Source organism: Tursiops truncatus, chromosome X (genome assembly GCF_011762595.2).
Source record: "Tursiops truncatus isolate mTurTru1 chromosome X, mTurTru1.mat.Y, whole genome shotgun sequence".
NCBI lineage: Eukaryota > Metazoa > Chordata > Mammalia > Artiodactyla > Delphinidae > Tursiops > Tursiops truncatus.
The window spans coordinates 78,784,146-79,007,829 of NC_047055.1; the positions used below are offsets into that span (position 1 = coordinate 78,784,146).

Genomic DNA, 223,684 nt, shown 5'->3' on the forward strand with positions numbered 1-223,684 from the left:
CATGCCATTCGAAGGTTGAAACCATAGAGGCCTATAGGAATGGTTAATGAGAAAGCTCAAAGGTCAGTTCAAAGAGCCAGAAATGTGAGAGATGAAGCTTTGTGGACCTTATTCCTGCAGGGGACCAGGACAGAATTTGTGTGGGTGTGAAGTGTAAGCTCAGGGCAGTCTAAAGCCAAAAGGGCAATCTGGAGTCTTGTACCCATATCAAACATCACAGAAAATAGGATTTTAGACCTAGGAGAGACTTTAGAGATCACCTAATACAGTATTCCCATTTTACAACGGAAAAAAACAAAGCCAAAGAGGTGAATTGATTTGTATAGGCTCTGGAGTCAGATGGCCTGGATTTGCACGTCTGCCCTACCACTTAGTAACTCTGGATCTTAAGTAGGTTCCTGTACCCTCTCTAAGTCTCATTTTCCTCTGTGAAATGAAAATAGCAATAGCATTTAATTTGCATGCTTATCGTGTGGATTAAACCAGATAATCTGTGTAAAGCACTTAACACGGTGCCTAATACATAATAAAAACTCAATAGATGTTACTTATTAACAGTAGTGTAATTATTATCATTATTCAACTGTTAGTGACAGAACAACGACAAGGACTCAGATCTCCTGACTCAACCTAGTGCTCTTTTTACTACATCAGACTGACTTCCAGGGTTTGGAAAGGACTGAAAGCTGCCTCGATCTTAGTAGTGGTGCCAACTCAAATCTACTTGGGGCTAAATCTTAGGACTTTAGTCTGGGGTGTACTTTATGCAAAAGCACGTAGCCTGGTGTCTGGAAATGTAGGCTCTTACGAAATGTTTATTAACTAAAAAGATTTTTAAAAACAACGACAGGGTTGGGAGGGTGTTGTTGGCTTCTACGAGAAGAACAAGAAATCTTTCACGGAAACACATAAAAGAAGGATTTAGGGAAGAGGGCTACAAAAACATGGATGTTCCATACACGTCTGTGAAGACCAGGGACAAGCTGAGGTTCCTTGAGCTTTCTCATTGTTATTTTTGTTAACCCCTTCATCTTTCTCTGTAGTTACTAGCAAAAACCCTATGCAAACCCTAGATGGGGGGAGGGGTGTTTTCAAAGCTGGGCAGGGTAAGAAAGAAGTGGGGAAATGTCTATCTCAATTCAAATGAATAAAGCCGGTTTGGCAGCAGGCTTGGGGGGTGGCACCCAGGTAGAAGAGTGGGTGGTGGTGGTGAAAGAGGCAAGAGAGCCAAACATCTTTGACCTTCAAGAGGAAAAAAACACGTGGGAATGGGGAGCCAGTTGAGATCATAAACTCCTGGCTTGCAACTGGGAAAAAGGCCTGTGCCCCCCATATCCTACCATATTTCTGTTTGTAACTTATAACTATAGCAGTTTTCTGGGGGCCTGCTGTTGGTCCTCTTTTTTTTTTAGTTTTATCGGAGGATGGGTGACTTACAATGTTGTGTTTAATTTCTGCAGTACAGCAAAGTGACTCAGTTATACATATATAAATTCTTTTTCATATTCTTCTCCATTACAGTTTATCACAGGATATTGAACATAGTTCCCTGTGCTATACAGTAGTAGGTCCTTGTTGTTTATCCATCCTATGTATAATAGTTTGCATCTGTGTTGGTCCTCTTTCATGACCAATGTCTCTTCTATTTTCCAAGGCCACCATGCTGACTCTCTCTCTTGACTAATGTATATTCCAACACTGCCACAGTAATAAAGTGCATAATTCTGACCTCTCTGGATGCATGCTTTAAAGTCTTGGTGTTCTTACCATTCCATCGATCCTTCAGCTCACCCTCCTAAAGCATCTGGAGGTCCTATGGTTTATGGTCATTTTCATCTGTCTGGAGTTACAAGGTATACCCTCATCTTAACAGTAAAGGCTCAATAAGCATTTGTGGATTGACTGAAGAATTTATACTCTAGTTGGGGAGACAATATGCCCTCATGAAATGAAAAGCCATGTAACCCCAAGCACAAAATGAAAGAATACAAACTGAGTTCATAGAGGCTCAGGAGATGCAAAGTTGTTAAGTGATCTGTCAGGTTGGGCTAGTTGGGGAAAGTTTCCAAGAGCATGTAAGTTTTGAGCTTTGAATTGGAAATTTAAGGTGATGGACATGAGTTGGTAGAGAGGTGGACCTTTCCAAACAAATGCACAAAGGGAGACAACACAAGATATAACTCAAGCCATGACAGGTGCCTGCCCCACCCTGCCATTTCCCTGTCTCAGCAGCTCTTCATGATCTGCCACCACACCTGTTTCAGTTAGAAGAGAGCTCCTTGTGACCTAGTGCCCACCAGGCTCCTTCTTCTACCAAATTCACTGCTCGTGCAGCACTTTCCGCGTACTCCAGGCTGTTCTGGAAGAGGCGTAGGCAGGAAATGTTCGCAGACATTGTGAGCAACTATCTCCTGTCCCTCTAGTCTGGACCTCAGGTGGGAATACACAGTCTTCTCTTTACCCTCTATATGACAACTGCGTGTTGGAATAGAAGAAGGCAGGGATATGTAGAACCAAGATGGTTATGTTACCATGAGCAGACTAATATCACTTTGAAGGTCTAATGTGCTGCGGCCTCTGAAAAACTTCAGGTGGTATGGCTTTACAACCGTGATGGGAGGAAAGCCTGGTCATCACAGAGCACGTATCAAGCAACACTGCCAATGGTATAATGCTAGGCACTATACAGATAAGTTAAATTACAGTCTCTACCCCTAGGAGCTTGTCATCTAACAGGAAAAATGGGACATGGCCAGGCAGTAAATAAATATGATACATTTATTAAAACGTTGTCAAATGCACAAGTGCAATGGTCACTCGATTCCTGACCTCATTCATTTGACAAACATTTATTGAATGTCTGTTATGTGGGCTCACAGAGATACATAAAACTTGTCTCTGCCTTCAAGGAGTTCACAGTTTAGTGAAAGAGACATGCATACACATAAGCAAATAATTACAGTATAATATGGTTTATGCTATATAACATAAGCCTGCACAAAATGCTTGGGAATGCATAAGACAGAGAACTAACTGTACGTGAGGGAGACCAGGAAGGCTGAGTAAGAGTTTTCCAGAATAAGAGACTTGGGGAAGGGATGATGAGAGGGAGGACATCCCAGGATGTGGAGGGAAAGGTATAAAAGGGTATGTATGGCATTTCCAGGAAATAGTGTGAAACTCGAACTGGTCAGAACTTAATGTGCCCAGTGAAAGAGGAAGCAGGAAAGGTGGCCTGAATCTGAAGAGACCTGTATGCCTTGCTAAGGAGTTTGAACTTTATCACATAGGCAATGGGGAAAATCAAAGGAAGTTTTAAGCAGGGAAATGCTATGATCACATATAGGTGATATTCCAGTTCTCCTGCCTCCTAGCTGTGTGACTTTGGGCAAGTCACTAAATCTCTGAGCATTAGTGTCTTCGTCTGGAAAATGGGGATGACAGGGGTACCTACCTCACAGGGTTGATTTGAGGAGTAAAGGAGCTAGTTTATATAAAGCAGTCAGCACAGCGCCCAGCACATAATAAGTGCTCCATAAATTTTAGTTATTACCAGGAGTGTTTCTTAGAAAGGTTACTTTGTTGACAGCACAGAACGTAAACTGCAGTTGGGAAAAGATTCGTGGTGGGAGGTCTGATTAAGACGATGCTGCAATTTAGTCCGGTGATAAATAAGATCCTGAACTGGGATTTGGATGTGGGAGGTTAGGGAGATGAAAAGATGAAGGGTAAATCTAGCTTAGGAGACTGGGTAGATTAGGACAACCATTAACCAAATTCAGAGATAAGAGTATCCAGAGGATAGGGGTGTGGGTGCAGGAACAGATAATGAGTTCTGTTTGGAACCTGTTGAATGAGAAGTGAAGCCGCCGAAGATGGGAACCTGGAGAATATCAATATTTGAGGAGAGGCCAGAAGAGCCAGTGGAGAAAACTGGTTAGCAACCGCACTATCAATGGGAACTGCGTATGGGGAGTCGAGAGCGGTGGGGGAGACACCATCATCAGCTAACCATTTGTTTATGTTCCCCAAGCCCTCCGCCCATCTCCTCAACACGAAAACAAGCCTATTCTTTAGTCAGTTCTTTGCTTCGTGCTTCTCGGTTTTCTGCTTCTTGCAGAGACCGCATTTTTTCCTTTTGCCCTCTTCCGATGGAAAGACGGAACGGTCTAACATCTCTCGACACGCTCATCTAGGCGATCCCGAATCACAAGGGAGGAGGGGGGAAGGGGAGAAAAGGAAGAAAATGATTTTTAAAGAAAAGAAAAAGTCCGCGACGACCTCTAATAATTAATGTTCCCCCTCTCTATATCCTGCCACGCCGCTCTCCTGCCACCCAGATCGGGCTCCTGGCCGCGAAGTAGGACGGGAGATGTAGTCCCCAAGCCCGACCAGGCTGGCACGACTAGAGAACTCTGTTTCCCAACCCGCTCTCCAGGCGCGTGCGCAGATGGCTGCCCCGGCGAGTGGTAAACAGAGACGTCAGGCGGGGGCCGCAGCTTGGAGCAAAACAAAAGGGAAACCCGGGGGGCGGGGGGTGGGGGGGTTTGATAGGGGGATTGGTGCGGGAATTCGAGAGGCTGGGGCCGCGGGGACGTGGACCCGAGTAAGAGTTGGGGGGAGGGAAGAGGCGGGGGGAGGGGGAGTCAGGGGAGGGGCGAGTGACGCGGGGGAGCGGGGCGTGGGGGAGGGCAGTGATCCGGGTGGAGGAAATTCGGGAGGAGTGTCCGGGGGGCAGCAACTTAAAAGGGGGAGGGAACTGCGGCTAAAGAGACGTTCGGTGATGGGAGCGCGATTTGTGAGGGGATACGGTGCCTCAGGTTTAAAAGAGCAGGAAGCTGAGTGAGAGGTTGGGGAAAAAGTGCCTTCGCTAGGCGAAGGTTACAGGTGGTGTCTCGGAAAGAGCTCCGAGGCTGCAGGCTGTAGTGGAGGAGAGGATCAGAGAACTAACTGTGTGCAAGGGACAGCTTAGGGGCTAGCGTCCAGGGGCGAGGGGGAAGTTCGAGACTTTCTGAGGACTGGCAGGAATGTGCCTCCTGGCCCTCGGTGCTTCCCCCCTGGGGGGAGGCATCGCGAGGGACTGTGGCAGGCTCCTCTGAACGCTGAGCGGCGGAGGTCCAACTCCACGTATGGATCCAGTGAATGAGAATTCAGCCAGAGAGGCTGCCGCGCTCGTAGACCTCGATCCCGACTTCGAACCCCAGAGCCGTCCCCGCTCCTGCACCTGGCCCCTTCCCCGACCAGAGCTCGCTCCCGAGCCTTCCGAGCCGGCCGAGGTGGAGTCAGGTCTGGGAGAGAAGGTACACACGGAGGGGCGCTCGGAGGGGCGCTCCCAGCCGACCCTGTTGCCCTCCCGGCTCCCTGACCCGGCAGGGGGCCCCCAGCCTGGGATCCTGGGGGCCGTAACAGGTCCTCGGAAGGGAGGCTCCCGCCGGAATGCCTGGGGAAATCAGTCATATGCAGAACTCATCAGCCAGGCCATTGAAAGCGCCCCCGAGAAGCGACTGACACTCGCCCAGATCTATGAGTGGATGGTCCGCACAGTGCCCTACTTCAAGGACAAGGGTGACAGCAACAGCTCAGCAGGATGGAAGGTAACTATGACCCCCTTACCTCCGTCCCAATACCCGTCTGCTCCTGGTCCCCCCAGTCTCCTTACCTCTACTCTGGGGCCCCTTTTACACCCCTAGCCCAGAGGTCCACCTTCCGTCGTCATTTAGACAAACATTTACTTAAGACATAGTATATGCCGCTGGGTGCTTGATGCTGGAGGATCACAGATGAATAAGACACTGTCCTTGCCCTGGAGAAAATTGAATTCTCTGCTCACTGCTCAACACTCCCAGCACTTTGGCTTGGCCTGCCCCAAACACTTATCCCCACAGAGAAGTCTTTATCCTATGTACAGCAGGAACTGTGTGGATTCCCCACAGGAACCTAGCCTTCCCTCCTCCCCCACCTCCCACCCCAACACCTTTTCTCCCATTCCTGTGGGATCACTTGGATTCCCTGCTTGCCTCCCAATACCTCAGGGTAGAAGTACTGTTCTAGGACTCTGCTACCCAAGAAGATGGAGTGAAGTGGCGAAAGGTAAAAAGAGTGATATCCATGTGGTAAGGTAGCAGATCTTATGCACTAAGAAAAAAGGGTGGGCTGTCTCGGTTTACCCTATATAATGCCAAGAAACTCTCCTTAGTAAGGGGCTATCCAAGTTGTGGGGGGAAGTTTTCATTTACTGTTGAGGAATATTTACGGAAAAAATAGATAGGGCTCTGACTTCAGAGCACAAGGTTGGGAGCTCCCTTGGCCTTCCACGAGGAAACTGCGAGGAAAGATCTCGCTAGATGCTCTGAAAGCTTGTCCTGAGAAATATGGGACTCTAATCACAAGATTTGGTAGCTTTAACTCCTATTGACGCCTTGTGCCCCCATAGGTGGTGAGATCAGCATGCAAGGAAATGCAGAGGGTTGAGTGAGCAGAGGAGGGTCTTGTCCTAGGTATAAGAGATCAAGGGATCGGATCCGCAGTATCCCTAGGGGTTGGGCAGAACAGAAAGCAGGACAGCTGACTGAGACCCTTGGCACTATTTCTGGGTAGACTGCCACACCACAGTCTCAGCTCATACAGAGCTCCCCTCCTTGGACCCAGCCTACACAGCTGTTTTTCTTTTCTCTTAGGTTCATTTTCCAGGGTAGAAGAAATAACCATGAGTCGTTAGTTATGCTGTGATAGTGTAGTCCCTCCTTAGAATTTACACTTGTACGGGGTTTTTTAGTTTACAAAGTAATTAAAAATTTTAATTTCATTTATCTTCACAGCAATTCTGAGATTCCACATTTTACATATTAGGAAACTAAGGTACAGAAAGGTTAGGAAACTCGCCAAAATCGATAGAATGAGGACTTGAACTCAGGTCTAACTATAAATCATATGCTCTTTCTGCTAATCCATGCTGCCATGGAATGATGGCAAAGTCAAATCAGGCCAAATCTGGGGCCTCCAAGGCCCTCACCTCCCACTCCCCACCCCCACCCCACTCCAAGGGGGAGACCTCAAGACTGAGCTGGCTTCCCTGGTGATGTGCCAAGGTTACTACCACTCCACCAGGGGGCGGCACTCACCTAGAACAAGAAGGCTTAATTTAGGTGGCTGGGGGAGCAATTAGCAGTCACCCCCCTTCCAACAGGTTAGAACGGTAGGCTTCTAGGGAGCCGACCTCTCCAGGTAGGAGGCTGTACAATGTACTAGTTCCAAGGCCTAAAGAAGAGAGGATGAACAAATGGCACTCGTGGGTACTGAGTAGTAGGGAAAGGAATGAGCCTTCTCAGTAGACCCAGAGTTAGAGGATGGGAAGGCAGGGGGTGCGGGGGGCGGGGAATCACAGTGCCAAAAGTCACCGTGGTTCTCAGTTACTAAGAGCCCAGGCTGGATGGACAAGTGTGATTCCTTGAAGGAACCAAAAACATTAACGCAGCCAGAGGAGTTGGAATGCCATTACTACAGACAATGACTTCTAAAGAGCCCTGGAGCAAGAGGCTGCTTAAACATCTTTCCCCAGGCAGAGGGTCTCCTTATCTAGAGCATCAGTCTGAAACACATGAAGTGATTTCTGACTGTCCATAGCCTCAACCTGCTAGTTGCTCTAAGCCCTTCTGGGCTCCTCCCAAGTTTCTAAACACTAAAGACCTTCATGTGGGAGGTCAAATGCCTCTAAGGTTGGAGATCCTATGCACAAATTCCTGAGGAGAAGTGGGGAAAAGGAGGTAGGAAAGAGAAGGGAGGTTCCTGGAGGGTGGGGTGGGGCGGACACAAAAGGATGGTGTAACTAGCCTGGAGCAGCCAGTAGAAATAAGCTGCTCTGGGGGCTCAAGAAGCTGCCAATCTCAGCTCCCTGGGCCCCTGGAGAAAAAAACTTATCTCTAGCAGAAAATCAGCAGCGAGGGAGGAAGGAAGAACACAGCTTCTAATACTCAAGGCACTCAAGAGCTGACGGAGCCTCAAGGGGAGATTCACCATCCGTCACCAGAGGGCCACCCACCAATCAGGCAACAAATATTGATTATGTACTGGGAGATTGGCACTCTGAGGGGGGCACTGCTGGGGGCTGCCCACCTGGACAACGTGTCCTGGCGTTTACACTTGATAAGACGAATTACTTGAAACCATAAACAGCATAATATAGATTGGGGAAATTTGTGTGGAACAGATGAAAAATGCTGTACAAGAAATTTGGCTGCAGAAGTCAAGCAACCACTTTAGAAAAGAGAGAGGACTTCAGCTTTATCTTGACGAGCTAGTAGAATTTAGAGAGGGGGAGATCCTTCCCCGGACAAGGAGGGAGGGAGGGGAGGGATGGGCCTGGTGTATTTGAGGCACAGAGAGAAGCCTGGCCTGAATGTACTTGAGGGTGTGTGTCCAGGAATTGGGAGAAATCAGAAAAAAGGAATCTGCCGATCCTATAGAGAGTCGGGGCCCAAATGCCCTGTACAGAGTGGAGCACCAGCCTTGCTGAGGTTCCAGCCCCTCAGCCAGTTCCGAGGACCGGCTCAGGACAGGGTGGGTCTGTCCTGGGCTGCTGTTGCGCCACTGTCCTGTAAATTCCACCCAAGCCTGCACTCAAGGAAAGGGGTGGAGCTGTGGAACGCTCTTTCCCACTTGAGCCTAGTTCTTGCTGAACCAGGAGTGCGTCTTCTCAACGCCCACAAGCCCCAGACAGCCACCAGAGACTTGGGAGGGGTAGAGTGCTGTGAGCTCTTGGGGGGGGGGGGGTGCGGGGAGGGGGGCACGGTGCCCTCTGACTAGCTCATTGCTCGGGTGGGAACTGTGTGTGGTCTCATCCCCTGCCACCACCCCCCACCCCTACCTTTGCCTCTTTTCCCCCTGGATTTGAATAGCTTTGCGTCTCCAGGAATGCCCCCGCTGCATCCCAGCGTCCTTTTAGACTGCACTGCCGGCCGCTGACCTTCCTTTCCTGTTGCCTCTGCCCCCTCCAGAACTCGATCCGCCACAACCTGTCCCTGCACAGCAAGTTCATCAAGGTTCACAACGAGGCTACCGGCAAGAGCTCTTGGTGGATGCTGAATCCAGAGGGAGGCAAGAGTGGCAAGGCGCCCCGCCGCCGGGCAGCCTCCATGGATAGCAGCAGCAAGCTGCTCCGGGGCCGCAGCAAGGCCCCCAAGAAGAAACCAGCTGTGCTGCCAGCTCCGCCCGAAGGTGCCACTCCGAGGAGCCCTGTTGGCCACTTTGCCAAGTGGTCAGGCAGCCCTTGCTCTCGAAACCGCGAGGAAGCTGATGTGTGGAGCACCTTCCGTCCACGAAGCAGTTCCAATGCTAGCACTGTCAGCACCCGGCCCTCCCCCAGGAGGCCAGAGCCTGAGGTGCTGGCGGAAGAGGAAATGCCAGCCTCGGCCAGCAGCTATGCTGGGGGTGTCCCTCCCACCCTAAAAGAAGATCTGGAGCTGTTAGATGGGCTCAATCTCACATCTCCCCATTCCCTGCTGTCTCGGAGCAGCCTCTCTGGCTTCTCTTTGCAGCATCCTGGGGTTTCAGGCCCTTTACACACCTACAGCACCTCCCTCTTCAGCCCAGCAGAGGGGCCCCTGTCAGCAGGAGAAGGGTGCTTCTCAAGCTCCCAGTCCCTGGAGGCCCTGCTCACCTCTGATACGCCACCACCTCCTGCTGATGTCCTCATGACCCAGGTAGATCCCATTCTGTCCCAGGCTCCGACACTTCTGTTGCTGGGGGGGATACCTTCCTCCAGTAAGCTAGGCACAGGGGGTGGCCTGTGTCCTAAGCCCCTAGAGGCTCCAGGCCCCAGTGGTCTGGTTCCCACCCTTCCGATGATAGCACCAGCACCGCCTCCAGTCATGGCGGGTGCTCCCGTCCCCAAGCCCCTGGGGGCTCCTGTGCTCACACCTCCTACTGAAGCTCCAAGCCAAGACCGAATGCCTCAGGATCTCGATCTTGATATGTACATGGAGAATCTGGAGTGTGACATGGATAACATCATCAGTGACCTCATGGATGGGGGCGAAGGACTGGACTTCAACTTTGAGCCAGGTACGGCACCGCCGAATCACGGTAGCATCTCACAACCTATACCTCCTCCTAGGTGTCCAGCTAGTCCTGTGATTGAGCAAAGGAGAGCTAGAACAAGGGGTAGCTGGAGGTCCCGGGGAACTGGAAGGGCGATGTCATGTTAGAGTGGCATAGTTTCCAGATGGGACCTCCAGGCCCCTCAGCAGTGCTCACCCCTACAAGGTAGCATGGGAGAGGTGGGGAAGGGGCCGTCTCTGTTTTCCTTGGTGTGGATCTTGATGGTGGAAAGTTGTCATGCCCCAGATGAGCCTCTTACGTTGTCCTCGGTTTTCTCTTCCCACAGATCCCTGAGCCATTGGCTGGCAGCTTTATTCCCTGCTTCAGAGACGGAGCCAGGCGTGCCCATATCCACTCTTTACCCTTGACCCCTCCCTGGGAATTTGGGACCCTGCTTTAGAGCTAGGGTAGGGTCTGCTCACCTGGGTGTTGAGGAAATTATAAAGCTGGGGGTGGGGAGGGAAAGGGGAGGGGGAAAGGGAGAGGGTTTATTCTCACTGTGCCAATTAGGGGGTAAGGCCCCCCTCTCAGGAGCCATCCTTGGGCCCCTCCCATTCCCACCCCATAGGTTTTGTAGCAGGGGCGGGCAGTACTGTTGGAAATGTGAAGTCACCAGTGGCCTTACCCCTGCCTTTGGGAGCAGGATTTTTTGTAGAGTCTTATCTGAGCTGGTCCAGGCTGGGTTGAGCCTGGGATTTTTATGCAGTGGCCCCTTGGGCCAGTGGTGTGGGACTGGGGGGGTGGTAATGGGGAGCTGGAAGGGCCGGGGTCTGAAGCCTGGAGTGGCTCACCAGGCCAAATCACCCTTGGACGGCTACAGATAACAGAAAGGCTTTTTATAAACTTTTAAAGAAATATAAACACAAATATAGAGATTTTTAACAGTGGCAAGGTGCTAGTGATGGGGAGAATGCTTTCTTCTTTCTGAAGGCTTTGTCATAGTGACCTGATGCAAACACTACAGACATTACTCCGGGAAACATGGGGGAAATAGGGGAGAGAACCCCAGGTCAGCAGAGAGCAGGGGGCAAGGGGAAGAGCTCCCGTGAGGACCAGGTGTAAAACATGGCCTACACGGAACTAGCTTGGAGTTTCCCTAAGCCAGGTCCCCTCACTCTGTCACCTTGTGCCTGGGAGTGTGGTGTTGGGGTACAGTCACACTCTCGTGTGACCCCCTGTGGGTTCGTGCTATGGTGGGAGAGTGTGTTGAGGGCCAGGAATGAGTTTGTGGCCTGGGAAGGGGGTGGGAGGGGGGAGAAGAGAAGGAGGGAAGGATTTAGGGTGGTAAAGTTAGGCACAGAGACCTCCCTGTTCAAGGCCCCAGACAGCTGTCCCTGCCCTTCTTCCCCTTGCCTGACTGCAGGGGTTATGTGGAAGTGTGTGCAGTAGCAGGCAGGGGGAGGGGCGGAACAGGGAAAGGGGAGCTGGGGAGCTTGGCTGAGGGTCTGGGAAATGAGCAGGGATGGAGGGGAATGTGGATCAGGTTTACTAGCACCTGCTAGGAAAGGCCATCTGGGGCTCCTTCTCCACCCTAGCCCCCAAAGCAGCCCCTCCCCCAGTCCCCTTTGCATTGTCCCCTCCCCCGCCCCTGCTGTGGGTTCCCATCATTTCCTGTGTCAGCGCCTGGCCTACCCAGATTGTATCATGTGCTAGATTGGAGTGGGGAAGTGTGTCAAATCAATAAATGAATAAATTCAATAAATGCCTATAACCAGCTCTGGTTTCTGCTGCCTCGCTGTTCCCCGCGGATAGCGGAGGGGGAGGTAGGGACTGCCCAGAGGCAGACTGATGGGAGGTGGGGGAATTTCAGACGGGGACTTGGTGGAGTGTGGCGGGGGGGGGGGGGGGGGGGGGGGGGGGGATGCCCATCCGTCACCTAACCCCAGCAGGAGTAGGCGGGCTGTGATAGGTCTCCCAGGGGGAGGTAGTCTGGTTGGAGAAGACCCCACCCCCCACTCTGTCCCTCAAAGGCTCATTGTGCTAGACTTCGCTGTCTTTCCTCACCCCCACCCATGTGCTTGCCCTCGCTGCTCCTACCCACCCTGAGAGCCTCCACAATGCCTGGCGCAGACTTAAGCCTTGGTGCAGATATTGGGAGAAGAAGTCTTTCTTGAAAAAAGGAACCTCACATTAAATGCCAGTAATTTCATACCTAGTATTGCTGCTCTCAGTTGGTCACTTTATTTTGCTGGCGACCTTTATCCCTACTACGAGTTAAGTTCGCTTTGGTCTTAACGGGTGGACCACTGCGAGTGGTCCCTCCTCCATCTGAGCGTCCTGATGATTTGGACTGGAAAAGGATAGGGTCAGTAAGTAGAGAAAGAGGCCCCTGCAGGGAAGCTTTCTACAAACTAGGACCGAAGGCAGGACAAAAGAGGTGAGAGGCAGGTCTTGGGCATGGATGTTGGATTTGGAAAGGAAATTCATCCCAGAGGGCCAGGGTGGAGAAGCCTTCGGTAGACTGGCGGGGGAAAGGAGGTTGCTGAGACAGACCATGTTTGGGAAGGCTTACTGGGAGTTTCACTGATTTCCCTGACGATTTCCCTGACGATTTCCCTGACGATTTCATTGACGATTTCATTGACGATTTCTTTGACGATTTCATTGACGATTCAGCTCGAGCACGTTTCTTGGCTTCTTGTCTTCTAAGCATTTTTATTTGACCCCTCCGCAGGAGGTCACATTGTGTATGCAAGGCATCTAGGAACCAGGAAAAGGCACCCCCACCTCCGAGGACTGGAGAACTTCCCTTCCCATCCTGTCCCTCCCATCATTCAAATGATCACTTGGAGTAACCGGGCCTAAAGCTAGGCTGAGGAGTGACCTGAAGGTGCCCAAGCTTTGCTCTTTTCAGTGGCAATCGGGACACCAAGACTCCAAGAGCGAAAGGTGAAGGGAAGGATGGGAATGATGTGGTGGGGATAGGGAGATGTACTGAGGAGATGGCTGAGAAACAGCGAGGAGGGATGAGTGACACAGGCACACTGCACCTGGTTTGAGCTAAACATCCCTTCTGAAGTGGCCCTAGACCCTATTCCCCTTTTCCTAGGATCTTGTGATCCTGCCTGATGGACTACACCAGCCCCACCCTATATTCTCCATCACCCACCATTATACAGTACCCTCCATGTGCCTTCTTCCTCCACCATGCTCCTTACCAATTAGCTTGGGATCTGGGTTCTTCAGGAGGGGCACAAAAGCTCTGTAGACATTCTGAAGTACAGTTCCTGTGAACACGGCAGTGCATGATCCCCAGCCCCCGTCACCCAGCCTCCACCCTTCCAAAGCCCAAGATTTCAGGACCCTAACACTCAACACTACCTTGAGCTGGTGTAACTTATTTTCTCCCCTCTGGTCCATCCCTAGGTCAGGTCAGGGGAGGGGGGGAGCGGTGCATAGAATGTGCTAACCTAACCAATGTCATAGAGGCAGTGCCTTTCCTTAGGCTGACTAGAGACGGTCAATTTGGATCTGGTTTAGGGGCCCTATTTGAAGGGCCAGGTCCACAGTCCATCTTTGGGGCCTTGCTCTATCTCTGGGGAATGCTCCCAAGCCGCTACCTGCTAACCCATACTCCACCCTGCAAACGTAGTAGGTGTCTCGAGCTGTAAGGAATTTGTTGGCATAGTCTCCAAGGGTCTTCTTCAGGAAAAACATCTGCATTGTCCCCATTGCATCACACAAATCGATGATGTCTGGAGGGAGACCACAGGGTAATTGGGGCAGCTAAGGAGGGAGAGAGGGAGCAAAAGAGGCCAGTGATCCTATTCAGAACGTGTTGGAGGAAGCTGTCTGGATTCAAGAAGCTCTCTTCTTGGCAGGAGGAGGACTTGACGGCTAGAGATGACTCTGCTACTTCTGATCCTTGGCCATGAGTCTCCTCCCCACACTCCTCACCTGTTTTAGGCACCCCCACTTCATGACGGACATATTGCAGCAACAGGAGGACAGAACAATTAGTATTGGCCAGAAACTGCTGATTATCTGAGAAGAGATGGCACGGGGTATGTGGTCCTTCCGCAGTTATACCACCTCTGTGATCTCCACTGCCCTCCAACATCCCCAACCCTACACATAGACATCAGCTATGTGATACCCCTCACCTCCATGTTCGACATAGATGAACATGCTCTGAAGATCTTCTCATTCTTCAGAGAGTCTTAATAAGTCATGGCAGAAGGAGGGTGTTCTAGAGGCCTTGGGGGGCCAAGTGGGCCCATAAGGTCGGGGGACTGGAGAGGAAGATGGATTAAATTGGCTGAGGAGGTCCAGACTGTGCAAACAGGAGAGAGCTATGGGCAGTTGTGGATAAGCAGCATCCCTAGGGGTAGGGCCTGAGGCTGCAGCTGAGGGATTATGAGGTCAAAAGTGGTATGTGTGACAGAAGGTGAGGTAAGGCTAAGGAAAGAAGAACCTGGGTGGGGTCTATAAAAGATTTGTTAAAATGGGGGCAACAAAAACAACAACAGAAAATGGGGGCAGCATGGTAAATCTAACTCTAAACTGGCCCTTAGAAGGAGTGTAGGACACCTAGAGAAAAGTCCGTTTCTGGAACAGCACTCTTTTCGAGTGAGTCTGTAGTGCCGCTGCCTCCGCGGCATGAGTCCACCGCGCCTCTTTCCTCCCCTCGGCACCATGCCTCCCACCCGCATTGCACCCCACGTTTCCATTGCTTCCCCCCCCCCCAACAGCAGACTTCCTTGATGATTATCAACAGAACTTTTATTTCTCATTCGTTTCTGGAACAGTTGAAGGGTAGATGGAAAGGGGGAGGGAGGGAGGGACAGCAGAAGCAATGCTGTGAGGAGGAAGGGCTGGGCTGGGGGAGATGAGAAACATGGACAGGGCAAAGGGGCAATTCTCAAGTAGGAGATATTAAATGAGAAGGCAGTTATAGGGGGCACAAAATTCAAAATCTGCCACAGGGGGGCGAGGTGAGCCCTGGACCCAGGTTGGTTGGACAAGGGCAAGTTAGTAAAATTTAGGGCTACAGGGCCCTGGGGTTCTGTCAGGGTGTCAGGGCTCAGGTTTCAGGGTGTAACATGGAGGAGCCCAGTAGGGGCTATGCTGGCTGCAGGGGGAGCCCCCAGGCCCTTCCCCTCCTTTTGGGGGGATCTCACTGACGTGGCAAAGCCGTTCACTGTAGTCTGGCTGCAGACTTTCTGCCAGTCCCTTAGACACACCACTCCAGGCCTAAAGACAGATATCTCCAGGTCAGGGCTCAATTAGGAGCAGGAAGTAGAAGACCCAGGCTCTGTGCCAGGGGAACTCTCCCAAGATCTGCAACCACTGTGATTACAGAAGGGACACACACACTCCTGGGCCCTCAATACCACTGTTTCCATCTGCCTCAACCAATCTAGGATCAGTTCTTCTGGGTGTCTCTCTGCGTCTAGCCTATCCCCCAACTGGTCGGCCACATCCTGTTAGTGCAGGCCTCCCTCCCCTCCCCTCTGCCCCCCATGCTCTGTCTGTCTAGCTGGCAGGCAGTTGGCCATTGACAGACTGCAGTCTGCCTATGACAATGTTCTCACCGAAAAGTTCCCGTGGTATTCAGTAACCAGATCCTCTAGGTTCTTGAGGGTAGGAATTCGGGGCATCGTCCTGAGTGGGGAGAAAGAGGGAGCAGGAACACATCAGTTACGCTCTTTTATTACCCTTCTCGCAGTTCTCCCACATGGAATGAAGCGATTCTGTGTTGTCTGCGCCTGCATCTTCCTTCCATCACCATGCCCACTTGGGTGATCCCTCATTCCTTACTGTCCCGCCCTCTACTCCTGGAGACCCAGTAACAACCCTCTTCCCCTATTCCCAGCCCCCACCTCATTTTTCTGGGATTCCGAATTCTCACCGTTCCAGCCAGCAGTACAAACAGATGAGGATCACGATAGATGCCATGGAGACAAGGGGGATCAGCACAGCTTTCCATGCAAACAACGAAAGAGTCTCAGGATTCTCAGGATTCTCTATGGAAAAGAGGAAAGGAAAAGAGACTGAACATTTGTAGCGCCCCTACTACGTGCCAACATTTAGAGCCCCAACTTGGTGCCAGACACTGTGCCAGACGCTATCTGTATACTTAATCCTCATAACTCCTGAGCGGGGCGGGGAGCAATTATTATCTCCATTTTACAGATGAGGAAACAGAATCAAAGAGGTGAGTGATGTGCCCAAGGTCAAAGAGGTAGGAAGTGGCAGAGGCAGGTTTAAACCCTAGATTTGCCTGATTCCAAAGCCATCTTTACCATGCAGGCTTTCTGGGAATGCTGCGGGGAAATTTTATACATTCTGTATCCCCTTTGAGGACCCCCTCAGCCTCCTTCCCAATCCACCCCCCTACTGTAACAACACACTGATCCAACCCTACACAGAAAAATCCTGCTTCCTGGGGGTTGGAGTTGAACAGTGAGGGGAGATGAGCCACCAAGTTTGGGGGCTTAGGGGTAGGGAGGTAGGGCAAAAGACAGTGGTGCTAGAAAGGTTCCTGGGCTCATGGGTTGGGGTGATGCATTAGGCCCATTTTACCCTTTGAAGTATTGCTGCCCCAGTGAACGGGGCAGCTCCAGTCACTCCATTGCTGAGCGCTTCCACAGAGTGGGTTATAGCGGCTTCGAACACGGAACGTGTAGAATTTCTGTGCATCCACGCTAGGCAGAGAGAAGCTATGTCTGTGATCCACGGCTTGTTCCTTGAGGTGAAAGAGGGTGAGGGAAAGATGGGTGTCTATAAAAGAAGGGAGAATGGAAACTGCTGCCCCCCACCCCCACCCCAGGTCATCTTCTGGTTCTTCCCAGTTTCTCCCTCCTCTCTTGACTACTCAAGCCACACTGCTCCCTTCACTGCCTAGAATTTAATGCCTCCTTAAAGGCTTGCCTTTGTTTACTTGCCTTTCTGGCTTTGGGAAGAGCATGGGTAGGGAAACCTTGAGGAAAACTCACTGGTGATGAGAGGGAAAGGAGTCAGAGGAGGGTGGAAGGTGGGCAGGGGAACTGGGAGGCACAGAACAGGAGCTGGGGATCAGACCTTCCTATTGGCTAATTGAATCCTTCATCCCCACTTGCTCAGCCTGAGCTGCTATCCCCACTCACTCACAGTCCAGCTGTGGTCCCGGTCACTCCGGTACTGCACCAGGTGCTCCAAACAATGGTCCAAGTGTCTGTTGCTCCAGCTCAGTTCTAGCTGGAATTCACTCAGGTTGCGAAGTGTCAGATTCTCCGGAGCCCAGGGGATCACTGGAGATATGTGTGCGTGTGTGGTCATTCCCCTGGCCTAGACAAGTCAGGATCCTGAAGGTAGTGCGCCTGAGCCCTCCTCCCTTCCCCATTCTATTCCTCGCCTCTTTTCTGCCCAAGTACCCTTATGGTGAAAGAACACTAGTTTATATACCCCTTTCCTCAATACCCCACAATATCCTTTGACCCTCCTATCCAAATTACCCAGATCCTGCAGTTTTAGCAACTGTTCGGGCTGCCTCCTGTGTTCCCATGGGTCCTGGAGCTGGACAACAAATGTTTGGTAGAGATGGATCTCCTTTTTTCCAAACCAACAGCCAGAAGTGATCCCTTCAGAGAATAGATAGTGGCCACACTCTTGGAGTTTATCATCATCATTAAAGTTCTTGTACCTAGAGAAGGATTTCAAGGAAGAAGAACAGTGAGGTAAACTTGGGTACTCCGGATTTCCACAGCCCAGCCTCAGCTCCTCTGAACTGACTTATGACTCACCCCACGAGAAAACAGTGGGGAGCCTGGGATACTCTTGGTCCCCACGCAGTCTCTCACATCTAGCCCACCTCCTCTTCCTCCCCCGTGCGATTCCCTCTCCCCTTCTCATACCCATAATGCAGAGTCAGGTTGGTGCGCTGGGGCTCAGAGCTGCTGTTCCAGGTGCAATTCATGTACTCGACATTGAACACAAAACACTGAACCTTTGGGAGGGGCAGAGTGGAAACACTGAGGGTCCCAGCGGGTGTAGAGGTCAGGAAGAAATCTAGGTTGGGGAGAAAATGAAGTGGGGGAGGGTAAGAGAAGACACGATGGTCAGAAGAAGCAGCGTGAGGCAGGGAACCCTTCCCCTTGCCCTCCCCATGGTACTCTTAAAACTCTGCCCGCATCCTAATGTCCAGTGGCAGGTTCCAGAATTCAGTAGGACCCCTTCCCACAGCTTCCCTTCTCACCAACCTCCTCCAGTCCCAGGTTTCCCACCAGCTGTGATGTCTTCATTCCCATTGGGCGTGAGGACCTTTGGGTTCAGCCCCACCCCCAGCAGAGGCAGTTGCAGGAATAAGAGGGATCTGAGTGGCAATGGTGGCTTCAACATGGCGCTTACTCTTCGTTCTCTGGGTGTAGACTGTGTCAGGAACCTGGGCCCCTTACCCACTACCCCTCCCCACCCACACATTTCCTTCTGTCATAACTTCCGGTGGAAAGAACCTTAGAAGCCAGGGCTTTACGGAGGGTGTGGTGAATGTGTGCTATGACACAGGCTAAATCCTCTGGGAGATTAGGTGTTAATCTAATCTGTAGAAGTAACACCACCACTGTAATGTGGTGTTAAGTAGAGACTAAAGCTGGGTATCCAAAATTGTCACAGACCCAAGAAGCCTCAGACTACCTAGATCCCGGGAAGGATCTGCTCATCACCACCACCATTCCCGGCCACCTTCTCATCTAAATTATTTTATCCCATATAGTGGAGTGTCTGAACCTCCCTCCATCCTATGCTATGCTCCTTCCTTGGCTCAGTCACCCTGAAACCGCTATCAAAGCTCTACTGTCTTGGCTGGATGGAAATTGCAGTCTTGGCTCCCGTGGGCACATCTATAGCTATCTCTCCCCTGACCTTATCCAAACCAGAATAGCCACCCTTAGCTGTTGCGAGAGCTGGGTCCCCATTGTGACTGGTGAGGAGGTCTGACTTAGAAGTAGATTCTGGAAATGAAGGAACAACAATACTGGCTTCAAACTCCTCATCTTCCCCTGAATCTGCTTCTCTTCCTGTGTTCCGTATCTCAGTTAATGGTATCATCACTCTCTCAGTCACCCAGACTTCAAACCTCAAAGTCATCTTCGATTCCTCCGTCTCTCTCACCCTGAGAATCCTATCAGCTCTACTTCTGTTGTGTTTCTCCCAGTCGTGTCCTCCTTTCCATGACCACGGCCATGGTGCTAAATCAGCCTTTCATTCCCTCTAGTCACGATTAGTACTAGAACCCACTAACTGGCCTCCCTTTCTAAAGGCCCCCTGCTCTCTAAACCACTCTTCATTCTGTTGCCAGATGTATCTTCCCCCAAATGCAGAGCTGATTGGAGACACTATTTACATAAATAGTTTATTTAGTAAACATTTACTGAGCCTTTAATATGTGCCAGGCACTATGCTTATGTTCTAACCCACCCTAATTTTCCGTGGGTTTAAATTCCTCAGGGTTAGCGCAAATGTTACCTCCTCCAATATGTCTTCCTCTCCCCAATCAGAATTAATTTGTCTTTCCATTGTGATTCAATAGCATTGTGTTATTGTTACTTTTATTTGTTATGTGCTAGTTTTATTATTTTTTATTTATTGTTATTTGTTACTTTTATTACAGCACTCTATCTTTTTTCTAAAAGGCAATACCATCATAGAAAGAATATCAAGAGTCAAGAAAAGTATGATATCACTTATATGTGAAATCTAAAAAAATACAACAGGGAATTCCCTGGTGGTCCAGTGGTTAGAGCTCCGCCCTTCCACTGCAGGAGGCACGGGTTCCATCCCTGGTGGGGGAACTGGGGAACTAAGATCGTGCGAGCCGCGCGGCCAAAAAAAAAAAAAAAAAGATAAAAAATACAACAAAGTAGTGAATATAACAAAAACGAAATAGATTCACAGATACAGAGAACAAACTAGGGGTTACCAGTGGGGAGAGGGAAGGGGGGAGGGGCAATATAGGGGTAGGGGACTAAGGTACAAACTATTATGTATAAAATGAGCTACAAGGATATATTGTACAACACGGGGAATATAGTCAATATTTTATAATAATTATAAATGGAGTGTAAACTTTAAGAATTGTCAATCACTATGTTGTACACCTGTAACTGATATAATATTGTACATCGAATATACTGCAATTGAAAAAGGCAGGAAAAAAAAAGAACAGCAATGAGATGATACACTTCTTTAAAGAGAGAGAGTGAGAGACAGAGACAAGAAAAAATCCTAGTCTCAGCTCTGTTACACAGTAGCCATATAATATAGGGCAAGCAAACTTCCACTCTTTGAAAATCAGCTTCCTCATCCACAAAATGGAGACAATAATAATCCCTAACTCATAGGAGTTTTTTGCGGATTAGAGGAGACAATGTCTGAAAAGCATCTGACACTCAGTAGGTGCCTCTTTCGATACAGCAAGCGTTCTTAACCTGGAGTTCATGGACCTTTAGGAGATATGTGAGTGAACTTCAAGAGGGGGTCTAAGAATCTCCCGGCAAAGTATCTAACATTTTGTATATCTTTACGTGCAGTTTTCTGGGAAGAAGGGCCATAGCTTCCATCAGCATTTTAAAGGGACTGTGAAGCAGAAGAGGTTAAGAACCTCAGTGCTAGACCATAAAGACCTTGAGCCGACCTTTCAGGGTTTAATTGGTGCTTTCTTATGCATACATAGTTTCTAATAAAGATTAGAGCCGACCTTTCAGGGTTTAATAGGTGCTTTCTTATGCATACGTAGTTTCTAATCTTCGCAACAGTCCCTTGAAGGTGTTAGTACACCCATTTTTCAGATGCAGGAACTAAGAAACAAAGAAGCGGTTTGCAAAAGGCAGAGTTTCTAAGCAACGCACAGACGATAGAGCACTTATTCTAGGCCGAGAACTGAGCGAGGCGCTGGGAATCCAGTTCCAGTCGGAGCTCAGCGCCGCGTCCGCCTCCCGCCTCGCAGGTTCGTATCCCCAGCGCCTGGCTGGCGGACGTTGCAGGGATCTTGACTGAGTGAAATCGATTCTCCGGCGGCCGGGGTGGAAAAGCTCCCCGAGCGCGGAGCTCCGCCCCACGCCGGGCTGGGCCCCGCCCCCACCCCCGCTGCTGTCGGTATTGTCCGATGGTTCCCGGCGCCCCTCGGTTTCCCTCGGTAGTTTCCGGCAATGATCGAGAGTTTCTAATGTGCCCCCTTGTCTCTCGGCTGCCGTCCTCGCCACCGCCGCCCCCCTTTTCGGCTCCCTCTCCCCCTCCCCCGCGGCCGGGCCCGGCTGGCGCCTCTGGCGCTACGGGCTGGGCAAGATGGCGGCCTTCGGGATCTTGAGCTACGAACACCGGCCCCTGAAGCGGCCGCGGCTGGGGCCTCCCGATGTATACCCTCAAGATCCCAAACAGAAGGAGGTGCGTTCAGAAATCCGGGCTCCCACGGGGCCAGGGGCCAGCGATCGCCATAGGAGGAAGAACTGATGGCTCGGGGAAGGGGGGGGCGGGGCGGTTCGGTGGGAGCGCAAGTCCCGAAAGGGGGAAGAGTAAAGTGGGCTGGTGTAGGAGAGTAGGACCTAGTGGGGGTGGGGGTTGGTTCCTGGGCGCGAACCGGGAGTGATGTCGGGGCCCCGCTGGAGGCGCCCCCCTCTCCACACACACACACCTCAGAAAGTTGTCTGAGGCGGTTGGGTGAGCTACGGCTGCTTGCAAGCTCGCAGGGGCACAGTGCTGTTGAGCGAGCTCTGGGGAATTGGGAATCTTAGTGAGGGTGGGGTCCAAATGAATATAAGGGCCTAGCTTTAAATCACAATCTGTTCTCCGAATCCTTCTCCTACCTTTTCCCCGGCTTGTTCCCCTCTCTTCTACCCTCCTCTCCCATCACCCCCACCCCCAAGGGAAAAAAAAAAGCTAAAATGTTGTTTTCCTGCCTCAGGATGAACTAACGGCCTTGAATGTAAAACAAGGTTTCAATAACCAGCCAGCTGTCTCTGGGGATGAACATGGCAGTGCCAAGAACGTCAACTTCAATCCTGCCAAGGTGAGACAACCCTGCCAGGCTGAAGGAAAAGGCTGGAAGAATCTGAGAAGGAGCAAAGGCCCTGGGTTGGGAAGACTTAAAGGGATGACCTAAATGGCCGAGTTTTCCTTCATAACCTAATGCTACCACATTGGCATTTGCCCATCAAAGGCACGACCACTTCTTTGCCCCTTCTTCCCACCCTGAGGTGTAGTTTTCTTCCCTCAGATCAGTTCCAACTTCAGCAGCATTATTGCAGAGAAGTTACGTTGTAACACCCTCCCTGACACCGGTAGAAGGAAGCCCCAAGTGAACCAGAAGGACAACTTCTGGCTGGTGACTGCACGATCCCAGAGTGCCATTAACACCTGGTTCACCGATCTGGCTGGCACCAAGCCACTCACACAACTAGCCAAAAAGGTGAGGTACTGTTTCCTGTTCTTCAGGCCAAGGAGGGGAGCGCGGGTACCAAGTACCCTCCGATTTCCAGATGAAGCTACACGGGTGCCAGCTCATGGGGGTGAGAGAGGTCTCACTATTTGCGATGTCCATCCAGGTCCCCATTTTCAGTAAGAAGGAAGAAGTGTTTGGGTACTTGGCCAAGTACACAGTGCCTGTGATGCGGGCTGCCTGGCTCATTAAGATGACCTGTGCCTACTATGCAGCGATCACAGAGACCAAGGTTAAGAAGAGACACGTCATTGACCCTTTCATGGGTGAGTAACTCCTAATACCAGAGGTCCCACCACTGATCGCTTCAAGGAGCGGTAGAGAGACCCTTGCAATTATTCTCCTTCCTCATCTGTATTCCTTGCTTCTGCTTGTATCTTGCATTCACTCAATTAGTAAGCATCAAGTATCTTGAGTATCTGCTGTGTGCATGTACTGGGCTATAAAGATGACCACTACCTAATCCCTGCCCTTAGGATGCTTATAGTCTAGTAGGGATGCTAAGGCATACGTACGAATCCCATAATTGAATATAGAAGCGTAGTGTCAAAAGTGGAGGCAGAAGCTTCTTTGAGAATTCAGTGAACAAAAAGATTACTTTCTTTTGGGAACACCTGGGAAGGCTTTAGGAAGGTGGCATTTGTTTCTTTGTTTTGTTTTAATTAATTTTTTTGAAGTATAGTTGATTTACAATGTCATGTTAGTTTCTGGTGTACAACGAAGTGATTCAGTTTTACATATATATACATATATATATATATACACTCTCTTGCATATTCTTTTCCGTTATTGTTTATTATGGGATATTGAATATAGCTCCCTGTGCTCTACAGTAGGACCTTGTTGTTGAAGGTGGCACTTGACTTGAGCCTAAGGGGATGAATAGGATTTAGAAGTATGGTGACTGGGGGTGGGGGACAGAAGGTGTTCTAAGCAAAGGGACAGTATAAAATAGCCCTTTTCCCATCTTTCCCCTAGAATGGACTCAGATCATCACCAAGTACTTATGGGAGCAGCTGCAAAAGATGGCTGAATACTACCGGCCAGGGCCTTCCGGAAGTGGGGGCTGTGGTTCTACTATAGGGCCCTTGCCCCATGATGTAGAGGTGGCAATCCGGCAGTGGGACTACAATGAGAAGCTAGCCATGTTCATGTTTCAGGTAGGAAGAAGGCATGTCGTGTGGGATGTGGGATTGAGCCTGACCTCACACTCTGCCAGCATAGAACAGAATCCGCCTGCCACCTTGCCCCACTCGTGGTTCTCTTTATTATTTCATTTACTTTCTCTGCCTCATCTCTAATAGTCCCTTGGCAAAACTAATCCTCTTCCCATCCCTTGTACCCATAGGACGGAATGCTGGACAGACATGAGTTCCTGACCTGGGTACTTGAGTGTTTTGAGAAAATCCGCCCTGGAGAGGATGAATTGCTTAAACTGCTGCTGCCCCTGCTGCTTCGAGTAAGGCCTAGGATTTGGGGGGGGGTCTAGGGAGGATGTGAGGAGATATAAGACGTGAAAGCAATGTCCCTTGGAGAGAACTGTTTTTTGTTTGTTTGTTTGTTTTCCTAATATTTATTTATTTATTTGGTCGCGCCGGGTCTTAGTTGCGGCTCCAGGGTTCCTCAGTTGTGGCAGGCGAGCTCCTTAGTTGTGGCATGCAAACTCTTAGTTGCGGCATGCATGTGGGATCTAGTTCCCTGACCAGGGATCAAACTCAGGCCCCCTGCATTGGGAGTGCAGAGTCTTATCCACTGCGCCACCAGGGAAGTCCCCAACTGGGGGGTTTTGATCGTCGTGTCTTCACAGTACTCTGGGGAATTCGTTCAGTCTGCATACCTCTCCCGCCGCCTTGCCTACTTCTGTACGCGGAGACTGGCCCTGCAGCTGGATGGCATGAGCAGTCACTCATCTCATGTGATGTCTGCTCAGTCAACAAGCACACTGCCCACGACCCCTGCTCCTCAGCCCCCAACTAGCAGCACACCCTCTACACCCTTTAGTGACCTGCTTATGTGCCCTCAGCACCGGCCCCTAGTTTTTGGCCTCAGCTGTATCCTTCAGGTAGGTACTAGGTGGGCCCATGGAAGTATTAAAAGGCATCTTGAGAAGACTCAGGTGCCTGTCCTGGAAAATGGGACTGGTTCTAAATTGGAGGCGAGAGTAGGCACTGAGTACTTGCTTGGAAATTGTTGGCTTCTCATTTCTGGGGTGTTAGTTCCTTTTCAGTTAGTTCCCTTCCAGGTCTAAATAGGAGGCCCAAAGCCTTTTAGGAGAGTGGATGAGGGGAGGGGCTCAGAGATGGAGTGATGCCACCTCAGGGGCTCAGAATAACTTTGGATCAGAAACTGAAGGGTTGGGTCTTATAATGGGCTTCTAGACAGGTAGCCGTGATAACTGAGTTTGACTTAGCTGTTCCTGTCTGGCAGACCATCCTCCTGTGTTGTCCTAGTGCCCTGGTTTGGCACTACTCACTGACTGATAGCCGAATCAAGACTGGCTCACCACTTGACCACCTGCCTATTGCCCCCTCCAACCTGCCCATGCCAGAGGGCAACAGTGCCTTCACTCAGCAGGTAAGTCTGACCAATAGCCTGGTACTCCCAGGCAACTGGGATGTGAGAGGCTTAAGTTACTCTTTCAGAAATAGTGACTCGGAGTCTGCTACTATTCTTTTAGCTTGGAGCCCCGGCCTTTTTTGTATGCCTTGCTACATCCTTAAAGCCTTCCTCTTTGCAGGTCCGTGCAAAGTTGCGGGAGATTGAGCAGCAGATCAAGGAGCGAGGACAGGCCGTCGAGGTTCGCTGGTCTTTTGATAAGTGCCAAGAAGCTACTGCAGGTGGGTGCCAGAGGACAGACAGTAAGAAGGATGTTGAGGAAAGGATGGGGACGGTAAGGACATATAGATCTGAAAGTTGGAGTACATCGGGCCTCTAGTTAAAGTCCCCTTTACCACTTTCCTCCTCAGGCTTCACCATTGGACGGGTGCTCCATACTTTGGAAGTGCTGGACAGCCATAGTTTTGAGCGCTCTGACTTCAGCAACTCTCTTGATTCCCTCTGTAATCGAATCTTTGGATTGGGGCCTAGCAAGGATGGGCACGAGGTAATAAGCAAGAAGGGGAAGAGAAGAAGTGAAAAACAGCAAGAGCAACATTATATATGAGGGGAAGGCTTGGCAAGGCATTGAAACCAGAGGATGTCTGAAGAGACAGCCGGTCTTACTGGGCCTAGGATGTTTTAAGATGGGGCCTAGTCGCTGGGAGACTGGAACTCGGTTCTTTGTCCCCAGCTCTACCTTACTCACCCTTTTGGTCTTCCTTTGGTCTCCAGATCTCCTCAGATGATGATGCTGTGGTATCATTACTGTGTGAATGGGCTGTCAGCTGCAAGCGCTCTGGTCGTCATCGTGCGATGGTGGTAGCCAAGCTGCTGGAGAAGAGACAGGCAGAGATTGAGGCTGAGGTTAGGGGGCCCATGGGGCAGTGGCAGCTGGGGTTGGAGCCACATTGAGCTGGTAGTGGGACCAAAGTTGAAGTTGTGAGAGTGAAGAAGGGGTAGAGAATGTACAGGGAAAATTGAGGACATAAGGCAAAAGTAGAAAGGAGTGGATCGATGTCAGAGTTAGAGAAGTGACCAAGGCTGCAGCTGGGAGACGGTAAAGAAAATGGGAGTCAAGGGGGGGAGGGTAGAAGTGAAAAGCTTGGGATGGATCCAAAATAGGCAGTAGTTCAAGGATTGCACATGGACGAGTGAAGAAACAGGTAAAACCCAATCCTACAGTTTGTTCTCTCATCTTACAGCGTTGTGGAGAATCGGAAGCCGCAGATGAGAAGGGTTCCATAGCCTCTGGCTCCCTTTCTGCTCCTAGTGCTCCCATTTTCCAGGATGTCCTCCTGCAGTTTCTGGATACACAGGCTCCCATGCTGAGTATGGACCCCTGCCACCCTCTGGTTACCTCTGCCTAGACTCACCCATCCCTGTCATCAGAAAGCATATGAAGGGCCTTCTGGATATATTTCTGTCTTGAGCTCTATGCAGAATGACTTTGGGACATAATTCTAGCCTTTGCTCATCTTACAGTTTAACAGAGTAGAGAAGTAAGGAGAAGAATAAAAGGAGCATACGATCGAAGCATTTTCACGTATAAATAGCAGAGATGCTGTATTCCTTTATGAGATGGTGTGTGGGGCAGGAGTTTGGGTAACCAACCACACTTTATCCTTCAACAGTTTTGGTTTTATTGTTGTTGTTGTTTTTGGTTTGGCTTTTGGTTTTTCGGGTTGTTTTTTTTTTTGAGTCATTGCTATTCTTGCCTACTTCAGGAACCCTAGGAGCACCATGCCTTAGGTGTGTCTCTCTCTCTTTCTGCCCATCTCTTTTGTGCTCCCCTAACTCATCTTTTCTCATCCCCTCTCTCCAGCGGACCCCCGAAGTGAGAGTGAGCGAGTGGAGTTCTTTAACTTGGTACTGCTTTTCTGTGAACTGATTCGACATGATGTTTTCTCCCACAACATGTACACTTGCACCCTCATCTCCCGAGGGGACCTTGCCTTCGGAGCCCCTGGTCCCCGGCCTCCCTCTCCCTTTGATGACCCTGCCGATGACCCTGAGCGCAAAGAGGCTGAGGGCAGCAGCAGCAGCAAGCTGGAGGTGAGGGGGCTTTTCCTCGCCCTAGATCATTTCTTCTGACAGTCCCATCTTCCTGGCTCCTGGAATCCTCTGAGAATCCTTTACCTAGTGACAAGGGTAAGATTTGCTTAGTGCTTTGCAGTTTAGCAAGCACTCTCATATCAGTTTTTTTCATTGGATCCTCACAGCAGCCCTGTGAGGTATTCTTTTTTTTTTTTTTTTTTTTGGCTGTGTCGGGCGGCTTGCAGGATCTTAGTTCCCCCACCAGGTATCCAACCAGGGTCCATGGCAGTGAAAGTGCTGAGTCCTAACCACTGGACTGCCGGGAATTCCCCCTTGTGAGGTATTCTTATCCTCATTTTAAAGCTGAAGGAAACCAAGGCCTGTGGTGGTTAATGGACCAGTCAAGGCTTGCATCTGGAACTGGTGCTTTTCCCAATATGGTCTCCTCTCTTCGACTCCCTGGTCAACTTTTCTAGATGGTGGGGAGCAGCTCCTCGGGGCTAAAGCAGCTTCGCTTCTGTTCTCTGCCGTCAGGATCCAGGCCTCTCGGAGTCTATGGACATCGACCCTAGCTCCAGTGTGCTCTTTGAGGACATGGAGAAGCCTGATTTCTCAGTAAGTTAGATCCTGGTGTGGGAGAATCCAGCTCCTGAGGTCCTCCCGTTATGCCACTTTGGGGAGTTTCTTTGTGCCCCCTCATCCCTTTGTCTTCCTCTAAATGTTCTGCCCTTTCGCCTTTCTCTTAGTTGTTCTCCCCCACTATGCCCTGTGAGGGGAAGGGCAGTCCATCCCCTGAGAAACCAGATGTTGAGAAGGAGGTGAAGCCCCCACCCAAGGAGAAGCTAGAAGGGACCCTTGGGGTTCTTTATGACCAGCCGCGGCATGTGCAGTATGCCACGCACTTTCCCATCCCCCAGGTACCGTTCCCCAACACCTTGCGACCATCTGTTCTGAGCCCAGGTTTCTGTCCAAGGACTGTGCTGAGGGGTTGGAGCTGTTCTTAAGGGTGTGGTATGCTGGGAAGGGCTTGAGCACTGGGATGCTGAGGGGCATGGAGCATGCTTTTAAGAGGAGGGAGAACCATCCGTGCTGGAGTCTGATGGTGCCGCTGGGATGCAGGAGGAGTCATGCAGCCATGAGTGCAACCAGCGGTTGGTCGTACTGTTTGGGGTGGGAAAGCAGCGAGATGATGCCCGCCATGCCATCAAGAAAATTACCAAGGATATCCTGAAGGTTCTGAACCGCAAAGGGACAGCAGAAACTGGTGGGTTTGAGGCACCTTAAATGGATCTCCCCCAAAAAGCGCCCTAGTCAGTCTTCCCTTCCCCAGTGTAGGGAACTCCCAGTCATGTCCCGATGTCCTGTCTCTTGGAGTCTCCTGAGAGCTCTAGTCCTTTTGAAACTTCCCCCCTCATTCCCCCCCTCTGCAGACCAGCTTGCTCCTATTGTGCCTCTGAATCCTGGAGACCTGACATTCTTAGGTACCTCACAGTAAGCCCCATACTGCCCGCCCTCCCTCTCCCTTCCCTCCCTCAACCTAGCACCTCCCTGTACGTATTCCTCTAAGGTCCACATAGTCTGTGGTCCTCCAAACCTTTGCTTCACTGTCCCCTTCCCTTCATCCCTCCCCGCCCCTTCCTTGACCCTCCCTTCCCATCTTCCCTCTTCCTTCCTTCCCTCTCTCCCTCCCTCCCTTCCTTCCCCTTGCCCCCCCAATTGCCTTCTCTCCATACCCCCCCTCCCCACCCCCAGTCACCTAGTTATCTTCCCTGTCCTGACTGGTCCCTTTCAACTGTCCCCTCAGGTGGGGAGGATGGGCAGAAGCGGCGGCGCAACCGGCCTGAAGCCTTCCCCACTGCCGAGGATATCTTTGCTAAGTTCCAGCACCTTTCACATTATGACCAACACCAGGTCACAGCTCAGGTGAGGGCCTAAGTCCAGCCCCCTTCCCACATTCCGGCCTCCTTGTCCCGTTTTCCTTTCCTCCTTGTCTTTTTTCCCCCCTCAGGCAGGCTAAGCCTCCTGGTCTCATCCCCTTCCACCATCCTTTCCTGCTTCCTTGGTTTTTCCCACCTCTCTCCATTCCTGTCTCACTCCCACTGCCCTTATTAGGTCTCCCGGAATGTTCTGGAGCAGATCACGAGCTTTGCCCTTGGCATGTCGTACCACTTGCCTCTGGTGCAGCATGTGCAGTTCATCTTCGACCTCATGGAATATTCACTCAGCATCAGTGGCCTCATCGACTTTGCCATTCAGGTGGGGAAGCTGGGGAGATGAGGGTGGAGGAAGGAGTTTGTGCTGTACAGGGTCATAAGGACAGGAGGAGAGGCTCAAGCCAGTGTCCCAGGCTATTTGGAGGGACCGAAAGACTAGTGTGGGGGGAGTGGCCCATGAGCTAAGCCAGCAGGAATAGAGACTCAAGTGCTCCCTGAGGAGACCCGAGAGATGGATTAGAGCACTGGGCACAGACTGTCCTCCCATCGTGAGGTTCATAGGATTGTATCCCGGAGACTGGTTACATCATTGACGTGACTTGTCGTTACTAGAATAAAGGACAGTGGGATATGGCACCAGGGCCCTTCCAGGCTGAGGCAGCTCCAGCAGGAAGGGGCTCCAGTTTTCTCACAGGAAGGCGGGTTATGTGTAATACTCAAGGCCTCTTCTCATTTGTCAACCCCCGCTCACTCTGCTCTAGCTACTGAATGAACTGAGTGTAGTTGAGGCCGAGTTGCTTCTCAAATCCTCGGATCTGGTGGGCAGCTACACCACCAGCCTGTGCCTGTGCATCGTGGCTGTCCTGCGGCACTATCACGCCTGCCTCATCCTCAACCAGGACCAGATGGCACAGGTCTTTGAGGGGTAAGCAGGGCTTCAAAATGCAGGGCCCTGGTGCAGGGCCCTGGTGAATGCTGGTGGAAGTGGCCTGCGAAGAACATGTGGGGCTCTCACTGTGCGGAAGTGCGTGCCATTCAGGTGGGGAGGGGAGAGAGTATTGCCAAGGGATGGGAATCTTTGCGCCCCGGCCTGCCATTGCTTCAGGCACACCTCCCGACCTTGCCCCTTCGTGACAGGCTGTGTGGCGTAGTCAAGCATGGGATGAACCGGTCCGATGGCTCCTCCGCAGAACGCTGTATCCTTGCTTATCTCTATGATCTGTACACCTCCTGTAGCCATTTAAAGAGCAAATTTGGGGAGCTCTTCAGGTAAGAGAGGTGGGAGGTAAGGGGTAGAGACTGGGACCTCGTCCCGTCTCCTTCCCATTACTGCCCCACTCAGGAGCAGAGCACAGCCCAGGACCCTGCTGTCTCTGAAGGGTCATTTGGGGATGGTGTCCTCTGCGTGTTCTTGGTTCCTGAGAGTGGGCCTCCTTCCTCATCAGCCTTGCCTCCAGCCCATGTCTGCGGGGCCCACATTCCTCCTCCCTGCCTCCAGAGGCCCCTGTGCCTTCTTCTCACTGGGTTCCTTTCCTGCCCGGTTGGTCTGCTTTGTCCCATTTCCCCTTTTCTTGCCCTAAGGCCCCTTGTCCCTCACATTCTCCTTTTTTTTCTTTCTTTTCTCGCCTTTCCTGACCATCCCTCTAGTTCACTAGCCCTTCCTCAACGCTGCTCTCTCCTTTCCCCCACCCCTGCAGCGACTTCTGCTCCAAGGTGAAGAACACCATCTACTGCAACGTGGAGCCGTCAGAATCCAACATGCGCTGGGCACCTGAGTTCATGATTGACACTCTGGAGAACCCTGCCGCTCACACCTTCACCTACACAGGGCTAGGCAAGAGTCTTAGTGAGAACCCTGCTAACCGCTACAGCTTTGTCTGCAATGCCCTTATGCACGTCTGTGTGGGGCACCATGATCCCGATAGGTATGGGGCGTACTGAGTGAGGAATGGGCACCACGCTCCCGCCTGATATTGGGAGGGATGAGATGCCTGGGAGGTACTGCAACCTTGGTTATGGCCGGGGTGGAGATGAAAAGTTAATGAGTCTGAGGTTTTGCCGGGAACAAGGTTTTTCCTGAGGGCATTTGTACTTTTCCCCAGGGTGAATGACATCGCAATCCTGTGTGCAGAGCTGACCGGCTATTGCAAGTCACTGAGTGCAGAGTGGCTGGGAGTGCTTAAGGCCTTGTGCTGCTCCTCTAACAATGGCACTTGTGGTTTCAACGACCTCCTCTGCAATGTAGATGTGAGACTGGGGGTGGGGGAGTGCTGGACACCGGGCATGTCCCGGGGCAGGGGTCTGCTCCCAGTAATCACAGGAGCGGAGGGACAGAGTTTTGCAGAGTGGAGGCCAAGCGCTCTGAGTAGCCGCCCTCTCTCCACACTGAGTCCTGGTGTCTGTCTGCTTTTTTCCTCCAGGTCAGTGACCTGTCTTTTCACGACTCCCTGGCCACTTTTGTTGCCATCCTCATCGCTCGGCAGTGTTTGCTCCTGGAGGATCTGATTCGCTGTGCAGCCATCCCTTCGCTTCTTAATGCTGGTGAACTACCAATCCATAACCCCTAGAATGTCTAGACCCCCCCAGTCTCAATACACACTGGATGGTCGCACTCTGGTTGTTCAGTGTGGGGCTCCTGGTGGCACCAGAGGCCAGTCCTGTGGTGTGCCTCAGGCTGGGAGGGGCGTCTTTCTAACCCTGCATTTGCAGCCCCGATCTTTCCGGTTCCTGACCCTTCCAGGTACTCCCCTTATACTGCAGAACAGTTTGCTACCCAACCTCTCCTCCAATGTTTTATCTCTTTTCGCCTGGCCTCAGCTTCCCTTTTAGCCCCTCACCACCTACAGATCCACATACAGTCCGCCTTCATCCTTTCCCCTCTGCTTTGTCTTCCTCTCTGTAGCTTGCAGTGAACAGGACTCTGAGCCGGGGGCCCGGCTTACCTGCCGCATCCTCCTCCACCTTTTCAAGACACCTCAACTCAATCCTTGCCAGTCGGACGGAAGTAAGTGACCTTGATCTGAGCCGGCCAGCCGTGGAAAGTGTGGCCACCCCACCCACACCGTTTCTACTTTTGCTTCCCCTGACTTCAGCTGTCTCCCCAGACAAGCCTACGGTAGGAATCCGCTCCTCCTGTGACCGCCACCTGCTGGCTGCCTCCCAGAACCGCATTGTGGATGGAGCTGTGTTTGCTGTTCTCAAGGCTGTGTTTGTACTTGGTATGGGGGTAGGAAGGGAGTGGTGCCAGAAGTGTGTATAGGGTGGAGCGCCAGCTAAACTACAAAGGACAGTCTTTCTCTCTCCTGAAGGTGGTCTCTCTGACCTTTGGGGAGGAGACGAGGGAGGGAAGTATATTTCTGTCCCATAGGGCAGGATCTGGGGAGTTGCTGCTTCTGTGGGTCCGGGGTGGGTCTCCACACAGCATTCGGATCTCACTCTGCCCTCCCTATCTCCTGCCTGTGAACCACAGGGGATGCGGAACTGAAGGGTTCAGGCTTCACTGTGACAGGAGGAACAGAAGAACTTCCAGAGGAGGAGGGAGGAGGTGGCAGTGGCGGTCGGAGGCAGGGTGGCCGCAACATCTCTGTGGAGACAGCCAGTCTGGATGTCTATGCCAAGTACGTGCTACGCAGCATCTGCCAGCAGGTCAGTCTCACCTTCCCCCCACACCTCCTAAACGCCGCTATATAATATAGTCCTGTTTCCTACCGTGATCGCACCACCTCCCTGCCATACATCATGTCCCTCACCAACCCCCCAGTCCATCCCCCTTATTCCTAACCTGCTTACTGGTTGCCCCAGTCCCCCGATTCTCGGCTTCCTCAGGAATGGGTAGGAGAACGTTGCCTTAAATCGCTGTGTGAGGACAGCAATGACTTGCAAGACCCAGTGTTGAGTAGCGCCCAGGCCCAGCGCCTCATGCAGCTCATCTGCTACCCACATCGGCTGCTGGACAATGAGGATGGGGAAAACCCCCAGCGGCAACGCATTAAGCGTATTCTCCAGGTAGGCCAAAGCGATGGGGGTCTTGGAGGAAGCAGTGGGGCCTGAGCCTGGGGTGAGACGATGGGGACCTTGAGAGGAAAAGAGAGAGGGAGTGAAGTAGGAAGGCTTCACTCGAGGATGTGGGTGAAAGGTGGTGAGAGAAACAGCTCCAGCATGGGTTTCGAAGTTAAGCCAATATGGTCTAGACTGGAGAGTGAACTGTTGGGTGAGTGCACAGCTATCTGGAGTAGGACTCCAGCTTATCAGTGGGAGGCATAGCATCTGGGAGGCCTAGTTTTTGGCCTTGTATGTTTGGCATGTTGGTCGTGGCTCTGTCATGAGTAGTAATACTACCGAAGAGCTATTACTTATCGAGTGGCTGCTTCACGTGGGGTACCATGCTCAGCACTCTACGTACATTTTCTCATTTACTCTTTACAGCCCTGTGAAGTAGGTAAGAATATCCCTATTTGACCAGTGAGGAAACTGAGGCTTGAAGAGGTTAAGTAACTTGCCCAAGGTTCAGGAACTCACACAGCTAGGAAGTTTATGAGCCCAGTCAGTATATGAGCCCAGGTCTGCCTGTGCCCTTCCTGCCTCACCACGCTGCTGCAGACATTCATGTGACTGGAGGGTGGAAAAATAAAGCCGTTGAGGAAAAGCTAAAGGAATGAGGCCTCTTCAGCCTGGAGGAGATAATGCCAAAGAGAGATTAGCTGAGACTAGCCTTCGGGTCTGTAAAGGACTTTGAGCAGCTGGTTGGAAACAGGAGCGGCGAGCTTCAACTTCAACATCAAAGATTTAGGTTAAGCATTAAGCAGAACTTCCTGATGCTAAGGAATGTGAGGCTCTGGAACAGGAAACTGGGGAAAGATGTGAAATCTTTCCAGAACCACTTTTAAAATAGGATAGACTTTTCAGTCATTTTGGACTATTTAGGTATGATCTTCCCTGAAGAGGGGACATAGAGGTCCCTTTCAGACCTCCAGGCATATGTGATTCAAGTTTGTGAGAGATCAGGAGCTGGCATCGGGGTGCTGAGTGGCTGGGATGACACAATGATGACTAGCTTGTGGGTGGGGTCTCTGTCACAGAACTTGGACCAGTGGACCATGCGCCAGTCTTCCTTGGAGCTGCAGCTCATGATCAAGCAGACCCCTAACAATGTGAGTGGTGCCCGGGCCCTCTCTTTCCCATGCTTACTTCCAGCGACACATGTCAGGGAGGCGGGCCGCCATAGAAGAACCTAGGTCCTACCTTTGGGTTCTGGAGATCAGAGAGGATGGGAAGATGGCGGACGTTTGGAGCCGATGATAAGGCACATGGATTGGGATTGTTGGGGCTCTGAGCTGTGGGGAAGGTTGGTGGCGGTGGCCATAGAGGCTGTTTCTCTGGCCACAGCTGTAAGGAGGTATGTAAAGGAGAAGACAGTGGGGCATTGGAGAGATACTGCGAGGTGCTGGAGGACACGACACCCAGCAGAGTTGTGTCCGTTACCCTCCTATCAACCTCCATGGATGCCTTCCTATGTCCTCATCTCCCAGCTCTCCTACCATCTCTTTGCCTTTGCCGCCAGCTACCTATTTAGCACCCCTGTGCCCTTCATCCTCCTCAGGAGATGAACTCCCTCTTAGAGAACATCGCCAAGGCCACAATCGAGGTTTTCCAACAGTCTGCAGAGACAGGGTCGTCTTCTGGAAACACTGCAAGCAACATGCCCAGCAGCAGCAAGACCAAGCCCGTGCTCAGGTTGGGTAGAAACGTGTTAGGACCCATCCCCTTCTGAGTTTTCTCCTCTGGTAGTGTAAATGATTTCAGCCACCTGGAGATGCCAGGCATGTCCATCAGGAAAGGAGAGGATGGGTTGTTCCAACCTTGCCCGGCTCCTCTGTAACCCTGTGCGCGCCATCTCTCCAGCTCCCTAGAGCGCTCTGGTGTATGGCTGGTGGCTCCTCTCATTGCCAAACTGCCCACCTCAGTCCAGGGGCATGTGTTAAAGGCTGCTGGGGAAGAATTGGAGAAGGGCCAGCACCTGGGTTCCTCTTCGCGCAAAGAACGCGATCGACAAAAGCAAAAGAGGTAAAGCGGCTACGAGGGGGCCGGGATTGAGGGGTAGAAAGGAGAGGAGGCATACCCAGGGAAGAAGAAAAGTTGGGGCAAAGAGGTGAGGATCAAAATCAGAAAAGTGGACAGAGGATAAGAGTGATAGTTGAGCAAGAGGCTAGATCTTTTTTTTTTTTTGAAGAAGGCTAGATCTTAAAAGAGTAGAGTCTGGGGCTCAGAGGAATGAGGTTGCAAGTCGCCTGACCTACAACCCACAGTCCTGTACTTTTCTTTTTCTTTTCCTCCCATCTCTAGCATGTCCCTGTTGAGCCAGCAGCCCTTCTTATCCCTGGTGCTGACGTGTCTGAAGGGTCAGGACGAGCAGCGCGAGGGACTCCTTACCTCCCTCTACAGCCAGGTCCACCAGGTACAGGTCTCTGGGCCCTGGAGCCGGGCAGGAGGGCAGAGAAGGATGCAGCCAAGAGGCCACTGAATCTTCAGTGTTTTCTGACAAGAACACCCTGGGTGCTTTGGCATGGAAACGAGAAGATCCCTGAGCTGTGTGTTGTACTTGTTTTTATCTTAGATTGTGAATAATTGGAGAGATGACCAGTACTTAGACGATTGCAAGCCAAAGCAGCTAATGCATGAGGCGCTCAAACTGCGGCTCAACCTGGTGAGAGAGGGAGCTGGGGAGACGAAGGAAAGGGGTGGGGCTAGGACTGCAGACAAAGAAGCCCCAGCCCAGGGAGGCGAGGGTGAGGATGGAGGGCCCAGGCTCTTCTGGGTCTTCACGTATTAGCCCAGCTCTCCTAAAGGACGCAGGACCTGAAAGTGGTTAAGGAGACTGGATCCTTGCAGGGAACCTGCCTCAGTATCCTAGATTCTGGCTGGGCCCGAGAAGCCCTAGACGTCTATTGTGGAATGTTGAATGAGATCCTGGACATCCTTTGGTCCAACTCCATCATTTTATAAGTAAGGAAACCAAGGCCGAGAGATGTCAAGAATTAAGTCGTTGGCCTGAGATCATGTAGCAAATCATAGGTACAGCTGGAACATTGACCTCAGGTGTCCCGAGTCACATCCAGCCCAGGTTCTAATCTAAGCCTTCCTTAAATGCTGCACTCCGCCCCTGAGCCATCTGACTGACTTGTTGTGGCCCTGGCAGGTGGGGGGCATGTTTGACACGGTGCAGCGCAGCACCCAGCAGACCACGGAGTGGGCTGTGCTCCTCCTGGAGATCATCATCAGCGGCACTGTCGACATGCAGTCCAACAAGTAAAGCATCCCCATCCCCTCCCTCCAGTTTTGTACCCGAGAGGATCCCCTTCCCTGACACCAGGTGCACGACCCGCCGCAATCGGTGTGGCTCATACTGCGGACTCTGCGGTCCGGGGTTCCCCACACGGTTTTGGTGCCCGCTCCCTGCTCGTGTCCAACCCGGCTGTCTCTGTCTGTCTGAACTCTTTCTCCTCTGGTTTCCCCCCCGCCCCCGGCTTCCTGCCACAGTGAGCTCTTCACCACCGTCTTGGACATGCTGAGCGTGCTCATCAATGGGACCCTAGCTGCGGACATGTCCAGCATCTCCCAGGGCAGCATGGAGGAAAACAAACGTGCCTACATGAACCTGGTGAAGAAGCTGCGGGTGAGAGGAGGGGACGAGGGCGAGGCCTAGAGGCCTGGGGTCTCAGCCCCCTATTCCCTGACCTTGCGTTTGCTGTCCAGCCTCAGTGGCATCGTCCTGCCCAGAGCCCCTTACCCTTCCCTTTCACGTCCGTGTTTTCTTTGTTATTCATATGGTAAGGATTTACCGAGTGTCTTCTTCCTGCTAGCTTCTGTACTGTCCCCTGAGACTTCCCGTCCCTCTTTTCCTGTGTCCTTGAACTCTTGTCCTGTCTTTCTGTGCCTGCAGAAGGAGTTGGGGGAGCGCCAGTCAGACAGTCTGGAAAAAGTTCGCCAGCTGCTGCCGCTGCCCAAGCAGACCCGAGATGTCATCACATGTGAGCCGCAGGGCTCCCTTATCGACACCAAAGGCAACAAGATCGCCGGCTTCGACTCCATCTTCAAGAAGGAGGCATGTTCCATTATCTTCCCATCCCCTGCTCCCCGCTCCCCACCTTTGTTCCCCTTTGGGTCAGAGCCTCCCCTGCATTAACCTCTGTAGCTGCAACAGGTTTATCAGGCTCTGTGGGCGAGAGCCATCCCTGGGGTGTTGAGCTAATCACTTAATTTTCCTCACATTTCTTCTTCCCATCTTGGGAGTCTCCCTCTCTTTCCTTGGTCTCTCCCTTCACCCCTCTGCACCTCCCATCACCCCCACCCACCTTTATACGTACCACCCATTTCTCAGCACCCTACCCTCCTCTTTCCTCTGCCCCACCTGCCTCCCATACTGCTCCACCCCGGCCTGCACCCCTTTTATCCCTGCATCTCTCTCCCCCCGACCCTGTCAACCCATCTCTGCACAGTTTTCTCTGTCCCCTCTCTTTGTCAGTTACAGTATTTGTTGAGTAACCATAATCATTGTGTGAGTAGAGGGAGAGGAGAAAGAGAACGCGGAGTTCAAAAGCCAAAGTCCGACCCGTTCATATAGCCATACTCTTCGTTCTTTTCCTGGCTCAGTGTGTCTCTGTCTGTCTTTCTGCCTGTCTTTGTCTCTCTCTCTCTCTCTCTGCCTGTCTCTCTCTTCCTGTTTTTCTCTCTCTCTCCCTGTCTCTGTCTCTCTCTCTGCCTGTTTTCAGTCTCTCACTGGCTTTTCTTTCTCGACCTTCCTGTTTCTGTATCTGTCTTCCTCTGTCAGTGTCTGTCTCTGTCTCTGTCTCCCTCTGCTCCCCGCCATCTCCTCTTAACTCTCTCTCCCCTGTGTGTGTGTGTGTGTGTGTGTGTGTGTGTGTGTGTGTTTCCGTGTGTCCGTGTGTCTTCCTTTCACCATCTTCCCTGAATCTACCCATGACTTTCTTTTTCTTTTATTGCCAACAGATACTTTTCCCTCTCCTCCAAGTCCTCAAGTTTTCCAAGTCTTCTGTCTTCTGTTTTCCAAGTCTCAACAGCTCACTGTTTCTCATTTTCCGGAGCAGGGTCTACAGGTTTCCACCAAACAAAAGATCTCCCCCTGGGATCTTTTTGAAGGCTTGAAGCCATCAGCACCACTGTCTTGGGGCTGGTTTGGAACAGTCCGGGTGGACCGGCGCGTGGCCCGCGGAGAGGAGCAGCAGCGGCTGCTGCTGTACCACACGCACCTGAGGCCCCGGCCCCGCGCCTATTACCTGGAGCCACTGCCGCTGCCGCCGGAAGATGAGGAGCCCCCAGCCCCCGCCCTGCTGGAGCCTGAGAAAAAGGCTCCAGAGCCCCCCAAAACTGACAAACCTGGGGCCGCTCCCCCCAGCACTGAGGAACGCAAGAAGAAGTCCACCAAGGGCAAGAAACGCAGCCAGCCGGCCGCCAAGACAGAGGTGAGCGCCGCTGCCACCTCGCCACAGCCCCGTCATGCCCCTTCCCCAGCCCCTCTCTCTTCCGGATGCTGTCGAGCGACTGGTTTGTGGGAGGGCTGGGGGCATCTGGGGAAGGGGTACCTTTAGAATTAGAACAGGGAACCACGTACATCCAGCTCCTGTTCCCCCCTCCTACCCCACCTGACCCCAGCCCTCTCCCCTTCCTCCTGTGCCGTTCACACAGGACTATGGAATGGGCCCAGGCCGGAGTGGCCCCTATGGAGTGACAGTGCCTCCGGACCTCCTGCACCACACCAACCCTGGCTCCATATCCCACCTTAGCTACAGGCAGGGCTCCATAGGCCTCTACACCCAGAACCAGCCACTGCCGGCAGGTGAGTGCCAGCTACCAGGCACGAGGGACTGACCCGAACATGCCTTCCGCCTGAGGGGCGATGCCACTCCTCCCAGGAGCTGTGGATGCCCGGGGCGCTGAGCAGGGCGCAGAGGGACGAAGAGCCTAAAGAGGTCAGCCTGCTCCCCTTTCCAGGTGGCCCCCGTGTGGACCCGTACCGCCCTGTGCGGTTACCGATGCAGAAGCTGCCGACCCGACCACCTTACCCTGGAGTGCTGCCCACCACCATGACTGGCGTCATGGGACTGGAACCCTCCTCCTACAAGACGTCTGTGTACCGACAGCAGCAGCCTGCGGTGCCCCAGGGACAGCGCCTTCGCCAACAGCTCCAGGCAAAGATAGTGAGAGGGGCCGTAGGGAGGGCCGTCAGGGAGAGGGGCTTTTGGGGTCACAGGGATTGGGATCTTCACAAGGACACACAGAGAAGGAGATACAAGAAACGAGGTGGCAGAAAGCCCTTCCTGAGTTTGAGTTTGTCTCCTTTTTCCCTCTAGCAGAGTCAGGGGATGTTGGGACAGTCATCTGTCCATCAGATGACTCCCAGCTCTTCCTACGGTTTGCAGACCTCCCAGGTAAGGGCACGAGATGGTGAGAATCAGGGAGCTTGAGGCAGGCTGCGCTGCACAGTCTTGGCCCTGACTCCGTCTCTCTTCCTTCCCTCCAGGGCTATACTCCTTACGTTTCTCATGTGGGATTGCAGCAACACACAGGCCCTGCAGGTACCATGGTGCCCCCCAGCTACTCCAGCCAGCCTTATCAGAGCACCCACTCTTCTACCAATCCTACTCTTGTAGATCCTACCCGCCATCTGCAGCAGCGGCCCAGTGGCTATGTGCACCAGCAGGCCCCAACCTACGGACACGGGCTGACCTCTACTCAAAGGTACCCAAGGGAGCCGGGGGTCGTGAAGACACACTGAGGCTTTCAATTAGGGAGAACCTGGGCCTGGAGGTGATGGGACTAGTCAGAACTTTTGGAGGCATCAAGAACACTTATCTGGCCACCTGGCCTGTCGCCACAAAATGCCGGAGCTGGAAGGGACCCTGGCGGCCAGTGTTCTCACACCTGCTTCCCAACATTTCTTCGAGGACCAAAGAGGGGAAATCATTTATATATGACTATGAAAAGGAAAGATCGGGGGTTCATAGATGCAGTGTGTGGTAAGGAGTCATCCAGCCACTATTAGAGCAGTTTAGTGCTGGAATGGACCAGCGAACACATTCTCCCACCATGCCGAACGTCTGTCAGGCCTTAGTTAAGACTTTGGAGTCATGGCTTGAGGCTCTGCAGCTTAGGGTGGAGAACATTGCAGGGTGGACCAGAAGCAAAGTCCCTTACTTAGACGTGCCTTAGGCCCCCTGTGTGGCCAGCACTATGCTAGGACCAGGTGGGGTGAGGAAAGCTATTTGAAAAAAATACAAAGTCCCTCACCACAGAGAATTTCTACTATACCTGGGGAGAGGAGACTTACTCAGAAGAACACTTAGGGAACACAGTGATGAAAGATATAATCAGCTGTGCAGTTGGGTGCCGCGAAGTAAATGGGAATTCAGGAAGAGTGCGGGATGATATCACTGTGGGCCTGAGTCATCAGAGAAAGTTCTGTGAAGGAGGTCAGACTTGAGTTGGCCTTTGAAGCATAGCTGTGATTTGGATTTGCGGGGAGGAGGAGAAGGAGGGGGATCCCAGGTAGAGGACGTAGCATGAACAAAGACATGGGGACCCGAGTGAGTAGGGTGGCTGGGAGGACAGGAAGGAGAAGAGCTTGGCTGAAATGTAAGACTTGTGCCAGGGAAGGAGTAGGGATAAGCTGGGAGTGTGCAGGTTGAGAGAGAGCCTTGAACGTTCGGTGAGGGATTGAGACACAATCCCAGAAAGCATTCTTTTTTTTTTAACAAATTTATTTATATTTTATTTATTTTTGGCTGCGTTGGGTCTTTGTTGCTGTGCGCGGGCTTTCTCTAGTTGCGGCGAGGGGGGGCTACTCTTCGTTGCGGTGCGGGGGCTTCTCATTGCAGTGGCTTCTCTTGTTGCAGAGCACGGACTCTAGGCATGCGGGCTTCAGGAGTTGTGGCACATAGGCTCAGCAGTTGTGGCTCGTGGGCTCTAGAGCGCAGGCTCGGTAGTTGTGGCGCACGGGCTTAGTTGCTTCGCGGCATGTGGGATCTTCCCGGACCAGGAATCGAACCCGTGATCCCTGCATTGGCAGGCGGATTCTTAACCACTGCACCACCAGGGAAGTCCCCAGAAAGTACTCTTTTGATCAGGAAAGTGATGTGATGATTTGGGCGTGTTGAGAGATTAATGTGGAATTCATGGAGAGGATGCGTACGGAAGGTGACAGAAGACTTGAGACGGGCCCAGCCAGTAGCCTGTTGCAGTGAAGTACAGATTGGGGTCAGAAAGGTGTAAGGAGCAATAGAACACAACAGTCTTCAAGACCCTGACGGTTACTGGGGACCAACAACAGTGATAAGCAGAACCACCTCAGTGGTGTCTATGGAATGCCTAGCTTGTGCTGAGACTGTGTTTCATTTTCATAAGAGAAAACCAGCTACAACAGAATTGAAAAATTCCTAACCACGAAGGTTAGGAGACACTAAAATGGAGTGTTGTCTTTGCTCCTCATTCCCCAACCTAGAAATCTGTCAGAAGCCAAAAAGTCTCTTCTGGTTGGTGACAGGAGGAGTGAATGAAATGGCCTGTTGATGTTTCTTTGGGGTCAGGGACCTGGGGCTCATCTGCACCCCCATCTCCCACAGCCCGTGCCTTGATCTCTGCGCCTCCTTGTCTTTGTAGGTTTTCCCACCAGACACTGCAGCAGACACCCATGATAGGCACTATGACCCCACTGGGTGCCCAGGGTGTCCAGGCTGGCGTCCGGTCGGCTTCCATCCTGCCTGAGCAGCAGCAGCAGCAGCAGCAGCAACAGCAGCAGCAGCAGCAGCAGCAACAGCAGCAGCAGCAGCAGCAGCAGCAACAGTACCACATCCGGCAGCAGCAGCAGCAGCAGATCCTGCGGGTAAGGCCCTAGGATTTTCGCCTGGGACCTGGGAGCCCGAGGAGGAGGGGGAGGAGGAGGAAGGGGACTGGGAGCGGAGAGGAGGAGGGGGAGGAGAGGCACAGGCTCTTCCAGGTGGTTTTCAGCGCTGAATGAGGCAGTGTAAGGGCGTACCCCGGCAGGGCAGCTGGCACATAGTGGGGGCTTAAGAAGCCAGTTCCTTCCCTCCCCCTTTTTCCGGGGGTCCTGGTGGGAGAGTGTTGGGGGTCATCTGCTTGGTGCTCCACATTTGATTTTCTCTGCAGCTCTCCGAGCGGGGAGGGCAGCGGAGCCGGAGTTCCCACCCTGTGCTTCTCCCCCCATCCCCATCCCTCCACCACTGAGGTTCAGCCCCTCGCTCTCCTTAGACAGATCTCTTCTGTCTTCACAGCAGCAGCAGCAGCAGCAGCAGCAACAGCAGCAGCAGCAGCAGCAGCAGCAGCAGCAGCAACAGCAGCAGCAGCAGCAGCAGCAGCAGCAGCAGGCACACCAGCAGCAGCAGCAGCAGGCAGCTCCTCCCCAGCCCCAGCCCCAGTCCCAGCCCCAGGTAGCTGCTGGACTCCAGCCCCGGGCTCTGGGACAGCGGCCCAGGCTGGGGACAGTGTGCAGCCATGGCGAGGCGGGGGGGCAAGGCAGGGCCCTCCTCTGAGAGCTGGGGACATGAGGACGGGGAAGGAAGGGGGAAGGTTCGAGTTCAGTCTTCCCCTTCCCATTTTCACCTCAGTTCCAGCGCCAGGGGCTTCAGCAGACCCAGCAACAACAGCAGACAGCAGCTTTGGTCCGGCAGCTCCAACAACAGCTCTCCAGTAAGCCCGCCTTTCTTCCCAAGGAGAGCCCCACAGAATAACTGGGGGGCCGGCGGGGCGGGGAAGGCCAAGTAGCTGAGGTGATTGCTTCAGGCCCCGGTTGTGAGGGGAAGCGTTGCCTTCCATCCCTTCCCTCGGTGCCTGAATGGCTCTCCTCAATGCAGACCGCCGCCACCCCTGCTCGGCCTCCCACCCCTGATAATCTCTGGTTTTTCACAGATACCCAGCCACAGCCCAGTACCAACATATTTGGACGCTACTGAGCCACCTGGAGGAACTGCTTGTGCACTGGATGGGGCCCCACCCTTTCCTCTTAATTCCCAGTCCCCTTCCTGGGCTAGCACCAGTAGTGGTTGGGGCTCTTCCCTCAGGCTCCATTTTTAATGAGTTTTTAGTATTTTTGTTAATGTGAGGCATTGAGCTGTTGGGTTTTGTATATTATTTATATAGAGACCCCAGAGCTGTTGCACCCAATACACAGAGCTTCTTTGCAAAGGGAGTGTGTGAGTCTGCATGTCCGGGAAGGGCGGGCTCTCGGAAGGGTGCGGGCCGGACCAGCAAGTCAGCACCTTCATTCTGTTCAGATCATCTCCCCTGTTTACCTTCCACCTCCTAAATTTCTGAATTCTAATTGGCTTACTACCCTCTCTTTTCTCCAACCTGGCAACGTGTTAAGGGTTGGGGCCTTAGTCTCTCAGTAAGGGTGGTTCACCTTCTCAGCTAGATGGTGCGGCTTCTGTATAGTTTGTCTCCATGGGAGGATACACCACTGGGATTGGTGGGGGGCCGCTGGGCCAGAGGAAAAGTCACTGGAACCTGATTCTCCTTCCACCCATCCCACATGCTGGGTCTCGAACAAGCTTCGGGGTGGGGGGGTGACAGACACTGCTTACCCATTTTGCCACCTTCTGTGGTCTCCCTAACGTTCCAAGTGATATCCTAGATAGAAAACTTCCCTGAGTCACATTTCTGGGATGAAACATTGCCCTCCATTGGCAAGTGTCGCCACCACATAGGTGGTGGAAGGACAGTATGGTTCTAGGAGGAAGAGAAACCAGCAAAAGGAAGCACCCTTTTCTCTCTCTGCTCTGTTGCCGGAACTGCTTGTTTTCACACGACCCACCTTGGCAGTTACCCAGTGTGACCTGCTCACTCCCATTTTACAGTAGAGAAAACTCAAAACTGTTGCTCCGGGGTCACGTTTGGAACTGCAGCGGGGCCATTCTCAGCCCCCTTGCCTTCAGGTTTGGGGCCCTAGATCTAAGGCTATCCAGTAGAGCCAACTGGTTTACTACCATGGAGTCTTCTGGTATGCCCAGGCTGGAGCTGGAAGAGGGCTAGCCCCAGCCTCATGGGTGGGTGGTACCAGATGATCTGACAACTTCAGGATACCGTCCAGGTCGTAGTTGCACTCTATTACTGGGAAGTGTCAAGTGTGCTGGTAAAAGCAGGAGCACCAGTCAATACCCAAGTTACAAAAAATTCCCTCTTTGAGGTCCATGAAGCCCTTGCTCAGATGGGACTTACCAAGTTTAAGAGTTGCGTACACAAGGAGTGGAACTCCCCGACAGGGTAAAGTTGAACATGATTAAAGCTTTCTTCTGCCCTGTCCTATCCTGACAGAAACATTCTGAGGAGCTATAGGGGTAGAGGCTTTGCTGGGATAAGGGACACTCAGAGGGGCTTGGGGTGGGGGGTTACTGAAACTGGACAGGTGCACTACACACAGAAACACAAGACACAAAGACAGCCAGATCTGGAGGAGAGAGACTGAAGTGGTCCGACAACTGGCACGCTGACAGCCGGAGTGTGACATGCCCCAGCAGAAAGGAACAGCATTGACCTTTGGGAAAGTGACAGGATGAGGGCAAAGTGCCCCTCCCACACGCACACCTCCTGGTTGCTGCTTGAGTGGTGCTGGTGCTGAGGAGAGGTGAGGGATGCCAAGTGAGGTGGAGGTGGGTCTTCGTGGAGTGTGACTGGGGACTCCTGCAGGCAGTGCCTCAGTTTCTCCCTTTGTTTCAAGGTCTCAAGCTTTGCAGGTAAAGTTTGGACTAGCTGCCCCAGAAGATCACCTGACTGTGACTTGAGGGGCGTGAGAGAGAGAGGGTGGGGAGAGAGCTTGAGGAGAGCGTGCTTGAGCCTGGGAGGAATTGGGCCATGCCCCAGGACTTGAGCCATCTCTGGCACAAAAGGAGTTAATGGCAGGGACCGCGCCCCCCCGTGTCCGGGCACGCGCAGCGCGCCCCCTCGGTGCGCGGGCACAGCAGCCAGGCTGCCGGAGAGCAGATCTCGGGGATTCGGGTGCGGAGCCCTTGGCCTGGAGGCGATATGGGTGGTCCGTGGCCCGGTTCAGTCGCTCGCAACAGCCCGGGGAACAGGTGAGGCCGCCTGCCCCGGTCTCTCATCCTCTAGCTGCCCATACCTTGCCCTGATCCTATCCCCCCCCCCAATCCTGGGGTGCTCCACTTCCCAGCCAGTGCTCCCCATCCATCTCAACCCCACGTTCTCCATCAGCACCCCTGACCCCCCAATCCTCCCCTGCTTTTCTCCTCCACCTCCTCCCTGAATCCCGCACCCTTATCATCCTCCCACCCATGGTCCCTCTATTTCCACAGCCCGGCCCGCATGCTCATCAAAATATCCCTCCTGAAGGCCCCCAGCCCCATTCCTGTATAGTACATTGCCAGTCCCCCCTCCCCCGCAGTGCAGCCCCATCTCTCTTCCATCATAGCATCTCACAGCCAGGCTCCCTCCCCCACTCTCTGCAGCCCCCCCCAATGGAGGCCTTTATCCTATCCTCCCCCATTCCAATGCAGCTCCGTCCCCCAATACCATTCCGAACCCGCATAGCCCCCAATACTGCAGTTCTTGACACCAGTCCATTCCTGCACAATGCCCCTAGCCCAATACTGCTCCAGCCCAGAAAGTACCCCCAGATGCCATTCTAATCCCCGGCATTGCCGCCTCCCCTTGTCTTCTCCCAAATTGCAAGTTGGACCAGGATGGAGATCTTGGCCTTGAAGACTCACAGTGGGTCCTAGGGTACAAAGGGCGTTTGGGGGTCGGTCGATTTGTCTAGGTGTTCACGGGGGGAGGGGCTGCAGGAAATTGACTCAAAGGAGAATGGCATTTGGTGCGGAAGGGTTACTGGAGTGGGAGGCATCCCGAAAGGGTTAATGGAATTTGCGGGGAGGGGCGGCACCGAGGGGGTTAATGATGTGTGTGTGGGGGGGTTGCTGGCGGGGAAGCCGTGTGAATGAGCGGTCTGTGCCCCGGAGTTGCCATGGAGACAGTGAATGGGGGGATTGTGTGAACTCAGCTGCGGACTATCCCCCCCCCATACACACACACACACACACACACACACACACACACACACACACACACACTCCCTCCTGCCCCACCTCCCTACCCTTACCCCTTCCTTCCCCGTCCCCTCCTCCCCTCCACCCGGGTGCATTCTGGGCAGCGTCTGGGATCTAACCACCCATACTTTGCTCCCCTTTTCCTCCGAGCCCCCACCCCTTTAGTCGCTTTGCCCGCCCTCCCTCCTCCTCCTCCTTCTTTTTCTCTTTCTCTCTCTCTCTCTCTCTCTCTCTCTCTCTCTCTCTCTCACACACACACACACACACACACACACACACACACACACACACACACACACACACACACACACACACACACATTCTCATTCCCCTCTCTCGGTGGCCGATTGCCGGGCGTTCCCAATCTCCCTCCCCCCACCCCTTCAGCCAGTTCTTAAAGGAGCAGGCCCACAATCTTGGAAGGCGGGAGAAATAGGGGGAAGCTAAATTGTGTGTGTGTGTGTGTGTCCATGCGGAAGTGTCTGTGTGTGCCTGTGTATATATGTTGACTGTACAACTGTTTTGTCAGAAGGCCTGTGTGCCTCGAGTGTGTTGCTGTTTCTGTTCCTGTCTCCACCTATGTGTCACCATTATGCTGCATGTGTCTCTGGATATTTACCTATGCGATGTGTGTGTGATTATGTTTCAGTAAGTCTCTGCGTGTGTCTCTGAATGTATCTCTCTGTGAGTCTCTGGCTCTGTGAAGCTCTCTGTCTCAGAATGTGAGACTATATGAGGCGATCTCTGTGGGTTTGGATTGTATGTCTCTGTGAGTGAACATCATGGTGTCTGTGGTCCCGGCTTGCTCTCTCACTCCCTCTTTGAGTGTTTGTGAGTTTATTTCTATGAGTCTCTGAGTGTGTGTCCCCCGCACTCTGCTGTTTATTTTACACTGGCTGAGCATCAACAATGCCTAGGGTGCTAGGCAGAACGCTTTCTGCCTCAGACTCTGGCACCCCACGTGAATTAGAGATAGCTGACAGAAAGGACCAAGGCTTAAGGATGTGGGAGTAGTGAGGGCTTTGAGAAATGTACAGGAGGGTCTGGGGACTCTGGTGAATGGCTGTCCTGCCCCCTGCCCTGCCAGAGGGAGACGGGGTCTCTCTGGGGGCCCCTTTGCCTATCTGCTGTGTTCCCTTCTTCTGCCTTAGACCCGGAGTGAGGTTCACAATCCTACCGTCTCCTGAGGTTGAGGTCCCTGTGTGGGGTCATGGGTCTTGGGGGGCTAGGAGCTCAGTGTCCACGCAGCGTGCCCAGCTCCATTTCCTGTTCTCCCATCGCCTGCTACCATATGCTACTCTGGTTCCAGCTGACCCCGATGAGCTCCATTGGCTGAGGAGTTGAAGTCGGGGACTGGCAACTTGCAGTGGCAACAATTGTCAATCTGTCGACCCCCTTGGCTTTTCCAACCATGGCCCGGACACAGCAAGTGGCTCTGACTGGCAGTGGAGATCGTCTGAGGGTCCCTGGAACCCCGGGCATGGGAAACCTCTCCTAACTGTAGGAGAGTAGCCCAAGAGCAGCAGGGCCCCAAAGACCCACTCCATAGCCCTCCGCGACCATCTTGGATGACGCATACTTCCCTCTTTCCACAGGCCTGTCTGGCCCTGAGGGAGTCCCCTTTCTGAAGCGGTGGTGCTCGGAAGACCTGCTCTCTACGTTGCCGGGCACCTGTAGGTGTCCCTCGAGAGCTCAGTTTTGAGGTTCAAGTCAGTGTGGCCATGAAGGGGCTGCCTATTGGGCTGATGCTGTGACCCCGGAGTCTGCATTTCCTGCCAGTCCCCCGGCCCGGAACATGTGGCTGCGGCTTGGCCTGCCCTCGCTGTCCCTGAGCCCCAAGCCCACAGTTGGCCGGAGCCTGTGCCTCACCCTGTGGTTCCTGAGCTTGGTGCTGAGGGCCAGTACCCAGGCCCCAGCACCCACAGTCAATACTCACTTTGGGAAGCTAAGGGGTGCCCGGGTACCATTGCCCAGTGAGATCCTGGGGCCTGTGGACCAATACCTTGGGGTGCCCTACGCAGCCCCCCCCATCGGCGAGAAACGTTTCCTGCCCCCTGAACCACCCCCATCCTGGTCGGGCATCCGGAACGCCACACACTTTCCCCCAGTGTGCCCCCAGAACATCCACACAGCTGTGCCCGAAGTCATGCTCCCTGTCTGGTTCACGGCCAACTTGGATATCGTCGCTACTTACATTCAGGAGCCCAACGAAGACTGCCTCTACCTGAACGTCTATGTGCCCACGGAGGATGGTGAGTGCGGCCAGGCACTGTGCCCTCCTTGCCTCCCACCCGCCCCGCTGTGTTTGTGGCTGGCATGTGGTGGTGTGCCCTGCTGCATGCATCTGTCTGTCTGTGAAAATGCTTCTAACCATCACTCTGCTTGGCCTCCCCCTTCCTCCTCCCTGTTCTTTCCTCTCCCAGCATTGTCTGAGCTCCCATGTGTGAGTGACACTGTTACCAGGAGGGGCCTGGCCAGGCCTGAGAGCTTTGACAGGTCTAGGGCCAGGTGCTGGATGGGGGTTCCCTGGGGGAGTATGGGTCACTGCTGGCAGCTGCCCGCGGGAGGATGCTGGCGCCACCAGGCCCCCCTGTTGCCATTCCACCTGCTCGGAGAGGTGGTAGGTGTGTGTGGCCAAGGGAGCTGGGTGTGTGAGGGGGGCAGGGGGCAAGCCTGGTGGGCAGTGCTCAGGTGCCTCCTCTTTCGCTAGCTGATGCCTCCTCCCGCGGGGGTCACACTAAGGTAAGTGACAGAAGCAAGGAGATGGTGGGACAGGCTCTCTGCCACGTGCCGCCTGCAGAGCAGCTCTTGGGGCCTGGGGGGGTGCGGGTGCATGCCCCTGGGCAGAGGCCTCCTGTTATTTTTTAGTTTTTTATTCATTTTACAGTAAAGCGGATTTCCAAGGAATGCGCCCGAAAGCCCAACAAGAAAATTTGTAGGAAAGGAGGTAGGTAGCGAGCCGGCGGGGAGGGAGAGAGAGAGAGAGGGAGGGCTGCCTGCCCACCTGCCCTTGCCCCCGAGGACCCAGCCTTCCTTCAAGTAGCCCAGGCTCAGGGGGCGGTCGGTGAGCAAGCATAAGCTCCATCTCATCCGAGGGCCCCGGCTGCTCTTCAGGGAGGCTCTGGTGGCCTAAGGCAGGTCCAGAGCAGAAGCAGCAACCCCATTTCTTCCAACCTTCCCAGCCCCAAAGTCCACCCTAAAGTGTGTGCCAAAGACAGAGCCAGTGGTTCCCTCTGGGACACCTCAGGAGAAACTCTAAGCCGCCAAGATGGAGCCAGAGGCTCTGACCTTTGCCTGGTGAGGGAGCCACCAGCTCATCCTTCCGTGCTCTTTCCCGGATTGAAAGTCGAGAGTCAACTCTCCAGCCGTGGAGCTTAGACCAAACTGTAGCCAAGTGTAGCAACCCTGCCCACCCACCCCACCCCCGCCCACCACCTCTGGCCAGGGCCTAGCTGAGTGACCCGGGCTAGCCTGGTGGCAGACCTTGGGGGTCTCCAGGAACTGTGCACTCTGAAGGAGGCACGGGATCCCGAATTGCAAACTGACCCTCTTTCCGGGAGGAATCTGTCACCCTCCACCCGTGTAATAATTCTTCCTGTTCAAATACCACTTTATGTTTTCTGCAAAGCGCTTGCATACTTACCTCAGAAAATCCCCCCCTCCCACTTCTGTGGAAGCTTATGAGGCAGGAATTGGTATCCCAATTTTACAGATGAGGAAACAGGCCCAGGGGAGTGACTTGCTGCTGCTCAGGGCCCCGTCGCTGGTCTGTGGCAGGGCCTGGACCATAACCTGGGTCTCTTGACCCTCAGGGCCGTGTTCTTTCCACTGTAGCATGCGAGGCAACTCCCATCTGGTCCTTCCCACCTCCCCTACTCTGAAACAAATGGTGAAATGTGGATGGGTTGAACCGAATTGGAAACAGTAAGACTAAGGAACAAGTGGAAAAGCACAGCCTAGTCCCTACAACCCTTTGGCAAGCTTGGAGTTTGTTTTCCTTTGAAATCATAGGGCGGGGTTCCCCCAAGTGGGGTCGTCAGGATTCCTGAGTAGGGGACTGAGCGCCCCCTACTAAGTAAGAATCTCTGCGGGCAGAGCCCGGCGATCTGCCTGTTGCACTTTTGATGCTCACTGAAGCTTTGAGTGAGGTCTGCTGCCCTGGGGATAAGCGTTACACCACCTCCCCACACCCAGGCCAGGACCTCACACTCAGAAGGCAATCAGTAAACATGTTTTTGCACGAATGAAGACGCATTGCGGTGCCGCAGAAAGAGTATGGGTCTGGGAGCCACAAGCCTGACCGAGTCCCAGCTCTGCTGCTCACTCACAGTGAAACCTTAGACAAGTCTTTTCCTTTGAGAACCTCTGTTTCTGCATCTGAAGGTGGTAGGGGACTATTCTGGTCTTAACATTCCATTAACGTATAAAAGATTTCAGGAAGAGGGTCTCTTAAACCTACTGCTACTAGTTACTTGCTTACTTGGGTGCAGGGTGGCAGAGGGGGAGGCGATGACATTAACCATTTCCTAGGAGCAATGATCCCCCAGGGCACCAGTAAGAGCCTAGGGCAGTCCAGTCCAGTCCAGTCCTGAGAGTTTGGCTAGAGAGCCAACTGGACGCTCCAGTCAAGTTCAAACACTTACCAATCGTGATTGTTGACTATGGGCAAGGTCACGTGCTAGGTGCTGTTGGGATGTGGAGGGATACGAGGTGGAGGAAAGATTTAGAAATAACTGAAGACCTGATCGCTACTCTGAGGAAACTCCTAGCCTAGCATTGAAACTCAGCTGGTTTAGCTAAGCCCCACAGGCCGAGCTGGGAAGTGGGTTCCAGACAGCGTGGGAGAGGGCATCTGGTCATTTAGCTGCTCAAATGAGTTCCCTATCCAGGGCCTGTTGGCCATTTGGAACAGACTTAAAAAGTCTGCCTCTCGGGGGAGACCCGTCCCCAGAGGTGGTTAGGGTTGTGATGTGTGCAGGGCAGGCAGGGCTGGCCTGGCTGGGCTCCTGCCGCAGCACAGTTGTTGGGCTGGGGGACGGTGGTCGAGCTGGCCCGGGGGTGGGGGACAGGCGTGGCAGCAAGGAGTTGCTCAGCGAGTGCTAAGCTGAGGGAGCAAAGGCATCTGTAAGGAGGAAGCTGGGACAAGGCAGCAACCCAGGGACATTCCCAGAGGGGGGCAAACGGGATGCATCTTCTAAGTCGGGGTCCAGGGGAAGCGAAGGATTTCTTGGGGAAGATAAGCCCTGTCCCCCAACCTCCACCCCCAACAAGTTGGAGGGAATTCATGTTTAGGGATGGGTGATTCCTTGCCGTTCGGGGGGCTGTCTGCTGTGTGGGTGATGACGCCCCATGTCCCACAGGGTTTCTGAGGGCAGCACCGTCGTCGTCGTCAGGTGTTAAGAGGGTAGGCGCCACGGGAGGTTCGGGAAGCCGGAGGCAGTTTCTGCCCCTCAGGCTGGGCTCTTGCCCTGGTTGAAAAGCCATTTTGTAATTGGAGGGCGGCTCCTGTTGTGATTAATAGCTGTAAGGGAACCCAGACCAGCTGAGAAAGAGGGCTATTTGCTGCCTCCAGGCCGAGAGTATCTGACGTCTTAGACAAGAGGATAAGCCCTGGGGTGCCAACAGAATGACCTCCGTTTCTACACACTGACAAGCACCCAGGCGGTGGGTCCTCTTTCTCAAAGCCGTTCTCATGATGAACTTCTCACCTCCTTAGAATGAGAAGGAGAATTGGGGATAGCTCACCCAGGCCCTAAACGTCTCTCTTCTCTCCTCGGGTCTCTTCTTTTCTCTCCTTCCCTCCCCTCCCCTCCACCCCACCCCATGCTCCACCTCTTTCCTGACTTATTTTTTCCCTTCCCTTTCCCCCGTCCCAGAAAGGTGGCATGGTGCAGTGGAAAGACCATGGGCTTTGGAATCAAGCAGACCTGGGTTTGGATCTCACCTCTAGCACTTCCTAGCTGTGCAATCTTAAGCAAGTCACTTTGCCTCTCTGAACCTCAGTTTCCCCATCAGTGAAACAGGAATAAAGATAGTCCCTCCCTCAGTGGGGTGTAAGGATCAGACAGTAAGGCAGAAGTAGAGTGTCTGGCACATGGTAACCATTCGGTACATGGTAGGAGCTGCTACCATTATTCCTATCTCTGTTTTTTTCTCTCTCTCTCCCCCTCTCTCTCTTTCTCTCTCTCTCATGTCCCTTTTCTCCTTTTCCCCTTCCTTCTCTCCCTCCCTCCCTCTCTGGCTCTCTTTCGATCTCAGAGCAATGCTTGCTGCTCTCAGGCCTGGTTCCTGTGGGCAGGAACCCCATTTGCCATTACCCAGAGCAGGCCCCAGTGAGGAAGACCGGAGGGAAAGCTTCATCTCCCATTTTCTCCTGTGGGAATCAGGGTCAGCTGAGGCCCAGCTGGAGCCTGCCCACTGGGCCCGAATAGCTCAGGGCTGGGGTCCCTGGCTCTGCCTTAACAGCTCATATCCGTATCTACACGTGCTGGCGATGCCGCCTCTCACCTTTGGTGCCTGCCTCTGCTCTCCAGCTCAGCCTGCCTGTGTACACACGTGCAGCCCCTTCCACCCAGGAGAAGTCCTTTCCCTGAGTGGGCCTCTGGCTCTGTGCCCTGGCCCACCTGCTGCTACCTCCTTCCTAACTGGGAAGGTGGTTGGTTGAGACAGGCTGTTGGGGACAGAGAGGTGCAGGGAGGCCAGCACAGCAGGGGCCTTGCAACACTGTCATCCTGATGAAGGTCTGGGCCTCAGCCCACCCATTCCCTCAGTTCTTGCCATCCCTCCTGCCTGTCCTGGGCCCAGGCCCAGAGCTGGCTTGCTGGGCCACACTGCAGTCATGCTGTTTTTGAATTCTCTCTCTGTTTTGTTCTCTGTTCTGTGCTGTTGTGTCTCCCCGTGTCTGGTCCCCAGGATCCGGCGCTAAGAAACAGGGCGAGGACTTAGCGGATAATGACGGGGATGAAGATGAAGGTATTTGGGGGCTGCAGGGCGTGGCGGCTGGTGCATGGCACAGAGCCCCTCCCCCTCTCGATGGGGAGAAGCCCCGTCTGTCTGTCTGTCCGTCCGTTGGTGTGTTTCTGTTCCTGTATGAGGCCGTTGGGCTGTTCATCCATCTTTGGCCTGGTCGGCCACTGGGAGTTCCAGGGTGATGGACACGGCTGGCGGGAACAGGGCACCACGAGCAGAGCCATGGGGAGGGCATCCTCCTCGCCCCGGTCCCCACTGCCCAGAGACAGCTTCCTCCCCCATCTTCTGTGGTTCACGGGCACCTGCCCCTACTGAGCAGCAGCGAGAGTGGAGAGAAAGCAGGACTGAGGGGGGCGGGGGCGAGGAGAGGCACAGAGGAAACGGAATGGCGAGGAGCCCCTGTGTTTCTGCGGGGAGGCTGGCTCCTGGAAGAGGGGCCCAGCAGGATGCTGAACTGAGGAGTGAGGCAGTGACAACCACAGGGCCTGGGGAACAGCGCCACCTAGAACCTCCTTGGCCTTCACCCAGAAAGAGAGAGATGGCCTCAGGGCCAGGGGCTGCATTAGGTTCAGGACAGGGCCACAAGGACTGGGCCAAAGCACCGGGCTGAGGCCAGGACGCCACAGCCCGGTCAGTGGATGGCATAAGATCCTTGGGTGACGGTTGAACCAGTCTTCCTTCCTCCTCAGGAAAACAGGTTGTGTTTGCTCGGCAGCAGAGAGCATTCTCTTCTACCTCCACGCCCCAGACCTGGCCTGGGGGCCACACAGCTCAGGGGGGCCCACTGGTGGCTGGTAGGGCTGTGCCGGTGCGGCAGAGTGTGGTCCAGCTCACAGGCCGAGAGGCTTCAGGTCGAGGTGATCAGGCTGGGAGCCTTCTCGTGGCCGCCCAGCCCAGTCGCCGCACTGCTCGGGTCTTGGGAGCAGCCGCTTAAAGGTCTCTCGTTGAGTGGCCTCTGCGGAGGCTCCATCTTCATCTTAAAGCTGCCTGGGGGCAGGCTCTCTCATCCTTAGTTCTGCCCCCACCTCTTCCCCATCCCCAGTGTTTCCAGTTAAGTCTGCCTGATGCCCGGGGAGAATGGGGTAAACGAGCACGTGGCTGAGAAACCATGCCAGTGAGGTTCTCCCCGCCACAACACACACACCCCATCTCTGCCATTCACTCCCCTGTCCCCACATTGTCCCTTGTTCTCTTCCTGTGCCACCCCCTATTCCCGCCCCTCTTGTCTCTGTCTGCACTGGGGGGCCAGCTGCTGCCAATGGCCGTATTTCCATGTAACTGGTCTAGTCCTGGGGGTTTCAGGGCTCCCCAGCCCCTGCTCTCTAAAGCCATGTCAGGTCCCAGGACTCCTGGGTGCCCGGGGCAGGGACTCACTGATCCAGCTAAGGGACCTGCCCTTTCTCTTCCTCCCTCCCCCTGTCCCCCAGGCCCAGCCACGGCCTCTGTAGACCTAGCTGTATCAGGAACGCCTGGCTGCCTTCTACTGGGAGGCACTTGAAACCAGAGTCTTTAAAAGCATCACCGACGTCCAACTTTCTCTGGCTGATGCTCAAGCTCCGGGCTGAACAGCCCCATGAGTCCTGCCCTCAGAGATGGCGGTGGTGTCCTGGCACCTGGGATAGCTTTGCTGCCCACACCCCCCCACCCAGGGCTGGCGGGGGTGGGGGAGGAAGGGCAGCCTACCCAGCCTGTGTCTCACCCCTTCTCCTTGCAGACATCCGGGACAGTGGCGCTAAGCCTGTCATGGTCTACATCCATGGAGGCTCTTACATGGAAGGGACAGGCAACATGATTGACGGCAGCGTCCTGGCCAGTTATGGCAACGTCATCGTCATCACCCTCAACTATCGGGTTGGAGTGCTAGGTATGGTTCCCTGCTGGGTGCCTAGAAGGAAGCCTGGGTTCTCAAGGAGGGAGGAAAGAAAGCTGAGGAGCTGAGAACAGGCCGCCTTGGTTCTCTAGCTGGTGCTAATGACCATGGCCACAATGTTGTTATCCCATAGCCCCTACCCAACTGCCCGGGGCTTCCCCACAGTGTCCCTGGGCCCGTTCCTGGAATGTTGAGATGCCACTGGAAACTCAATTCAAGCTTCACACCTTCTCTTAGGTCTCCAGCCAGGTCTCTGGTTCCAGACTTTTGCCTGGCTGAGTTTTATAGAGTCGATTCATTTTCTGGTGTCCTAGCCTCATCCCGACCCACCCACCCCACATCCCTAAACACCCCACACATGCACAGATACTCCTTCTAGCCAATCACATATCCACACACCCACGTACCCTCACATGTCCACCGTCCACGCTGCCCACATCCACCAGCATGCATCTATTTCTCGCTCACCCCCCCAAACACACATACATACCCATACACATACAGACCCCGACATCTACATCTACAGACCCCCTCACATATATGCACATTCCCCCACCACTCCATACACACTGCACACATATAGTCTCCCTGATGCACATATCTACATACCCAGATGCCTCTCTACACTCCACATCCACACCGCACATCTACACAGATTTCTCTCACCTTCCATGGACGCATACACACACACACGTTCCCATGTATCTCTCCCTCCACATCTCTGTATCCACATCTGTGCCCACATACACCACAAGTGCCCCCACGCTCACGCTTTCCTCTACCCCCATAATACACTCTACACAAAGACCCACACCCTGCACGTCCACATCCGCGCACAAGCCCCACATATATACACCTTAAGTGTACACAAATGTTCCTTCCACACATACACGGGCAGATCCACGTCCCCCTACACACCCCACTTCCACCTCTCCTCCAACAGCCACACACACACGTATGTCCCTCACCTTCCCTACACAAACACGAACCAGCGTTCCCCTCCCTACACATGTGGGAGCCATACCTGCACGTCCACACCTCCCCAGCCCATAGTACACAGATACTACGCACGGACCCCTCATATCCCTGCTTCCACATCTACGTACGCATCCCATGCACTACGCTTACACATCCCCCCTTAAACACACACCCACAGGCCCCGATACACGTACCCGTATCACATACACACACACACTCTTCCTATACACATCTGGCATATATATGTCCAATACATACATATTACATATTCCTACCCCACGAATATACACGCATCCATATCCCCACACCTGGTCTTCCATATCCATACACGCATACACACTCATGCACACCCCACACTTACATATCCCACATACACACATTGCACATTTATTCTACTCTCTCCACACATACATCCCCATACACTCCCACCCATTACACCATCTTCCTCCCACACACACACACTTACTTCCCAAATACCTCCTGATACACACCCATATCGCCTTCCCCACACATACTCTGTCACCCACATGCTTATTTTGGTGATTTACGCTGCCCCTCTACCCTGTGCCTTCCTTGGTAACTGTTAATGCCTAACTGGCCAAGGTCTTGAGGTAAACAAGTGCCTCAGAGAGGGCGACCAAGCACACACGGCCTTGCTCCCTTTCGGATGCTCACCCAGGCCTCTGAGGGCACACGCGGCCCCATAGCCCTGGAGTGGCACAAAGAAGCCAACTTCCTGCCCGGAAGGCTGGGGTCCTGAGTCCCAGTGGGTGTCTGGGCTGTTTCTCAGGTCTGCAGGCCTGGGTGCTGAACGAGCAATTAGGCACGGCTTACTCCAGGGCTTGTCGGCTGACAGGACCCTATTTTAATTTGCTTTTGAGTATGTTGTGGCTTTGGCAGTTGGCATCCCAGAGGCCCCAGAGCTGCGTTTCACTTCTGGGTGCATCCACGTACACGGAAAGGCAATCTTCTCTTGACTTCCCCTTAATACTATGTGGGATAGCAAGACACCTTCTGGGGGTTCAGATGAGAGAAATGATATTCCCAGAAAAAAGTGGAGCCTGCGTTCCCTTCAGCGGCATCTGGATGCTGGGTGTGACATATGCAGGGCATCTCCCTGGCCTCTCCACAGTCTAGTGGGCTTTGGGTTTCATGGTTCTGCCACTGCTCCTCTGTCTCTCTGAGTTGCCACAGACATCATGGCAAGGCTCTGTTCTGTAAGCTGTTCTGTCCTGTTGAGAAAGGGGATCTGAGTCTCTGATAGTAAAAATGGTACCATGAAGGTGGCTGCAAACCCACACGCTTGGGCTGCATAGTTCCTGAAGAGTAATGCGTATACAAACGTAATCACACACAGATACACAGGCACAAGTGCATGGTTGTTGAAGGCCAGAAGTAACTGTGTTACTTTATTTTCTAAATGAGGGTGACAGGAAATATTCAACTCGGTTGCTTTTAAAAATTATCAACAGAAAGCTCCAGTCTCTAAGGATCAATGGAAAGCACGGAGAATACTAAGAATATGCTTCAGTTCCAAATGATCGGACCAGGTAGGAATGAAAGAAAAGAGAGAGTGGAGCATCGGGGGAGAAGAGAGGAGAAAATAAGGAAGAGAAGGAAAGGACGGGAAAGAGAAAAGAGGATACGAGTGACACACAGAAAGGAGGCGGAAAGGAGACAGAGGAGAGACTCAAGATTTGAAGTGTCAGTTGGGAGCTGTGGGCTTCACGGAAGGCTATTATTGCTGGCGAGCGCTCCCTATGATATCCTGATTTGCTGATTACTTCACAACCCTTCAATTGCTCTAATCTTTAAGCTTGTATATCAGAAGTTCTTAACCTTTTGGGGAGTCTTGGACCCCTTTGAAATTCTCATGAAATCTATGGACTCTTCCCCCAAAAATGCATGTGTGTGCACACACACACACACACACACACAGAAGTTATTTCATGGATCCCGCTGAAACTCATCCACGAAATTCAGGTTAAAAGACCCCACCACCACCACCTTATAACCTCCTCTTGTTTGGATAACCAGAACAGCACATCTCGGGGTAGGATTTTTATTCTTTGAGCTTAAATAGTTAATGATCAAACTAATATTACCCAAACCTCAGAAGGAGCCATAAACTGAGATTTGGCCAGAAGTTCCCCACCACTTCCTGTGTACCCTTTAGTGCCTGCTCTGGAACACAAATGTAATCAATAAGCCGCTGATTGGATTCTGGGTACATTCAAAATGTTTTTGTCTCTTGGCGCCAGATTTAGAACACGGGTCTGTCTCTGAATCTTGGGGATTTTGCTGTAGAGCTGAGGCTCTGTTGTTTTGTTTCCCAAAACATCCCAGAACAGGTGGCCAGTTTTGGACCTCAATTATATGCATTCATTCACCCTCCCTCCCATCAGCTTCTCTGAGCCCTGAGCCCAAGCAGACGGTTTCCTCCAAGGTGCTTCTTTAGACATCTTGGTGATTCATGTATTTGGAGAATGTCACAGGCTATTCCATGGATCCCATCCAAGGCAGAGGGGTAGCTATAATCGGAGAAGCCCCCACTGGGCTTGAGACCAACAAAAGAAAGGGACCCCAGCAGGATACAGGACGTGGATATCCCTGGGGCTGAGGAAGTAGGGGCTTGCCGAGTTTTATTCTGGGTTTCAGAATTTAATCCTACATTCTTGCTCAGGTACCCTTCAGGCAAACTGAAAACCTGATAAATGTCAAGCCTTGGGTGACACAGATACCTGGTTTTGATACAATGTGCCAGATTCCCCTGTCTTCTGTTGACAAGCAGCTTACCATGCACCGCAGTATAAACTTGGGCCCAGGGAGACTGGCTCAGATTTGCTCTAACAGTTTATGGAGTTTGGTGTTTCAGCCCTCATTCTCACATGGTTTCTGTGGGTGACTGAGTTACTGGGGAGCTAGTAGCGAGTGATCGCTCTCCCAGACTGACAGGTTTTTGTGTGCTTGTGGTCGGCGACGTTTTCTGTATCATCCGCCTGAGCCTGTTGGATAGAGCACTTCAAGCAGGACGCTTGTAGTAGGATGGTTGGCATGACGTCATCCACAGGCTTCAGTGCCTCTTATCCTGAGGTTTGTGGGATCTGAGGGAGCAGAGAGTGATGGTCAAATCCTCCACCCAGCCCTTTCAGACCTTTGTTTCTAACCCAGGGAATTGGTACATGTTGGAGAAATCTACTGCACCCAAATGCAGGCTCTTCATGCTGGTTAGGACAGACGTATTTGACACATTTCACGGAACGATACCTTGGCAAAGACCGAAGCCAAGTCTGCTATTGCGAAAATAAGAGAAAAGGGAGAGAGAAAACGGGGGAAGGAGAGAGGAGGGAGAGAGGACAGGCAGGCTAAGAGAAACACATAGTGATTTTTGCTGGAGGGTCGCAAGGCTTGGACAGCCGGGATGGATCTTGGTCAGCATACTTTAAGACTTGCAGGAGCAACTTCAGCTTGTGAACGAGCCAGGCAAAGGAGAAGCTTGTTCTCTTGTCTAGAGGAACAAGAGCTCCTCCGTTCATCCTCATTCAGGCTTTCTCTAATTCCTTCTCATTTCCTCATCGGGAACCTGGGGCTAAAGAGGGCTTGTGACTAGGTCCTGGGAGGAATAACTAAGTACTTTACATACTTAATTGCACCAAAGGTAAATTAATAACACACTTGAAGAGGATGAAATGAGCTCTTTTACAGAAACCAGAAACAAAAGGACTCAAGAAAGACAGTGATGGGGTCTTGTGCCTGCCTGAGTCTGTTTAAGGTCAGCTTCTGCCCGTGGACTACCAGGACCGTCAGAGAACTCTCTGTGAGCTGAGGGAGCCTCCTCAAACATGGCCTCCCACAAAGTTGATCCCAGGGGCTACAAATGAGCTTTTAACTGTGGGGTCAAAAAATACTCACCCAGGTATAGGTTTCCAATGTGTAGGAGCACCACAGCTACCCACTTGGAAAGAACCTTTCTAAAAGCCTAGGGCAGGAGAAGATAGAGCCTTCCAAGTAGACTAAGGATCAGGGAAGAGAGAAAAAATGAAGCAGCAAGATCAGACTAAAATGGAAGCAGGGTGGGGGGGAATATAGGACATCTCTGTGGGATAGCCAGCAGGTGGGCGGGAAGGTAGTTGCCATGGCAACAAGTCTCCACAGCAGCAAATCCCAGCAGGTGGGTGGGAAGGTAGTCTCCATGGTGACATGTCTCCTCAGCAGCAAATCCCAGTGGGTGGGCAGGAAGACCTGTTTCTGTGGTAACCGCACTGCACTGACTTCCCCATTTCTCCACTAGAGGAAAAAGATGGTCTAACCCAGTGGTTTTCCAACTTTAGCAGGCATCAGAATTACCTGGAGAGCTTGTTAAACACACGGATTGCTGGGCCCCATCCCCAGAGTTTCCGATTCATTAGGTCTTGGAGGAGGGGGAAGTGAGGACCTGCCGTGAGAATGAAGAGAAGGGGGCATCCGAGACCCTGGAAGGAAGTGGAAATGGATGAACTTGGACAGGAGGGGCAAGGAAGGCTTAGGAATTGTAGCCTCTTGGGATCTTCACTTCCTCCAGAGAGAGAAGGATGGGGAACGAGAAGTAACTATAGATGTGTAATGTGCTGAGCATATTCGAGACGCTTATGTTCATTTTATCCTTGTTACAACCCTTTGAGGTATAAAAGGGTTATAGGATAAAAGGATAAAAATCCCCATTTTACAGAAGAGGAAACTAGAGCCCAGAGATTCTCAATAACTTGCCTAAAGCTACATGGCCAGTAAGTGGTAGAGCCAGGACTCAAACCAAACTGACTCCAGGGTCCCTGCTCTTTCCACTCTATCTTGCCAGGTGCTAGGGTAAAGTCCCGGCTGGTACATCAGGGCAGAGGATGCTGGGTCCTGGTCATTTGCAGTTCCTGCAGTTTAAGTCTCCCAGCTGGAGGCATCCCTTTTGAACGGTTTGGAGACCTCACCTTCCAAACTGGAGAATGGGTGGGAGGTAGGAAGCCAATCCTTCCTATAGTGATGGCGCTGGTCCTTGCAGAAAGGAGCAATGGTTAATGCTAGCTGGGTGGAAAGAGCTGCACTGCATGCTCATCCTCCGTCCTCATGCCCCCAACTGTCACCGTCATCCAAATCCTCCATCCCTCCACCTTCACTGTCCTCGTGCCCTTTGTTGAATCCAGGTTTCCTGAGCACTGGCGATCAGGCTGCCAAGGGCAACTATGGGCTCCTTGACCAAATCCAGGCCCTCCGCTGGGTGAGCGAGAATATTGCCTTCTTCGGTGGTGATCCCCGCCGTATCACCGTCTTTGGCTCGGGCATTGGCGCGTCCTGTGTCAGCCTCCTCACGCTGTCGCATCACTCTGAGGGTGAGTAGCTCTTGGAACGAAACAGGAACTAGACAAGTGCTGGCCGCCGACCCTGAGCCCCAGTCCCTCCAGGCTCCAGGGTACCCAATTCCATGTCCCAGGAGCATCCAGGGGAGTCAGCAGCCCTCACCTGCCAGCTCGGTGTCCCTTTGGGGAGAAGTGGAAGGGAAATGTTTCTCGAGGGGAAGATGTAATTCTCCCACTGTGAGAGAGGGAAGGAGAGAATCCCATTTACATCTTGAGAAAGGAATGTTCTCCTGATGTGGGAGTCTTATTGAGGAGCGTGGGAGTAGAATGTCTCTCTCTGAAGGACAACGGCTCTTTTTGGGCGGGGGCGGGGGGGAAATCTTTCCGTGTGGGAAGGACACATGACTTCGGGTAGAGCTCTAGAGTGGAAATTAGTTTTTAGGTGTAAGAGACATTCTCTGCCTTTCTCGCTGAAGAACAAGTCTGTGCAAGACGGGAACTGCCCTTGATGGGGGTGGGGGTGGGGATGGGGGGGCAGAGATGGGACCGAAGTGAGGATTACAAACCTGCGGGTGGGCTTTGCCTGAGGGATGTCGAGCTCTTATCAGACTCCAGACCAGACCTCTCCCGCCCCCGGGCTGTACAGCCCCCTCTAAGGGAGACTTTCATTTTTAGCCCGAAGGGAAACCTCTCTCCTTGCTGTGGGTCCCCCTGCCAGTGACCCTTCCAAGGGGGCCAAATAGGGCCTTTTTTTTGCTCAGCAGGAAGTGTTCTCTTCATTCTCTTCACCTCTGGACTATAAGAGCCCTTTCTACCTCTGAGAGGCAAAGATGAGCTTCTCACAAAGAGATCTTCCCAAAATAAGTGTCCTTCTCCAAGATAAGGAAGGCCGTAAGAGAGGACAGGGTTTATTACTGAAATCAACCTTATGAGTTAGTGATATTCTAACAGAAAGACTTGCAGTCTCTCTTTGAAGAAGGCCTGTCTTTCTGAAGAAGAAAAATCACCTTCTCTGACCTAGAAATTCTGTCTCTATCCCTCCAGGGACTCCATGAGGGGAGACTAAGGTGGGATGTAGGGAATGTTGGATGTACATCCCTCCTTTAGAATATGTTTCTAGGTGACAGTACAGGACCGGGAATTCCTTTTTTCCACCAAGGAGGGTGAAGTGACTAGTTGTGAGGGTGCCTCTGTTTGGAAAGAGGAACGGTGCCTCCTCTGATTAGGGACTATTTCCCTGGGAGGAGAAGGCCTTTCTTGGTGTGCTGCTATTCTCTGTCTCATAGGGGGCCTGTGTCCCTGGAGACCTGGCTGCTTTTAAGATTTATTCTCTTGGGACTTCCCCGGTGATCCAGAGGTTAAGACTTTGCCGTCCAGTGTATGGGGTGCAGGTTCGATCCCTGGTCCAGGAGCTAAGATCCCACATGCCTCCTGGCCAAAAAACCAAAACAGAAAACAGAAGCAATATTGTAACAAATTCAATAAAGACTTTTTAAAACAAAATCTAAAAAAAAAGATTTATTCTCTCTGTTTTTCTGTAACTGATTAATGGAGAATAATCTTTCAAAAAGTGAGGCTCACTTAAGTACTCATCTATATTTCTCTCCCTCTCTTTTTCACCCATGCAAACTCCCTTTCTCTCTCTCTCTCTCTCTCTCTCTCTTTTTTTTTTTTGGCCGCACCATGCGGCATGCAGGATCTTAGTTCCCTGACCAGGGATCGAACCCGTGGCCCCTGCATTGGGAGCATGGAGTCTTAACCACTGGACCACCAGGGAAGTCCCGTAAACTCCCTTTCTCTTAGAGGAACAGAACTGTGCACCTGAGGGCCAGGTTCTCCCTTACTTGGGAATGTTGGGGCCAGAGAGAGAATGATACCTTTTTCGCCTGGGGGGAAGAATCATCTACTTTTTGAGTTTGGCGGACTGGTTCCCTCTCACCTAGGGGGAAATTTGGATCTGAGGCATCAGTAGCTTCGGGAAAAGGAAAGTGTCTGTGGAGGTTACAGCCTGGGAGGGCACGTTCCCTGGAGACTTTCAGACCATAGGGCCTTTGCCCTTGGGAATCTTTCCCTAAACTCCCAGAATGTGAGGCTCTCTCCTGTCTGCATTTCTCATCTCTCATGAAAAAGACCCCTTTGTGGTGGAAGCGCCAGCTCCCTGGTGGTGTGCTGGCACAGAGCTGGGCCCAGCTGGGCAGGAAGCAAGAGGGGAAGACAAGGAGAGATAAAGAGAGGGAGCATAAGGAAGCTGATGTCTGGGACCCAAGGGGTTAATTCTTCCTGGTGTTTCCTTAACCCCCAAGTTACCAACCATCACCCAGAACAAGGAAGCAAGAAGCAGGCAGGGGATCAGTCAGGAAAGGAGCCCAACAACCCATCCTCTGGTCCTAACCCATCATTCCAGCCGAAAGGGTTACTTGTCCTTTGCAGTCCATTCAACCCAGAGGGCAGCCTCAGTAACAAAGGAATGAGGAGGTGTTCGATCTGTCCCTCAGGGACAAGCAAGGGAGGCTTAGGCTGTGAGAGACACGACAGATCTGACCTGGTGCTGCTTATTTTCTATAGGGCTTTTCCAGAGGGCCATCATCCAAAGTGGTTCTGCTCTGTCCAGCTGGGCTGTGAACTACCAACCAGTGAAGTACACCAGCCTGCTGGCAGACAAGGTAGGCTGTAACGTGCTAGACACCGTCGACATGGTGGACTGTCTTCGGCAAAAGAGTGCCAAGGAGCTGGTAGAGCAGGACATCCAGCCTGCCCGCTACCATGTGGCCTTTGGCCCCGTGATTGACGGTGATGTCATTCCTGATGACCCGGAGATTCTCATGGAACAGGGCGAGTTCCTCAACTATGACATCATGCTAGGCGTCAACCAGGGTGAGGGGCTCAAGTTTGTGGAAGGGGTGGTGGACCCTGAAGATGGTGTCTCTGGCACTGACTTTGATTACTCAGTCTCCAACTTTGTGGACAATCTGTATGGCTATCCTGAGGGTAAGGACACCCTGCGGGAGACCATCAAGTTCATGTACACAGACTGGGCAGACCGTGACAATCCTGAGACCCGCCGTAAAACACTGGTGGCACTCTTCACTGACCACCAGTGGGTGGAGCCCTCAGTGGTGACAGCTGATCTGCACGCCCGCTATGGCTCGCCTACCTACTTCTACGCCTTCTACCATCACTGCCAGAGCCTCATGAAGCCTGCTTGGTCAGACGCAGCTCATGGGGATGAAGTACCCTACGTTTTCGGTGTCCCTATGGTAGGCCCCACTGACCTTTTCCCCTGCAACTTCTCCAAGAATGACGTTATGCTCAGTGCTGTCGTCATGACCTACTGGACCAACTTTGCCAAGACCGGGTAAGGAGAAACTGGGGGTTCTTCTTTGGGACCCCAGCATGCCCTCCCCTCTGCTCCTCTATCCAAACCTCTTCCATCATCTCCCTTCCTAAGACAGTCCCCAAATCTTGATTGGTAACCCCTTCATCCCTCTTCCTACGTCCCCCTTTCTAGTCTTTCATGCCATTTCCTTCCCTTAAAAATTTTGCTGGGCTTCCCTGGTGGCGCAGTGGTTGACAGTCCGCCTGCCGATGCAGGGGACGCGGGTTCGTGCCCCGGTCCGGGAAGATCCCACATGCTGTGGAGCGGCTGGGCCCATGAGCCATGGCCGCTGAGCCTGCGCGTCCGGAGCCTGTGCTCCGCAACGGGAGAGGCCACAACAATGAGAGGCCCACATACTGCAAAAAAAAAAAAAAAAAAAAAAAGTAAAAAAATTTTGTTGAGGCTCAGAACTCAGCATTAGGATTGAGCAGGAGTGAGAGTTACTGGCAGAACTATGGGATTCAAGGTTAGATGGTCGGAGGCCATGTGAAGTGGGAATAAAGTACATTCAGAAAGAACTTTTAAAGGGCGCTCAGAAAAATTGGGCAGCTGAAAAGATTGATGGGTGCTCTGTAGCTTGTGAGAAGAAGAAGAAGCGTCCTATAGGTTGATCTCACAGGATGGGCGTAGGGAAGGATGAAATGGTTTCCATGATGTCACGGGCAATAGGAGTTCAAGGCCTGGGGACAAACAGGGGTATGGACAGAGGGAAGGACCCTGAAAAAGATGGAAACGGTGGGACATTTTGGACTGGGAAAGGGGTTTAGGGCTGGGTGTGAGAGGAAGAATCCTGGACCCTTTCCTTGTCTAGGTAGAGTGGTGACCCCAGATTTCCATGTGGTATTTCAGGGATCCCAACAAGCCGGTCCCCCAGGACACCAAGTTCATTCACACCAAGGCCAACCGCTTTGAGGAAGTGGCCTGGTCCAAATACAATCCCCGAGACCAGCTCTACCTTCACATCGGCCTGAAGCCAAGGGTCCGCGATCATTACCGTGCCACTAAGGTGGCCTTTTGGAAACACCTGGTGCCCCACCTATACAACCTGCATGACATGTTCCACTACACGTCCACAACCACCAAAGTGCCACCCCCGGATACCACCCACAGCTCCCACATCACCCGCAGGCCCAATGGCAAGACCTGGAGCACCAAACGACCAGCCATCTCACCTGCCTACAGCAATGAGAATGCCCAAGGGTCCTGGAACGGGGACCAGGATGCAGGGCCGCTCCTGGTGGAGAACCCTCGTGACTACTCCACTGAATTAAGCGTCACCATCGCCGTGGGGGCCTCCCTCCTCTTCCTTAATGTCCTGGCCTTCGCTGCCCTCTACTATCGGAAGGACAAGCGGCGTCAGGAGCCCCTGCGGCAGCCCAGCCCTCAGAGGGGAGCCGGGGCTCCTGAATTGGGAGCTGCTCCCGAGGAGGAGCTGGCAGCACTGCAGCTGGGCCCCACCCACCACGAGTGTGAGGCGGGTCCCCCCCATGACACCCTGCGCCTCACTGCACTGCCCGACTACACGCTGACCCTGCGGCGCTCCCCTGATGACATCCCACTCATGACCCCCAACACTATCACTATGATCCCCAACTCCCTGGTGGGGCTGCAGACATTGCACCCCTATAACACCTTTGCCGCAGGGTTCAACAGTACCGGGCTGCCCCACTCACACTCCACCACCCGGGTATAGCTGCAGCCCAGAGCACAGCATATATCCCGGCTCTGTCCCTCCCGGATCCACGAACACACACACACACACACACACACACACACACACACACATACACACACACACACACACACACACACACACACAGACATATATGTATACGCACGCACCCACACCCGACAGCAGACCCACCTGCACAAACATAGACAGATGTGGGCATGCACCCGCATGTGCAACAACACAAATAAGGAAGTAAACCTGAACAAACCCTTCAAGTGGGGACGCAAACAAGTCCTTGGGGAACTGAGGACCCGTGGAACAGCAGCTGAAGCCGGCTCCCCAAGCCTGACCACAGACACTACTGGGGAGCCTGAAGCACCAGCTGGACACCCCCTTGGTGCTCGCCTTCCACCTCTCTTGGAACTGCACCACCGACCAACTCCAGACTTGGGAGCTTTAAAGAGCAGAGTAGCTCTTTCTCCCCCAGACTTGGTCTTTTTTCTGGGTCTTGTTTTTGTTGATTTTTAAAAAAAATTTTGGAACAAATGCTTCTCCAACCGATGGGTGCAAAGAAGCTCCGGAAGGGAGGGCTCCAGGCCCAGGTCTCTCTGGCTCTGGAACTCCCAGTGCTCACACAATCCGACCAAGGAACATGGCCCCCAAGAAACAGGTTCCAGCAAAACCATGGGGAGAAGGAGGAAGGGGCTCTCACTGGATGGGGTTGGAGGGCCTTAGGGGGCAACTTGCCAGCCACCTCTGTATCTCTGCGGAGGGCTGCAGAGACCACAGGGTGACCTGCGTCCCCCAGAGGCCAGGAGCATCGGCCTAGCTAGACCAGGCAGGGGACTGCAAATTTGGTGAAGGAGGTTTTGTGGAGGCCATGTGATTATCGGTGCCCTGGGTACAATCTGGGTTCTGCCTCTGCCCTTGGGGTAATGCTATCAGAAGTTCGCCCCATTTTCTTTACAGAGTCTCTTTTGTGTCTGTCATTTCTCTTTCAAAAAGGTGGTGTTTTTTGTTGTTGTTGGCTTTTTTTTTTTTTTAAAGAAAAGTTCTTAAAACACTAACGGAAACCCACGGAGTTTGTCCTTTGTAAAAATTTTAAACACAGTGTCTTGATATAAAAATAAAAAATCCAGTTAGCACTCCCAACCTGCCTCCCTTGCACAGGCCTTGCCCAACAGACCTCCTGGCAGGGCGCCTCCCTCTGCATCCTGTGCCTTTAAGCTGATACAAGTCTGGGCAGCACACTACCGGCCCCCTTCACGAAGGCCTCTCCAATCTTAATCAGGTTGCAGTCCCCACCCCCCTACCCCCCCCCACGCTCTGGGTTCCTGCAGCTGAAGCCTTCTCTCAGCACCTCGGGCCTCCTAATGAAACATCAAAAAAAAAACACTTCCTTCTTCACTGCACCACTCTGCTGCCGCCGCCACCACCCGCCGCTGCCTCTGCCACTGCCACCATTGCCACCACCCTGCCCTCGTCCTGGACTGGGGGCTGGGAGGAGGTCTGCCCTCTAACGTGCTGAAATTCTTTTTCGTGTCTGAATCCAGTGCAGCATCAGATATGTGGACTCCCTGGCCTTGGGTGACTGACAGAGCAGGGGCCCTCTCCTCCCCAGAGATACTGGTTTCCTGGTCTATGAATTAAAATTGGAGAGGTCACTGGGGCTCTTGGAGCATTCCTCTCCAGGATGGTGATCAGTGGCTCCCTGTCAACCCTGGGGGACAGATTCAATGGGCTCCACAGAGTTAGCATTATGGTATCGTATTATTCTCAGTGACTTGAAGGACTGAACCAGGAGTCTGCTCATCAAGTGTGACAGTTGGGTGGGGTTGCTGACACCTCAGAAACCAGGAATAGAATTCTTCAAAGTGACCCTGACAAAATGAGGGAGATGAACCAACACAACAGGATGATGTTCAGAGGGGACAAACACAAGGCAGTACAAAGACCAAAATCGAGGACTAGTATACTAATATGGTACGTGGGGACAAGAGAGATGGGCAATGATTGACTTGACCCAGGTTAGTTAAAAAAGAAAAAAAGAACTGGGGGGAGGCTGGCAGGGTGGGTCACGAGTTGAATGAGTCTGAGTCCGTAGTGTAGAACTGGTTTTCTCTTCCCTCCCTGCTCCCTCCCACCCTCTTCTTTCTCTTCCTCCCTCCCTCCCTCCCTTCCTTCCTTCTTTCCAAAACTAACTCAAATATAGCATATCATTGGGGCTTCCCGGGTGGCGCAGTGGTTGAGAGTCCACCTGCTCATGCAGGGGACACGGGTTCGTGCCCCGGTCCGGGAAGATCCCACATGCTGCGGAGTGGCTGGGCCTGTGAGCCATGGCTGCTGAGCCTGCGCTCTGCAACGGGAGAGGCCACAACAGTGAGAGGCCCGCGTACTGCAAAATAAATAAATACTAGCATATCATAACAAAAATTTAGGATGGAATCCCTGGGAAGTAATCAGAATCCGAATTTTTAGAATTAGAAGTAACCTCAGAGTCATGTAGTCCAACCCACTTATTTTATAATTGGGTAAATGGGCTCAGAAAAGCACAATGTCACAGTGTTAGAAACAGATCTAGAATGCAGTCCAGTAACATATGACCTTTCTCATGCTCCTCAACTTTCTCCACTCTACCTAGTATTGGTTAGGCCTTTGAAAACAGTCGTGGGTCTGCCCTTGGTCAACACATTTTCAGCATATGTAGAAAAGCTGCAGAGGGTCTGGAGAAGAGCAAAAACAATGTGCCAAAGGACTAGGGTTTTTTTTTTTTTTTTAATTTAGAAAGGAAGAAGCTGATGAAGTAACATTCAATAATTGTAGAGCACCTACTATATGACAAGTGTGCTATACCATCTTCAAAAATGTAACTCTTGAATAAGGACAGAGCTGGTGATCTGTTCTCCATTTCTTCTGAGACAGATAGAGGGGAAAAGATTGTTAAACACACGGCAAAACTTTGCTGTAGATAGGAGCTGATCATGGCACGTAGTAAGTCCTCAATAATAATTGCCAAATTGAGTGAATGACTAAGGGAAGCCATGGTGCTCACCTTCCTGAAGGCGGAGAGGGCTGGGTTACGTGACCATTTTAGATCAATTCAGAGTCTTTGTTGTCATGATCCTTTCATTGCTCCATGTCAGATATTACCAAATTGGGCCTCCTCTTATGGGGGGTGTGTGTGTACCTCCAAATTAGGAGGCTTTCTAGTTGGGAAGATTTAGACATTGCTTCTCCTCTAAGAACTCAAGGTGCCATAGCAAACCCAGCTCCAATCCTATTTGGGACCCATCAGTGAGAGATTACAGTTGGTCTTCACACCTTCAGAAGGTCTGAGTGACCTCCAAGGCAGGCAGGGTTTCAGTCTAATTGACAGTCAGTGCTGTCCCGGGGTGCCTTGAGTGTTCTTGGCCCCCTTGTTGACCGCCAGCCCTGAGCCCAGCTAAGAAAGCCCAGGTTCTTGTTTAAAGGGCTGAGGGTATAGTTAGATTTGATTTCACACTGCAAAAATCATTAGTGCCTAGACCAGGTCCAGCCTGCATCCCTAGATTTATCTAGTTTCTATATTAGTCCTTTGAGGAGCTGGACACAGCTATCTTGGGATCTGAACTTGTGGTATGTGTGAAGGGCCAGAGGTTGGTCACTGTGGAAAATCTCTGTAGGAAGTGAAGATGGTTATCAGGACTATAGGCCAGGCCCTGTGCTGGTTTATATACCATGAGGGATAAAACATACCCCTTTTGGTGTGCATACTGTCAGGAAGACAAAACTGAACTATGATCAAATGAGTGACATGCATAATCTCTGTGACTTCAATTGTATGCTAAACGTTAAAGGAGTTACAGAAATTGCAAGAAAGGCTATGATGAGATCTGGGTAGATGGGTGGAATAGTGGGCATTCCAAATTGGGAGAAAGTCCTCAGCCAGAGCATGGAGATAAGGTCTAGATGTGCTTGAGGAGCAGTGAGGGAACTGACTTGACCGAAGTAGAGGGTTCAAGTTAAACGGTGGGAAATCAGATTGGAAAGGTAGGTTGTGGAGGCCTTCATAACAGCTGAGGAGTTTGGGTGTTACCAGATGAGTGATGGGGCGCCCTTTTTCATTTGCTAATGGTTTTACAGAGAGGAATCAAAACCTCCTAGGCAACCTTTGTGTTCCTTCTCTTCTGCAAAGAGAAGGATTTTCAGAGTCAAAGGGACAAAGTTGAGCCCCAGAGAGAGGCTCCTCAAGGCAGTCTAGTCCCAGAGAGCCTTTAGCTGCTCTGAGCAACTCCATCTCATAGTTTAGGTCAATAACAGCCCAGGGCATTATGATGACCTGCAGCTCAAGTTGCAGGACAACTGGTGATGATGTCTTTGAAAACCCCATGGAGGGTGAAAGGGATGCACACTGCTGTGGTGTCACTGAGATCAACGAGTTAAATATTGATTGAAGGCAAGATTCGAGAACAAATGATTAAAAGGAGGATTGGTGAGCACTTACAAAAGGAAGAGAAGATCACTCAGCCTCTGCATGGATTCAGGAAAAACAAGTCATTCCCCACTCAAGCTCATTTCCTTTGATAGGGTGACTCGATGGGCAGATGAAGAGAATGCTACCCCTACAATGTATTTGGAGTTCAATAAAACGTTCTCTCACCATACTCTTGGGACAATATAAAGAAATGTGGGGATTCTAAGCGATTCTTAAGCAGTTGAACGACCACACACAAAAGGGTTCTTTCTGTTTTAATGTCACTAGATCAAATTTGAAAATTACGCATAGCTGGGAGAGAGAGCCAAAATGTGAGATGACAGAAACAGAATTCGTAGAGCTGTCAAGAGGCTGGTATGATATATACCAGTCATGAGGCTGGACTCACTATAACAAAATCAAAGTTTACAGGGACAAATATGAAGTCACCTATTTGAATTCCAAAATGTAACAGTACAACCGTAGGAAGTGAGAGACGTTGCTTAGAGGGTTTTAGAATAAATGAAAACTCTTCATGATCCATGAGTCAAAAGCACGGTTTGGTTGTTACAAAAAGTATTGTGGGGACTTCCCTGGTGATCCAGCGGTTAAGACTTCGCCTTCCAATACAGGGAGTGCAGGTTCGATCCCTGGTCGGGAAGCTAAGATCCCACATGCCTCGCGGCCAAAAAACCAAAAAACAGAAGCAATATTGTAACAAATTCAATAAAGACTTTAAAAAAAATGGTTCACATCAAAAAAACAAATCTTTAAAAAAAAAAAAGTATTGTGACCTTGGGCTGTATTAATAAGAGTATAACGTCCAGAATAAAGGAGGTGATCATCTTGTGCTACTCTGCACTGGTCAGACCACACCTGAGGTCCTCCGTTCAATGGAGGCATCACACTTCAAAGGACATGTCAACAAAAGTACAGCCAGAGAAAGAGTGGTGAGAATAGTGAGGGGACTAGCAAATCCCCAGAGAAATTTGTCTACTGTCAGCAAATCATTACTGGGCTCATGGTGAAGAGGAAGCTGTAGATTTATTCTGCGTATGACTCCAAGGGCTCTGAGATCTAATGGGTGGAAGTTACAGGAAAGCAGATTTTGGTTCAACAGAGGAAGAGGCTTTTTTTCTTTCTTTTTTATAATGAAAAAAATGATAATAAAAATTTTGGCTCATGATTCCAGCCTCTTGAAGTCCTTTTAAAATTTACTACCGACTTTTTCAAAAACAGAGAAGAAAAAATTTCCTAATCTCAACAGCCTGATATAAGCATTTCGCTGTGTTTAGGAAGAACTTTCTAATGATTAGTAATAGTCTCTGAAATTAGAAATAGACTACCCCAAACGGTAGGCAGCTCACCATCACCAGAGATATTCAAACAGTGACTGGACAATCACTCCATGTGGGTGATTCAAAGGCAAAGAAAGCATCTGATAAAGGACTGTGCCGGATGACCTCTAGAGTTACTGGGATTCTATGATACGTGAGCTGGAAAGTCTCATGATAAAGTATTCAGAAAAATATTACTGGAGTCTCTGTGCAGGGCAGGCTGGAAGCAGAGATAGTAACTGGTTGGGAGGTACCTACTTTGAGGGCCACAACGATTTTCACCTCTGGCCCCCACCCCTACCCCTGACTTGAATCCCCAAATTACAGTGTCAGAAGCTGACTTAATGGTTGCCTAATTCCTCACCCTTATGATCTGATGCTTGATCCCCTCTGCAACCTCTTTGCCAATAGTTATCTTGCCTCTCTCTGTTTAAATACCTCCAGTGATGGGAATATCTTGTCCTTTCAAAGCCGACCATTGCATAATATTTGGTCATCTTGAACCATCATAAAGTTCTTCCTTAGGCTGAGTCAAAATATGTTTTCCCAGAGCACATGCCCTTTGTCCCTCTTATCGAGCAAAACAAGATGACTCCTTCTTCTATATGATGAAGCTTCCAATATTTGAAAACTTGATCTGGATCCACCACCATCCCCTTTTTGATCCCTTCTCCAGGTTCACAGACGATGATTCTAAAATCCCCTCACACTCCTGGTCTCCGTCGTTTGTGCATGCTCCAGGTTGCTAATGCCCCTGTTCTTGTGTGGTGTCCAAGGCTAAAGACAGTCCTCCACTGTGGTCTAGTGAGCAGAGAAGAAAGCACAACTGTAATCTCCCACATCCTAGCCCTGAATTCATTAGCATTGCAGGCAGCTAATGTCAAAAATAATGAGCCTACAGGCACCTCAAACACCTGAAACCCTTTCACACAGAGTCACGTCTCTCCTCCCTTGCACTGAAGCATTTGGTTTTGATGAACTAGATTATGAAACTTCACATTTCATTTTCCTGGTTCATTATGGCCTCTTGGGATCTTCCTGAAACCAGCATCATTTACAAATTTGACCAGCATGCCATCAATGTCCTGATCCAAGTTGTTAATTAAATTATTGGACAGGCCAGGGACCTCCCTTCAGGCCTCCGAAGATCCACTAGTCACCGGCTGTGAATACACCTTTACTGTCCTATCTTCACCCCACATTTTTTCTTCTTATCCACAAGGACATCTCACACCAGGACATTCTTAAACAAAGTGAGATTGCATTCTGAAATCCTCTTTGGAAACAAGGGAGGGAGAAGCGAATGGAGCAGAGATGAAAGGAGTTTGACCTTTAGATCTTCCCCTCCCTTTTCCCCAGTCCCATGATGAGTTCCATGACCTCAGTCTCCAGGAAGGAATTTCCAGCCACCAGCTCAGGTAGAGAAAGTTGAAAGAACTGAATTTAGGGTCAGAAAAACTGCATTCAGACCCATCTCTGCCTCTTCCCAGCTGTATGACCATGGGCAAGTTCTTTAACTTCTCTGAGTCTGTTTGCTCATCTGTAAAACAGGGATGATAACACCTACCTCACAGGGTTGTTGTGAGGATTAAATGGGAAAATGGATGTGAATGTGCTTTGTAAACTGTAAGCACCATACAAATGTAAGATATTATTATCATTATTTATTGAGTGCCTACTGTGTTCATCAGTACAGGGTATAAAAAAGATACATAAAATATGGTCCTTGCCCTTGGGGAGCTCATAATTTTGTAGGGGAGACATGTTCAAAAACAACTATAACATAAAGTAGAAGAATAGGGCAAATGGCACAAGTTGTTATGGTAATTTAGAAAAGTGGAGGTCCCTTCAGACTGGGGGAAGTGAAGGAAGGCTTCATGGAGCTCTATCTGCACCTCAACAAGTGCCTTGAATCTGACAGATAAAAACAGCTGAGAGTGGACAGAATTCCAGGTGGAGGAGCCTGGGAATGGGGATTTATGGAGCGTGTCTGAGGGGCTGGAAGCAGTCCTGTTTGACTGTAAGAGGCCATGAGGCTGGTTGGCCACATCACAACTTGTTTAGACATGGTCATTCCTAGCATGCCCATGACAGAGCACTCAGCCCTTCAGAAGGGGGCCCAGGATTTGAGCAGAGCCGCCGAGGTTTGATGTCTGCTACTCCTCAGCTGACCACCTTGAAGAAAAACAACTCTTCTGGAGGGTGGAGGCATCTGAAATGATTCCAGGAAAGTCCCATTTTCCTTATCTGCCGCTGAGAAATAGGTCTCCGAGAAGGGTGAGGACTGAGGCTGCATTTAAATCCTTGGAATCTTCAGCTGGAAGATTAAAGATTCAAGCGTTTTTATTGAATGAGAGTTATCCACCATATCTGAAAGGCTTCTTATTTTTCAATTCCACGTGGGGAGTGGGGAGGGAGAGGAAAATAGTTCAAGGACTCTCTCAAGGTCCATTTCCTGCCGGTTTCTTTGGAGTTATGGTTATACTTTGGTGCCACCTGGTGTCCGAGATGGAATATAGCAGCCTCCTTCCTAAGTTGAGAGCACTGGACCGCCGCCCAGCATCTAGGATGAGGCAAGCTTCCTTCCAGTAGGGTAGAGTCACTCTGGGGTCTGGGTAACAGAAAAGAAGAGGGAGAAAGGGAAAATGCTGCTCCAGGCAGGCCTCATGGCCATCCTTTCCTCTGTCATTAAAGCTCCAGTTTCCCCCAGAGTACCCCTGGAGATGTGTGCTTACCCAAGTACTACAGGATTATGTTTGCTGTGTCCCCCTTCCTCCACCCAACCCCACTCACACACACTTTCTTACGATGGCTTGAATATCCGTAACAGATGCTACAAGATCTCTCTTTCAGATCTGACCAAGAGACATTGTTGTCAGCCTCTAGGGTGGCCAAGGGAGGAACAGTAAAAAGGTCTGGTTCCCCCATGAGCTCACCTCTGTTTCCTCCCGTTTGAGTTATACTGTTCTAGAAGGACTGAGCCCAAACTCTTCCAAGAGAAATCTGTTCCCGGAGGCTATACTTAGGCTTCCTACAGCCCTTCTAAAAGGTTAGGGGAGGGAGAATGGGGGGGCCTCAGAGAGTAGAACAGACGGTAGCCCCTTTTGCCCTCAAACCCCATTCCTGAATAGATTCAAAACGATCGATAAAACTAAAACCGAATTGGTCTGATGATGCCTCACAATGGGGTAATCGTAGAGGGTAGATTGAGGGGGTCGCTTGAATTGGGATGGCCGGAGCTGAGTAAGGACAAGACTGAGCTAGTGAAGAGGTGAATCCCTCTGCCACTGCCTGCATTCTCAGGTACCCTTGAAGTCTGCTTTTCTGTTGTGCCCCCATCTTCTCAGGCACAGCTTTTGCAGGCTCCTCTGAGTGCTGGGAATCCTGGGTAGCTCTGTTTGGATTATGGATTGTGGGTGGGAGACTGAAAATGGCTGAAGTGCAAATGGAAGGAATCAGCTAGATTAGAATGCTTTCATTCTCAGATCACTACTTTTACATGTCCCAGCTCTTCCCTGGTCCCTACAATACAGGGTGGCATGAGTGGAGGCCCCCAAACGGGACTGGCCAAGAAGTTAACAAATCCCTTTTTATCCTGTAGTTTAGCTACAACTGGGTTGCCAATTTTTTTAAAGTAACATCTGCTAGGAAACAGATAAGAAGACTAACAAAAGAACATACAAACAAATGGGTTTAGGGGTTAACTAACAATCCTTATCCTATCCTGGATCAGCTGAAGTCTAACTGTAGGTGAACTTACCTGGTGCAATGTACAGGGAACCCAACCAAGTCCTTTTGTGTCAGGGCAACCTTGCAAAACAGGTGAGAGGCCAGAAGTTAGACCAAGCTGCCTAGACTTTAGCCTGACATAGATCTGGTGAGATTAGCAGTCCCAGGCAGAATCGGCCTCCCACCTTGCCTCCTGGCAGGCACCCAGCTGCCTTCTGGTTGTGCAGTCACCCTGAGCCCTGGGATCTCCCACACTTTCCTGCTCCCTGAGAGAAGAGCCCCGGTGAAACTCCACCCCTTCCCGTATCGTTTTTATGTTTTTTAGGACCTACGTTCTGACAAACCTAAGTGTGCTTATGAGTTTAACTGGCAAAAAAATATTTGGATTCGAGACTGCTTCTGAAAATCTGAATCCTTAGTTGGCTGTTCCTATCATTCTCACTAGTATTTCTCTTAGTCCCCTAAAGTAGCCATGCGACCTTGATGGCAAACGCCATCTTTCCAAGCAGCCTACCGGCGCTACATCAGACTCCTCCGACTGCTGCTCGCGCTCTGTCTTTTCCGATTTCAAAGCCTTACGACCGCCCACTGAGACCCTCTTTCCGGTCTGAGAAGCCTGGGAGGCTCTCAGGTCATTTGTGGAGCAGACGTGATTGACACGGTCTGTGCCTAATGAATGCTCGCCTCCTTCCCAGCTCAGATTACTTGTTCCGCCCTCTTTCCCAGCTTCTTTTTGATGACTCATCCCTTAAATTCTTCGCTGACGCTCCTTACTTATACCCGCCCCGCCCGTCCTATCTCTCTCGGCTCCAAGCTGTCCCCCACCCTTGGGAGAATGGTTTTTGTGAATCCTATCAAGTGTAGTTTTTACAGTGTATTCGAAAGATACAGAAGCAGAAAACAATTTCCGCGCAGGAACGGGAAGGTTCGTTTCCTTATAAGGAGCTTAACCCGTCACTGTTCTTTGAGCTTTCTCTTTCGCGTGAGAAATGATGATGGGGTGATGGGGGCTGCCTTCTGCCTCTGTTTCCAGTTCAGTTCCAAACCCCAGGCAGCTCTGAGTTCCTAGCAAAGGTCAAGTAGTCCTGCTTCAGCGGCTGGCCTCGCAGAGGGAGGACTCAAGGGGAGGCGCGATTAGGGTTGGAAGTTTTCAAACACTTCTGTGGGTCTCTTGGGCATCTGCATCAGGCACATACGACAGCTGTGCTGGGGACTACGGCCCTAAAGGGGAAACAGACTTGGAGTCGTTAATGGTGTGGAGAGGGAAGTGGGCGGTTGGGGGTGGGGGGCGGTGAGCAAAACAAGTAGGGGGCTGGGACTGAACTTAGAAGCTGTCCTTGACCCCGTCCATTTAAATAAGTGAATGAATGGAGTTTCACCTGGGCAAGTGTCCTCACAGCATGCTTTCCCCGGATAGGGTGAAGTGACGCCAGCAGAAAATCGATAGTAGGAAATTGGCAAGGAACTGGCTGAATTTGTCCCCTTTGGGCACTTGTAGGCTCAGTTGCTCTTTCATGCTCACATGCTCATCACCACTTCTCTCTGTCTCTTATGCCACAGCTAAAGCCTGTTATTGAAAGCTTCAGTTTGCCTAGGTTTAACACTGCCTGTATAGGGCTTTGTGCATAGTGGGTGCACAACAAATTCCCTGGAGTCTGAGTATCATACCAAAGCCTAGAGACTCAGGGACCACCCAGTTTGCGAAGTGCTCTCAGGCTCGGGCATCTATTCAGGGGGAGCTTATGCACTTTGGTATTGTGTCTCTGGGAGAAGAGAGTAGTTTGTTGCTTGGGGAAAAGAAGGTGCTGAGAAATATGTAAGGCACCTTCCTTTTCTGTTCCCTCCTCGGCAGCCCCGCTGCTCTCCCTTTGGAGGCCCCTTGGCTAAGTCCCATCCACACAGCTCATTTGCATTGTCCAGGCTTGCCCCTCTGGCCTCTGAGAGGAATGTAGCCAATGAACAAGAAAGAGGCAGCATGCTTTCTGCCCCTGCTGGGGTGAAGAGTAAGTGGAGACACAAATCCTGTCCCTTTCTCAGCTTCTGCATGCACCTTCTCTCCTTCATCTTCATCAAAAAACAATTCGGAAGTGTTCCTCTGTCCAAAGCTCTGTCTATCCTCATTAGTTTGCACACAGTCCTTGCCCTGACCATCGAAGGCAACAAGGAGTGAATGACACGGAAAATGCATAAAACACTAACACATGGAGATGGGAGGGGAGAAGTGGGCTAATGTGGTAAAATGTGGATTCCAGAGATGTTCATGCCAGTGACACATCTGGGGATCAATGCCGTTTGTGGCTAAGGAATCAGGATAAATGCATGTAATGGTGCTGAAAGTGGGGGTGGGCAGTTGTGAGAGTTTTAGATCTAGGTAGATTGGGACAAGCAAAGCTATTGGCTCTTAATTGTAAGGGATTCCTAGAGGAGTTGCGATTTCAGAAATAGCTGAGTGACAGAACCAAATGGCCACAAGGGATTTACATCCTGAGGTGGGAGTGGAATTTGCAGATGGAGTAGACTTTGATCAGGAAAGCTTTAATAACCACTGATTGTTATTCCTTTCCCTCCTCCCTTCTCAACACACACTTGTTGAATGCCAACTCTGTCTTAGATACTGGGAACATAAAAATAAGAATGATGGCAAATAGTTATTGAGTACGTACTATGTGCCAGGTACTGTGTTAAGTACATTATCTTATTTACATCTCACATTGGCCTTATGATGTAGGTATCATTATTATGTCCATGTTGTAGATGAGAAAACTGTGGTTCAAAGAGGTGAAGTGACTTGCCCCAAGATCACACAGCTGGCTGTAAGTGGAAGAGGTGAGATTTGAATCTAGGCAGTTAGAGTCTAGAGCCCATGAATTTAATCAGTATGCTTTACCTAATCTTCTAGTTGGACAATGATAGAAATGGAACTCCTTTGATGGCAGGGGAAGCAAAACAGGAGGGCCAGGACTCTGAAAGTAGACCAGGTAAAGCAGAAGATCCCAGAAGCAGCAGCAGAGTCCCCAGTCAGCTATTTAGACAGGCAGGTAGAGCAAGCATCAGGGTAACCAGGATACAGCAGACACTAGGAGGAAGCCCAGATAGGCAGGTGGTTGGCAGCCAGAGTTTCTGGCAGCCAGTGACAGAGGCTCTGCCATGGGGCCTGGGCTTCCAGAGCAGGATGCCAGATGTCAAAAGGTCTGGCAAGAGCCAGATGAAGCACTATTCTAGCAAAGACTAAGGTGCCAGACAGGGCACCAAGGTAGGACTAAGGAGCTGGGAGCACCTGAATGGGGCTTAAAGTATGGCCTTCTATACAACAAACCAGGAAACAGCCCAGTTATTAGAGCTAGGAATCAACTCCATTCATTCATCCTCCCATCTCTTCTTTCAACAACATTTTTTGAGCTCTCACTAGGTTGTAAGCGCTGTGCTAGGCTCTGGGGTAAGACACAGTCTAGTTGGGGGAGACAGACTTATAAAACGGATAGCTACAAAACGGTGATTAGTTCTATATTAGAGGAACAAACAGACTCTGTGTGTGGAGGAGGGAGGAGACTAACTTTCCTTGGGGAGTTCACAGAGAATATTAACTCTGAGCTAGGTCTTCAAAGAAGAGGGGAAATTTCCCAGGCTCTGAGTGGTAGAGAGGATTTCAGGCAGAGGGAATACCATGGGCCAAGGCTTAAAGTTTTGAGAGAATAGGCCACATTTGGGGAACAATAAGCAATTCATACCAGATCATGGGGTATACAGTAGGGAGGGGTGGGGAATATGAAGCTGAATAAGACCTGAGGCGAGATTATGAAGGCTTTTGTGGGTGCTGCTGACAATCTTGGACATTCTCCCACAGGTAAAGGAGACCCAGCTGCGGTCTTTATGTTGACAAGTGATGGGATTGCACTGAGGTATTTCGGGAAGACTGCATGGGAAATAGTGCCCAGATGTACTGCAGGCAGGCAGATCACTCAGGAGGTTATTGCAATTGTGCAGGTAAAAAATGATAGGAGCTTGAATTAAAATAGTGACAGAGAAGATTAGTTCAGGAAAATATTTCTGAGGGAGAGCTGACAAGTCTCAGTGACTAATGTGGTGAGTGATGGGGAAAAAGGAGTCATGGACAGTGCCAAAGTTTTCTTGCTTGACAACTGGATCTGTGGTGACATCATTCACATAAAGATTGGGAATATAGGGTGAGGAGTGGGTTTTATGGGAGGAGATAAGGAGTTCAGTTTGGGATATGCTGAGTTGGAGGTGCCTGGTATTGTGCTGGTAAATGCTTAACTACCAGCTCTGGAGTGGCGGTTGGGGGGGGATCCTTAACTTACTGATTTCTGTGGTGTAAATACACCCACCGTAGCCAATTTCAAGCTACCAATGTGATGTCAACCCACTCACAAAATTCCTGAAAATTTAACAATCAGTCTCAGAGCCCCAGAAAGGACTGTGCCAGGTAATCTGGGGCACAGGCTTCTGATGGCATTACTGAAATAATTTTGAGACCATACCAGTGGACTTAGGATTTTCAGAACTCCAGTGGAGAACTAATGGGTTCATTAAGCTGCTAACCCAAGATCAAGAAGGACAAGAATGAATTATATGGCACTGAATGAACTGATGAAGGATGATTATAGCTTTTGTTTGGAATATCGCTGCTGGGTTCAAGGAACCCCTTTCTCTTTTCTCTTTAGTTAACTATACTCATGACAACTAGTATATTGTACTTTTGTAAACAGAAATGAAACTTTTATATTTTCTCCCTAACTGATCTCTCCAGAATTTTTTAAAATTTGTATTATTTATTTTTTGCTGCATTGGGTCTTCGTTGCTGTGTGTGGGCTTTCTCTGGTTGCGGCAAGCAGGGGCTACTCTTCATTGTGGTGCATGGGCTTCTCATTGCGGTGGCTTCTCTTGTTGCGGAGCATGGGCTCTAGGTGCATGGGCTTCAGTAGTTGAGGCTTGCAGGCTCTAAAGCGCAGGCTCAGTAGTTGTGGTGCATGGGCTTGGTTGCTCCATGGCATGTGGGATCTTCCCAGACCAGGGCTCGAACCCTGTCCTCTGCATTGGCGGGCAGATTCTTAACCACTCTGCCATCAGGGAAGTCCTCTCTCCAGAATTTGAAAACTCTTATTGAGTATTCTTATTTCCATGGCAATATAATTATTTGCATAAGTTCAGTAGGGATCTGTCCTCCTTGTAACAGGACATGATTAGAAACATTGCATATATAACCAAGACGTTGATTGGAATGTCATATTTGAAAATGATATGCACAGAATCAGATATGACCAGACAGCTTTAAGGAACTAAGGTTGACTTTATGGAGCCAATACTTACAAAGTCCTCTTGAGAAAACTGGCCTGGTACCTGGCTTACAGGGTTCCCAGACTTACAGGTGAGTAAAGAAGGTCACTTCTTGCAAGGAAGGCCCAAGAATCTTGAGATATTTTGGAGACCTCAAGAAAAGAGGAATTCACCCACATCTATAGGTACTGCAAGTGAAATCTGATGGCAAGTTCTCAGCTTGGCTTCCAGAAGGCTTTTGAAAGTCTAACATGAGACTCTTCATGAACAGTTCCAGCAAAGCAAACTTTAAAAGGCCTATGTGGTCAATTACCATTTTTTTGCTGCATTTAGGTAAATAATCAGGCCAAATCTAATGAGATGAGATGTATTTTGTAAACAAGAATCAAAAAGGTGGGGTGGCTGTAGAGAGAAATGTCTGTTCTCAGGCCACAGTGGAATTAAAATAGAAATCAATAATAGAAAGTTAACTGGAAAAATCCCAAAATATGTGGAGATTAAACAACACACTTCTAAATAACACAAAAGTCAAAGAAGAAATCTCAAGACAAATTTTAAAATATTTGGAACTAAACGAAAATGAATACACAACTTATCAAAAATGTGTGGAATGCAGCAAAAGCAGTGCTTAGAGGGAAATTTATAGCATTGAATCCTTGTATTCAAAAAGAATAAAGAAAAAAAAAGAATAAACATCTAAAATCAATCATCTAAGTTGCCACCATAAGAAACAGGAAAAAAGAAAAGAGCAAATTAAATGTAAAATAAACAGAAGAAGAAAAAAAGAAGAAGTAGAGCAGAAATCAGTGAAATTGAAAACAGGAAATCAATAGAGAAAAATCAACAAAAACAAGCTGAGTCTTTGAAAAAAAATCAATAAAATTGATAAGCCTCAAAAAAAATTGATAAGCCTCTGGCCAGGCTAACTAAGAAAAAAGAGGGAGAACACAAATTACTAACATCAGAAATGAAAGAGGGGTCATTATTACAGATCCATGAACAGTAAAAGGATAATAAAGGAATACCACAAACAACTCTATGCCCACAAATTTGGCTACCTGGATGAAATGGACCAATTCCTTGAAAGACACGAGCAGCCAAAACTCACACAAGGAGAAATAGACAATCCGAATAGGCCTAATTATTAATGAAATTGAATCAATAACCCTCCAAAAACAGAAAACACCAGATCCAGATGAGTTCACTGGTGAATTCACCCAAACATTTAAGGAAGAAATTATACCAATTCTTTACAATCTCTTTTAGAGGATAGAATGAAAAGGAACACTTCCTAACTCATTCTACGAAGCCAGCATTACCCTAACATTAAAACCAGAAAAAGATATTACAAGAAAAGAAAACTACAGACAAATAGCTCTCATGAACACAGATGCAAAAATCCTCAATGAAATATTAGCAAACCAACTTCAACAATGTATTAAAAGAATTATACACCATGATCAATTAGGATTTATCCCAGGTATGCAAGACTGGTACAACATTCTAAAATCAATTAAGGTAGTCTATCACATGAATAAGTTAAAGAAGAAAAATCACATGACCATATCAGTAGATGCAGAAAAAGCATTTGATAAAATCCAACACTGATTCATGATAAAAAAAAAATCTCAGTAAACTAGGAATAGAGGCAAACTTTCTCCACTTGATAAATAATATCTACCAAAAACCCTACAGCTAACATCATACTTAATGGTAAGAAACTTGAAGTTTCCCACCAAGATTAGGAACAAGGCAAGGATGTCCCCTCTCACCACTCCTTTTCAACACTGTACTGGCAGTTCTAGCTAATGCAATAAGACAAGAAAAGAGAAGAAAATTTATACAGATTGGGAAGAAAGAAATAAAATATCTTTGTCTGCAAATGGCATGATATGTAGAAAATACAAAAGAATCAACAATGACAAAAAACTCCTGGAACTAATAAGCAATTATAGCAAGGTTAATATACAAAAGTCAGTCACTTTCCTAAATACCAGTAATGAACATGTGAAATTTGAAACTGAAGACACAATACCATTTACATTAGCACCCTCCAAAATCAAATACTTAGATATAAATCTAACAAAATATGTACATACAATATATGAGGGAAACTACAAAACTCTTATGAACAAAAGTGAAAAAGAACTATATAAATGGAGAGATCCTCCATGTTCATGGACCGGAAGACTCAATAATGTCAAGATGTCTTCCCAGTTCTTCCCAACTTGATATATATATTCAAAGAAACCACAATCAAAATCCCAGCAAGTTATTTTGTGGATATCAGCAAATTTATTCTGGGCAATAGACCCAGAATAGCCAACACAATACTGAAGGAGAAGAACAAAATTGGAGGACTGACACTACCCAACGTCAAGACTTACTATAAAGCTACAGTAATCAAGACATTGTGGTATTGGTGCAAGAATAGATAAAAAGATCAACGGAAAAGGATACAAACCCAGAAATAGATCCACATAAATATAGCCAACTGATCTTTGACAAAGGAGCAAAGGCAATACAATGGAGCAAAGACAGCCTTTTCAACAAGGGCTGGAACAACGGGACATCTACATCCAAAAAATGGATCTAGGGACTTTCCTCGTGGTCCAGTGGTTAAGACTCCACACTTCCATTGCAGAGGGCACAGGTTTGATCCCTGGCCAGAGAACTAAGATCCCGCATGCCACGTGGTGTGGCCAAAAAATAAAAAAATAAAAGTAAATAAAAATAAAACTCCTAGGAGATAGCATAGGCAAAATCCTAGATGACTTTGGGTATGGCAATGACTTTTTAGATACAACACCAAAGGCACATGAAAGAAAGAATTAATAAGCTTAAAATTAAAATGAAAAACTTCTGCTCTGTGAAGAATGTCAAGAGAATGAGAATACAAGCTACAGACTAAGAGAAAATATTTGACAATGACACATCTGATAAAAGACTGTTATTCAAAATATACAAAGAACTCTTAAAACTCCATGATGAGAAAACAACCCAATTTAAAAATGGGCCAAAGACCTTAACAGACACCTCATCAAAGAAGATAACCAACTGGCAAATAAGCATACAAAAATATTCTCTACATTGTATGCCATCAGGGAAATGCAAATTAAAACAACAGTGAGATACCACTACACACTTATTAGAATCCTCCAAATCCAGAACACTGACAATACCAAATGCTGGTGAGGATATGGAGCAGCAGGAACTCTCATTCATTGCTGGTGGGTGTGCAAAATGGAAGACAGTTTGGTGGTTTCTTAAAAAACTAAACATACTCTTACCATACAACCCAGCAATCACACTCCTTGGTATTTACCCAAAGGAGTTGAAAAGTTATGTCCACTCAAAAACCTGCACTGAGATGTTTATTACAGCTTTATTCATAATTGCCACAACTTGGAAGCAACCAAGATGTCCTTCATTAGGTGAATGGATAAATAAAATGTGGTACACCCAAACAATGGAGTATTTTTCATAAAAAGGGATGAGTGATCAAGCCATAAAAAGACAAGGAAGAACCTCAAATGCACCTTACTAAGTGAAAGAAGCCAATTGGAAAGGGCTACATAACTATGATTTCAATATATAACATCCTGGGAAAGACAAAACTTTGGAGACAGTGAAAAAATTAGTGCTTGCCAGGGGCTGGAGTTGGGGGAGGAATGAATAGGCAGAGCACAGAGGATTTTTACAGCAGTGAAACTACTCTGTATGATACTATAATGGTGGATATATGTCATTATGCATTTGCCCAAACGCATACAATATACAACAACAAGAGTGAATCCTAAGGTAAACTATGGACTTTGAACGTACCACTCTAGTGAGAGATGTTGATAGTGAAGTAGGCTATCATGTGTCAGGGCAGGGAGTATATGGGAAATCGCTGTACCTTCTTCTCAGTTTTGCTATGAAACTAAAACTGCTCTAAAAAAAATTGTCTTTTTAAAAAATTAACAACTGACTGCCAGTACAGGCTGACTCCAGCATACCAATAGAGGTGCCTGAGGAACATCTAGGAGATATTTAGAAGGCCGTTGGAAACACAGGTCTAGAGCTAGGAAGGTCAGGGCTTCTCTACCCTTGCCTCGGTCCTTGCCCTGGCCCAGCTCTTCCTGAAGGGCCTGCCCATACACTTGCATTCTTGCATAGCCTCCCTTAGCCCTCTCCTAGATACCAGCAAGTCAGGATCAGGAATCCGTCCTCCACAAACCCTTTGGATTGTAATTTAATCTTTTTTGCAACTCAATGCAAGAGTGTCTTGCAAGACTCCCCCAGGACAGTTTAGCCCAGTTCTCACCTGAGTACCCTGGCAATATTTCCCAAGCTTTAGTCATTCAAGAATAACCTTCACAATTTTTTTTTTTTTTCGGTACGTGGGCCTCTCACTGCTGTGGCCTCTCCCGTTGCAGAGCACAGGCTCCGGACGTGCAGGCCCAGCGGCCATGGCTCACGGGCCCAGCCGCTCCGCGGCATGTGGGATTCTCCCGTACCGGGGCAAGAACCCACGTCCCCTACATCGGCAGGCGGACTCTCAACCACTGCGCCACCAGGGAAGCCTAACCTTCACAATTTTTGACAGATCCATGTGACCACTTGTACTATTATTTACTTAACATGTTTCTTTCAGTTGCCTTTATATCAACTCCTCCTCCCTTTTTCTTCTTCCCAAGCAACAGTAGTTAAACCCACCCTTTAAAAACCCATGAGGAAGATATCACGCTGGAGACCAACATACTTTATCTCAAGAAATTCAACAGAGCTTGCGACAGATTGCTGTTTCTTGAGCTGAGCCATTGATGAAGTTGTACACATGCAGTTAGGAACCATGTTGCTGGGAAATCTGTAAATTCAAGCCCCACTTGGTGTCATGAAATTCCTATGGGGCTGGAGAGCAATTTGGAGAAAACGTTAGATCCACATTTCCTATAGTACCTCACTACAGGGTTGATTTGGAATAGTGGCGGAGGGGTGGCAAAGGTGGGTTCTGGACTATTTAAATATTTTTCTCTCTCTCTCTAAATCGTTAGGTGAATTCATTCATTTCAGTTTAATGTGCTTATGATGGACACCACTATATCCACAAATAATCACTGTCTGATACACTCACAGGAGTGCCCAGCAACTTTGCCCTTCACCATAGCATATAAATGGATTAAAAACCTTCCCAGGGACTTCCCTGGTGGCACAGTGGTTAAGAATCCACCTGCCAATGCAGGGGACACAGGTTCAATCCCTGGTCCGGGAAGATCCCACATGCCGCTGAGCAACTTAGCCCGCGAGCCACAACTACTGAGCCCACGTGCCACAACTGCTGAAGCCCACTCGCCTGGATCCCATGCTCCGCAACAAGAGAAGCCACTACAGTGAGAAGCCCGCACACCGCAACAAAGAGTAGCCCCCGCTCTCCGCAACTAGAGAAAGCCCCTGTGCAGCAAGAAAGACCCAGCTTAGCCAAAAGAAAGAAAGGAAAAAAAAAAAACCTTCCCAGATGTGAGGTGAAGACTATATATGAAGATATATTCATCTATTGACCTTGCATAGATTCCAGAAGAGGAGTATGCGAGTTTGCAGAGAAATGGATGTTCACACTGGGAATAGCTGGAATGAGCTGGAGGGGTGGAGGTGGAAAGGAACCATCAAAACCTGAAATAGAGCTCTAGGAGTCATCAACAAACAGATGGTACTTGAAAGCAAGAGAGTCAAGTAAATCACTCAGCAAGAGTCTTGGAGTAAGAAGACACTGAGGCTAGAATTCTGGGCAACATCTACAGAGACGGAGAAGCCAGAGGAGGAAAATGAAGAGTAAAATCATGAGCATGATATTACGGAAGTCAAAGGAGGAGTAACTTTCTAGAAACGAGATTTGTTCTTAGTATCAAATACTACTGAGAAGTTCCCTCTGAAGTATGTCTGTGGCTTTTCCAATATGGAAGCCACTTACGAGCATAATGAAAGCTGATGGTTGGGGCAGAGACCAGAATGCAGGGATTGAATTATGGTGGGAAGTAAGGAAGTGAAGATAGTGAGTGTGAACTATTTTTCCTGAAAACTGGAATCTGGGCATTTCTTTTCGCAGTAGCAATACCAGTTACCATATGTTAAATAACAAATATACAGAAGGTGAGTATTACAATTCCTTTCAACTCCAGCAGACATTTATTGGGTGCCTTCCTTGGTCGTTAGGGATATGAAGAAGATCAAGGTGAGGTCACTGTCCCCAAGGTGCTCATAGTGTAGTAGAAGACAGACATAGAGGTCTGGGAGCACAGAGGAGGGAATATAATTTCTGTTGGAAGAAGGGGTTGGGAATCTGAGAAGTCTTGACGGAGGAAATGACATTAGAGCTGGGATTTGAAAGATGAGTGGAAGTTCTGGTGACGGGTAGGGAGGGTATTCTAGGTAGAGGGACACATAGGCAAAGGCTTATAGACAGCAATGTCTCTGCTATGTTTGGGGATGACTAGCGGCTCAGTACAGATAAAGGGCATGTTAGTGAGTTTGGACTTTAATGGAGGTAATGGGAAGCTTCCAGAGTTTTTTAAAGCTAGATTAGTCACATGTCCAGAATTGGAAGGGTCAAACTGCAAGTGGACCTGAGAGACTTTCATAACTGTCTGATCACGAGGGGCTGATAACCTGTTCTAAGAGAGTGGCAAGATGTTGAAGGAGAATGAAACAAATAGCAAAGTAACGCAGTTGAACTGATTTAGAAAATAAAGATTATGACTTTGTGATTGATTGATCATAGTGAATTATTAAGCTCTCGAGCTGTGGAATCAGGAAGAATCCTGGTTCTGCAACATTCCATTTGTGTGATCTTAGACACGTTATTTAACATCTCTGAGTCTGTTTCCTCATTGCATAGTGGGGATAATAAAATGCCTACCATATGGGACAAAATAGAGTAAGTACTCAATAAATGTTAGCTATTATGTTTAATATTATTATTTTTACTGCCAGCTAAATTTCAGTGACTGATGGAAATGCCTAATAGGCAGTTAGAAATGTGAACTGAAGTGCAAAAGGAAGGTATGGACCAGAGATTTTTTTGTGTGTGTGGTACGCGGGCCTCTCACTGTTGTGGCCTCTCCCTTTGCGGAGCACAGGCTCTGGACGCACAGGCTCTGGACGCGCAGGCTCAACGGCCATGGCTCACGGGCCCAGCCACTCCGCGGCATGTGGGATCTTCCCAGACCGGGGCACGAGCCCGTGTCCCCTGCATCGGCAAGCGGACTCTCAACCACTGCGCCACCAGGGAAACCCCAGAGATTTTTTTAAAATAAATTTATTTATGTATTTATTTTTGGCTGTGTTGGGTCTTTGTTGCTGCGCACGGGCTTTCTCTAGTTGCGGCGAGTGGGGGCTGCTCTTCATTGCAGTGCGCGGGCTTCTCATTGTGGTGGCTTCCCTTGTTGTGGAGCACGGACTCTAGGCACGCAGGCTTCAGTAGTTGCGGCACATGGGCTCAGTAGTTGTGGTTTGCGGGCTCTAGAGCACAGGCTCAGTAGTTGTGGCGCACAGGCTTATTTGCTCCGCGGCATGTGGGATCTTCCCGGACCAGGACTCAAACCGCGTCCCCTGCATTGGCAGGAGAATTCTTAACCACTGCACCACCAGGGAAGTCCCTGGACCAAAGATTTTTGATTCACACCAGAGATTTTTTTAAAATTTATGTATTTATTTTTGGCCATGTTGGGTCTTAGTTCCGGCATGTGGGATTTTTCTTTGTGGTGCATGGGCTCTTCGTTGCGTCGTGCGGGGGCTTCTCTCTAGTTGTGGCACGTGGACTCCAGAGAGCGTGGGCTCTGTAGTTGTGGCATGTGGGATCTTAGTTCCCCGATCAGCAATCGAACCAGCATCCCCTGCATTGGAAGGCGGACTCTTAACCACTGGACCACCAGGGAAGTCCCACACACCAGAGATTTTTGAGTCACCTTATAATCTCGGAGACTGGCTGAGCCACTGTGAAGAGCAGAGAATGGAATTTTGCAGAATATTGTACACAAAATTAGTGGTGTGAGAGAGAGGGAGAAGTCCTTACCTTGGAGAGGATCTTTTTATTTATTTATTTATTTTTAAACCTTTTGGCCACACCGCGTGGCATGTGGGATCTTAGTTCCCCAACCAGGGATCGAACCTGCACCCCCTGTGTTAGGAGCATGGAGTCTTAACCACTGGACCGCCAGGGAAGTCCATGGAGAGGATCTCCTTAAACTGCTAAACGCAGTGCCTTCATCTAAGTCGTCAATTCCTGACACCTCTGCACCACTGGATGCAAGTGACCTCTTCAAACCTTCTTTTAGAAACTCTCTTCTTCAGTTTCCATGGCATTCTCTTCTCTTCTATCTTCTCTGATTATGCATAGGATGTCTCAGTCTTATCGCTTACTTGTGCCAACCCCCTCATTTTACAAATGAGGAGACAGAAGAGCCAGAAAATGGAAGTAGCTGGTTCAAGGTTCACAGTCAGTTGTTCCTTCCTTGCCTTTTTTTCCCCTTTTCTCACTTCCCATAGTTCTTTGCTCTTTGCTCTCCTATGCTCACTTCCTCTTTCTATAAACTCATTGGTTTGCACAGCTTCTAGGATTGCCTTTAGGTTTTTTGATCACCAACTTGAAATCTCCCACCCTTGCCTCTCTCCAGAGCTGCTCTCCCACCCTTTCAACAGTTAGTCAGATGTTCCACCAACACCTCATACTCAGCATGCCTGAAACATCATCTTTCCCCACAAGGCTAGCTTCCTTCTTTGACTCCATCGTCATATCAATGGCACCTTCATTCTCCGAGACAGCTAATCCCTTACCAAATCTGGTCAATTAGTCGTATAGGAGTTAAGCACACTGCCCCTAGACAACAAGACTGCCTGGGAGCAAATCCTGGCTCTGTGTTATTGGACAAGTGACTTAGTCTGAACCACAGGCCATTAGAACTGGAAGAGAACTTGAAGATAATTATTTCTCTAAGCTTCATCTTTTCCAGAAAAGAAACCTGAATCTGTGAAAGGTAAATCCCCATTGACTGTAAATAGGAGTCAGAACTGGAACCCAGGGCTATTGGAGTCCCCAGTTCATGGGCTTTGTCCTGCACCATATTGCCTCTCGCAATCTTATTGGTTCTGTCACCACTGCCACCTCCCAAGACTGAATATTTGTAACTTTGTGCCTGGATTATTGACACAACCTTCTACCTACTCTTGCAACTTCTTTTTTACCCATCCCCATTTCATTCTGCCACATTAATCTCCCTAAAGCTTCATTTCCATCTTGTCATTCCCCTCATCGAAAAGCTTTTAGTGGTTCCTCATTGCCTCCTAAGTAAAATTCAAATGGTTAAGCTAGGCATCAAAACTCCTCCAAAGTCTGCTGCCAGCCCACCTTTCCATGCTTCATTACCCACACTACCCTTTTATACTTCATGACCCAGCCATGCCCAAAACTCTGTGTTCTTTGAACAGCTCATGCACTTTCATGCCCTGTTGCCTTTTTACATAATGTTCTTTCAACTTTGAGTCTTACTTTGATTTCCTCTTGTCAAATTCTTATTCATTTTTCAAGGCCCAACTAAATGTCCTAGTGCATGAATACTTTTCAGATTTCCCCAGTCAGAATTAATCTCTATGATAACATATGTGATAGTAGTTGACAACATAGATAAGTGTTTAGAGAGTTCCTGTCCCCCTTTTTTTCACCTGTGTTCCCACAACATATTGCTTATACTTCTGTTTAACACTTTTCACTTATTCACACCGGTTATTTTTTATTTATTTATTTTTTTGCGGTACGCGGACCTCTCACTGTTGTGGCCTCTCCTGTTGGGGAGCACAGGCTCGGATGCGCAGGCTCAGTGGCCATGGCTCATGGGCCCAGCCGCTCCGCGGCATGTGGGATCTTCCCGGACTGGGGCACGAACCTGTATCCCCTGCATCGGCAGGCAGACTCTCAACCACTGCGCCACCAGGGAAGCCTCACACTGGTTATTTAAACAACTAATGAGACTTGTCTTATTCATCTTTGCATCCCCTACGGCCCCTAACAGAGTTCCTGGCATACAATAGGTACTTAACGAATATTTATTGAAAGGAATGAAAAGGAGAGGAAAACTTTGGAGCCAAGTCTTGAGACATCACCTCATTAGTAATTCAGCAAAGCCAACTCCTGCTGCTGAACATGGAGTGACATGTTGAGAGAAGAAAAATCTGGGAAACCTCATTGGAAAATCTTCAACAGTGTGCTTCGGAGAAGCCTTGGTTCAACCTGACAGTTTGCTTGAGGGTGATAAGGTAGGAGACGTGACACAACTCAGATAAAGTTCTTATCCACACCTTATTTAAAATAAGCTGAGGTCAATGCAGGTCCATTGTCCCCGGCCAGCGGGTTTACAAATAGCTGGAGAGAGCAGAGACTGGTGCTGAAGAGGGGAGGAGGTGGAAGCAGAACCTCTTTGGAGCCTTTAGCAAAGGGAGGCTATCATGATCCAGAAATTAATCTTTCCCTGAAAAGGATTCTTTTTTTTTTAAATTGAAGTGTAGTTGATTTACAGTGTTGTGTTAATTACTGCCATACAGCAAAGTGATTCTGTTATACATACTTATATATATATGTGTGTATATATATATATATATATATATATATATATATATATATACATTTTCTTTTTTTATATTCTTTTCCATTATGGTTTATCATAGGATATTGAATATAGTTCCCTGTGCCATACAGTAGGACCTTGTGGGGTATCCATTCTAAATATAAAAGCTCACATCTGCTAACCCCAGCCTCCCACTCCATGCCTCCCCTAACCTCCACCCCCTTGGCAACTATCAGTCTGTTCTCTACGTCCGTGATTCTGTTTCTGTTTCATAGATAGGTTCATTTGTGTCATATTTTAGATTCCACATATAAGTAATATCATATGGTATTTATCTTTCTGTTTCTGACTAACTTCACTTAGTATGATAATCTCTACTTGCAGCTTGTTGCTGCAAATGGCATTATTTTGTACTTTTTTATGGCTGAGTAGTATGGAAAAGGATTCTTGACTGAGCTCCCTGGATCACTTCCCTTGGAAGAGTGGGTAACTGTGATGGGTGATGCAGGCCGAGTAGGTTGGCATGTGTGACACTCCTTTATGGTCTCTCAGTAGCAGGATCTGTTCCAGGACATACTGGATGGAGCTTTTAGCTAAGGCCACTCTGCAGATCATCCCAATTCTGGAAGTGATGCCTGGAGTAATGCCTAGATAAAAGACGATTTGCATTCTCATGTTTTTGGCCGCACCACGCGGCTTGTGGGATCTTAGTTCCCAGACCAGGGACTGAACCCGGGCCCTAGGCAGTGAGAGAGCAGAGTCCTAACAACTGAACTGCCAGGGAATTCCCTGCATTCTCATGTTGACAGTTTAATAACAGGTTGAAAAACTCAATTTCATTTCTTTGTTGGCCACATCCATCATTAATTCAATTGTCGTTCATTAAAATTTTTCTAAACACCTACTACGTGCCAGGTACCTAGTACCGATACAGAGATGAATGGTCTCTGCCTTTAAAAAGTATTATTCTAGGGACTTCCCTGGTAGTGCAGTGGTTGAGAGTCTGCCTGCCAATGCAGGGGACATGGGTTCGAGCCCTGGTCTGGGGAGATCCCACATGCCACGGAGCAACGAAGCCCGTGCACCACAACTACTGAGCCCGCGCTCCTGGAGCCTGTGCTCTACAGCAAGAGAACCACTGCAATGAGGGGCACATGCACTATAATGGAGGGTGGCCCCCATTCTCTGCAACTAGAGAAAAACCCACACACAGCAACAAAGACCCCACGCAGCCAAAAATAAATAAATTAATTAATTAATTTTTTTTTAAAAGTATTATTTTAGGGGCTTCCCTGGTGGCGCAGTGGTTAAGAATCCGCCTGCCAATGCAGGGGACACGGGTTCGAGCTCTGGTCCGGGAGGATCCCACATGCCATGGAGCAGCTAAACCGGTGTGCCACAACTACTGAGCCTGTGCTCTAGAGCCTGCGAGCCACAACTACTGAGCCCACGTGCTGCAACTACTGAAGCCCACGCACCTAGAGCCCATGCTCCACAACAAGAGAAGCCACCGCAATGAGAAGCCCGTGCACCACAACCAAGAGTAGCCCCCTCTCACCGCAACTAGGGAGAAGCCCGCACGCAGCAACGAAGACCCAACGCATCCAAAAATAAATAAATAAAATAAATAAATTTATATATAAAAAAGTGTTATTCTAGGGACTTCCCTGGTGGTGCAGTGGTTACGAATCTGCCTGCCAATGCAGGGGACACGGGTTCAAGCCCTGGTCCGGGAAGATCCCACATGCCACGGAGCAACTAAGCCCGTGCGCCACAGCTACTGAACCCGCGTCCCTAGAGCCCGTGCTCCGCAACAAGAGAAGCCACTGCAATGAGAAGCCCACACACCGCAACGGAGAGTAGCCCCTGCTTGCCACAACTAGAGAAAGCCCACGTGCAGCATCAAAGACCCAACGCAGCCAAAAATAAATAATAAAATTAATTAATTAATTAAAAGAAAAGTATTATTCTAATAGAGGAGACACACAAGTAAACAGACAATATGGTGGACTACGATATACAGCACAGAGGAGGAAATGAGGGATAGAGAAAGGGGACGGAACCATACCTAAACTCCTGAATTTAGCATAAATGGCTACTGGCTACCTCTCACCTCTCCTCAACCTTTGTATGTGAAGGGCAGACTATCTGAGCTGAGTTTCAAAGAATGAAGAGTTGGCAAAGAAATGGGGAAGAGGTGTTATAGGCAGATTTTATCCTAAAGGCAGTGAGGAGCCAATGGGGCATTTGAAGCAGGGGAAGGATATGATCAGATATATATTTTAGAAAGATCACTCTGAATAAAGTTTGGAGAATGGATTGGAAGAGGCTGTTAAAAAATATGTTTTAGAAAAATATTTAATGACATTTTTTAAATGGTCATGATATAATGGCAAGTGAAAGAGGATATAAAATAATACATATTGCAGAGAACAGATTGGTGATTGCCAGAGGTGGGGGGTGGAAGGTGGGCAAAAGCATGAAGGGAGTCAAAAGGTACACACTTGCACTTACAAAATAAGTCATGGGGATGTAATGAACAGCATGGTAACTGTAGTAAATAATACTGTATTGCATATTTGAAAGTTGTTAAGAGAGTAGATGTTAAAAGTTCTCATCACACACAAAAAATTCTGTACCTATGTGTGGTAACTAGAGTTACTGTGGTGATCATTTCACAGTGCATACAAATATTGAATCATTATGTTGTACACCTAAAATTAATATAATGTTACATGTCAATTATACCTCATAAAAATAATATGCATTCTATAATGACAATTTTATTTTAAAAGTATATGTATATATTTTCATTGAAAAATGACTAAGGTTTCACACCTTGCAGCAATGGTTATCTATGGGTGGTGATGTTACAGACTATTTTTTTTCTTTTTTATTTATTTATTGGTAGCGTTGGGTCTTCATTGCTGCATGCGGGCTTTCTCTAGTTGTGGCGAACAGGGGCTACTCTTCGTTGCGGTGCACGGGCTTCTCATTGCAGTGGCTTCTCTTGATGCAGAGCATGGGCTCTAGGGACGTGGGTTCAGTAGCTGTGGCGCACGGGCTTAGTTGTTCCGTGGCACTTGGGATCTTCCCGGACCAGGGCTCGAATCCATGTCCCCTGCATTGGCAGGCAGATTCTTAACCACTGTGCCACCAGGGAAGTCCCTAGAATAACACTTTTTTAAAATATAAATTTATTTATTTTAATTATTTATTTTTGGATGCGTTGGGTCTTCGTTACTGCGCGCGGGCTTCTCCCTAGTTGCGGTGAGCGGGGGCTACTCTTTGTTGTGGTGCACGGGCTTCTCATTGCGGTGGCTTCTCTTGTTGTGGAGCACGGGCTCTAGGTGCGTGGGCTTCAGTAGTTGCAGCACGTGGGCTCAGTATTTGTGGCTCGCAGGCTCCTGTTACAGACTATTTTTATGATTTGTTTTGGTATTTTCCAGTTTTCCATAAGGAACGTGCATTACTTGTGTAACAGCAAACATAAAAAAATTAATATAGGGCTTCCCTGGTGGCGCAGTGGTTGAGAGTCCGCCTGCCGATGCAGCGGACGCGGGTTCGTGGCCCGGTCCGGGAAGATCCCACATGCCACGGAGCGGCTAGGCCCGTGAGCCATGGCCGCTGAGCCTGCGCGTCCGGAGCCTGTGCTCCACAACGGGAGAGGCCACAACAGTGAGAGGCCCGTGTACCGCAAAAAAAAAAAAAAAAAAAATTAATATAAAAGGGAAAAAATCAAAGAAGGAACTTTAGAGAAGGTGGGAGTGGTCAGCTGAATCCAACACCTCAGAGTCAGTAAGACTAGTTCTGAGGGATGTCCATTGGATTTAGCAACAAAGTGACCCTGGTGAAAACTATTTCAATGGAGTAGGGAGCAGGGGCAGAAGTCAGACTGGAGAGGAATGGAAGAGTGAACGGGAGATGAAGAAGTGTAGACGGCAAGTATAGACATGTCATTCAAAAACTGTGGTTAAGGGCTTCCCTGGTGGCACAGTGGTTAAGAATCTGTCTGCCAATGCAGGAGACATGGGTTCGAGCCCTGGTCTGGGAAGATCGCACATGCCACGGAGCAACTAAGCTTGTGCACCACAACAACTGAGCCTGCGCTTTAGAGCCTGTGAGCCACTACTACTGTGCCCATGTGCTACAGCTACTGAAGCCTGCGTGCCTAGAGCCTGTGCTCTGCAACAAGAGAAGTCACCGCAGTGAGAAGCCTGCGGCACCGCAACAAAGAGTAGCCCCCGCTCGCCGCAACGAGAGAAAGCCTGTGTGCAGCAAAGAAGACCCAACACAGCCAAAAATAAAAATAAATTAATAAATTAATTTTTAAAAAGGTGGTTAAGAAGGAAAAGACATAGGACAGAAGCCCACTTTCAGATATCATCCAGTTTAAGACTCTCACACTATGTGTGGTGGCTTTAAGCACTCTGAAGAGGGGTAGGTTATGAAGGTCTTCTGACACTCAAATTTTCAGTGTAAGGGGTACAGCATAGTGTGGAATTGGAAACAACAGCCAGCTCTAGGAATCAACGTCAGAAATTGCTCTTCCGGGCTCAGAGACAAACTTACGATCATTAGAACTGAGTGAAACACTCCAATGCTACGTATGTGGCTACCTAGTTTAAAGTGTGGGTTAATACTTGGGAAAGAGCCCTCCCCAAAATCTTGTGATAAGTATGAAATCATTGTGGAAGTTCTTGTGACTCATGTGATAACAGTCAGGGCTTCTTTATCAAGGTGTGTAACTCAGTTTTGTAGACAATGTTGTTCTCTAGGAGTAATGCCAAACCTCAGTGCATGCTACAGCTCAACCCATCCCCAACACTGTGAAGTGAAATGTCAACAGTGAGAAAGAGCAGTTTATGTTTATTAAAGCACCAACACAGATTCAGCAATCAATAACCACTTGACATTCTGAAAAGCGCCCTCATGCTGGCAAATCCAATGCCACTGAACACCCATTGCCTAGGAGACAATGAAGTAGCTCAATCACCCTTGTCTTTTGTAGGAGGAAAAATCAACCAAAATGGAGGCCTCTTCAGAGAATCTGAAGCTCTTATTTTTTTATCTGAGGCAGAGGCCCCATAGATTATGGAATCCTGATTCAGGATGTGTCTGCTTCTGGGGCGAGCAGAGGGAGAAGGATCCTAGGGGCATCCAAATAGAAGAGGTTTTCACATGTGGAGGCCCAGAGCAGCAAAGCCATAGAGGAGAACCATAATCTTTAAACAAAAGGCAAGATGAGGATGGAAACAGAAGGGAGACAAAATCTTTGTCTGAGAGGCTTGGGAGCAGGATTGTCCAATTCAGGTGCAAGGAACAAATTAAGGAAAGTAGGCAGGTTAGAATGAAGGCTGTAAAGGATGAAGAGGTATGAGAGCTCCCTCTTTTATACAGTGCTCAGAGCCTGTTGCAGGGACTGATTTGGCAGTTTAAAGAAGATATATAGGAGTAGATCCTATTTTCTCCTTGTGACACACGCACGCGCACGCACACACGCGTGCACACACACACACACACACACACCACTGTATTGGCTGGGGCTGGAGGTGAGTTGGCTCAAAGCATTATGGATGAAAGTTAAGGTTGGACTCAAGCTCTTAGGGGTACCCCTCTGACCCACAGTTCTCTCCCTGGAATCCAGGTTGGTGAGGCTATCCAGGAATCCCTGTAACACACTTGCTGACTCCCTATCCCTGGTAGGGTGGATGGATGTACGTGAACAGGAACAGGGGCAGCTTTAGGCAGAAGGCAATGGGGTTCATGATTTCAGGGATATGAATGGGCCTAGGAATCAGTCCTTTAATTGGCAGCAGAGTTGACTGGGGCAGGTGGAATTGGGGGAAAAGTGCCTGGGTTTCCTACCTAGGCAGCCTACCATCCCTCCTATGAGCAATGCTTGTCAACAAAAGCCTTGGCCTTCAGGGTGTCATCAGCAGCCTGGCACTCCCTTAGGTATTGACATAAGAGCACTGGGTGGTTCAGAGAAATAAGAGGGGCAGTGGCTCTGATTGCTGAGGCAGAGGGATTCTGGATGAGGCATTCATGGTGTTATTGCTGACAAACTTGGGTGACAGAGGGAAGAGCAGAGAAGTCCAAAGATTAGACAGAAATGATGAGCCTCGGGACTTCTATTTAGGGCCTGATTTACATGTTTTATTGGATTATCAGTTTGAGGGGGTGGGTGATGAACCAATACATTTCTACTTGGAAGTCCTGGAAAAGGATCCTATGAAAAAGAAATCCCCTTTATATACAGTATGATTTCAGTGATCAGTGTATATGTAAAGAAAGGAAACTGGTGGGAATTCCCTGGTGGTCCAGTGCTTAGGACTCTGCAGTTTTCACTGCTGAGAGCCCAAGTTCGATCCCTGGTCGGGGAACTAGGATCCCACAAGCTGTGGGGCGCGACCAAAAAAAAAAAAGAAAGAAAAGAAAAAGAAAGGAAACTGGAAAGAAAGTACTAAACTATTAGCAGCTTAATGGGCAGGGAGTCAGCTCATCAGGTTGGACAATTAGCAAACTTGGACAATTAGCAGAACAAGCTAAATTCTTCTGTGTCCTTTTTGCTTCACCCTTCAAACTTGACTCTTGGCCCCATTTTTCTGGCTATAACCTGGACTCCTCTCTGATTCCTCACTGCTATCATGCTACGTCTAGACCCCTTGGGATTGGATGCAACCTAGGAATTTTCTTCCCCTGCACCGCTCCCTGGGTCCTACAGCACACTGTACCCCAAAGCAGAAAGATCAGGAAATGGACATCAAGCTGTAGCATTAAGATGGGAGCCCAAAAGTTCCAATTTCCCATTACCCTTGTTTCACTTGGCTACCTGAAATGATGTGGAATTTTCTGGAATCTTTTGCAAGCATACCCTCTTTTGGTGCAGTGATCAGACGCCAGTGAAATACAGTACCATTCCTCAAACCCCAGGAATTCGGGTCTTGATAAAATACAAAAATGGAGGCAAAGTGAATTTCAAACTGCAGGGAGCGGATATGGTGCTGCTTAATGCTCTTACTCCCAAGAAATCAATAAGCTTTACTGTTGGTAGAATGAGTGCACTATCCTGACCATGTGGGGCTGGTTTCAGGATATTTTACACTCAGGTTTTTTGAGGGGACGGCTGAAGCAACTTTGCTTTGTTCCCTGCTCCAAACTGTCCTGAGAGCAAAAGGTATATGCTTAATGTCAAGTGAATTGGTACACTGTGTCCAGTTGTTCAGAAACTCTCTTGAAAAAATATTGATAACTCCCCCCCCCCTTTTTTTTTTTTTCGGTACGCGGGCCTCTCACTGTTGTGGCCTCTCCCATTGCAGAGCACAGGCTCCGTTCGCGCAGGCTCAGCGGCCATGGCTCACGGGCCCAGCCGCTCCGCGGCATGTGGGATCTTCCCAGGCCGGGGCACGAACCCGTGTCCCCTGCATCAGCAGGCGGACTCTAACCACTGCACCACCAGGGAAGCCCAATAACTCCCCCTTCTTGACCTCTTCTAAGAATATGAATTCCTGAGACACAAACTCATTCATATAATATGTGTCCTTTAAAAAGGATTTGTGACAACGAAAACCAATTATGAATACAGGAAAACTTCCATTTTTCCCTAGCAGCCCTTATGGAAACAGTTTGCATAACCTTCCACAGCCTGAGCTGAGGTGGGGACTTTTGAAATGTTCTGCAGATTTTCAGGGTTAGCCATTTCCTTAATCTTATGGACCCATTTGGGAAGATCTTTTTGGCCTGTGTGTCTTAAGCAACATTTATATGGGAAGCTGTCCCCTTTGATTGCTGAGCCATACAGCAATGCTGTCTCATTGATCAAAGCCATACAAAATGCCACATTTTGTTCAGTAATGAGGCCCAGGGACGGACTGGATGATGGACTCCACATGCAATTCAGTACTGCTGCAGGCCATCCCGGGAAGCCTCAAGATCGCTGTGCTGAGGCAGCCGGCACTGCTCTGGGGTGTGATGAGCAGAGCTCCCACCGGCCTGCTGATTCTGTTGATGAGTTCAGAACCTCTGAACTATGACCATGTTGCTGGTGAAATGTGCTCTGAAATAAAGTGATCAGTTTTTTCCAGCAACTGTCCTGGTCCTGGGTGGAACAGAATGGGGAAAGCCCTTGTTTGGGCTAATGTCTGAGCCACGCCGGAGACAGCAGGCTTATGTTTAGGGCCTCTTATCTTGTATGTTTCCAGATCTAATGAAGATCTCCCTGAGTGAATCTGAGGAAATAAGCAGTCTGATGTAAAAAAAATTTTAATATTCCCCCAAAACGTCCACTGCAAGAAGAAGGTCTACTTAGGATTCAAGGCAGACGCTGATTTTAGCTGCTTACCAGAAGCAAATGGATTTGCGCTGCTCCCTGCAGTACAGTTTTCCTCCTCTCCTCTCCGTTTTCCTCCCCTCTTTCCCTCTCCCTTGCTCTCCATTCTCTCCCCTCGCCTTTCCTCTCTCTTGCAGCAGCACCCCATCCAGAAGATGTATTCAAGCAGCAATAAACAGGCAGAGGATAAGTGGCTTCTAACAATAGTATTTTTTATACAGCTACAAACTACTCTAAAAGACTTCCTGTAGCCTAGAACTGCAAGCACCCTAGAGAAACCATGTCCGAACTCTAAGAAACAATGAGTACACACTGATGTTGACCTGTATTTTCCCTTCCTAGGAGCTCTGTTATAGGAGCTTTCTCTTCTGGTCAAACAGGTCTGCCCACCATTCCCTAAACATCTCACAGCTTCCTGTCACCTGGAATGCCTGGCGTCTCTATCTCTTTTATGACCCATGTCCCACTCTGCCTCTTCCAATAAAACCTACCTTAATACTCCTATATCTGAATGCCTTCTGGCCCCTCATATCTACGTATGTCATTTAGGACATACTCCCTTGTTGTAGGTACTCGGGTATACCTCTCATCTCTCCTGCTAGCTTAGACCCTTCTAGAGTCAAGGACCAGTTCTCACTCAGATACTCCATGGGACCTATAGAGCTCATCAGCTGTGATGTCATGGTTAAACTAACAAGCTCTGGTGCCAGACTCCCTGGGTTCAAATCTTGCTTTGTCACTTGCTAGCTGGGTGACCTCAGTTATGTCACTTATCCTCTGTGTGCCTTAATTCCCCTGTAACATGGGAATATTAATAACATATACCGCAGAGGGCAATTTTTTTAATAAATTTATTTTTTATTTTATTTACTTTCAGCTGCGTTGGGTCTTTGCTACTGTGCGCGGGCTTTCTCTAGTTGCAGCAAGGGGGTGCTCTTCGTTGCGGTCCGCGGGCTTCTCATTGTAGTGGCTTCTCTTGATGCGGAGCACGGGCTCTAGGCCCGCGTGCTTCAGTAGTTGTGGCACACGGGCTTAGTTGCTCCGCGGCATGTGGGATCTTCCCAGACCAGGGCTTGGATCCGTGTCTCCTGCATTGGCAGGCGGATTCTTAACCACTGCGCCACCAGGGAAGTCCACAGAGGGCTATTTTGAGAATCAAAGTGATACTTGCAAAGCACTTTGAACGTTGCCTTTCACCCATTAAGTACTCAAGAAAAGCTAGTCCTCTTTATCTACTCCAACCTGTACTCTCAGCAGGAACTGCCAAGTGCCAAAGAATGGCATTCAGCCTGTCCCCCATGGTGTCTAGTTCAGTTTTGCCTTATACCAAGTTTACCAGACACTCACTGAAGGAATTCCCTACCTGACTTTAAATATCCTTCCTGCTCTGAGCCCCTTAGCTGACTGATGGTATTGTCCACAGCCACCCAACACAGTCTTGTCTCCTTTCTGTCTCCCAGACATGCCCCACTCATTCCTACCTTTGTGCCTTTACTCACAGTGTTCTTCCTCCCCGGAATGCTAACCCTACCCTTTACCTTTCCAACTCTCACCCATACTTTACTCTTATTATGTATGTATACACACACACACACACACACACACACACACACACAGACACAATTTATTTATTTATTTATTTTTGGCTGCTTTGGGTCTTTGTTGCTGCCCATGGGCTTTCTTTAGTTGCGGCGAGTGGGGGCTACTCTTCGTTGGGGTGCGAGGGCTTCTCATTGCGGTGGCTTCTCTTGTTGCAGAGCACAGGCTCTAGGCACGTGGGCTTCAGTAGTTGTGGCACGTAGGCTCAGTAGTTGTGGCACACGGGTTTAGTTGCTCTGCGGCATGTGGGATCTTTCCGGACCAGGGTTCGAACCCATGTCCCCTTCATTGGCAGGCAGATTCCCAACCACTGCGCCACCAGGGAAATCCCTCATGGCAACTTTTGAGTCTTGGTCTTGTCTCCTCCGGAAGTTGATAAATTCCTTAAGAACAGTTAGGATGTTTTCCCCTCTCCTGCCATCTGCCCCTGGCATGTAACCAGTACTGGGTACCCAACAGGTGTCCAGTGAAGACTTATCAATTGATGTACCCATATGCCCGGGTATGGCCAAGGGAAGCCAGAGCTCTGGCTCTCTTTCTGGCAGTGAGCTTGGGCTGGGGTGAAGAGAAGGCAGGTGACCAGTTTCTGCTGACTTCACTTATTTCTTCACTGCCCCTCAGGTCACAGAATTAGCAGGATCTTCAGGTAAACCTTCCTTCAAACTGGACTGATCCCTCAGTTAATGGTTGACATTCTCTGTTTACCTTAATGATTGCCAAGATCTGTTGCTGCACACGATACATTTTGTGGTTCAACTGCCTTGGCCCCGAGGGTAGAAGGCAATTCTGAAGAGGTTTTGGGGTTCTGGGATGGGATTGGAAATACTTTGGTCCATCCCTAGCCACTCAGGGCATGGGCAATAAACAGAGGGCCACAGAGCACCCTGGTACTGCCATGTGGGGGAAGCACTGCTGTCTCTCACCTCAGCCTCAAGGGGCCAGTAAGCATTGCCCATGGCTTTTTTTTTTCCTCCCCATAGTCATATCATTTTAAAGACTGGGAGCTGGAAGGGATGGAAGGGATGGCACACATTGGATCTACCTATGGCCAGGGGTGGGGGAAGGCTGAGGGCTGTTAATGAGCCCAGGTCCAGTTCAGCCCCCCAGACTGGGCTAAATATGCATACATGGGCGACGATGATGCCTCTCTTCGTCTGGGACAGGGCAGTAACTTCAGGCTATGTGATTTGTGTCTCCAAAGCCACTGGGAGCTCAGGGGATCAATCTTATTTAATGATTGTGTGTGGGAGGAAGTAGGGCTGGTTAATGTTTGTCTGGTTCCTCTTGGGCTGTGGGCCATATCTGGCTCCAGCCCTGGACTCTTTGTCCCTCCCCTGGACTGGGCTGACAGTACCTAGTGACATAGTGCAGACACGCCTGCAGACATTCCCTGGGAAAGGGCAGCAGCAGCCAGGTGAGGAAGCTGGGGGCTGAGGGAGGTGGGCCCCGGGGGCTGGTGTGGCCCAGGAGGGCAGAAGCGGGGGCTGGGGAGAGGCCCGGGTTTTGCCTTCTCTTGGGCTCAGCATTCAGCCACTTAGATCCCTCCTCTGCTTCCCTCTGAGCTGGGCTGAGGCCCCTCCCGCCAGGCTTGCTTAGTTTCTCTCTGTAACCCCCAACTCATCCTCTTTCCAGGCTCCGTGTTGCTTCTGCTCTCACTCTTTTTTTCCCAGACAAGAATCCCCCTCATCTCCACAGGGTCAAATCCCCAGAAAGACTTGAGGGGCCCCCACCAAGCTCAGGGTGGCCAAGTTTATCTCTTTAAGACATTTCCTGCCACACAGGGTTAGGGTTCGGTGGGGCCTCTGGGCACTGCCAGGTGCTGTCTTCCTTCCCTGATTAGAAGGTAAACCAGGCATGCAACCAACATGGGGGCTGTCAGCGGATGAATACAGTGCACTCAGCAGGCCCAGAGGACCAGCCAACGGGGCCAAGATTTGGGAGCATGCGTTTCCATCTTCTTGAGGGAGACAGGGAGACTCAAGCTGAGCTTGGAGTAACTGATGACTGGGAGATCTAAAAGACGGGTGGCTCCCCCCCCCAGCTGTTTAAAAGTTGTTCCAGCTGTTGGGAATAGTACTTCAGAATGCATGGACTTTTAGAAAATGAGATGGGGAGAGGAGAATAGAGACAAGAGGGGTTTGAATGGAGAGAAGTATATATGAGGATGCAGCAGAGCAATGGGGAAGGGACCCAGGCTTTGGTGAGGGGCCAACATGAATCCTAATCTGAGCTCCAGGACTGGCTTACCAGCTGTGTGATAAGTTACTCAGCTTCTTTGAGCCTCCATCTCCTCCTCTGTGAATTGCAGACAATAACCCACAGCTCACAGGGTTGTAGTGAGGATAAGAGTTAAGGAACAGACCACTTCTAGCACACAGTAGGTATTTCATAAATGGTGGCTGCTATAATAAGCCCAAGTAGAGAGCAACAGGAAGTCAGATAGCTGATGGAGCCGTAAGAGGGCATAGTCTGATTGAGCCGTAAGAGGGCATAGTCCAAACAGTGACGAAGGGAGCTGATATTAGCAGGAGTTCTGTGGAAAGACCATGGCAGAGTGAGAGAAGAAGAAAACTGGAATGAGCTAGATTGGCCCTGACCCAAGCCCGGCCACAGAATACGTATGGCAGCGTAGAGGGAACAGTGCAGCAACTGAGGTGCTGTGGAACCACAGGGGGTAGGCAGGGAAGAGAAGCAGGTGAAGAGGCAGAGGGCTGGAGGAGTTTGGTCTTAGCCACGCCAAACTGATGAAGGCAGCCCAGAATTCAGAAGAAAATCTCAAAGAAAGGTCCCTGTCCTTTCCTGGCCAGAGGCTGCCTGTGAAACAGGGGAGGGAGTGTGGAGTCTGAAGCTGAGTGTAACCTCAGCCAGCCCAGCCGGGCCTCTCTTCCCCAAACCAGAAAGACACAAGGAGTTGGAAGGAGGTACAGGGAAGAGGTGGGAGCAGAAAGAGAGAGACAGACTTGATGAAAGTGTGCGTGTGTGCACGCATACCCACGCATGCTGGCACATGTGGAAAGGAGTATACGTTTTTGAGTTATGGGCCTGGTCTCAGAATGCATCGTCCTTTAAGGAAGAGAGGCTGCCAGTGTACAAAGGCTTTAGGGTCAGAGGAGAACAAATTTGAAATTTGACTCTACCATTTAGCAGCAGTGCAGTTGTCATTGAGGTAAGTTATTTAACCTCCCTGAGCCTCGACTGCCTTGTCTGAGAAGTGGGTATAATATTAGTTGGAGGCACTAAGGACGATCTCCTGATTTGGAACTGTGCTCGAGTGCTTGGGCAAACCTGAATATGAGGACAAGGCCAGAGCCTGACATGGTCAGAGAAGTCTTGCCCAATTAAACATGAGAGCAAAACACTCCTGGAGCAACACAGAGCATATCAATACCTGGACTTTAACCCAAAGTCACAAAAACAGTTTGGATTTCAAAATCAGGTAAGTCCCCTGGATGTTTTTGAAATGAAACCCTTGAGGTATTGATGTTGACATAGGGATCAGCTCTCCTTCCAAAGGGAGAGCAAAAATTGAGATCCCAGTGCCTGCACAAGGGTCCTTAGGGGCCCCAAAGGGAGCTCCTGGATATGTCCCAGAGGGCTCAAGAAGATGGGAGGCGGAGAGCTACAAGAACCTAGAAACTCAGGGGTGGCCAGGCTGTCTGTGGGGCACCGCTGAGGGACAGAGAGAAGAGAACACATGAATTTTGCTTTGGGGCTTGAGGAAGCAGCTGGAGAAAGGTAAGGAAGGGGAAACAGAGCAAATCAGGAGGCCCCCGAAAGCCCTGGGAAGGGAGGAGAGGAAAACAGCTGTCAGTTATAGGAAAGGGGAGAAGGGCTAGAGGAGAATAAAAGCCAGACCAGTCTTCGATCTCTCTGTTTCTGAAACACACTCATAGAAAGAAAAATGATTTACTGAGGCAGTAAAACCTTATGGGAAAGGGTATGGGCTCTGGAGTCATACCCATACTGCATGACCCTTGTGACACTGGGGTAAGTTTCTTCGCCTTCCTTTGCCTCAGTTTCCTCGTCTGTGACATGAGGATTACAAATAACACCTCCGTCACGGGGTTGTTCTGAGATTCACATGAGATCGTGTGCGTGCAAGGGCCTGGCACATAACAGGGGCTCAGGAAATGGTTATTCTTAATAATGCTCCTCGACCACCTGTTTTTGACTCTAACATGTCTCACTGGATGAAGCGTTTCTTCCCGGGGTACCTCCTGTAGCAGCTCTGCCTTCAGAATCCCAGGCTTGGGAGAAAGGGCACCTGCGTCCCTGCTTTTCCCATACTGGTTTAGGCCCACAGCATAAACTGGCTGAGGTTTTTTTGTTAAGCTAAATGAAGGAAACTTGTTCAGGGACGTAATCTATCTCCCATGGGCCGTCCCTTCGTCCCCTAGTTCCTGTCATTCCGTTCCGTTCCCCACAGCTTTTCCAGTTGCTAATACCCTACCCTTTCCCCTACAACAACCACTGCCCCTGCATCCAGGTCTGTGTGTTCTCACAGCCAGTTCCCGGCTTCCAGCATGATCTCCTTGCAACTTAATGGCAGAAGTGGTGGGAGGTAGAAGGAGGCCTTCTTTGCCTGCCTAAGGGACAGAGGGGAATTTCTTCCCTAGAGCAACCGGCAAGCTCAGGAAACCAGGAGTTACCATGTATGCTTGACTTGGGGGCAGGGCAGCAATGGAACAGTCTGTTCTGTCTCAGAGAGACACTATAGGTCAACAACAGCATTGGGAAGGAAAAAAGAGGGATATTGGGTTTGGCAGATCACTTAGTTCCTCCGAAGCCACATTGTATTCTCTTCCTGATAAGGTTTTTACTTCCCTTGATCACCAACTATGATATTGGAGCTGGGCTAAGAACTTTTGCAGGTTGCTTCTTTGAACCTCACCATAACACTGGGTATTAGCCCCATTTATAGATGAACACGGCAGACTCAGAGGTTCGGTAACTCAGCCCAAAGTCGTAGCCAGTGAAGAACCAGGCTTCACACCCAAAGCTAGGTGACTCTTACCTATTCCGTCTTCTAACTTTCTGTTTGCTTGCTTAACGTTTGCTTTCTCCTCCTGGCTTGTCCTCACCTGGCCACCCTTGATATGGGCTCAAGGAGGGATGGTCAGGGTTTGCTCCATGACACTGGAGTTGGACTGTACGCACTGGTCAGCAGCTTCCTTGTTTCTTGTGCTTTTATGGCTAGCATTAGCCTTTGCTTTTGTTGCTGCTGCTGCTGTTGTTGTTGTCATTAACGGCTAGGCTTCGCTTTTGTGGACACCATCAGCAAAAGCACAAGGATTATACCGTGGAAAGAGCCTAGACTTCTGTTGCGGATACCTTTGTGTTTCATCTTACTCAAACACTTCAGCTGTGTGATCTTGAGTGAGTTACTTAACTTATCTGAGCTTCAGCTTCCTCAGCTGGAAAGACTGGGGTAACAGTCCTTAGACGCTTGCTAAATGGGTCAAAAGAAAGAATGTATGGGGAAACGCTTAGCACAGTTCCTGGCTTGATAAATGTGAGCTCCCTTTCCTAAGCTCAAGCTCACCCGTTCCCTGGAGGGGATCTAAGCCTAGGAAAAATCCTGCTGAATCTAAGTTTCTAGTAGAGTCACCGGAGAGGGCCTCAGCCCAGAGCCTCCTGGTTCCCCCGGGTCCCCTCTTACATGCACCTGTCTTTGTTCCATCTTCCCCCCCGCCCGCCCCGCTGTGGCCATTCTTCTGGTGGGGCTATGGGGCGGGTGCGGCGATGGACCGGGCGGGCACAGAACAGGTGGGTGCAGGCTGGGTGTCCGGCGCTGGGACACAAGTGCTCTGTGTGTAGGGTGGGCGGAAGTCAGGGCGTTTGATCTGAATTCTAAAGGGCGTTGTTCAGAGCCCCACAAAGGTCCCATTGTGCAGACACTGGGTATAAAGCAGCATATGACTCCCCAGCACCGGGCGGCGATGAATTGGGACGCAGGCGCGGACCCAGGGACCACTCCCCCTGCACAGACATGAGACCATAGGGGACCTGTCTGGGTGGCCTCAGGGATAGGCGCTCCCCAAGGTAATGAGGCTTTGTTGGGTTTGCCCCAGGTCCAGACTTAAGGAGCTGGGGGAGGGGGAGCTAAAGAGGATGGGCCGACAGCAGAACAAGATGGGCCTGGCAACAAAGGGCAGGAGAGGAAAGAATGTTGGATGAAGGCGAAGAAGGGAGATGGGGCTCAGGGAGGTCAAGTCATCAAGTGAGTGAGGGAGGAGAAGGAGGAGGAAGAGAAAGAGAAGGAGAGGCTAGCACGGGAGAGGGGGTGGTGAGGAAAGCTATGACTCTCCTTCTTCCTTTCTTGTCACTGGCTCTTGGAAGGGGTAAGGGAGTGTCAGGCAGTGTCATGGTGCCTGGCTTTCGGCCCCAGCTTCCTGACAGCTTGCTCTGTGGCTCATGTTTTGCAGGTGTGAATGAGGCAGGATGAATTGGACGGGTTTGTACACCTTGCTCAGTGGTGTGAACCGGCATTCTACTGCCATTGGCCGAGTGTGGCTCTCGGTCATCTTTATCTTCAGAATCATGGTGCTGGTGGTGGCTGCCGAGAGCGTGTGGGGTGACGAGAAGTCTTCCTTCATCTGTAACACCCTCCAGCCTGGCTGCAACAGCGTCTGCTACGACCACTTTTTCCCCATTTCCCATGTGCGTCTGTGGTCTCTGCAGCTCATCTTGGTTTCCACCCCAGCTCTCCTCGTGGCCATGCACGTGGCTCACCAGCAGCACATAGAAAAGAAAATGCTGCGACTTGAGGGCCACGGGGACCCCCTACACCTGGAGGAGGTGAAGAGGCACAAGGTCCACATCTCAGGGACACTGTGGTGGACCTATGTCATCAGCGTGGTCTTCCGGCTGCTGTTCGAGGCCGCCTTCATGTACGTCTTTTATCTGCTCTACCCTGGCTATGCCATGGTGCGGCTGGTCAAATGTGAGGCCTACCCCTGCCCCAACACAGTGGACTGCTTCGTGTCCCGCCCCACGGAGAAAACCGTCTTCACCGTCTTCATGCTGGCCGCCTCCGGCATCTGTATCATCCTCAACGTGGCCGAGGTGGTGTACCTCATCTTCCGGGCCTGCGCCCGCCGAGCCCAGCGCCGCTCCAATCCGCCCTCCCGCAAGGGCTCCGGGGGCTTCGGCCACCGCCTCTCACCTGAGTACAAGCAGAACGAGATCAACAAGCTGCTCAGCGAGCAGGACGGCTCCCTGAAAGACATACTGCGCCGCAGCCCCGGCACCGGGGCCGGGCTGGCCGAGAAGAGCGACCGCTGCTCAGCCTGCTGATGCCACAGACCAGGCAACCTCCCATCCCGTCCCCCACCCTGCACCGGCCTGCCCCTCCTTCTCCCCTGCCGGTGCACAGGCCTCGGACTGCTAGGGATTGCTCCATCAAAACCTTCCTTCCCTCCCAACTTCCCTTCCTCCCAGGGCCTTCTGCCTCAGGGGCTGAAGGGGTGGGGAGCTGGAGGCCACCCACGCCAGCACTCAAGGCTACTGGGCGTGTGGGCCGTGCTCGTTGCCCGCACCCCTTCCACTTCACTCTCTCTCTCCCTGGGACCACTGGGGACCAGAGGTAGGATGCTCTGACAACATCTCCAATTATGAAACTAATCTTAACCCTGTGCTGTCAGATACCCTATTTCTGGAGTCACATCAGTAGGGAGGGATGTGGGCAAGTGGAGTGGAGGGAGGGTGCTGTGGACGTGTGGGTGGAGAAGGGAGGGTAGCAAACACAAGAAAAGGAGGAAGAGTGCTTGCCGGGCCCGAGGAAAAGGAGGACATGTCTGGGGTGGAGGAGGTAGGGGGGGAGAAGCAGGCAGATAAGCTGGAGTGGGGGTTGGTCAGGGCTGCCTTTGCCTCTAGTCCCTAAGGCCTCTCTCTGCCTGAAATGTTACACATTAAACAGGATTTTACAGTAAACGAAGAGGTGGCTTGTGTGTTTGTGAAGTTCTTTCTCCTGCAACCTCTGACCTCCCCCTGGATGAGCTGGCCTTGGCTTTTTGCTGATCAAGAAAGGAATGGGCAAAAGAGTTAGTGACTTGAGTAGCTGAGACTGCCAAGGAGGGATCGCCACCCCCCAGGCCGGGCAAAACCAGGCCCAGGGCCATTCTCTCCTGTTTTTTGTTGTTTTGGTTTGGGGTTCCCCCCTCTCATTTTTTAATAACAGCTTTATTGGGCTTTAATTCACTTACCCCTTCCTCTGATGTGATTTTTTTCATCCATTTTAAGTATACAGTTTATTGAGTTTTGGTAATTGTGGGCAGTTTCATAAACATGACCACGATCTATTATAAAACATCTACATTCCCTCAAAAAGTTTCCTTGGGCCCCTTCCTCTGATTTTAAAAAGATTAAAACGACAACTCCTCCTGGAGAGACAGGAAATGATAGAGAAAGTTCGCAAGTCGGAGAGGGTAGCCGGCATCCCCGTGGCTCCATCCACACGTCCCCTGCACTCCTGGGAGAAATATACCCTGTTCTTCCTCGAAAATCAGCGTTCACTGCTGACTGATGCCCCCAAGCCACCTATTGGATTGCACAGTGACTTTGACCCCTTTCCTCCGACATAGCCCCAGATTCTACCCTCCTCCCCAGTTTCCTTCCCTCAGGAATCAATGCCTCCCACCCCAGAGATGCCTCTAACACAGGTCAAAGATTTCACAGCAGCAGCAGCAGTTTCCTCGCCAGCATCACTCGCCCAAGAAGCAGGTAGCTCCCTCTCTCTCGGTCAGCTGTGGTAGGAAGAGGTCCAGGCTGGCCCTTGATAAAGCTGGGTTCAACTCCTGGTTCTGTCACTTAGTAGCAAGGCATTCCCTTCCCCAAGCTTCAGCTTCCCTGTGAGCAGACAAGGGCTGCCCTAGCACCTCTCTAAGCTCCCGTTAACACTCTGGGTTCCTCGGATTCCCACAGGACTCCCCCAGTTTCATGAGGGTTCCCCATCACAGAGTCACTGCCCTCACCTATGGCCCCTCGGAGTAAGAGTTTTCCCCACAGTAAGTTTCTCCCCTCAGCTTCCCTACCTCTTAATAGAAAAAATGTGACACTCCCTTTCAGAGAATGCTGACTCCCTGTGGGAAGTATATCAGAAAGGAAGAGAAAAATCAGGCATAATCTTATCAGAATTGTTCTCCAGAAACAGTCTTTTCCCTTCAGACAGAAAGCCTGGAAGGGCTCCTCATTCAAGGAGGTTTCTCCTTTAGCAAAGAAAGGAGAGTAAGTATTCCTTTCCCACACACTCAGCAATCCTGAGAGAGAGCTTCCCCCTCTCATAAAAGAGAGACATTCCTTTCCTGCAAGAAATTTCCTTCCTCCTTAGAAACAGACAGCATACTCTGTCAGAGGAGAGGTCCCCACCCCCTCATGGTAGGGAGATTTCTTTTCTTATTGAAATCCACCCACCCACAACACAACACAACACAACACAACACAAACAACAGCATTTCCTCTCTGTCCAAAAGGCCATGGAGAGAAAGCTTTTCTTTTTAAAAATCCATCCTGGTTCAACAAAGGAACTTCATGCCCTTCTCACATTGCGAAATGTTAAATCCCTCACCTCAGACATCTAGTTTCTCTTCAGAAGAGTCTACGAATCCCCCTTGGAAAGAGGTTCCATCTCCAGATCCAGGCTTTCCTCTCCAGGGGGCAGTGGTGGAACAATAAAGCTACCGGGCTGGGTGTTCCAGCCAAAAGGAGGACTCTCACTCTTGTTTGCTGTGAAGCAGGTGGGAGCAGGCCAAAGGAAGCTTGAGGGGAGCTGGTGTACACAAGATAGCAAGGAGGGTGTGGCGGGCTAACCCCAGGACTGACTTTTGTATTTGTTCTGTCACAATCGTGTAAGGGAGAAACAGGAGGCAAGCGGGGCTTAGTACTTGCCACACAGTAGACACTTGGAAGAGTGACCAGGGTAGTGAAGACGGCGATGGAATTCGGAAACCTGGCGCTCTAGCCCCTTGGACACATCATACTTACCCTTTCTGAGTCTCAGCTTCCTCATCTGCAATATAGGATTGATGATAACCTCTCTACCTCTTTCACAGAGCTTTTGTGAGAATCAAACAAGATGTGTTCAAAAGCCGGTTACACACTGTAAAGTAAGGAATGATAGTATCACGAGCACTGAGGCCACAGCCTTAGGGCATGCTAGAACTCACAAAGAGCCAGAAAGGAGTGAGGCCGGTTCAGCTAGGCTGGAGATAGTGGAAGGAACTTGGCAACAGTAGGGTTGGCTCCCCGAGGGAATGGACAGCAGTCCAAACAGCAGAGTCCAGAAGATGTCGCAAACTTCTCTTGAGCATGATCCATTTAAGGGTCACTATTCAAAGGGTCTGATCTGGAGGTAGAAAAGGGCTGGTAATAGGAGCTTCTTGCACTCTCTCTCATGGCACTGGTGCTTCTAGGGACATTTATGGTCTTTTAAAGGCATCTGTGTGCAGAGATACGAGGAGCTGAGGACAAAGGAACAGAGTCAGCTCCTGGATGAAGGGACTGGCCGAACTAGGAGAGTAGTCAAGGCCCCAGCCAACTGAGTTGGGATTTCAAAGCAGGCTGCAGTCTCCATAGAGAATTGGCATGGCAACCATGAACTGATTCAGATGCCCAATCAGACAGCCTGGGTGCACACAGTGGTGGCTAGAAGGGACTGCTTGCTCCATTTACTGATTCCACAGTACTTAAATGCCAGACCTGACCTGTGGGAGAGAAGGTGCTATAAAAGCCCACCAAGCTGGGCTCTCTTTGATCCCTGGACTAGGCCAGTCTGAACCTGTCAGGTGGGGAAAGGATTGGGGCACTCTAGGGAGGGGGAATAAAGCAGGCAGAAACCACACAGATGTCTGAAAGTGTATGGTATTGTCTTCAGACTTAGACAAATAATCTGCTGCGCGGGATTTGAGGAGGGGAATGGCTAGAGGGGAGGTAGGACAGATAAACTATGACCATCGTATGATGGGCCTTGTACGTCACTATAAGGGGTTAAGACTGTCCTATGGCTGGTGGAAACCATTAAGTGTTTTGAGTAGGGGAGTGCCACCTTCAGATTTGCGGTTGGGGAGCTCACTCTGGCAGCTACAGACAGTGGATTGGGGGTTGGAAAAATGAGAGGCAGAATGACCAGCTATGGAACTGGGGCAATAGCCCAAGTGGGGCCTGTGGGACTCATACAGTGGCAGGAGGAATAAGAGGAGACCAACGTAAGAGACACTTCAGATGTAGAATCGACACCAGGACTTGATGTCTGAGTGTGGGGAGATGGAGGAGCCAGAGATAATTTAGCGGTTTCCTTCCCCTTCCTTGACCGGCAGACTCCTAATCATTCAAGGCTCAGCTCAAAGGTCATTTCCTATGTGAAGCCCTCAACTCTCTTCTCCTTGCCCCCTCCCCCCAAGTCCCTCAGGGAGAAGGAGTCCTCTCCCCATTCTGAATCCCCACAGGACGTTGTAGTAGTGCGGTTGATTAGAGTGCTTGTCAAGCTGTGTGGTAATTACTTTCACAACCTTAGCACACAGTAGGTGCTTAGCCTGTTGAATTAAGGGCAGCAGGGAAGAGGATAGAGGCATGTGCAAAGGCTCAGAGTCTTGAAGGAGTAGAGTGTGTTCTAGAGCAAAGAATGCCGGGGATGGGGAGTGGGGGGCATCATAGGAGGTGAGACTGGCAAAGTAGGTTGGGGCCAGGTCATGAAGGGTCTCATAAGCTGTGTGGAGAAACTTACACAGGAATTTGAACTCTCAGCTGTCGCAGGCAGGACCCTTCTTTTTTTAAAAGTTAGGCCCCTACTAGACTTGTAGGCAATTCTGTACTCATCATGGTAGGCAGACTGTGGAGATCTTGAGGAGATCCAATATCAATGCATTAAGGTTGACGGTGAACTGTGGAAGAAATGGCAGAGCGATTTGACAGTGGACTTCAATGGACTTCAGAGAGAAAGGGTAATTTACTCAGGACGGTGACCGGATGTCTTCCATGTCAACTAAAGCCCCTGTGAAAAGTTGGTACGGCATAGTGACCTTCACCAAGTCGCTTGGCCACTCTATGCCTAGTTTCCTCTTCTGTAAAATAGAGATAATAATAGTACATATGTCACAGGGCTGTAGTGAGGATCAAATGCATTCATTACATAAAAAGCACTTAGAATAGTGCCTAGTTGATAGTAAGCTCTATACAGGTGTGTATTTCTATTTCCTCTCACCATCTTTGCCACCCTCCAACAATTCACCAGATCTTTGAAACACTGAACTAAACTCTTTGTCTCACCTAACGGTGCTTTCTTGACTGTCTAGTTGTCAATTGCCGTGTGTGTGCTGAAGTACGCAAGTCAGCATGTTTGCACACACGTAGTGGTACATATGGCCACGTTCAGATATAAGTGGAAGGATGGCTGTCGGGGTGGCGGTCTTAATTCTTAATGTAGTTTTAATGAAAAGCATGTGTCTCAATCATAATAAAGTCTGAAACTTTATTCCCAGACTTACAAACAACTTAGGCGGATGAAAGGAAAGGAGGCTCCTTATGGAGCATCCAGTATGGACCAGATTTGGTGCCAAATTAAGCACTTACATACATCATCTCAGTAATGGCAACATAGCTATTACTATACCCATGCTTGTAGGTGAGGAAATGGAGGGTCAGAGAGGTTAAGTAATATGTCCAGCTGAAAACTGCAGCGCTAGAATGAACACTTAGGCCTATTCTAATCCAAAATCTGTGCTATCTCCTCTACACCAAAGTAACCACTCTACGCTGCCTCAGGAAGGGTTTCATGATGGAGGGGTGAAGTGGGGGAAGCTCAGTACGATATGAAAATATTAAACTGCTGGAAACCAAGATGTGCTTTGTGGGGGCCCTAAGGTTAAGAGAGAGAAACGGTGAAAGCTGAGGAAGGGGCTGTCCTGTGCTCAGACAGGGAAGGGCAGTCTGGAGGGAGAGGGTGTCTTCTGAGATCTCTGCCTGGAGCAGGATGCAGAAACTGTCCATCCCTGGGAAGCAAGGCAATGTGGGGAGTACAGGCAAGATGGGGCAAGAGAGTTATTCAGAACCCCTACCTTTCAACCCCCTAAATCAAGATAAGCTTTTGAAAATTCCACTATTTCTTTCCCTTAACCTTAGGGATCTCAAACACATGCTTGGTTTTCCAGCAGTTCCCTTGCTCCTTTCTCTTTCCCCTCCGCCTTCCCTTCAAGGTGACAAAGACTTTCATTCCACAATTAGAGATAAAAGTCTTGAAAAGCAGATACTTTGGGGGATTAATGCCAACAAAAAATCATTCATGCTAAAATATAATCAATTCACCAACGAAGAAAGTCTGGTAAGTCAGCCTCCCACATCTTTCTTAAGTCCCTTTCCTCCTCAGCAGTCCCATCGTGCTGCTGCCTTCCTTCAGGCCTTGAAATTATCTCCTGACTGATAATGTGGACAATAAAAACTAATGTTTAGGGGGCTCCCCTAGTGGCCCAGTGGTTAAGAATCCACCTGCCAATGCAGGGGACACGGGTTTGAGCCCTGGTCCGGGAAGATCCCACATGCCACGGAGCAACTAAGCCCGTGCACCACAACTACTGAGCCTGCGCTCTACAGCCCATGAGCCACAACTACTGAGCCCGTGTGCCACAACTACTGAAGCCCACGCGCCTAGAGCCTGTGCTCCGCAACAAGAGAAGCCACCACAATGAGAAGCCCACGCTCCACAATGAAGAGTAGCACCCGCTCGCCGCAACTAGAGAAAGCCCGCGGGCAGCAACGAAGACCCAACGCAACCAAAATCAATCAATCAATAAATTAATTAATTAAAAAAAACTAATGTTTATTAAGTGCTTGCTGTGTGCTGGGCACTGTGCTAAACCGTATCTCCCTTAATCCTCACTATTCATGGAGGTAAGCACCATTATTGCCCCAATTTACAGATGAGGAAACAGGCCACGTAGTAACTTGGTCAGACCAAACAGCTAGGAAAGAAAGGGCTGAGCCGGGGATCTGGAACTCACGTCTGCCAGAGGCCATAGGCAAAGCACGTACCCATTTCTGTGCCACTGGCTCCCTATAACTGGCCTCCCAGGTTTCTTCAGCACCCAGTTCTCCTCCACCCACCCAGACATGCTAGAGTTACCTTAAAACATGAAGCCTACCCTGCCAGTTCTTTGTGAAAATCCTTTAATGGCTTTCCACTGTTTTGAGGATAAGGTATGACTGTTTCAGTTTGCCAGGACCGGGGGAGTTCCCGGGTTGCTGGGCTTTCATGGCTAAAACTGGGAAGGTCCTGGGCAAACTGAGATGGTTGGTCACCCTAGCAGGGCGTGGCATTGGATGCCTTTCACAACCCGATCTCTTCTTCCCCAGCAACAGCTCCCACCATTCCTCACCCCTTTTACTGTGCCCTCTCCACGTCCTCTGCAGCCCAACCATCCTTCCCTGAAGACACTCCAAGATCTTTTTTATCTCCATGCCTTTGTGCACACTGTACCTCTATGCTGCCTGATAAACTATCCACTCTTCATGAGAACCCAGCTCCCACAGCACCTCTGTGGTCTTTCTTGATTCCCTGGGACAGAATGAATAACAATTACCTTCTACCTTGACCATTTTATTGACATGTGAGTCTTCCCCAGGGTCACACTAGGGTGAGGCAATCAAGGCACCTGGGGTGCAAAATCTAAAGAGGCATTCGCTCTCGGGGTTGCTCAAATGCCAACCCTATACTCGCCTGACCCCAGCAGTGAGTGCCTCCTTAAACTTTGCACCCTAAGTACCTTAATTGCCTCACCTTAGTCCCAGCCTTGGTCCTATCAGACTGGGGAGTCCTCAAGAACAGACTCCAAGTTCTTACTCATCTTCGTATCCCTAGTGATTAGCACAAGGGTGGGCACAGAGCGGAAATCTAGCTGCACAAATGACATCAAACCCTTCTCCGTTCCAGTAGGGGAAGGAGGTAGGAGAGCCAGATGGCTTTGGGCCCTGCTGAGGATGGAAGAAGGTGAAAGCAAATTAACAGACTCCATTCTGGCCTGGGGTATGAGGATAGCTTTTCATCAGGTGCTTTTACCCTTGGCACCTGGCAGATCTGCGGCTCTTCCTACTTCTCTGGTCTCTCCCTCTCAGTTCCTTTCGCTGGTTAACTGGAGATATTCTCCAAGGTACCATTTTTTTTGTCCTTTTCTCTCCTTATTTTCCTCTGAATGATCCTGTCCACTCCCAGAGCTTCAGCTAGGAGCCCTTTGTAGATGACTTCTAAATTGACACCTCATGCATTATGCTGAGCGAAACAAGTCGAGATAGAGGAAGACAAATACTGTGTGATATCACTTATATGTGGAATCCAAAAAAAGCTGAACTCATAGAAACAGAGAGTAAAATGGTGGTTTGCAGGGGCCAGGGGGTGGGGGAAATGGAGAGATGTTGGTCAAAGGGTATAAACTTCCAGTTCTAATATGAATAAGTTCTGGGGATCTAAGGTACAGCATGGTGACTATAGTTAACAACACTGTATCATATACTTGAAAGTTGCTATGAGAGATCTTAAAAGTTCTTATCGCAAAAAAGAAACAGTAATTATATGACAGGATGGAGGTGTTGGCTAACACTATGGTGGTAATCATTTTGCAATATATAAGTGCATCAAATCAACACACTGTACACCTCAAACTTATACAATGCTATATGCCAATTACATCTCAATAAAGCTGGAAAAAAACAGACAACTCATCTCTCTTTTAAGCCTCAGACCCACATTTCCAACTGCCTAGTTTATATGGTAATATCTAGCATCAATATTGCTTTCATATCCATTTTCTCATCTGACCCTTGCAACAGTTCTGTGAGAAAGTCAGGGCAGAATATGAATGTATTTTTTAGGGGAGACACAGAAAGGTAGGCTTGCCCAAGTTTTAGTGGCAGAGCTATGATTAAAAACTCAAGTTTGGGTGTTCTTTCTGTTATGCCATGTTGCACAGCCCACCACATGGATGTTTCAATGGAGTCTCAAACTCAACGTGATCAAAACCTCAACTTGTTACCAACCTCCTCCTACCCCTACTCCCCTGAAAAAACAAACAAACCCAAAAAACAAAACAACAAAACCCTGCCTCTGTTTCCCAACTCGGTTAATGGAGGCCTGCTGGGAAAAGGACTTCTAAAACGACAAATATGTCTCGAAGGTTGTGGCCCAAGGCCACTTTTGCTGACTATAAGCGGTGTCTCCAGAACCAGAGGGAGCCTACAGCTCTTCTTAAAATTGAAGGTGTTTATGCTCGAGATGAAACTGAATTCTATCTAGGCAAGAGATGTGCTTAGGTGTACAAAGCAAAGAACAACACAGTAACTCCTGGTGGAAAACCTAACAAAACCAGAGTAATCTGGGGAAAGGTAACTCGCACTCATGGAATCAGTGGCATGGTTCGTGCCAAATTCTGAAGGAACCTTCGTGCTAAGGCCATCGGACACAGAATCCGTGTGACGCCGTACCCTTTGAGGAGTTAAACTTATTGGAAAGTAAATAAAGTGTGGATTTGTTTTCTTGTTAAAAAAAAAAGTATCTAACTTTCCTAATCATCAAGGCTAGAAACCTTGGTTTCATGCTCGATTCCTCCCACTCCTCCATAGCCTGCAGACTTGACCTTCACAATGTCTGAAACTCATTTTGAATTCATCCTCTTTTGCTTCTCTATCCCCATCGAGGCTTACAGAATCTCTTAGCCACACTCCTTTCACTGCTGTCCTGCCTTTCAGATCTGCCCCGGCTTTCAGATCTGCCCCACCTCCGATCCTTCATATTGTCCTAGGGATCTCCTCCCTAAAGCAACAGATCTGATCCTGTCCCTCCCGGGTTAGAAAATCGCAGCCTTTGATTGTGCTGGTCCCCCAACCCCTCCTACCTACACTTGGAGGCCCAGGTCAAATGTCACCTCCCTTCGTGAACTTGCACACAACCCCCCTGTAAACTTGAAATGAGTTCCTTATTCCTCTGCTCTCCCATAGCACTAGGTATTTATTTCATTCTGCCGGTCTTGCAACTAACTGTGCACCGTTCTGTCTCCCCTCTAGCCCGGGAGCCTGCTGGGGATAGGATCCCGGTCTAGTTAATCTCTGTCTTCTCTGAAACATGGAATCTAGGTCCTTAAACATAGTAGGTCCTTAATAGACAGCTGCTGAATAAATTTTTCCCTTAAGTGTTTGGAAATTTGTTATAACAAGGCCCATACTCCTAGTGGGGCCGTTCAGTGAGCTGGGTAAAAATGATTCTCAACCTGTGGTGGGATACCTCACTTCTTTATACCTTGAGAGATCTGAAGTGGTCCAGCATTGCTCCTCTATATCCCTCACCTCTCCATACACTGCTCTCCCTCCCCCAGTGAAGGCAAAAGACAATTTTAACTCTTTATTTGAAACAAACAATTCCAGAGACAGAAGGTTAGTCGTGACAACAGCTTCTCACTACAACACAAGGGCGGGCATGGCTCACTGAAGGGACAGGCCAGGCGCCTCAGAACAATATATACAATTTAAACAGTGGCTAAACTGGTGACAGTTATAAAAACACAAAAAGGAGGCGGGGGAACAGCAAAGCCAACAGGGAAAGAACTGGGTACCCCCTTTGCCAGGTGCTAAGAGTTTTCTGGAACTACAGAGGCAAGATGGGGAAGAGAGGAGATGGAGGCAGTGGGGGCAGGACCCACGCCCACAGCTCCTCACCTTTGACTACAGATCCCATCCTGCATGACCCAGGGCCCCCACAGGCTTGGCCTGGCTCTCACGATGGGGGAAGAACAAGAGTGGGGAACCCAGCCCCAACCCAAGTCACAAGGTAGTTTTTGCCTTGGGAACTCTGTCCACTGAACTAAAGGGAAGCAGTTACAGAAGGGGGCTAAGCATGTTGACACCATGGCTCATGCCAACCTAAGATGGCAGAGAGAGACAAACACATAAACCAAGGGGACAGGAGTCTGCTCCCCATACTTAAAGAGTCATTCTCTGCCTTTGAGGGAAAGAAAGCATTTGGAAGATTTTTTTTTAATCGCAGCACCAAGGGTTGATGCTTGCAGGGGTGGAGAGGGAGAACAAGGTGGCGAGGAGGTTCCAACCACCAGTTATCTCATGGGAGGGGAAGAGTGCCTAAGCTCTGTGTTTTAGGTAAATGGTCCCCTCGTTACTTTCATGCTTTCTCTCGTATCTTTCATACAAGACCCTTTAGCTTGGTACCGGGGAAGAGTAGAGAAGGGGGTGGGCACAGGGCAGAGAAGGCAGCTGGGTTCTTCCCTTGGCCAAACCTAGGAACAAGGGCCTTTACCTATGTGGGATGGGTCAGGAAACCCAAAGCCAACAGGATCACCAGAGCCATTAACACTCCACCCAGAGTCTGGCCCCAGGAGAAGGGGTTTACTCTGAAACATAAAGAAAATGGCCTAGCTGGTTTTTGCCCATCACTGGGAGACCAGTCCCTCAGTACAGAGAACTGGGGCCCTGCAGTTGTCAAGTGGTTTGGGAGAAGACAAAAGCCAGGGATTCCTAGGGAAGGCAGGGAATGGATGAGTAGAAAAGGGCAGTCAGGGCCCTTCAGAATGAGTAGCATTGGTTCCTGGGCCAATCGCCCTGTGGGACGTGGCCACGGGACAGACATTGGTGTGAAAGATGGATCCGGGAAGCATGTGGGCTTAGTCCAGGTCTTCCTCCCCGGGACGACCCAGCTCCTCATAAATCTCACGCACAGCCAGAATACGATTGAGCATGCTCTCCAACATGCTGCGGTCCATGGGGATCACAGAATACCAGAGAGGTGACTCGGCGATGCAGGACCGCTCAGGTTGCAGGTAGAACACATCGTTGCGAGTCCGGAGGCTTTCGGGACTGCAATGGTGGGGGTGGGGGTGGGGCGGGAGGACAGAGATCAGTTCCTGGGCGAAGTAGAGCCTGTGGGTCCCCCCGCCCCCGCTAATGCCATTCCTGCGAACCTGCCAACTCACCATTTTGAGAGATAGAATTCATAGAACTTGACAGGGCAGCGGAGGGGATTCATGCGGTTCTCACGCTGCTCTAAGATGGGGGCTTCGTCTTCTCTCTTCCGTTTCCCAGGACCGGTGTCTGTGAAGGAGACGAATGAACCAGACTCCTTAAAAGTGCAGTCTCAACGAGGCACCTCCAAGAGCACAGTCTAGGGCACAGGGGGAAGGCCTCAGGACACAAAACAGTCTCATGGAGAAATAAAGGCAGAAGAAGAGTCTGTCAGTCTCTCTGTACCAACCCAACGCTCTGCAGGGTGTTGCTCTGCAGTGTACCCTGGTTTTCATTGCTAAAGTCTCCATCATCTTCCCCAAGTTGATTTCCTGAAGAGGTGATCTCAGAAGTTACACGGAAAAACTGACAAAACGACCCTACTGCAAGATTGGGGTTGCCTTCTGGGATAAACAGCAATGGCCCCAGCCCCTGGCACATTAGTCCTGGTAGAGGCTCAGGTTCAGAAGGGACCTTGGGAACTGATTCCAGGGCCAGAATGGAAACCAAGGTGCTGTGGCAGTTATGCCCACTAGCAAAGAGCGATGGAAAGGCTGTCATTCACTCTTGTCAACTTTTCCCCTCAGCCAAACACACCTAACAGTTTCCCACCTGTCCAACACCCAACCCCCCAGCCCCAAAAGTAAACTGCCCTGAAATGAGGAAAAGTGGGAAACAGGCAGCTTGGTGACCTCCTATTTATGCAATAGCCACTGCCCATTGGATTGAAGGACTGGCTGTTTTCATCTTTTCTGCAAACCCAGGAACGGAAGGATAGAGAAGCTAGGGGCAATGGAGAGGGCCAACCTGGTGGCACGGTGGGGCACGGAAGGGGAAAGTAGAGAGGGGGGAAAAGCAAAGGAGGGGGCAGCTTCGTACCTCGCCCTTTCCTCTGGCGGACAGGGGCGTAGTAGCGGATGCTCACCACCTTGGTGGTGCCCCGAGGGGTGGTACACTTGCGGGACTGCCGCACCACGTTGGTGAAGGAGAGCTGCATGTGTTCCTCAGCCGTCTGCAGCCCAAAAAACTTAGTGTTGAAGAACATGAGGGTGTTGAGAAGGACAAAGGGCGAGTAGACCCCCAGCTGCTTACACTCCCAGAGGTGCTCTTCCTCCACTCGGGAGAACACCGTATCTGCAATGGGCAAGGGGGAGAGGCTGGTCAGGAGGGATTGACTACACAAACCCAACCACTTCTGCTCCCACATGTCCGGCTCACAAGCACTGGGCATGCCAGACTCATTCGGTGAGGGACCATTGCACGTAAAACCCTGACGCCTCGCTATACTGCACAGGAGGGCTGGATTTTGGGGTTTGTTTTGGTTCGGTATTGGGTGGGGGGTTTTGGGGGGGGATATTATTTTTTAACAGTTTCCACCTGCATTCAGAGCTTTGCTCACCATCCTCAGGTTACAGGCAGGTCGACGTAAACCTTGAGGAGCCCCACAACTTCTTCCTTTTTTTCCTTCACTTACCACTCAAACCCTGGTCACCATTTTGGGTCCCAGAGATAGCTCTTCAGACCTAAGTCTTGATCCCCTCCTTATGTTCAAGGACAGGGGCTCTGGCTCCTCTAGCTCTTAACCCTGAGGGACCCCACTACACACGTCTATGCTCAGACCCTTCTGTGAAGAGTGGCAGACCCAAGAGCCCTGGACTCAGAATGGTGCACTGGAAGAAAGGAGGAAAGGGCGGAGGGGTTGCTAAGTCCCTGTCCCTTACTGTTGGGGAGGAGTGTGGGCTGCCAGGTACTCAGAGACTTGTTGAGTTCTTGAACAAAAGTCAGGTAGTAAAGGTCCGTGAAAATGTTCACCATTCGGTTATTTTCCAACAAGTACTGGAAAAAGAAAAACAGACACACATAGAGCTAGACTCTAGGCCCTAGAGGAAAGACGATGAGACCGAAGGCCCCATGCATGGCGACCTTGACCATTAGGAGCCCATGGGAAACAGTTGCTGGATTTAGTGATCCAGAGTGGTTTTCCCCAGGTATACCTACAGCTCTGAGGAGCTGAGGCCTTGCTGGAAGAGGAGGAAGTCTGGAAGAGATGTGTCACAGCCGCTTCTTCACAAGCCCAGACCCCCTTGTCAGCTGAGGCATGGCTGACGTCTCCCAGTGGGAACCAAACATTACCCCACCACTCAGGGAACCCAGCTCTGCCCATCCCTCCCCTCCTAAAGTGAGTTTCAGGATGACAAAGGGACCCGCAGAGCAATGAAGACTGCTCCTTGGTCAAAAGTCCTGGAACACAGCTTTGATTTTAGAAGAGTATTCTCATTTCTTGTCGTGTCTAGAGTAGGAGATGAGAGGCAAGCTGCCTGTTCAAGGCAGGAAACAAGGTGAGGAACAGGGAGTGGGACAGGATCATTTCTGGTGGGACCCTGCCTGCTGTGTTAAGTGACGGCAAGTGAGGCAGGGCGCAAGGGGTACCTGTTGGATGCCAAGACACAGATAGTAGATACTGTCAGGTTCATATCGTTCACCGTTGGGTCGAGTGATTTCTCTCACAAACTGGGCCAGACCGTAGTTGAGCTCAGCAGCTGAGCAGGCCAGAATATCCTCTTTGATACGCATAGGTTTGGCTGCAGTGATACACAGTGGAGGTGGCTGGCATTAAGACAACTGCACATTAAGAATTTCCTTTAGCTCCACCATTAACCCCTTCACCCCTTAGTCACGTCCAGCTCCAGAACAAACCCACCAATTACACAAAGAGCTCTCATCCTTGAAACCTAGATGGCATCTCCCCTTATTCTGCAACTGCTCCCCATCTTCACAGGATACCCTTAAGTGATCACAGCCTTATCACTTGTAGACATCTACAGCTGAATCACAGCTCTGCCCCTGCTCCCCGCCTGGGTACTTACGGCCAAAGCGCAGCTCATCACCCTTGCTGGTTTCTCCATTGGCGTATTTCGACTGCACCCAGCACTTCCAAGCATTGACACCATATGAATAGTTGAGTCCAGTACAGCTAGGCTGGCTGCTCATGGAGTCCCGGGAACAGCTCTCTGAAAGCACCAGCCGCTTTTGACCCTGGAGGGGAAGAGAAAGGAGGGAGTGGTGGAGGTAAGGCCAGGGCACCATGGAAGCTAGTCAGGACAGTGTTCACCACCAGGGGAGGTGGGGACTGATGAAAGAACACAGCAAGCTTCCACAGCGCAGAACCCCAGGAACAGCTCTTATAACCTCTGATGAACTGGGGAGAGAGCAGAGTTTGGCTGTACCTTAGCACTCACAGTGGTGGAGAAAGGAGGCTAGGGAAGGCGAAACTAAGGCTGCTGACTTGGCTACGAAAGCCACCCCCCACCCCGCCCTTTGAGCCTCCATCCCTCTTTTGTGGATACAGCAGCCCCAGCCCTCACCTTCCTCATGGTTCGGGGAAGGTCTTGTTCAGTAGACACGTCCTCAGGCCCTACCAGGCCACAATCAAACAGGAAATCTACGCTGGGGTTAATATCTAAAGGATCTAGAGGGGAAAGGAAGAAGAAATCAATTTTCTAAGACCTCAACCCTGTAGTCCTCCCACCCCACCCCTGCTACTTGTTCACCTGACTCGAGATGAGCCTCCCAGACAGCTTCATCGTGGTCACCAGGACAAAGCTATATACTGAGAACGTGCTCAGAGGCACATACACACAAAAACTCACAACAATGGGAACGTTCCTAGCACTACTGAACTGTAAACTTTTAAACATGGTTAAGATGGTAAATTTTATGTTATATGTTTTACCACAATTAAAAAAACAACAACAACAAGATTCAAGCATAGAATAGTCTGCCTGTCCCGGTATCTCTGGCACCACTCCCTGTGACAGTCTTCTGTTTAGGGTCATGCTCGGGGTAACAAGGAACACTCCTTTCCTGATAGCGCAAATGCTACTGTACACAGCGGGCACGCCCTGAATCCTACTCACTTTTGGGGAAGTCCGCCTCCAAGTCTTGCCCAGGCTCATCCAACACATTGGCCATCTTGACGGCCATGGCCAGGACATCATCCCGAGCTGGCCCAAACAGGTCGCAGTCTTCCAGAAGTCCCTCTGCACTCTGGTTGCTCACGAGATCTGGGAGGCAGAGAGGTTGGCTTAGTCCCTGCAGCTCCTACTTGGCGCCCTCAACTGGCTTTCAGGGGCTGATCCCAACTATTCCCCCATCCCGCCAGGCACCGAGATCACCACTCTCCGCCCCCTTAGGCAGAGACAGACTGGCAGCACCCTGTCTCCCTCACCGCCGCTGTCCATGGCATACCACAAAGGTCAGATGAGGCCTTGTCTAACTCCTCGGCCTCTGCAATCATTTCTGCCATAGCCAGGATGTCGGCCTCCAAGGGGTTAGAAGGGATCTTCACCTTCAGCTCCTCGATGGTCTCCACAATCTTGTCTGTGCTCTCCAAGGTAGTGGGCAGGAACATGGGCACAGGCACCTGGAGGCACGAATCCCAACTAAACGCCAAGAACCATACCAGCAGATGAGAGGAACGGCTGGTGAGAGGGAGGGGGCAGGGTGGGTCTCAAGCCTGGGAGGGTAAAGGAGGCCCCCACCAGGAAGGGCAGGAAAACTTACCGGGATAGGCATTGAGAAAGGCACCGGGACTTTCTGGCAGTACAGATGCATAGGCACTGGCACAAAGATGGGCACTGGGATGGGCAGCACGATCACCTGTGGCTTCCACTCTTCTGCTGACAAAAAAGGGGTCTTCTCAGAGTGCCTGCCAGATGGGTCACATCTGACCCAGGACCTGGTGCTTGTTACCCCCGCAAAGCTCTAACACGTGCTCAGTGTCACAAAACTGCCCTTGAACCAAATGTTGAGAGACAACTCTGGGATTCTAGGACGACAATATGCAGGACGCTTCGGCCACCTAAGAAACCCCCTTGTCCAGCTCCCAGGCACAGGGCTGGAGGCCCAAGACCATGGAATACAGCCTGTGGCGTCTCAGCACCCTCACTCACCTGTCTGACTCCCTTTGGACTTCATTTCCACCTTGCAGGAGACCCCCCGATTCTGCATCAGTGGTTTACACATGGCAGCTTTGTTTTTGCGGGGTGTTGCTGGGGGCGGTGGGGGTGGAGGAGGGGTGGGAGCAGCGGGGGCTGTTCGGATCTTCACAGGGATCTGCAAAGACAAAGGAATTTTAGTGCTGCTGACTACGGTACCCTCCTCTGAGACCATCCTACCCCCTGGCTTTTGCCCTGACCTTGCCCAGATTCCCATTTTCCTCTGAGGTCTTTACAGTGTTGCTGTTCTCCACTTTGGTCTGAGAGGGTGTCTGGGGCTTCGCCTCAGAAGACTGACCTGTAGATCAAAGCAAACGAAAGCTCTCAGCTGAGGCACTAGCTCTCCATTTTCCTCACCCCTGCTCCAGGAGAGCTTCATTAAGAGAACACCAAATACGAATGGGAAGTCTCAAATTTTCCCTCCACCCCCGCCCCCAGGTCTAGTCTTCTCTAGGTCCCAGCAATAGTGGCCAAAAAGATTCTTTGCTCCTGGATGCCAAGGATGAAAAATAGTGTCCCCCCAATGACCCATAATTTAAGGCCTTCCATTTAGATGGCCCTCAGGAGTTTAGTACCCCTGGAGTGCGGAGGGGCCAGGGTAACATTCTAGAAACAACAGCCTTCACTCTCACTAAAGGCAGAGCTTATGCCAACACTTCCTTCTCTCTTAAAACTAACCACAGCCCCCATATGCCCCACCCTACCTGGGCAGGTACCCATTCCCTACAATAAATCCTTTATAGAAAATCAGTAGGATCTAACTCTCAGAACCTTGAAACGAGACTCCTCTAGTACCTCTACAGTCCGGAAGCTGAAAGAGAATGCAGTACCAGGACCTCTGGCCAGGGATGAGGTGAAAGCGGGAGAGGAAGAAGAAAGGGGCCAGGCCCAGGATCAGAAGAGTCCAGGCCAGTTCTAACAGACTGTGCCCCCTGCCCAGGACTCACTGTTCAGGAGGCTCTCGGGCCCACTCTGGGTATCCAGGTTGGGTTGGTTCTGCTGGCTGTAGAAACGTAGCAGACATTGTTGGTTGCAGAAATGACGGATCTGCCCACGCCAGTGGATGGTCTCCAGCAGCTTCCCCTGGCGCTTACAGGCATGGCACCGGGCAGCCTGAGGGTGTCAACAGGATGGTCAGACCTGCCTCCCTAAAATGTGCTGGGCCCTTTGCCCTGGGATAAGCCGTGCTGCTCCCCTTGGAGGCTGGGTAAGCCGGAGCCCCCTCCCTGGAGATCAGCCCACACCCTGATGGCAGCACAAGAGCCCATGCTCCCTGCCACCTTTTCCCTCCTTTGTAACGTGCTGCCCCCCTTACCTTGCAGTACCACAGCAGGTACTTGCTCTTACAGTCCTCGCTGCAGAAGTCCCAGGTGCTGCCGTCCAGTTGCTCGGTGACTCCGCGCTGGCAGGTCTGGGAGCAGTAAGTACAAGTGATACAACACAATCCCAGCTTCTTAGTGAAGTCCTGTTTGTACAGCAGCACACAGCCTGGAAAGGGGGCGAGAGGGAAGAGTCCAGAGACGCAGAAATCTCCATGGCCGTGAGACCCAACCTTTTCAAGGCGGTGCACCTGAAACCTCTAACAACCTCCCGTGCCCAAAGCCTGGGGACAGACGGGGTAGAGCATCCTGAGCAGAAGGCCCTGGCCCCGCAGACCACACTGCAAGCCCTCCTTACTTAATCTGCCATTCTCCCCAGCTGTGAGGTACAGAGCCCTCTGCCCCTTCCCCATCTCCTTACCTTCGCTGCAGAAGCTCTTCTCCACCCCACTGAATCGGAGCTTCTCATGCAGGAGTTTCTCCTGCCGGCAGTGCTCACACTGGGACACCACACCCCGAAGACGCTTGAAGTCCTCACAGCAATCACGGCAGCAGAACTGGAACACCTGGTCCTGGGACAGGGGCACAGGGCGGGGAGGACAGGGCTGTGACATCTGGACCTGGCGAGAGCCAAGTGGAAGGACCCCTTCAGACAGATGTCTCTGTGTAGCGAGATGTGGGTGGGGGTGGGGATCTTACCTGCCAGTCCAAGACCTCAGGCTTGCCACTGAAGAGGCTGTGGCAGTAGTGACAGCTCAGGTGAATGCCCCCCTCGGGGCTTGTGCGCTGGAGGGAAGGAAGACAAGTAAGGGAGGGGCAAGATGTGTGTGGTGGGCGGGTAGGGGTAGGGGAAGTCAGGCTTGTTCTTTGCTCTGCCCAGGCCTACCTACCCCAAATCTCATACCCTCTCTACGTCGCCACACCCTTTATCCCTGGTCCAGGGTTTGGAGTACCTGGAACTTGGTCCAGCAGCTGGGGCTGCAGAACTGGTAGACTGTGCGATCAACCTTGTTGTAGTAACAGGGGTCAGAGAGGCTGCGGCGGCAGAAGCTGCAGGGTCGGGGAGGGCCTGGGGCATAGAGAGAAAAGGAGAGAGAGAAAGAGAGAGAGAGAAAGAGAGAGAGAGAGAAAGAGAGAGAGAGAGCACACAGAAGGTGTAAGGCAGTGCAGAGATGGAACAGGAAATCCACGGGAAGATGTGGTTGGGGCTGAAGTCGGGCAGCAGGGGTTACTTTAGAAGAAGGGAGTATGGGAGGTGGAAGGAAGGCCAGCAGGGGTCTCAGAGAAGAGGGCTTTGCACCTACCAGTGAGCCCTGCCTGCTTCACTTTGTAAGAGGTGGTACAGCACAGGGAACAGAACAAGCTGGTCTTGCCATTACGGTCCACATGGGATAGCATCTCAAAGTTCTTACACAGGGTCTTGCACCAGACACATGGGTACACCCGTGTGTTTTTCTGTGAGGATGGGGAAGGAGAGGCTGAGGCTGGATTTGTCCCTTCACTTTTATTTTTTTAAATTTTTAAAACATGAAATATTTCAGGCATACAAAAAAAGTATAGATGATGAGATAACAAAGACCTGTGTATCCACCAGCCAGCTTCAAAAATAAAACATAACAGATACAATTGAAACCCCCTTTATTCGTTTTATTTCTCCCAGCCCTCGACCCATCAGGCACCTTTATTTCTCACCCAAGGACCGCACCCCCTTCCACAGCCCTCTAATGCACTACTCCCTCGGCCCCACCTTCTTGTACGCCCCCAAGCAGGTTGTGTTGCAGAACCGCTTTTGTTGGCCCTCGTGGAAGAGGAGCTCGGGGCCAGGGCTCCCGGTCTTGGTGTAGATGTAAGCCCCACACTGGTCACAACAGTTGGTTTTCAGTCCCTTGTTGGCCCGGAATTTGGAGAAGCAAGAGTCGCTGCAGAGCCGGTGCACCACGCTGCCATTGCTGACCTCGTGCAGGACCTGCCACATACACACACACACATACCCTGAGCTAGGGCCTGGCCACCACCACCCACCCTAGTGCAAGGACGGCCCGCCCCGCCTCACCCTAGACCTTCACAGCAGACAGTGGGCCCAGGGACCCCCCAACCTGCACATCGGGCTGCCGACTTGATGGTGAGGTCCTGGGAGGCAAGGAAGGCCAGCTGCACACATCCTGGAGAAGCTCTATCCTTGAATACGCTCCCTCACGATGGCTGCTACCCCTCCCCACTCCCCTCTTCCACAGGGCCTGGCCCCTGCAGCCCCAGGATTGCAGGGGCAGCTCAGGGCTGGCCAGGCTCTGTAAATTAGCCCCCATCGAGCTTCCTCACCTCTCCAGTCTTCTGGCATATACTGCAGCGAGTGGCATCGGCGGGATCCCCAGACTGGGGGATTGGGCGCTGCTGCTGGGCCTCATACAGAGAGAGACAGACAGACGTGCAGAACTCATGGAAGGAGCCTCCTGAACCAGTCTGCGCCACAACTGAGTCCTTGGTGTTCCAGATCTCCCTGGAGGTGGGGACAGGTTTGCACATTCACTCAGTACCACCCTCTCATTTCATCAGCCTCCACCCCCCTCCTCTGGGATCAATGACCACAGAACCAAAATACTCTCGGACCCCCTCCCTAAATCACCTCTCTCCCAGTTCCACTTTGCTAGGTTCTTGCTAACATAGTCTCTGTCTCACCCTTTACTCCCAGCCCGATCCCTGCCCTCCCCACAGCCCGGGACCCTCACGTACTTCTTGCAGAAGGTACAGGTCTTTTTGCCGGAGGGCTTCTTGGAGAAGGTGGTGAGACAGGATGAAGAGCAGAAGAGCTGTGGCAGCCCCTTGCGCTGGTAGGCCGTCTGGCCCTTCTGCAGTGGTGTCCGGCAGTGGGCACAAGTCATCTTGGTGCCTACCGCTGAGCGCCCAGTCCTCTGTGCCACGCTTGAGCGTAGGGACATGCGAGGAGAGCGCCGGGGCCGGAATGGCACAAAGTCCTCATCGTTGGGGTCATCTACCATGGCATCAGAATCCTCATCTGACACTGGAACTGAGGAAGAGGGGGGAGGGGCGGGGAGAAAAGGCTGAGGGACCAGGCCTCCAGCCATCACCTGACCAACAGGTAGCTCAGCTGATCCTGGGATCCCCAATCCCTGTAGTTCTTGGCTTTATACCCCGCCCCTATTACATTGGAATCTCAAGCCACCCGGTGTCACTCTCCCTTAGTTACTCTGTAACCTCCCAGGGAGGGGAAGGAAGGGATCCAAGTGAGAAGATTCAGGGACAGGGATGGCAGAGCTGAAACAGGAAACTCCATTCTCACTGCTCTTGTTTTCAATTTCCCCCACTGCCCCTGGTTCCCATGCCAACCCAGAGCAGAGACAGGCGCTTTGCACTCTGCAGAGTGCGGCACTACAGGAGCCCTGAGATCCGTGGCCGCCACATCCCACTGGGTCACACTTCCTCAAGGCCTACTCACTGCTCTCAGTGGAATCCACAACCTCAGGTTTTGGAGGCTCTACTCTTCTAACGCGCTCGCTTCTCTTCTGCACCTTGGAAACATGGGGAGGGGAGGAAAGCTGACACCAGGGCCAGGCTAAAGGGCCAGCTGCACTAGTACAGGGTTTGGGGGGGGGGTACAGAAATAGGAGGGGGAAGGGAGAGTAGGGACCCTTGGCCCTGCCCTTAGGAGGAGGGGAGAAAAGGAGGCTGGACCTTCTCCTTAAGAAGCAATAGACACAAGCACTCCCTCCCTCCTCCTAACTCTCCTCACACATACCCTCCCCACAGAGCAACATCTGGGAGGGAAAATGAAGGGTCTGTCCTTCCCAGAGCTACAGGGGGAACCAGACTCCTTCCAATCCCCTCCCCCCCTCACCCTCTCAGGCGGCTTCTCACTTGCCTTCCCAGTCAGGCCATCTCCTGCAAAGGAAGCAGAAAGCAACCTAAATCTTGAGCCTGCCTTCACCACCCCCTCCCTGGCCCAACCCCCACCTCCATTCCTGGGGAAGAACTTACTCAAAACTGAAAGGGAAAACTCGAGTGCCTGTGGCTTCTTGGGGCCCCTCTCAGGGTTACCTTGAGCTCTGCACTAAGGAGGGGGGGCGGCGCGCAGCTATTCTCCATGAAAAAAATCCTACCTTCCCACCAGCTTTCTGTCCCAATCATTGGGAGTTAAGGAAATACAAGTAACACACCTTTCATCAAGCATTTATAGTTTATCAACAAAAACAAATGCAACCACCCAAAGGTAGCAAGGGAAAAAGGAAGCATTAATGTATGGGGAGGTTCCCCTGGACTCAGGTGGTTATATAAGCCCTAAGACCCTGGTCACAGCCTGGAAGAGGCACAACACTAGGCAGAATTGGGGAGAAATGAGAGCCTCTCAAGTCTAGGCTGGCCCTCCCCTATCAGAGACACAATCCTAGGCCCTGCATGTCTACCATTCCTCTGAAATCACTATGCACTTGGTGGCTCCAGAGCCTAGTTATCATTCATCAAACCCAGAAACCCCAGTCTCATCTAGAACAAAACAGCTAGAAAGATCTTAGAACCAAGAAGCCTGGTGTCCTCCCCAAATCCCGAAGGAAGGAGGACCCTGGTACCAAAAGCCCACTGGGGGAAGAAAAAGGGAACCTCTGCCACCGAACCCAGTCTTCTCAACTCACCCCCTGAAAACTCACTCCTATTTCTCCTCCACAGCCACTGAGCTCCCCCTACCCCTACTTTCCTTAACCTTCTTCACCACACCCCCACTCCTCCTTCCAAACTCCCAACTCCTCCATACACATCCCTACGCTTATCTCTCCACCCTCCTCCCACAACTTCTTCCCCAAACACACAGCCACCCTCCTTACCCCCACCCTCTCCCCATCCTTGATTTTCCAGCTGATCAGGCAACCTACCTGGCAAGGAAGGGTGTGCAGGGGGGCTAGGGCCCCCAGGTTTAGTCTGAGAACTGTTGATTCCATCCCCCAGAGTCTCTCCCACTGAAGGGCTGGGGGGGCCATTTGGGCTCTGTGGCTGCCCTTGGGGAAGCTCCTCCTCCTGCCCAGGGGAGCCCCTTCGCCCTGTAGCTATGGAGGTGGTCTCCTCCTCTTCAATATGTGGGGACTGCAAGGTTATTGGAGAATCTGGAGCCAAAGGCTCTAGTAGCCCCTCAGGTGAAGAGGGATTTGCCCCAGCCCCTGGGTCAGGTGGCACCACCTCAGGGGTCTGGCCCCCTGGTCCAGGCTCTAGGGTCTGATCTCCTGCATCCCATGCAAGGGTCCCCTCAGGACCATGGTCCACCTCTGGGGGGGAGGGGGCTTTATAGAGCAGCCCTCCCAGCCCCAGCAGCTCAGTGGCTCCATCCAGGACTCCAGGGTCTTTTTCCAGGCCAGCAGGGGTATCAAGCAGGTCCAGGGTTCCTGAGGATGGAGAAGGGCCAGGGGGGACCCATCCTCGAGTTGGGGCAGTCTGGGATTCCAGTAGATCCTCTCCAAATTCCATGTCAACTGGAAGGTCTCCAGCCAGGGGCTTCTCTGGCAGGGTCAACGGGTCAAACGGACTGGGGAAATCACTGGGGTCCATGAGGATGACTGGATATAGGCTGTAGGTTAGGGGTAGAAAAGAGGACAGAAGAGGTGGTCTTCGCCAGAATTCCTTCTTATATAGGCTCTGGGACACACCCCATCATCCACTTGGATTTCTCTTGAATCGCCCCCACCACAACAGACAAGCATTTCCACAGGCTTTAGTGCAAATGACCACTCCCCCCACCAACATACAGCGCCCCCTGTGGGGAGAGGCGTTCCCCGCCCTGGCCCTGTGCCCCACTCGCCAGGCAGTCCGTCGTTCCACCCGCCCGCCTAGCCCCCGCCACCCCACTGCAACTCCCAGTTCCCCTCCCCCCTCACCTTTCACTCCCCCCCACAACGCGGGCTGAACGCCCCCTTAGAGTCTCCCAGGGCCGCTGCCAACAGGAGCCTTTCCCGCCCCCGCGTTCTCAGTTTCTATCCCCTCCCCTCTCTCCTAGAGACCCCCAGTTGCCCAGTCTTTACCCACCCTGTCTGGCCCCACCCCCCCTCCCCGCGTTGCATGGTCCTCCCTCAGCCCTTCCCTCGCCCCCACAAACTGCCCTTCCTAACCCCTCCCCCCCCAGTTACCTTTCAGGGTCGCCCACTTCCTCAGCCCAGTCCCCCTTTCCTATTGCTCCCCCAGTCCTCCTTCTCCTGTTGCCCACCCCCCACCTCAGGCATTTACAGGAAGACATTTTGGAGCTACGATCTCTCCTTAGACCCCCCTCCCGGCTACTGCGAGAACCCGCCTGCAGGTTCGGTTCGGCTTTATCAGGCTCGACCCCTACCTGCGGCAGGGTTAGTGTAAAGGCTACAAGCCTAGAACTGCAGACAGCGACGGCCCCGCGCTCCTTCTCCACCTCCCTCCCTAGCAGCCGGGACAGGGGTCGCGGCCCCTTTAAATGGCAGCGCCGCTCACAGCGCCCAGCGCTCTGCACCAGGCGGGCGGGCGGCGCCAGCAACCAACCCCATTGGCTGGCTCGAGGAGGGGGCTCGCGAGACAGCGCCGGCCCCCGGCGCGAGACTCCCAGCCCAGTGGATGCCTGGAAATTGTGGAGTGGAACGTCGGCACTGGAGATGGAGCTTGAGCCCCCGCCCGGGGCCCCGTTAGTTGAGGAGGAAAAGCTAGCCTCCGGAGCTTGGAAGCCCGCCCCCGGGGAAGGCGGCACCCCCTCTCCACCAAAGGGCCGAGTACACTAACCCACAAAAAACAGATCTACGCACCTGCTTCCCTTACCTGGCTTGAGAGTCTGGCCCCCGTCAACACCCGTGCCCGCCCTACCTCCTGGAGCCCACTCTACCCGTGATCCCCTCCTCTCATTCAAATGGTTCCCGGTCCCCTCCCCCTCCCCGTGTCTCTCTCTGCTTCCCACTCGTGTTCAACCCCCCGGCGTCCGCCCCCCTCAACAGTCCCTACCTACGCCATGCCGCAGGCGCCTGCCAAGATTACCCTCCCCCCCAACCCCACCTCTCCGGGGCCCGCCCCCTGGGCGACTGTTGGGGTAATGAGTGACAGCGAAGGGTGGGGGGAGGCAGTGACCCAACCCTCACGTGCCCCTCCTCCCCTTGTCTGCAGCCTCGGGCCCCCCTAACCATTCTGAGACTCAGAGTTGTGGGGTGTCTTAAGCCTGGTCTCCAGCCACCCAGGGCGAGTTAAATGGCTCTGGCTCAGTGACAACGCCTATGCAGTAACCGTTACTGCCTGATGACCCCAAAACCAGGTCCTGCAAAGACATTCCCCCACTCCTTCCACGGTCTTAGGGTAAGTTCTGAGATCTTCTCCCTGAGTCTTCGCGCAGGAGCCCCCAGCGTTATCTCTTCAGTAGTTTTCCTCACCGATGCCGACAGCTCTCCTTCCTCCTTTCTCTGTCTCTCTGTCTCTGTCTCCCTCCCTCCCTCTTTCTGTCCTTGTCCCTCTCTCTCTCCCCCCCCCCCCACTCTGGCGCGCACTCTCTCTCTCCCGGTCTCTTTTTGTCTCGTCTCTGTCTCTCAGGCTCTCTTAGGCACGAGCACGCACGCGCGTGCGCACACACACACTCCCCCTCCTGGATGGTCCTTAGCGTGTGGGTGTGGCTGGGGTTGAAGCTAGGGAAGTGGGGTAGGGGGAGGAGGCATTAGCATTAGGCCTACTGGCTTTAAAAAATGTGTGCCAGGATCCATTCTCAGTCCCCATTAGAGTTAGAGCACTTTACAATCCCCGCTCTCTCCACTTTCCCACTCCGACCCCTAAACGCTGGAGGGTATTTAGTATCTGAGATACTAGAAGAGGCTCAGGCTGGAAGGGAGTCCCATCACATTTTTAGGTTTGGTGTCCAGTGCCTGCTCTGGCCTGCCTCTTTGACCTGGGCCTTTCTTCCTTCCCACACTAAGCCTCTGCTAGCCTTGTAGTCCTCCGGAGTTTTATCCTCCCTTATCTCATTCACTTTCTCAGAAACCTTATCCTTCCTGGCTCCCCCCATGGCCTTGAGGTTATCTTTGCTCTCTCCTATATACAGAGATAAAAGCAAGAGTTTTCCCCTTTAGGTTTCCCAAACGCAGCTTTCTCTTTATCTTAACCAGTATACTGTGCACCCATCTCACACCTTCTGCTTATTTCTGTGTCCCTGTACCTCCTTTTGCATTTTCAATTTGTTCCATCTCAGTTGGGTCACGTCGTTCTTTTGTATTGCCTGCCCTCCTCAACACATGCTTGGATCCTTGACTGCTCTGGTTGTGGAGAATGCCTGGTTTCAAACTGAGGGGAGACAATCTAAAGGGGACTGATGGTGTATTCAGAGGCAATGTGTGTGAGTTCTGGAGACAGATAGACCAGAATTCTAATCTCAACTCTGCCTGCTTTTTAACCAGTTGACTTTGGATTTGTCTCTTGTCAAGTCACCAGGTCTTATTTTTCTCATCTTTAAAACAGAGATAAGAAAACCATCTAAATGTACAATAGAAGATTGGTCAAATCAATTTTGGTTATATTCATACAATGGATGTAGTAATTAACAACCGTTACTACAAATTACTATTTTGCTGCAAACATAAAACTACTCTAAAAGATTAAAGTCTACAGGGGCTTCCCTGGTGGCGCAGTGGTTGAGAATCTGCCTGCTAATGCAGGGGACACGGGTTCGAGCCCTGGTCTGGGAGGATCCCACATGCCATGGAGCAACTAGGCCCGTGAGCCACAACTACTGAGCCTGCGCGTCTGTAGCCTGTGCTCTGCAACAAGAGAGGCCGCGATAGTGAGAGGCCGGAGCACCACAATGAAGAGTGGCCCCCACTTGCCACAACTAGAGAAAGCCCTTGCACAGAAACGAAAACCCAACACAGCAAAAATAAATAAATTAATTAATAAACTCCTACCCCCAACATCTTCTTTAAAAAAAAATAAAGTCTATTAAAAAAGCAAATGAGACATGAAAACGCTCCAGATATAATGTTACATTTTTTACAGGAGTTAAAATATGATACCAACTTTGTAGAGAAATTCTATATACATGTATACTTAGAAAAAGACTGGAAAGAAATACTGGGGATAATGATACCGCATAGCAATGCTACTAAGATTGAGGTGTGCACTTGCCTGACATATAGCAGGTGTTTAATAGATACTTGTTACTATTATAAGAGAAATAGAGCTGACTTATGAAAGATTTGGGACTTCACACCCTGGAACCTTCATGTCCTTAAAATAAATATCTACTTTTTCTCTTTGAGTAAGCCAAGAGTGCCCATAGTTGATAGGTTTGAGTATGTATCAGCCACAGATGAAAAGCTCTAACATAAATGGGCTGATGGGGGATGACAGGGAAGGTGTTGAGTAAGAGTATGGCCTGCAATTCAACACTCTCATTTTCAGCCTTGTTACATTTATGGCATAGTACTCAATTCTGTTACTTGTTATTCACCATTTATAAAGCACTCCTAAAGCTCTGTAATACTATAAGACAGGTAAAAACTCAGTCCCTGTCTTCATGAGAGTTCTTTCATTTTAATTATATATATACTTTTCTGATTACAAAAATATAAATGTTCACTGTAAAAGTTTTGGAAAGCATAGAAGATCTGAAGAAGAAAGCAATGATCACTTTTATCCTATCCATCATACCTGGAGATAACCACTACTCTTTTTGATGTATATCCTTCCAGTCCTTTGTTTTCTTTTTGCATACTTTTTTTTTTACAAAATTGGAATTATCTTGTACAATATGTTCTACAACATAATTGTAATGGCTGTATATTATTCCATCATTTGCATGTGCCATGCTTTACTGAACTACGCTGGGTGTCAAACTTTTATTATTTTTTTATGACAGGCAAGGCTACATGTAACTTGATCAAACAATTGGATCTATTCTATTTGGCAGCCATTTGATTAGAGTGAAGTTCACTCTTTAGAACCGACTCTGGAAACATATGGATTCTTATTTAATGTCTTATACCATTCTAAATTACCATGGAATGAAGAAAAGGAAATATCCATTTAGAGAGACTTTGGGGAACTGCTAGACCGTGAGCTCCTCAACAATAGGGACCAGTTCTTACTCATATCTGTCTCCAGCATCTAGCATAGTCCTTGATATGTTTGTTGGATGAATGAATAAGGGAGAGAGAGGGGAAAAAAAGCCTCAATGAACTCAAATTGTAGTAATATTTCTATGATATAAGGAAAGAGGTAAGAGTGAAGCAAGAGGGGAGCAAAGGCAGGCAGGCAAAGATAAGGAATCTTCATCTTTATCTTTAAAAAGAAGAATACTACTCAGCCATAAAAAAGAATGAAATAATGCCATTTGCAGCAACATGGGTGGACCTAGAGATGATAATACTAAGTGAAGTAAGTCAGAAAGAGAAAGACAAATACCACATGATATCACTTATATGTGGAATCTAAAATATGATGCAAACAAACCTATCTATGAAACAGAAACAGACTCACAGACATAAAGAACAGACTTGTGGTTGCCAAGGGGGAGGGGGTTGGGGGAGGGAAGGAGTGGGAGTTTGGAGTCAATGGATGCAAACTATTATATATAGAATAGATAAAAAAGAAGGCCCTACTGACTGTACAGCACAGGGAATTGTATTCAATATCTTGTGATAAACCATGATGGAAAAGAATATAGGGACTTCTCTGGTGGCACAGTGGTTAAGAATCCACCTGCCAATGCTGGGGACATGGGTTCCATCCCTGGTCTGGGAAGATCTCCCATGCCTAGGAGCAACTAAGCCCGCAAGCCACAACTACTGAAACCCACGTGCTCTATCTAGGGCCTGCGTGCCACAACTACTGAGCCCGTGTGCTGCAATTACTGAAGCCTGCGTGCCTAGAGCCCATGCTCCACAACAAGAAAAGCCACCGCAATGAGAAGCCTGTGCACCGCAACAAAGAGTAGCCCCCGCTCACCGCAACTAGAGAAAGCCTGCGCACAGCAACAAAGACCCAACGCAGCCAAAAATAAATAAAAATAATTTAAAAAAGAATATAAAAAAGAGTGTGTATATATGTATAACTGCATCACTTTGCTGTACAGCAGAAATCAACACAACATTGTAAATCAACTATACTTCAATAAAAAATTAAGCAGAGTCAATAACACTGCTTCAGTGAAAATTATCAAACGAATATTCTATTGAGAGCAAAATTCTTTTTGTATTGCTAAGAAAGTTTTAAAACACAGTATTATTTGAAACTTTAAAAAAAATGAAGAAAAATCAGTGAAATGTAGTAAAAGCGCGCCTATTCCTCCTTATCAGCAAGTCCAACGGTGGCAGTCTGATTTAGTGTGATTCTGACTACACGCCACTCTTTAACATTCACTCTCTCCTGTCCAAACATCTCTCCCAATTTGGGAGGCAACATATCCTAATTCACTCCACAGGAGGTCAACTGACTTTATGAGACACACACCCTAGGGTCTATATGGGTTCCAGGATCTCTACAGGACTTTCTGCTGTGGTGCTGTCCCTTGGGAAATCAACTTAGGTTATTATTACTTCTTTAGGTCCCACTTATACTTTCTTTTTTTTAATAAGAGCTTTATTGAGATAGAATTCATATACTATACAATTTGCCCATTTAAAGTATACAACTTAATGGATTTTAGTATATTCACAGATATGTGCAACCATTAATGACCACAGTCGATTTTACATTTTCATCATTTTAAAAAGAAACCTTGTACCCTTTAGCTATCTTCCCCCATCTCTCCATCTCCCAAAGCCTTATGCAAGCACTGTTCTACTTCTTTTCTCCATAGATTCCCCTATTCTGAACATTTCATATAAATAGAATCATATAATATGTGGTCTTTTGTGACTGGCTTTTTCCACTTAGCATGTTTTCAAGGTTCATCCATGTTGTAGCATGTATCAGAACTTCATTACTTTTTTATGACTGAATAATATCCCATTGTACAGATATACCATATTTGCTTAACCATTCATCAGTTGATGTACCTTTTGGCTATTATGAATAACGCTGCTATAAACATTCACTTTTACAAGCTTTTATGTGAACACGTTTTCAGTTCTCTTGGGTAGGTAACTGGGAGTTGGGACTTCGCTGATGGTGCAGTGGTTAAGAATCCGCCTGCCAATGCAGGGGACATGGGTTCGAGCCCTGGTCTGGGAAGATCCTACGTGCCGTGGTGCAACTAAGCCCGTGCACCCTAGAGCCCTGTGCGCTGCGACTACGGAGCCCACGCACCTAGAGCCCATGCTCCGCAACAAGAGAAGCCACTGCAATGAGAAGCCCACGCACCTCAACGAAGAGTAGCCCCCACTCGTCGCAACTAGAGAAGGCCCGCGTGCAGCAACGAAGACCCAATGCAGCCAAAAAAAAAAAAAAAAAAAGATAACTGGGAGTGGCATTTCTGGATCAAATGGTAACTTTATGTTTAATTGTTTGTGGAACTGCCAAATTGTCTTCCAAAGTAGCTGCACTATTTTATATTCCCACCAGCAGAGTTCCAGTTTCTCCACATCCTTGCTAACACTTATTTGATTAATCAAAGACCATTTATTTAGCTCTTCTTTAATTTCTTCCAACAATGTTTTATAGTTTTCAGAGTATATTTTTGCATTCTTTTGTTAAGTTTGTCCCTAAGCATTTTATTCTTTTTCATGTTATTGTAAATAGAATTGTTTCTTAATTTCATTTTTAAATTGTTCATTGCAAGTAAATAGGAATTCAATTGACATTTGCATATTGATCTTGTATCCTGCAACCCTGCTGAACTCATTTATTAGTTCTAATCTTTGTTTAGTGGATTTCTTAGGATTTTCTGTATACAAGATCATGTCATCTACAAGTAGAGATAGTTTTACTTCTTCCTTTCCATTTTGGATACCATTTATTGCTTTCTCTTGCCAATTACCCTGGCTAGAACCTCTAGTACAATGTTGAATACAGGTGGCATCCACTTATAGTTTTTGTACACTAGGCCATTCCCTTTTTGGTTTTTGTTTTTTTTGATTGATGTTACCTGTTTATCTAGTTACTTGGTAATTTACTGAGGACAGAAGTCATCCTTAGTACTGAAAAACCCCACATTATTATGTTCAGTATCTTAAAAATATTCAATAAGTATTATGTGATTGATAATGATAATTAGAAAAAAAATTGACCTCTCAGAGCCTTGCTTTGACACTTTTCATCTGTTGCTTGGCTGGCTCCTCTCACCTTAAACCAAAATGCACTAATTGACTTACCCTCTGCCTCTATTTCCTGTCCTGGTTATAACCAGACAACCAGGCACCCAAACCAGAAACCTTCAAATCATTCTAGTCTTCTACTCCTTACCTCCTATGTTTAATTGATTAAGTCCCCTTGATCCTACCTTCTAATTATTTAGATTTGGTTTCCTCTTCTCTATCCCTACAACCACTGTCTTAGTTCAGGCCTTCCCCACCTTTCACCTGAAATTATTATTATTTTATTTTATTTTATTTATTTATTATAAATTTATTTAGTTTTGGTTGCGTTGGGCCTTCGTTGCTGCGCGCGGGCTTTCTCTAGTTGTGGCGAGTGGGGGCTACTCTTTGTTGTGGTGCATGGGCTTCTCAATGTGGTAGCTTCTCTGGTTGTGGAGCACGAGCTCTAGGCATGTGGGCTCAGTAGTTGTGGCTCACAGGCCCTAGAGCACAGGCTCAGTAGTTGTGGCACATGGGCTTAGTTGCTCTGTGGCATGTGGGATGTTCCCGGACCACAGCTCGAACCCATGTCCCCTGCATTGGCAGGCTGATTCTTAACCACTGCACCACCAGAGAAGTCCCTCACCTGAAATTATTATGATTGTATTCTAGCTGGTGTCCTTATCTTCTAGCTTATCTCCTCCAATCTTTTCTACATACTGTTGCCAGGGTGATTGTGGTAAGCTGAGTAATACTCGCCCCCCCCCAAAAAAAGAAAAGATATCCATGTCCTAATTCCTAGAGCCTGTGAATGTTACCTTATATGGCAAAAAAAAGTAGGACTTTGCAGATGTGATTAAGTTAAGGATCTTTTTTTTTTTAATATTTATCTTTTGGCCGCACCGGGTCTTAGTTGTGGCATGTGGGCTCTTCATTGCCACGTGCGGGATCTTTAGTTGTGGCATGCAGGATCTACTTCCCTGACCAGGGATCGAACTCGGGTACCCTGCACTGAGCATGGAGTCTTAACTGGTGGACCACCAGGGCAATCCCAGGTTAAGGATCTTAAGATGGGGAGATTTTCCAGGTGGTCCCTAAATATAATGACAAGTGTTGTTATAAGAGAGAGGCAGGACTTCCCTGGTGGCACAGTGGTTAAGAATCTGCCTGCCAATGCAGGGGACACGGATTCGATCCCTGGTCCGGGAAGATCCCACATGCCATGGAGCGACTAAGCCCATGCGCCACAACTACAGTGCCTGTGCTCTAGAGCCCGCGAGCCACAACTACTGAGCCCACGTGCCACAACTACTGAAGCCTGTGCGCCTAGAGCCCGTGCTCCACAACAAGAGAAGCCACCGCAATGAGAAGCCCCTGCTCCTCAACGAAGAGTAGCCTCCGCTCGCCAAACTAGAGAAAATCGACAGGCAGCAACGAAGACCCAAGGCACCCAAAAATAAATAAATAAATTTATTTTTAAAAATAAAAAAATAAAACTTAAAAAAAGGAGACAAAAAAAAACAATCTGTGGGGCTTCCCTGGTGGCACAGTGGTTGAGAGTCCGCCTGCTGATGCAGGGGACACGGATTGGTGCCCTGGTCCGGGAAGATCCCACATGCCGCGGAGCGGCTAGGCCCGTGAGCCATGGCCGCTGAGCCTGCGTGTCCGGAGCCTGTGCTCCGCAACAGGAGAGGCCACAACAGTGAGAGGCCCGCGTACCGCCAAAAAAAAAAAAAAAAAAAGCAATCTGTTTCATGAAATCGTATGATTTTTTTTAACATCTCTGTTGGAGTATAATTGCTTTATAATGGTATGTTAGTTTCTGCTGTATAACAAAGTGAATCGGCTATACATATACATATATCCCCATATCTCCTCCCTCTTGCGTCTCCCTCCTACCCTCCCTATCCCACCCCTCAAGGTTGCCACAAAGCATATGATTTTAAACAGAGGTAATTTACCAGTGATAAAATATGAGACCTATAAATGTCTTTTAATTCATTCCCTTTACCAATCTACTCGTCCTCAACATGAACAATATGCTTCAGTATACTGAGTAGTAATGAAAAGAAAAACCATAAGTATGAGTATATTATTCTCAGCTGACTTCCTCAATGCATTTTCCAGTGGTATCTTTTTTTTCCTAGCATAGATTAGCAATGAATCCACACCACGCAAAGGATCTTGTTCATAACATAAAGTGTGCATTTGGTGGGGGGACACCCAGCATCAGTGAAAGCCTCATAAAATAAGGGCTTGCTATTCTTTGGGATTTCAGTCAGTGCACATTAAAAAAGTATCTGTAGTTGCTAGCACTTTTATAGCCTCTCAGTGGAAGTTAACAGTGGCCAGAAGGGACTAACTTTATTTTGCTTTTAAAAGAAGGCATGAAAACACGTCCACCAAAACTCATGGACCACATCTACAGAGCTGATAAGGGACTAGTTTAAAAAAAAATTCAACACCTTGTTGACAAGGCTCTCAGGGAATTTAACCCGGAAGTTATTCTCTTTTTCTTAACCACTGTGCCACCAGGGAAGCCCAATATACTTCTGTGTATTTTTGAATGTTTCCTTCAATAAGTATATATTACTTTTAAAATCAGAAAAAAAACCCATTATTTTTACAAAACCCTTCAATATCTCTCCATCACCTACAGATTAAAGTAAAAAATTCTAAGCATGGCACAGGCCCTTAATTGTTTGGCCTATGTCTATTTCTCTAGGCTAATTTCCTGTCACTCAGCCTCCCCACTTCTCTTCAGCCATGACAAATTACCTAAAACATAGGTCATTCTGTCTCTGACCCTTTGCACACTGATCTCTCTGACTTCAACTTCTTAGTTAAGACCCAATTCAAAGGTGCTCTTTTCTGTGAAGGCATTCTTGATCCACTCAAGCAGAGCTACCTTTACCTCTAATATGATACTATTATTTTATTTGCCTACAGTATTGAAGTTATTTGTTTACATTAACATTTCTCTGCTTATGTTGTGATTGCCTTGAGGAGCTACACAAAAGTACAATTTTTCTTTTCATTTGTTATTTTAGTTTTTCAATGGTGTAAACAGCTGTCGTGATTAACAAAGTATTAAGTTCATTAAAATGGTATTGAATCCATAGTAGCTTTATTTATTTATTTATTTATTTATGGCTGCATTGTGTCTCCGTTGCTGCACGCGGGCTTTCTCTAGTTGCGGCGAGCGGCGTCTACTCTTTGTTGTGGTGTGCAGGCTTCTCATTGCAGTGGCTTCTCTTGTTGCTGAGCATGGGCTCTATGCGTGCAGGCTTCAGTAGTTGTAGCGTGTGGGCTTCAGTAGTTGTGGCATGCAGGCTCAGTAGTTGTGGCATACAGGCTTAGTTGCTCCACGGCATGTGGGATCTTCCTGGACCAGGGCACAAACCCGTGTCCCCTCCATTGGCGGGCAGATTCTTAACCACTGTGCCACCAGGGAAGTCCCATAGTAGCTTTTTTGTAACTATGTATTTTTTCACTTAACAGATACTAGAAACCATCATGCTGGAGTCTCTAAAATATTAGATATGAAAAGTCCTCATAGATCTTTATGCATTTATATGGAAAGATAGCTAAAGTATTTTAAGTGAGAAAGTCATGGCTCAGAAAAGTATGTATAGCTTAATCCTACATGTATAAAAAGGTATGAAGTTTTCCCTTTGACCAGGACAGTACATAGAAAATAGAAATGCAATAATGTCATAATTGTAATCACTGGGATGAATAGAGGGAGAGACTTTTCTCTTTTTACTCTTGGGTATTGTTTGATTTTTTTTTTTCTGTAAGCAAGAAAAAATGGCTTTTTCAGAATAGAGGAATTCTTTTTTCATAATAGAGGTGTTATTTATTCTCAAAAATAACAATTCCATTGGTCTAGATATGTCCAATATGGTAGCCACTAGCCATATGTGACTACTTAATTTTAGCTAATTAAAATGAAATGGAATTAACAATTCAGTTCCTCACTTGCACTCATCATATTTCAAGCCCTCAATGGCCACATATGGCCGGTAGCTACTGTATTGAACAGAGAAGATATAGAACATTTCTGTCATTGCAGAAGGTTCTAGAGAGGCTCTAGATCACTGTGTCCCCACATAAGGTGGAGCCAGTCGGAACACCCTGAAACCTTGAGTGTGAATTAGTTAATTAGTGGGAATTAACTACAAACACCTATCACTTGAGTGTTGTAGCCCTTGATTAACCACAGGGCTAGTTAGGCGTTACTGGAAAATGAAGGTGATTACCTAATTGGCATCCTTTGGAATATAGAATCAGTCTGATCTGGAGGCCTACAATGTATCCATGGCAATGATGACACCTGTTGAGTCTCTGTAAATCATGAGAATAGTGATGTTTGGACTGCTGGGTTCCCTGGTTACCATGGAAATGAGGGTACTGGTTACAGTTCTTTGTAATCACACAGAGACTAAAGTATCGATCCCCCCTCCCCCATCCCTTTCTATAACCATAGCCATAGTGATGACTATTTCAGCTGGGCTTTAGGAGTAAACCTGGCAGCAGGAGAAGCAACTAGAAAATCAGATTAAGTAAGGAGTGTCAGAGTGCAAGCCCTAATGAGGAAGTGTGAAAAAAGAAACATGGCGGGGCATTTTTTCAGTAGGAAAAGTCTAGATCTACTACACTGAATACAATGACATTGTTACTCTAGCTTCTTGTACAGGCGCAGTGCAGGAATTCTCAGAGCACGCCTACGCGCACATTTTCTCCCCTTCTGTTTCACTCTTTCCACTTTCCTCTCTCCCTTTTTTCCCCTCTCCTTTCCCCCTCCCATCACTTGGTCTTTCGGTCTTTCAGTCAGTCCGTTGATGTCTCTCCTTCCAACCCTTTATCCCCCTCCCCCCTCCTTTTCCGCCTCTAGCGGACGCAACTTGCGCATGCGCACTCGGTACAAAGCCTCGCTCTTTGTCCCCAACTGTCGTTCACACGAACTCAAGTCTTTCGCATTCGGTAGCCAATAAGATCGAAGAAATCGTGGAAAACCGATTCCGCCTCTGGAGATAAACGTTGATTGGCAGGTAAGAAAACCAATAGAGAACGCCACTTTGTAGCCCTTGGGAGCCACAGAGCTCCGTCGTCTGGTTTCCGGCGGTCGCGCGCTCTTTTCTCGGGACGGTAGAGGCCGTGTAGCGTCGCTTTTACTCTGAGGAGAAAACAGTCGGTAGAGGGTGAGTTTGGGGACGACTTAGTTCTTGTTCGAGAGGGGAGTAGGATTTTTCGCGACAGTCGGTGAAGATAGAGGCGAGAGCGAGGCTGGGTTTGGAGGGAGTTGGGCCGTTCGTTCCGAGGCCTCTTAAGGCCTTGTCCCCGCCGCCACACGGCCTCCTCAGCCCACCCGCGGAGGCCCATCGCTCTCCCCTCGCCTCGCCTTCGGCTCTAACCTGGTTCCCGTTTCCCTTCCCGCCTCTTTTCTTTGTGCGACACATCTTGGAATCTGAGCCCTGTCAGTAAGTTCCCCGGCCCTTGAGCCGACCTGGGCCTGAGGGTGTGGGGTCTATTATCCGAGAGCCCTGAAGTCGCGGCTGCAGGAGGAGGCGCTTTGTCGGGTGCTCCTCCTCTCGACCTCTTGAGGCCATTAATTCCGGAGGAGAAAGCGCCCCCCCTCCCAGCGATGTTTTTTTGTAGAAACTCTTAGCTGGGAAGTTCATCTGCTAGTCCAGACCTCGCCGCTTTCCTAGGCAGGTTCCTGGAGGCTTTTTTTTTTTTTTTTGGTCTTGTTGCCTAGCTACTCGACCCATCTATGACATCACTTTTTAAAATGAAAATGAATGTTACGGATTTTCTATTGGGTATTTTACATTTGGAAAAATTATTGTCGAAAGTTGATGCTTTTCTTTGTGTTCTTAACAGAGAAGTCGAGGTTAGAGAGGACTGGGAGGCACTTTGCTATCTTCGGTGGAAGTTGAGGTAGGTGTAGGGGGTAGAGTTGCCAGATGAAATACAGGACACCCCGTTAGATTTGAATTTCACGTAGGCAACAGATTATTTTTTAGTATACGTTGCATGGGACTTATACTAAAAATCATTCATTTTTTAACACCTGAAATTCAAATTTAACTGTAGTGTGTTTTTATTTGATACGTCTGGCAACCGTAATGGGAGGGTGCTGGTTGCACTTACATTGTTTCTTTGTCCGACTTCTTATTACTAAAGGTCTTAAGAGACTCTTAGGAAAGGACCTTACCATGCCAGTGCCTCCTACAGCTTTCAGGCTGGTCCACATCCAGGCAGCCATCTCCGTCTGGTAGATTTTTACTAGATTTACCCCCACAGTTTCCACTAAAAAAGTTGATCCTTTTCCTGAAAATTAAGGGGACATTTATTTAGATTTCAGATATATGTGATGTAGTGTTTGGTCTGTACCTGAACAACATTTGTGCAGTTGTGTTGCAAATAGCACCAGTTTTTCTAACATAAATATGTGTTTTCTCTCAAGAAAGTCCATCAGGGTTAGACTTAAGGGCAGATAAGTAGACAGAAATCCTTACTAATGATCTTTATGCTGTGTTCTTTTCTCAGAGGCCCAGTGGTTAGGGGGCAGTGAATTTATTACCAAGATACCTGCACATACTTACAAATTATATTGGTGGTCATCATCAGAAGTACATTATAGGGACAACACTTACTGAGTACTTGCTACTTTGTGGGCACTGTTTTAGGTGATTTATACAATATTTAGTGTTCACCGTTGAATGCCTGCTTGGGAAATAAAAAACTGAAGGGAAAGATTATAAAGATTGGCAGTATGGAGACATTTATTCAACACAAAGGTAGGCAGTTTGGTTGTAAAAATATTTTTGCTAGAATGCAGAAGAGCAGGGGAAGAATGTAATTGATGACATTTGTCTAACTGGAGCACCCACCATATGTAGAATTAAGGGTAGTGGTTGCCAGCAGGAACAAGTGACCTCATTTAGTCAAAATAACCAGCCCTGTGAGATAGATGTTACAGGTGAGGAAACTGAGGCTCAGAAGTTAAGTGACATTTTAGTAAGTTTTTTGGATTCTGAACTCTAAAATCAAGGTGAGCTTGATTACACAGTTTGTAGCATAGGGATGAGTATGAGCTTTAGAGTTCAACAGACCTGAGTTCTACTCCATGCTCCATCACATTTTTGTGTGACCTTGGATGTGCATCAGTTTTCTTATTCAGAAGAATGATAGTTATGAGCATTAAATGAGATAATACGGACTTAGCACAGTGCCTGACATATAGTGGTCAATAAATATCTGGTATTATCATCTTAACTACCAGGCTACACTTTCTAAAACCAAAAATAACCTCCCTTGAAGTAATTCTAAATGGTTTAGGACATCCCAGTGCTCAAGATCATTTCTACTAAGTTGTAAAATGGCTTTTTTTGAAATGGAGTGGTGAGGTGTGGTTAGGATGTAAATATAGAGTTTTTAATATTTCAGTTTTGAGTGGATCGCTATAAGGATTTCTGTTAACATATACATTGTGGGTTCCTGAATGGGATGCAGGGTATTGAGGCTGGGGCCACTGACTCTTATATTAAAGGCTGGAGGAAAAAACAAAGAGGCTCCTTGGATTCTAGCCAGAGGTAAGAACTAGTTGGAGAAATGGCTGTGGATAATTCAAGTTTCTGCTGTAGGCCACTTTGAGGTCAGGGGAATGGAGGTGTTTGATTCATGGGATTCAAATAGGAAAAGATCTGGTTCTAACGCCCACTTACCTATCCTCACCTGTAGCTGGAGTAGACTTTAAATTTTGTAGGAAATTTTTAATTTCCTACTTTTATATCTTGTTTTTAAAAACATTTTTTAAGGTATCCCATTTGCTGTGAAACTGGTACACTTATTCATGGTGCTTAAAGTTGTTACACTATGTGGCAAGAGTCACAAAGGCATTTAATTATTCTATTTTTAAGAATTTATCCTAAGGAAATCAACAGAAAGCTATAAGCAAGAAGGTATTTATTTCAGCATTTTAATAGGAAAAAGCTGAAAACAGCCTAAATGTCTCATAGGGAGTAGTTTAGTAAATTAGTGTACATCCAATTGGACTTTATGTAGCCATTAACAAGTATAATTAAGTTGACACTATAGAAATGGGGAAAGGGTGAATATACAACAATGCATTTATGATTACAGTTTTGAAATGATAGTGTATGTTTTGAAGGTAAATAAGCAAAAATGGAAATTGTGGGAGGAATATTTAGTCATGGAGGTGCCCCAAGATTTAGCTGTGAGCATTGTTTATAATGGTGAAAAGTTAGAAACAGCCCAAGTGTCCCAACACAATAGGGGCTTGGTTGACAGCTGAATACTTTGTCTGCCAACAGTAAATGTAGAAGATTTAGTGACATGGAATATACCATTTAGAATACATACAAATGTATAAATCAGTGACTGAAAGGGTATACCAAAATGTTAACAGTGACTTTTGTAGTGGTGGGTCTTCGGGGTTTTCTTTATTTTTATTTCTACGTTTTCTATGTTAAAGATGTATTTTGTACCTTATTAATGAGAAACAAAAGATTAATGAAATGATACAAATGAGAATTCAAGTCTTGGCTTGAATGTCAGGTTTCTAGTGAGGCTAACCTCACAGGTCTATTTAAAATTGCAATCTTCCCCCTTCCACTCCCTGTCCATTTTTTTCCCCCCCTCCACCCCCTTTTCTTTATTTTCCCCTACACTTAACCTCTTCTTAAGTACTGTGTAATTTAATTATTATATATATTGTTTTCTCTCCCTGGAAGGCTATCACTGCTGAAGGCAAGAATCTGCTTTGTTCATTGAGGCATCCCAAGCACCTAGAATAGTGCCTAGCAAATAGGAAGCATTCAGTGAATATTTGTTGAATGAATTAGTTTAAAAAATTAGTAAAAAAATTATCAATCTACAAGCAGGACAGATTTCATTTTTGCCCACCTTCTGTTTCTTATCTACATTCATGCATTTAAAAAAACACTTCCCCTCTTAAAGCATCAAACATTTTTCATGTTTACATGGTCTTTATAATTTTTAATGCTGTGTAACATTCCATTGTATAGATGTACCACAATTTATTAAAAACACTGCCCCTAATTTTGGGTACCTGAGTCATTTTTATCATTTTTGTTACCAGAAAGCCCATAACAGTGAGTATTTCTTGGATGTAGTTTTAAATTTTAAAATGATATTCTTAGGATAAATTACTGGAAGTAGAATTCCTGAGTTAAAAGAATAGGAACATCTTGATAGCTCTTGTTACCTATTGTCTTATGAAACAACTTTTGGATACAGAACTTAATTGCATTGATGTTTTCAGTTTGGGTGGGATATGATATAAAATGTATTAGAAAGTTTTTATACACATAGAAGTATTCTTATATACCCATAATCCAAAATCAACAGTTATTAAGCCTTTGTCACATTTTTTTTTTGTCTGAGGAATATAATTTCTTTTAAAGGAATCATGTTAATAATAGAGTATTCAGGGAAAAGGTCCTTTTCTGCATCTTTCCTTCAGTTAAATCTGACTGGAGGGTCCTGTGTTGAGGGGAAAAGATTCAGGATTGATTTTGCCCTTTAATTTACTGGAGAACTGCCTTTGGATGAGGAAGATGGTCCTCACTTTGTTAACCTGATCCATTAGGAAATTTCCATTTTAAAACCATCAACTTTTGTATTCAGTCTGGATTATACCAGGAGTTTTCATTTAATTTTATGCTGCCTTTTTTTTTTTTTTTTTTTTTTTTTTTTTGGCCACACCTGTGTGGCTTATGGGATCTCAGTTCTCCAGCCAGGAATTTAACTCAGGCCACAGTAGTGAAAGCCCAGAATCCTAACCACTAGGCCACCAGGGAACTCCCTTATGTTGATTTTTAAATGACAGAATTTAAGATTTTATGATTGTATAATTTTGTATTTGCTGCTTTTATTGCTTTGGTAGTCGTTTATTTTTCCATTGTGATTAATAGCAGTATTTACCTAGTGTTTACTATATGCCAGTACAGAACTAGTGTTTTCACATACTCATTAATCTTTATAGCTACTTTGAGAGGTAGGTATTTTTATTATTCCCTTTATAACAGCTTAAGAAACTGGTGCAGAAGTAATTTACTAAGTAGTACATGGCTAGTAAGTAAGTATTAGGACCATGCTTCAAATCTAAGTATATCTAACTCCACAGCCCATACTTTTCCTGCTGTTCATTCCACAGTATCTACTGTAGGCTAGGACTGCAAGGTACCAGAGAAGAACAAGACTTATTATTAGTCCTTGTGATAACTAGAATCTGTTTTAGTCATTGTGTTTTAAAGTGTGCTTTAATATTATGATAAGGCCAATTTTTAGGGAGTAGATTCTTTTGGGAAAGTAGTTTCCTATTAATCCATATAGTTATTGAACTGGAAGTTTCCTCAAGTCATTCTAGTGCAAGCTGTTCTTATCTAGTACTTGTCTAGTTTCTATGTACAACATAACTGCTAGTGCTGGTGGTTTTTAGATTTTTGAATTGTACTCCTTTGCCATACTTGTTAAAAATAATACCAAAGGTGATTAATGACATACAAGTCATCAGGAAGATGGCTGATTGTGCTCTTAGCACTGAATGTATTTGACCTACCGTTTCTTTTTAGGGTGCAAAAATGCAGAGCAATAAAACTTTTAACTTGGAGAAACAAAACCACACTCCGAGGAAACATCATCAGCATCACCATCAGCAGCACCACCAGCAGCAACAGCAGCAGCCACCACCTCCACCAATACCTGCAAATGGGCAACAAGCCAGCAGCCAAAGTGAGTACATGCTAGGTAGTGGGGTAGAAATAGGTCCCTTCTTGGGAATAGTTTCTGGATTTTTAGATTAGATTCTTGGGATTATAAAGTAATGGGCCTTTGTAGCACACCTTTGTTGTTCTTTTCTCTATTTACCTCTTAATACTTAGGATAGAAAAAGGCTGATTCTCTGAAATAAGGAGCAGACATGTAGGATAGCAGTTGAGTACAGGTTGCTTTGCTGCATTGGCACATTCTGTTGCTAGACAGATGGCTGCATGCTTTACCTCAGAGCTTGGTTCTTAGAGGTAAGCATCAGATGACTAGTACATAGAGAAAATATAGAAAAGGTCTTTAAGACTTAATGGAGAAGAAATCTGGTATTAAGTATTATATTTTTATCTTGGGGCCTGTGCCACCCCATTTTTTAAAAAAATATTTATTTATTTATTTGATTGCACTGGGTCTTAGTTGCAGCAGGCAGGCTTCCCAGTTGTGGCATGCGAACTCCCAGCCTTGGCATGCATGTGGGATCTAGTTCCCTGACCAGGGATCAAACCCGAGCCCCCTGCATTGGGAGCCTGGAGTCCTGTACACTGTGCCACCCCATTTTTTAATCAGAGTAAAAGGTCTTTAAAGGTATGTTTCCATCCATTCAGCAAATTTTGAGCACCTGTTGTGTGCCTCTAAGACTACAACCAACCTCAACCCTCTTTTATTTCCAGAGATTCCTACAAAGAATACTCTTTCCTAACTCATTCTTTTCATTCCATTACCCCAAGCCTGAAAGAATGGGAACTGTTAAGGTTATGAAGATTAGTGAGGGATTGGGAAATGGAACAATTATGTTTTAAATGTAAAAATCTGATCTCTTCTGATCTAGGGCTCCTTGACTTGCTTAATTTTCTCTTTCTGTCTCTGAGTTAGTCCGGGGTGGCTCCTGGCCCATAGTAGAGTTGTTAAGAAGTCTCCCCAGATCTCTGCCTACTGCTTTCACATTCTAAGGTGCAATTTACCGATAAGTGGTTAGTGGATAGATTCCATTGGGAAATGGTGTTTGACTTCTCTACAGCAATTATATTGCCCATCTAGCGGCAGTTGTAACTCTTTGAGAATGTGACTGTGTGTCTTCTCTCAGATGAAGGCTTGACTATTGACCTGAAGAATTTTAGGAAACCAGGAGAGAAGACCTTCACCCAGCGTAGCCGGCTCTTTGTGGGCAATCTTCCTCCTGACATCACTGAGGAGGAAATGAGGAAACTATTTGAGAAATATGGGAAGGCAGGCGAAGTCTTCATTCATAAGGACAAGGGCTTTGGCTTTATCCGCTTGGTGAGCAACTGTGGGCTTTTAGAGCATGTGCTCTAAAAGGTGGGGAAGCTGGGCAATGATGGATATGGAAAGTTAGGCAGTAGAAATAATTCTCAGATGATATTAAAAGCTTATAGTTACAGTTGGCGGAACAGGACAAAAATGCAGATTTTATTTTAATTTTTCCTCATAGGTTTTTGTTTTGTTTCAAGGACAACATAGGTTTATTTGCCTAGGACTCTGGGGATAAAGTATGCCCTTTGGAACTTTTTTTGTTTTAATGCGGAAATTTCGAACATACAGAAGTGGAGTGAATAGTATAATGAACCTGCATGTACTCGTTACCCAGCTTCAGTAACTATCAACTCATAGTTAATTTTGTTTTATCTCTACCCTTCTATTTACTGCTCCCCACAAATATTTTAATAAATTAGACTTTTTTCCAAAAAAAATGAAAAAAGGTTTTTATTTTAGTAATGATCAAGGTTTATATAATTTATTTCCAAAGCCCTTACACATATGTTATCTCACTTAAGATTCGTCAAAACCTTGAGGGAACAGTTTTATTTGTATCTATTTTTTAAAAAATTTTAAGTGTAGATCTTTTAAAAAAATCTGATTTGATTTAGGAAATTTGTTTAAGTGCATGGGGGAAACGTTTCTGGGCATTATCTATCTCCATAAATGAGGGACATAATGTGCTAGCAAGATCACTGGATGTTACGGTCAGAACTAGTCCTCATTCCAGATCTACCACTAACTATATAGGCAAGTCATTTTTTCTAGGGCTCAGCTTCCTCTTCAGTAATGTGGAGGGTCCCATCAAGGTCTGTGGTTCTAAAGAGGCCTCTTGTAGGGCATAGTGATTCTGGTTAAACTTGTATGTAGCTAGCAAAAATTAAAATAATTCTGGCTGCTGTATTTTAAGGGTAGGCTTTATGATGGTCATTCTTGTCCAGATGATCTGTTAACACTTCAGGGAATAGCCTATGATACCAGTGACCATGTAAGTGGTATTAACTCTAGAATTTCCAGTTGATATATTGCAAGGCCATCAGAGAAATTAGGCTAACCAAAGAGTTATCTGAAACACCTGACTCCATTCTTCCAGTTCTATCCATGTTTCTTTGTATGCTTGTTGCCAAGGGTTTTTTGGGTTTTTTTGGAGACATTGAGCTATTCTTCTTGAGGCTCTTGATGGCTGTGTACGTGATCTTTGTCCAACTGAGTTATTCTGACTTTCCTCTGCTTCCTAGGAAACACGAACCCTAGCAGAGATTGCCAAAGTGGAACTGGACAACATGCCGCTCCGTGGAAAGCAGCTGCGTGTGCGCTTTGCCTGCCATAGTGCATCCCTTACAGTCCGAAACCTTCCTCAGTATGTGTCCAATGAACTGCTGGAGGAAGCCTTTTCTGTGTTCGGCCAGGTGGAGAGGGCTGTAGTCATTGTGGATGATCGAGGAAGGCCCTCAGGAAAAGGCATTGTTGAATTCTCAGGGAAGCCAGCGGCTCGGAAAGCTCTGGACAGATGCAGTGAAGGCTCCTTCCTGCTAACCACGTGAGTGAGGGGTCATTTTCAGAAACATACCTTAAATGCTACTTCCTTCTGTGGTCTGGGGAGCTAGCCTCTAAGAACCATGTTCCTGTGTTCATTTAAAGACTTTTGATATAATTCAGCTCTAGTAGAGTTTTCAGTGTACTCTTAAATTAATGGAAATGGTATGAGGATTTAAAAATAAACCTTTGCAGTCTTTCAGTAGGTTGTCATTTAATCAGTGTTAAGTCTCCCCTTATGGTGAAGTTTTAGAACTCTAAAAAGTTGTTTTGTGCATGTAGCACCTCTCTTAGTATTTACCCCAAGTCGTTACCTTGAGTTCTGTAGATACCATATATAAAGGCTGCACTTGGAACGTCCCTGATGGCCCAGTGGTTAAGAATCTGCCTGGCAATGCAGGGGACATGGGTTTGATCCCTGGTCCGGGAAGATCCCACGTGCCACGGAGCAACTAAGCCCATGCGCCACAATACTGAGCCCACACACCACAACGACTGAAGCCCGTGTGCCTAGAGCCAGTGCTCTTCAACAAGAGAAGCCACCATGATGAGAAGCCCCCACACCACAACGAAGAGTAGCCCCTGCTCACCACAACTAGAGAAAGCCTATGCGCAGCAGCAAAGACCCAATGCAGCCAAAAAAATAAATAAAATTTAAAAATAAATAAATAAAGGCTGCACTTAAGTCCTCCACCTACTTAAAGACTGTATTCAGAGATCTGAAACCTGACTCTATCCTGTCAACCCCAGATTCCACATGATGCCATTAAAAGGGCGTGGTTACTTAGGACTGGGTATAAAAACCCCTTCAGAAGTATGTTTAATTGTCCAGTCCTGACCCCTAACTAGTTCACTGTGCCGGTGTAATTTGATTAACACTGAGCGTCTCTCTCCCAGATTTCCTCGACCTGTGACTGTGGAGCCCATGGACCAGTTAGATGATGAAGAGGGACTCCCAGAGAAGCTGGTTATAAAGAACCAGCAATTTCACAAGTATGTGGTCCTGATAGATTCCCTGTTAGGTATTTGCCTGTTCTTAAGGAAGCCTGTAAAGAGATGTGTAAAAGAGGCACATCTTTGCTGTATGTGTTCACTGGCAGCCATCGTCTTGGCCCTCAGGAGGAATGTAGTGTTTTGTTGGGAAAATCTTGGACAAAAGTTTTAGTAACCTAGGAACCTTGTGTATAGGGAGCGAGAGCAGCCACCCAGATTTGCACAGCCTGGCTCCTTTGAGTATGAGTATGCCATGCGCTGGAAGGCACTTATTGAGATGGAGAAGCAGCAGCAGGACCAAGTGGACCGAAACATTAAGGAAGCTCGTGAGAAGCTGGAGATGGAGATGGAGGCTGCTCGCCATGAGCACCAGGTCATGCTAATGAGGCAGGGTGAGTATCGGCCTGTAAGTCTTATAACTAGAAGAAGGACAGAGTAACTTTTTTCAGGAGTTTCTTTATCAATCAGTAGAGAAAGGCCTAAACTTCAACTTTTATTCTCTGAAATATTTTGTTGATCTTGGTAGGCAAATGAGCTTGGAGATGTGGCAGAGGATACTGGATTCTGTGGAGAAGGAAATAATAGGTTTGACTTCATTTTTGGAATCTGGATACCTCGGATGGCCACTCAGGGATTAAATATCCCCTTTGCTTTCTGGATCTATCTTTATGGAAAATTACTGGGCCTATATGAGGATCATGAAGAATATGCTCAGTCAGTCTGTTGTTTTCATAGATTTGATGAGGCGTCAAGAAGAACTTAGGAGGATGGAAGAGCTGCACAACCAAGAAGTGCAAAAACGAAAGCAGCTGGAGCTCAGGTAACTCTTTTCTCCAACCCTTTTTATCTGACAACTTTAAAATGTAATGTCTCTCTCCTGTTTCCTACCACCATGCTACCTCATGCATTTGTAAATATGTTGGCAAATATTTCCTGGCTGCTTCTCAAGTTCTCCCTTTAGATGGGAGATGTTTCAGGTACCCATGGTTCTAGGAATTCCTGGGACTGCGCTAAAGAGGAAAGCAGCTGAGTGCTGGTCTTATGAGACTGGCTCCTTTGGGAAAGAACTTTTTTCCCTGAAGGACACATCTGGGTTGTTTTAGGGCTGGGCACATTTAACAGTGAGTTTCCTGGAGAGCTATGATAGTTTTCAGTAGGCTCTTGATCTCCTTGGCTGAGTCCCCTATTAAGATAATCTGTTCGAGTTTTGGAATGCCTCTGCTTAAATATCTTGGTGACTTCTCTGTAGGCAGGAAGAGGAGCGCAGGCGCCGTGAGGAAGAGATGCGGCGGCAACAAGAAGAAATGATGCGACGACAGCAGGAAGGATTCAAGGGAACATTCCCTGATGCGGTATTATCTCCCATGTGCCCATGATATGAAAAACTCATCATGAATTGTCCATTAGGACTATTAAAAACACACTAGGCTATGACCAATTTTTCCATTCTATGACACTCCTTATAGAAAGAAGCATTCATAGGAAGGAAAGGTAAGGTTTGAAGAGGAGCTCTTGCCTCACAGGCAATTTAGGATGAAAAGCTGGGAGGCCATTGTATGCTGTTTAAACTCAGTGACTGCAGGATCAGATAGACCCAGTCCTGTAGCAGCCTTGACTGGTCTTCTGATGTCCTTGGCAGCTGTACAGGTTGGAGCCCTAGAAGAAATCAGCTATGTCTCTCCTTTTCTTTCATCTTTCCTTCTGTTCCTAATAGGAAACTCTGACTTGTGTCCTAGTAGCTCTAATCTTGAATTCATTGTACAGCTGTAATGAGTTCAAGGAGCTGTTGTTGATGTTCTTCCTCAGCTTGGTCTCAGTGCACTTAGGATGTGTTATCACTGTCTACTTCCCTTAGTATGTGGGCCTCAGTGGATTGTGGTAGAATGAATGCAGTGCTGTCGTGGACTGTCTTGAGTATTTTTTGTTTTTCAGAGAGAGCAGGAGATACGAATGGGCCAGATGGCTATGGGAGGTAAGGACTTAAGGGGTTAATGGCTCTGATTTCCTTTTTTGTCTCGTCTCTGGTAAACTAGGTAGCTTCTCCTACCTAGTCCAAATTTAAGAGGCTTGACATTTCTGGGAGCATCATTTTGGTGGGAGGGTAACATGTCTTAGCCCAGAGATCTTGAATTATTTCCTTTGGCATAGAAAAAGACTGACAATCTCTGTCTCCTATACTGATCACACTGCTCTGCTTTAGGTGCTATGGGCATAAACAACAGAGGCGCTATGCCCCCTGCTCCTGTGCCAGCTGGTACCCCAGCTCCTCCAGGACCTGCCACTATGATGCCAGATGGAACCTTGGGATTGGTAATAAACTGCAGGGCCTTATAGTAACTCTAAATGGTAATAGGAGGAGGAAAGACTTTGCCTTCGTGATCCCTGGGCCTGCCACAATTTTGCTACAGATAACAGTTTTTAGGATCACTGTTATCCATGAAATATTACCTCAAGATCTTTGTTTGGAGTCTTGTGCAAACCCAGTCTCAGACTATATTTTACCCAGGAGTTAAGCAAATAACTGTCTGACTGGGTAGTCTTGATTGACTGTTTAGTTGCTACCCTGGGTGAACAGGTTCTTCTTTGGAGGGAAGGCAACGAAGGCTAGGCATTATCACATAAAATAGATGTGAGTCCAAAAGCTTTATGGCTCATACAATCCTGAGGTGGTTTTAGTTCTACTGTGAAAATGTTTCAATTAGATAGGCTTAAGGTTGCTGAAGAGTGATGGCCTGCCCTCGTCCATATACCTGGTTCAGGAAAAAGGACTTGGCTAGCACTTATCCAGCCTAGGAATTTAGTATGTAATATTGCTTAGCATGTAGAAATACGAATAAAAAGTTAAAGGTAGGATGGTTGGGTAGGACTGTATTTCAGGCTACTTTCCTTTTAGGGATAGCCACTAGAGTTCTAAACAGGCTTGGTCAACCCTACCATCAGGAGCCTTGAATAGTTGGGTGGAAATGGCCTCCGGGGAGGGACTACAGATGGGTGGGAAGCTAGGGCATAGGTTCTATTATAACATTGCTCTCTTTCTCTTTAAGACCCCACCAACAACTGAACGCTTTGGCCAAGCTGCTACAATGGAAGGAATTGGGGCAATTGGTGGAACCCCTCCTGCATTCAACCGTGCAGCTCCTGGAGCTGAATTTGCTCCAAACAAACGTCGCCGATACTAATAAAATTGCAGTGTCTAGTTTCCCAAAACCCTTAAAAGAAGGACCCTTTTTGGACTAGATGAATTCTACCCTGGAAAAGTGTACTAGGTGAATTCTACCCTGGAAAAGTGTTAGGGATTCCTCCCGATAGTTAGGTCTTCCCTGCCTGTAGTACTCTAGGGAGTATGCTGGAGGCAGAGGGTAAGGGAGGGGCGATATTTAACAAATCAGTTCTGTGTGGTATATCCTTTAACTAACCAGTTCTGTGTGGTGCATTCCTAAAGTCTCATGTGATTGTTGAGAGCCTGAGGGGCGGGGAGCCATGACAAAATGGATCCAGTTAGGGCCATTAATCTTAATCATTCCACTCTTTGTCCACCCTGTTCTATTTGCTTTCTTGTCCTTACACCCCCCCATCCCAGAGACACTGCCACATATACCACAAAAACCAAACATCCCCCAATGACCTTGGCCCCATTGCTCCATTCACTCCCAGGTGGGAATTCAGGCAGATGTCCACAGAGGTCACAGGCAACATACATACGGTTCTGTTATATCCCATATATTATGCCTTTGTGTCCTAAGGAAGACATTTTCTCTTAGAGATTTTCATTTAGTATATCTTTAAAAAAACTGTTGTGTTAAACTTGCCTCCATCTTTTTCTTGGGTAAGGACAACTCAGAAATGGCCCTTTTGTGTCTATGATATTGCTGTTCACAGCTTTTCTTGATAGGCCTAGTACAATCTTGAGAATAGGGTTGCTGTATGCTGAAGGTCAGACAGTAGCTCTTAGCTTTGCCTATCTTAGGTAGTTATGCTGTGCATTTTTTATTGGTGTACCATGATTGATTTGTCCCTGATACCTTTGGAGTTTTTCTGAGAAATGAAGTAATGCAACATCAACTTATTAAAATACATTTTAAGCCTTTTAATTTTCTGTGCTGTTTTTGAAGGGGCAAGGAGGGAGGGGAGTTCTGTCTCAGATGAGCACAAGGCTATAAGAATAATCCTTTATGACCTTTTGCTTAAAGTATTAATCATCTATCCAGGCAAACATGGGGAGGTTGGATGCATGCTATGACTGAAGTGGTTGACAAAGATCCGGGGCTATTGGTGGTACACAGAAGTAATGAGGATGGGAGGAAAGCTGCTGCTCTGAAAGGGAGAAAATGGGCTGGAGGAATTGGGATACCTTCAAGCTGGGAGGGGGCTCAAAATTGGTATTCATTTCTGAGCAGCTGCTGGTATGTCAGAGGCTTGGAATTGGCATGGTAAATCTAAAACCGTCTCAGCAGTGGTTAGCTGACCTCACCCAAGTTCCAAGCCCTACTCTGCTTGATCCTTTTTTCTTGAGCCTCAGAGCTAAAATGTTCCTGAGCTCTTTCCTATTGGCTGGGCAGACCAATTGAAGTTCCCTTGCCCATGTTAGGAGGTGTACGCCTCCTGAACTAAAGATAGAAACAGCTGGCCCTTCCAGGCAGCTAAAAGCCTCCAGACTAAGAGGTGTTCCCCACTCGGCAGCCAGACTCCTTGAAACACCCTTTCAATAATTCTACCAACGCCTCCATGTCTCTACTCTGCCGTAACAAAGGCTGTGGGCAGCACTTTGACCCCCAAACCAACCTTCCTGGTGAGTAATCCTGACCTTGCCAGGAGCTCTGTGAGTGCTGGGGGAGTTGTCAGCTGTGGGCACTCTGTTAAAGGAAGAAAGAAAAGAAAAATTTAGTGTACCTGCCATAGTTAATTGGTCTGAGTGATTTTCAGTCTTTACTGATTTTTTTTACATCATATGGAAAGACTGTAAGCATATAAACCTGGAAAAAAGGTAAGAAGTGATGTTTGGTATAGTATCTTTCCTTCCTTGATCCTTCTACCGGTATCCACAGATTCCTGTTGCCATCACCCTGGGGTCCCAATCTTCCATGATGCACTTAAGGTGAGGAATAGGCAAGGGGGGATAGCGAGAGCATTTCGCAAAAGAAATATAGCCAGGAATCTAAGCTGAGCTGGATCTCTTGTTATCAGGGTTGGTCCTGCTGCCGGAAGCGAACTGTAGATTTCTCTGAGTTCTTAAACATCAAGGTAAATTCTTTACTTCCTGGGATTCTGCCCCTAACAGAAGGATTCTATCCCTAATCCTCTCTCCTTATCTGTACTAGGGCTGTACTGTGGGACCACACTGTGCTGAGAAGCTCCCTGAGACCCCTCAACCTGAGGGCCCTGCCACAAGCAGTTCACTTCAGGAGCAAAAACCTCCGAATACGATTCCAAAGTCAGCAGAGACTTTGCGCCGAGAGAGGCCCAAGTAAAGAGGAGGAGGTCCCTGGGTTTTTCCTACATTAACGGAGCTTACTAGGGGTGATTAATGGGTCATTGAGGTTTGGGGACTAGTCACTAGAGGTGTCAGGAGACCCAAGGGTCAAGGCTTGGTGTATCTTTGGTGCCTTAGGTGAAATTTGTGTCCGGAAATAATGTCCTTTGTGCTAAAGTGGTACGGGGTGATGGGATAGGTATTCTGTGGGGTTTTTTTGTTTTGTTTTTTTGGGGGTTTTTTTGGCCGCTCCGTCTGGCATGTGGGATCTTAGTTCCCTGACCAGGGATTGAACCCGTGCCCATGCAGTGGAAGCACAGTTAACCACTGGACCGCCAGGGAAGTCCTGGGATAGGTATTTTGAATCAATAGAGTAGATAGCCTCTCGTGAATACATACTTAGTTATAATACAAGGGGGATTGTTGAGAATGACTTTTTTTTTCTTTTGGAAAAGAGCTTTAAAATAAGGTTTGCATCAAGAAAAGGATGTAGTAGTATTGGCAGCCAGGAGACTGCAGAGAAGAATAAGTTAATTTTGTGGAAATAGTATGAGCAACAGAAGAAAGTCATATTAGGTCTATAACTAATTAGATGAAGAAGAAGAGGGAATGATGCAGTTCTGCAGAGAAATATGGTTGGATTTAGAGCAACTGAATAGATGGGCAAGAGGAGCCCTGGAGAATTCCCCAGGGTTCAAGGATTTGGCATGTCCACAGAGAAGAAAATTGGCAATGGGGTTGCTACCCATCTTCTCTAACCCTGCTCCACTTTCACCAGACTTCTTCGATTCCATTACCAGTGGTGGGAAGGTTGGCGCTGTTGATCACGGTTAGTGGGTCAGGACTAAATCACCCCACCCATACTCCCTAGGTCAGAGTTGCCTCCAAAGCTGCTTCCGCTAAATATATCCCAAGCCCTGGGAATGGCACTGGAACAGAAGGAATTAGACCAAGAACCTGGAGCAGGTAAGTGGGTCTTTAGTAGGAGAGGCTTCACAGGCAGGAATTTAGTGAAAGTGGCAATTGGGTGGAGGAAATGAATAGGGTTCCTGACTCTGTTTCCTTTGCCCAGGACTTGACAGTAGTCTGATCCAAACTGGTGCCAGCTGCCAGAACCCAGGATGTGATGCTGTGAGTGAGAGTTTGTGGAGGACTCAAGCATGTGGTTGAGAGATGCCATGCCTGAGGGATAACTGGGTATAGATATGAGGCTGCATAGGGTACATTTTTAAATGACGCAATTCTTTTCCTGATTCTCCTTTATCTGTCTTAGGTTTACCAAGGCCCGGAGAGTGATGCTACTCCATGTACCTACCACCCAGGAGCACCTCGATTCCATGAGGGGTGATGGAGGGGACTGGGTGGGCTGTGAGACAGGTTTCTCCCAATGTTGACCTTAAGATGGAAGTGGGGGCTTGTGGGGACGGGAAAGGAGAGTCAGTTGAATTCTATTCCTACCTCAGGATGAAATCTTGGAGTTGTTGTGGTATCCAGACCCTGGATTTTGGGGCATTCCTGGCACAGCCAGGGTGCAGAGTTGGTAGACATGACTGGGGGAAGCAGGTAAGTCCCGACTTTCCTGAACTCTTGATTAGAACCCAATTCCAAAATAATTTCTTCTCCCTGTACCTCATGGCCAAGCTCTGTATCTTCTCCCTTTTGCATGGACCAAATAAGATTCTGCTCCTTATCCTTTACCAGCCCCGTGGTTTTGCAATATGAGGTAGTGTTAATCTTTCTGACACTCTCTGTCTCTTCTCCACATATACCATGAGAACGCCCCTTGGGTTAAGAGTTCATTCTTACCACCCACTTTTCACGTCTTCTTTTTAGCTGCCAGCGTCTTGCCGTCATGATTGGCACCAGACAGATTCCTTAGTAGTGGTGACTGTATACGGCCAGATTCCACTTCCTGCGTTCAACTGGGTGAAGGCCAGTCAAACTGAGGTGAGGAACGTCTGATGCTGGATGGGAAGCCAGTGAATTGGGTGATATTATAATCTTACAGGCAGAGTCGTTGTAGGCAGTAAACATGTAGGCTCCATAGTCCTCTGAGAGGAAGGTAGAGCTGTTAGGTCAGGGTTATCTGGCTGACCCGTGGATGTAGGGATTACACCACTGGCCTGCTTCTCTGTCGTAATTACTTGTTCTGACCTTCTGGGATTGTTACTACCCCTGTAATTCTTTTCTCTCAGCTTCATGTCCACATTGTCTTTGATGGTAACCGTGTGTTCCAAGCACAGATGAAGCTCTGGGGGGTAAGTGAAGATAAGGGGGCACAGGAGGGGGAGGCAGATGGGGTAAAAAGAAGGGCCAGGCTGGAATGAATAGAGGGTGTCTTGAGGGAAGGAGTTGTAGTGGGAAAGTGGAGGTTTTCTCTTCATTTGCTTTGATATTCTCTCTCTCTCCCTCTTCCTCCCTCTTTTTCTCCCTCTCCCCCCCTCCAACTCCCCTTTCTTTCCTCTTTCTCTCTCTCCCTTACTTATTTCTTCCCTATATTTTTCCCCACCTTGCATTTTTTATTTTTCTCCCTGTCATTCATCACCATCCTACCCTGACTCCAATCCCTTTGATTTCCTCATTTTCTCTTCTGTGTTCCACTATCTTTCCCTCCTCCTCAGGTCATAAACGTGGAGCAGAGCTCTGTCTCCTTGATGCCATCTCGGGTTGAAATCTCCCTGGTCAAGGCTGACCCAGGATCCTGGGCCCAGCTGGAGCACCCCGATGCACTGGCTGAGAAGGCTAAGGCAGGGGTTGGGTTAGAGATGGATGAGGAAGAATCTGAGGATTCAGATGATGACCTGAGCTGGACAGAGGAGGAGGAAGAGGAGGAAGTGATGGGGGAGTAGTGACACCAGACAGTCAAGTGTCTAGATAGGACCTCAGTGACTCCCTTAGGATCTCAGAGACCAGGATATGGTTGGCCATGTGGTGTCATTGAGCAGCAGGAGGCAGAAGGAGGGGAGAACAAAAGTGTCCCAACCATTCTGTTTTTTTCCCTTAAATAAATCTTGTATTCTGCAGTTTCACATAGTGTCGTTCTCTCACCTCACTATCTAAGATTGTATTCGTTCCCTCCAACTTCCGTGTGTGTGCAACACACATGTGTGGAAAAAGCACATGTAATCAATTCTTCACAACCACCAAGTATTTACTGAGTACTTACTATGTGCCCAGTTATATGTTAGGTGGTTTAGAGGTATCTGAGAAACAGAAGACTCATTCATTCCTCTCAGGAAAATTGTAGTCAGGCTGACAAGTCAAGGCTCTACATGAGATAATAATAAACATTATCAGGTAGTTTAACTGAGTGCTAAATTGTGCAGTACAGTTTTGAAAAGCTGTAGGAGTTGAGAGAATGGAGTGATTAATGTGGACTGTAGTAGAAAGGGAAAGCTCCATGGAAGAAGTACATTTTTTACAGCTTTAATTAGATACAATACACACCCCATACAATTTGCCCGTTCAAAGTGTAAAATTCAGGGTTTTTTTTTTTTAGTGTACTCAGAGTTGTACAACCACAATCAATTTTACAATGTTTTCATCACTCCAAAAATAAACTCTGTACCCATTAGCAGTCACTCCCAGTGTCCCCCCCAAACTCATAGCCCTAGGCAACCACTTATCTACTTTCTGCCTCTGTGGATTTACCTATGCTGGATATTTCATATGAATGGAATCATACAATATGTGGTTGTTTGTGACAGGCTTCTTTCACTTAGGATAATGTTTTCAAGGTTCATCCATGTTATAGCATGTATCAGTACTTCATTCCTTTTAATGGCCAAATAATATTTCACTGTGTGGATATACCACTTGTGTTTATCTCTTCATCAGTTGAGGTATATTTGGGTTGTTCCCACTTTTTGGCTATTATGAATAACGCTCCTATAATAATGCTCCCATGCATTCATGTTCAAGTTTTTATGTGGACATATGTTTTCATTTCTCTTGCATATATACCAAGTGTAATTGGAATGTAATTTCTGGGTCAAATGGTAACTTTTAACCTTTTGAGGAACTGCCAGACTGTTTTCCAAAGAGGCTGCACCATTTTACATTCCCACCAGCAGTGTATGAGGGTTCCAATTTCTCCACATCCTCAATAACACTCTTGTTACTTGTCTTTTTTTATTACGGCCATCCTAGTGAGTGTGAAGTAGAATCTCATTGTGGTTTTACTTTGACTTTCCCTGATGGCTAATGATGCTGAGCATCTTTACATGTACTTATTGGCCATTTTTGTATCTTATTTGGAGAAACGTCTATACAAATCCTTTGCCCATTTGTTAATAGGGTTGTTTGTCTTTTTATTGAGTTGTATTTTAAAAATATATTCTGGAGACAAGTCTCTTGTCAGATATATGACTTATAAATATTTTCTCCCATTCTCTGTGTTGTCTTTACACTTCCTTGATGGTGTCCTTTGATACACAAAATTTTTTAATTTTTATGAAGTCTAATTTATCCATTTTTCCTTTGGTTGCTTATGCTTTTGATGTCATATCCTAGAAACCATTGCCTAATCCAAGGTCATGAAAATTTACTCCTATGTTTTCTGAGAGTTTTATAGTTTTAGCTCTTACATTTAGGTCTTTGATCCATCGAGTTAGTTTTTGTATGTGGTACGAGGTAGGGGTCCAACTTTACATTTTTGCATATGGATATCCAGTTGTCCCAGGACCATTTGTGGAAGAGACTATTCTGTCCCCATTGAATTGTCCTAGCACCCTAGTTGAAAACCACTTAACCATAAATGTGAGGGTTAAGAAATATATTTTGAATGGAAATTTGAAGAATGAGAAATTTGGATAGATATGGAAGAGTAGGGAGAGCCAGGCTTGGGTAGGAAGTTGTTCTATTTTACTTTTTGTGTTTTATTATAAATTCCAAAGCAATACATATTGTCACTGTAAAAGACTCAATGCAGAAGTATATGGAGTAAGAAGTAAATGCTCCTCTTCAGATTCTCTCCAAGCTTAGTCCTTTTGCTGTTTGTAACCACTGCTAACATATCAGAGGGTATTGGTTCCCCAACCAGGGATTGAACCCATACCCCCTGCAGTGGAAGCGCAGAGCCCTAACCACTGGGCCACCAGGGAATTCCCTCAGAAGGGTATGTTTAAGCAAGGGAACAAAAAAGTCAAGTGAAGTGTCGCTAGATTGGCAAGAGCCTAAAATGCTAGATCAAGGATTTTGAACATGATTTAAAAGAGAGTTAAAAAGGCATTATAGGCCTTTTTTTTCTTTTAATTGATTTTTGGCTGCGTTGGGTCTTTATTGCTGTGCACGGGCTTTCTCTAGTTGCGGCGAGTGGCCGCTACTCTTCGTTGCGGTGCAGGCTTCTCACTGCGGTGGCTTCTCTTGTTGCGGAGCACAGGCTCTAGGCGTGCGGGCTCAGTAGTTGTGGCTCGCGGGCTCTAGAGCACAGGCTCAGTAGTTGTGGCGCATGGGCTTAGTTGCTCCATGGCATGTGGGATCTTCCCGGATCAGGGCTCGAACCCGTGTCCCCTGCCTTGGCAGGCGGATTCTTAACCACTGCGCGACCAGGGAAGCCCGGCCTTTTCTTTTTAAAAGTAGATTTTTTTCTTTTTGGCTGCGCCACATGGCTTGGAGGATCTTAGATCCCCAACCAGGGATTGAACCCAGGCCCGTGGTAGTGAAAGCGCCGAGTTCTAATCACTGGACCACCAGGGAATCCCCTTAAATGTAGATTCTTAATTTAGGGGACTGATATCTCTTTTTTGAGTCTCGCTTGAGTCAGATTTACTCCCTCAGCTGCCTCGTGGCTTGTGGGATCTTAATTTCCCTATTAGGGATCGAAGCCGGGTCCCAGCAGAGAGCACCGGGTCCTAACCATTGGATCGCCAGGGAATTCCCAAAAATAGGATTTTTCTTGACAGTCAGGTTTTGCTAGTCTATAAAGTGATAACATATTTACCATACCATTGCATCAACTTTAGGATTAAGGAAGATTGTATTCACCTGCTGAGGGAGTAAAGTATCATGTATAGAATGCCACTGTGTGGGGCACTTCTACCCACATTATTTTATTTAATCCTCACATCTGCTCTGTGAGGTAGGTATTATTATCCCCAATTTTTATAGATGAGGAAACCAAAGCTCAGAGAAGGACATAGCTAGCCTGAGGTCACATGGCTACTGATTAAAACCTCAGTCATTGTTCTAGAGCCATCTGAGAATATCCAAAAGCTAAGGACCCAACAGGGATCTTAGAAGAGGAGCTTGATATCGCATCCTGTAGCCTAGCAGAGTCCCTTCGACAAGCCTATCTGGGAACCAGCGAGGCCCTTAGTTGATCAGTGATATCTCACACTGATATAACGCTTTCCCAACCACTTTTTGTCTCTGATCACCTCATCCCTAACCTAAGTGGGACCCCTGGGCACTTTACCTCTCACTTCATCCAGATCAGTAATTATCTCCCAGTTACACCAGATTTAGTGTTACTGACTCTGGGACCCCTGCTTCCACTGTCCTCTTTTTCCCTTTCTGCTCCCAAAGTCCAAGAACACTGCTAGAGGGAGAACCAAGCAGACCAATATGAATTCATGCTGTCCAGTTTCAACTTGGCCCTTGCAGCTGCTCAGCAACCCTTTTATTTGTCTCATACATTCCCTGGCACTCTCCCCACAGAGGCTGTTCCAGAACTTCTTCTTTCTCCTCAGACTACAAATTCCAATCTCCCTGCTTCTACTTACACAGATTTTATATTAGACACTTTCATCTGATTAACTGTCCCTCCTGCAGCAAATCAGTAATATCTTTCTCCCTTCCAGCCCTGTTCTCTAGCCATCCAGTTTCCTTCCCGGGAAAGCAATCAATGTTCTTGATCTCTTATTTATCCTTTCAGAGATACTTTATGACTCTACAAGCAAAAATACGGAAAGGAGGGAACTTGTACTGGTTGTTAAAGATAAGTAGGATTTGGATAGGTGGAGAGACAGGAGATGATATTCCAAGCAGAGGAAACATCCGGGGCAAAGGCACAGAGGTGAAAATGAGTACAATATATTTAGAAAACAGGGTATAGCAAGTAGAGTAATCCCCTGAGAAATAATCCCACCTGCTGCCTCAAGTGCTACCTCTCCTTTTCTAGTTCTGACTTCAGCATGATCTGCTTTCCTGACTGTCCTGCTCTACATACCAGCAGAGTAGAAATCTGACACTACATGGCCCCTCACCCATTCTATCTTGCCTGGACCTCCAGTTACTATTTATCGAGCCATCTGTTTCAGTCCTGCTAAAGAGGTCCTAGCTCCTTCCTGAGTAAGTCTCCGGGCCAGACACCTTCCATTTCTTTGGTCACATGGACAATTTCCTCACACCATTGAAAGCAGGACAATGAATATAGAATATGCATTGTACAGACATTACTGATCTTACCAATATATACAACAAACGGAGGTCAAGGAAACATGTTAATCTATACAACAGAGATGGAATTGGCAAAACCCAGACTGTGAAACTACTGAAAAACAGTCCAACTTCCTCAACAAAAATATTGCAAGGAAAAAAAGAAATGAAGGGGAACCTTCAGTTTAAAAGTGACATATAATACATATCCACCAATCACAATGTGTGGACTTTATATGGATACTAATTGAAACCAAAAAAGCTGTAAAAAATTCTTTTGACATTTATGAAACTATTGGAAATTTAAATGCTGACTTGGTATTTGATGATATTAAGGAAATATTGCTTATTTTATGTGTGCTAATGATATTACCATTATGATTTTTTTTAAAAGGATCCTTAACTTTTAAAGATACATACTGAAATATTTAGGTATGGAATGATGTCTTGTCTGGGATCTGCTCCAAAATATTACAGGACGGAGAAATAGATGAAACAAGAGTGCCCAAGAGTTGATACTAGTTGAAGCTGAGTGTTTGGTAAATGGGGATTCATTATACTATCCAGTCTACTTTTTTACATGTTTTAAATTCTCCATTAAAAAGCTTTTTAAAATGTTACTGAATTGTCAAACATCTGATGAAAGTTTGTGTACTAGTCTGAAGGAGTGGAACAGGAGGAGCTGGAATATGAGAAGAGGAAGGTCTGGAACAGCCTCTGTGGGGAGAGTGCCAGGGAATGTATGAGACAAATAAAAGGGTTGCTGAGCAGCTGCAAGGGCCAAGTTGAAATTGGACAGCATGAATTCATATTGGTCTGCTTGGTTCTCCCTCTAGCAGTGTTCTTGGACTTTGGGAGCAGAAAGGGAAAAAGAGGACAGTGGAAGCAGGGGTCCCAGAGTCAGTAACACTAAATCTGGTGTAACTGGGAGATAATTACTGATCTGGATGAAGTGAGAGGTAAAGTGCCCAGGGGTCCCACTTAGGTTAGGGATGAGGTGATCAGAGACAAAAAGTGGTTGGGAAAGCGTTATATCAGTGTGAGATATCACTGATCAACTAAGGGCCTCGCTGGTTCCCAGATAGGCTTGTCGAAGGGACTCTGCTAGGCTACAGGGATGTGATATCAAGCTCCTCTTCAAAGATCCCCGTTGGGTCCTTAGCTTTTGGATATTCTCAGATGGCTGTCAGACAGCTCTTAGCAATGACTGAAGTTTAAACAGGTGGAATTCATCACTAAAGCTGGAAATTCTGCAAGGCACATGGTGGGAGGAGTAATTACAAAAAAAACCCTACTCTTTACTATGATCTAAGCACTGTAATAAAATATGTATATATATATATATATATATACACATTTTTTCTGTTATCTCTCTATATTATATATATCAAATGAGATTTTATATTCTCATTTAATTCTCACAACAATGTATTAAAAGCATTATTTTTTTTTAATAGTTGAGGAAACTGAGCTTCAGGGGGGTTATGTAATTTTCTCTAGGTCACATAGCTATCAAGTGTCAGAGCTGGGACACAAATCCAGGTTTGAGTAGAAAGCCTGTGCTCTTTGGTGTCCAGCATACTTTCCAGCAAACACCTCCTTCCATTAAATCACTGTTATTTTGCCAGTGACATCCGTTAATAAAATTATAGATGTGTTCACACCAAAAAGAATTATACACTGAATTGAAAGCTTTTGGTAGGTAAGAAGTTAATTGACTAGGGTGGAAGAGATAGATACTTGGAGGCAGTGAAACCAGTTGAAGATAATCACAGTGGTGCAGGGGAGAAAGATGAGACCTCAGACTAAGTGGGTGTGGTAGTAAGAATGGAGGAGAGAATAATGGATTTAAGAGATATGTCTTAGTTCAGGCTGCTATAACAAAGTACCATAGACTTGGTGGCTTATAAACAACATAAATTTATTCATCACAGTTCTGGAGGCTGGAAGTCTGAGATTAGGGTGCCAGTATGGTCAAGTTCTGGTGAGGGACATCTATCAGGTGGAGAGCAAAGACACGAAGCAAGCTCTCTCATGACTCTTACAAAGGCACTAATCCCATTCATGACCTCATCTAATCCTAATTACCTCCCCAAAGCCCCATCTCCTAATACCATCACAATGGGGGATAGGATTTCAATGTATGAATTTTAGAGGGACACAAACATTCAGTCCATAACACAGGTAGGAGTGAAAGTAATGTGGCCATTGCTGGTCTTCTGTGTTCCTTGAACTTATGCAACTCACTCCTTCCTCAGTGCCCCTGTACTATCTGTTCCCCCTACCTGGAATAATCTTCCTCCAGGTCTTTGAATAGCTGGCTCTTTCTTGTCACTCACAAGTCTCAGCTCAAATATCACCACTCATGATAGAGAAACAATTCATTATTTCAAAATTTAATCAATAAAGGGAGAGAATCAAGCATTTATCCTTCCTTTCCTAGATGAACTGGGTAACAAAATAGTAGATGAAAGGACATGTTTTCCAAAACGATTCCAATTAATAAAAAGAAATGAACTTAGAATATCACCATTTTGCAATCCTTGATAAAGAGATAGTGAGCATCAGCAGCTTCTAAGATTATAAAAAGACATCAGACATTATGTCTATCCTGTAGTCATACGAAAGGGATGGAACCTCAGTTTGATCTAGTCTTTGGATCCAGCTGCCAATTTGCAGGAAATACAGATAGAGTAACTGCATGATGCCTATGCAATTGGCAAACTGCTGAGTGAGAAGTTTCACAGGTCAAACTTGAGTTCTTCCATAAAAAAAGGTAGAGCCTTTCTTGACCATCTTCTCTAAATAAGCACCCACTCTCCAAGTTACTCTCACATTACCCTGTTTTATTTTCCCCATATCCCTTATCATCAACTGAGGTTTCCTTACATGAGAAGCAATATAGCATAACAGTTAAGAGGACAAACTATAACATCACGCTGCCTGGGTTCAAATCTTGACTACTTACTGGCTATGTGACCTTAAACTACTTAAGAGCTATGGACCTCAGTTTCCCCAACTATAAAATGGGATTAATAACGGTGCCTATGTCATAGGGTCATTAGGAATATTAAATGAGATAACATATCTATCTCATAGCTTATCACAGTGCCTAGTACAGGATAAGCATTATAAATGCTAACAATATTATTGCATAATTATTTTTTTGCTTATACATTATTTCTCTCTTTCACTAGCATATGTCTTTCTTCACTATACCCAGCACCTAAAACTGCCTAGCACATATATAATATGTGCTTAATAAATGTTTGTTGATTGAAGGGCCTGAATTATGGTGGCAAAGAAAGATATGAAGGAAACATATAAGGTATTGTTTTCTTAATAGATCTTTATTGGAGTATAATTGCTTCACAATACTGTGTTAGTTTCTGTTGTACACTAAAGTGAATCAGCCATATGCATACATATGTCCCCATATCCCCTCACTCTTGAGCCTCCCTCCCATCCTCCCTATCCCACTCCTCTGGGTTATCGCAAAGCACCGAGCTGATCTCCCTGTGCTATGCGGCTGCTTCCCACTAGCTAACTATTTTACATTCGGTAGTGTATATATGTCGATGCTACTCTCACTTCGCCCCAGCTTCCCCCTCCCACCCCGTGTCCTCAAGTCCATTCTCTATATCTACATCTTTAGTCCTGCCCTGCCACTAGGTTCATCAGTGCCGTTTTTTTAGATTCCATATATACGCATTAGCATTTGGTATTTGTTTTTCTGAGTAATTTCACTCTGTATGACAGACTCTAGGTCCATCCACCTCACTACAAATAACTCAGTTTCATTTCTTTTTATGGCTGAGTAATATTCCATTGTATATATGTGCCACATCTTCTTTATCCATTCATCTGTCGATGGACATTTAGGTTGGTTCCATGTCCTGGCTATTGTAAATAGTGCTGCAATGAACATTATGGTACATGTCTCTTTTGGAATTATGGTTTTCTCAGGGTATATGCCCAGGAGTAGGATTGCTGGTGGCACAGTGGTTGAGAATCTGCCTGCTAATGCAGGGGACACAGGTTCGAGCCCTGGTCTGGGAGGATCCCACATGCCACGGAGCAACTAGGCCTGTGAGCCACAATTACTGAGCCTGCGCGTCTGGAGCCTGTGCTCCACAACAAGAGAGGCTGCGATAGTGAGAGGCCCGTGCACTGCGATGAAGAGTGGCCCCCGCTTGCCACAACTAGAGAAAGCCCTCGCACAGAAACGAAGATGCAACACAGCAAAAATAAATTAATTAATTAATAAACTCCTACCCCCAACATCTTACAAAAAAAAAAAAGCAGCCAGCTGAAATGTCCTGACCAAGAAAGACATCATTAAAAAAAAAAAAGTAGTTCTATTCTATTTTTAGTTTTCTAAGGAACCTCCATACTGTTTTCCAGAGTGGTTGTATCAATTTACATTCCCACCAACAGTGCAGGAGGGTTCCCTTTTCACCACACCCTTTCCAGCATTTATTGTTTCTAGATTTTTTGATAATGGCCATTCTGACTGGCGTGAGGTGATACCTCATTGTCGTTTTGATTTGCATTTCTCTAATTGTGATGTTGAGCATCTTTTCATGTGCCTCTTAGCCATCTGTATGTCTTCCTTGGGGAAATGTTTATTTAGTTCTTCTGCCCATTTTTTAATTGGATTATTTGTTTTTTTGATATTGAGCTCCATGAGCTGTTTGTATATTTTGGAGATTAATCCTTTGTCTGTTGTTTCATTTGCAAATATGTTCTCTCATTCTGAGGGTTGTCTTTTTGTCTTGTTTATGGTTTCCTTTGCTGTGCATAGCTTTTAAGTTTAAGTCCCATTTGTTTTTTTTAAATAAATTTATTTATTTTATGTGTTTACTTTTGGCTGCATTGGGTCTTCGTTGCTGCGCACAGGCTTTCTCTAGTTGTGGCGAGCGGGGGCTACTCTTCATTGTGGTGCTCAGGCTTCTTATTGCAGTGGCTTCTCTTGTTGCAGAGCACAGACTCTAGGCATGCAGGATCCATAGTTGTGGCTCACGGGCTCTAGAGCACAGGCTCAGTAGTTGTGGTGCATGGGCTTTGTTGCTCCGTGGCATGTGGGATCTTCCCAGACCAGTGCTCGAACCCATGTCCCCTGCACTGGCAGGTGGATTCTTAACCACTGTGCCACCAGGGAAGTCCCCCCATTTGTTTATTTTTGTTTTTATTTCCATTACTCTAGAAGGTGGGTCAAAAAAGGTCTTGCTGTGGTTTATGTCAAAGAGTGTTTTTCCTATGTTTTCCTCTAAGAGTTTTATAATGTCTGGTCTTACATTTAGGTCTTTAATCCATTTGGAGTTTATTTTTGTGTATGGTGTTAGATAGTGTTCTAATTTCATTCTTTTACATGCAGCTGTCCAGTTTTCCCAGCACCACTTATTGAAGAAGCTGTCTTTTCTCCATTGTATGTTCTTGCCTCCTTTGTCGTAAATTAGGTGACCATATGTGTGTGGGTTTTTTATCTCTGGGCATTCTATCCTGTACCATTGGTCTATATTTCTGTTTTTGTGCCAGTACCATACTGTCTTGATTACTGTAGCTTTGTGGTATAGTTTGAAGTCAGGGAGCCTGATTCCTCCAACTCCATTTTTCTTTCTCAAGATTACGTTGGCTATTTGGGGTCTTTTGTTTTTCCCCAAAAGTTATTATTTAAAAGGAAGAAAAAAACTTGGACTTGATTTTTTTTTTCTGATAGGGGAGGGAAGGGTATAAAATAATTACTCCAAGGCTTCAAACTTAAGTAACGGTAGAAGGCTAGTACTTTTAACAGAAACAGGAAAACTGAGAACTAGAACTAATATTATTTGAATAATCCGCTAATGAATTTTATTTTAGGTACGAGTTTGAAATGATGGCAAAGCATAAGAGTGGAAATGCTAGCAGGCAGTGAATTGTAAATGCAAAATTAGAGTTCATGAGAAAAGTCAGCGCTGAAGATAGATTTGAGTATCGTCTGCCTCAATGTGACACTTAAACATTCAACTTACTTTGTATGAGCTCCCTTCATCTTTAAAAAAACAAAAAAACTCGCAGATGTGAAAAAAATGGAAAATACAATATTTGAACACTTAAATTGTTCTCAGGGAAAGTCACTGTTAGCAGTTTGGTGTGTATCATTACAAATATTTTCTATATATTTACAAACAGATATTGGCATATAACATGTACAGACAGTAAAAATCTGAGCAGATACCTGCATTTATATAGAGAAATTTGTTTTTTCTTTTTGGCCAGTTTGGAATCATTCTATAATATTTTTCTGTAACTTACTTAATCATTAAGCATATCACTTTATTGTACTTTAAGATATTTCCATGTCAATATATATAGATCTCTGACATGCTTTTTTGTGTTGCATAGTACTTTATCATATGGATATGCCATGATTTATTTAACTATTCCCCTATTGGTGAACACAAGTTGTTTATAATTTTTTATTGTTACAAATTATGCAGCAATGAAAATCGTTATACATGTATCTTTGAATATTTGTGCTACTATTTTTTGAGGATAGATTCCTAGAAGTGGGATTGCTGGAAGGAAAGTATATACATCTTTACACATCTAAAGTGTTAATAGATACTGCTCAATTTCCCTCCACAAAGGCTGTTTCAATTTATATGGTCACCCAACAGTGTATGAGGTACCATTTTCCCTAATACCCTCATCAATACTTTATGTTATCATTAAAAAATATTTTTACCAACCAGATATGCAAATAATGGTATCTCATTTTTATTTTGCACTTCCTCTGGTTACAGGAAAGGGTAAGCATTTTTTACTGAATACAGTAGTCCCCCTTATCCATGGTTTCACTTTCCACAGTTTCAGTTACCCTCAGTCAAATGTTGTCTGAAAATATTAAATGGACAATTCCAGAAATAAGCAATTCATAAGTTTTAAAAAATTTTATTGAAGTATAGTTGATTTACAATGTTGTATTTAATTTCTGCTGTATAACAAAGTGACTCAGTTATACATATATACATATATATATGTATTCTTTTCCATTATGGTTTATCACAGGATATTAAATACAGTTCTCTGTGCTATACAGTAGGACCTTGTTGTTTATCCATCCTATATATAATAGTGTACATCTGCTAATCCCAAACTCCCAGTTCTTCCCTCCCCCACCCCCCTCCCCCTTGGCAACCACAAGTCTGTTCTCAATATCTGTAAGTCTGTTTTTATTTTGTAGATAGGTTCATTTGTGCCGTATTTTAGATTCCACATATAAGTTTTATCATATGGTATTTGTCTTTCTCTTTCTGACTTACTTTGCTTAGTATGATAATCTCTAGGTCCATCCATGTTACTTCTTTATCCATTCATCTGTCGATGGACATTGAGGTCGTTTCCATGCCTTGGCTATTATAAATAGTGCTGCTATGAACATAAAGGTGCATGTATCTTTTCAAATTATAGTTTTGTTTGGGTATATGCCCATGATTGGGATTGCAGGGCCATATGGTAGGTCTATTTTTAGTTTTTTAAGGAACCTCCATACTGTTCTCCATAGTGGCTGTACCAATTTACATTCCCACCAACATTGTAGGAGGGTTGCCTTTTCTCCACACCCTCCAGCATTCATTGTTTGTAGAACTTTTTTTTTTTTTTTTTTGCGGTATGCGGGCCTCTCACTGTTGTGGCCTCTCCCATTGCGGAGCACAGGCTCCGGACGCGCAGGCTCAGCGGCCATGGCTCACAGGCCCAGCCGCTCTGTGGCATGTGGGATCTTCCCGGACCGGGGCACGAACCCGCGTCCCCTGCATCGGCAGGCAGACTCTCAACCACTGCGCCACCAAGGAAGCCCTGTAGAACTTTTAATGATGGCCATTCTGACTGGTGTGAGGTGGTACCTCATTGTAGTTTTGATTTGCATTTCTCTAATAATTAGCGATGATGAGCATCTTTTCATGTGCCTATTGGCCATCTGTATGTCTTCTTTGGAGAAATGTCTGTTTGGGTCTTCTGCCCATTTTTTGATTGGGTTATACGTTTTAAATTGAACACAGTTATGAATAGCAAGATGAAATCTTGTGACATCCCACTCCAGATGTAAATCATCCCTTTGTCCAGCATATCCATGCTATATACACTACCCTCTTATCAGTCACTTAGTAACCTCCTGGAGGTTATCAGAGGTCTCAGTATCACAGTGCTTGTAATCAAGAAACCCTTATTTTACTTAATAATGGCCCCAAAGTGCAAGAGTAGATGCTGGCAATTCGGATATTTTCTTACTGTACCTAATTTATAAATTAAACTTTATCATAGGTATGTATAGGGGGAAAGACATAGTATATATAGGTTTTGGTACTATCCGTGGTGGTTTCAGGCATCAACTGGGGGTCTTGGAAAGTATCCCCTGCAAATAAGGGGGGGTTTACTGTATTAATGTACAGAATTTCAATTAAACTCTGTTTTCAGCCCCATATGTCATGTCCATCCTCTGCTGTACCTGGTGTCTTGTATCTTTCCATAGTTTTACTGGTAAAATGGCCCCTTCTTATCTGTATCCTTTGTACTAGACCAAAATTTCTTCCCAGCTACTATTTCAGCTACCATTTCTCTTGCATCTAGAAAACCCCAAGAACTTTTTGTCCTTTTGGGTTTGTACATATTTTATATATTATTTTGGTACACTTTCAGTGGTGCCTCAGACAGGATTTGGAATGCTATATTTGTTGTATACTAAATTCTCACACGTAACCGCCTCTCTATTCAGTTCCATTCATATATTTGTCTATTCTTGAACCATATCACAGCTTTATATAATAATTTGATATCTAGTAGGTAAGTCTTCCCTCATTTCTATCTTTTAAAAGTTCCTTGGCTCTTTTTATGTGTTCTTCCAGATGAACTTCAGAACCAACTTGTTCAGTACTCCCACCCTATCCTCTCAAATCCCAAAGAGATTGTTATAGGAATTTATACTTCTTTGAAAAAAAATTTAAATTATGAAACTTCTCATTCAGGAATATTATACATCTATCCATTTGTCAAATATTCATACCTAGAGCCTTCGGTAATATTTTGTAATTTTATTCATGTCATTATTTTGTACGTTTCTTGTTAGGTTTATTCCTATCATTTTTTTTTTCACTGCTGTGAATGGGATCTTTTCCCCCCATTATATTTTCTAATTGGATATTGTTTTTATAGAGAAAAGTTATTGATTTAAAACTTAAACTCTATTTCTGTTTAATTTTAATAGTATATCAGTTCATTCTCTTAGATTATCGATATAACATATATAAACAAGGACATTTTATGACGCTTACTTTACAACATTTTAAAATTTTATTTATTTATTTATTTTTGGCTGCGTTGGGTCTTCGTTGCTGTGCGCAGGCTTTCTTTACTTGTGGCGAGCAGGGGCTACTCTTTGTTGCAGTGCGTGGGCTTCTCATTGCAGTGGCTTCTCTTGTTGCGGAGCACAGGCTCTAGGCGTGTGGGCTTCAGTAGTTGTGGCACGCAAGCTCAGTAGTTATGGCTTGCAGGCTGTAGAGCGCAGGCTCAGTAGTTGTGGCGCACAGGCTTAGTTACTCCACAGCATGTGGGATCTTCCCAGACCAGGGATCAAACCCATGTCTCCTGCATTGGCAGACAGATTCTTTTCTTTTCTGTTTTTTTTAAGAGAAACAGGAACTCTCATTTATTGCTGGTGGGAATACAAAATAACACAGCCAGTTTGGTGGTTTTTTTACAACTTTAAACGTATTCTTACCATACAATCCAGCAGTCATACACTTTGGTATTTACCCAAATGAATTGAAAACTTACAGCGACACAAAAACCTCCATGCAAATGTTTATAGCAACTTTATTCATAATTGACAAAGCTTGGAAGCAACTATGATGTCCCTCAGTAGGTGAATGGATAAACTGTGATATATCTAGACAGTGGAATATTATTCAGTAGGCAGGCGGATTCTTTTTTTTTTTTAATTAATTTATTTATTTTGGGCCGTGTTGGGTCTTCGCTTCTGTGCGAGGGCTTTCTCCAGTTGCGGCGAGCGGGGGCCACTCTTCATCGCGGTGCGCGGGCCTCTCACTGTTGTGGCCTCTCCCGTTGTGGAGCACAGGCTCCAGACGCGCAGGCTCAGCGGCCATGCTCATGGGCCCAGCCGCTCCGCGGCATGTGGGATCTTCCCGGACCGGGGCACGAACCCGTGTCCCCTGCATCGGCAGGCGGACTCTCAACCACTGCGCCACCGGGGAAGCCCAACATTTATAACTTATCTTCTCTTGTCTTAATGCTTTGACTAGAACCTGGAGAGCAACGTTCAGTAATAGTTGTGAAAGCAGGTGAATATTCTTGGTTTTGTTCTGACTTTAAGGTGAATGCCACTAGTATTTCACTATTAAGTATGATGATGGCAGTTGTTTTCTATATTCTTTATCAAGTTATAAAATTCTCCTGTCCCTAGCCTACTGAGAAAATATTTTTAAGGTACTACAAGCATAAGGTAAAATATTCAAATGGTACAAAATGGTATGTGAAGAGTTGCCCATTTGTATTCCCTAGTTTCCCAGTTCCCTTACCGAGAAGCAATTCCTATTAACAATTTTTAGGTGAACTACCAGAGATAAATTGATGCAAATATAAGCATATATGTGAATATGTTATTTTTTACACAAATAGTGGCATACTATAAACACTATTCTAAACCCCGATTTTTTTTGTTGATAAATCAGCTGTCAGTCATTTATTTGTAGGTAATCAATCTGCCTTTTCTTTTTGGTTCTTTTTCCCTACTTTCATTATAGAAAATTTCAAACATACAAGAGTAAAGAAAATAGTATACTGAATTCCCATGTACCTGTCACCTAGCTTCAGTAATTATTAACTCATGGCCAATCTCGTTTCATCTATATTTCACTAACCCCTGCTCCTCCACCCACACAAGATTATTCTGAAGCAAATATCCCACATCATATTATTTCATCTCATCCATAAATATTTTGGTATGTATCTCTAAAATATAAGGACTTTTCTTAAACATTACAACAAAACCACCACTTCTAAAAACTTAACAATTCTTTAATGACATCAAATGTACAGTCATTGTTCAAATTTTCCTGATTGTCTCATAAATGTTTGTGTGTTTATTTTTACTTTGTTTGAATCAGGATCCAAATACAGGCTATACACTGCAATTGGTTGATATGTTTCTCAAATCTCTTAATCTATAGGTGCCCCTTCCTTCTCCCCCCCCCTTTTTTTTTCTCCCATGGGATTTATTAGTTCAAGAAACTGGGTGGTTTGTCCTATAGCATTTTGCATAAAATGGATTTTAGTAATTGCATCCCTGTGGTAATGTTTCCCTGTTCCTTATATTTCCTGAATATTGATTAGAACTAGAGGCTTGATTAGATTTAGATTTAGGTTCTATTTTTTCCTCTATTGAGGGGCAAGAATATGTCATAGGTAGTATTGTATACTTCTATAAGTAGTATACTTCTAAAAGTCTTTGATGTTCTTAAGTCTCATTAAAATGTGTCTGGGTGGGGATTTCTTTCTTTGTTTTCTTTTTCCTGTTTGGGATTCCTGAGTTTTAAGCTTGGCATTTTTCATCAATTCTCAGCTATTTCTTTTCAAATACTGCTGCTCTACTGTTTTCTCTTTCTTTGCCTGAACTCCAATTAGACATCACCTGTAAGTATGGGGTTTTTAAAACTAAGGCCGTAGGCCACGAGGGATCAGATGACTTCAGAGCAAAAGTCTGCTCTAGCAATTACCCAGTAGAGTTGTAATTGTTTCCTCTGCTTTACTGCCAGTGCGCCATATATGTGTATATGGACAGAGATATATATCTTCATACACACTTAAAATATGTCTTGAAATTCATTCCATATCAGTATATAATTTACCTCATTTCTTTCTTTCTTTATTTTTTTTTTTTAAGATTTTTTTTTGATGTGGACCATTTTTAAAGTCTTTATTGAATTTGTTACAATATTGCTTCTGTTTTAGTTTTTTGGCCACGAGGCATGTGGGATCTTAGCTCCCTGATCAGGGACTGAACCCACACCCCCTGTATTGGAAGGTGAAGTCTTAACCACTAGACCACCAGGGAAGTCCCCTCATTTCTTTCTTTTTATTGATTGAAGTATAACTTGCATATAGAAAAATGTACAAATCTGAAGTATATGTTTTTGTGTATGTATACATCTATGAAACCTCCCCCAAGTCAAAATGCAGAACATTTCCAGCACTACAGAGGCTAGCTCCTTGTGAACTCTCTCAGTCATTATTCAGTCCCAAGATTAACCACTTTCTGGCTTCTATAGTCATAGATTAGTTTTGCTTTTATTTGAGTTCCATATAAGTGGAATCATACAGAGTGTGTACTCTTTTGCATCTGGCTTCTTTCATTCAGCATCGTCTGTGAGCTTCATCTATTTTGAATATATCAGTAGTTTGTTCTTAGGAATTCCCTGGCGGCCGAGCGGTTAGGATTCCAGGCTTTCACTGCCGGGGGCCTGGGTTCAATTCCTGGTCAGGGAACTCAGATCCCTGCAAGCTACGCAGCGTGGCCAAAAAAAAAAAAAAAAAAATATATATATATATATATATATATATATATATATATATATATATATATATGTTCTTTTTCATTGCTGTGTAGAAGTCTGCTTTCTTAAAATGAACTTCCATTTTATGGATATATCATAATGTAGTTAACAAATCCTCTATTGATGGATATATAAATGGTTTTCAGTCTTTTGTTACTATAAATACTACTGCACTGCATGTGTTTATTCATGCATCTTTGCCAATATGTATATCAGTAGGATAAAATCCTAGATGTGTAAGTGCTAAGTGAAATATTATGTGTGTTATTAATTTTAATAGATTTTGCCAAATTGCCTTCCAAAGAGGATGTACTAATTTATAAGTCCACCAACAGTATATTTAAGGATGTGTTTCCCAACATCCTTGCCAACTATTAACAATTTTTTTTATTGAGGTATAGTCGATTTATAATATTATATTAGTTTCAGGTATATAATAGTGATTCAAAATTTGTATAGATTGTCACATTTAAATTATAAAATATTGGATATATTCCCTGTGCTGTACAGTATATCCCTGTAGCTTATTTATTTTATACTTATTAATTTGTGCCTCTTAATCCCCTACCCCTATTTTGCCCTTTCTCCTCCCTCTTCCCACTAGTAACCACTAGTTTTGTCTCTGTATCTGTGAGTCTGTTTCTGTTTTCTCATATTCATTCATTTATTTGATGTTTTAGATTCTACATATAAGTGATAACATACAGTATTTACCTTTCTCTGTCTGACTTATTTCATTAGGCATAATACCCACCAGGTCCATCCATGTTGTTGCAAGTGGCAAAATTTCATTGTCTAACACATCTTCCTTATCCATTCATTTGTTGATGGACACGTAGCTTGCTTCTATATTATGGCTATTGTAAATAATGTTGCTATGAACATTGGGGTGCATGTATCTTTTCAAATTAGTGTTTTCGTTTTCTTTGGATATATGCCCAGGGGTGGAATTGCTGGATTGTATGGTAGTTCTATTTTCAGTTTTTTGAGGAATCTCCATACTGTTTTCCACAGTGGCTGCACCAATTTACATTTCCACCAGCAGTGTACTAGGGTTCTCTTTTCTCCATATCCTCGCCAACACTTGTTATTTGTTGTCTCTATGATGATAGCCATTCTGACAGGTGGTATCTCATTGTGGTTTTGATTTTGCATTTCTTTGATGACGAGCAGTGTTGAGTATCTGTTGAACCTCTGTATGTCTTCTTTGGAAAAATATCTGTTCAGGTCTTCTGCCCACTTTTTAATCATGTTGTTTGTTTTTTTGTATTGAGCTGTATGAGGTATTTATATATTGGGGATATTAACGCCTAATCAGTCATATCATTTGCAAATATTTTTTCCCATTCAGTTGGCTGCCTTTTTGTTTTCTCAATGGTTTCTTTGTTGTGCAAAAGCTTTTAAGTCTAATGAGGTCCCATTTGTTTATTTTTGCTTTTGTTTCCTTTGCCTTAGTTGACAGATCCAAAGAAATATTGCTACAATTTATGTCAAAGAGAGTTCTGCCTATGCTCTCTTCCAGGAGTTTTATGGTTTCTGGTCTTATATTTAAGTCTTTAATCCATTTTGAGTTTATTTTTGTATATGGTATTAGAGAATGTCCTACTTTCATTCTTTTACTTGTAGCTGTCCAATTTTCCCAGCACCACTTATTGAAGAGACTGTCTTTTCTCCATTGTATATTCTTGCCTCCTTTGTCATAGATTAATTGACCATAGGTGCGTGGGTTTATTTATGGGCTCTCTTTTCTGTTCCATTGATTTATTTGTCTGTTTTCATGCCATTACCATGCTGTTTTGATTATTATAGCTTTGTAGTATAGTCTGAAATCAGGTAGCATGATTCTTCCAGTTCTGTTCTTCTTTCTCAAAATTGTTTTGGCTATTTGGGATGTTTTGTTTTTCCATACAAATTTTAAAATTATGTGTTCTAGTTCTGTGAAAAATGCCATGGGTATTTTGTTAGGGATTGCACTGAATCTGTACATAATCTTGGGTAGTATGGTCATTTTAACTATTAATTCTTCCAATCCATTGACACAGTATGTCTTTCCATCTGTTTATGTCATCTTCAATTTATTTCATCAGTGTCTTATAGTTTTCTGAGTGCAGGTCTTTTACCTCCTTAGTTAGATTTATTCCTAGGTATTTTCTTCTTTTTGATGCAATTGTAAATTGTATTGTTTCTTTAATTTCTCTTTCTGATAGTTTGTTGTTAGTGTATAGAAATGCAGCAGATTTCTGTATATTAATTTGGTATCCTGCAACTTTACCAAATTCATTTATGAGCTCTAGTAGTTTTCTGGTGGTGTCTTTAGGATTTTCTATGTATAGTATCATGCAATCTGTAAAAAATGACAATTTTCCTTCCTTTTCAATTTGGATGCCTTTTATTTCTTTTTCTTGTCAGATTGCTGTGGATAGGACTTCTAATACTGTGCTGATAAAAGTGGCAAGAGTGGGAATCCTTGTCTTATTCCTGATTTTAGAGGAAATGCTTTCTGCATTTCACCATTCAGTACGATGTTAGCTGTGGGCTTATGGCCTTTATTATGTTGAGGTATGTTCCCTCTATACCTACTTTTTTTTTTTTTTTTTTTTGGCTGTGCTGCATGGCTCGTGGGATCTTAGTTCCCCGACCAGGGATTGAACCGGGGCGCTCGGCAGTGAAAGTGCAGAGTCCTGACCACTGGATTGCCATGGAATTCCCCCTTTTTTTATATACCCACTTTTTGTGGAGAGTTTATTTTTATCATAAATGGATGTGGAATTTTATCAAAAGCTTTTTCTGCATCTTTTGAGATGATTATAAGATTTTTATTCTTCAGTTTGTTAATGTGGTGTATCACACTGATTGATTTGTGGATATTGAACCATCCTCACACACCTGGGATAAATCCCACTTGATCATGATGTATGATCCTCTAATGTATTGTTGGATTTGGTTGGCTAATATTTTGTTGAGGATATTTACATCTAAGTTCATCAATGATATTGGCCTATAATTCTCTTTTTTTGTGATATCCTTGTCTGGTTTTTGTATCAGGGTGATGCTGGCCTTGTAGAATGAATTCAGAAGTGTTCCTTCCACTGCAATTTTTTGGAATAGTTTGAGAAGGATAGGTATTAACTCTTCTTTAAATATTTGGTAGAATTCACCTGTGAAGCCACCTGGTCCTGGACTTTTGTTTTTTGGGAGTTTTTTAAATTATTATTACTGATTCAGTTTCATTACTGGCAATTGGTCTGTTCATATTTTCTATTTCTTTGTGGTTCAGTCTTGGGAGAGTGTACATTTCTAGGAATGTTCTTCTAGGTTTCCATTTTATTGGCATATAGTTGTTTGTAGTAATCTCTTATGATCCTATTCGTTCCTGTGGTGTTGTTTTTTTGTTTTTTTTTTTTGGCTATGTTGGGTCGTCATTGCTGTGCGCGGGCTTTCTCTAGTTGCGGTGAGCGGGGGTTACTCTTCGTTGTGGTGCGCGGGCTTCTCATTGCGGTGGCTTCTCTTGTTGCGGAGAATGGGCTCTAGGCATGTAGGCTTCAGTAGTTGTGGCACATGGGCTCAGTCATTGTGGCTTGCGGGCTCTTGAGCACAGGCTCAGTAGTTGTGGTGCACGGGCTTAGCTGTTCCATGGCATGTGGGATCTTCCCAGGCCAGGGCTCGAACCGGTGTCCCTCACATTGGCAGGCAGATTCTTAACCACTGCACCATCAGGCATGCCCAGGACCCTTTTTTTTCTTAATGAGTCTGGCTAAAGGTTTATCAATTTCATTTATCTTTTCAAAGAACTAACTTTTTTTATGGCAAGTTTGTAGGGTACAATTTTATTTTTTTAATTTAAAAAATTTTTTAAATTTAATTTTATTTATTTTTTTATACAGCAGGTTCTTATTAGTTATCTATTTTATACATATTAGTGTATATATGTCAATCCCAATCTCCCAGTTCATCCCACCCCACCCCCACTTTCCTCCCTTTGTGTTCATATGTTTGTTCTCTACATCTGTGTCTCTATTTCTGCCTTGCAAACTGGTTCATCTGTACCATTTTTCTAGGTTCCATGTATATGCATTAATATATGATATTTGTTTTTCTCTTTCTGACTTACTTCACTCTGTATGACAGTCTCTAGGTCCATCCACATCTCTACAAATTACCCAATTTCGTTCTTTTTTATGGCTGAGTAATATTCCATTGTATATACGTACCACATCTTCTTTATCCATTCTTCTGTTGACAGGCATTTAGGTTGCTTCCATGACCTGGCTATTGTAAATAGTACTACAATGAATATTGAAGTGCATGTGTCTTTTTGAATTATGGTTTTCTCTGGGTATATGCCCAGGAGTGGGATTGCTGGGTTATATGGTAATTCTATTTTTAGTTTTTTGAGGAACCTCCATACTGTTTTCCATAGTGGCTGTATCAATTTACATTCCCAGCAACAGTGCAAGAGGGTTTCCTTTTCTCCACACCCTCTCCAGCATCTGTTGTTTGTAGATTTTCTGATAATGCCCATTCTAACTGGTGTGAGGTGATACCTCATTGTAGTTTTTTATTTATTTATTTATTATTTGGTGCACCAGCTCCTTAGTTGCGGCACGTGTGCTCCTTTAGTTGTGGCATGCAAACTCTTAGTTGCAGCATGCATGTGGGATCTAGTTTCCTGACCAGGGATCGAAGCCAGGCCCCCTGCATTGTCAGTGTGGAGTCTGAACCACTGCGCCACCAGGGAAGTCTCTCATTGTAGTTTTGATTTGCATTTCTCTAATAATTAGTGATGTTGAGCATCTTTTCATGTGCCTCTCCATCTGTGTGTCTTCTTTGGAGAGATGTCTATTTAGGTCTTCTGCCCATTTTTTGATTAGGTTTTTTGTTTTTTTAAAATATTGAGCTGTATGAGCTGTTTATATATTTTGGAGATTAATCCTTTGTCCGTTGATTCATTTGCAAATATTTTCTCCCATTCTGAGGGTTGTCTTTTTGTCTTGTTTATAGTTTCCTTTGCTGTGCAAAAGCTTTTAAGTTTCATTAAGTCCCGTTTGTTTATTTTTGTTTTTATTCAAAGAAGTAACTCTTAGTTTCATTGATCTTTTCCATTGTTTTTTTTAGTCACTATTTCATTTATTTCTCTCTAATCTTTATGATTTCTTTCCTTCTACTAAATTTGGGTTTTGTTTGTTCTTATTTTTCTAGTTCATTTAGGTGTAAGATTTGGTTGTTTATTTGAGATTTTTCTCATTTCCTGAGGTAAGCTTGTATCACTATAAACTTCCCTCTTAGAACTACTTTTGCTGTGTCCCATAGATTTTGGATCATTGTGTTTTCATTTTCATTTGTCTCCAGGTATTGATATTTTAAAATTTTCTTCCTTGATTTTTCAGTGATCCATTGGTTTGTTTAGTAGCATATTGTTTAGTTTCCATGTGTTTGTGTTTTTTTGCAATTTTTTTTCTTGTAGTTGATTTCTAGACTCATAGTGTTGTGGTTGGAAAAGATACTTGATATGATTTCAGTTTTCTTAAATGTATTGAAACTTGTTTTGTGGCCTAGCATATGATCTCTTCTGGAGAATGTTCCATGTGCACTAGAAAAGAATGTATATTCCGCTGTTTTTGGATGGAATGTACTATATATATCTATTAAGTCCATTTAGACTAATGTTTCACTTAAGGCCAGAATTTTCTTACAGATTTTCTGTCTAGATGATCTGTCCATTGATGTAAGTGGAATGTTAAAATCACCTAGTACTGTGTTGCTGTCAATCTCTCCCTTTATGTCTGTTAATATTTGCTTTAGGTATTTAGGTTCTCCTATGTTTGGTGCATATATATTTACAATTGTTGTATCTTCTTGGAATGATCCCTTAATCATGATGTAACATCCTTCTTTGTCTCTTGTACAGTCTTTGTTTTAAAGTCTATTTTGTCTGATATAAGTATTGCTACCCCAGCTTTCTTTTGATTTCCATTTGCATGAATACCTTTTTCCATCCCCTCACTTTCAGTCTGTGTGTGTCTTTAGATCTGAAGTGTGTCTCTTATAGGCAGTGTATATATGGGTCTTGTCTTTGTATCCATTCAGCCATGCTATGTCATTTTTTAAAAATATTTATTTACTTGGCTGTGCTGGGTCTTAGTTGTGGCACGCGGGATCTAGTTCCCTTACCAGGGATCAAACCCAGCCCCTTGCATTGGGAGTGTGCAGAGTCTTAACCACTGGACCACCAGGGAAGTCCCCACTCTGTGTCTTTTGATTGGAGCATTTAGTCCATTTCCATTTAAAGTAATTATTGATAGGTATGTACCTATTTCTATTTTGTTAATTATTTGGGCGTTGTTTTCATAATTTTTTTTATCCTTTCTTCTTCTTTGGTTCTCTTCCCTTGTAATTTTATGACTATCTTTAGTGTTAGTTTGGATGATTCCTTTCTCTTTTTGTGTGTGTCTCTATTACAGATTTTCAGTTTGTGGTTACCATCAGGTATATATATATATATATATACATATATATATATATATAATCCATGTACATACACATATATGTGATTACTTTAAGCTGCTTATCTCTTAATTTCAAATGCATTTTAACAGCCCTGCATTTTTACTCCCTTCTCCCTATTATTGCTTTTTTGATGTTGTATTTTACATCTTTTTGTCTTGTGTAGTCTTTAATGACTTACTGTGGATATAGATTACTTTAGTACTTTTATTTTAAAACTTTCCTACAGCTTTGTACATGGATGATTTACTACCTTTACTATATTTGTCTTTATCAGTGAGTTTTTCCCTTTAGTAATTTTCATGTTTCTAGCTGTGGCCTTTTCTTTTTCACTTAGAGAAGTCCCTTTAACATTTCTTGTAAAGCTGGCTTGGTAGTGCTGAATTCATTTAGCTTTTGCCTATCTGTAAAACTTTTGCTTTCTCCCTCAAATCTGAATGAAAGCCTTGCTGGGTAGAGTAGTCTTGGTCATAGGTTTTTCCTTTTCTTCACTTTAAATGTATTGTGCCACTCCCTTCTTGCCTGAAAGGTCTCTGCTGAAAAGTTAGCTGATAGATTTATGGAAATTCCTTTGTATGGTATTTGTTACTTTTCCCTTGCTGCTTTTAATATTCTATCTTTATCTTTAATTTTTGCCATCTTAATTACAATGTGTCTTGGTGTGGTCCTCCTTGGGTTGATCCTGTTTAGGACCCTGTGCTTCCTGGACCTGGCTATCTGTTTCCTTTCCCTGGATAGGGAAGTTTTCAGCTATTATGTCTTCTAGATATGTTCTCTGTCCCTTTCTCGCTCTCTTCTCCTCCTGGGACCCCTGTAATGTGAATGTTAGTATGCTTGATGTTGTTTCAGAGGTCTCTTAAACTGTCCTCATTTCTTTTTATTCTTTTTTCTGTTCTGCTTCAGTGATTTCCCCTACTCTGTCTTCCAGCTTGCTGATCCATTTATCTGTATCATTTAGTCTACTGTTAATTCCTTTTAGTGTATTTTTCATTTCACTTATTGTATTCTTCATCTGTTTGGTTCTTCTTTATATTTTCTAACTCTTTGTTAAAAACTTCTAACCTCTCACTCTCTTCATCTATTCTTATCCCGAGTTCTTTGATCATCTTTACGATCAATACCTTGAACTCCTTATTGGGTAGATTGCCTATCTCCATTTCACTTAGTTTTTCTTCTGGGGTTTTATATTGTTCCTTCATCTGGAACATGTTCCTCTGTCACCTCATTCTGCCTAACTTGCTGTTTTTATTTCTATGTATCTGGGTGGTTGGTTATGTTTCCTAACCTTGGAGAAGTGGCCTTTTGTAGAAGACATCCTGTGTGTCCCAGCAGCACACCTCCCTGTTATCACCAGAGCTATATGCTCTAGGGGTGCCCCCTATGTTGGCTGGGTGGGTCCTTCTGTTATGGTGGGCTGACTACTGTGGGTGGTCTCATAGGCATGGCTCACCCCTGGTTTGACTGGTTGTCAGGCCCTGCATTGCATGGAGGCTACCAGCTGCTAGTTGGCAGGGCCGGGTCATGAGATCCTGGCTGAGGGACCCTGGGGGGGTCCCAGACTAGTGCTTGCTCACTGGTGGGCAGAACCTTGTTCTAGGGTGGGTGGTTGTGTGACTGGAGTTCCTGGATCTAGTGTTGGCCTCCTGGTGAGTGGGGCTGGTTCCTGACATTGCTGGCTGCAGGTTCCCAGGTGTCCCAATGCTGGTACTGGCCCATTGGTGAATAGGGCTAGATCCTGGGGTGGCTGCCTGAGGAGTCCAAGGCATCTCAGAGCTGGTGCTGGCCTGCTAGTAGGTGTGGCTAGGGCCCAGGGGGTCCCAGGGCTAGTGCCAGCTCACTGGTATGTGGAGCCAGGTCTTGGTGTCTCCGGCTTCAGGGTCCTGTGTGTCCTGAAGCTGGTGTCAGCCCACTGGCATGGATTCCAGGGCCACTGGCTGAGGAGCCCAAGGTGTCCCAGAGCTGGAGTTGGCCTGCTGGTGGGAAGCGTCATGGTCTGTGGGGTTTCCAGGGCTACTCTCTGCCTGCTGGTGTTTCAGCTGGGTACTGACAAGGCAGGCTGTGGAGCTGTGGTGATCCTGGGGCTGGTGTCCACCCATTGGTTGGTGGGGTTTGAGTCCAGGAGATCTCGCCACTGGTGCCCACTCACCAGTGGGTGAAGCTGGGTCCTGGGGCTAGTGCCAGCCCACTGGTGGGTAGAACCAGGTCCTGGGGTCTCTGGCTGAAGGGCCCAGGGGTCCCAGAGCTGGGGTCTGACCACTGGTGGTTGAGGCCAGTTCTTGACATGGCTGCAGGGTCTGGGGTGTCCTGAAGCTTGTGTCAGCCCACTGGTGATTGAGGATGGATCTTAGAGCAGCTGGCTGAGGGCCTCAAGATGTCTCAGAGCTGGTGTTGGCCTGCTGGTGGGTAAGGGCGTGGCCCAGTGGGTCCCAGGGCTAGTGCCAGCCTGCTGGTGGGTGGTCTGAGTCCTGCCATAGCAGGCTGTGGGGCTGCAGTTGTCCTTGGGCAGGTGTCTGCCCACTGGTGGGTGAGGCTGGTTCCAAGGCTAGAGATTGCTCACTGGTGGGTGGGTCCAGGTACCAGGGTGTCCTAAGGCTGGTGCCTGCCCACTGGTGGGCAGAGCTGGGTCCTGCGGTCTCTAGCTACAGGGCCCTGGGGGTCCTGGGTCTAGTGCCTGTGCTCTGGTGTACGGGGCTGGGTCCTGGGCCCTCTGTTGATAGGGCTGTGTCCAGGGGAAGCTGTGGGCTCAGGGGATCTTAAGGCAGCTTGCCTGATGGTGGGTGGGGCTGTCCCTGCCTGGCTAGTTGCTTGGCCTGAAGCATCCCAGTATGGGTGCCTATAGACTGGTGGGCAGGGGCAAGGCTGGGTCCCCAGGCTAATAAACTAGAGGGAGTATTCCAAAATGGCATTTGCCAGCACCAGTGTCTGTGTCCCCAGGGTGACCTCCAGTTGCCTCCTGCCTCTCTGGGAGACTCTCCAAGATCAGCAGGTGGGTCTGACCCAAGATCCTTTCAAATTACTGCTGCAGCCCTGGGTCCTGGAGTGTGTGAGATTTTGTGTGCACCCTTTAAGAATGGAATCTCTCTGGGTTTCCCTGGTGGCGCAGTGGTTGAGAGTCCACCTGCCGATGCAGGGGACACGGGTTTGTGCCCTGGTCCGGGAAGATCCCACATGCTGCAGAGCGGCTGGGCCCGTGAGCCATGGCCACTGAACCTGCGCATCTGGAGCCTGTGCTCCACAATGGGAGAGGCCACAACAGTGAGAGGCCCACGTACTGCAAAGAAAAAAAAAAGAATGGAATCTCTGTCTCCCACAGCCTTCTGGCTCCCCTGAAAGTAAGCCCCACTGGCCTTCAAAGCCAAACTTTCTGGGGCATCATCTTCCTGATGCTGGACATTTGGGCTGGGGAGCCTGATGTGGGGCTCAGACCCCTTTCTCCATGGGGAGAACCTCTGCAATTGTAATTATTCTCCCATCTGTGGGTTGCCCACCCTGGGGTGTGGGTCTTGACTATACTGTGACTCTGCCCATCCTACTCATCTCATTGTGGTTCTTTTTTTTTTTTTTTTTTTTTACAGTACACGGGCCTCTCACTGTTGTGGCCTCTCCCGTTGCGGAGCACAGGCTCCGGACACACAGGCCCAGCGGCCATGGCTCACGGGCCCAGCCGCTCCGCGGCATGTGGGATCTTCCCAGACCGGGGCAGGAACCTGTGTCCCCTGCATCGGCAGGTGGACTCTCAACCACTGAGCCACCAGGGAAGCCCCATTGTGGTTCCTTTTTTATGTCTTTAGTTGTAGAAGATCTTTTCTGCTAGATTCTGGCCTTTCTCATCAATAGTTGCTCTGTAAATAGTTGTAATTTTGGTGTGGCTGTGAGAGGAAGTGAGCTCAGAGTCTTCCTACTATGCCATCTTGACCAATAAAACTATTAAAAAATATTTTTATCTTTGACAATCTGACAGGTAAAAAATAGAAACCTATAACTAATAAATATTTTTGTTTTTTAACTAAAAATACATGCACATGGTAAAAAACAACTCAAGCAATATAAAAGGATATACAATTAAAGTTATATATTACCCCTATTCCTTAGTTCCCTTGGTTCCCTTTCCAAAGAACCCCACTGTCAATTTCTTGCTTATCCTCCAGATATATTCTATGCAAACCATGGATATACAAGTATAAATGGGTATATATGTGTGTGTGCACATGCATTTGGATATCTATCTGTCTGGTTATTGATGAAAATGGGAGTTTATCATACTTTTTTCACTTAAAATATATCATATCCATATATCCATTTCTTCTCTCTTTTTGTCACAAATGGTAGCAGGCTATTCACTCTGCTTTTTTCACTTAATATATTTTTGAGATTGTGTCATATCAATACATTTATATCTGCCTTATTCTTTTGTATGGCTACATCATAATTTATTTAACCAGTCCCAGGCATTTTGGTTGTTTCCAATATCCTGTTATTACAAATGATCTCCCTGAACATACTTATTTGTACACATGGGTCAGCATATTTTTAGGATAAATTCCTAGAAGTATGGTTGCTGTATCAAAGTATATAGTGGTTGATGTTATTCCCTGCCCAACATCCATTCCATATCTTCCCTATTGTTTAGCAGTCATAAAGTTTGAAGGGGGTAGAATTGATCTCACTCCCAGCTTCTGGAGGGGGTACACCACACATGTAACCCAATCAGGGTAAGTCCATTCCCCATGTCTCAGTTATTGGTTCAAGCAACCCAGGCCTTAGCCAATCAATGCATACTATTGTCCTGTCAAGGGGAAATTTCAGGAATGGGCCAATGATGCAAGTCAGTGAAATGTTAGAGGATATTTTTTGAAGTATTTGGGGGAAGAAGGGTTTCTTTTTGTTTTTGTTTTTCTTTGCTCTTCTGAGAGAGAACAAAAGCCAGCTTTGTCTCTTCTTTTGGACAGTATGGTGTAGCTGATGTGAAGACTTCAAGTGCTGCAGCCCTTTTGCTACCAAGAAGGGAGTCAGATTTACAGTGGAGCTCGCACTTTGGATGACTGAACTGACAGATGGAAGGAAATTAGGTCCCTGGTGATATTGTTGATCCACAAAATCAAACCAATTTCAGAGCTCACTCATCCCCTGGAATTTGCAGTTATTTGAACTGATAAATCCTCTTTATTTATTTATTTATTTATTTAGCGGTACGCGGGCCTACTCACTGTTGTGGCCTCTCCCGGTGCGGAGCACAGGCTCAGGATGCGTAGGCTCAGCGGCCATGGCTCACAGGCCTAGCCGCTCTGCGGCATGTGGGATCTTCCCGGACCGGGGCATGAACCCGTGTCCCCTGCATCCGCAGGTGGACTCTCAACCACTGTGCCACCAGGGAAGCCCTAAATCCTCTTTATTGTTTAAGCCTATTGGAGTTGGGTTTTCTGTTACTTACCAATAAAAAGGCATATGTACTTAAATTTTCTTTTCTTTTTTAAGAAATTTTTATTGGAGTATAGTTGATTTACAATGTTGTGTTAGTTTCAGGTGTACAGCAAAGTGATTCAGTTATACATGCATTCAAAAATATGGAACGCTTCACGAATTTGCATATCATCCTTGCGCAGGGGCCATGCTAATCTTTTGTATCGTTCCAATTTTACTATGTGTGCTGCCAAAGTGAGCACACTTTAAAATTTTTTTGATAAGTTGCCTTACAAAAAATATACCAATTTACAATCCAACACAGAATATGAGAGTGTTTCTCCACAGCCTCGCCAAAACAATATATTATCAAACTTTCTGATATTGCCATCTTTCTAGGAAAAGAGTGGTATCTTAACACAATCTTTTTATCATGAGTAGGGTTAAGCTTTTTTTGGTTTGTTTGTTTTTTTTTTGGCTGCGCTGTGTGGCATGTGTATCTTACTTCCCCAACCAGGGATTGAACACGTCCCCCCTGCAGTGGAAGTGCAGAGTCCTAACCGCTGGACCACCAGGGAATTCCCTAAGCTTTCTAATATACTTAGAAGTCACATATATTTCTTTTCGTGTGTGTGTGTGTGTGTGTGTGTGTGTGTGTGTGTGTGTGTGTATTGCTCATGTCCTTTGCCTAGTTTTCTATTTCTATTTCTCTTTTTTATTGCTTTGTAAAAGCTGTTTGTATTCTAGGTAAATCAGGCCTCTGTTATGTGGGTTGAAATATATTTTCTGAATTTCTCCTTTGGCCTTTGATTTTCTTTTTGCATTTTTTTATGGCAAAAAATATGTAACAAAATTTACCATTTTAAAGTGTACAATTCATTGGCATTAAGTACATTCACAATGTTGTATAATCTTCACCACTATTTATTTCTAGAACTTTTTCATCATCCCAAAGAGAAACTCTGTACCTATTAAACAGTAATTCTCCATTGTCCCTTCCCAACAGCTGTGGTAAACTCTATTCTACTTTTTGTCTTTTTTTAATATAAATTTATTTATCTTTATTTTTGTCTGCGTTGGGTCTTCGTTGCTGCGTGTGGGCTTTCTCTAGCTGAGGCGAGCGGGGGCTACTCTTGGTTGCAGTGCGCGGGCTTCTCATTGCAGTGGCTTCTCTTGTTGTGGAGCACAGGCTCTAGGTGTGCAGGCTTCAGTAGTTGTGGCACGTGGGCTCAGTAGTTGTGGCTTGCAGGCTCTAGAGTGCAGGCTCAGTAGTTGTGGTGCATGGGCTTAGTTGTTCCACGGCATGTGGGATCTTCCCGGACCAGGGCTTGAACCCATGTACCCTGCCTTGGCAGGCGGATTCCTAACCACTGCGCCACCAGGGAAGCCCCCTTTTTGTCTTTATGAATTTTCCTATTGTACGTACCTTATATGAGTGTAATTGTACAATATTTGAACTTTTCTGTCTTATTTCATTTAGCATAATGTTTTCAAGATTCATATTTATTGTAGCATATATCAGAATGTCATTCCTTTTTATGGCTGAATAATATTCCATTGCATGTATATACCAAATTCTATTTATCCATTCATCTGTTGATGGACACTTGGGTCATTTCTACCTTTTGGCTATCGTGAATAATGCTGCTGTGAACATTGGTGTACAAGTATCTGTTTGTGTCCTTGCTTTCAATTTCTTTGGGAGTGGAGTTTTTGTATCATATGGTAATTCTATGTTTAACTTTCTGAGAAACCACCAAACTATTTCCCACAGTAGCTGCAAACATTTTTACCTTTCCACCAGCAATGTACAAAAGTTCCAATTTCCTTTTTAAAAAAAATTTATTTTTTTAAAAATAAATAAACAATTTTTATTTTTTTAAATAATTTTTATTTTTTAAAATAAAATAAAAAAATTTTTTAATTTTAAAAAAAATTTTAAAAAGAATTGTTATTTTTTAAAATAAAATAAACAATCTCCAACAAGCTTGGAGATTGTTGTTGTTGTTATTGTTTTCAGATTCCACATATGAGAGAGATCATATGGTATTTGTCTTTCTCTGTATGACTTATTTCACTTAGCATAATGCCCTCGAGATCCATCCATGTTGTTGCAAATTGCAAGATTTCATTCTTTTTAATGACTGAATAATATATATTTATTTATCCATTCATCCATTGATAGTTACATTGTTTCCATATCTGAGCTATTGTAAATAATGCTGCAATGAACATGGGGGTGCATACATCTTTTCAAATTAGTATTTTTGGGTTTTTTTGGATAAATACCCAGAAGTGGAACTGCTGGATCATATGGTAGTCCTATTTTTAATTTTTGAGGAACCTCCATACTGTTTTACATAGTGGTTGCATCAATTTACATTCCTACCAACAGTGCACAAGTGTTCCCTTTTCTCCACATCTTTGCCAACAATTGTTATTTCTTGGGTTTTTTGTGTGTGTTTGTTTTTTTATTTGTAATAGTCATTTTAACAAGTGTGAGGTGATATCTCATTGTGGTTTTGATTTGCATTTCTGTGATGATTAATGATGTTGATCATCTTTTCATGTACCTGTTAGTCATCTGTATGTGTTCTCTGGAGAAATGTCTTGTTCAGATCTTCTGCCCAGATTGTTTTTTGTTTTGCTATTGAGTTGTATGAGTTCTTTGTATTTTTCAGATGTATGATTTGTAATTATTTTCTCCATTCAATAGGATGCCTTTTCATTTTGTTGATAATTTCCTTTGCTGTGCACAAGCTTTTTAGCTTGATGTAGTCCCACTTGTTGATTTTTGCCTTTGTTGCTTTTGCTTTTGCTGTCAGATTCAAAAATTCATCACCAAGACCAATGTCAAGGAGCTTACCACGCATATTTTCTTCTGGATGTTTTATGGTTTCAGGTCTTACGTTTAAGTCTTAACCATTTTGAGTTAATTTTTGTGTGTGGTGTAAGATAGTGGTTTAGTTTCATTCTTTTGCATGTGGCTGTCCAGTTTTCCCAACACTATTTATTGAAGATACTGTCCTTTCTTCATTGTATATTCTTGTCTCCTTTGTCATAAATTGACTAGAGTTCCAGTTTCTTCACATCCTCAACAACACTTGTTATTTTCCATTTTTTATCATAGCCATCCTAATAAGTATGAAGTTGTATCACATTGTAATTTTGATTTGCATTTCCCTAATGATGTGTTGAGCATATTTTCATGTGTTTATTGGCCATTTGTATATATCCTCTTTGAAAAAATATCTATTCAAGCTCTTTGCCCATCTTTTTTTTTTTTTTTAATATTTATTTATTTGGCTGTGCCGGGTCTTAGTTGCAGCATGCGGGATCTTTGTTGCCACGTGCGAGATCTTTAGTTGCGGCACGCGGGATCTTTAGTTGTGGCATGAGGGATCTAGTTCCCTGACCAGGGATTGAATCCGGGCCCCCTGCATTGGGAGCCTGGAGTCTTAAGCACTGGACCACCTGGGAGGTCCGTTTGCCCATCTTTGAATTGGGCTGTTTTTTTGTTCTGAGTTGTGGGAGTTCTTTTTCTATTCTGGATATTATTCCCTTATCAGATATATGATTTGAAAATATTTTCTCGCATTCCATACATTATCTTTTCACTTCCTCGATAGTATCCTTTGATGCACAAAAGATTTTAATTTTGATACATTCCAATTATCTATTTTGTTGTTGTTGTTGCCTGTGCTTTTGTTGAAAAGCCTGTCAATTTCCTATTGAATCTTCTGGCACCTTGTTGATAATCAATTAACTATATATGTGAAAGTTTATTTCTGGGCTGTATGTTCTATTCCATTGATCTATATTTCTTTCCTTATGCCAGTACCACACGTCTTGACTACTGTAGCTTTGTAGTAGTTGGTAGTTTTGAAATATGGAAGTGTGAGTCCTCCAACTTTGTTATTTTTTCAAGACTGTTGTGGCCATTCAGGGTCCCTTCAGATTCCAAATGAATTTTAGAATGGATTTTTCTATTTCTGCAAAAAATTCCATTGGAATTTTGATCAGGATTGTACTGAATCTGTAGATCACTTTTTTCCCTACAACTGTGTGTGTATGTGTGTATACATACATATAGATATAATTTATTGAGATGATCATGTGATTTTTAAACCCTTTATTATGTTAATATCATATATCACATTGATTGATTTGCATATGTTGAACCATCCTTGCATCCCAGGGATAAATCCCACTTGGCCATTGTATATGATCCCTTTAATGTGCTGTTGAAATAAGTTTGCTAGTATTTTGTTGGGGACTTTTGCATCCATGTTCATCAGGGATGTTGGCCTGTAGTTTTCTTTTCTTGTGGTGTCTTTGTCTTGCTTTGGTATCAGGGTGATGCTGGCCTCATAGAGTGAGTTATGAAGTATTTCCTCCTCTTCAATTTTTTAGAAGAGAATGAGAAGTACTGGTATTAATTCTTCTTTAAATGTTTGATTGAATTCACCAGTGAAGCCATCTAATCCTGAGTGTTTCTTTGTTGGGAAGTCTTCAATTACTGACTAAATCTCCTTACTAGTTATAGGTCTTTTCAGATTTTCTATTTCTTTACGGGCCATTTTTGGTAGATTGTCTGTGAAAGGGACATACTCATTTACTCTACTCATAGAATACTTCTGTATTCCAAATGTGTGAGTGTTTTTCCCACACCAAGAAATTCTCCAGATCTCAGCGGACACCAACTGGGTGTTCTATAGTTTAACTCAATTCTGACACTATCTAACTGGAGATAGCATCAGATCCCACAATTTAAGTGCTCAGTCCCACAAGTGTGCCCCCACTTCAGATGCCAATTGCAAGTCCAGGTTGTCATTTGTGTTTCTGACTAAGCAGCTACATATTGGAGGTTCCCACAACCCCCTTCTTGAGTTTGATAACTTGCTAGAATGGCTCACCGAACTCAGGAAAACAGTTTACTTACTAGATTACTGGTTTGTTATAAAAGGATAAAAATCAGAAATAGCCAGATGGAAGAGATACATAAAGTTATGGGGGAAGGAGTGCAGAGCTTCCATGACTCCTCTGGGTGCGATACCCTCTCAGTACCTCCACATGTTCATCAATCTGGAAGCTCTCCAAACTCCTTTGGTTAGGATATTTCTGGGAGTGCATGTTTGATATGCATGTTTGATTCAATCATTGGCCATTGGTGATTACATCAATCTCCAGCCCCTCTCCCTTGGAGGTCAGGGGATGGGGCTGAAAGTTCTAATCCTCTAATCACATGGTTGGTTCCCCTGGCTATCACCTCCCATCCTGAGGCTATCCAGAAGCCCTGAGCCAGCATCCATCTGGTTTATAGTCTTGTTCAAGTCTTCTGTTTCTGCATTGATCTGTCTGGTTGCTTGGCTGATCAAGTTGTCCTTGTTCCTTTTTTCCCTCTAATTCTAGTTCTTATTTCTAGTCAATGAGTAATAACCCCTATATTAAAAACATATTTAAACTTACACTTTTTCTGTACATAGCAATAATTATTTAGTACCTATAGTTCTCCCCTCATATTTCTTTCCCACCTCTAATGTTTTTGTAAAATTAGTTGAAATTTTGGTTCTAGGCTTATTAAAATTCTTGGCTACATTATACCTTTTATTTTAGGAATCCTTTTTTTTTCTTTTTAAATTTTTTTTAGCAATCCTTTCTTAACTATTGTACAACAGTCAAAACCATATTATCAGAAATTATTTATTTTTAGTGTTATTTACTTTTATGAATATTTACATAGTTTCAAAATTTCAAACGTTTTAAGAGGATATACAATTTAAAAATCTCCTTCTCACTCTTGTTCCCAAGCCATACAGGTTCTCCTTCTAGGAAACAACTAAAGTTATCAGTTTCTTGAGAATCTTTTCAGAGATATTCTATGCATATACAAGCAAACATTCATGGTCTTTCTTTTAATTTTTTTCTTATCCAAATGATAGCATACCATCCACATGTTCTGAATCTTGCTTTTGTCTTAACGATATATCTTGGAGGTTATACCAAATTATGCATTTTTAAACCTTTCATTGTGGAAATTTTCAAACATGTACAAAGAAGAGAGAATAGTATAATGAGCCCCGATGAACCCATCACCCATTTCAATAATAACGAACACTCTGTTATTATTGTCTTATTTATCCCTCGCATTTATTATCATTAATATTATTATTATTAAAACTTTGCTGGAGTATTTTAAAGCATATCCTAGATATATCATTTCACTTTTAAATATTTTGGCTCATATCTTTAAAAGATAAAGACTTAAATACAACCACAATAACATTATCACACTCAATAAAATGTATAATTTCTCAATATCATCTAATACCTAGTTTGTATTTAGTTTTCCTTTAGTAGCTCAAAAATGTTTTACTTTGCAGCTGTCAACCTTCAGATTTTTTCAAATTAATTAATTAATTTGACTGCCGTTGGGTCTTCGTTGCTGCGCACGGGCTTCCTCTAGTTGCAGCAAGCAGGGGCTACTCTTTGTTGCGGTGCTCAGGTTTCTTATCGTGGTGGCTTCTCTTGTTGTGGAGCACGGGCTCTAGATGCGTGGGCTTCATTAGTTGCAGCACGCAGGCTCAGTAGTTGTGGCTCATGGGCTCTAGAGCACAGGCTCAGTAGTTGTGGTGCACGGGCTTAGTTGTTCCATGGCATGTGGGATCTTCCCAGACCAGGGCTCGAATCCGTGTCCCCTGCATTGGCAGGCGGATTCTTAACCACTGTGCCACCAGGGAAGCCCCATCCTTCAGATATTTTTATTGACAATTTCGGAAGCTCTGCCACTCCCACTCCTTGTTTCCCTTAAGCTCTTTTTCCTATTTGACACTGTTGGCTATTCCTCATAACTTTTAAAGCTATTCTGCATGTTCTTCTGTTCTAAATCCTTTTTTATTTTTTCTTGGCTCCTCTACTTCCTCCTACCTGTACCCTTGAGACCCAATGTTGAACTCTTCTCTTTTTCTTTAACTTTCCTTTTCAGGTAACTAATCTACACTACTGTTTCAACTATCACCTTTGCTTGAAACTAATATAATACTGTCAATCAACTATACATCAATTTAAAAATAAACATCACCTTTGTTAATGACTAAAATCTTCATCTCTAGCCCAGGCCTCTCATCCAAACTCCAGTTCTCTATTTCTAACTGCCTACAGGACACTTCTGCATGAAAGCCCTATTGTAAACTCAAACTGAAAATATCTAAAATTGAGCTTACTATTTCCCCCATGCCAAGTAATTCTCTTCGTTTCCTCCTTTCTGATAATGGATATTTCATTCTCCCTGTTCCTAAGCTTAATATCCTAATTATTTCTAACCTGTGTTTCTCTTTCATTCCCCTTATTCAGTTAGTTACCAAGTTCTATTGATTCTTTCCTTGTAGTGACTCTAGCTTCTCTCCAGTCTCACTGTTATTCTCCAAAATCTAATCTCGGACCTTCATAGGTAACTTAGCTACCATTTAGCATTATGCTGGAAGTCTTGACCAATGCCATGAAATGAGAAATCAAAATAAGAGGTATAAATACTGGCAAGGCAAAGACAAAACTGTCAGGACTTCCCTGGTGGTGCAGTGGTTAAGACTCCACGCTCCCAATGCAGGGGGCCCGGGTTGATCCCTGGTCAGGGAACTAGATCCCACATGCCACAACTAAGAAGCCTGCATGCTGCAACTAAGGAGCTAGCGAGCTGCAACTAAGGAGCCCACCTGGTGCAACCAAATAAATAAATATTAAGAAAAAGACAAAACTGTCATTATTTCCAGTTGATATGAAAATCCAAGAGAGTCAACTTACAAGTTATTAAAAAAGAAATATTTACATGCAAGATGGCCACTTATAAAATATATCTAAATCAATAACTTTCTATATAAGCAATAACTAAGTAGAAAATGAAATTTCATTCACAACAGTAACAAAAGCTATAAAATATATAAGAATATAGGCAATGTTCTCTTATATAGGAGAGGATAAAAAAAGCACTAAGCATAAAAGAAAAATTTGATTGGACATCATCAAAATTAACTTCTGCTATTTCATTTAAGAAAATGAAAGGCAAGCCACAGAGTGGGAGAAAATATTCACAATACCTATTCTGATAAAGGATTTGTATCCAGAATATATAAAGAGCTTTTACAACTCCAAATAAGAAAACAACCTAATAGCAAAATAGGCAAAAGATTTGAACAGACACTACACCAGGAAAGATGTATCAATAGCAATTAAGTAAATGAAAAGCTGCTCAAGTCATTGGGCATCAGGGAAATGCATGTGAAATACCACTATATATACCCACTAGAATTGCTAAATTAAAAAGACAATACTAAGTGATGGTGAAGATGTGGAGCACCGGGACTCTCATACATTAGAATTTTAAATGGTACAACCACTTTGCTGTACTATTTGATAGTTTTTTAAAATGTTAAACATACAAAGTTAAACATACACCTACCCAATGACCCAACAATTCCACTCTTAGGTATCCCTCAAGAGAAATGAAAACATATGTCCACAAAAAGACTGATTGATGAAAGAAATGTTCAAATATTGAGGTATGGGGAAGTCATTCTGGCTTGAGTTAACTTGAATTTTATGCACACAGCCTGTTTGTGGCCTAACAAACATAGATTGTAACTCTGCTTTAGTTATTAAAGAAAAGGATGCATTGACCAGAAGTAAACAATGTCCATGTTAAAAATAAAGATTAAATGCCTCCCTTCCTGAGATGCCAATACTGATACTCCTTCCATGATAAGACTCCCTTCCCAGGTGCCAAGACCAGTACTGACTCGCTGTGCACATGCTGATTTGGTTTTTGGTTTGTTTTTGGAAACCTTGAAAGAATGTATCTATGACTTGTTTGATGTTCTTTGCTCTGACCAGATACAAAATTGTGATGAAAACCATGCTTATCTGGAGCAGTTCTTCAGGGTTATCTGAGAGGCTGTCTTCTGGGCTACAGTCCTCAGTTTGGCTCAAATAAAACTCTTTTCTCTTCCTATTATAGATTATTTTTTATTTTCGTCAACAAGACTTATATACAATATTCATAGCAACTTTATCCATAATGGCCCCAAACTAGAAAAAAATTGCTATATATCCTTGCGATTGAATGCTACTAAGCAATAAAAGGGAATGAACTACTGTTATGCCCCACAACACGAATAAATCTCAGAAATATTATGCTGAGAAAATAATTAGCAGCTCATGGTTTTTGAAAAATCAAAATACTTATACAAGTTAAGAAGGTAACTATCAAGCTATCATATACAATGTGATGAAAGAAATTTTCACATATTGAGGTATGAGGGAAGTCATTCTGGCTTATACATGATTTAACTTGAATTTTATGCTAGCTAAAACAACCTGCTTGTGGCCTATCAAACATACATCGTACACCTGCTGTAATTATTAAAGAAAAGGGTACACTGACCAGAAATAATGTCCATATTAAAAATAAAGATTAAATGCCTCCCTTTTGGGATACCAGTGCTAGTACTCCTTTGATGATAAGACTCCCTTCCCAGGTGCCAGGGCCATAGAGACTCACTGTGTATGTACTGATCTGCTTTCTTTTGAAACTCTGAAGGAATGTATCCCTGACTTATTTGATGTTCTTTGTTCTGACAAGATATAAAACTGTGCTGAAAACCATGCTTCTCTGGAGCAGTTGCTCAGTTATCTGAGATATCCTATTCCAAAAAAAAAAAAAAAAAAAGGACACAAAAGAGTAAATGCTCTGATTCCATTTATATGAAGTTCTAGAAAGGTATAATTAATCTTCAGTGACAGCAAGCAGAACAGTGGTCCTCTGGGGCTAGGGGTGGTAAGGATTGACTACAAAGGGGTACAAGGGAACTATTTGGGGGTGATGGAAATGTATGTCTTGATTGTGGTAGTAATTACGTGGTACATACATTTGTCAGAAGTCATCAAGCTATAAACTTAAAATGAGCTTATTTAGTGGTATATAAATTATACCTCTATATATTTGATTTAAAAAGAAAAAATATAATTTGGCAATAGAAAGGGATGAAATACTGATACATGCTACATTGTGGATGAAACTCAAGAACATTACGCTAAGTGGAAGAAACCAAATACAAAAAGATGATATACTGTGTGATCCCATTCATGTCAAATGGTCAGGAAAGACAACTTAGTAGAGACAAGTGGATTAGTGGTTGTTACCTGGGGGTTGGGAACAGGGAGTGACTGTAACTGGGCATGAAGGATCTTTTTGGGGTGACGGAAATGTTTTAAAACCAGACATGAAAAAAAATTTAAAAATCAGATTGTGATGATAGTAGCACAATGTTGTAAATTTACTAAAAATCATTTAATTGTATACTTAAAGTGAATGAATTTATGGTATGTAAATTGTATTTCAATAAAGCTGTTTTAAAAAGATAATTGACCATATGGTCCAGCAATCACGCTCCTTGGTGTCTATCCAAATGAGTTGAAAACTTATGTTTGCACAAAAACCTGCACTTAGATGTTTATAGTGCTTTATTCATAATTGCCAAATCTTGGAAGCAACCAAGATGTCCTTCAGTGGGTAGATGGATAAACTGTGGTACATCCAGACAATGAAATATTATTCAGCACTAAAAAGAAATGAGCTTTCAAGCCAGGAAAAGACATGGAGGAACCTCAAATGCACATTACTAAGTGAAAGAAGCCAATCTGAAAAGGCTACATATGGTATGATTCCAACTAAGGCAAAGCTATGGAGACAATAAAAAGGTCAGTAGTTGTCAGATACTGGGGGGAGAGGGGAATGAATAGGTGGACCACAGAGGATTTTTAGGGCAGTGAAACTATTCTGTACGATACTATAATGGTGAATACATGTCATCATACAGTTGTCAAAACTCATAGAATGTACACCACCAAGAGTGAACTCTAATGCAAACTGGACTTTGGGTAGTAATAATGTATCAGTGTAGGTTTATCAATTGTAAAAACTGTACCACTCTAGTGTAGGATGTTGATCATGGGGGAGGTTGTACATGTGAGAGGGCAGGGAATATATGGGAACTCTCTATTTTCAGCTCAATTTTGATTTGAATTTAAAACTACTCTGAAAAATAAACTCTATTTTTAAAAAAGAAGAAATGAGCTATAAAGCCATGAAAAGCCACGGATGAAATTCAAATGCATATTACTAAGTGAAAGAAGCCAATTTGAAAAGGCTAAAGATTGATTACAACTATATAGCATTCTAGAAAAGGCAAAACTAAGAGACAGTAAAAAGACCAGTGGCTGCCAGGGGTTAGGAGGGAGGGAGGGATGCATAGGCAGGCCACAGAGGATTTTTAGGGCAGTGAAACTATTCTGTATAATACTATAATGGTGAATACATTTGTTAAAACTCGTAGAATGCACAACTCCAAGAATAAATCCTAAGGCAAACTGTGGACTTTGGATGATAATGATGTGCCAATGTAGGTTTGTTGATTGTAACAGACATATCATGGGAACTCTCTACCTTCCGCTCAATTTTGCTGTGACCCTGAAACTGCTCTAAATAATGCAGTATTAAAAAGTAACTATTTAGGGCTTCCCTGGTGGCACAGTGGTTAAGAATCCGCCTGCCAATGCAGGGGACACGGGTTCAAGCCCTGGTCGGGGAAGACCCCACATGCCACGGAGCAACGAAGCCTGTGCGCCACAACTACTGAGCCTGCGCTCTAGAGCCCGCGAGCCACAACTACTGAGCCCACGTGCCACAACTACTGAAGCCAGGGCGCCTAGAGCCTGTGCTCTGCAACAAGAGAAGCCACCACAATGAGAAGCCGGTGCACCGCAACGAAGAGTAGCACTGGCTCGCTGCAACTAGAGAAAGGCCGAGCACAGCAATGAAGACCCAACGCAGCCAAAAACAATAAAATAAAAAAAAGTAACTGTTTAAACAAAAATAATAACAATGTATCATGAGATAAAAGTAGAATGCATAACGAGCGGTCCAGGAAGAGAGAATGGAAGTATAATAATGTAAGGTTCTTATACTGTTTGTGAAGTGGTATAATAAACACTTAAAGGTAAACTGATAACTTATAGATGTACACTATCAACCTTTAAGCAACCACTAAAATAAAAAAACAAAGAGGTATAGCTAGGGACTTCCCTGATGGCCCAGTGGTTAAGACTCCATGCTTCCAATGCAGGGGGCGCGAGCTTGATCCCTGGTTGGGGAACTAAGATCCCACATGCCGCTCGATGTGGCCCCCCCCCCCAAAAAAGGGGGAGGGTATAGCCAATAAGCCAACAAAGGAGATTAAATGGAATAAAAATAATATTGATTAATCCAAAAGAAGGCAGAAAAAGAGAACAAAGAAGAGATGGGGCAAATAGAAAACAAATAGCAAGATGACAGACTCAAACCTAACAATCACAAATCAACAATCACGTTAAATGTAGATGGTCTAAACACCCCAGTTACAGGGTAAAGATGATCAGATTGGGTAAAAAAAGCAAGACCCAACCGTATGCTTCCTACAAAAAATACTCCTTAAATACAAAGACACAAATAGGTTAAAAGTAAAAGTATGTAAAAAAAAAGATGTACCATGATAGCACTAGTCAAAAGAAAGCTGGAGGGGCTATATTAATATTGGACAAAGTAGATTTCAGAGCAAAGATACCATGAATAAAGAAGGTAATTTCATAATGATAGAGGGGTCAATTAATGAAGAGGACATAACAATTCTAAACGCTTGTGCATCTAATATAAGACCTACAAAATATGTGAATCATGGACTTCCCTGGTTGTCCAGTGGTTATGACTCTGCGCTTCCACTGCAGGGGGTGCGGGTTCGATCCCTGGTCTGGGAACTAAGATCTCACATGTTGCGTGGCATGGCCAAAAAAAAAAAAAAAAATCCATGAATCAAAAACTGATAAACTTGCAAAGAGAAATAAACAAATCCACAATTCAAGTCAGAGATTTCAATACTCTTAATAACTGATAGAACGAGTAGGCATAAAATGAGCAAGGATATAGAAGTAAATAACACTATCAACCAAATTGACCTGGTTGACATTTATAGAACAGTCCACCCAATAGCAGCAAAGTACACATTCTTGTCAAGTGTACATGGAGTATTTACCAGGATAGGCTATATTCTAGGCCACAAAACAAGTCTCAATGAATTTGAAAGGATTCAAGTCACACAAAATATGAATAATGGAATTTAAATTACCTATCAATAACAGAAACATCTCTGGAAAATCCTCAAATATTTGAAAACTAATCCACTTCTAGACAACACATGGGACAAAGAAGAAATCAAAAAAGAAATTAGAACATATTTTGAACTGAATGAAAATGAAACCACACCATATAATTCATGACATTCTGCTGAAACAATAGTTACAGGGTAATTTTTAAGCACTAAACACCTATATCAGAACAGAAGGAAGTCTCAAAACAATAGCTTCAGCTTTCACTTCAGTAAAAAGAAGAGCAAATAAAACTCAAAGAACAAAAATAATGAAGATCAAAGTGGAAATCAGTGAGATAGAAAACAAACAATAGAGAAAAATCAACAAAACCATATTCTTGTACACCAGTGTTCATTGCAGCATTATTCACAATAGTCAAAAGTTGGAAACAATCCAAATGTCCATCAATAGATGAATAGTAGCTAGACAAGTCGAATTCATGGAGACAGAAAGTGGATTAGAGGTTGGTTTTCAGGGGCTGTGGGAAGAGGGGAATGAGCAGCTATTGCTTAGTGGGTACAGAGTTTCTATTCGGGGTGATGAAAAAGTTTCAGAAATAGACAAGGGTGATGGTTCCACAACATTGCGAATGTACTTAACGCCACTGGATTGTACACTTAAAAATGGTTGAAATGGCAAATTTTGTTATATATATTTACTACTATTTTTAAAAATTAATAATGTAATATATCAAAAACTATTGAATTGTACAATTTAAGTGAGTGAATTGTATGGTATGTGAATTTATATCTCAATAAAGCTGTTAAAAAAAGTGCATACTGTATGATTTCATTTATATAAAACTCTAGAAAATGCAAACTAATATATGGTGACAGCTACCTTAACTCACTACCACATTTTCTTTTATCGCCTCCGTTTTTACTAACACTTTTTCAGTTCCCTGACTGCCTCTTTATGTTAATATTTGTCTTGAGGAGAAAACAGCGGTCCGGGGAGGAGGAAGCGGCCTCACTTTGTCACGGGAAATGTGAAGCTCGGGGACCTCCGAACCGAGGAACTGGGACCCCAGAGATCCTTGATTACCCAAAGGTGTAGTTTAGAAGCCAACGACTTGCAGAGCACGCGGCGGGCGCTAGAACTCCATTTCCCAGGAGGTCGCGGGGCACCGGAGGGAGACTGCGTCCGACGACGGGGGCGGGACTCGGTAGCTGCCCGGATGTGGCGCCGAGCCCGCCGAGCCTGCCCAGCCCAGCGAGAGACGCCTGGGAGGCTCTGCCAGCTGCGGTTCAACAGCGCGGGAGGACGACTAGTTTGCCGGGTAATCCTTATGGAGAACCACCCCCCCCAGGAGGCCCCCTCATCCGCTCTTTTCTCTTCGAGTCTCCCCATCCCCGGGACGGTTACCTTAGTATATGAGCCACTCCTTGGATGGAAGGGATTTGAGAGTGGGATGAGTTGTATGTATAGCGGGGGAGATCGAGCCAGCTCTTCCTATTTGTGAATCCGACGTGAGGCACCTCTCTGTCCCAGGCTCACGAGTCCATCTGAAGTCCCAGAACCAAGGACCCTCGGTGGAAAGGATGTGAGGGAAAGGCCGAGCGGGCTTGCGGTGGCTATCGATGGGTCACTAGAATTGCCTCTCTGGTTAAGTTTCCAAGCGCAGGATAGTCTTCCCTGGCTCCGGGTTGGGGAGTGTTCACATGGCTTCCTTCGCCCTGGGGTGTCTTTGACTGGACTTGAACCAAAAAGTCAGTCTTCAATGTGAAAAAGCTTCCCGGATTTAGTAGATAACTAAGTTGCAGAAAGTAGTGAATAAAAATGAGGGTCTTCTGCTGAATTGTCTTAGTTTCAGAAAGTTAGAGTGATTTCAAGTGGGTTTGACTTTTGGAAAGGGTGAGACTTGGGGGGAGAATGTGCTAGAAATAGTAATACTCTGAGCTACATTCTTGTCTTTACTGCTACTGGGTCTTTTTTTAAAATTTATTTATTTTTGGCTGCATTGGGTCTTCGTTGCTGCGCACGGGCTTTCTCTAGTTGCGGGAGCGGGGGCTACTCTTCGTTGGGGTGCGCGGGCTTCTCATTGCAGTGGCTTCTCTTGTTGCGGAGCACGGGCTCTAGGCGCCCCGGCTTCAGCAGTTGTGGCACACCGGCTTAGTTGCTCCGCGGCATGTGGGGTCTTCCCGGACCAGAGCTCAAACCCGTGCCCCTGCATTGGCAGGCGGATTCTTAACCACTGCGCCACCAGGGAAGTCCAGTTATGGGGTCTTTTATGTTGTGCCTCTAACCTAGGAGAAAAGTGACTGCTGAGAAATGTACATGTGAAGAAGGATGCTTTGTCAGATGAGAATGGAAGATTTAGAAGAAACTGTAATTCCAAGGTTAAAAGTGAATGCCTTCTGAGGTGTTGGTCTCTGCAGCTCCAGGCCTCTTCCAATTTCCAATCCTAGAGGCATGTTTAGTGATCTCTGAGCTGAGGTGATGTCTACTTTACAGTGCTACTATGAAGCTTAAATAAGATATGTGAAAGTATTTTACACAATGCCTGTAACAGGCTCTCAGTTTTTAATTTCCCCTTGTTTCCTCATAGCAACTTATTTTTCTCTGGACCATGCTTTACTGTGTATTATTGTTTACCTTTTTATAGAAGTCCTGCCTTTACCCTAAGACTATAAACTTCTATCATCTTTCTTTATTTTTTAACCCTTCTTTGAGTCTCTCCTAGCAGTGCATTGTGCATAGTAGTGCCTGGGAGAGTGTGTGGATAGTGGTGGTGATGAGGGAAAAGCTGTGGGTGATCTGTAACCGGACAGCATTGTGCTGGATGCTGGAGCTGAATGAAACAAGCTTTTCTCATATGGGTGATAAACAGAATATTTGCCTCTCTCTTGTAACTCCTAGCCTTCTCTCAGAGTTCCCAGCCCTTTAAAAAGTATTATTTTTATTTTTAGTATTTTTAACCATTTTAAAGTGTACAGTACAGTAACTATATGCACATTTTTGTGCAATAGATCTTTAGAATTTTTTTATCTTGAAAAACTGAAAGTCTATACCCCTTAAACAACTACCCATTTCCCCCTCCCCCTGCCCCCGGCAACTACCATTCTACTTTCTGTTTCTATGAATTTGACTATTCTAGATACCTCATATAAGTGGAATCATGCAATATTTGGCTTTTTGTGACTGGCTTATTTCACTTAGCATAATGTCTTCAAGGTTCATCCATGTTGTAGTGTATGAAAAGATTTCCTTTTTCTTTTTAAGGCTGAATTATATATATATGCATATATATTTTTCTTCTTTATCCATTGTCCATCGATGGACATTTAGGTTGCTTCCATCTCTTGGCTATTGTGAATAATGATGCAATGAACGTGGGTGTGCGATTATCTCTTTGAGATCCTGTCTTCAATTCTCTTGGATTATATTTTTTAGTCTTATTTTTAAACTTGTTAAATATGGAGAATTTCAAATATACACACAAGCAGAGAAAATCGTATAATGAATATGTGGGCTGAATGAATGAGTCAACTGTACAAAGCAGCCCCCCCACTTCTGCTGAACCTTCCCTTTCTTTGAGAGTTTGCTATAGGTGAGGATGTTTTGGTTTTGTTCAGACCTGGGATGTTCTAGGTGCATTTCATCATGTAGGCCTGGTATTTATTATATATACCAGGAGTACTGGTAGACGTAAACAAGTAGAAAAGAGTGTAGATGGCTCTTCCTAGTTATAGAGGTGAGGAGCTGAACTTCGGATGCAAAACGGTCTTTGTGCCTAAGAGTTTTGCTCTGGTTCAGCAACCCCCTCAGATGCACTGTTGTCACTTTGAGCAGAGACACCGGATGATACCTAGAGGCGGCTGGAAAGATGAGTTGTACAGGGAGTGATTGCTATCAGAGGCAAAAGAAATTAATCCAAACTGGGAAAGTCAAGGAAGGCTATTCTCAAGGAGTGTGGTGGTGACTTTGCCCTGTTTCCATTGACCTTGTGTGTTTGATCCTCATGCGTATTCCTAGATGGAAAAAGACAGCTATGGTCAGTGAGTCTTCTGGGATGATTGCCTACTAGAGCTGAATCAGGCTCTGGACTTTTAGCTGTGGGACCTGTGCCAAGGAAAGGAAGCCTTCTAGGTGGAACGCCTCACTGGGCAGAGCTGGCTGTGTGAGGAAAGAGCTACCCCTAGCGGGCCTGTGCGAAGCATGCTGAGAAGGCCAACTTTTTTTTACCTTCACCCAAAATGAGCTGTTTTGTTTTGTCTGGTTTTTGTCTATGATATGGACCTAATGTAGACCTTAGCTAGTAAGACAGCAGGATGGGGGAATGTGTCTATTCCCCCACATTCCCAAGGTGAGAAACTAATTGATTCTCAAATTTTTTTCCATAATCAAATACATATGATAATGTGTCCCCTTTCCTCCATGTTCGGACACTTGAAGTTAGTGCCGTGAGGATTGGATCTGAAATTAGGGTACTAGTTAAGAAGCTAAAGAAAATGGAGTGCTGTGGAGGCACTGACACAGTAGGGCATTGACAGAATATTAATAAGGGGATACAGACATGGGAGCTCATAGTAAACATGCTCCTTGGAGATCATCTGTGTTGTACCATTAACTCGCAAATACTTGATTCATGAAGAAATGGACGAGAATATAGTGGTGTTATGACCTGTAGTTTTACTCAGATAAGGTCGGAAGGGGTGAGACCCCCTGGTTTGTCTAGCATTGTACTCACATTATAGAACTTTTGCCTTCCCCGGCAGATTAGTAATTTCTGTGAAGTCATAGTAGCTTCTAACACTTAATGAGTACTTCCTATGTGGCAGGCACTAATAAGTACAGCACATGCATTCTTTCATGGAAGCTTCAGGTTAAAAACTTGCCCGAGTTTCACAAAGCTTAGGAAAAGAGAGGACTGGTTTTCGACTCCAGGAGGTCTGACTTCAGAGTCTGGACTCTTAGCCACTTCTCTATATGGCTGAGTCTGACTGGCCTACCTTTCTCTCCAATATTATGATGTCACTTTTTCAGGAACAGAGTGTCCTTTGCTGAGTCTATAGCCACAGACCCAAAGTAAGAGACATGTTTCCTTTCGTTTCAACCTTGGGAACCTTCTTTCTATACCAATTTTTTTGTTTTTTAATTAGTTAACATTTATTTAGCATCTGCTATATTTTAGAACCTTTGATACTGTATATGCAGACCTTATGACGATACTGCAACATAAATAACCTATCTTGTTGGGCTCACAGTCCTTTTTGAGAGTCTGATGACAGCTTTGGATCTTCTTTCCAGAAAAATTTCCTTATGCACATAATATTGCACATAACTGCAGAGGTGGCTTCTAGAATCTACCTAAGCTTATCCTCTAGCAGTCCATGGACTCCATGGTAAGAATTCTTGCCCTCTGCAACCTTTCGCAGCTGACTCTTCCATAGTGTTAAGAGGCCAGGCAAGTGGCGGTGGCGGTGGGGGGGGTCTCACCTCCTTTCTTTCTTCTCAGAGAGAAATGTTTATACGGCTTAGGCTCCCTAAATTAACCAGACGTCTGTGAACATTCTTTCTTTCTCTCTTGTCTGTAGGACTCCAAGGGAAGAATGCAGACGATTAAATGTGTGGTTGTAGGAGATGGGGCTGTAGGTAAGACCTGCCTCCTCATCAGTTACACAACAAACGCCTTTCCCGAGGAGTATATCCCTACTGTCTTTGACAACTATAGTGCCCAGACATCTGTGGACGGCCAGATCGTCAGCCTGAACCTGTGGGACACAGCCGGCCAAGAGGAGTATGACCGACTGCGAACACTCTCCTACCCCCAGACCAATATCTTCGTCATTTGTTTTTCCATTGGCAACCCATCTTCTTATGCCAATGTGAGGCATAAGTGGTACCCAGAGGTCTCCCATCATTGCCCCAATGTACCTGTTTTGCTGGTAGGCACCAAGAGGGACCTGCGAAGTGACATTGAGACAGTGAAGAAGCTGAAGGAACAGAGCCTAGTGCCCACAACTCCTCAGCAAGGCACTTCCCTGGCTAAGCAGGTGGGGGCTGTGAAGTATCTGGAATGTTCAGCCCTGATGCAGGATGGGGTCCATGAGGTATTTTCAGAAGCTGTCCGGGCTGTGCTTTACCCTGCCACAAAGAAGAACAGCAAGAAGTGTGTCCTCTTATAGCTTTTGGGGTGCTGCTTGGGGACTGCACCTAAGGAGAATAAGGGGGAATTCCTTTGACAGCATTTAACAATGCCAGCGTGAGCCACTTATCTCTTCCCCTGGAAACCCTAGACTCCAGGTTATTCAGCTTTTGGAGGAACAAGGAGAGGCTAGTTTGCACTTGGCTGCTTTGAAGTTTGGTCTGAACCTTTTGGAGGAAGTTTGAGAGAGTGAGTGTGTGTGTCTCTCCTGTCGAAGTGGTAAGAGGAGATGCCACCAAGTGCTGTTCTTTTCTGTCCTGGCCAGGCCACGACTAAGCAGAGCAGCCTAGCACTGTTGTTTGTAGGCTTTTGCTTGGCTGTTTAAAATCTAATTTCAGCGTTCCTGGCTGTATTTACCGTTGAGCAAGTGCCTCACAGAAGGACAAGTTTCTCCAAATTTTCAAATCATTGCCTTAAGCTTTCTGATATACTAATTTTTGGAAACCATCTTATGTGTGATTCCTGGGTGTTCCCAATGTTGACATGCTCTTTCCATTCTTGAGAGGAGATATTTTTGCAATAATGGTTAAGCAGCATTTCTAGAGTTCTGTGAGATGGTAATAGATGTTTCTTAAAAGGGTTCTGTGGTCAAATAAGGCAGGAACCAGTGATTTAAATAATGCCGAATAGTTTCTTCTACTGCAGGAAGTTATAACTTTTAATAAGTATGCAATATTTCCCAAACTTATTTCACTGAACTTTTGTTTTTTGGCCCCATGCAACACCTATTAACATCTCTGGGAACACAGTTTCAGAGATGCTGGATTACAAGGGACTGGGAATTCTCATGGCGGAGACTGTGAAAAAAGCATAATGTGGTCCTGTTCTTTGTGCTGTTTCCCTCTTCATTGCCTTTGGGAGGAATGTTTACCAGCCATGGCCTTGTTATTGGTTCCTCTTCCATCCTCAGGAGGTGGGTTTGGCACTTAGTCACGATAGTATATTGGCTGTGGGATCTGATGTTCAGATCTGCTCTTGGATTCTGCTAGCACAATAGGCACGGTGATGTGTAATGAACAGTCCCTCTGAAGAGCTGTGTCTCTGAGGCTTCTGTGTGGCTCTTTTTTCTCTCATCATCCTTCCGCTTGAAGGAAAGACCACTGAAGATTAACCCCCTAAATAAAACCAATGAAACGACCAACGAAATAAAATGTCCTGCCAGTCACTGTCAGGGGGTTCTGTGATTCCCTCTGATACTTCTCTTCTGCTGTCATTCCTCTGAGTCACTATAAAGACTACCTTGCTCTCTTCCTGTTCCTCCCGCCTCTGTATATCTCCCTGTGTGTTTGTTCAGCCCTGTGTGCCTTTTGAGGTTGCTCCAAGAGAGCTGGGGTACGTTGGGTTTCCAGGCCGCAGGGCTGTCGTCGCCCTTGTGATGGTGTTGCTGGAGTTGCTCAGCCTGCTCTCGGGGTGGAAGGAGTCAGATTCCATATCCCAGCGGGCCTGCTGCTCCTTCTCCCTAGTTGTATTTTTGACCTTCTTCATTTGATATGGAAGGAAACCTTAACTTCTCTACCTGGCAAATAGTGGTTGACAACTCCACCGTGCACGTATCCTCTCACCCTGCCAGAACAGCATGGGATTTTTGAGAGTTTGGGAAATGGAGCTAAAAGGAACACATACCTCCCCTTGGGGTGGGTGGAGTGCCTGAGCTTCGCTCTGTGATCATCTTGCTGTTGCTCTTTGACAGGATATGATCAGAGTAACCTCAGGCTAACTGAACCTCCTGAATAGGGTTGCCAGATAAAATACCATAATTGTTTAGTATAAGTGTGTTCCGTGCAATATTTGGGACACACTTACACTAAAAAATTATTTGCTGTTTATCTGAAATTCAAATTTAATGGGGCATCCTGTATTTTTATTTGCTAAATCTGGCAACCCTACTCTTGGAGAACCTGGAAACTGGAGGTCAAATATCAAGTATTGATAGAAGATAAAAGGTTATGTAGGGACTTCCCTGGTGGTCCAGTGGGTAAGACTCTGCGCTGACGATGCAGGGGGCCCAGGTTTGGTCCCTGGTCGGGGAACTAGATCCCGCCTGCCGCAACTAAGAAGTCCGCCTGCCTCAACTAAGACCTGGTGCAGCCAAAATAAATAAATAAATAAATATTTTCTAAAAATGGTTATGTAAATTCTCTATTCTTCCTCCTTTTCTTCTGGTTGCCTTTTCCCTCACGGTGGACTAGTGTTTTGTTTTCTTTTTCCTTCATGACTGTACCCTCCACTTCACATAGTACTTCACTGGTGTATATTTCTACACTGGTGATTGTCTAAAGCTGTGGAGGATCCAGGATGAATACTGTTGTCCAGCGCTTGCCTTCTATCTCAGGTCCAATGTATTGTATCTGTTTTCCAGTGTGTGACTCAGGGCCTCCTGGGGGTGGCAGGGATTATGTATGAGAAGTGAGTCAACTGGAAGAGGGTGAGGGTGGACCTCCTCAACTAAGGCCCAGTAGCACTTTGGAAAGTGAGGCTGCTGTTACAGTAACGTGGCCACCGTAGAAGTCAACTGGCTTCTGGGCACTGTGCCCACTGCGCTTGGGTAGAGTCACTGGGTTTTCCCAAAGGCAGCCAAATGAAAGTGTATTCCAGTCTCAGGATGTTCTGATTGATGCCACCTTGGGTGCTCACGGGACTTCACGGTTCAAAGGGGTTAGAAACATGGCTGTCACCTGGGTCTCTGGGAACTTTCTAATTAGCTACTGAAATCTTTTAAGTTGGCTTTTAATTTAATAGTGCCTCCTGCTCTCCCTTTGCCTGGCAAATTCCCAAATGTAAGCCTGGGTTTGGTTTGGGCAAATTTGTGTCCTCTAATAAATGGAGGTGTGATCCACAAGTCTGAGAGAGTGGTTTTGTATTGGTCTGATTTAGTAGTCTTAAGCATACACTGACATCTTGGTTTTTATACTTGAAAGGAATTTGTATGAAGACTAACATGCTAATATCACTTTTAAATTATTCATAAGGAATGGTAATAAACTTTTCTGATTTTACTGGGTCCATCGTTTTCTAAAAATCAAAGCAATTCCTCCCCACCACCCCTTTGCTTTGAGTGGCTTCTAAATGCTTTTCAGCTTGCAAAGGATGAAATAACTATAATTGTCATATTGCACATGGCACCTATGTGTAGCTGTGCTTATTTCTCTACATCAGATAATCAGGGTAAGGAACTGTCTGCCCTGCTAACATTGATTGTCTAGTTCCTGCCCACCCCCTACCTATTCATCCCCAGGATTTAGCTTCATTTCCTGGTTTTCAATAATGACAGACCAGTTAGTTCCCTGTTGGTGATTTTCCTCACTTATTACACTACATTCAGTAAACAATTATCAAGCTCCTACTGTGTTACAGGCTTGACTGTGCTAGGGGCTGGGTTGTGAAGATAAGATATATCATTTAATATTTTTTGCCTCTTCCAGTTATCTCAGAAAAATCTTCCCGTTTGTTATAAAAATGAACTAGGGAATTCCCTGGTGGTCCAGTGGTTAGGACTCTGTGCCTTCACTGCTGAGGGAGTGGGTTCGATCTCCTCCCCCCCAAAAAAACACAAAGAAGCCCCCCAATCCTGGCTGGCAACTGTAAATAGCGCTGGTGAGTAAAGAAGTGCAAAACCATGTTTTGTGTTTTTTTAAAAACAGCTTTATTGAGGTATAATTTACATACTGTACAATTCACCTATTTCAAGTGTACAATTTAATGATTTTTAGTAAATTTACCGAGTCATGCAACCATCACCAAAATTAAGTTTGAGAACACTTCCATCACCCCAAAGAGATCCCTCATGCGGTTAATCCCCGTTCCCACCCCCAGCCCTAGGCAACCACTAATCTTTGTCTTTTCTGAACATTTCATATAAACGAATCAAACAATACATGGGTATATAACGAAAAAGAAGAGATAAGAACATACTCATTTGCATATATTTTCAAAAAGAAAAAGGAAATACAAATAGCGAATCATGCTGTACATCTGAAACTAATGTTAATGTCAATTACGCCTCAATTGAAAAAATAATAAACGAAGGATAAACCAGAAATTAATGAAAATGGTTACAGGGAGTGGGTGACAATGGGGCAGAGAGCGTAGGCATGGGAGCAAGACTTCTCTGGAAATAGCTTTTTAAATAGTTTTGACTTTGAACCATGTAAAAGTTTACATTTTTTAAAAATAAAAATTTTATAAAATTTTTATCCTTTTTATTAAAAAGGACAATAAAAGCAAATCCTAAAGTTGAATACAAACGGAAACAACTCCACAGAGGAAAAAAAAAGATTCACGTAATTTTTAATAGGATATAGTCTAAGGACAGAAAACTGCGAAGAACTTCTGAACTTTACTTAGGTTAATTGTTGGTAGTGGTATTGGTCTTGTAATTCTGAAAAGAGTAATATATTGGTGTTAGGAACCAGAGTTTTCATTGTAAGAGAAGCAAGATACAAATATGAAATGGGGAACGGCGAGGGAGAACCCTGTGGTATTAGATTTGAATCGAAGGTATTAGTATAAACTCATTAATTTAAAATTTTTTCTCTCTCTCCACTGAAAGGGCCTACAAGCAATGATGACCCAGTTTTGTTTTTAAAAAACAATATTTATTTGGCTGTGGCGGGTCTCAGTTGCGGCACGCGGGATCTTTAGCTGCAGCACGCGAACTCTTAGTTGCTGCATGTGGATCGAGCCTGGGCCCCCTGCATTGGGAGGGCGGAGTCTTAGCCGCTGGACCACCAGGGAATTCCCGATGCCCCAGTTTCTAAACACCATTCCCCACTAAAAGGAACCAGGGCTCCTTGGAGAAATGGCTTATATCAGATCCAGGACAGGGAATGCACAGAGCGAGCCTGGAACATCTTGTGCCAAAAAGCAAGGAAGTGCTCAAAGACTAATTGGGGTCATGTCAAAAGGACACAGGAGCCAGAGTGAAGCGGTAACCATTGGACAAATTTGTAACAGTTTGAGGATCAAAAAGGATAATGATGGTGTTAGATTGTAACACATTAAAATAAAAATACAAGAAAGGAGATAAGAAAAAGGAAAGTTCTTTACTGAGTAAGTCCAGTTAATAAATATAGAAGGAATTAAGAATTAGAAAAATCACCCTTTTGCACTCTTCCAATATAATTGATTCAGGCAAGGATCATCGACGGATGCTAAAACCTTTGGGTGCAAGGGGATAGGGAACAGAATATTCACAGAATTTCAAAGTACCACCCCATAGGTTATTTACTAATACAAAAGGAAAAATGTGTCATTGCGACGGAGAGATCTGGTGGACACCTTTTTGAAGTGATCAAATTTAGTATCACCAACATTGGGACAACCTGACATTGTGCCTTCTGATGACCGGTAAGATATTTAACCGGAATCACTTTGAAGAAAAGATTAGACGAATTCAGCATATAGAATATTTTCAAGACAACTTCCCTTCCCTTCAAGACAACTTCCAAATACGTACGGTCATGCAACACAAAGAAAAAAGCTGGTCGATTTTGGATTGAGAGACTAAAGGGAGATAAACAAATACAATGCATGAACCTTGAGTGGATCCCGGATTGAAATGTAAAATGCTCCAATTAGGACAATTTTGGAAATTTAAATACGGACTGTATGTTAAATGATACTGAATTAATGTTAAGTTTTAAATATGTGCTAATGGTATTGTGGTTGTGTAGAAAAAAGTATTTTTAGGGATGAAGAATCACGATATCCGTAACCCACTTTTAAATGGTTCAGGAAAACAAACCTAGCAAAATGTTAAAACTGTGAATCTAGGTTAAGGTTCGCCTGTTCGTTTTACTTATCTTTTAGTTTCACATTTCCCGAAAAAAACAGGGGGGGAGAAAGTCCATTTCTAAGGGTAAATTTTAATTCAAAACAACTAACTGCAAAGGTACCTTTGGCACACTGCCAGTTTCTCTTTGGAACGAAACAGTACAAGAGGAGACAACACAGACGAGAAAAACCGGTTCTAATCTTTACTTCCATGTCCTGTGGCGTGGTTACCTGCGGTTACCAGTACGTAGATCACGTGACCTAGGAAGCACTCTCCCCCCAGTGCACTGAGACAGCTCCTGCTTAGATAAGTGGAAGGGGGCGGGAGCGAACGTTTTCTCTGACTAACCGCTTTTCACAGATCCAGCCTCCTGATCGCATATAATCCAATCAAAAGCCTCTAGTAATGTAGTGACACCAATTCTCCTTTCTCGTAGGACTGGCGGCCTTTCCGGTTCTGTTTTTCTTTATTCCGCATCCGGTAGGGGCTGGTAGGGTCACTGAACTCTGTGAGTCACTTCTGGTCGACATGACAGTTTATTTCCGGACTATGGGACGAGGCTGGGGTTTCCTCTTCCCCGTAGCGGCTGCCCGCATCGACGCCGCCATCATGTCAGACACGGACAGCGATGAAGATTCCGCTGGAGGCGGCCCATTTTCTTTAGCCGGTTTCCTTTTCGGCAACATTAATGGAGCCGGGCAGCTGGAGGGGGAAAGCGTCTTGGATGATGTGAGGGGATGGGCGTGGGGATAGGGCTGGGGGTGGATCGGCTAAGGAAAAGGTGGAGTGAGGAGAGTTGAGTGGTCTTAGGAACTGGAAAAAGAGGGCGATGCGGCCCTCCCCCAGTGAGAGGGCGCCCTTAACGTACGCGAAGAGGACCAGAGAAGCGGTTGCCATGCTAGCAAAGATTGTGCAGTAACGGAGAGCGAGGGGGCTCAGTTTGGGCGAGGGTGGAGACGAGAGAAGAACAGTAGGCAAGCTCTGGGACGTCAGCGGCGCTGATATGGGTGGCTTTGGAGCTAGTTAGATGGAGAAATAGCAGCTTAACCTAGTGAGAGTGCTTTCAAACCTTTGCTACGAGAACTTTGGAGATTCTTGAAACTGCGTTTGTGCCATCGCTGGCTAGAGGAGGCTCTAGAGCGAGAGGACAGGACCTGCACCAAATCACGTGGTTCAGGTCCCAGTTCTTAGAACAGCCAGTGTTCGAACTATCCAGGGCAGACCCCTTCTGGTCCCAGTGCACTTCTTACATAGTTTTCCCATCGTTCACTGACATTCATGAAATAGTTTCTTGCGCCTGACACTCACCTAGCTTCATTTAAGTTCGTCTCCCCAAGGAGAAAATACCAATATTCCTCATTCCCTGCAACACACAATAAAGACAGCAGTAAAGTTCTTGCCTTGCTTTCTCTGATCGGAATGACCTCAGTTTCCTTAGCCTTTATTCAGGCAACTGCTGTTCCACTTATTTAGTCTTGGTGGGTGTTCCTTGAATAATCTTTCCTTACATTAGTTTAAAGGATGGTGATGAAATTGGACATGATGTGTTAATAAAGATCTGATCAATGTGGAGTTTAGTGGAAGATGTACTTTACAGTTCTCAGATGTGATGCTGCTTTTAGCACGCTGCCGAGTCGTTTTTCAGATGGATTTATAGCTTTGTCGTGGATCTGGGAAATAAGCCTTGTGGTGTGGGAAACTTAGGTTTAGGTATTGTCTTTGATTCTGGTGCTGTCCCTTTTTTAGGAGTGTAAGAAGCGCTTGGCAGGCTTGGGGGCTTTGGGTCTGGGCAGCCTGATCACTGAACTCACAGCAAATGAAGAATTGATCGGGACTGACGGTGCCCTGGTAAATGATGAAGGTGAAGTCTGGGTCATGGGGAGTAAGGTGGGGGAGGAGGCTAGCCACTTACTGTACATGTACTTTTCAGTGGGAATTATCTAAGGGAGCGAAAGTTTCTTGCTCTTTGTTTAGCTCTACCTCCCCTTTTTATTTATAGGATGGATCAGGAGTACAGAAGATGCTGTGGACTATTCAGACATTAATGAGGTAGCAGAAGATGAAAGCCGAAGATACCAGCAAACAATGGGGACCTTGCAGCCCCTTTGCCATGCAGGTGATTCTTTGGTGCCATCAGTTAAGAGCACTCCAGTACATTTTCTTGCTGTGTAGTCCAGTTTGTTTCTATCCAAGCTTTCTGTCGTTGTTTCTGCTCTTTATGTCTTTGCTTCTCTCCCTTTGTCAGCTCAGTTCCAAGTAGCTGCTGTCCTCTTTTGTGTTCTGGGGCAGCGTTACTATACTCAGGCTTTTATTCCTCATACTGGTTAGTCCCAAATTCTTGGTGAATGCCAAATAAGGATGATAATTCTTTTCTCCTTATCATCTGGTATTTGAGTACCTATGGGGTTCACAGTACTGTTTTAGATGCTATTTAAACTCAGTCTTTGTCCTCAAGGAATTGGTAGTTGAAGAAAGATTAAGTATGCTATGTTGTATATAAACAAGCACATGTATTTATCGGCTCAGCTTCTGTTAATCACTCACTACCTGTATGCCGACACGGTGCGCTTAATGCTTGCTCACAACATGGGTTTTCCTCCTAGTATAAGGTGCTACATTATAGAATCAAAATGTCAGAGTTTGAAGGGGTTTTAGTGATTATTTATTCTTAACCTCATCATAGATATGGAAACCTGGAACTTCAGAAAACTTTAATAAAATGTGGAACTTTATCAAAATTTCTGTAGTTACTAGTGGCAGACCTTGACTAATTCAGCATTTCAGTTTATTAGGCATTGAGCACCCGTTATGTGTTATAAACTGTGATAGTAAAGTACAAAGATAATAAAATCCATTTTCTGATTTTTGAGTAGCTCGGCTTTGTGGTCTGGAACCTAGACTTGCTGATCCTAGTTCATTCTTTCCACTGCCCTGTACTACCTTTCACTGTTTGGGACTTTTGTATGAAGTTGTTCACTGTTTATTCATTATCCACCTCTTTGAATTAGATTTCAGGCTGCTGAGAAGTATAGATAAAACCTTGGTAAAGAGCTGAACTTAGTTTCTTCAGAGCCAGTTAATATATTTGGGTGCTTCTTATATAAAGAGAATTAACTGCACCACATACACAAGAAGTAATCTAGAAAAATAGAAGGTACCGGCCTTACTTTCAGGGATATTGTTATCATTTGGGGAAGGTGAGATAAATGACTGCAAAACATAATTATTCATAATAAGAAGACATAAACCAGTTGCCAGCTCATATTTCTGTATAGAGTGTTATACTTAATTTTGAAGGGCTGCCAGACTAGCTAAGTCAAATAGCATAACTATTTGTTTGAGCACCCTGACTTAGGCTGAGGGGGAGGTGGTAGCAGATCTGATTTTTCAGGGCATGTTATAGTTTTCAGTTTTGGATTTGTTGTCTTGGCTAGGGATGGTAAGGAAGAGGATAGGTGGGGGGTTCTTAGTTGGGTTGTGTGAGCTGGCCTCCTGGAAAAGGAGGATGCTGTATTTGATAGAGTCTCAGTACTGTGGGAAGCTCATTTCCAAGTTCTCTTGTCCTCTGAGGGTACCTTCATCTATGCCCTTAGCTTCCTCCTTCCCTGGCATTGGCCCTTTCACATGGCTTGATTGATAAGGGTGTTTCTTTGGAATAATTAGAAGTAGATGGAGGTCATTAGAAGAGGCTTCATGGAGGTGAATTTTGAGCAAAATTTTGAAAGATAAGGTTTGATGAAGAGGTCGCAGCAGGGCATTGTGGTTTGGAAACATGGCTTGCATAAAGGTTGGGAGATAGGAATAAGCAAGTAGTGTGGGGGGAATTGGCCAGCAAGTTTTCTTGGAAGGAGTGGAAAACATACACCAAATAGTAAGAACCAACCATAGAGCAATTTGACAGCACCTTTATGTACGCATTACTTGGGGTTTGCTGCCATAAAGGATTGTAAACTGATATAGATTGTTGAGTAAGAAGCAGGATGGTATAATGAAAAGAAGATGGACTTTGGAGTCAGAATGTCATAGGTTCAAGTCCCAACTCCATATTTAGTTTGACCCTGGGAAAGTTGCTCAGTCTCTGAGGCTTGGATTTCTCATTTGTAGTAATCCGTCAGTTTTCTTTCTGCAATAAGTGTATTAATACCTACCTCATTAGTAGGACTTTGGTGGGAATTCAAGTTCATTATCACATGGTATGAAAGCACCTACATAGAACAGTGTCGTGGTGGATGCTCTATAAATGTTAGTTGTCTTTCCTTCCTAAATGAAAATGAAAAGTGATGCTTGTTGCTTTGGGGTTTTGATTAGAAAAAGGGTGAAGGGGCAGACTAACTTGGAGACAGTTCTTGTGGGCTAGATGTAAAGTTATCAAAAGTTATCAAGGTCTGGAATAGGGTGACAGTTGTGGAAAATGATAGGCAGTGTCAGACTTGAGAGTTGCTGATAAAACATCGGTAGAACTTGGTGAGTGAGCAAGCGTGTTGGAAAGACACTGTTGTTAAACCAGGCTTGAATTCTGACTTTTGTCACTTAAAACTGTATGGCCCTAAGTCACTTCGCTTCTGTATCTCAGCATAATTCCTACTTTGTAGCATTATTGGGAGGATTATAGATAAAATAGCTAAAAGTACATGGCACATAATGGGAGCTCAGTGAATAGAAGTTGCTATAATGACTACTATTAATGATTGATTGGAAAAGGTGTGTTGGGGGTAAGAGATTGATGAAGGAGACAGGAGGCTAAAATCATAAGCTGGGAAAATGAGGATGGAGGTGGTATTGATAGTAACAAAAGGGAATTTAAAAGAGTTGAAGGATATTTCAGTGTGATACAGAATGCGGTTGTTGAATATATGAATGGAAAAGCTCTTCAGGCAGCAGAACATGCAGTGCAATTGTAGAGGGGCTAAGTCAGGGCAAGACTGAACAGATTTGAGTTTAGTCTGGATAAAGGTGGTTCTTTAGAAAGGGAATGGAGAGTGTATAGAGGAATAAAAGCAGAGTGTTCAGGACTAAGTATTGAGTGATGCCATTGGTTAAAGGGTAGTGAAAAGAATAACAGACTATAGAAGGTAGACAGAAAAAAATGTGTCAAAGACTTGGGAGGTGAGAAAAAAGTCCAGTCTTAAGCTGACAGAGGAAAGAAGAATGTTCAATTCCGTTATGAGATTGAGTAGCATGAAAATAAAGGAACAGGGTTTGACCAGGAGAAGGAGCAAAGGTTTTAAACAGTTCTTGGGAGCTTCCTAAATTCCTGTGTGAGATATACATGGTGTTCATAGCACTTGGCAATATGGTGCCATCTCTTTCTGAAGGCAGAAACTGCATCTCTTGTGTGTTGTCAAGGCATCTGCCTAGTTCTTCATGTGGTGCTTTAAATTCTTGAACGACAAGGGAGCTCAAGGCTGTTGTGTGACATTCTGGATATTGAGGAGATCACTTTCTTGGTTTTATTAGATTATGATGAGGATGACTATGATGCTGATTGTGAAGACATTGATTGCAAGTTGATGCCTCCTCCACCTCCACCCCCAGGACCAATGAAGAAGGATAAGGATCAGGATGCTATTACTGGTGGTAAGTAGAGACTGTCTATTTTTGTCTGAGGAGCAAGTTCCATTCCTGGTCCAAATTTTTGGCATGCTCATAGTGGGCTATTAAAATTAAGCTGCTAGGAAAGGACACAACTTCTAGAAGTGATTCATACAATTTTCAAATTTCAGTATTAAAGGGAAATTTTACTTTTAAAACATTTGGCAACAGTATTTTAACATGCGCTCAAGAAAAAGTAATAGTTTAGGTCAGTGTGGTTCTCAAATCTGGCTGCCCATCCGAATCACCTCGAGTCTTTTAAAAAAATACAGATTTCTGACTGTCACCCTTGGAGAATCTGATTCAGAAGATCTGAGGTAGAGCTCAGGGATTTCAGAGAGTTCCCCCAAGCAGTTTCTGATGCAACTGATCTGTACTGGTATTTGGAATCTACCTGTTTAGATGACTCTCTTTAAAAGAAATGATTAAATAGGAAGGCACCTAGAATGTGTATAAATCATTTAGAGCCACCTGTCAGAGTCAGAGATTTCAAAGGCAGGGTCTTTAATGATCGTCTCACCTCTTCCTATGTCTGCAACAGCAGTAAGTAACCCTGTTCTAGGCTAGAAGATTGGGGAAGAGCAGTATCTTTGATCTCCTGTATTTTGAGGCTTATGTCAACCTAAGTGTCTCCTATTAGAGTTTTAAGCCATTTCCTTTTTAGTCTGCAGGCTAAGTAGCATTTGTGGCATAGATCTTATTTTATGCTAAATAATTTCATTGTTACCCTGTGGGCTTAAAAAAATCTCTCCAGTTTATGGGTCCCTGAATCGGACATAAGGCCTGACTGGTATAAAAGTGTTATGTAATT

The 223,684-nt window shown here is 46.6% G+C and overlaps 11 protein-coding genes, 1 non-coding gene and 1 pseudogene across 40 annotated transcripts in view; 9 read left to right on the forward strand and 4 right to left on the reverse strand.

Moving 5' to 3' along the window:
- The first annotated feature begins 4,689 nt into the window (after positions 1-4,689).
- On the forward strand, positions 4,690-11,811 carry FOXO4 (forkhead box O4). Its single transcript, XM_033849261.2, has 3 exons — positions 4,690-5,594; positions 8,994-10,059; positions 10,382-11,811. The coding sequence occupies exons 1-3, from the start codon at positions 5,130-5,132 to the stop codon at positions 10,387-10,389; spliced, it is 1,539 nt and encodes a 512-aa protein (XP_033705152.1). The 5' UTR covers positions 4,690-5,129; the 3' UTR covers positions 10,390-11,811.
- A 443-nt stretch (positions 11,812-12,254) lies between these two features.
- CXHXorf65 (chromosome X CXorf65 homolog) lies at positions 12,255-14,550 on the reverse strand. 2 transcript variants are annotated; one of them, XM_073798846.1, is made up of 6 exons: positions 14,199-14,550; positions 13,993-14,079; positions 13,656-13,790; positions 13,254-13,322; positions 12,608-12,795; positions 12,255-12,385 (listed from the first exon to the last, which is right to left on the reverse strand). In XM_073798846.1, exons 1-6 carry the CDS (start codon positions 14,221-14,223, stop codon positions 12,263-12,265), a joined length of 627 nt encoding a protein of 208 aa, XP_073654947.1. In that variant the 5' UTR covers positions 14,224-14,550; the 3' UTR covers positions 12,255-12,262. The 2 variants fall into 2 exon arrangements, with proteins under 2 accessions (XP_073654947.1, XP_033705654.1); XM_033849763.2 differs by lacking the exon at positions 12,255-12,385 and having other exon boundaries at positions 12,413-12,795; positions 14,199-14,549.
- Positions 14,551-14,799: 249 nt separating this feature from the next.
- Positions 14,800-18,440, reverse strand: IL2RG (interleukin 2 receptor subunit gamma). Its single transcript, XM_033849217.2, has 8 exons — positions 18,276-18,440; positions 17,931-18,084; positions 17,532-17,719; positions 17,188-17,327; positions 16,621-16,783; positions 15,947-16,061; positions 15,630-15,699; positions 14,800-15,288 (listed from the first exon to the last, which is right to left on the reverse strand). The coding sequence occupies exons 1-8, from the start codon at positions 18,412-18,414 to the stop codon at positions 15,112-15,114; spliced, it is 1,146 nt and encodes a 381-aa protein (XP_033705108.1). The 5' UTR covers positions 18,415-18,440; the 3' UTR covers positions 14,800-15,111.
- Positions 18,441-21,150: 2,710 nt separating this feature from the next.
- Positions 21,151-43,287, forward strand: MED12 (mediator complex subunit 12). Of its 16 annotated transcripts, none has more exons than XM_033849153.2 (46): positions 21,151-21,456; positions 21,974-22,078; positions 22,286-22,477; positions 22,614-22,773; positions 23,486-23,667; positions 23,856-23,966; positions 24,315-24,569; positions 24,935-25,081; positions 25,245-25,344; positions 25,474-25,610; positions 25,838-25,969; positions 26,308-26,434; positions 26,928-27,157; positions 27,674-27,754; positions 27,886-28,056; positions 28,259-28,403; positions 28,570-28,620; positions 28,944-29,062; positions 29,252-29,395; positions 29,835-29,998; positions 30,211-30,342; positions 30,771-30,998; positions 31,176-31,320; positions 31,494-31,614; positions 31,976-32,077; positions 32,166-32,291; positions 32,543-32,718; positions 32,899-33,078; positions 34,152-34,223; positions 34,673-34,806; positions 34,975-35,136; positions 35,416-35,527; positions 35,687-35,776; positions 36,269-36,378; positions 36,610-36,745; positions 37,013-37,174; positions 38,178-38,552; positions 38,776-38,926; positions 39,082-39,287; positions 39,441-39,518; positions 39,611-39,665; positions 39,741-39,828; positions 41,746-41,968; positions 42,355-42,533; positions 42,711-42,792; positions 43,012-43,287. In XM_033849153.2, exons 1-46 carry the CDS (start codon positions 21,358-21,360, stop codon positions 43,174-43,176), a joined length of 6,642 nt encoding a protein of 2,213 aa, XP_033705044.2. In that variant the 5' UTR covers positions 21,151-21,357; the 3' UTR covers positions 43,177-43,287. The 16 variants fall into 16 exon arrangements, with proteins under 16 accessions (XP_033705044.2, XP_033705045.2, XP_073655397.1 ...); XM_033849154.2 differs by having other exon boundaries at positions 21,152-21,456; positions 32,178-32,291; XM_073799296.1 differs by having other exon boundaries at positions 21,152-21,456; positions 32,178-32,291; positions 42,378-42,533.
- Positions 43,288-43,436: 149 nt separating this feature from the next.
- NLGN3 (neuroligin 3) lies at positions 43,437-67,422 on the forward strand. 2 transcript variants are annotated; one of them, XM_033849156.2, is made up of 6 exons: positions 43,437-48,412; positions 53,073-53,132; positions 54,844-54,993; positions 61,149-61,334; positions 63,867-64,656; positions 65,527-67,422. In XM_033849156.2, exons 1-6 carry the CDS (start codon positions 47,956-47,958, stop codon positions 66,368-66,370), a joined length of 2,487 nt encoding a protein of 828 aa, XP_033705047.1. In that variant the 5' UTR covers positions 43,437-47,955; the 3' UTR covers positions 66,371-67,422. The 2 variants fall into 2 exon arrangements, with proteins under 2 accessions (XP_033705047.1, XP_033705048.1); XM_033849157.2 differs by lacking the exon at positions 53,073-53,132.
- Positions 64,522-109,602, forward strand: GJB1 (gap junction protein beta 1). Of its 3 annotated transcripts, none has more exons than XM_033849158.2 (2): positions 64,522-64,656; positions 108,118-109,602. In XM_033849158.2, exon 2 carries the CDS (start codon positions 108,134-108,136, stop codon positions 108,986-108,988), a length of 855 nt encoding a protein of 284 aa, XP_033705049.1. In that variant the 5' UTR covers positions 64,522-64,656; positions 108,118-108,133; the 3' UTR covers positions 108,989-109,602. The 3 variants fall into 3 exon arrangements, with proteins under 3 accessions (XP_033705049.1, XP_073655399.1, XP_073655398.1); XM_073799298.1 differs by lacking the exon at positions 64,522-64,656 and adding an exon at positions 91,316-91,453; XM_073799297.1 differs by lacking the exon at positions 64,522-64,656 and adding an exon at positions 107,416-107,734.
- An 8,233-nt stretch (positions 109,603-117,835) lies between these two features.
- On the forward strand, positions 117,836-118,168 carry LOC101336587 (large ribosomal subunit protein eL33 pseudogene; annotated as a pseudogene).
- An 883-nt stretch (positions 118,169-119,051) lies between these two features.
- On the reverse strand, positions 119,052-134,446 carry ZMYM3 (zinc finger MYM-type containing 3). 6 transcript variants are annotated; one of them, XM_033848970.2, is made up of 25 exons: positions 134,363-134,446; positions 131,873-132,558; positions 130,846-130,889; positions 130,447-130,519; positions 129,723-130,017; positions 129,312-129,489; positions 128,740-128,958; positions 128,297-128,447; positions 127,946-128,061; positions 127,692-127,778; positions 127,414-127,564; positions 126,989-127,161; positions 126,621-126,786; positions 125,874-125,971; positions 125,629-125,791; positions 125,240-125,352; positions 124,925-125,099; positions 124,594-124,740; positions 124,042-124,145; positions 123,544-123,712; positions 123,107-123,258; positions 122,398-122,512; positions 121,556-121,810; positions 120,649-120,766; positions 119,052-120,532 (listed from the first exon to the last, which is right to left on the reverse strand). In XM_033848970.2, the coding sequence occupies exons 2-25, from the start codon at positions 132,537-132,539 to the stop codon at positions 120,340-120,342; spliced, it is 4,122 nt and encodes a 1,373-aa protein (XP_033704861.1). In that variant the 5' UTR covers positions 132,540-132,558; positions 134,363-134,446; the 3' UTR covers positions 119,052-120,339. The 6 variants fall into 6 exon arrangements, with proteins under 6 accessions (XP_033704861.1, XP_033704860.1, XP_073655105.1 ...); XM_033848969.2 differs by lacking the exon at positions 134,363-134,446 and adding an exon at positions 133,764-133,858; XM_073799004.1 differs by lacking the exon at positions 134,363-134,446 and adding an exon at positions 133,751-133,775.
- A 10,645-nt stretch (positions 134,447-145,091) lies between these two features.
- Positions 145,092-158,859, forward strand: NONO (non-POU domain containing octamer binding). 4 transcript variants are annotated; one of them, XM_019949050.3, is made up of 12 exons: positions 145,258-145,350; positions 146,033-146,089; positions 150,772-150,931; positions 152,049-152,242; positions 153,478-153,779; positions 154,673-154,768; positions 154,964-155,160; positions 155,504-155,588; positions 156,018-156,120; positions 156,701-156,740; positions 156,969-157,078; positions 157,813-158,859. In XM_019949050.3, the coding sequence occupies exons 3-12, from the start codon at positions 150,781-150,783 to the stop codon at positions 157,945-157,947; spliced, it is 1,413 nt and encodes a 470-aa protein (XP_019804609.1). In that variant the 5' UTR covers positions 145,258-145,350; positions 146,033-146,089; positions 150,772-150,780; the 3' UTR covers positions 157,948-158,859. The 4 variants fall into 4 exon arrangements, with proteins under 4 accessions (XP_019804611.1, XP_019804610.1, XP_019804613.1 ...); XM_019949052.3 differs by lacking the exons at positions 145,258-145,350; positions 146,033-146,089 and adding an exon at positions 145,092-145,200; XM_019949051.3 differs by lacking the exon at positions 146,033-146,089 and having other exon boundaries at positions 145,212-145,350.
- Positions 158,860-158,983: 124 nt separating this feature from the next.
- On the forward strand, positions 158,984-201,131 carry ITGB1BP2 (integrin subunit beta 1 binding protein 2). 2 transcript variants are annotated; one of them, XM_033848975.2, is made up of 11 exons: positions 158,984-159,557; positions 159,814-159,863; positions 159,953-160,009; positions 160,087-160,232; positions 161,110-161,204; positions 161,311-161,369; positions 161,512-161,582; positions 161,702-161,801; positions 162,072-162,185; positions 162,434-162,496; positions 162,860-168,687. In XM_033848975.2, exons 1-11 carry the CDS (start codon positions 159,494-159,496, stop codon positions 163,085-163,087), a joined length of 1,047 nt encoding a protein of 348 aa, XP_033704866.1. In that variant the 5' UTR covers positions 158,984-159,493; the 3' UTR covers positions 163,088-168,687. The 2 variants fall into 2 exon arrangements, with proteins under 2 accessions (XP_033704866.1, XP_073655106.1); XM_073799005.1 differs by lacking the exons at positions 162,434-162,496; positions 162,860-168,687 and adding an exon at positions 191,677-201,131.
- On the reverse strand, positions 192,286-192,390 carry LOC117310516 (U6 spliceosomal RNA). The gene has a single exon (XR_004524660.1). It is a non-coding gene; the product is annotated as a U6 spliceosomal RNA (small nuclear RNA).
- Positions 201,132-206,488: 5,357 nt separating the features above from the next.
- Positions 206,489-214,347, forward strand: LOC101321236 (rho-related GTP-binding protein RhoG-like). The gene is made up of 2 exons (XM_019949086.3): positions 206,489-206,639; positions 210,898-214,347. Exons 1-2 carry the CDS (start codon positions 206,538-206,540, stop codon positions 211,486-211,488), a joined length of 693 nt encoding a protein of 230 aa, XP_019804645.1. The 5' UTR covers positions 206,489-206,537; the 3' UTR covers positions 211,489-214,347.
- A 3,480-nt stretch (positions 214,348-217,827) lies between these two features.
- Positions 217,828-223,684, forward strand: part of TAF1 (TATA-box binding protein associated factor 1) — an 82,023-nt gene continuing 76,166 nt past the window's right edge. The window contains exons 1-5 of the mRNA XM_073798888.1: positions 217,828-218,010; positions 219,028-219,142; positions 219,281-219,397; positions 222,739-222,862; positions 223,181-223,190. Of these exons, the coding sequence (XP_073654989.1) occupies positions 217,831-218,010; positions 219,028-219,142; positions 219,281-219,397; positions 222,739-222,862; positions 223,181-223,190 (546 nt within the window). The 5' untranslated portion in view covers positions 217,828-217,830. The remainder of the gene's footprint in view (positions 218,011-219,027; positions 219,143-219,280; positions 219,398-222,738; positions 222,863-223,180; positions 223,191-223,684) is intronic.

Bases quoted from the DNA above. Each gene is read 5' to 3' on its own strand.
- IL2RG (XM_033849217.2), bottom strand. From the start codon at position 18,414: ATGTTGAAGCCACCATTGCCACTCAGATCCCTCTTATTCCTGCAACTG. The intron at 17,720-17,930 runs GTATGAGAAGGG...ATCCTTCTCTAG, and splicing joins AACCTGACTCTGCATTATGG to GTACAAGAACTTTAATGATG. The intron at 15,289-15,629 runs GTGAGAACATTG...ATCTGTCTTTAG, and splicing joins AATACCACGGGAACTTTTCG to GCCTGGAGTGGTGTGTCTAA.
- ZMYM3 (XM_033848970.2), bottom strand. From the start codon at position 132,539: ATGGACCCCAGTGATTTCCCCAGTCCGTTTGACCCGTTGACCCTGCCA. The intron at 128,959-129,311 runs GTGAGGAAGCTC...TGTATGTGGCAG, and splicing joins TATGCCAGAAGACTGGAGAG to GTCCTGCACGAGGTCAGCAA. The intron at 127,162-127,413 runs GTAAGGAGATGG...CCCCCTTTCCAG, and splicing joins GAAGAGCTTCTGCAGCGAAG to GCTGTGTGCTGCTGTACAAA.
- CXHXorf65 (XM_033849763.2), bottom strand. From the start codon at position 14,223: ATGTTCATCTATGTCGAACATGGAG. The intron at 14,080-14,198 runs GTGAGGGGTATC...ATCTCTTCTCAG, and splicing joins CATCTATGTCGAACATGGAG to ATAATCAGCAGTTTCTGGCC. The intron at 13,323-13,655 runs GTAGCGGCTTGG...CCGTGTTCACAG, and splicing joins GGTGGAGTATGGGTTAGCAG to GAACTGTACTTCAGAATGTC.
- GJB1 (XM_033849158.2), top strand. From the start codon at position 108,134: ATGAATTGGACGGGTTTGTACACCTTGCTCAGTGGTGTGAACCGGCAT.
- LOC101321236 (XM_019949086.3), top strand. From the start codon at position 206,538: ATGTGGCGCCGAGCCCGCCGAGCCTGCCCAGCCCAGCGAGAGACGCCT. The intron at 206,640-210,897 runs GTAATCCTTATG...TCTTGTCTGTAG, and splicing joins GAGGACGACTAGTTTGCCGG to GACTCCAAGGGAAGAATGCA.
- MED12 (XM_033849146.2), top strand. From the start codon at position 21,358: ATGGCGGCCTTCGGGATCTTGAGCTACGAACACCGGCCCCTGAAGCGG. The intron at 28,404-28,569 runs GTGGGTTTGAGG...CCCCCTCTGCAG, and splicing joins CAAAGGGACAGCAGAAACTG to ACCAGCTTGCTCCTATTGTG. The intron at 38,553-38,775 runs GTGAGCGCCGCT...CCGTTCACACAG, and splicing joins AGCCGGCCGCCAAGACAGAG to GACTATGGAATGGGCCCAGG.
- NLGN3 (XM_033849156.2), top strand. From the start codon at position 47,956: ATGTGGCTGCGGCTTGGCCTGCCCTCGCTGTCCCTGAGCCCCAAGCCC. The intron at 48,413-53,072 runs GTGAGTGCGGCC...TCTGGTCCCCAG, and splicing joins CTATGTGCCCACGGAGGATG to GATCCGGCGCTAAGAAACAG. The intron at 64,657-65,526 runs GTAAGGAGAAAC...GTGGTATTTCAG, and splicing joins ACCAACTTTGCCAAGACCGG to GGATCCCAACAAGCCGGTCC.
- ITGB1BP2 (XM_033848975.2), top strand. From the start codon at position 159,494: ATGTCTCTACTCTGCCGTAACAAAGGCTGTGGGCAGCACTTTGACCCC. The intron at 160,233-161,109 runs GTAAAGAGGAGG...CATACTCCCTAG, and splicing joins TTGCGCCGAGAGAGGCCCAA to GTCAGAGTTGCCTCCAAAGC. The intron at 161,205-161,310 runs GTAAGTGGGTCT...TCCTTTGCCCAG, and splicing joins AGACCAAGAACCTGGAGCAG to GACTTGACAGTAGTCTGATC.
- NONO (XM_019949052.3), top strand. From the start codon at position 150,781: ATGCAGAGCAATAAAACTTTTAACTTGGAGAAACAAAACCACACTCCG. The intron at 152,243-153,477 runs GTGAGCAACTGT...TCTGCTTCCTAG, and splicing joins GCTTTGGCTTTATCCGCTTG to GAAACACGAACCCTAGCAGA. The intron at 157,079-157,812 runs GTAATAAACTGC...TTTCTCTTTAAG, and splicing joins CAGATGGAACCTTGGGATTG to ACCCCACCAACAACTGAACG.
- FOXO4 (XM_033849261.2), top strand. From the start codon at position 5,130: ATGGATCCAGTGAATGAGAATTCAGCCAGAGAGGCTGCCGCGCTCGTA. The intron at 5,595-8,993 runs GTAACTATGACC...TGCCCCCTCCAG, and splicing joins ACAGCTCAGCAGGATGGAAG to AACTCGATCCGCCACAACCT.